This window comes from Pygocentrus nattereri, chromosome 1 (genome assembly GCF_015220715.1).
Source record: "Pygocentrus nattereri isolate fPygNat1 chromosome 1, fPygNat1.pri, whole genome shotgun sequence".
Lineage (NCBI taxonomy): Eukaryota > Metazoa > Chordata > Actinopteri > Characiformes > Serrasalmidae > Pygocentrus > Pygocentrus nattereri.
Window position 1 is genome coordinate 9,144,420 of NC_051211.1, and position 280,998 is coordinate 9,425,417.

The 280,998-nt window shown below is 39.0% G+C and overlaps 6 protein-coding genes and 1 long non-coding RNA gene across 11 annotated transcripts; 2 read left to right on the top strand and 5 right to left on the bottom strand.

Moving 5' to 3' along the window:
- The first annotated feature begins 5,994 nt into the window (after nucleotides 1-5,994).
- On the top strand, nucleotides 5,995-15,179 carry crb3a (crumbs homolog 3a). 2 transcript variants are annotated; one of them, XM_017701623.2, is made up of 4 exons: nucleotides 5,995-6,329; nucleotides 6,896-7,091; nucleotides 11,907-11,959; nucleotides 12,119-15,179. In XM_017701623.2, the coding sequence occupies exons 2-4, from the start codon at nucleotides 7,004-7,006 to the stop codon at nucleotides 12,326-12,328; spliced, it is 351 nt and encodes a 116-aa protein (XP_017557112.1). In that variant the 5' UTR covers nucleotides 5,995-6,329; nucleotides 6,896-7,003; the 3' UTR covers nucleotides 12,329-15,179. The 2 variants fall into 2 exon arrangements, with proteins under 2 accessions (XP_017557112.1, XP_037392613.1); XM_037536716.1 differs by lacking the exon at nucleotides 5,995-6,329 and having other exon boundaries at nucleotides 6,339-7,091.
- A 2,039-nt stretch (nucleotides 15,180-17,218) lies between these two features.
- On the bottom strand, nucleotides 17,219-20,346 carry tubb4bl (tubulin, beta 4B class IVb-like). Its single transcript, XM_017701622.2, has 4 exons — nucleotides 20,162-20,346; nucleotides 18,910-19,018; nucleotides 18,536-18,646; nucleotides 17,219-18,287 (listed from the first exon to the last, which is right to left on the bottom strand). Exons 1-4 carry the CDS (start codon nucleotides 20,216-20,218, stop codon nucleotides 17,230-17,232), a joined length of 1,335 nt encoding a protein of 444 aa, XP_017557111.1. The 5' UTR covers nucleotides 20,219-20,346; the 3' UTR covers nucleotides 17,219-17,229.
- A 4,274-nt stretch (nucleotides 20,347-24,620) lies between these two features.
- LOC108429683 (nuclear factor 7, brain) lies at nucleotides 24,621-32,959 on the top strand. The gene is made up of 6 exons (XM_017701621.2): nucleotides 24,621-25,323; nucleotides 26,649-26,744; nucleotides 26,825-27,055; nucleotides 27,242-27,264; nucleotides 27,623-27,741; nucleotides 30,018-32,959. Exons 1-6 carry the CDS (start codon nucleotides 24,925-24,927, stop codon nucleotides 30,554-30,556), a joined length of 1,407 nt encoding a protein of 468 aa, XP_017557110.1. The 5' UTR covers nucleotides 24,621-24,924; the 3' UTR covers nucleotides 30,557-32,959.
- A 9,746-nt stretch (nucleotides 32,960-42,705) lies between these two features.
- On the bottom strand, nucleotides 42,706-43,659 carry LOC108429613 (G-protein coupled receptor 183-like). Its single transcript, XM_017701477.1, has one exon. The coding sequence runs from the start codon at nucleotides 43,657-43,659 to the stop codon at nucleotides 42,706-42,708; it is 954 nt and encodes a 317-aa protein (XP_017556966.1).
- Nucleotides 43,660-115,610: 71,951 nt separating this feature from the next.
- On the bottom strand, nucleotides 115,611-217,171 carry gcgra (glucagon receptor a). 4 transcript variants are annotated; one of them, XM_017701618.2, is made up of 14 exons: nucleotides 216,975-217,171; nucleotides 148,509-148,667; nucleotides 147,109-147,205; nucleotides 145,056-145,163; nucleotides 143,477-143,580; nucleotides 142,868-142,974; nucleotides 141,101-141,266; nucleotides 139,165-139,324; nucleotides 135,366-135,426; nucleotides 131,715-131,784; nucleotides 128,222-128,310; nucleotides 126,336-126,483; nucleotides 124,090-124,131; nucleotides 115,611-121,744 (listed from the first exon to the last, which is right to left on the bottom strand). In XM_017701618.2, the coding sequence occupies exons 2-14, from the start codon at nucleotides 148,560-148,562 to the stop codon at nucleotides 121,388-121,390; spliced, it is 1,563 nt and encodes a 520-aa protein (XP_017557107.1). In that variant the 5' UTR covers nucleotides 148,563-148,667; nucleotides 216,975-217,171; the 3' UTR covers nucleotides 115,611-121,387. The 4 variants fall into 4 exon arrangements, with proteins under 4 accessions (XP_017557107.1, XP_017557105.1, XP_037397315.1 ...); XM_017701616.2 differs by having other exon boundaries at nucleotides 139,165-139,333; XM_037541418.1 differs by lacking the exon at nucleotides 216,975-217,171 and adding an exon at nucleotides 185,030-185,094 and having other exon boundaries at nucleotides 139,165-139,333.
- Nucleotides 217,172-221,072: 3,901 nt separating this feature from the next.
- On the bottom strand, nucleotides 221,073-224,493 carry LOC119264239. The gene is made up of 2 exons (XR_005130900.1): nucleotides 224,379-224,493; nucleotides 221,073-222,471 (listed from the first exon to the last, which is right to left on the bottom strand). It is a non-coding gene; the product is annotated as an uncharacterized LOC119264239 (long non-coding RNA).
- Nucleotides 224,494-267,381: 42,888 nt separating this feature from the next.
- On the bottom strand, nucleotides 267,382-279,160 carry slc25a10 (solute carrier family 25 member 10). The gene is made up of 12 exons (XM_017701615.2): nucleotides 278,729-279,160; nucleotides 276,992-277,111; nucleotides 274,061-274,175; nucleotides 273,071-273,119; nucleotides 272,942-272,983; nucleotides 272,325-272,368; nucleotides 272,073-272,143; nucleotides 271,898-271,990; nucleotides 271,262-271,339; nucleotides 270,102-270,158; nucleotides 269,735-269,838; nucleotides 267,382-269,658 (listed from the first exon to the last, which is right to left on the bottom strand). The coding sequence occupies exons 1-12, from the start codon at nucleotides 278,831-278,833 to the stop codon at nucleotides 269,652-269,654; spliced, it is 885 nt and encodes a 294-aa protein (XP_017557104.1). The 5' UTR covers nucleotides 278,834-279,160; the 3' UTR covers nucleotides 267,382-269,651.
- Nucleotides 279,161-280,998: the final 1,838 nt, after the last annotated feature.

Here is a 280,998-nt window from a genome sequence, read left to right on the forward strand (position 1 = left end):
CAAATAAGAAGCCATTGTTGAATGTCAGAGTCATCATGAAAGCTGCGTAAGTGGGTTTTCAGAAGAGACATCTTTTTAAGAATGGTTAGTGAATGAGGCCCTATGTTTTTTGTAAATATATGTTCATTCCACATTTTAAGCCTGCAACAAGTTCCAAAAAAGTTGGGACAGGAACCAGTTTACCATCGAATTGCATCACATTTTTTGTTTACAGCACATAACAATCCTATGGGTATTTTTCTATATACATGTCACCTGTGCATCTACAAATGTCTTTTGTTGTATTTTGTGCTCCATGCATTTTCAATGGGAGACAGGTCAGGACTGCAGACAGGCCAGTCTGGCACGCTTTGATTACGCAGTAACATGTGAATTAGAACTATTATGTTGAAATAAGCATGGACGCGCTGAGTCTGTAAGGCAGCATATGCTGCTCCAAAATGTGTATATATATTTCAGCATTAATAGTTCTGCCTTCACATATAAGTTTTTTAACTTTACATTGGTAACAATGGATGGTCATTTTTTCCTTCTTTGGCCCAGAGAACACAATGTTCATTTTTCTATGAACAATTTGTAAATTTAATTGACAAAATGAAAGGTTGACTCATCATAGAACAATACACATTCTTACTGTGCATCAATCTATTTTAGATAAGACATTGTTGACATATGGCTTCCACTGTGCACAGCACAGTCTTAGCTTCCTTTTGTGGATGTGCATGGTTTTTGGCCTTGCCCTTTATGCACAGATATTTCTCTGGGTTCCCAGAATTTTTTGATGATATTATGCGCTGTACAGGGCGAAACATTCCTACAATCCTTGCAATTGCTTATTGATAAAAGTTAATCTTAAAATGCTGATTCATTTTTGTCAAAGCCTTGACCCATCCTTGCTCATTAAGGATTGGAACTTTTATACCCAAACTTGAATGCATCACTTGTTTAACATGTTTTATGAACTGCCCCATCACAGCTTTTTGGAATGTGTTGCAGGCATCAATTTCAAAAATGAATGTATGTGAAATGAAAAACAAGTGTATAGAAATGGTGTATAAAAAACATTAAATATTTTAACAATGATTATTTCTTCTCTTAGCCTCGGTCATGTGCCCAAATCATTCAAACTAGCAGTGATTAAACCTTTGATAAAGAAGCCAAATCTTGACCCCAGCGAATTGTCAAGCTACAGACCTATTTCCAACTTATCATTTATTTCTAAGATTTTAGAAAAAGCTGTAACCCAGCAACTCTGTTCCTATCTATATAAGAACAACATATATGAAAAATTCCAATCTGGTTTTAGGCCCCGCCATAGCACAGAGACAGCTCTAGTTAAGATAACAAATGATCTTCTTCTTGCCTCTAATCATGGCCACATATCTCTGCTGGTACTACTCGATCTAAGTACATCTTTTGACACTATAGATCATTCTATTCTCTTAGACAGACTACAAAACATGGTTGAAATTAGAGGAATAGCATTCTCCTGGTTCACATCCTACCTCACTGACCGGTTTCAGTTCAAACAATTAAATAATGTATCATCTAATTATACAAAAGTGAAATATGGAGTTCCACAAGGTTCTGTTTTAGGTCCTCTGTTATTCACATTATACATGTTACCATTAGGCTTAGTTATAAATAGACATGGAATTAGTTTCCACTGCTATGTTGATGATACACAGCTGTACATATCAGCCAAACCAGATGATAAATCCAGATTAAATCAAATAGAAGACTGTGTAAAAGATATAAGAAACCTTATGCTGCAGAATTTCCTTCTTTTAAACCCAGATAAAACAGAAGTTCTCCTTCTTGGTCCAAAGGCTGCTCGGAATAAATGCTCAGATTTAATGTTAAATCTTGCAGACTTCTCTGTGGTTCAGTAGCTAAAAATCTTGGTGTGACGATTGATTCAGAGCTAACGTTTATCAACACATAGGTAATATTACAAGGACAGCGTTTCTTCACCTCCAAAACATTTCAAAGTTACAAAATGTGTTATCCTTACATGACGCTGAAAAATTGGTACATGCCTTTATAACTTCAAGGCTAGACTACTGTAATGCATTGTTGTCTGGATGCTCCAACTGGAACCTAAATAAACTTCAATTAGTTCAGAATGCTGCAGCTAGAGTACTCACTAAAAGTCTAGATTGTCTAGACTGAAAACATATTTGTTTAGTTTAGCTTTTGATAATTAGCCTTCCCCTTTAGATAAAAGCAGGAGATCCAGGGGTAAACTGAGATGTTGGTGCTGTTGACCCACCACTTCACGCAATCACACAGGTTTGTTGACGGTGGAGTGGGGGGATCCCAGTGTCTCAGGGTACTCTTATATCTATGTTACCTTCTGGTTCTCTCCTTTTAGTTTATGCTGTTATAGTTAGATCTGCTGGAGTCACCAGCCACACTCCATTTATTACAGTCATACTCCTGAGCAGAACTAATTTTGTCTCTTTACTCTTCCTGAGATAATGACTGCCCACCCATCCTGCTGAAGACTGACCATCAGGGCCTCCTCCTCACCATAACCAACCCGCTCTCCTGTTCATTTGTGCCAACTGCAACACCCTTAATTACATCACTGTACAATCCAGATGTACCAGCATTGAGATAGGAAGGGACTGTTTCAGCTCACTCCCACTTTTCATAAAGGCTCAGTCAGAGGACCACCTCAGTCAGAGACCGCCTCTACCAGTGCAGTTTCTAAAGCTTTACCATACAGTCTTCAAACTCTTAGCTTTTATTTGGTATTTAGCTTATTAAATTGTAAATACTGTTTGACCAGAGGAGCATGGGTCTCCCCTTGTGAGTCTTGGTTCCTCCCAAGGTTTCTTCCTCCAGACTGAGGGAGTTTTTATTTGCCACCGTGTACTGACAGTCACTAATTGGTTAATAATATCCACAGGAGGGAGGAGGATTAATGATATTGCGGAATGTGAGGAATTCATGAGCTCCTGGAGGTTGGAGATTAAAGTGCCTGACCAAGTGGATACCACTGGAGGTCGCGGCAACCAGACCATTGCAACCTGGAGTTTAAAATAAAATAAACATTAAAATTTCATTAAAGTGCTTGTGTGTTGTGCGAGTACATAATGTTTGGAAGTAATGTTTAGGAGACTGTTTGTGGTGAAACAATCATGTCATTCACAGGAAGAATCAAGCATTACAAACTAAAAAAAGGATTTTGATAATTCAAGATTGGGCAGATTAGCAATCCTAAAACAATACGTATTTGCACTGTGGGGAAAGGTTGGGGGTGGGGCAGGGTGGGGGTAGTGGGGCAGGGTGAGGGGGGGTGGGTGTGGAGCGAATGGGTTTCAGCAAGTGGACTTCTCACACACCCACACACACAATTGTGTCTTTGTGGGACGACTGCTTTCTGTTTGACTGTAGCTAAATACTGTGCTGCACTGAACACAATCCTAACTTTAACTTCACCAACCAAACACTGATCAGCTGGACGTTTTACTTTTTCTAATAAAATCAGCATTTTTGGTAAGAATAGTTAAAAAAGTCTAACGTCCCCAAAATGCTTCCCATCATTTTAAGAGGTATCTGATCCCCCTAAAGAGTTAAACGGTCCTAAAGTCATACAGGCACTTTAATCTTCAGCCACGGCATAAATATCATAATATTGGAGCTAAATGGATGAATTTACAGTACTGTTCCAAAAACAGTGACCACCTCTGATTTATTTCATTTCCAGTCAAAATAATGGTCTAAATAAATAAAAGATACAGAGAAACCGGGAGTCTTAAAAAACAGATGAACCGCACTTAAAGCTTTCATCTTTGAGAGAGAGGAGACAATCAAGCTCCAGTCTTTCTTCACATCTGAAAAAAATCCACAGGTGTTTCTGTCCTTCCTTCCACTGAGAGTGTCTGAAAAGGTCTGAAAGGATGTGGAGCTGTCAATAAGCCCTCAATGAAAAAAGGAAAACAGACAAAAAAGAAAATCTGCTAATCAAACAAAGCTGCTGGTGTTCTCAGAATAAAAGACTGACCACCCTAAAGCCCAGATTTCAACATCGTGGGGATGTGTTTAAGGTCTTCGATCACGAGAAGCAGAAAATGCAACCACTGAAATTTGGATGGGGGGAAAAATATCCTTGCAGATATGCTTGGAAAACTGAAAGTGAGTTTCCTGAACAGAAGACGAAATCATTCATCACCATCAGGGCTCGTCGGTTGAAGCTGTAATAAACCTGTAATAAAGACAATAAAGCTGTAATCAAGACAAAGAAGAGACAGAAAAAATAAAAAGTTGTTGTTTATGTTTTGCCCAGTATAGTAACAGTGTGTAGCTCTATACTGCAGACTGGTAAAGCTGTTTTAAACGATAGTTTTTGAAGTACTTTAGAAATGTTATTATTCCAGACCACAGCTAAATGCTGCTGGGCAACACCTGCCCAACCCTAACGCACCCTCAGCAATCAAACTGCATTAATAAAGGAGAATCCTCATGTGGAGCAGTCAAATGTCTCAAAAGGTTCATTCCTTTCTAGCATATAAGGGACATTCGAGCCCCATAAAGAGTCGAAGGGGAATTCCACCGATTTTTTAAAATCTGGTTAATTCAGCCAATACGAATCAGTCATTCAGAATAGTTTGATGTGGCATGACAGAAACTTGACAACTTAGATTCTTTACAGTGGTGGTTATAGGAACCAGGTGACATGTTATAAAGTGGTAATTCTGAAATAACTTTTCTTTGGGGACTACTTTGCCTTACCACACCCTGCATGTTCCCCTCCACCGGGAATGGCTTTTAAAATATATGTTTTAGGCCAAATCTCTACTTCAAAACCAGAGGTGGACGAAGTACACAAATCATGTACTGGAGTTAAAGTAGAGACACCCAAGGTAAAATACTACTCCAGTAAAAGTAGGAGTCCTTGAGTAAAAGTACTAAAGTATTTGCCTTCAAATGTACTTAAGTATAAAGTAAAAGTACTAAAAGATTAATTATGGCTCTGATGTCCTGTTATCATTTTTATAACAAGACTGGCTTCATGAACTCATTTTAGGTGAAAATCCTCCAGTGTCTCTCTTGGTAAACCAGTCTTTTAATAGAACGTCATTAATTAGTGACGCTGACGTCTATTAAAATGATCCTAAGCGCAAAACACTGAAGGTAAACAGAACCATCAGGGAGAACTGAGTGGCTCTGAAATCACTTTTACAAACGAGCAAAGTTTCAGTTTAAGATTACTTTGTAAATTAGTTACAAGTTGAATAAAATCTTGCTTTAAACGCAGGTTCACAAATGAGTTTCCCTTTACTGTATTGATCTGTAGGTCTCTGCTCATAAACATAAACTCACCCAAACTAATTTACTATGAAATTAAAATGTTTGTATGAATTCAGAAAAAAGGCACACGCCAGTGACAACGTTGTACCGTGTGCTGCACTGGGTCGGTATGACCAACAGGTCAAAACCAGCTCGAACAAAGTGACCGCTGGGCCCTGATTGGTGCTCTGGCTTTGCGCTTCTTTTGTTTTGACATGTTACGTTTTTATTCACACAGAAACCAAAAGGAACGACAGATTTCTCAAAATGTAGTGGAGGAAAAAAGTCAGATATCAGACTCTGAAATGTAGTGGATTGAAAGGAAAAAGTCGCCCAGAACGGAAAAAACTTAAGTACAGATACATGAAAAAACTACTTAAGTACAGAAGCTAATTACATTTACTTAGTTACTGTCCACCACTGTCTGGGCCATCAGGCAGCATGTTCGCAACCATATCACGCGGCTTCTGTGAGGAGGTTTTCAGCGGCGTTAAACTCTCCATAGCCTCTTCCCACCACGGCGAACGCCTCTGACTGAGCGAGCGTCTCTATAATGTGCCGTTTCAAACTCTGAATGACTTTACTTACGTCTTAACCAGTCGGTTACGCACAAATTTCGAAAACTCGGTGGCACTCCCCTTCAAACGCGCACAAACACGCACGCGCGCGCGGGCATACCTACGCGCGCACACACAATGGCGTGTGTGTCTCGCGCTGCAGGTTCGTAGCTCAGGTGCTGTAACGTGACACTGGCCCACGTGACCACCAGTGGGAGTTTAGGAGGAGGAAGAAAGGAAAACGAACCGCCGTCGATGTCGGTGATGAATGATCTCGCGGGGCTCGTCGGTGGGCGCGTGCGTGTGGACTTCGCCGGTGTTTCGGAGGAGCTCGAGCTTTAGGCGTCTTTAGCTGCGCTGCGTCGACGAGCCGCTTCTCTGGGCTTCACCGTCTGTAAGGCGGAGCGGAAGAGGACCTGCGGTCCGATAGCGTTGCGTGGAGGAGCCGCGCGCCTCTGAGAAGTGAGGACTGAGGTAAAAACTTCACAAGTTTGATGTTTCGCTTCTAAATGAATTGTGCGTGTCCGAGTGTTTCCCGCCTTATCTCAGTGGCAGTGGGGATTCAGCCCAAAGGTGGGCTCGATATCCACCTGTATGGTACGTCTTACTCACAGTCCACAGACTGTTGGCCTTTTCATGCTGTTTTACTTCATGTGCTCTGTCTATTTATTTGAAGCTTCTGTGAGGATCAATGTTGCACTTGTTCCACACCTCCAAACTTCAGCCTTCAGCCTGGCTGTATTTTCTGCCTCCAGTAACTCCAGACACGTTCACTGACTGCGTTAATGAGCTGTATGTTTTTCTGGCAGGTGCACCCATCATCCCTCGCTTTACTTTTAGGCTCCTTCTGCTTAGAAACCTGTGCCGTATGGAGAACAAAGCGCAGTGACTGTGCAGCATTTCATTTTGAAACCGAGTGTACTGGGCGTCCTGTCCTTTTGAAATCAGTCAGGCTAAAAGTTCTGAGTTATCATGAGGTGTCATGTAAACAAACCCTAAGCTAGGTGTGTCCTCCTCCTCCTACTCCTCCTCCTCCGCAGTTGTTCACAGCCGAACCACCACGGTTGCTGTGGTCTCGCCAAGTCCTGACATGGTTTGCTGCGTCCAACCTGAGGCCCACGGCAAATGAGGGCAGGATCGGTCCGCAGATGGACTCCAGGGTGGACGCAATGCTGCAGGCGGGGCTAGTGGCAGGGAGTGCTCTGCTGCTAGTTCTCGAAAGTGCGTCGGCCCAAGGTGAGTCACTGCCGCTGCGCTTCACCACTGAAACTGCTGGTCATCTTTTTATGGAGGACTATTAATCATCCTGAAAGATAAACACATGGGCAAGAGGTTGGACTGGCCTTCACAATGTATCGCTTGTGAATTGTTTCCTGAATTGTTTCGCTGGTTACTCTGCTCACTATGTGACAATAAAGGCTTCATATCATATCATATTTTGGCCTATATATGCAAATGAGCCTCTAACTAACCACTGAACAATACTGTGAGCATCGTGACCAGTCACAGACTCACCAGGTGAGTTTCTGTCGGTGTTTAAATGAACAAATGTGTCATTAAACCTTTATTTTAGGAAAAAAATAATGCAGGCCATTCTCAGATTCTCAGAATGTTGTTACATTGTTTAAAGGGTCAGATATTTTCCCTGATGTGTGACATTTGTGTATTTTTATGTACAAAAAAACAGTCATAATTAATTATACGTGGCCATTCCCCAAACTCTATCCCAAGCCCCTTTTCCACTACATGGTATGGCTTGACTCGACTCGGCTCTACTTGCTTTTGGTACCCCCTACTTCGTTTTCCACTGCAGATGTAGGACCCCCTCAATGTAGCTGGTTGTCACAGCGATGCTGCATGAAACTGCCTTGATGTGAAGCAGACAAAATACTGCTGTGAAAACACGACATCACAGTTCAGACAGCGAGACGACTTCGATTGCTCAAAGGTGACGCAATAGGGTATTTTAGCCTGTTAGCTGGCATTAGCATATGTGTTTAGTGATTCTCTCCTGACCAATCAGCTGTCTGTAGGGGTTTTACATCACCTTTTGGTTTCAACTCAGCTCGCTTGGAATTTTTGGTATCAAAAATAGTACCCAGTACAGTTAAGGTACCAAGATACCAAGATAAGGTACCAGATTTGCTTAGTGGAAAACCAGAAAAAGCCAGTAGAGTCTAGCAGGTACCATGAAGTGAAAAAGCAGCTAATCAGGCTGTTTTTGGCTGTTTGTGTTACTGTGCCTATAAGACTGATGTGTGTAAATGACTAGATTGGATCTCTAATTTGCCTCATTCAATAAGAAGTCCAGGCCGAAACACTTATGATGTAAAATAGGCGGAGCTAAACTACTGTAGGCTTGGTTACCGTGTCATATTTGGCTATATTTGTTGCTTAGTTTTCAACTATGGACTGTATGGGGTTGGGAGTGATCTGTATGTAAGATGTTAACAATGTTTATACATAACAACATAGTCTTTGATTAAAAAAAAAAGTGAGGAAAATTCAATTCAAAATTTGTCCTTTAATTATCAAAGTGTGTAGTAATAGAGTTGCGATATGGGATTTCATCTATATTGTGCGGTCCTACCCGGACATGTAACATAATGGCTTGATGACACACATCTGACTGGGCAGGGACTAGATATTTTCTAAAGCAGCTCAGACAAGTGCAGGCATGTTGATGTGTCTCAGAAAGATTAAAAGTATTTTGAGGAAGGTTTTGACAGAGGCCGTGCTAAGAATGCCCTTAAAACGTGCAGTTAAAGACAAACACAAGCCCTCTACTCAGTCAGGCTCCCATTAGATACGTGTGATCGTTCTCCTGTGACATTCCGGTCAACACTTCAACATTGAGAAAGCACAAGGAATGCAGTGTCTCTGGTCACCACAATAATCCATTGTGTGGTATGGTGTCCCTCTATATACCATTATGCCCCTTTTACTAGGAAACATAAAATATTTACAGCTGAACCCCCCCCTCAGTATCAAGATAGGAAAGTGTTACAGCAAAAGTATGATACTGTAACAAAGAAAATAACCATAGACAGACAGAGGCACCATGAAGGCAGAATGTTAATCATTTACATGAGTAAATAATCACCCCCCCTCAAGGATGAAAGTGCACCGAGATAACAGAAGAGTAAGAAACTCATGGGAAGGGAAGGCTTTATGAAAGACATTTCGACGAAAGCATTGAAACGTGTTTAGTGAATTGTGTATTCAGCATTTTTATCTGTGAAGTAAAGTACTGGCCTGTATAGGTACGTGGGAAGGTGTTTTGAGTTGGGCCTGCTGAAATTTTAAGTGGCATATATTGGACGTCTGCTGTGATTATGGCACAATTATTTTCCCTCACTAAAGGTACTGAGATGTACCCTTGAGGGTTCCACCTCAGTGTCAAGAGGGGAACTGCCCCAGTGACAGTTTTGTACCTTTTTTCTGAGAGTTAACATGTACTGTAATGTGATGACATTAAAATAAACATAAAACTGACATAAAAGTTGACTTCCTCTGGTCAAGCTTTATGGAGATGAGCTGAGCGGCACCCAGTGAGATTGTAGAATCACAATTAAGCAACACGCTAAGATTCAACACTTGAACACATACAGAGCAGAAGATATAATGGTTAAAAAAATACGTCATTAAAACAACTCTGAGATCTGAGAGAGCCGTAGCCCCCTCAGCATCCCCGCTGTCTGCATCCATGGCCCTGTTATTACGATAATGATAAAATATCGTCATATTGCCCACCCCTAACTATCCAGAACTAAAAAATCTAGTATGAGTATAATATGATTAAGTCCTCACAGCAGTGTCCTAACATCTAGTGTAGTGCCTTCCCCAAAATAGTCTGTTATTGCAGTAAAGGGAACAAACTCCCTATTAATGCCTTTGATGCAGAATAAACCCTGGATAAGCAGGTGTCCACAAGTTTTTGGACATATAATGTGTGTATAGGGATCAATAGGAAAGTTGAGGATGCCTTGTAAAGATGAGAAATTTTAATACATAGTCAGCAGAAGAATGAAACTTCCATTGAAACCAATGATTTGTAATGGATAGTAAACATTCAGATGTAATGATTAAAGTTTTGAATGTTTTCAACAATTTGGTTGCAGGGAAATGTAGGAAAATGCAGTTAACTGTAGAAACATGCATTTTAATATGCTAACCCTGTGTAACTTGAAAAGGTTCAAGTAATTAGTAGAAAACTGTAAAATAAATAAATGGATACATAAAAATGAAATAAAAGTAAGAAATTGTTCATGTTTCCTAAATGATGAGCAGAGCTCTAGATGAATAAAACTAATATCCAGAATGCTTCATATTATAGAAGTGGTTGATTAAATCTCAAAGCTATAACTGCACAAAAATGACTATTAATACGTTATTACAGTGTATTTATCATTTATTAAATTACTGACATTTGTGGGCTGTTATCTTCCAGAAATACATAATTCATTTTTTACACTACAATTTTCCAAACCTTTTTTATTCCTTAGTATTAAACAGGCTGTTTTTGAGGCTGTTTTTGTTACGCTCCGGTTACTTTCTGCAGTCCAAAGACATGGTGAACTGGAGGTGCTAAATTGGCCCTAGGTGTGTGTGTGTGTGTGTGTGTGGTCTGTCTTGGCAGTTTCCTGCCTTAGACCCATTGAGTGCTGGGATGGGCTCCAGCACCCTCCAAAACGCAAAGCAACTTAGAAAATGTGTGTGTTTGTTACTGTGCGTCCAAGGCTGATACATGTAAATGGCCTCTGTTTTGATTGACTGTCTCATTTGTTAAGAAGACTGAGCTGAAACACTCTTTACAGCTTCAGTGTGGACATCTGTAGACTGAATAGGTGGATATATGTAAATATGTTGGTCTTCATGGCATCACAAAACCAGTAAATTTAGAATTGCAGCTTCGTTGCATAAATGGACGTAGAAATAAATGGTATGTTTTGAAACTGTAATAGTGTTTACATATAGCATCAAACACTTTTATTGATAAATTGATCAAATTTCATCCAAAATGTGCCCTTAAAAGCTTCTTGTTGTTCCCAGAAATCCTGTTCATATAGGGACCATTCTGCTGTATTAGGTCAAACTGTAATCCAACTGTAATTAAACTAATTAACAAATATTCAATGTAAAGGATTGTTGTTCAAACTCAAGTTAGCAGTAACCTAACTATGCAACATTTAGGGGCAGTCGTGAGGTGGAGGTTAGGGAACTGGCTTTGTGACTGGAAGGTTTCCGGTTCGATCCCCAGCACCAACAGTCCATGACTGAGGTGTCCTTGAACAAGACACCTAACCCCCAATTGCTCCCCGGGCGCCGTGGATAGGGCTGCCCACCTGGCAAGTGTGCTCACTGCCCCTAGTATGTGTTAACTAGAGTACTTTCAACTAGGAGACCTCTGTCTCAGACCCTAACTTGTGAACATAATACTTAAAAGGATCTTTACAAGCTTGCAGTTCAGGATGGAGTAATTCCCAGCACATAGAAGCAGTTGGTGCCGGCAATGATATGATAGCTGGTTGTGCGTATTTGAGGGAATTTGATCTGTTCTGTCATCACAGCTCTAAACTATGTATTTTGCAGCCCTAATTTTCACATCCATAACAGCCACTATTGAAGTTTTGGTAGTACTGTGATTGTTTTGATAGTGAAGGAAATAGGACATTCAATCATTTGTTTTAATAAATTAAACCTTCAAAAGGTATGGGGTCGCTCAAAGCAATAGGGTTTTAGTCTAAATCCAAGTCAGTTAAAAGTCTAAATTATGTTTTTTTCTCTTCTAGTCATGCTCATGAGCAAACTAAATTCATGGCAGTGGTTAACATTATATTTTAGTAATATATAAATTATAGAGTCTGATGGTTTTGGAAGGTGCTAACATAGAGTTAGCTATGGAATCAGGAAATTGCCTCAAACCAACTGTCCACATATGTGGACATCATGCATGAAAGCATTAATATTAGTGATTCCTGATTTTTAATGGTAGAGTTTATCATGTCCAGTCAGTATCTTTCTCTCGTCACATCTTTTTTTTTCCCACAGAAACCAGCACAGTGCCTAGCTTAACTAATACCACTACAACCCCCACGCTTCCAGTGAGTATATGTTGCTGAGCCTCATTTATGAAGGTCCTGTTCTTTTACTTACTGTGAAATCTGTAATTCAGAGTGCAACATTCATGCAGCGTAATTACAGTTAATATGTGTTGGCTCTGTGGTTTCAAGATCTGATAACTCCTTTCCTCTCCTTTCCAGGGACCTGACATTGTGGCGATTGTGGTGCCAATCGTGGTGGTCTTGGTTGTGCTAGTGGTGGTAGGGGTATTGGTCTTTCTCTTCTGTGTGGTGAAAAAGAAGAGGCAGACGGAAGGAACCTACAGACCAAGTGCTGAGGAGCAGACGGGAGCACGGAGCGTGGAGGCGCCTAACGCTCTCAAATTGCCGAAGGAGGAGAGACTCATCTGACACTGTAGAGCACAGTGTGCCAATACAGCCTGCTTTCAGTCCGAGGATATGATGTCGCCTGGCCCTCGCACACCGTTAAGATGGTTCTCTTCAAGTTCTCTTCTTAACGCAGTAGTTTAGTGAAAAATCGATGGTACTCAATTCTCACCTCACTACAAATGTAGTCGATCAACCAAGACAAAGTTTGGTGTCTGAAGTTTGCTTCTTTAGTCCCGTGGATAATGTAGAACTTGAAGTATTTGTCAGAACCTGACAGACAAGATGTAACTTTTAGCAGGTTTTACCCTGCATTTCCTCCTGCTTTAGATTCCTTTTCCCTACTTTCATTACCTTAAAACAATTTTTAATCTGGAATGCCGGATTTGCTCACTTGTGTTGTTGACAGAATTTAGCTTGTGAGCAAATGGATACCCAAGTAGTAAAACAACAAATTGATTAAGAGTACACAGGTCAGTGCGGCCAAAAGATATTTATATATGTTCAATATATTCTATCTAATATGTTCTATATTTAGAAATAGAGTTTAAGCAGGTGAAACGAGTTGCTATATCAGCACTGCACAGCATGAGAACAGTGCAGTATGGAATGTTTACCAGACTAAAAACATTTATTTACTGGTCTAGTGATGGCTGTTGTTGTTGCTACATGGTAATTTGACAATAGTTTAACCACTATCATTAGAAATACCAGGTTTTATTTGGCATTTTAGATAATGATGGGCCAGTTCAGGTGATTTTTTAGACAGGATTTTGTTGAGCTCGGGTCAGTTTTGGACCCAAAACTTAATAATGTAGGCAGAAAAATCTCAGGCTATGTTTGGGATTGGACCAAAATTTTGGGCTTGATTAAAGCTGTGCACCAAGGGTTCCCAACCTTCCCGACCACAAAAGCTTCTGTGACCCACTAAACCAGCCTGATCATTTCAAATACAGTCAAAATCATTATCAAATTTCATGTGACTGTGTAATCACGATAACAACCGTATTATCAATCTGAAAACAAAACGTTTGTAGCCACTTACTCATCATGTTCTATACAAAAAAAGAGAAATGTTTGACTTGCATTCAAATATAAAACATAACTAGCTATCTATTGAACTCATTTTCATCTAAATATGTTTAATTATCACAAGAATATTTTCAAATATGGGCAGCCCCCTCGGGGTACATTGGGTTTAAAACCACTCCTCTAGGCTAATGTAGCTAACAAGCAATGAAAACCTATACTCCCCAGTTAGCACTGTGCTAAATCACACACTTGCCTTAACCGTGTCAAATTGTAATCTCAAACAGGCTTATTATACTATGACTTTGTGATGTATCGTTATCTTTAATGACCTAAAATACATTGCACAGCTTAAACAGTGGTAGCTACAATATTAAAGTCTGTACTTTTTGTATCAGAATCAGAATCAAGCTTTATTGGCCAGGTATGCTACGCATACAAGGAATTTGGTTTTGGTTACAGGAGCTCACAGAGCACAGTATCAGACAGACATTCACATGTAGGGAATAAGATATTTTATATTTTATAACAAGATAAAATAAAACCTGCATTCCTACCATCACTCACACACACCGTGTATAATTACTTCACTACAATAGCCTTGTAGCTCTAGTGCAAAACTAAAGAAGTAAACTTGAGGTACCAAACATGTTTTGGCTCATCAGCTACATGTGAAACAAAGGCAGAATTGTGGAAACCTGATTTTTTGCTGAATGAATTTACTTTTGAATGAATCATATAACGACACGGGTGTGCCTGAAAGAAGTTGATGGCTAGAAGTGACACAACACTGAAAGCACATGGCTCCACTCTGGATGAACTAAACCACACCTTAACACCCCTCCTACAGCTTTACTCTGAAAACACACCATCAGACTCTCCATGAAACACTGAACAGACCTTAGCTGCAGCAAGGCACGATTCTGCCTAAGCGGTTAACTGTCCTGCTCTGAACAGAAAAAGACCAAATCTACCCATGAAGCAGAGGGTAAGATGGCTTTTATAAGTGCATTGGAGCGGTATTACCCTCGACAACCTGAGACACTTTTGAGTGTGTTGTTCTTAAGGTACACTGTCTTTATATTTCTGTTAAAAGTCTTGATTGAGATTTGTCTTGCCTGCTGCTGAATGAGTTGTAATTCAAATTCTATTTTTTTATATATAGTGTTAAACCGTTGTATGATTTCATGATTATCAAAATGCCCTTATACTATGGGAAAGTTTTTATAGCTAGGTTAGTGTTGTTGATGCTGGAACCACTATCGTCGGAGATGATCTGAACAGCTTTATATTTACCAGGAGTGATTATTTACCTCAGTTTTTATCCATGGAATGAGTGCAACACTGATCATGCTGACACTCCTGCAGTAATGACCTGCATCTAGGCCTCACACCTCACTAATCAAACACATAATGAATATACTTGAATTATTTCCTTAGCACTAACTTCTGGTTTAAAATTGCGATGATTTTATTATTTAATCCCCATCAGTGACCTCAATGTGCAGCCATGATCAATGTGTGTACTGTACAGTCAGCATTTGGACAAGCAGTCGGATCAAATATTTCCATCATTTTCAGTCTTTTCTTTTATGTCTAAACGATTGAACCACAGTTGTGCACAGACACCGGAGGCATTTCAAAAAGGTACACTTGATTGCTTGTCTAAACTGATGAATCTGGAATCTGGAGAAAGAGGAAAAATAACTGAATCCTGCTGTTTAAACATAGCAAAGGACATATCATGTTGAAGAACTCTGTTCTACAGCTTTGTACACTGTTACTAAAAAACGCTATTAAATTAATAATGCAGTGAATTGTATTGTCGGTGCATTTCAAACCCAAATTAGGACATCATGTCTTGTTATTTTACCTTAAATGTCAGAACAAAGCACTGATGAAAAAACTTTCGTTTTCAATGCAAAAAAGCGAAAAATTTGGATAAAAGGTTTTGTTGTCCCAATAGTAATTTTATATACGCATACAATAACATTTTGTCCTCACACTTATGCACATTTTAATGCACAATTACTGTTTATTTACTGAATTTACAATATTGAAAAAAAGTCATCATAATGTGGCCAGTGCAAAAGTTATGGCACATTTTATATTACAGTTTTTTCCCAATATGTTAAATTCTGGAAATAAACAGAAATTCCACATTTATGTGTGTTTTCTGTAGAGCATTATTTATTTAAATTTAGGACATCAACAAAATGATATTTGATGTAAAAAACCAGTATGATGGCACATTCAGAATGTACTGATTAAATGCTTTCAAAATAGTTCATTTTCATAGTTCATATATTTACAAATAATGACTAGGAAGCTGAAAATGTATATTAATTAATAATTAAAGCTAAGAAATTTTAGTTGTGTTTAAAATGGTGAAGAAAAGCTGTAGATGATTGTGAAACCACAGCATGAAGATATAATAAATATCCATAGCGCCCTGTATTTCAAAAGCGGCAAATGCATTACTTGCTGATTACTTGACAAAAAATTTATGATAATTACAGTATATTATTTATGCTTGAATAGTGAGTACTTAAAGGTTATTGTGAATAAAATAACAAAAACATTCATATGAAAGGAGGTTTTACACTTTGAAAGGTAGTATATGTAAAGACTTTAGTGTTTTTTAATATGTACTTCGTGTCTTGCATTTAGAAATGTCAGAGACATCCTTCAGTAGAAACTTACACATTTCTATGAAATAAGATTTTTTTTTAAATGAAAATGATGATAAAGGGCAGGTCTATTATTAATAAAATGTGCCATGCTAACAAAAGCTGAACTTTTGCTTAGTAGGGAGAGGAATAGAGACATCGTGTGTCTTCCAAGATACCATGTAGCATTTGGGCTGAACTGCTGAGGAATGTTTAGGTAGGTTTGAGGTTGAAAGCAGTTTCACAGCTTTGAGAATGTAAAATCATTTTGGGAAATGGTACCCCCTGGTGGTTAAGGTTGGTATCAACACCCAGGCACAAAATGGTATTTTAATGCTGTTTTTTTTTTAGTGATAATGTAGGAAAATGGTTTACTGAAATTTCACTATTTTACAGTGTATATTCTGAACTATTATTGCATTTTATTTATCTATTTTTTTATCTTACCCTTTTAATGTTTGTATATTTTTAATGTACAAAAACGGTCATAATTAGGACCTTATTTTCCAAACTCCATTTCTCTTTGAATTAAACAGCCTGTTTTATTAGCCGTTAAAACTGATATATGTAAATGAGCTCTGGCCAGATTAGTCTCATTCAAAAAGTATGTTGAAACATGCTTTATAACTCCAGTGTGAACAGGTGCTGTCCTTCCGTAGCCTGAATAAGCATGTAAATGTTGTGGTTTGTGTGATAGGCTGATTTGAATTCACTGATATTTTTACAGCTTAGTTTCCTTTTATTCACTGGGTTGTGAACTGTACCCTTTATAACTTGACTAGATAAAACTCATGTAAAGAATCAGGCTTTCACAATATAGGCCCTTACAGTGCAGTTCAATTGAATTTCATTGCTGACAAAAAAGCCAAATCAACAACTGGGGTTTAGAATTAGCCTTTATTCAGACTGAACTGGATTAAATTACTCTCAAATCTGAAGGCTTCACAGTTAAAACCACTCTTCTTTTCTGTAATGGGGGGTGGGGGGGGTGGGGGGGTGATGCAGTGCATTCACAGTACAAAAACACAAACTCAAACAAAAAAAAGTTGCACAATTGATTTCAAATGTCACTTTCCCTATGCAGAACAACCATGATTATGAGAGGGGGTTTTCGAAGATGTGTAAAACCCCCTCATTTCTTTTCATGAACACCTGCTTTGTAATGGAGAGGGATGAGTCAGGAATGGGTGTGGTGTGGTGGACCAACGCTCAGAGGCTGGTTGAGGTTTAGGCGACCTCCTCTTCGCCCTCCTCCTCGAACTCGCCCTCCTCAGCTGTGGCGTCCTGATACTGCTGGTACTCGGACACCAGGTCGTTCATGTTGCTCTCGGCTTCGGTGAACTCCATCTCGTCCATGCCTTCTCCGGTATACCAGTGCAAGAAGGCCTTGCGGCGGAACATGGCGGTGAACTGCTCGGAGATGCGCTTGAACAGCTCCTGGATGGCTGTGCTGTTGCCGATGAAGGTGGCTGCCATCTTAAGGCCGCGGGGTGGGATGTCGCACACGGCTGTCTTGACGTTGTTGGGGATCCATTCCACAAAGTAGCTGCTGTTCTTGTTCTGGACGTTGAGCATCTGCTCGTCCACCTCTTTCATGGACATGCGCCCACGGAAGACGGCGGCCACGGTCAGGTAGCGGCCGTGGCGTGGGTCACAGGCAGCCATCATGTTCTTGGCGTCGAACATCTGCTGCGTGAGCTCAGGCACGGACAGGGAGCGGTACTGCTGGCTCCCCCTGCTGGTGAGGGGTGCGAAGCCGGGCATGAAGAAGTGCAGGCGGGGGAAGGGCACCATGTTGACAGCCAGTTTGCGGAGATCTGCGTTGAGCTGGCCGGGGAAGCGCAGGCAGGTGGTCACACCGCTCATGGTGGCCGAGACAAGGTGGTTGAGGTCGCCGTAAGTGGGCGTCGTCAGTTTGAGAGTGCGGAAGCAGATGTCGTATAGAGCCTCGTTGTCGATGCAGTATGTTTCGTCTGTGTTCTCCACCAACTGGTGCACAGACAGTGTGGCATTGTAGGGCTCCACCACAGTGTCGGACACTTTGGGCGAGGGCACCACGCTAAAGGTGTTCATGATCCGGTCTGGGTATTCTTCACGAATCTTGCTTATGAGGAGGGTACCCATACCGGAGCCTGTGCCTCCACCGAGAGAGTGGGTGAGCTGGAAGCCCTGCAGGCAGTCGCAGCTCTCAGCTTCTTTACGCACCACATCCAGCACAGAATCTACCAGCTCGGCTCCCTCTGTGTAGTGGCCCTTGGCCCAGTTGTTTCCAGCACCACTCTGGCCTATAAATAGAAACAGTGTGTATGTATGAATATTAACAGGAGCAATACCCAGGCATAGTAGATGGTAAAAATCCCATCCCAAAATATATAGTGTGGGTTTTTATGACATCGCAAAATCAGTGAATTCAAAATAGTAAAAATGATCAAAGATAAGCACACATGGTGAAAACACGATATTTGACTTGAATTGCTAATAAAAAGGATGAAAACAGGGTGTATTAAATGTGAAAAATGAATGATGTCCTCACCGAACACAAAGTTGTCTGGTCTGAAGATCTGTCCGAAGGGGCCAGAACGGACTGAGTCCATGGTGCCGGGCTCCAGGTCCACAAGGATGGCACGGGGAACATACTTACCACCTGGGCAGGGGAAGAACGAACGTTTACTACTTATATAATTGTCCTCAGTCAGAAACTGCCACGTCATGGTCGCTGTTTAAGAGCACCTGTCCTCACTGTACAATAAAATAGCTTGCTGGAATGATTCCTGAATTTTCTTGCAGGTATGCTCTGCATAATGACGCGTTTTTAAGTCTTTCCATGAAGCAGTTTTTTTGGTCAGTGATTTATTGTCACATTGCTATTGACAGTAACTGGTTATCAGTAAAGATCAGCTGTGCTACCTGTAGCCTCATTGTAGTAAACACTGATCCTGTCTAGCTGCAGATCACTGTCTCCATGGTATGTTCCAGTTGGGTCGATGCCGTGCTCATCACTGATCACCTCCCAGAACTGAGAGAGGAAGAGCGGAGGAGAGAGAGTAGGGCGGAGGCCGGAGAGATGGAGAGACACAGAAAAGGGGGGTGGGGAGAAGAAATATGTAAGATTCAGAATGAATTCTACACCCATTTAGAAGCAAAAAATTACTTGAGGTTGGTTGCATTATTTATGGTTCTCTGTATTTATGTCATTTATTTAAGGAATATGGCAAAAAGATCACATCATTATTGAGCACATCAACCACATACAGCAGGTTCAGTGAAACAGTGCAAATGAGGAATCACTGAAATAAACACTTCTTTTTTTCCTTCAGAGCATCTTTCTTGATGCATATGGAACATTATGCAAGATGCTTTTTCCTTTTACAAGTCAGAGCAAATCTGACAGGCTCAACCATGTTTGCTGTATCATCATGCAAAGCCATTTCGATGGCATTCAGGGAATGTAGGTCAAGCCCAAAAATTTACTGTATATGCCACTGAGGTAGCACATTTCAGAGAAGCAGACTGTAATAAGCACAATCAAATGCAAAACTAGTCATTCTAGAGGACGATGAGGTATAATTGACTGCAACAATGAAATCTATGCAGTTAGCGACCTGAATAGGACAAAAAGGACAAGACATCCGAAATAAGTGCCGTTTGAAATATATTTCAGAATATATCACTGGAAAATGAATGCATTTTCTTTTTACAATCCTACAACAGTGCAGTCACTACACCGTGGAGCAAATGTCTGAAACCACCCCACACCCTTTGCGTGGCTATTTAAGGACACGCAATCAGGCTGAGCTCTTTCAAAGTGCATGGTGAAAATCGTGCACACGGTCAAATCTCAGCTCGTCATTAAAAATCCAGGGCACGAATGAGCCGAGATCCCCCCATTTTGTCCTCCCCCCCGCAGCCTTCTTTCTGGAGAATTCTCCAGGGCGGATTAAGTCAGCTTTGAATTCGCCAGATAGATTCTTGTTCGAATTTTTCCGTTCCACCTTAAATTGTGCAGCAATTACATTGGAATGCGCCAGGCGCCAGAATGTAACTGCTGCACTATTTAAGGTGGATCGGGAAAATTCCAACAAGAAACCGACGAACAGGATTTCCATGCATGTCCCTTTTTCAGTGCATGCAAAGGTGCGCCTGCGGATCGTATCTGTACCTTGGCTCCGATCTGGTTGCCGCACTGTCCGGCCTGCAGGTGCACAATCTCGCGCATCGTGCCTGTGCTGCTGGGCGAAGTAGCGTTAGAGCTGCAGAAGAGCTGGACGGTCACCACTGAAGCGCTGAAGGCTCTGGGCTCCGGCTGGATATAGGCGGTTTGGCTCTTTCCGTTTTTTCTCTTCTCTCTCTCTCTCTCTCTCTCTCTCTCTCTCTCTCTCTCCACCCCTCCCCGCTCTCGCTCACTGGGCTGGAGCCCGTGGTGCAACGTGACGTCATCGCCATGGCAACCATGGAGAGCGGAGGAGAGCAGGGAGGGTGGAGGTCATCATGAAAACAACAGAAATAAACGATGATAAATGGCGAACATGGAGATATATTTTATTTTAGACATCGGTTACTAGTGTGGGTCTTCAGGGTTCAGCCGTCGCTTGTCTGGACTGTTATTTTTCTCTACCGACTGTGGTATTAAAGGCGCGAGAGAAGGCTAAATTTACGCTAGCGTTAGCTAGCATCCCCTCAGGCTCTCCTCAGGCTTTGTTTTTCCTTCAAATGAGGGTCTATATTTCAATTTAAACTAGTGTAGTTTTTAAAAATCGAGTACTTCATTATCTCTTACCGTTTTGTATGGGATGTGTTTTGTTACTAAAAGGTGTGAGAGAAGACCTTTAAGCTAAAAAAAGAAAAGAAAAAAAAAAAAAAACAAAATAAAGAGGAAAGATTTGATTTTCAGCTTTGTCTAAGGAAAATCATAGAACTTCATTAAGTGTTGACAGTATATTAGGCCTAACCCAGAGGAGAGAAACACTGAATGAGATGTGTTAATCTCATGTACTTCTCCTACACATGGTGTGAAATCAGAGCAATACTTAAGCCATTTTCTCCTGTTTCTGAAATTTTGCTTATGAGAATTAACCCTCAGATTTTCTCACACTGATCAAAATATTGCCACACATTTGCCTTAACTCTTTAGCATCTGTCTTTTCTCACACATTTCACCCGGGACATCATGTGTTTGACCTGCTGCCCTCTGGTAAACGCTTCAGGTCCATCCCATCCCGGACAAACAGACTCAAAAACAGCTTTTGCCCCAGAGCCGACTGGGAACCGAACACTTCCAAACACACACACTGACAAGGACTTTCTATAGAACACTGAGCTCAGTAGAACTGACTGAACACCACTACAGCTCTTTACTGGCACTGATTCATAGAACACTTTACACTGTTCCAGCGCTCCACTACTGCTCTTTACTGCCACTGATTCATAGAACACTTTACACTGTTCCAGCGCTCCACTACTGCTCTTTACTGGCACTGATTCGTAGGACACTTTACACTGTTCCAGCGCTCCACTACTGCTCTTTACTGGCACTGATTCATAGGACACTTTACACTGTTCCAGCGCTCCACTACTGCTCTTTACTGGCACTGATTCATAGGACACTTTACACTGTTCCAGTGCTCCACTACTGCTCTTTACTGGCACTGATTCGTAGGACACTTTACACTGTTCCAGCGCTCCACTACTGCTCTTTACTGGCACTGATTCATAGGACACTTTACACTGTTCCAGCGCTCCACTACTGCTCTTTACTGGCACTGATTCATAGGACACTTTACACTGTTCCAGCGCTCCACTACTGCTCTTTACTGGCACTGATTCATAGAACACTTTACACTGTTCCAGCGCTCCACTACTGCTCTTTACTGGCACTGATTCGTAGGACACTTTACACTGTTCCAGCGCTCCACTACTGCTCTTTACTGGCACTGATTCATAGAACACTTTACACTGTTCCAGCGCTCCACTACTGCTCTTTACTGCCACTGATTCATAGAACACTTTACACTGTTCCAGCGCTCCACTACTGCTCTTTACTGGCACTGATTCATAGGACACTTTACACTGTTCCAGTGCTCCACTACTGCTCTTTACTGGCACTGATTCATAGGACACTTTACACTGTTCCAGTGCTCCACTACTGCTCTTTACTGGCACTGATTCATAGGACACTTTACACTGTTCCAGTGCTCCACTACTTCTCTTTACTGGCACTGATTCATAGGACACTTTACACTGTTCCAGCGCTCCACTACTGCTCTTTACTGGCACTGATTCATAGAACACTTTACACTGTTCCAGCGCTCCACTACTGCTCTTTACTGGCACTGATTCGTAGGACACTTTACACTGTTCCAGCGCTCCACTACTGCTCTTTACTGGCACTGATTCATAGAACACTTTACACTGTTCCAGTGCTCCGCTACAGCTCTTTACTGGCACTGATTCATAGAACACTTTACACTGTTCCAGCGCTCCACTACTGCTCTTTACTGGCACTGATTCATAGGACACTTTACACTGTTCCAGTGCTCCACTACTGCTCTTTACTGGCACTGATTCATAGAACACTTTACACTGTTCCAGCGCTCCACTACTGCTCTTTACTGGCACTGATTCATAGAACACTTTACACTGTTCCAGCGCTCCACTACTGCTCTTTACTGGCACTGATTCATAGAACACTTTACACTGTTCCAGTGCTCCGCTACAGCTCTTTACTGGCACTGATTCATAGAACACTTTACACTGTTCCAGCGCTCCACTACTGCTCTTTACTGGCACTGATTCATAGGACACTTTACACTGTTCCAGTGCTCCACTACTGCTCTTTACTGGCACTGATTCATAGAACACTTTACACTGTTCCAGCGCTCCACTACTGCTCTTTACTGGCACTGATTCATAGAACACTTTACACTGTTCCAGCGCTCCACTACTGCTCTTTACTGCCACTGATTCATAGAACACTTTACACTGTTCCAGTGCTCCACTACTGCTCTTTACTGGCACTGATTCATAGGACACTTTACACTGTTCCAGCGCTCCACTACTGCTCTTTACTGGCACTGATTCATAGAACACTTTACACTGTTCCAGCGCTCCACTACTGCTCTTTACTGGCACTGATTCACCTAAACGCATCTTATCTTATCTTATAACACTAGTCTTAGCAGAATAGGGTTTACATAGAAAAGTGTAGAATCTCAGACCTTTCTCATTCGTCTTAACTGAAATGCTTTCAGGCTAAGCTCAGTGAAATGATGGCAGGGGAGGCAGTTCTACAGGCAGCAGAAGTTTGAAATTCCTTTGTGCCCCACCCAGAGCTTGTACTTTCTGTTTGCTGCCCTTAAATACTGGAGTTAGGAAGTTAGCAAGAAACACAAAACCAGAATATGTTTATATTGTCCCATTGTAATGTGAACATACAGTACATTTTAACTATATAGCACTTTTTACACTGCAGTCAAAAGGGATATGTACCAATATTCCATAATAAGGTTTAGAGTAGGTGCACTCACATAGCTCAGTCAGTTTTCACTAAAGTCCCTGTAATTACTGAATTAGAAGGCTTGTAGTAAGATTGGGATTTTAAAGGGTTAAATACTGCCCCTACATTTTCATCAAACAGGTTTCACTAGAAATTTTCTAGGGAAACTCTGCTTTCCAAAGGTTCCCACTACACGGTCATGTTATGATGTCATGCTTTATTGCAGGGGTGCTCAATTCTGGTCTTAGAGATCTACCACCTTGAAGAGTTCAGCTCCAACACACTTGGCTCTTATATCCAAATGCCCCTAAAGGCCTTGGTTATTTGGATCAGGTGTGTTAGATCAGGGTTGAAGCTAAACTGCAGGGTGATAGATCTGCAGGACCAGGATTTGGCACCGCTGCACCGCTGCTCATGATAGAGGTCAAGGTGCCATTCATTTATACCCAATGTGCTAGTTAAATCACCAAGCATCTACTACGGAAACAACAAAAACAAAAATCTAGTGCAAACCAAGACATGATGCTCATTAAGATAGTCAAAAAACAAGAAAACCATTGTGCTGGTATACAAAGAGTAATCAGTAAAGTCTTTCTTTTTAAAAAAATAGGTGTTTTATGTAACAAGTTAGTGAAAAAATTGCAATTTTTCTAATAAAAGTGGCGCTACTCATACCATCAATTTTATCATGAAAAGTTTTGAAAGTGGTAAGCAATGCATTTTAGAACAAATCCCTGTAGATGTAAAAATTGGAACTAGGTCATCTTGGATTAGGATTAAATAATGTAAACACTTTTTAGAGGATAATGAATGCAGTAAAATCAATAAAATGTGGACACTTTAGAGCAGTAGCCCAGCATTGCATAAACATTCTGTTCTTCAGGAGTACCACAAAGACAAACAATTAAAAAATTCAGATACTATAACATAATAATATTGTAAACCTTGAGAAAAGATGATTATATATTGGCACATGCCTAAGAAGAAATGAATATGCTTGCTAATTAATATGATGGTTCTTCAAGACTTGTTGACATATAAAAGTCAAGTTACACAGTGAATGACTAATGACATCCACTTGACTATCTACGAAAAGTAAAAAATGAAGATCACAACCAGTTTACCTCCAGATTTGACATCATCAGGAGGGTTTTACTTCCTGTCTCCTGCCTTTACTGTGCCACTCCTCCCTGCCTGCTGTTAATGCACTTGCAGAGAGAGCCAACTGCGGCAGCGGAGCCCAGAGTGCTGAGAAACCAGCAGAGCAAGACTAGCCTGCAGACAAAACAGCTTATTAAGGTGGACTGTAGCAACAGACATGTGGAGAGAACATATTTTCCCATACGGAACACACTCTTTGTATGCGAAAATGTGCTTGGCTGATAAATGATTGATTCTCTGAGAGGTTTGTGTACCTGTCACCCTTCAACATGTCGTCCAGTCTGTTAGAAGATGACCTGTCTTGTCCTGTGTGCTGTGACATCTTCAAGGATCCGGTCCTGCTGCCTTGCAGCCACAGCTTCTGCAGAGCCTGCCTGCAGCGCTTCTGGGATGGTGGTAGCTCCCGCGCCTGTCCCGTCTGCAGAAGGAGAGCCTCCAAGAAGAGCCCACCGTCCAACCTGGCCCTGAGAAACCTCTGCGAGGCCTTCCTTCAAGGACAAAGCCGGAAAGAAACCAACGAGAGGAACCTCTCTTGTGGTCAGCATGGAGAGAAGCTGAAACTTTTCTGTGTGGATGACCAGCAGCCTATCTGTGTGGTGTGCCAGGCTTCGAGGACACACAGGGGCCATGACTGCTCACCCACGGAGGAGGCAGCTCTGGACTGTAAGGTACAGTTTTCACAGTGATGGCATTGTCTGACCGGCTCTGTGCTGCATTGTGCGTCTGTAAATGCTCACCACTGTTCTTCAACCATGAAAGAATTTTGTAGCAACCCATTGAGGGAATGCAGTTAATCTAGTCTATTCTGACACTATCTCGGCACGTCCTGCCAGAGGAATATGGCTGAGCATTCCAGCAGCACCTACAAAGCCCACATCTGCATTCCTGTGGCAAGAAAGGGGAAAAAAAAAGAGTCTTGCTCCTTTCAAGCTGTTATGTTCTTGAACAATATTCCATAAATCTGCACGTTCACATGTTTGATTTAGGGGAAGAATTCTTCCAATTCAAACATGTGTTGGGAAGAGGGAACCCTGAGAAATGTTTCTTCAAGGTTTAGCCAAGAGGAATGCACTCCGTGCCCTTCGCTCCGAGAAGATGTGCAATGCTTTACAGGTTTATATGCAGGATCACATTGACTTTATGGGAGACCAAAGGTCAATGTGTAAAAATAGTCACCTGTGTGTCGACCTAAAATAAACATTTGTGACATTTACATGCAAACATTTGCTTTCCCATTAAGTACGGAAGCCCATTTACACCAGTAGGAAGTGGGGAAATTTTTTTTTTTTAAAAGCAATAGTTTCTTAAAATACTGATCTAGTATGTTTAAATAGTGACTTATTTTCTTGGAATAGTGACTCAGTATATCGAAATAGTGACTTGTTTTCTCAAAATGTTAACTTAGTATCTCAAAGTAATGATTTATGTTCTCAATGTGTTAGTATTTTAAATTAATTACACATTTTCTCAAAATATTGACTTAGAACATCAGGATAATGATCTGTTTTCTCACAGTATTGCCATTGTATCTTATAATAATGACATATGTTCTTAAAATATTAACTTACTATCTTGAAAGATTGACATAAATTCTTAAAATATTGGTACCTTGAAATAATTACTTTTTTTCTCAAAATACTGACTTAGTGTCTCAAATTATCCATTTTCTCAAAATGACTTTATACCTCAAAATAATGAGTTAAGAGGCAGTACTGTTGAGTATGTTGATGTGACTTACTGATTTAGATGAGATACCACCTCAGATTTTTGAAAATATAAGTAATTATATTGAGATTCTAAATCAATATGTTGATATACTGCTGCCAGAAACATAGAAGAAAAACAAAAGAGGTTTTTTCTCCTCCTTCTTTCTTCTGGCAGAAATGAGTTTTCATAATTATGTCATTAAGAGTTTGCATAAAATAACTGTAAATAAAATAAGTGTATTCATTTTCACAAAAAATCAATCTTTTTGAGTATCTTCTACTTGTAGGATAAACTCAGCTCTGCACTGAAGACACTGAAGGACAATGTGGATGTGATCAACAAACTCAGAATGACTACAGTTATGACCCTGGAACATATTCAGGTAGTACTGGTATTTCTAATCACTCAGAAACTGAAAAAAACAGAGAGAGTCCTGGTGATTCACATAGATTTGTGTTCCAGAGTCAAGCTCAGCAAATAGAGAAGCGAATAAGGGATCAGTTCCTGGAGCTGCATCAGTTTCTGCGTGAGGAAGAGGAAGCCAGGTTGTCTGCACTGAAGGAGGAAGAGGAGAATAGAGTGCTGGCTGTGAAGAGCAGAGATGAGCTCCTCATGCGCAGGATGTGTTCACTCTCAGACACTATCAGGAGCACAGAGGAGGAGATGGCTGCTGACGACTTGATGTTGCTGCAGGTGAGAAAATGACGAACATTGCTGTAGTATGTTCCTTAGCAGGTTTCTGTGTTTTGGTCTTCAGTATTGTTGTACACTGATTGTCAGGAGAGGCTTACAGAACAGGCTTTCTCATTTTGCTGAACTGAATCCCAGTTTATACTAAGCATGTAATCACAGCTCATTGTGTTTTGCTTACTTTCATAGAACTTCAAATCCACCATAGAGAGGTATGTGGAAATTCTCTGTTTTTCCCCTGTATCAGAGATATAGTCTATATTGATATGCTGGACATAAGGGCCAGGAAACCGCTGGAACAGAATATCAGTCACTCTGGCCAAGCCTGAGCTTACTCACTGAGATCATAGCAAAAGAGTATATTGTTATAATCAGAACTATCTGTTGTGATACTTCCAGCCATTTGGAGTTACTCTTGATTACAATGCATATATTGGCCCACACTCTCATGACTACATCACTTAGATTAGTTTTGTAAAACTGACCGAATGATTCATAGCATCTGCTGAATCATAAGTCTTAAGATCAGCGGCTGAACCAAAACACTCAGAAGCCTGATCGTTTCTGCAGAACCCAGAGTTCACTGCAGGATCCGGAAGGGTTTTGTGGAGCTCTAATGGACGAGGCCAAGCACTTGAGTAACCTCAAATTCAGGGTCTGGGAGAAGATGCAACGGATTGCTCCCTACTGTAAGTACCTTCCAGAAACACAAGGAGGCAATAATGTGTCACTAATGGACAACTTTCCATCTGAAGGAGCTTTATTTTGGAAATATATCTATTTTAAAAAAATTAAAAATTTTTCCGTACAACATCATGTCTTCTGTGGTAGTGGTTCTCAATCTGGGGGCTGTGGGGGCACTAAGCCAGCCACAGAAAAATACACTTGAATTTAGTTGGTTTCCTTCACATTTTGGAAAATAGTAAATAATTTTGAAAGTTGTAATATCCACACAGACTGGCTAGTTTCACTAACTGCACCTTGTAAATCATGTGAACAAAATTGATGCAGCATTTATATTAGCTGTGTTCAAGGGAGAAGTGGAAATGAGGGTTATTTTATATTAATCAGAAAATAAGTGAGTGTGATTTTCCATTTACTACTGAAATATTCCATGTAAAACATCAGTCTAACAATAATAATTGTTAAAGGTTAAACAATGTTATCTAGGACAGTGGAATGATGCTGGTTGGTACAGTGTACTGAATAACGCTGTGGTACTATTTTGAATAGTTATTGTTTTGTGAGCTTGTGTACACCACATAGTTTTAATGCACTGCCCATTATTGTTATCTTAAATAAAAAGAAAAAAATACTTTCCTCTACATGAATTTAAGTTGTTGCAATTAAAATTAAAATGTGCTTTTAATAATCATGTCGACAGTTTTTATTATGTAGGTATACAGTGATGAGCTGTGATAAGATGATGTAAGCAATAGCAACTTAGAACAAATGCAAGATGAGAGAGAGTGAGGGTTTTTGGTAAGAATGAGCTCAAGTACGCTTACAAGCAGAGGGACATGGAACTGGAGTTTGATCAAGATTTATGGGCTTCTGTTTGTTCAGGTCTGTTTCCTAATTGTACCTCAATTAGTGTGCATGAGCTTAATTTTAAGTTCATTCATACAATTTACCTGACACCAGTACGTCTGCACAGGATATTTCTGGATACATCGGACCTGTGTTTCACATGCCGGGCACAAAAAGGCACGTTTATTCATTGTTTTTGGACCTGTGACAGAATTTATTCATTTTGGAGGGCAGTACATTTTGTTATGGAGGACATTTTTGATATTCAGTTCACTATGTCTCCCTTGTTGTATCTGTTGAACAGTCAGCTTGATGAGACATTTGACTATTGGATGAGAGGGGCTTTTATTTTGCTGGTTTTTGTGGCAAAGAGGTGTATTTTGCTGCCATTTGTCACTGTGTGAGTGAGCACACTTGCCTGGAGCAGTGGGCAGCCCTATCCACAGCGCCCAGGGAGCAATTGGGGGTTAGGTGCCTTGCTCAAGGGCACTTCTGTCATGGACTGTCAGCCAAGGGGATCGAACCAGCAACCTTCCAGCCACAGGGCAAGTATAAAAGTGTAAATAGCATGATATTACTATGAACCATAAGTGTAAATAGCATCTGCCTTTATAAAATATTGACCATATCTAAAATAGTGGCACTTTTTTTAAAAAATGGAGATTATTAGGCCTGTTCTTGTTTCACATTTCGGCCTGCTATACTCTCGCTGGCTATCATTAAATACAGCTCTGTGCATCTACACTCATTGTCCATTTTATCGGCTTTACTTGCCATAAAGGTGCACTTTGTAGTTCTACAGTTACAGAATGTAGTTCATCTGCTCCCATAATTTGTTATCCTATTTGATTTACCCTGTTCTTCAGAGGTCAGGACCCTCACAGGACCACCACAGAGCAAATATTATTTGGGTGGTGGATCATTCTCAGCACTGCAGTGACACCGACATGGTGGTGGTAGTTTTGGTACACCTCCCAACAGAAATGACCTTACAAATGATGATTTTAAGATTATAATGATATTTTTATTATTAATGTATATTTTTAGTTTAATACTAACTCAATGCCTTGGGTTTAAGTAGATTGTAACAATCTTTGTAAATATCTAAGGTCAGAATAATATTTTTTTAAATAGTCTTTTTTTCTGTGGGACCACAGATTGAATTAATTCAGTAGAATGGTCCATTTAGAATAGCATAGCAGAGGCAGCATAATATTGGCCTTCACAGTAGTCATATCTGTGTACTTTTATTGTATGCTGTGATCATTCTTACCAATGACATATTACAAGACATATCATGATCATGATGTTCAGCAGTATCATCGCAATAATAACATTTTGCCCATATCGCGCAGCTCTTTGGTAGAGTTTTGCTTGATTTATGCCAGTGTCTTTTTATATGAACTTTTGGCCTGATTCTTACTTCCCTGTGTAGCCCCTGTGACCCTGGACACAAACACAGCCCATCCCTGTCTGTACCTGTCCGATGCCCTCACCTCTGTCCACTACGGCAGTCCATGTCCTCCCCTCCCGAGCAACCCTGAGCGTTTCCACATCAGTGCTGAGGTTCTGGGCCACACTGCCCTCTGCTCTGGCATGCACAGCTGGGACGTGGAGGTAGGGGCCAGCGACGATTGGATCCTGGGGATAGCAAGTGCCTCCGTTAAGAGGGACACGGAGGTTTCAGCACGTCCAGAGAACGGCTTCTGGACCCTGTGTTTGAGGGATGGAGAATACAGGGCCATGGAGTCGCCACCAAAGCCGTTGACTGTCAAGAGAAGGTTGCAGGTAGTCAGAGTGCAATTGGACTGGGATGCGGGGGAGGTGTCTTTCTCTTGTCCTGTGGAAGGATGTACCCTACACACGTTCACACACACATTCACAGAAAAGGTGTTGCCGTACTTTTATACACAAAGTAAACACCCTATAAGGATTGTACCAAAGCCTGTGCTTATTTCAGTGATGGAGAATTGATCCCTACTGAAGACATTAGATTGTAAATGACAGTAAAATATGCTGCTGTCGCTAACAACACTGTTTGTTTGAGGAAAAATCCAGTACACAAAATGTTCCTCTGACCCCAAATGTAGCTGACCAACCAAGACATGTTATGGTTGAAAGTTTTGCACGGGAACTGCAGTTGTATGCAAACGTTTGGTGTGGTCAAAATAAACATTTTGTAAGTAAATTTAAGTACATATCCTCTAGCAGGGCCAGACTTGGACTTGTTTTTGTACCAGGAGTTACAAGATGCAGACCAGCCCACCCCAAACAAACAAACAAAGCATTGTCTTGTAATTATGCCAATCAACATACAACAAACTAATGCTATCTAAGAATGGTTAAAGTCAGTATTTTTGACTGCCCACCTGCTCAGATATGTCCTCATCCTCCCTGAGCAGCTTATTCATTCTTGTCTTCTTTGTGCCACCTTGTGTTTTTTACAGTTCTTGCCACTGCTGTCCATCTTCACATGATGCACATATGAAAATTGCTACACTAGTAATGTACAAAGTAGTAATGAACTCTTCAGAGTACTGCATGTTTTGTCAACAAGTACAGGCTTTACACCATCGCAATTAATCTGATAAGCTAATCTCTCAAGGCTGATGTTTGAATTTCTGTTCCACTTTAAATAGTACAGCAGTTACATGCTAGCACCCATACAGGCATCTGAAAGTAACTGCTACACCATTTAAGGTGAAATGGGAAGTGAGAAAAAGATCTTCATTTGATCTAATCTCTCTCCACTGTACCAGAGTCAGTTACAATCAGCAAACAGAGGCTGTACCAGCTGAGGTGGAGGCCACTGGTTTGACCCCTAAATATCTACAGATATACACTTGGTTGTAACATTTACACATGGTCTGCATGTTCTGGTGCTTATAGATGTGAGATTATACATCATTGCGCAGTAATGCCCAAAATTCAACCAGCCCACCAGGAATTGCTCTCTCTGGCATTGTGGTCCATGCTTTACAACTGATGTTTATGTGCTGATTTAATATATTTGGGAAAAATTAAAACATATAATATGGCCTGTGCAAAATATGTTAAACTCTGAGCATAAATAGGAGAGAATATGAAGTGTACTTACTTTCAATGAGAAAATCAACCAATTATGAAATTACACTTGGGGTTTTCAAACCTTTCCATAGGACTCTGTAACACTAACATAGCTAAAGGTAGTGGAAGCTTATAGCTCACCAAATAGCTGAATGCAAAGTTCATGCCTAAATCATTGTGTCGACCTCGTTGTTAAGACTTGCTCATGTGGTTTCTGACATTGTATGACATACTGTTACTGATTAAAATTGACAGACAAAAGGCTTCAGGGGGGTAATGTAATGTAGATATGCAACATTTTTTTCACTAGTGTAAAATAAGGGGGAGCAGGGCATATTCTCCCAAATTGTTCTCCCCCCAATTTTTAATTATGTGTGATAAATTCAGAGGGTCCTGGAATGATTATTGCAAAAGGTACATTCCCTATATTGCTGATTACGTATTTTTTTAAAGATGGCTTTGTTCACTAAACCTCCCACACCTGTGATGTAGTAAGCGCTGCAAGTCAAAACAGAGAGGTTGGGTAAATGAGGACACACCATGAACACACTGACCTGTAAAAGAAACATTCTCTGTAAGTGTGCAGCAGCCCTCAGTTAACAGCAAAGCTCACATTACTTCTACCAACATTATGTGATTAGTGTCAATATACAGAGCGTCCACATTTGAAGCACTGGTTTGTCAGGAAAGGTCCACCACTTGAAGTAGAACATTGAGCTACCTCTAATGAGAATGTATTTGTGCTTATTTCTTCTTTATTTTGCTTATAAAGTTGACACTTTGCTCATAAATAATCCTAGGAGAACTCTAATTAAAGTCAGTTTCAGATGCTCAGATTTGTTGCGGTGCATTTGGAGTCTGTTATGTGGCTTATGTATTTTTTTTTGTTCTGAAGGGACACAAACCCCAAGCTACACGGCTCCTAGCTTTTGTGAACTGTGTAGCATGACAGTCTACTGTAGGTATATGTACCTGTGCTGTTTGCTTTAAGGACTTTGAGCAAATGAAGGAGTTTGAGTCTTGTATATTAAGTCTGATTGTCTACTGATTTTGTTTTGATCCACAGTTATGAAGAGTCCAGAAATGAAGCATTGACCTGCTTTACCTTAATTACCAGCACTTATTTACTGTACTGTAGTCATTTGTTGACTTCCTCTGTTACATTAAATGTATAGTTCTTTCTTTTACCTCTGGTCATATTCATGATTATAAAAGTATTTTCCTTAAATACATATCACAGGTAAATGTAAGTCGGACCAAGAATTTATATATTTCCATGACAAACAATAAAATAAAACCTGCCACTGTAAAGAACGAGAAACTTTTTTATTTTTAAATATCAACTTGTGAGGAATAAGATATCATAACAACGTGACAACTCTGACTGAATGGCATACTTCACCTAGAAGTCTTAAGCCATTGATGATGATTTTTCATTAAAACACAAAATTTTACTTAATTGCTGAGAATGTGAGTTTTGGACACGTTCACTTTAAAACAGTGGAATCTAACTGCTCACCGTGTGGCCATGAGAGGCAGGGATGCAGTTGCACTTCCTGCTCTAATATTCCTGCTAAAATAAGGCTCTGCCTCTGTTTGACATAAAAATACACAACAGCATTTTTGAATAATTTTTTTATTTAAAAAGTTAAACCCATAGCTTGAGTCTGTGGTCAGTCAACCGTTTTTGTTCGTGCTTGTAGGCCTGTTTTGGATCCAATCTCAATCCAGTTTTAGCTTTTTGCTAGAGGCAGACAGATTTCTTTCTTCTATCCTCAGTTCAAGCCACAGTTCCAACTATGTGGGTAGAATTGTTCATATTTGTCTCTGCAATGAAGTGTCAGAAGGTCTGCACTCAATTCAGACAAATAAAAACAGGTGCATTGACCTATAAAGCATTATTTCTCCTCTGTTGCGACAATAATTCACTGTAAGTGAAAACAGCTCACCAAAGGAAGGATATCATGATGGAGTGAGTGTGTAGAACCATGCAGTACATTTATTTTTAGATTTTTTTCCACCATAAATCCAAACTTGGTTCGCCAAACCTATAAAGCCAGTAATACTGATTACTTACACATGCTGCACAGACTTCATCGTCCTTCCTCAGCAGAGAGATGTAACAACTCAGTGCTTTCAGTCTGACACTATGGTTGAATCTTGTATCTTTACAAAGCATCAGGGGAATTAAGCAGGGAAGTCTTCATTACAAAGCAGCTTGTCGGTGTGTCAGACTTATGCAGGCCAAAATGCTCACTATTGAGAGATTAGGAACTAATGCCTTACAATGCTAATAATCTCTCTAACAGAGGAACACTACCCAGGCCCTGTGTGCAGTCCAGGAGTTTAACTCAGCTGCCTCTGCTACACGCAACAGGACATGGCTTACGCCTGCTGGTCCTCAGTGGTGGTCTAAATGGTGGGCCAGAATAGAGTTAATGTTTTCCTAGATCTACAGAACACAGTATGAGAAGTGATCAGATCTTCTTGTAGATTAGCCGACCCCTGCATGAGCTCCTAATCTGCTTCTTGGGGTTGTAAACCTACCTTAAGTTCAAACCGAACATACTATCTGCCATGTTCTCATATCTAGAATCCTGTATTTGACCCACCTATCAGGACTGACAGACCTTTAACCTCTTACTCTCTGGGTTTTGGTTTGTCCATCTGAATTTACATGGCCAAATCATAGTGCAAATTATTTAGTAACTGCTTGAAATAAATGTAAAGTTTTATTTATTTATTTTAAAAGCTTCCCTCAAGTGATCAGAAAATGTGTTTTATGATCACTCATTGCTAGATGTGCTCACAATTTACTGCTGAAAGCCAAAAATCTTAGACGATCTTTGTATGTTTTTATAAAAAGAATTTTTACAGAATTAAAATACCACTGAAGCGACGTCCTACCCACTCCTGAGCCAACCTGGCTTTAATGCAGAGGAGCCGGTCGGATTTCTCACTCATCCACATCTGTTTTTGTTATGGGCCGCCACAGACTGCCGGGCACTGCACTTACCCACTTCTAAGTTCCACCCTTTGCATTCTGTCAACATTACGGTATAAATAAAATATTTAGAAAATTGATTTTTGATATTTGTGAATCGATTCAGAATCGTTTACGTCCGCATCACGATGCATCTAAGAATTGATTTTTCACGCACCCCTAGTTGACCCCATATTTTCCTGTAGGTAGTGTTCTCCCACCATCCACCGAACCCGGATTTGTCCGTCAGGCTGCCAGATAATTAATTGTGATTCATCACTCCAGACTACCAGTTTCTACTGCTTCAGAGTCCACTGACGGCATGCTTCACATCACAACAGCCAGTGTTTGGCACTGCATGTAATGATATTAGATCACCAGCTCCTGACATGCAGTTCTTGTGCTGATGTGGCTTCCAGAGGCAGTTTGGAACTCTGGAAGTGAGTGAGACAACAGATAATATGCTATTTGTACATGCTACACCTTCAGCACTTGGCAGCCCCACTCTGTGCAGTAATAATAGCACTTTTAATTGACTTAATAGATCTAGTAGGGCAGAAACCTTACCTACCTCTGTGAATCTGACTTGGTGCAAAGGTGGCGCATGACTTTGCCATGTTTTAAGTCACTGAGCTCTTCTGTATGACCTAGTCTACTGCCAGTGTTTGTTTATGAAGACTGCGTGGCTTGATTTTATATACTTGTTCGCAATGAGTGTGGCTGAAACACCTGAACTCAATAAATAGGAGGGGTGTCCATGTACTTTTGGCCATATAGTGTTTTTTAAATGTGTTGGTTTTCATGACATCACAGAAACAACAAATTCAAAGTCATGTGTTTTTGCGGTTTTTATATATGGATTGTTTCGACTGTTCAAAACATTAGCAATGCTTACATCAAACTCTTTCCCTTAAAAAAAATTATTTACCACGCTCCTTAAAATATACAGAGAAAACAAGGCTCCTAACAACTACGCAAGAACTTTTACTGATTGGTCGAATGCCCTGCAGTTCTTTCACTTTTGACATACTTAGGCATGTTTAAAAGCAAGAACTTTAGCTAAAGTAAAAACTTCTACTTTTACTTGAGTAATATTTTAATTTCACTCAAGTGCTGGATTTGTGTACTTTGTCCACCACCTGAATGGTCACGATCACCTCTCATCTTTGATCAACAGAAGAAAATCAAGTTCCACTGTTTCTGTACTGTGAAACTACTGAATGTGTTTAGAATTACTTGGACTGTGAGAAGCAGAAAACACAATCAACTTCTAAGACTAAACTTTCGAGGTGTGGAAAAATATCCCTGCAGATTTTGACAAACTGAAAGCAAGTCTCTTGACAAGCCTGGGAGCTGTAATAAAGGAATAAGGTAGACAAATTGAACACTTCAATTTTATATTTTTGTTGTTGACGCTTCTATGTGGTCCGAAAGTCTGTGACCACATTGAAAATTTGGGATTTTTTGCATTTGAACAAGGAAATCAACAACAGAGCTTTGAAAAACGTAAAACAAAGAAAAATATGACAAAACCAAAAACAAATATGGAAGATTCTGCACCATTTCTAGATCACTGCTCAAATTTAAGCAAACTTGTTACCCTGTCCGTGTTCAGGGTTTTGTACAAGCTCTTCCACTACAAGCTCTTCCACTAAAGCTCCTGTTCAGATGGCTCTCAGGAGGATTTGATCTACTGATCAGGGGATTTTGCACAAACTACAAAAAAACAAACCAGGTTTAATGCACACTGTCATTAAAGCGAAAGAAGGACGTGTCAAATACTAAGAAATTCATGATCAAATTTTAGATACTTTTCGCTTAAATTGTTATGCTGATAATAGAATTTGTAGTACATTTTTCATCTAAACAATAAAAGCACCTCCAGTACTTCAGCCTACCATCACTGTTCAATTAAACTGCTGCGGTGCTTTGCTGTGACTGTAGGCAAAACCAGGAGCACCTGCAGATATCCAGAGAAACAGCAGGCGCGGTCCACATCCTGCTGGGTGTAGGGGGGAGACTGCGGGGTTAATCCTGTCATCCTGTCAAAGAAGCCACAGTAGGATCAAGACTGACTCAGTCAACCATCTGACCAAGCCACAAACATATTGCCTTGACTGGAACCACATATGGTCATAGATTGTTGGTGAAAGGTCTTAGAGTGAAGCCAACAGCTGTGTGAGAAAAGATAATCAACCTATTCAATGACTTTTTTTTCCGTCATTTGACGTCTAAATTTCAACCAGTTCTGTAGGAAAACTGAGGTACTTCATGCTTAGGTCAACTATGTATTCAGTACCCTGTAACTGCACATTCAGTCTACACTGCAGATATCAATGTGAATTATGAGGATTTGTGCAGAAATATAGATCACAGAGTTCTCCATTAAAGCGATTTCCTCAATGACACTTCACTATGTATCTGTTGAACCTTTATCATCTGCAACTGCATAAGGTTGCCAAGAAAAACAAGAAAGAATCAGTCTGGAAAATGTATAGTACCTACTTGAAACACACGATGGGGCCACAGTCTTACTAACAAAGGCTCTTACAGATGAGATGGAAAAGGTGAAACAATTTATTCTACCCTGTCAGATCTAGTTTAGTTTGGTAAAAAAAAGGAATAAAAATGAAAATCTTGCCAATATGATGGCATCCAATAAGATTGTTGCAAAAAGTGCGAAAAGCTCTTTCTGTAAATCCCATCATGTTATTGTTTTAGTACAATATGTTGAAAAGTATCATAGCAATACTTTAAAGAAGTTGGCCTTCTATTAAAAATTCAAATTTTCTTTACTTTGTAGTTATTTAAGAAAAACGTCTCAAGAAAAAAGTTCTCCTTAAAACCACTACTTGCTAATTCTTTCAATATTTTTAGCTTTTTTATTGGTACATTGCCCTTTCAAATTTTGGAATCACTTGTCATATAACAGTTGTTTTTATACAGTAATAACTTATACAGGATATATTTAAACATTATTATAACCTGATCAAAATTTGAATCAGTATTAATCAGTGTTTTTAAGTGTTTTCAATCATTTCAGTTTGCTGAGGAGGTCAGATTATTAAAAGAGAATTTAATACCTGCCTTCAGATTTGATAACTTTTCAAATACAAGTTATGCTGGAAGTTAATTTTTTTAGTTACCTACTGGTCAGTTCACCTACCTCCTTTTTTGGTTGACTTGGATGTTGGTTTTAGATATGCAGATATGCAGATATGCAGAATGTGGGGGTTGTTGTCACAGGGCAGACCACTGCTTGCAGAAATTTTAAATGTTGCTTTAGGCCTCTTAGTACATTCACTGACAAGCCTTCTTGCTCTCTCAGAAGGATGCAGTCATGAAAACATCAGGAGCAGCTGAGTTTTTATTTGGAGGTTAATCACAATTACTTTCATTGTTGGCAGGTGTGTGCAGAATTAGTTCACCCACATTCAAAATTATGTCCAAGTATAAATAGGACATCATTTTGAATGTGGGTAAACTAATTCTGAACATAAATAGGTGTGCAAACTTATGCAACAACGGTACTAACTTCTATTTTCATTTCTTTGGTCCCGAATGATCTACTTGTTTTTATTATGAATTTTATTGGTCGCAAAATCCCATTAAAGACTGAAAAATGTCAGCCATTATTTATATTCATTTATATGCTTTTATATGAATTTCTGCAATTTCTGTATACTCTTTATTTTCACTGGACATAAACGCAAATCATTTTTGTGCAAGAACAACAAACAGACAAACTAAAAACAAACAAGCAAAACATTTAATCAATATGGAAGAAAAACATATGTATGTATATTTGGTCATATTAAAATATATGTATAATATATTTTGGAATATTTAAATATAAGTCAATATTTGCACTTATGTAATCTGTCCACAGAAAAACAAGTAGCTTCAAAATGGTAACTTTACAGGAGAAGACAAAAAAGTTCTTAGCCTTCAATGGAAGTCAGTGTAAAGACATTCTATTGTATATAATTTGGGTCCATTTATCATGAAAGCTGTAAAAAGGATGGTTCTTCAAGGGTTCAGTAGAGTTTAGTAAAGGGTTTAGTAATGAAAATCATTCTACATAGAAGCATGAACACTCAAAGAACCCTTTGCAAGATTAAAGGGTTCTTTGCATCATGAAAGGATTCTTCAGATTGCAGAGTGCTGTAGATGGAGATACAGAACCTTTTTGAAAAGGGTTCAATAATGCACTAAAAAGGGTTCTGTTATTGTTGTGATGTCATGTCTGCAACAATAGAAAAGCCCTTGTTGGTGTTATATAGAACCATGTGTACTAAACAAAGGGTTCTTTAAGTGTTCACGGTTCTATATTTTCTTTAGTGAAGAACCTTTGAAGAACCATCTTTTTAGTAGTGTACACAATGATGCACAGTGAAGGGCAGCTGATGAAAATCGAAAAAAAAAGAGGATATTCATGTTTTTAGACAGTGATGATAATAAAAGGGTCATTTGTTAATATTTACCTTCATGTCACCATATTTTGAAAAACATATGGAAATATATTTGCTCTGCATATGGGAGGAAAATCTTCAGTGGGGAAGGGAGGCCTCGCCAATTTAGTTATTCACTATACAGATCACCATACAAGTGTTGATTTGAAACTCATAAACATGAAGAATGACTATTACGACACCTGATTTCTGTCACTTAAATGCCATTTGGCATAGAACAAGAAAAAAAGTGTCATGTTTCACTGTCAGAAGGAAAATAAATCAAAGACAACAAACAGCCTAGAGTGTCTGGAGACTGGAGCGTCTGCCCCTCAGGGCTGTTATTCTGTTATCCTGCAAACTTGAACCAGATCTCACAGGGGAACAGAGAAACAAACAGCAAGAGAACACACAAATACATACCAGTGGACACGGACCACCACTGTCTTCACCCTGCTGTTGTGCTGAAGGTACATGTTTGTAAAAGAACCACCACAAGGATAGAACCGTTCACTCCTGTCACGCTGATGATTATGAAATGTCATAAAGTGAATATGCAGACAGAGACTGTTGGTAACAGAGCCTGTGATGCATGTGAGTGATTTATTTACATGGAAAAAGTGAACACAGCTGTACTAATGATGAACTGTTTTTCCAAACAGCCAATAGGATATGTTTTGCGATCTGATTCAGTATCTCATGAGTGTTCCTTATACACGCAAAGTCACCTACTTTAGTCCACTGATTAATTATAAGCATATAGTAGAAGCATATAGCATACAATCCTTCCACTATGATCAAGGCCTCAAGGCCTTCATGAGCTGAAGTCAGATTGTTAGAGCTCTTCATAATATAATCATACAAATAAAACTATTCAATATTTATTTCAGTAATTAGAGAGAAAGACTTTGAGATCGTCAAGGCAAAAATGAATCAATGTGGATGACATACACACGATGGCGCCACAGTCCCAAAAATATCTGCAGAAGTGGAGACCTGGCAGCAGCTCAAAACCTGCCCTTTCTTCCCAAGTAGCAAGTTCCTGTGTTGTGTCAGGAAACAGGGTACTCCATAGACGTCCATTTAAAAATGCTTACATTTTCTGTTTACATACACTATTTCCATTTTAAAAAAATGTTTTTCATAGCGCATAAAAAATCATCCTCTTAGATTAAGACCACATTGAATTAGCTAGTGAGATAATAACTTTAACTACAAACAGGTAGATTTTTTTTGGGCCTTTAAAGGGCCCAAATCCTAGTTTTTGTGTACCAAAATTGTCATACTTTGTTTTTCATGACATATTTTCCAACCTTTCTTTGTCTGTAAGCTGTTATGGTACTGTGCCTTTAAGACTAATATAAGAAAAATGAACTTAGTTCTGACTGGCTGCTTCATTCAAAAAGCACTCAGAGCTCAAACACTGCTTATAACTTCTTATGTCCACTGCTTATAATGGACAAGTCTAAGCTGCTGTAAGCTGAATGGGTAGGTATATGCGAATGAGTTGGTTCTCATTCTATCAGATAAATAATAACACGTGAAGCGATTTAAAAAGTGACACTTAGAATTAACGTTTTTGTCATGTTTTATACAATTACAATAAAGGGTCAAGCAATTTTCTTATGTGGAAAAAGTAAGTGTACCCCTGCATATATCATTGCTTCAAACATGTCAAATTGCTAATGATTAGAACACCATGAGAGAATATTTAGAGAATATCTTCGAGGGTCCTAAACTATGCCATTTCCCCAAAATCTGAAATTGCAGAAACTATGATTCTTGCTGACGCTCTGGGTCCGCAGATGAAAAAACATTAAAAAGGCAGAGAGAAGGATGAAGTAGTTTAGTCTACATTACGTCAGATCTCATGTGTCATGACAGAAAGGTAAAATATTAGTGTTAGACACGCTAATGTTACAACCCCAATTCCAATGAAGTTGGGACGTTGTGTAAAACAAATAAAAACAGAATACGATGACTTGCAAATCCTTTTCAACCTATATTCAATTGAATAACTACAAAGACAAGATATTTAATTTTCAAACAGATAAACTTTATTTTTTTCTGCAAATATTCACTGATTTTGAATTTGATGCCTGCAACACATTCCAAAGAAGTTGGGACAGGGGCAACAAAAGACTGGGAAAGTTGAGGAATGCTCAAAAAAACACCTGTTTGGAACATTCCACAGGTGAACAGGTTAACTGGAAACAGGTGAGTGTCATGATTGGGTATAAAGAGAGCAACCCTGAAAGGATGGGGTGAGGTTCACCACTGTGTGAACAACTGCGTGAGCAAATAGTCCAGCAGTTTAAGAACAACGTTTCTCAATGTGCAATTGCAAGGAATTTAGGGATTTCATCATCTACAGGCCATAATATCATCAAAAGATTCAGAGAATCTGGAGAAATCTCTGCAAGTATACGGCAAGGCAGAAAACCATCATTGAATGCCCGTGACCTTCGATCGCTCAGGCGGCACTGCATTAAAAACCAACAACGGTTGCTGTAACGGATATTCCCAAATGGGCTCAGGAACACTTCAGAAAACCACTGTCAGTGAACACAGTTTGTTGCTCCATCTACAAGTGCAAGTTAAAACTCTGCCATGCAAAGCAAAAGCCATATATCAACAACACACAGAAACGCCGCCGGCTTCTCTGGGCCCGAGCTCATCTGAGATGGACTGACACAAAGTGGAAAAGTGTCCTGTGGTCTGACGAGTCCACATTTCAAATTGTTTTTGGAAGTCATGGATGTCGTGTCCTCCGGGCCAAAGAGGAAAAGGACTGTCCGGATTGTTATCAGCACAAAGTTAAAAAGCCAGCATCTCTGATGATGTGGGGGTGTGTTAGTGCCCATGGCATGGGTAACTTGCACATCTGTGAAGGCACCATTAATGCTAAAAGGTACATACAGGTTTTGGAGCAACATATGCTGCCATACAAGCAATGTCTTTTTCAGGGACGTCCTGCTTATTTCAGCAAGACAATGACAAGCCACATTCTGCATGTTACAACAGCGTGGCTTCGTAGTAAATGAGTGCGGGTACTAGACTGGCCTGTCTGCAGTCCAGACCTGTCTCCCATTGAAAATGTGTGGCGCATTATGAAGCGCAAAAAATGACAACTGAGATCCCGGACTGTTGAGCAACTGAAGTTCTACATCAAGCAAGAATGGGAAAGAATTCCACCTACTAAGCTTCAACAATTAGTGTCCTCAGTTCCCAAACGCTTACTGAGTGTTGATAAAAGGAAAGGTGATGTAACACAGTGGTAAACATGCCCCTGTCCCAACTTCTTTGGAATGTGTTGCAGGCATCAAATTCAAAATGAGTGAATATTTGCAAAAAACAATAAAGTTTATCTGTTTGAACATTAAATATCTTGTCTTTGCAGTGTGTTAAACTGAATATAGGTTGAAAAGGATTTGCAAATCATCGTATTCTGTTTTTTCTTTATGTTTTACACAACGTCCCAAGTTCATTGGAATTGGGGTTGTATTTACGTTGACAGTATGAACTTTTTCCTGAAAACACCTTGACATGCAAAATATTGCCACATTCAAAACGTCACATGACCAATCTGGAGCTCTGGTCTCCTATGCAGATCTTCTAGTCCTTTAAGCTGGTGAGGGGCCTTTTTTCTCTTTGCAGGAGAACCTCTTTAAGAAGGACTGGGGCAGAAAGGGCACCTTTTCTAGGCGGGACAGGTAAACAAGGGGCTGGATGGTGCTGCTGATGTTCAGGAAGGCGAAACCAGCTGGCTGAACGTAGCAGGTGAAGGCCATTGGAGCATAGTGATCCTGGAAGGGGAATAATGCCACTGGAGGCAAGTAGTTGCACACAATAATGGCCAGAAGTGACAGCACCATCTTGAAGGCCTTCTTCTTCATTGGGTGCATCTCATCTTTGCCTGCACCCCGTGAGCGCTTTAGTGCCCAAAGAATGGACAGGTTGCACACCACCATCCAGGCAAATGTGGCCAGGATCTCACCTGTGAAAACCTTCTCAAAGTTGGGGAGGCCTCCAATCATTTTGGCTGAGGCATAAGTAAAAGTGAGGCACAAGACGAACACAGAGAGGCTGAGCCTGTACTTGATGGCCTTGAGTTGGCCAAAAGCTATGGGGAAGAGCACAGCCACAAAACGGTCTAGGCAAATGCAGGACAGGAAGAGAGGGCCGCTGGTGTCCTTCACACCATAAGAGAACTTCATGGCCATCCAGCCTTCCTTGCTCCTCCAGTGGTAGAAGTTGAGGAAGCTTATAGGGACCATGAGCCCAAAGTAGGCATCCATGAAGGCCAGGCAGCCAAGGAAGATGTCAGAAGTGGTGGGCTCATGCCTGTTTTGAATCAGGGTGGCAATGACCAGGAAGTTGGCTGGCACTCCTACGGCTATGTTAAAACATTGCACTATCAGGTCAAAGAGGATGCCCTCCACCATGTGTTCACAGCCATCAAACACACTAAAGGGCTTATGAGTAGTGTTGACATGCTCCAGGGTGATGTTATTCGGGAAAGGAATAGGATCGAGAGTGTAGTTTGTTCTGGAGTAGATGTTGTATCGCTCCCACATGGCTTTAGTACAGTTGTTCCTGTTGAAAGATGTTGTCACGGACAAAAATTTGTAGAATTTATTAGCCTCTACTGCAGAGTAGGACTGTCTTGCATAATTAACCCCTTTCTTATCATTATCACCATCATCATCATCATCATAATTTTTTTGTTGCTGTGTCTTTAGGACTGATATATAACCAATCTGGACCCCCTGTGTTGTGCCTTGTTCAGAAAGCAAAGACTTTTGAACTTTTTGAACTTCAGTCTCTCCTTTTGGATGTTTGGATGTTTTGGAAGGCTGCAGTTAGATTTTGGATGGTTGCAATGATCTATTTGCTTCCCAGCAGCTAGGAACAGCACAACATTTAACAGTTTTCTAGTTCATTAACTCACTCAAATGGCCTACAGCTAATGAGTTGGCTGGATCAGATGCATCAGTGTTAGTTAAGGCATGGGGGCAGAATGTTAGATGCAGGTTTGGAATAAACTTGACACTGTTTGAAAGTAGATCACTGGGAGGAGGGTTGGTGACCACTGGCCTACAGTAACAAAACCCCTTATCACATGTTGTCCTGTGGAAAGGAATATGTAAATGATTGGTACTAACAATGGTGTGTTCTCGAGGATGTTCTCCTCTGTCATTTTTAACAATCATTTCACATATTACATTTTCATTTGAATTTTGCTTCTGATATGCTTCCATACTATAGGGACACAAACTGAAATGAGTCATTTTTTCCTCAAATTTTGACATTTATGGCCTGAATTGAAGGCCTAGCTCTAACAGTCATGGTTTGCCACCGGTATGGACTCAGATCTATATAGTGCATTTTTGAACAAAGTTCACAGAGTTCATCAAAGTTTTACTTCAAAGGACAAAAAAATCACACCATTTTATTCATCACTATGAGGATAATTCCATTTCCTGTTCTCTGAAGCGGTACATCTAATTTGAAACTCACAAACATTGGAAATGCCTATTAGGCTAACTGATTCCTTTCACCTCCACTAATAAGTGCCATTTCACCCAGAGCAAGATGTCCAATAATCCCCCACCTGAGCAGCAGTTTTTGGAATGCAGTGTCATGTTTCACTGTCAGAAAAATAAACCAGTGACTACAAACAGCCCAGAGTGTCTAGAGACTGGCTCGTCTGCCCCTCAGGGCTGTTATTCTGTTATCCTGCAAGCTTGTGCCAAATCCCACAGGAGAACAGAGGAACAGTCTCTGCACAAACAGAGAGACAGAGAGAACACACACACATACACGTTTGGACAGGGACCACCACAGAGAAAATTAGCCCACGTCCTATCCCTGGCATGTTTTCAGATGTTCTGTTTTATTAAAACTTTTTATTTATTGTCCTGATTGTGCTTAATGTCAATTTCAACTGACTAATAATTTTTTTTACAAAAAGGTCCAGAACCTTCTGTCTCATTTGAGTTGACAACTCTTGGATTTTACTCATGTTGATGGATGACAAATTTTACATGTGTGTAGCCACACATTCTGATTCTGACTGATTACTGTAACTCCCTCTTCGTTGGTCTATAAAAATGCTGCACTATCTTCAGAACTCTAGAGTTCTCACCAATACTAAGCGTTCAGCTTGCATCACTCTCTTTCTCTCTCAGCTACACTGGCTGCTGGTCCTGTCCTGTATGAAGTTTAAAATTTTACTTCTCACTTTCAAAGCCATGCATAACCTTGCTCTCCTCTACGTCAGTGAACTCCTGACCTCTTACACTACCTCTCGCTCTTTTAGGTCTTCTTGTAATATCTCACTTGCTGTGCCACGCACCAGACTTTCCCCCTTTGAGGTAGGTCCTTCAGTGCCATGGCCCCCAAACTCTGGACATCTCTCAATCTCTCCATGACTGCTCTTCTTTTTCTACTTTCAGATCTGATTTAAAGACTTTTCTTTTTCATGAGCATCTCTCTTCCTCCTTTACTGCTTAGTCATAGCTTCCTTTCTATTTTAATTTTATATTTTTTGTTCTTTGTTATGTAAAGTGAGCTTGGGATTGTAAAAGGTACTATTTAAAGGTAATTCATTATTATTATTATTGTTATTATTATTATTATTTTTATTATTCCAGGAAAACAGGAAATGGTCACAGATAACAGTGATCCTGTAGATGATGAGCAATAAAAAGAAAGATTTTTCCACATTAAAGAAAAAATTGCTCCACATTTTTAAAAGAATACACTACTTATAAGAAATTGCGATTTCACAAAACATTTTTAAGGAATATTCGAATAATTATATGTATTGTTTATTTTACATCATTGTTTTTCTTCAGTTTCTTGCGCAGTGGCAGTAATTCTGGAGTTGACTCTATAACATCACTGACAATACTGCACCTTGTCATATGATGCAAAACTGCAGGCACATGTAAATAAAGATCATCTTCCTGGGTTAATAAAAAAAGATTAATCCAATCATCTCCCCCACACACTGAAGGATGTATATTGCACATTTGTTTTCCTACATATCTGAATTTCTCCCTGTGTTTGACACTAGTGATAGCAATCGATAGTCCAGCTTCAGCTCATCAGCTGCTAATCCAGCCGTGTATTCAGTGTGAAGTGTCAGAGCAGAGAATACAGTAACTGTGATTGAAAAACAGTCTTTTATAGATGAGTGAGTGCTTAGCGCCACCCTGCGAGGTCTATAGGGATGGGAGCTGCCCTTCAGCTGTGAGCCTGCCTGAGCTGTCTGGGGCGCTGCAGGTCCCTCGTGGCTCCTAAACAGGCTTCATCCTCTTCCCTCTTGCTCCAGCCTCGGGCTAACACAGTTTGCTGTTTGCTAAACAGGCTCTCTGGAGATGACCCTTGTAATGAACTGTGTTTTTATTCCTCTGGCTCTGGGAATTGTGACCAGTTTAAAGGTAGAAAACAGACAGCTGATTTAATAAGATGTGTCACTGGAGGGATTAGGCTGTGGACTATTAATTCGGGCAGTAAAATACTGCTGGCACAGAGAGAACTGGGGTCTAAAATGAAAGTCCTAAGCCCTCCTGCTGAACGTGGGCAACAGCAACATGTATAAACTGAAGGCCACTCTTGGAAAGTTTAGTGATGAAAGTGTTAAGCAAGCAAATTTACACTTAAACATTCAGATTCAGAAGGCCATGCCTGAATAATCGGTCAGCAGGACTTTGAGTCACTTGAATGTGGTTAGAAATACTAGGTGAAGATGATGATGATAGTAATGGATCATGATACATACATTTACAGCCAATTATTGAAGTACTACTTTAATCCCTAAAGTCCTATATTACTATTGGGTTTATACAATTAATTACTTTATTAACTTCTATTTACATTAGCATTTACTATATTTAAATTAACTTAACGTTTTTCATTTACAACACATTCACACGTACAAGTAAACCTCTAAAAAGCCAGCATGGGCACCTGAAACTAAAATCGTCAAGCCTAATGCAACGTGGATAGACAATGAAAATGAACATACAGAGCCTCTTTAACACTGCCCCACCAAAACAAACACATTTACATACATAATTGATGCTACGTACCTTCTCTATCCTGTGGATATCTACAGTCTTGTCCACCACAGTATAAGCGGGAGGGCCCTGATGGAAAGGTTTGGATAGTTGGAGAAAACTCTTTATAAACTTTCTTAAACCCTGAGGAATTAGGCTTATTGAGGAAAGGGAGGGTCTTCTTGATAAAAGCCTTTTGGACCATGTCCCTGGAGAAATTGCTGATGGGCTGTTTTGTTCAACGTTCTCCAGTGAGATGTTTCGTCCACAGGTGAGAGCGGGAACCACAGGTGCTTTTTCAGGTCACACAGAAAAAGAAAGAGTGATACGAAATGCATATGAACCAACTCCCTGAAAGGCAGCGGGTGGCTTTGGTGGTAATTTGAAGGTGGCATCTGAAGGAACGAATGAGGTATGTAGAACCTAAAGTGCACAAACCAAACTAATATTTACCAGCACAGACTCTTCACTTCAAATGAAATGTCAATGTCCTCAAGAAGGCAGTGTAGAGCTAAATGGACATGTGGACATGTAAAAATGAAAGACTCTAGCTGATGATCATCTCCTGAACCAGTGATTTTTCTACAGTTTCTTTGTTAAATGATTTATTACAACTGGCTTTTTTCATGAGACAGTGAGTCTCTCCCCATGAAGTGATCAATAAGGCTACACCTAAAGTCATAATTTACACCATAAAAACAGTCAAGGTACAGTAATAAATTGCTGAATCTTTTCTTGGGCATTTATTAATAAAATATAATCTAACTTTATATTGTTTTGGCTTTTCAACTGGTGTCATGGCATGCCACATTTTGGCTTTAATTTCACTTTGACTGACTTGCTTTGTAGCATGATTAACTAATAATATGTTTTTGTTACAGATAAAGCTTAAGTTTTTCATAGATAAAGAAGCCAAGCCATAATGTGCTTGGTTGGGCTGCTGCACGCTAGACTCTCAATAGTGACACCACACGGCACAACCGATAGATTCCACATGTTTTTTTAGCCTAAACTTACAGAAAATATTCACTGGTTTTGCAGTGTATGGAGGTGGCTAGAGGCTGTATATAAAGTAGTGTTACTTTTAATTCATCACCCAATGTTGGGCATAAATGCAACAGTTGCTTAATGTTTAATGGTGCTAAGGAAAGCTAATTATGCTACATTAGCTTAGCAGGCTTATAATGTAGCTCCCCTGCTACAAAAACCAGCATAGCACATGCAAAAACACACAATACACCACAGAAGTTGAATTTTGTTTTTCTCCAGGACCAGTTTCTTGACTTCATTCACACTGTTTTGAGTGTTTGACTTCTAAATATGTGGCTATTGAACCTGTGTTGTGGTGTATTAAACTGTTTTAGCCTGCTGGCTAAGCTAACATTAGTCTCTGTTGCTGGTGAAGACAGCGTAAAGCTAGAGTAGCTTTAGCTCACAATTGCACACAAGACAGCATATATTTGCTCCCTCGTTCGTATTTGAGTGCTCCCCCTCTAAATTTGCGTGAACGGAGCTTTAGTGGACCAGAGTCAAACCTGTGATGCTGTGTCTCAAGTGCTAAGCAGGCTAAGCTACTACCTGCTATTAAAACAGCTCCTCACCAGTTTATTAGGTAGATGCTGGACACTGTTGTAGTACTAAACAACACCATTAATCTATTTTAGCTAATGGCTAACTGCTCATGTCAAACAAATTAGCGACATTATGTTAGGTCAGTTTTCTGTTGCCATGTAGCATATTTTATAGGGTGACCATACATGTGGTTATATTATGAGTAAGGTTAGGGGGGATCCTGGCTGAAACCCCTCCTTCTTCCAATCTAATGGCTTAAAATTTCACATCCTTACCTTCCGTTCCTGTGACAAAGCATTCTCAACTCCATCACCACCCCATCTCCTCCCTGTTCCTCAGTCCTGCATCGGTCCTACTACAGCCATGAGGGTTGTCTGGCCTTCTTGCTACAGGCAGATGCTGCCCAAAAATCCAGCCCAAGTTCTCAGAGTTCTCCCCCTCCCTCAATCAGTCTTCCCTCATACTACCACCCCATTTTGGAGGCATGTTCTGAACTCACAAATGGCTATTGGTCTACAGCCACCAGGTCTTTATTTGTGTAGCCATGAGTCTCTTTTTCCATTTTCTGACACGGTTTACAAATTTACTAACTTAGTACCCAGTTTTATCATTCGTCCTTCACCAGAGTTTGTTACGGTACAACAGTTACAATGGTCAAAATACAGGAAACTGGAACTGCCCACCCCCCTTTTTTGTTTTGTAGACAAAAACATTGGATACTTTAACAATACATTGACTGCCAAACTAGAAATGTCCCCAGTTTTCATTTCAGAAATCTGCTCACTTAAATATATTCTATACTGGACTGTGATGGGTTCAAGCTTACTTCACAAAGCTATTGAGACAAACTGATTTCTCTGCTGAAAAACATAGCATAGCTCATTTATGCTGGTCTGTATTAGCCTAGTGTTAGTGTGGTGCTGGTCATGCTGTATGACCAACATCCAAAACACAACATGTATATTGGTTTTGCTGGTTATTCAGCACGTTAGCATTTGTTGCTGCTGACCAGCATACCAGCTCCAAAAAACAAGCATCCAAGACTCTCTATTTTTTGTTTTCTTTTCTCATTTTTTACATAATTAGAAATTTCCAGCTGCTCTTTAGCATGTGTCAAAATTCTATAATGAATGGACCAATAGAAAAGCTCCAAAGTTACTTGGAAGGAATCATTTCTCCATTATTAACGGTTAAGAATGTTTTCTTTCCTTTTCCTCTAAAGTTACCATTTTGGAAATATGAAGTTTTGTTCCAACAGCAGTGATATGCTGTACTTTCAAGCAGGGGAGCCAATGTCAAATATGCTAAAAGAAGTTAATAGGTGAATATGTAAACATGTTCAGTGTCAGAGATGATATATAATAAATTCTATATTTTTTTTGCTTGTTTTTCTAGCGGGGTTTTTATACAAGTGCTGAGAAAGTCTGTCTCTTTAATGGTAAAATGTAAACTCTGTGCTATGGAAAGACATTTGACAGAAATATATACAATATATTTATTATATTATATATGATCTATATAATTACCATAAACCACCAACAACAGTTAATCCTTTAAGAAACTGTTGTGAGTACGACCGCTGGGATAGGCTCCACCACCCCCCTGTGACCCTGACGGAGAAGTGGCTTACAAAATGTGTGTGTGTGTGTGTTGTGAGTGCAGAGGGTCTCTAAGCTATGGCAGTAAGTGCTTCTCTATGAAGCAGAGGCAGTTGGCTCTATACGGTCACTGCACACATTCTGCAGGGCCCCACAAATTGCACAAGGTCCCTGCCTCCCTCTTGCGTCATAGTTGTTTTTTGTTTATAACTTTAATGAGGGGGTGAAGTGGAACTATCCTTCTGGACATGAAAAAAGAAAAAAAAAACACCATGAGAATTGCAGGGACAGCAATAAGCTAAACTTGTATTTTCTCCTCTCCAAAGTTTAATTAAAAAAATAAAAATTGCTAGCTGGGCAGCACAGCTCTCTCTAGTCTGTTAGAGTGAAATTCAACTTTGTATTACATTATGACCTCTGTGGAGTCCAGTCTGGTCCAGACATGATTTGAGCGTGATGACATTCTCCTCATAGGAGCACATAGTTTTAAAACAAGACAGTGACACTCATCTAGTCTCTCAGTGAAGGTTTAGCTACAACTCTGGAGTAATGCAAAATGGAAAGCAATGGATTAATATTGACTATTGATTAAATATTGGACTTAATATGTAGATTAGCTGAGTGTACTATGCAATATGGATGCACATCTCTCAGTAAATAATAACCATCAAGTATTCAGACACCCCGCGACCCTGACGGAGAAGCGGCTTGGAAAATGGATGGATGGATGGATGGATGGAAGTATTCAGACAAGCCATAGTAGTAATAGTAACTTATATTTGAAAATGTATTAAAGGAAATAAATAAATACATTCAATAAATATTGTTTGTTATACCTCATTATGTTATGTTCTACTTAATCTTGGACCAACAGATGCACCAAACTGCTTTAAAGGAGGGAGGATTGTAATGGGAGCACTGGGGTGTCAGATGTGATTGTGTAGCAATTGCAAATGGTTTACATGGCTCACAGGTTGGGTAGGAGGGCCCCTAGCAGAATTTTGCTTAGGGACCCAGGGAGGTAAAGACCAGCTCTGCTATGAAAATAAATCACAGCCATGTGAAACTGAGACAAATGAACAAAAGTAAGAGTGATGAGGCGTGAAACCCACAGCGGGTGTATTTCAGTTCTCTTTAACAGCAGCGCTCCCCTGACTCTCTCTAGAGCTCTCTTAGGCCCAGCGTGGGGGCTGATCTGCGATCTGGGACACGACAGGGTCTTGTCCCACCAGCCCAGAGGCCCTGGAGTTACTCCCACCCCACACACACGTCACTCTTGATCCCCTATTAAAGCTCCTATTCATCACACACACTTGGGTTAGGTGTGGGACTGAACATTCAGCCTGCATCTGAGTCTGAACCTGGCCATGATGAAGATGTGAGGGACGCTCAAACTAGAATGCAGAGGAAGTCTTTCGTACAATGTATAATTTACTGCACTTGAAAAGCCTCACAAAATATACATATGCATATTTGAAAGGGCAAAAGCGAAATGTTATATAAATTCTTAAACAGCCGTGCCTGTTGACTTGTTTAGGATGCTGCATATAAGAGGTTTTCTTTTTCTAATAGTAAATGATTTAAAAGATGCATCCATTTGGATTGTAAGTCATGTAGTCACCTGTGCCTATATGACAAAGGTCTAAAAGCCTCTAGTACATATAACTGTGCATGTGTCTATGTTCTAATGCATGTGCTCTGTTTGTTTTCTGTGTCCAGATCCTCTCCAGTTCTGAAGCTCCTGACCGTGAGACATGGAGGCTGCTCACACACTTGATTTTTCACTTTGTGCTATGTGGTTGTAATATTGTGGCCAGTTAATTGGCTTGTTTATGCTTGTGACATGAAGGCATAGCCTGCCCATTGTGCTGTGTAAATACTTTGTTATATGTGTGTATATATGCTATATAAAGGTTTTGTATGTGTATGTGTATGTGTGTGTGTGTGTGTGTATATATATATATATATACACACACACACACACACACATACACACACACACACATACAAAACCTTGTGTCTTCATTTTTCAGTTTTTGACATAATTTGGAAGTGTCTGTTGTCCTTTACATTGTGTGTAACATACATTAAAATTAACATTTGTTTTTTCTTTCTGCTTTAAAGAAGCTATTTTGGAGATATTAGGTTTTGGTCCAGCAGCAGTGAGATAAATCACATAAAATCCTCAACAAGTATATATAACATCAATTTCAATTTAGTGTGTCCACCTTTTACTTATTTTACAGCTTCCATTCTTTTTCTTTCAGATTTTTGAAGACATCTGCCGGGATATTTTTCCACAACACCAAAAATTCAGTAATAGAGGTTTGTTGCATTTTCCGCTTCTCACAACTGAAGTAATCCCAATTACAAATGTAGATGCCATCTACGTGTCCAGTTTTGATGTTTTAGTGCAGATTTACTCAGTTTTTATCTGTTTTCTTTTCTCAGTAAGGGCAGTTCTTGGCAGTTACACAATCATACATACTGTCAAATTGTCTTCTCACAGTGGAAGGATGGACAGAAACACCTGCAGATTTTTTCAGATCTGAAACACAAGTGGAGCTTGATTTTCTCCTGTCTCTCAAAGATGAAAGCTTTAAAGTACTGTTTTTCTGATGGGGGCAGTTTTGGTGTCTACCAGGTCTTTCATTTTCTCTGGATCTTTTAGTGATTTTTTAAAACCAGTTTTGGAAACTCCCGATTTAAACTTTCTCCTTCCTTATGCAAGTGGATTACTTTACATTTAATCTCCTCAGTAGGGTCTATTTGGATGCACATGACGGAGGCAGTTAAGGTGTGTAACCTTGAGTAGTTGCTTGTGTGAATGTTAATGTCTCTCTGAAGGGAATTAAAGTTCCTTTGGGAACAGTGTTTGTTGGGAGGACTAAATTAAGTATCATTGTAATGTGTTGTACTGCACTTACTGAACTGTATTTCACTGCACTGTGTTTAACTCTGTTCCCTTTCTCTAGGTATCAATATGGGCTTTTGTTTCTGGCAATATCTGAGCTCAGGACTAACTTTCTCTCCAATCTATTTGTAACTAGCAAAGATACTTTCTCTAGATAGACAAGCACTTTTTGTAAGCTGCCCTGGGAAAGAGCGTAAATGCTGTAAATGTAAATGACTCAGCTGTAACTGATTGATTTTAAGATGGGAGAATGGAAGTGGTAGTCACTCAATTAATGATAAATCAAAGTAAAGATTTTATGATTAAAAAACTAGAAAACACCCCTTCAGATGATGTATCTTCAGTCTAGATTAGACACATAAGTGCAAGCTTTTAATTGGTTTCTTTCTGCTATGCTGTACAGATGTTCATAGGGAAACAAATAATAAATAAAGTAAATATCCCTCAAAGGTACATTTGTATATTTTAATGAAGTTTAAAGGCACATTGTGTTTACCTTTGCAGGGAAAAGGGCTGCATTTGTATCATTAATGTGTAAATGCAAGTTGCATATAGACTATGTTAGAATTATGTTTCCTAACTAGAAATACTGAAGACGTACCCTTGAGGGTACCACCCCAGTGGCATGAGTGGTGATACAGTGGAGCTGTGGAGTTTTGTGGTTTTATGTATGGTAAAAAGTCTGGCAGCAGGAGCACCAAACAAGACTTGTTAATTAACAGTAGAAGTTTGTTTTCTCAATGATGGTTTTAATCTGTAAAATTACAGTCATTTAATTTCATCTTATTACTAGCATTCAACTATAATAATAACACTAACAACCATTAAACACAAATGTCTGTGAAATTAAGTTTTTTTTTCCTTTTTTTTTCTGATCTTTTCATGATGGCTTAACTGAATATTATTTATTTGTTGCTGTTGGTTACTGATGAATCAGAATGTTATTACTATGTTTTTATTTAATAATAAAATGGATGTATTTTGATTGGTTTATGTTCTTTTGACTTTAAGTGGTGCAAGTTTTAGAAGAAGGAAGAAAGAAGAACTTTATCATCATTTACTTCCAAGTTACAGTGCCAATATATATATATATGTGTGTGTGTGTGTGTGTGTGTGTGTGTGTGTGTGTGTATGTATCTGTATCTGTATCTCACAAAAGTGAGTACACCCCTCACATTTCTGCAAATATTTTATTATATCTTTTCATGGTCAGTGTACAGGTTGTATAGCAGTTTAGATTTACTGTCCTCTGAAAATAACTCAACACACAGCCATTAATGTCTGAATAGCTGGCAACACAAGTGAGTCCACCTCACAGTGAACCTGTCCAAATTGTGCTTAAAGTATCAATATTTTGTGTGACCACCATTATTATCTAGCACTGCCTTAAAACATGGTTGGAATCACAGGGACAGCCCTATTGTGGTTCAAATCTTACTTAACTGAACATTATCAGTTCATAAAGGTAAACGATTTCCAATCATTCAAAAGTAAGATTTGGAATTCCGCAGGGCTCTATTTTAGGACCATTATTATTTACACTATACATGTTACCATTAGGCACAGTTATAAGTAACCATGGCATTAACTTTCATTGTTACAGATGATATGGAATTGTACATATCAGCCAAGCCTGATGACAAATACAGATTAAAGAAAATAGAGGACTGTGTAAAAGACGTGAAAGGCTGATGTTGTGTAACTTCCTCCTGCTAAACAGTAACAAAACAGAGGTTCTCCTTCTGGGTCCAAAAGTGGCAAGAAATAAATGAGGAGATTTCATTTTAAATCTTGCTGACTTTCCAATCACACCTGGTTCAGCAGCAAAAAGTCTTGGTGTCATAATTGACTCATTAGATCAACACGTAGGTGGTATCTCTAGGACAACTTTTTTACATCTTTGCAACATTGCCAAGATAAGAAATCCCTTATCCCTGCATGATGCAGAAACACTAGTACATGCCTTTATTACTTCAAGGCTAGACTACTGTAATGCACTACTGTCAGGATGCACTAGCAGGAATTTAAGCAAACTTAAACTACACTGCTCAAAAAAATAAAGAGGACACTTAAGCAACACAATATAACTCCAAGTAAATCAAACTTCTGTGAAATCAAACTGTCCACTTAGGAAGCAACACTGACTGACAATCAATTTCACAGCTGTTGTGCAAATGGAATAGACAACAGGTGGAAATTATTGGCAATTAGCAAGACACACTCAATAAAGGAGTGGTTCTGCAGGTGAGGACCACAGACCACTTCTCAGTACCTTTCTGCTTTCTGGCTGATGTTTTGGTTACTTTTGAATGTTGGTGGTGCTTTCACACTCGAGGTAGCAGGAGACGGACTCTACAACCCACACAAGTGGTTCAGGTAGTGCAGCTCATCCAGGATGGCACATCAATGCAAGCTTTGGCAAGAAGGTTTGCTGTGTCTGTCAGCGTAGTGTCCAGAGGCTGGAGGAGCTACCAGGAGACAGGCCAGTACACCAGGAGATGTGGAGGAGGCTGTAGGAGGGCAACAACCCAGCAGCAGGACCACTACCTCCACCTTTGTGCAAGGAGGAACAGAAGGAGCACTGCCAGAGCCCTGCAAAATGACCTCCAGCAGGCCACAAATGTGCATGTGTCTGCACAAACGGTTAGAAACCGACTCCATGAGGATGGTATGAGGGCCCGACGTCCACAGATGGGGATTGTGCTCACAGCCCAACACCGTGCAGGACGCTTGGCATTTGCCAGAGAACACCAGGATTGACAAATTCGCCACTGGCACCCTGAGCTCTTCATAGATGAAAGCAGGTTCACACTGAGCACATGTGACAGACATGACCGAGTCTGGAGACGCCGTGGAGAGCGATCTGCTGCCTGCAACATCCTTCAGCATGACCGGTCTGGCAGTGGGTCAGTAATGGTGTGGGGTGGCATTTCTTTGCAGGGCCGCACAGCCCTGCATGTGCTCGCCAGAGGTAGCCTGACTGCCATTAGGTACCGAGATGAGATCCTCAGACCCCTTGTGAGACCATATGCTGGTGCGGTTGGCCCTGGGCTCCTCCTAATGCAGGACAATGCTAGACCTCATGTGGCTGGAGTGTGTCAGCAGTTCCTGCAAGATGAAGGCATTGAAGCTATGGACTGACCTGTCTGTTCCCCAGACCTGAATCCGATTGACCACATCTGGGACATCATGTCTCGCTTCATCCACCAATGCCACATTGCACCACAGACTGTCCAGGAATTGGCGGATGCTTTAGTCCAGGTCTGGGAGGAGATCCCTCAGGAGACCATCTGCCACCTCATCAGGAGCATGCCCAGGCATTGTAGGGAGGGTTTTAAGGACATTACATCAAAGTTGGTTCAGCCTGTAGTATTTTTCCACTTATTTTGTGTGTGACTCCAAATCCAGGCCTCCATTGGTTAATAAATTTGATTTCCATTGATTCTGTTGTCAGCACATTCAACTTTGTACAGAACAAAGTATTCAATGAGAATATTTCATTCATTCAGATCTAGGATGTGTTATTTGAGTGTTCCCTTTATTTTTTTGAGCAGTGTAGTTCAAAACGCCGCAGCCAGGGTCTTCACTAAAACTAGAAAATTTGATCATATCAGTCCAGTGCTATCATCACTTCACTAGCTGCCTGTTAATTTCCGTATTGGTTATAAAATTCTTTTATTGACATATAAAGCCCTACATGGGCTCGCTCCTGAATACCTGCAAGACCTTATTTCCTATTACCATGATCACTCAGATCACAGAGCGCTGGCTTTTTAATAGTTCTCAGAATTCAGAAGGTTTCAGCTGGGGGAAGAGCCTTTTCTTATAAAGCCCCCAAACTCTGGAATGATCTTCCAGAAAATGTTTGGGACTCAGACTCAGTCACAATCTTCAAATCTAGGCTAAAAACTCACTTGTTTAGTTTAGCTTTTGGTAATTAATTGTCCCCCCCTTAGATAAAGGTGGCAGATCCAGGGGTCCATGGACACAAACTGAGATGCTGGTGCTGTGCTCGCCCACTCACACGCGGTCACTCAGGTTTGTGGATGGTGGAGTGGAGGGATGCCAAACTGTTTCAGAGTGCTCTTGTGTCTGTGTGTCTCTCCTTTTAGTTAAGCTGTTATCATCAGATCTGCCAGAGTCATTAGCCACACTGGAAATGCTCACATTCACATTTGGGTGTTCTGATTTGGATATATATATATATATATATATATATATATATATATATATATATATATATATATGTATACACACAATGATATATATATACAAGCACAACCCCAATTACAATGAAGTTGACATTGTGTAAAACATAAATAAAAAACAAAATACAATGATTTGCAAAACCTTTTTGTAATGATGTACGGCATCCCTACACATTACCATCTAAGTAACCTGTGTGTGCATACTTACCTGTTGTAATTGGGCACTGTTCATACTTACCTGTGGGGTTCTAAAAGAGTACCTATGGGTTAGCTCTGCTTATACTTACCTGGGTGAGTTTGACACGCACTTTATCACACTTTTCAACGTATATTCAATTGAATACACTACAAAGACAAGATATTTAATATTCAAATGGATAAACTTTATTGTTTTTTGCAAATATTCACTGATTTTGAATTTGATGCCTGCATCACGTTCCAAAGAAGTTGGGACAGGGGCAACAAAAGACTGGGAAAGTTGAGAAATGCTCAAAAAACACCTGCTTGGAACATTCCACAGGTGAACAAGTTAATTGGAAACAGGTGAGTGTCATGATTGGGTATAAAGGGAGCATCCCTGAAAGGCTCAGTGTTCACAAGCACAGATGGGGCGAGGTTCACCACTTTGTGAACAACTACGTGAGCAAATAGTCGAATAGTTTAAGAACAACGTTTCAATTGTAAGGAATTTAGGGATTTCATCATCTACAGTCCATAATATCATCAAAAGATTCAGAGAATCTGGAGAAATCTCTGCAAGTAAGCTGCAAGGCAGAAAACCAACACTGAATGCCCGTGACCTTCGATCCCTCAGGAGGCACTGCATTAAAAACCGACATCATTCTGTAACGGATATTCCCACATGGGCTCAGGAACACTTCAGAAAACCATCGCCAGTGAACACAGTTCGTCGCTACATCTACAAGTGCAAGTTAAAACTCAGATATCAAAAAAAAAAGCCAGATATCAACAACACACAGAAACGCCGCCGACTTCTCTGGGCCCAAGCTCATCTGAGATGGACTGACACAAAGTGGAAAAGTGTCCTGTGGTCTGACGAGTCCACATTTCAAATTGTTTTTGGAAATCATGGATGTCGTGTCCTCTGGGCCAAAGAGGAAAAGGACTGCCCGGATTGTGATCAGCGCAAAGTTCAAAAGCCAGCATCTCTGAAGGTGTGGGGGTGTGTTAGTGCCCATGGCACCATTAATGCTAATAGCTACATACAGGTTTTGGAGCAACATATGCTGCCATCCAAGCAACGTCTTTTTCAGGGACGTCCCGGCTTATTTCAGCAAGACAACGCCAAGCCACATTCTGCACGTGTTACAACAGCGTGGCTTCGAATAAAAGAGTGCGGGTACTAGACTGGCTTGTCTGCGTTCCAGACCTGTCTCCCAAAGCACAAAATACAACAACAGAGACCCCGGACTGTTGAGCAAATTAAGTTGTACATCAAGCAAGAATGGGAAAGAATTCCACCTACAAAGCTTCAACAATTAGTGTCCTCAGTTCCCAAACGCTTATTAAGTGTTGTTAAAAGGAAAGGTGATGTAACATAGTGGTAAACATGCCCCTGTCCCAACTTCTTTGGAACGTGTTGCAGGCATCAAATTCAAAATGAGTGAATATTTGCAAAAAACAATAAAGTTTATCCGTTTGAACATTAAATATCTTGTCATTGTAGTGTATTTAATTGAATATAGATTGAAAACGATTTGCAAATCATCGTAGTCTGTTTTTTCTTTGTTTTACACAACGTCCCAAGTTCATTGGAATTGGGGTTTTATATATATATATATATATATATATATATATATATATATATATAAAATATCTCACGAAAGTGAGCACACCCCTCACATTTCTGCAAATATTTTATTATATCTTTTCATGGGATATATATATATCGCCATATATAAAATATCTCACGAAAGTGAGCACACCCCTCACATTTCTGCAAATATTTTATTATATCTTTTCATGGGATATATATATACATATACATATATATATATATATATATATATATACATATATATATATATATATATATATACACAATATTTAAGGTAAATATTATAAAATATATTATAACAATGAATGAATGAATCTATCTATCCATCCATCAATCCAGCTATCATTTTGGAGCGTTCCTTTAGGTCCATTCACCATTATATTTACAGACTATGTAAAGGACAACAGGCACTGTAAAATGAAAATTAAAGATATAACATAAGATAAAAAAGAGATAAAAATAGAGATTATAATAAAATAAAATATTATATAATATAATAAAAGATTATGTTCTGAAAAAATTTTATTTTAGTTTTCTCTTGCTTTCTTTCTTTTCAGCCCCAACAAAGTCTTAATTGACTCAGACTCGATGTGTCCAAGTCTCAGTCTTGTCTCAAACTTGCCTAGTTGTCTTAACTGCAACAACAGAGTAGATGTTTTGGATGAAAACACAAAAAGGAAACACATTTGTGACATCTGTCAGACTGATGAGGCTGTGGAACACATTACTGCGCTAAAGAAAATCACATGACAAATAACATGTTAAAGTCTAGTTTTAGGCCAGAATGCCCATGTAATGGACACCTGTACACTGTAAAAAAGAACACAGTGAGTGCTGCACACCCTGCAGTGTGCTTCTTCATGGCAGAAAGCAGTTAAAGAGTAGTGATTCAGAAACTCACTGGAGCTGTGAGATGCTGCTTTAGAGCCACTGAAAGCTAAAGAGGGCAGTAGTGATCTAGGTTACCGTGCATTGCTATCCACTCTCTCGTCAGCTGTCCAGACTTGTAATGCCAAAGACATGTCCAAATTACTCCTCTGGATTTTTGAGTTATGTGACTATTCACAGAGCTACTTGGCATAATGACTCTAATTAATGTTAACTATTAATCAGTCACTCAGTGGACTCAAAAGATCTGTCTTTTTCTGCATTTTCCAGACAAAAGCAGCATTACATGCTTCTTTCCCTCTCACTCTGCCTCTGTATAATGGCATAAAATGGATGAGCTGTAGCTGGTTATGTCATATGAAAGCTGAGAAGGTGGATGGATGTCATTTTAGCTTAAATGGCACTGTGGTGCCTGTGCCACTCGAAGCTGTTTAAGTCTAAAAGTCAGAAATGGATGAGGTGTTGCTGGGGTGATAGATGACAGAGCTCTGAAACCTCTACAGGTTTTATAGAACCTGAAAAAATTCGGATAAAGTCCATCATGTTGCAGAGAAATGGAGTTTTCTTGGAAAAAGATGTGCTACCTACCTCTCACTCATCTCACCAATTTACATTCTTTCTGCACTCTGTGTCTCTCTCACCTCTGTCTATTTCCCTCTTTCACTCATCAGTTTCTTACCTTCTCTTTTCCTCTACAGTACATCCATATAAATAAAAATGTCCCACTATATTTAGATCATCAAATAAAAGATTTTCTCCTGTAACTCCTATCAGATTATATTTGAGCAGAACTTAAAAACTCTATACACAGCTATGAACAAAAACACTATTTTTCATTAATGCCAGTGGTGGACAGTAACTAAGTAAATGTACTTTGTTTCTGTACTTAAGTAGGTTTTTTGTGTATCTGTACTTTACTGAAGTTTTTTGATTTTGAAGTATTTCCATTTCCATAACATGTCAAAATAAAAGAAGCGCAAAGCAAGAACACCAATCAGGTCACAGCGCACACTGTTTTTTGAGCTTGATTTGTTGGACATACCGACCCAGTGCAGCACACGGTTCAACATCAGTACAGCAGCGTAAAATTTTGGGAGTGTCTGTTCAACATGAATGATGAACTAACCTAACTTTGTGTAAATAGACCACAATATAGAAATATGTCCACATATGCAGTCATGATTGATGCGTCTTTTTCTGAATTTATACAAACACTTACATTTTATAGTAAAGTAGTTTTGGCTAGTTTATGTTTATGAACAGAGACCTACAGATCAATATAGTAAAGGAAACTCATTTGTGAATCTTAAAGCAAGTTTTTTTTTAAAAATGTAACAAAGTTGCAAATAAATCTTAAACTTAAGCTTCTATCTATCCAATGGAAACTGTTTGCCATCAGTGCTTCGTGATTGTCTATTAAAATTGTCATCAACATCAGACTAATTAAAAACATTCTATTAAAATATTGGTGTTAAGAGTCTGCCCTGTGATGGACTGGTGACCTGACCAGGGTGTATCCTGCCTTCTGCCCGATGACTGCTGGGATAGGCTCCAGCACCCCTCGCGACCCAGGAGGAGAAGCGGTTTAGGAGATGTTTGTATGTGTGAGTATGTTACAAGAGTGACACTAGAGTATTCTCACCTAAAATGAGTTAAGGAAGCGAGTCTTGTTACAAAAATAGTAATAGGTCATTAAAATAATCTTTTAGTACTTTCAGTTTTGATACTCAAGTACATTTGAAGGTAATTACTTTTCTTCTTCTACACAAGTGGAGGTCTAAAGGGAGGAACTTCTACTGTTACTGGAGTAATATTTTACTTTGGGTATCTCTACTTTAACTCAAGTACATGATTTGTGTACTTTGTCCACCACTGATTAAGGCACAAAAAGGTTTCGGAATTGCAGAAAATGTGACAATTCTTAAATGTTACGCACTGATTTTCAGATTTTGGGACACAGTTGCTTCAAACGAATGGGATCTTAATGCTTACTATGCGGCCATGAGGGACAGAGACCGTCTCAATTCTCTCTAAAATGTAGGGGTGTGGACAAAAGTTTCTACCTACAGACTAAAATTGTATGCTTCACTAGTGAAAAGAAAAAAAAGCCTGATTTTTTTTTTTTTTTTTTTACACACCCCCCCCAAATAAGTGATTCAATCAAATTCATTCAACTTCACTTTAAAAAAAATCCAAAAGATCTAAAAACAGCACTGAAATAAATAAATTACATAAATATGGTTTTGTATATACTTAGCTTATTACTCTCAGTAAATATTCTGGTTTTAAATGGATCATAACATAATCCCTGCTGTAAATCAGTATAAATGTTCTCTTAAGTGAGGAGGCCCAAGCCCTCTAGGCCTCACCCCTGCATCACAGCACGTACTGCCAAGAGAAAAAATATTCACAATTAGAGCTGCGATAATTTAAAAAGTCAATCCTATTTTGAAGCCTTGTTTTAGTCAGTTTTACATTTTGATTATACATTTTACACACCTTCTCACAAGAGTGGGCTTCTTGGCTGAATATCTTTCATGCTAAAACTGCAGTTGATATTAAAATTCCCTCATCTTTCTGTATCAAAAGCAATTTAGAAGCATAAAAGAAAGATGCTGTCAGGTTCTGATTTCAGTGACACCTTCATACTTCTCTGCAAATATGGTCTATGGTTACACCCAAGGGAGCCCCTTCAGGGCCTCCAGGCGTGAAGCCATGTCTGATTCCTGCTGATTAGCAGCAAGACGAGAGAGAGAACTCACTGCAGGAGAAGGCATCTGATCTGAGCTGACATGAGCGGCTGCATGGGGAGCAGTAATTACAATCACTTCTCTCTAGGTTCTGCCAGCAGGGGGTCTCCACAAACACCTCTTTGAAAGGACACAATGTAAGACCAGGAGCTTGGCTCAGAAAGAAGATGAGGGCGAAGAGAGACCATGCAGAATTGAACAATACATGTGTGATGAAAAAGGACTTTTTAGATGTAGATTCTGCTCTATGCAATTCAAGATTTACAGCAATTCGAACAATGATTTAATCATATAGTCCTCTAGCCTTCATAGCTCAGCAATGGTGTAATTTAGATACCAGATAGACATCACAGGGGTGAAAAAAAAGATTACACTTACGTGCTTTCTCTGTCTGCCCACAGGTTTTTCGTAAGAAATGTGTGGTTTCTTCACCCCCAAAACCCAGTTTTCCCACCATAGAAATTATACATAGCACAACAGCCCCATCTATGTCTGCTCCTCTGGTCACACACACCGCAGCTTGCTCAGACCAGAGGTGGCAAGCACTTCTGCTGCTTGGTTTGTTGCTGGCTCAGGTTTGCCGACTGACTGAGTAACATCTGGCAGTACTTGCTCATGATGACTCAGGAGTTGACCCTGGCTGTTCAAGAGCTTCTGCACAGCCTCCATGTATGCCATCTGCATGATGGCAAAGTATCCTATAACATCAACAGATGGAACCAGGTGCTCGCAGCAGAGGCTTGGGTAAAGATCTTTAATGCCAAAGGGGTTGTCCAGAACCACAGCCGATAAACAAAAGCAGAAAGTTGAGCACCAGAAAACCAACACAGAACTAAAGGGTACAGACAAAGTCAAAGTCATAAACAGATCATACAGAGGGACCCAGTCAAGAACACAGGAGAACCACCCAGTATGCCCATAGTGTGAAGATACCTTGCAAGAACCCTAACCTAAAGCCTGGGCTTATATAATAAACTAGCTAACAGGTGAAACAAGGAACAGGTGAGAATGATCAGTAGTTTGGAGAAGCTGAGTGATGATAGGTGGACTGGCCAGAATCCTGAGTCACATGACAGAGCGAGGAGTTCTGGGAACTGTAGTCTGAGGCGGCCAAGTTGGCTGTACTCTGAGCAGGGCTGGATGGAGGCATGATAATTAGAGATAAGATAAGATAAGATAAGATAAAATAAGATGCTTTTATTGTCATTGCACAGTGTACAAGGAAATTGAGCAGCAATCCAACGGCACTTCCTACATACAAAGCAATTAAACATAAGGCTAAATTATATAAAGTGCAGATTTAAGTAAAAAAAATATAAAGAAAAAGGATTATAAAACTATATATTCTAAACAGGCAATAGACAATAGACAATTGAGATAGCAGTTAATTATTGCACATTCCTTGGACAGCTTATAGAGTTATATGATATTGCACTTCTTAAGAATTATTGCACAGAAAGAAAAAGAGGAGTTTTAAAGAAACACTTTTACTTTCTTGCTTTAAGTACATTTATGATCATGTCCTTTTGTACTACTTGAGTAAAAAATCTAAGTCATACTTAAACTTTTACCCAAGTATTTATTTTACTAAATTGCTTGTATTTTTACTTGAGTAAGGCACTTGTGTACTTCTGCCACCTCTGACTCAGACAACCACAAGAGCTTAGCTAGCTTAGCTTCTCTTTAGTGAGTAACTTCTTTTCACTATGGCGTTCTGGACAGCATAGATCTAATCCTCAGTATTAAGAAGAGGGAGATTTTCAGATTTGACGTGGTGGAAACCATCCTAAACGTCAGTGGAACATGCTGGATTTATGCCGTAAGAGTCTGTACAATGGTTCAGATAATTCCAATTTCACTAAGGCCTCATCCAGCAGAGGCACTGAGTCTTATGAACAAAATACAATACTTGTTGTTTTAACTAGTGCTGTAGTAAATGTTAGATCACTTAGCAGCAAGGCCTTTACAGTCGGTCAGTTAATTGACAGTCATGAACTTGATATTATTTTTCAGAAACCTGGTCAGTAATAATGACCATGTAATAATGAAATGGAGAACCTTACTGACTGATTTCTTTACAGCAGTGGTGACAGGAACCAGGGGTCACAATGTCTACAACACAAATATATCCATTTTATTTACTTTCCTACCAGTGAACCTACACGTGTCTGCTGAGTTTGTATATGTGATGTTGATAATGTTAAAATAGTGATGAATCTGAAAATGTAATTGAGGACTTTTTTGGCTTACCACCTCTGTAACAAGGCAGAATAACTCAGACACTCGCAGTTAAAAAAAGAGAGTGAGGTTTAATGTTTGAGTTGTAATCCAAAATTGTGGTCAAAAAACAGACAAAGGTCAAATCCAGCAAAGGCAAGAAACATAAAAAAACAAACATAACAAGGCAAGCAAAGGCCAAAGGGGCAATAACAGCAAACAGAGTCAAAAACCAGAAAATCACAAGAGACACAAAAGACCATTCAGTAGCTCTCAAATAAGAAGCAATATCTCACATTGAACTAGACTGAAAGCCTGAGCTTTACACTAAACTAATATTATTAGAACAGGTGTAACCAGTTAGTACTCAGGTGACAGAGAGCGGTGATTGGAACAAGATGTAGGGCTGATAATCCCCCTGTGGCCTCTGGGAAATGGAGTCCCCAGAGACCTCTGAGCCTGAGGGATGTGTAACAATCTCCTACACACATTTTTTGTATGTTTATCTTCATTTCATTTTCCTGACTATATTTTTGTGTGACCATTTTCCAACCTCTCGTTATCCCTTAAATTAAACAGGCTTTAGAAAGCTGACTTACTGTGCCTTTAAAACTGATGTAAATGAGCTCTGCTCTGATTGGCTGCAAAAAGGAATGTAGAAAGAGACACTCATTATAACTTTAGCGTGAATAAGTGGGGCTAAGTTGATGTCAAGGCTGAATATGTGGATGTGTCTAAATGAATAGTTTAAATGTGGTGTAAATATATAGTGATGTTGTGAAAACTATATCTTTAAAATGATCAGTTTCTGCAGATTAGTTTCCATATGGACTGTGGAGTGCATGGTACATTTTGAAATTTTAATGTTTACATACTACATTACAAGCTTTCACTTTTTTTCATGACATGGGCCTTTTAATCAAAACACATTTTAGGTCAAAGTCTTATCTCAAAACTATCATAAAATAATGTCTCAGGCATCAGGAAGCATATTGCTGATAATTTAAAGTCATAGCCCTTTGTGATATAGCTGTTAGAGACATTAAATGCTTCAGATGTCTGGTTCCTGTCACCACAGCTGTGAATGATTTCCATCTTAACCATTTAGTTATGCAGTAGATTTGCAAAAGTTCTTGTGGTGAAAATTCCCTTCAAGTAAGTAATGAAGTATAATTTGATTAGAATAAATAACTAAGTGGTTGAGGCGGACGCATGTGCGGAGGTAAGCGATTTTTATTAAGGGCAAATCCAGGTTCATGGTCAAGGCAGTCCAGGGTCATAGAACCAACACGGATAGATCGAGGTGTCAGACATGACAAAACCAGAATACAAACACAGCAAACAGCAGACTGAGACTGAGACTGAGACTGAGACTGAGACTGAGACATGAAGCAAGGCAAGGACACCAAACAAAGACCAGCAAACACAAGAGCCAAACGGCTTAAATACACAGGGAAAACGAGGGACAGGTGCAAACAATCAGGGGTGGAGTTACAAAAGGAGGGGCAGGACTTAAACCAAAACAAAATGCACATGGAAGACCAAAACAGAGGAGCACATGGAGTAGTGGGAGGAGCCAACCATGACGCACAGTATATATTTAATCAAAATCTACATTGTAAATATAAGCGGACTAGCAATGACTCAAATGCAACTCAGCTGGAATAGCATATATTAAAATAACTGCATGCATTGGTATATATCACTCAATTCTCAACATAAGTCCGAGGTTAATTCCGGCATCCTGTTTGAATGCAAATACGCTGAAGATTAACCCATTTATGGCCAGATGTGATTTATCATGATGTACTTGGAATCAAAAGCAAGCCTGTGAGATGATGGACTGAAATGGCACAGAACAGACATATTAATCACTCTTTTCCCCCGAATAGCATGAATGACAATTCCTAAAAAAATCACAGAAGTAGAGAGAGAAAGAGTGAGTGAGCGAGAGCAGCAGAGGCTTAGCACAGTATGTCATATACCAGGGTTACTTAAGTACTATTAAGCACCGTAAGTGTGAGGATGGACATGTATCATGAACAGCTAATTTAAGATAAAAAATATGGTCCAACTGATCCAGTAAAAAGCCTTTCTACATGAGTACAGGCTGTTACTGCAGCAAGAGGTGGACAAACTCCTACTCTTTCACTCGCTTGGACTGACACATCAGGTATTAATAAGCTGCTGTGCTGACGGCTCTGCTATTGGCCTGAATTATTAAGGGCGTATTACAGGACATGTGGTGAAGCATGCAGAGTTGCAGTTCAGATGAGGTCAAGAAGATCAGATCTGACAGACAGCGTTCATTGCTTATTGATATATTTGAAACATCAGTCAACAGAAGCATTTCAGACGAATAAACTGGGTCATTCAAGGTCAGAAAATACAATGACAGTTTAGCACCAAACATGGGATTCCATCCATACATAGCTAATGCGATGTGCTTATGCATGCATACGCACTGTGAATTGACACAGAGGCCTGAGGCTCAGCTAGCCAATATTAAAAAGGTCATGAAAAAAAGATAGTGAGGCGTTAATTACAGTCCTGAAGCAGAAACAAGGGCAGAGCAGCTCCCCCACCTCCATGTTTTAATCACTGCAATTGTAATGGCTAATTTTCATAGCCACTGGGTGAAACGGCTTACACATGAAATGACACCAAACCAAGGACTGATTACATTTTAGCATCAAACTTGTCTCCTCCAAAGACCACCATGGCCCAAGGAGACTGAAGAACTGAATGAACTGTGTGCGTCTGGCTTTGGGCTGACAGGACGGATGTTAGCAATGATGCACATACACTGAATGCACTGAATGTGACAGTTGACGTCTTCCTGTGAATTTCACATGTGCCTCATGGTCAAGGCTCATTGAAATGCAGTGTGAAAAAAACCTACACATACAGGTCATGAATTACCATGAGTAACAGGAAAGCACTACCATGAATTCCATCTAGCTCTCAGACATACAGTATTTAACATATATAAAATACGGGACTACAGCATGTAATTTGCCACCAGGCACCCTATGAGCACGCATTCGCTTAAACAGTTTCTTCCATTTTACAAGCCACTTTATTCCAATATGGAGTAGGAACTTTTTATCACTTAAAAAGGTGAAAACTCACATTCCACCCAGCGTGAACAAGGAAAAAATGCCTTGTCTCAAAATTTTATGCAAGTTTTAATTTACAAATCTAATGTCTATGAAATAAAAGGCATGAAAGCACATTAGACTTAACTTTACTTAAGAACCTAGTTTTGCTTAGCAAGCACTTCAGCAGACTGACTAGCCTGTGCTAACAGGCTAATCCAGTAATATTCAGAATCAGGCTAAGTTTAAATATTTACTTAATGATTCACTGTTAAATTGGAACATACAGCATTAAAAGAATTTCCCAAATGTGTGAAATGTGTACAAGATTTGTTTGACTAAAGTCCTTGTGTTGATCTGTGATCTGAATGCCACCCACTTTAGCTTGATGCTAACAATGGAAAACCTTATATTTCTGCTAGCAGAAATTAGCATTGTTGTTGCAGGTGTTTTTTTGATAAATAGATGCTGATAATAAAGCAAAGGCTTCCATATTAAGCACTGATATATAATGAGTGGCACAGCATGTACATGAAAATTATATGATACAGTGCAGTATATTAAACCATTTGTATGTTGGTACCGTACAGGTTCTAGTGAATTGTTCCATACAGTAGTTTATGTTGGAGTCTCAGTACTCTGTGGCTACAGTCCTAGCTGCATATAGCATTATTATGTGGATAGTTTTTTTTATTTTTAGTGGTTATTTTACTGTAAATATTGTACACATATACTGCTATTTTAAAAAAATGACCACCATTCTCGTGTCTTTATGATATTTAAAACATTTTTAACCATGAGACAAGGTTGGGTCATTATTGTGATCATTGTAAAAAAAAGGTTATAACATGTTGGCATGATTGCATTATGTAGTTTCTACTCTAATGGTTAAAAACCACTGAAGTACACTGAACTCATTATGTTTATGGGACCAGTTTAAGATGGAACCATCACTGGTTACACCCTCACCACCAGGTTGAATTATTGGCACAAGGCAGGTTGGGTGCAAGGATTCATGCTGTTTATAACATTCTGAATGTTGAAGCCAAACAAGGTTCATCAGATAAGGCCATATTTTTCCTTCATCTATTCACTTTGAGTGTGCCTGTGCCCACTGTAGCTTCAGATTCCTGTTCTTGATCGAAATGTGTGGAACCCGATGTGGTCTTCTGCTGTTGTAGCCCATCCACCAGATGATTTTCTGATCACCACTCTTTACTGTTTATTTGAGTTACTGTAGCCTTCTTGTCAATTTGAGCAAGTCCAAGCATTCCCCCCTGACCTCTCTCAACAAAATGTTATTGTCCACAGAACTGCTGTTTATTGGATTTGGTTGTTTTTCGTATCATTCTGTGTGGTGATTGTTATGCATGAAAATCCCAGGAGATCAGCAGTTTCTGAAACACTCAAACCATCCTGGCTAACATGAACAGCTATGCCACGGTCAAACTAACGCTGGGCACTTTTACACCTACCTTGTTTGGTGCAGACTAATTCAACTTTTTGTTTAGTTCCATTGTGATAGGTTTGAACACTCCACCTGTATCCTGATCCATACCAAACAACAGAACTGTGGTCTGATAGAAAGAGCAGTTCATCACCTCTTCCCAAATAAACTGTGGTTCAGTTTGCTGCTGGTGGGAATGTACTTTCATGATGGCTTGCACTGAATGAGAGAATTCAACACCAGATAATGCTTTTACCAGGGAACGTCAGTGCTGTACTGTCCACATTATCCACATGGTTTAACATTAGACTCATTATATGCTGTATTGAATTTCAATGATACATGATGGATAGTGAAGCATTTGATTTTGTTAGATGGACTTTTGAATGTATTTCTGATGAATTTGGTCAGACATAAGTGACCTGAATGGTTAAGTTTGGTTAGGGTTAGGGTTGAAATGTAATCAAACCAATGAAGCAAAACATGAACTTGAGATCAAGTAAGGTGCATTTTGGTTACTTTTATTGCGCTACATGTTGGCATTAATTTTCTGTCTTTATTTTCATGCAGCACAATGGATTTGATAATACATTTTATCCAAAATATAAGTGAGGGATAGATCTAGATATGCTACTTTCATTAAAATGAGAGTAGATTAAAAATGAGATCTTTTTAATGAGGCAAACATGAAATTTTACTAAATTTTTGACCAATCACACACTCAAAGCATAATTTTGTGCAATTCCACCATTGCAACCAACCACACAAAATAAAAAGGATGCAAGGTCACAAAAAACTCAAACTTTCACATTTTCTCCCATTCTGGTGTTTGATATGAACAATGGCTGAAGCTCCTCACCCATGTTTGTTTTTATGCATCATGCTGCTGCCACATAATTAACTGTATGGATACTTGCATGACTGTTCCTAATAAAGTGTACAGTGAGAGTCAGACAATTTTTGTGAGCTTAACCTGCAACATCATCCCATGAGTTTACATAGAGTCAAACATGAAAACACATGCTTATATTAGGTTAGATTAGGAGTGCAGAGAATTTGGCTAGCCATGCGAAAAGTACAATCCCATTAGTCATAGCTGTGGGACTGTAGAAAGCAGATTTGATCTGTGCTCCAGGGTATGGCACTGCTCATGTATGATGGCATATTTTGTTACCAATAAAGCATTCAGGCTGAGATGCAGGACAGCTACTGATTCTGGACTGCAGTAGTGCCCCAGTGGGATTGTGCAGAGGGGAAGGGTGGACATCCTTGGCCCTGGTTTACCCCCTTAACTTACTAGCTGAGGTTTTAAGTCAGAAAAATTACATAAATATTTAAATTGAAAAAACAAACTTTTTTTTTTCACAGGTGCAGGGTGGACAATGGTACCAAGAAAAACTATACATCAGTAGACAAAACAGGGGATTTATTTCCTGTAAATTATGAGATTTGTTGGAGCATAATGTGGAAGAATTGGTATGATAATCAATTAACAAATTTGTGCACAGGATGGGGTGGCACGCTGGTGCGGTGAGTAGTGCTGTCGCCTCACAGCAAGGAGTGCCTGGGTTCGATTCCCTGGCAGGGTGACCTGGTTCCTCTCTGTGTGGACTTTGCATGTTCTCCCCGTGTCTGCGTGGGTTTCCTCCGATTGTACTTTCCTCTGGGTTCTCCGGTTTCCTCCCACAGTCCAAAGACATGTAGTCAGGCCAATGGGACATTTTACATTGCCCCTAGGTGTGAGCGTGTGCAAGTGATTGTGTATGTCTGTCTGTCTGTCTGCCCTGCGATGGACTGGCGACCTGTCCAGGGTGTATCCTGCCTTCCGCCCTATGACAGCTGGGATAGGCTCCAGAAAGACAGCTCCTCCTTACAGTCGTTTCTGCAGCAGAGACATATTCTGTGGGCTGGTTTCACTGCTTCCAAGAAAATTCTGGCCTCAAGGTGGCAACCTCCAGTACTTTGGCTTGGTGGCAGTTGGCTAACACCTTCCTTGAAATTCATGCAGACAACCTTAAGACTCTTCGGGCATGGGATGAGTGCAGCGTCATTAATGTTTTCTTCTTTTTGCTGAAGGATCCTGGGTGGGGGTGTGTGTGTGTGTCACCATGGTAGGGGTTTAATGACTGTTATTTCCTTATGATTGCATAAGCATGTGTATATATATATATATATATATATGGGATGGGAGAGGTTTAAATGAAGAAAATATGTGGTGTATGACGTTTCCTCACTGTACATAAATAAAGTGAGCAAAGGAGATAAAGAATCTCACATTACAGGCTTAAATAGCATACCCTTAGAATACCCTTAAATAGCAAACCTAAAGAAATACTCTGAAGACTATAAGCTTATTAATCAGTCATTCATCTTATTTTTTCAGAAATTTCAATGAATAAATTGTGCAGTTTTCTCTGGAGGGAAGAATTAAAGTGCCGACATACAGAACAATAATCTGTAATTTCCTTAAGCAATAGAACACAAGAGAGGGGTCTCTTTGTAACATCAAAGATGTGGTATTAATTGTGATAACACACAATATTGAGTGCCCCATTGCTTTTATAGAATGCAGCTGCAAAATAAAGATAAAAGTAAAGAAAAGTATCCCAAAATATCACATGAAACAGGCTTTGACATTAGCAAATTCTTCAAACAAAAAAAGAGTAGCAGCCTGTTGCTGAACTGAAAGCCATAAAACTGTCAGGCAATATCAAGTTCAGCTCAGTTTTTTTCATTACTTACAAGATTAGCCTGAATGTGGTTTTGTTCCAGTCAGTCTGTGAACCATTTCATAGCCCATCTTGTTTGCCGAATTGTATTATATTTGTTTCTAGCTAATTCTAGTTTGTTAAATTGTTCCGCCATCTGACCAAAAAGCTTGTTTAGAGGGAACGGCAGAATCAGAATTTGATGTAGGTCATCCACTGAAAGGTCTTTCAGTTTAATGAAAGTGGTTATTCTATGGCTTGGAACCCTTTTTGGAGCCTATCCCAGCAGTCATTACACCCTGGACAGGTTGTGCAGGACACCATTTTTGTTTTATTTTTTTCAATATGTTAAATTTAACAAAGAAACAGAATCTGTGCATTAAAATGTGAAGAAGTGTGTTCTCTATAGAAGATGTTTTAACTTATTTTCACTAAAAAATCAACAAAACATTGACCATGGGCACTCAAACTTTTACATACAACTCTATGTTGTCTTCAGGTTGGTCCTAAATTTGCATATTTCCTGTTTTAGGGACAGGCTGAATATCAACTGTACAACTTTTCAGATAAAGTATTTTCATAAGACCATCCAGTTCACAAACTAGAAATAGTAAGCTGTAAAACGAGACAAGCTCCACCTCAGGGAGGGATATGTTCTCTTTTTGGGACTTTGTTCCCCTCCTGCTAGACCAGGTCATGAGGAATGTGTCTTGTTTTCAGTTTGAATACAGTCACATAAGGGTTGCTGCTCTGGGCTCTTTGTGTCTGCCAAAGAATAATCATCGCAAAATGGTTTTCATATCTGAAAAATAAACAATGGCACAGGATTTTAATCGTATGAGAAAATGATACAATCATAAATCCAGTTTCCCACAGAATATCATCCTCCTGAATGTCACTTAATGTGATCAGTGTAGAACCATTTGGCTGTTCATCTGCTCACCTCTGTTCAGGAACTCTTTTGGACAAGGCAGAATGCTGTCAAAACAATTTCACATAGAGCCATGAAATGTCTGATTCAGCAAGCCTTAATCCAGACCTCAGCCTTGAGCAAAGACAGCTTCCTTTCCTGAGGAGGAGATATCACTCAAGTGGCTCTTAACTAGCAGTCATGTGGTTACTGATGTATCAGGCTGACTTTACTAAATTACATGAATACTGATTTTGTCCATTTACAAAGTTTGGGTACAATAGCCTAAAAGAGGAAAAACAAGCAGATAGAAGTCAGGTTGTGTGTGAATCCCTGCCTCTATAAGATGTTAGGTGTTGGAATATTAAGGGTGTAATGGCTTTATTTGGGCTATTCTCACAAACATGACAAAAACTGGGACTCAGCACCCCTGGTTCAAAAATGATCAATAAACCAGAATGATTTAACTAATTTAAAATTGGCTCTTATTCTTCAAAGTTGCATATGTTCAAATCTAATCATAAAATGAGCTTATGCAAATTTCACTGACAGGTTTTTTTATTCCCCATTTTCATCTTTGTTATACCTGCATGACCAAACCCATGTCTGGAATGAGTGTGTAAATTTGTGCATTATAATTGCAACCTGAAAGACATACTTTCTGGGTTCCTAGTTAACAAGAATCAAAACAGAAAATAACAACGATACTAATAATTTGTGCACATGGCAAAACTGGATATACTTATTTTACATGCACATTGCGAAGACAAACCACACTGTGCTTTTGTTTCATACCACTGATGATGACACAGTGTTTAAATGTGTTATTTTTTCATATAAAGAAGATGTTTTATTTAGGTACTCACATTTAATTTCTTCCAGTCGTTGTAATTTTAGCACTTTAAAGTTTGGTCAGTAGGGGAGCCGTGCTGATGTGATATTGGTTCCATCCCAAAACATGAGCATGAATTAGGGCATGCTTCATGTAAATGATATGTAAATGAGGTCCTGCTAGGCTGGCACTTGATTTCACGCACTGAAGCTGATCGTCAGTCTCCACATAGCATTAACGCTTCTTAATTCAGATGCAGAGTAGTCATTAAAGTCATGTATGTCATTAAAGACACAGCTCTTTGGTTAGAAGGGTCACTGGCTCATATAAAAAACATAATACAGATGATGTTTACTTATTTTCACTCAAAAAAATACGTAATTTGACCAGGGGTGCTCAAATGAATGTGGATGTTTTGCAGTAATGAGAACAGATGTAAAAAATGGCACATAAAATAAAAAATAGAACAGTAATTAATTAAAGTTCGCTGTACTATACAGAGCTCCAACTGACCTATAACATTATATGAAAATTGTTTGTCTGCAAGATGATTATGACTTATTTATTTATGACTTATTTATGGACATTCTTTGAGACAACCTCATGAGAGTGGCTGCATTTCCATACACTCCACCTTTAGTGGTATGTGCCATTTTAAAAGACCTCATCATGATGTACAGTATTCTTCAGTTCAGTTGTACACTACATTTGAACTTTCAAGCACGATACATTTTATGAGCTGACATTTCTATGCAGGCCCTTTACATGCAATGAGATCTCATGCAAAAGCCTATTCTAAGACTTGCAATCTATTTGTCCTCCACAACATCAGTTGGACCCTCATAAAAATTCATAGACAGCTGTGACTTGCAGCACATTATAGACTAGCACATTTTATTTATGTGCCATGTAACTCATTCTGTTATCAACCCCATATTGTCATGAAATGTTAATGTGCTTTGTCTTTTATGCTGTACAAGTCAAATTCATACATATATTGCTAGTGTAGGTCGGTTGCTGCAAGTCCTAAAAGAGTCCTGGACCTGTATTCATAAAGCTTCTTAGAGTAGAAGTGCTGATCTAGGATCAGATTCCTCTCTTAATTGTGATGAGTGTACTGAGCCAAGAACAGACCCTGGTCTCAGAAACGTTATGAATACGGGCCCTGGTTCAAAATGCAATGGAAAACACTGATTATTTTTTCCATGAAAGACTATATATTTATGTGAAATTTAAAAAAAGCATAAATGTCTGTCATTTTTAGCTCATTTTTATTTAATAATGTTATCATGCTTGTTACATCTAAACTCTGCAATCATTGTAATTACACTCTTCTTTCATTGTTAAGTTTTGACTGGAAACAGTTGCATTCTTGAAACAGCCAACAATTAAGATTTTTCTGCAATGAGAATTTTTTAGCTGGCTGAATCTGGGTGGAAAAAGCCATGTGAGCTCTTTCACTGGTCAGGACGTCAGGAGCTGACCCTGAAGGCCTAATGTGTCAGATTAACCAACAATATACAGTATGTAGCAACTAACAGTGAAATCAACCAAACACATTTTGTTTTACAATGGATGGGAAAAAATGTCACTGTAGGGCTTCTGGAAGATCTAGATATGTCACTGACTGCAAGTACAAGGGCTAGGCTGACCATTGTGCTTCAGTCAGAGTTTAAAAATGAAAAACAGTGGCAGCTTTCTACCAGTAATATTTACTGAAAGAGTTACTGTAAAATTGCTGCAAGTGAATAACATTATCAGGAATAATATTATGAGCACCTCCTTGTTTTTTCATGCTCATTGTCCATTTTATCAACTCCACTTACTATACAGGTGCACTCTTGACTGAGTTTGGACATTTATGGCCTGAACTGAAGGCCTTGCTCAAACTGTTGCAGTTCACCACTGCTAAAATATAAGTTTTACTGGTAAGAATGTACTGCCCTTGTTGCTACCTGCTCTTACTCTGCTACAGGAAATGACTACTCTGTTTTCTCTCACACATCTCACACATGTACAGTGAAGTGTTGATTTAATCTCATTTTGTGTAAAAAGAACTGTTAACTTCACAGTTCCCCCGGGACTCCATTCACTTCTCCCAAAGCTCCTAATCCAGCTCCCAGCTCTCCAGGTTTTTCCATAGTTTGAAAGTAAAATATTGGCTTGGAAGCTGCCCTCAACAACAGTCTGGAGTCTTTAAGCTGTCAGGGCTGTGGAAAGGTCTGACAGGTATTTTGTGTGCTGCCAAGTTTAATGTGGAACAGGGAAATCCCTTACTGTGTGTGAGGGAACAGCGCTTTCAGCACAATTGGGCTCATCACAGCTCATCGTGGAGGAGGTTTTCTAATGCGATACAAGCTCATTTTTACAAGCTACAGAAATGTTCAATCTCATATGTTTCTCTTTGACAAGCTTTTATGACGTTATGGGATCTTCCTCAGACATTTCTGTGATTTTGATAAAGGATGGCCTTTCTAGATGAGCTCTTTTTGGTCCACCTTTCACATTTGTTGCTGCCAGCCACGTCCACCAGCCCTAAATCAGCAAAACTGAACCTTCCATTCAACTTGTCCATCTGGCTAAAATGGAGTTTAAACAGACTTGGTGCCATTACTTTTATTCATGGTTAAGCTTGTGAATCTCTCACAGCTCTGCAAATTTCACTGCAGCTGTAAACACAGCTAGACTGAGAGCACACTGACCTAAATGACCTAACAATGTCCAAAAAACTGACCCAAAATTGTCCAACAAATCCAAATGTTGAGCTGGGGTGCCATACTTTTGCAAATGTTGCGAGTCTTTAGTTCTTCTTATTTATTTATTCTTATCCAGAATGTCTCCACATTCATACTGTTCATGAAGGTTCTTCTCTACTCACAGTGTTCTAGAACATGCTCCATCATTCACACTAATGTTCTCTAAAGTCACTGGGCTCTAGAATGTACCCCTCCATTTACAACATTCTGGAATGTTTTCTCCGATTTACATTATTTTAGAAAGTTCCCATCCATTTGCACTTTTCTAAAATGTTCTCCCAGTTCGCACTGTTCTATAGTGTTCTCCTCCTGTACACTGTTTTTGAACATTTCCCGCCTTCTTACTATTCAAGAATGTTCTCCCCTTCACACTGTCATAAATAGCCACACTGTTATAGAATGTTCTCCATCATTCACACTTTTCTAGAAAGTTCTCCCTAATCACTTGGTTCTAGAATGTATCCCTCAATTTACAACATTCTAGAATGTTTTCTCCCATTTATACTGTTTTAGAATATTCTCCCCATTTACACTGTTGTAGAAGTTTCTCCTCAATCCACGCTGCTCTAGAATGGTCTTCTCATGTACACCATTCAAGAACATTTTCCCCCTTCTCACTGCAACTTTCACTGTCCTAGACAGCCTCAATGTTCTAGAACATTCTCCCTTATTCACACTGTTCTAGAAAGTTCTCCCTAGTCACATAGTTCAATATTCTATAACATTTTCTCTCCTTTACATTGTTTTGGAATGGTCTCCCCAATTCACACTATTCTAGAATGTTGTCCTCATGTACACCATTCTAGAACATTTTCTCCATTCTCACTCTTCAAGAATGCTCTCCCTTTCACACTGCCTAAGAAAACCACACTCTTCTAGAACATTCTTCATTATTCACACTGTTCTCCCCAATTACTTGGTTTTGCAATGTACCTCTGTATTCACACTGTTCTGGAAAGTTTTCTTCCATTTGCACTGCTCTAGAATCCTCTCCCAATCCACACTGTCCTAGAATGTTCTCCTCATGTTCACTGTTCTAGGACATTTCCTCCATTCTCACTGTTCGGCACGGTGCTACTCTTCACACTGCTATTATGCTGCTCATGTTCAGGTAGAACATAAAGCCAAGTGCTCACAGTAGAAAGTGATCACTTTTATATGACAGAAAACCTGACCTTCAGCTGGTTCTGTGAGATTCCAGTTTTTTTTTTTAAGTTATTTTACTTTATGCGAGAAATTCTCATAGAGACTGTAGTGGAGTTTCTGTTTACCACAGTGTCTTAAGTCTGTGCCTTCTGATGTTCCGAAAAATAAAGAGGCATTTACAAGAGATTTATGGGATAAAAAAGGCTATGAAACCATAAGCATCACCCCATGACAAACTGAGGCTAGATTAAGTCAGAAGACTAATGTGCTGCTAGGCAGCTCGGAGCGATCCCTGCTGTCCGCAGTGTTAATAAGAATGCTCGCATGTGTTTCACTGGTCTGTTGCTCGTCAAAATCTCATTTTCTTTGCTTTTTTTTTGCCTGTGCTATGGGATGACTGAGCATCTGTGAACCCTCGAGTACTGATGTAGACGTCACAGAGTTTTCAGCGTCAGCTGCATTTTAATTGCAGAAAGCCCATATCGCCTTCAATTTAGAAACAGCAGGTGAAGATCTGAGCTGACAAACAAGCAAACAAACAGGAGAACAGCTTGTTAGAGGGATTAAAGGAGTAGTTCTCAAATCGATCCTCAAGGTCCCCAATGACAGCCCACATTTTGGTTTTATCCCTATGTGACGGGAGTTGAGATTCAAAGTATTTTCATATTATTAAGCATGCTTCAGTAGTTCAGAAATAGAGCTGCAAAGTTGAAGCTGCTAAGCAAAACAAAATTATACCCCTCCTACCGGTGGGATTTGGTCCCTGGTATAGTCCCACTGGTGGGATTCAAACACAGTGTTAAACTTTCAGCTTCAAACACTGACTCGATCATCTTTTCACTAGTTCATCAAAATCTGTTTGCCAATCCATCCCACAACGTGTAACATATTCTTAAAATGCAGGTTAAACCAGATGTCCATCTGTCCGTACTTTCTTAGCCCCTTTTACTTGATCATTCAAAGATCAGAACCGCCACAGAGCAGGTATTAATTAGGGAGATGGATCATTCTCAGCACTGCAGTCACACTGCAGTTGTAGATGGTGACGTGTTAGTGTGTGTTGCACTGGTGTGAGTGGATCAGACACAGCGGTGTTACTAGAGTCCACTCACTGTCCACTCTACCTTATTGGTCCACCTTGTAGATGTAAACTCAGAGACGATAGTTCATCTGTTGCAGCAGTTTGTGGTGGCCATCCTCTAGTCCTTAATCAGTGCTCATAGGATGCTGCCCACAGGACACTTGTTGGCTTTATATTTTTGGTTGTCAGTCCAGCAGAAATACTGAGGGGTATTAAAACTCCAGTAACACTGCTCTGTCTGATCCACTGATACCAGCACACCACCACCACGTCAGTGTGACTGCAGTGCTGAGCATGATCCACCACCCACATAATACCTGCTCCATGGTACCCCTTTGTCCTGACCACTGAAGAACAGGGTAAAAGGGGGCTGAGAATGTATGCAGAGAAACAGATGGACCACAATCTGTAATTGTAGAACCACAAAGTGCTCCTTTATGGTAAGTGGAGCTGATAAAATGGACAATGAGTGTAGAAACAAGGAGGTGTTCCTAATAAAGTGCTCAGTGAGTGTATACCAGCACTTACACTGGCAGCAGTTGAGCAGTACAGCAATGTGCACAAAGCTTGTGTTTATGCTGTAGTACATTTCTAAAAAATATACTGAAAATATGCTCATGTGATATTTTTCCCTTATGACATGAAAAAGGTCATGGAAACATTTCACTTTGCTGGCTGCACAGCAGGTTAGTCTAAGGTCCCAAAAAAACTGGCTTCATTAACAGGCTACCAGTGGTGCTCTGTAGGCGACCCGGCTCGTCTTCAGTGATAGCAGAGGATGGAAAAGTTGAGCTCCTCACTGCTGGGCTTTAGTTACATTTAGACGGAGTGTAAGACAATTATTTATTATCACCCACCGCTAATTCTTTGGTGACACGAAGCTGTTCAAATTTGTTCAAATTTTCCTGTTCTACCTTAAATGGTGCAGCAGTTATATTCTAGTGCTTCAGGTGTCAGTACTGCCGGGCTATTTAAGGTGGAACGGGAAAGTTACTGAGACATTAGCATGCTATCAGCAATTATTTATGCTTGTTATAAAGAAAATTACCATAATACATTGAAACAACATTAAACTAGGATAAAACAGTGGTTATTGTAATTTTTTAACAGAGAAAATACAAAATACTTACATTTGTGGGTTTCTTTGGTCTCTTGTGCTTTGTCTTGCCGGCCTTTTCTCATAACACACCATTTGGACTTTGTCTCTGAAAAACCTCCATTTGGAGGGCCATGTAGCCCTAACACTTCACCCTACCCCTCTATCTCAACAGAAATTGGGACACCCTACCCCTAGACATGAATGTGCAAAACATAGGGCTACGGTCTATGCGGTAGGGGCAAGGGGTGAAATGGGATTGGGCCCAAGTTTAACAAAGCAAGTCTTACATGTGTGCTATTTCACTGTATGAGAGATATAATTTTGACCATGAATAAAGCACTGTTTGAAATGTTTGGTTGAGCTAATCAAAGTTGAACTAAATGAACCTAAAGAGTTAAATAAACCCAATGCAATGTGATGATATGCTTCATATTATTTTATACGGGATCGTACAAATATTGGAGTTTTATATGTGCGCATATCTAAGTGGTCTTTCACTCTGTGAGAGGTATAATTTAACCATGAGTAAAGTGCTGTGCTGAATCTCTAAAAATCTCCTGCTCTTTTCACATAAGCACTACTACCACAAAGGCCTTTAGACTTTCAGTGTAAACAAGACAGTACTTCATATTATGAAATCTGTTCCTGATTGTCTTACTCAGCTCATTTAAATAAACCATGTTTGTGCTGTTTGTTCATTAAGACAATCAGCCTTTCACTTTTTTTTTAAAGAAGTCATTTAAGTTACATTAAAAACAGGATGTAGTTTGCTGCAAATGCGCTCTCTGCTGGATTTCTATTTACATAATTAAACTAGACTTGCCAATGAACTCTGAACATTAGTGCTGTTTGTAATGGATTTAATTTTTATATAGATGACATCCTTTCTTAGCTCCAGCAGAATGCAATGCTTTGTATTATGGTGAAGAAGAACAGGTAAAATAAGACCGAAAGCAAGCCTAGATTATGATACACTCTGTGTAATGGGCAGGGATTAAGCCTAGTCCTGGACTACATGGCATAATGAATGGAGATTATCTGTTGAAAGGAAAACACAGTCCATTGCTAGGCTTAATCCCTAACTGGAAAACCGACCTTGTGTCCATAGGTTTGCAGAGACCTGCTCATGCAGCATTTCTGAAATGAAGGGCATTAATAGTGAGTTTGTCTCCCTTTGCTGTAGTAATAGCCTCTACTCTGGGAGGGCTTTACACTAAAGAGTAACATTGCTGTGAGGATTTGATTGCTTTCAGCCACAAGAGCATTAGTGAAGTCAGCTACTGATGTTTGATGACTAGCTCTGGATCACAAATGCCACTCTAAATTATCCCATTGGTATTGGATGGAGCTCCATCCAAAGAGATCTAACAACTGGGCACACCTTAAATGCCTAATCACTGGCTTTATTTTCCTTTCAATGGAAGATCTCCATTCAAAATCCTGTGTAGTCTAGGACCGGGTTTAAAACTGACCAGTAGTGAACAATTTTAATTTATTTGTTGAGTCTAACATTGGATATATATAATGCTAAACCTTTGCACACATGCATGTTCTTGCATTCTCTTGCAAATAAAGTAAAAGGAATTTTGCATGTTATCAACACATGTGCCATTGCTTATGCATGTGTTATAAAGTCTCTATGTTGGCAGCCTTCAAATAAATTATTACCCCGTAATGTTTAATGTTATGACAGCTTATGTCACATGCTAATTTAAGCTAAATGTACTCTAATTAACTGCTGTGATATTACAGATTATGACTTCTGTCAATACAATTACCAGTAATGGTAACATGACACTGTTATATTACTCAACATATATGACATCTTCCATGTCGAGTGTATGGCATTGTTATGTCAACCACACTCTTCTTCTTCTTCTTCTTTTTTTAATAATGACAAAAATTATTTGAGATCTCAAGAAAACAAATCAAATTAATATGTAATATAATATAAAATATGTGAATCTATGACCTTGAAAAACTTTCACAGTCAAATCAGTTTAGTTTCAATTCTCTTTAAGCGTGTGATAAGCACTCGGCGGGAACTGACAGAGAAATGAACTGTCTGTTTCTCTCCAGCAGGTCATAAACACTTTCTACCCAGTCCCATGCTGTTCTTGTGACTCTAATGTGTATTAACAGATTCATACATAGATTTAAAAAAGAGTCAGTGCTCTAGTCTAGGTGGCAGCTGTTTTATAGGCATCAGTGATTTTATTTAGAGCAGCTCAGGCTGAAGTTGCTGTCTGCTTTAGATCAGTTACACCATGGAAGAACATCAGAAACATTTTAATGGCGTAACACAGTGTGTATCCTCAAGTCCACGGTCTTTGTAACTGTCCCTGCACCTACAAGAAGGATAGGATGGAAATGTTTAGGTCACAGGGCCTTGCTTGTGCAATTGCCATGTATGGATGAACATAGATTAAATGTGATGGCGGAAGGAAGGATCATCCAGGCCTCTGGAGTGTCGCATGGTTGCGTTGGTTTGGTGGGAAATGGCTTAGCGTGTGTGCAGACTCCACTTCTGATGGATACTTAAAGTGGCTCACATAATGTAGCCCAGTGAACACAATATGTATAGAGTGCCTGAAAAGAAGCCACATATGATCTACTCTGTCATTTCAATTTATAGTGTCTGTATATTCACATGTGAAAGTCAGGGTATGTTCTGGGTTCTGTGTTTGCTCTGTAATGTTGATAATAGTAAAATAGTAGCAACTCCAAAAAAAAAAAAAAGTCTGATGTCTACAATGGTGTATTAGGGCCACTGTTAAAAAATAAAAATGATAAACCTCAAGAATAAATTTGAAATCCATCATCCATCCATCCATCCATCCATCCATTTTCTAAGCCACTTTTCTGTCAGGGTCGCGGGGGGATGCTGGAGCCTATCCCAGCAGTCTTCGGGCGGAAGGCAGGATACACCCTGGACAGGGCATAAATTTGAAATAATAAATAAAATTTTAATATTTTGAGAATAAAGTCCTAGAATTATGAAATTAAAGTAGGACATTACCAGGAAAAGTTCTAATATTGTAGCCAAAGGGTTTGCAAAAGGAAGATAGCAACTTCCTTGTGTTAAAATGGGGGGCACTGAGTAGTTGGTGGAGTTATACTATCATGATTGGCCCCTCCCAGTCCTGTCCAAGTGCTTGTGTTGTGTTTACTTCCCAGTCCTGTTCATATGCTTCTTTGTTTTGGTTTTCAGTCCTGCCCTCTTGTTTCGTGACTCCACCCCTGATTGTCTCCACCTGTTTTCCACCTGTCCCTCATCTTCCCTCTGATATATAAGCCCGGTGTTTGCCCTGGTCTGTGTTGGTCTTTGTTTGTTGGAGCTGTTTGACTTGCTAGTCTTTGTTTGGTGTGTTTCTCCGTTGTGTATTTCAGTCTGTGTTTCTTTCGTCATGTCTGAACCCCAATCTATCCATGTTGGCTACATGAACCTGGACCACCTTGACCCTGATTTTGGATTTGCCCGTAATAAAACTCGCTTTACTCCGCCTCATCGCTCCCCGGCGTTACATATGATTTTGTATCGTTTACAACAATAAAGAAATACGCCAGCACCAGTTTGATATTAGTATAAGAAATGGCTGTGTGAGGAACTTTATTTAGAAGAAAGAGCCAGAAGGACTTGCCTCTTTTGTTGAAGGAGATTCGCAGGCAGTGGTCGTCTACAAAGCTTTCATAAAAGACAATGAGAATGATAATCAAAATGATTGATACTGAAGAAGTGAAACTCTTGTGCACTCAGCACTACAGCAACCGAGGCCCCAACCCATTATGGCAGCCCCCCTACAATTAGCCTACTTTATTGTCAAAATATTGTATTTATTCTTGTAACTTAATGACAACATTATCAAAATATTATGAATTTATTTCCAAAATATTACAATTTTATTCAAATAATTAGGACATAATTCTCAAAATATTACAACTTTATTCTCAAAGTCAATTTTTTAAACATTGACCCTAAAATGCCATCATAGATATCAGGCATTACATATAAATTTTTAACAATTTCATACAATTACTTTCCGTAAAGTATGTTTTAGAGGCACTAAATTCTTCAGATGTCTAGTTCCTCCACTGTTTTTCCAGAGTGAAGCTTTTCATTTCAAACCACTCTGAATGACTTTGTTTATGACTTTGCTGATCTTAATGAGTGAAATATACAGGAATTTTGAAAAATCTGTGGAATTTCCTTCTAATGCTTCATTAGCATGACTGTTAGAATACCATTTTACCACAGCAATGCGAAGCAATAACTATATGAGGGATGCACATATAGCATAGAAAGTAATCAATTATAATTCTGGAAAATGTAATTGACACTCCGATGATATAGAAGATGTGTTTGTTAAACATTCTCCAGTTGTTAGTCGTAAGTGTCTCAGCCAAATGGTTCATTTTAAGCCTTTACCGCCACTAATGATGCAAAAATATTGGTTCATGGCTTCATCTTCTCCTGTACTGACTACTGTAATTCTCTTTCCACTGCTGTCCCTACTAACAAACTCTGTTTCATACAAAACTCTGTGGTTAGAGCATCAACTTACACTGAAACATCTCAGTCTGCTGCACTGGCTGCCTCACAGCTCAAGTATAAAATTCTGCCTACAACCTGCAAAGCTCTTCATGGTCTTGGCCCTGTGTATCTCACTGAGCTCCTCCTTCAGTAGAGTGCCCCCCCCGAACCCCCTGACACACCTCAGGTCCTCTGGCAGTGGATACTTGCAGTCCTGTAACGGCTCTTCTCAGTTGTCAGGTCTGTAAGTGCTGTTTTATTTCTCTCCTAGAACTCGTCTGAAGTCTTTGCTCTTTTCTCCTTTCTTTACACATGACATTTTTTTTCTTTTTTACATGATTAGTGTATTATTGTACTTTTCTGGTGATAATTATTGTTGCAACATTTTGATTGTGAAAGATCTGCTATGATTGCCTCTGTCTCTTGAAATAGGTATTTGAGGGGTAGTGCCCTCCCAATTCTAGTGCAAAGCTTGAGAAAAGCAATGATAGTGACACACACAATATGGTTTTTAAGAATGCAAAGGTGCTACAGCTACAACAAAAGCTGTGCTGTTTCCACATGTGCATACTTGACTTACTGGTTCTTTTCCCCATTTGGTCATAGCAAGACATGTTGGTCGTCTAACGCAGGCAAAACGCAGTTAGAGCAAGTTCAGATGACTTTCATGGTTTTAATGAATTTATCTGATGTCTCCATTTTATTTAATTTTTCTTTTAATTTTTCTTTTTATTTTTCTTCTAAGGAATTTTCGCAGAATCACTATTTAGTCTCCTGAGTCATCAACATTGGAGTAATAACGTTTTTCTCTGAGTAAACAACCGATTACAAATTAAATTACTACAAATTACTACATAAGTGGCAATCATTGGGGCCCAAGCACCTCATGAGGTCAGCAAAAGTGTTTTTGAATAATAATAGAGTTTTTGACCTTTGTATTAGAAATGCATTGATACTGATACTGGTATTAGGTAAAGGGATGATACCATGCTCATTTATTCGTACTCATATAAGTTCACCTGTGTGACATAAGCCAAGTGTACAGTACTGTACTACTGAAGAAACTCAAGCTAGCAGTGAACAGGGGTCTGCACATACAGACAAGTGTTGCTGACTTGACATGACTCTTTCTCCCATTGGCCATAGCTGGGCATGTTGGTCATCTATGGCAGGCAAAAAACAGTTAGAGCAAGTTTACCTGACTTAATTAAGTTTTTACTAATTGATTATGACCACATCTTTAAAGACACATGTTTAATGTAATCGATTTCCCAATTTTCATGCTATTTGATCCTGCTCATAATATTACAGAAGACAAGAATAGAGCAAAGCACTCACATTAACTACATTACTGTTTTTATTTCTCTGTTAGTTTATTGGCACTTCCTTTTGCTTTGAATTACCAGTTTGCTGCTGGAGTTTTGATCCTGGCAGTTATGGTGATGAAGTTTTCTCTGGTCACTGTAGCCAAGTTGGAGAACAATGAGGAAGATGAAGCTGCAGCTGAACCAAAACAATGCTGCTTTGAAAAGTGAAGAGGTGAATAAAAAGCCAACAAAACCATCTGAAAAGAAATTACTGCAAAGGGTTCTTTGAGTGGTACCATAGAAGAAACACTTTTGGTTCCCTAAAGAACCATACTTGAAAAAGAGATTTTGAGGGTGAAAAACCTTTTACATTTTTAACATAACAGACCAATTCTATACATATTGAAGGGTTCTTCCAAAACCTTTACTTTGTGTGGTGGTTCTTCCTGGAAAATATTTTTATATTCACATATCTCATTTGCCAAAGTAGTTCTCCTAAGAACCATTAATTAAAAGGTTCTTCAGGGAAGCAAAAGTGGCTCTTCAATGGCATTGCACAAAGAACTCTTTTTGGCATGTTTATTTTTAAAGAGTGCATTACAGGCTGATTATTTATAATTTTGTCACTTTTAAAAATAATGGTTCCTCAATGGTTCCTGGCAACTGAACTCATCTGGCATGTGGATCTGGGGAAAAAAATTCTTGTAAAAGAGCCTATGTGGATGTTTTAAGGATATTATTTACAAAGAATTTTTATGTGTTTTTGGAAGGTTTTGCTCTAAAGACATCCTTCTGGCACCTTTATTTTTAAGAATGCAGAACCATGTAGAGTTTTACACAGTTAGCTGCCAGAGCTGCTGTCTTATCTTCCTGTCCAAGTCCCTCTCTGACTCTCTCTCTCTCTGACTCTCTCTCCCCCTCTGCTTTATAACTGGTGTACAGTTAAAGAACAGGCCTCAGGACAGCGCCAGGACTACCAGTGGAGTGACTTGGGAATCATCACACATATTCATTCATTCAAGCCCGTCTGTTTCCTCGGGCCTTTCAGAGCATGAACGATGAGCCAGAGAGAGCCAGACTGAGATTCAAGAAAGACAGTGAGAAAGAAATTCAAATCAGTATCATATCAAAGTGACAAAATGAACCCTGTATCCTGTCCCTGTCTGTCACTTCCCTGTGGATGCATGGAAAGCAAAGACAGCGGCTTGTAAGAGGCTGCTGAGATACACAGCCATGAATGCACTAGAGAATCAACAATGTGACATAAAATTGGCCTAATATTTTCATCAAAATAGTTTACTATTCTTGTAGCCATATGGTATATAATTACATAATACCTTGATTCATCCAAACATACACAGAAACATTCATCTGGAATTGTAATTGGTCAGAATCCCTAAGAGCAAGAGGACAAAACCTTGAGAGGAACCAAGACTCCGAAGGGGAACCTATCCTCCTCTGGTCGACACCTGATAGCAAACATTGTTAGTATAAAGTATTGTAGTATTATAGTACAAGATGAGAATAACAAGTGGGGCAGTGGTTAATTTGATTAGTTTATGATTATGTAGCGACTGCAGCATCTGAGGGTGAGGATTGCACAGCGTTGTACAGCATGGAGCTCAATGGTGGTCAAGCAGGTCTAGAAGGCTGGTGAGCAGCGGCACCCAATCAATGCAGAAGAGGCAACAGCATCAGACGCACAGGATGGGCAGCTGTTCAGAAGCTGATAATTGAGCAAGGTTTCTGATAAAGCTACCAGCTGTGGAGGAAGTTATAGTCCTCTTAACATGATAACATGGTGATGAACACACATTACCACTAAAGCGAATTTCATATGAGATTATGTCATGGTCTGAGACTGCTGTGCTCCGGGGGAGAATGGATAAGTTAACTATGTCTACACCAAAGTCAGAAGGCCTTAAATGGAACAATATGTAATGCTGACAACAAGTATTTAAAATGGGTAGTGCAGTCCAAATTCAAAACATTGGAGAGGGTTGTCTGTCCCCATCCCTTCCTCTCCAGGACCAAAGCTCACATGGGTGGCCATGTTGAGGAGACTGAACCTACACAAATGAGCATAAGATGAGTGCAACATTAAACTTTGACAATGGCAAGCAATGATGAGTCCTAAACTGAAAGTTGGTTGCATACGTTTGCAGTGCATTTATTGTTTGCAGATTATAAACCAGATCATGTTTTTTTTTAATTCCATCAGTGTTAGCTAGATGCATGGCAGGCTAGGTACAGCAGCCAAAGCTAGCCTGTTATCCTAAAAATAAAAGCTAACCACTCCAAAAACTCTTGCTGCCTTGAATGTAGTTAAGTTAGCTTTTTATTTGCCAGCTTCTGCTTTGAATTTTCCCTTTATACTTTAAATGGTGCAGCAGTTACATTCTGGAGGTCTAATGGAAAATTTGAACAAGAAGCTGGCAAATAAGAAGCTAACTTAAGCCTTGTCTTATAACCCAGCTGCACACAAACCACAGAGCATGAATGCAGGTACTTGAATGCTGAAATTGCTTAAAATGCCCATGTCTACTGTAGTACTCATGATGACTTAGTTAAGGTATGCTAACCTGAACTGAAGCTCAATGCACACCAGTTCATGAGAAACTTAGGCAACTCAGAATCTGTCCTTCTGGGCTCTAAGCTGTCTCCATCTTTCAAATGCATTGCCAATATATCCTTGCGTTTACTACATCTCTGGTCATGGAGCTTTTTTTTTTCAGAAGGCTGCTAAAGCTTTTTAGGACAGGATGCAGTTACTTGGCTTGCTTGCTTGACTACTGCGTTCTGTGTTTGTCTGCCAATTTGTTTTATATCTGGCGGCGTTGAAATAGTACGGGGAAATGGGCAGTGGGCGGGATCACAGGCCAAAGCACAAACAGACTTTCCGCTCCGGAATGTTTCCTTAATCTCTGATGATATACCATGGTGGTTTTATGATTTAGTACAAAAAATATATTACATATTGCTCCTTTAAGTGATGTTTTTTCTTATGAAATTGGTCCCAGTGTTACTTCCTAATTACGTTTGTGGTTAATCTGACACCTTAGGCCTTCAGTTCAGTTGCCGAATACCTAACCAATAGTAGAGCTCCCTTGGCTGTATATAACCAAGATACCACAGAGAAAAACATCCTGATTGGATAGTTTTCTGTTGGGGATTTCAAGAATTTAACCCTTTTGTTTCCAACCAAGGCCAAGGAAACCATAGCTTCTTCCTTACCCATCCATTATTATGTACCCTATCATTTCATTTGTTCCTTTTCTATCCCTCCTTTCTTCAATGAACTGCTATAACTATTGATTAGGCTGATTTGACTCCAGTTACCCTGTTTAGTTTAGGCTATTTAATTCATACTTTATCTATTTATTTAAGTATTTCTTCAGCTGAAAATACATGTTGAAAACTGTACTAAATTAGGTTAAGTTTAAATTTAAAATAAGTTTCACACCTTGTCATTCATCCTCATCTCTTTCTGCTCATCTCTTTTCTCTCTTGCATCCCAGTCCTCACTGATTACTGAAAAAGTCTCTCCCAAACCCCAGCTAACAAATTAGCCTCTCATACAGTTAAAGTTCATCAGTTATGAGATAAAATACAGCAAAATGTACAATGATTTCTAAATTACATGAAATTATATTTTACTATGACTAGGTTAGTTAACAGTGAACTTTCTGAAGATCATTGTATTATACTATGAGCAGGTAACAATACAACTTTCATTTCTCATCTAAGCGTTAATGCCACCAACTACAGAGCATGTAGCATAAACTAAGCAGCTACTGGAGCTAGGCTAAAGCATACTGATTTATCTAGCAATGTTACCAGTGGTGAATAAAAATGAATAACTATAAGGTCTGCATTTTAACTCAAAATAAGTACCCTCTTTTGACTTTGCAAGAAGTTAAAGTTGTTAGAAGTTGTCAGTATGTTTTTGAGTTCCACAATGCCATGTTTACAATATTTACAATAAATGGAATAAATGTTTCTTAAAGCAGGGTCAGACAGGTTCGCTGTGGAGGAGATGTCTGTAGAGCTTAGATGAACTTGCTGGTATGAGCTGATATCTTGCAGCAGCGTGACTGACCTTTTGTGATTATGGCGCACAAGCGCTTGATTCATAGCAGTGGGGTAACTAAACTCTTTTTGCCCCTGGTGCAAAAAAGATGAATGGGCCCCTTACAAAGAATATTTTTAGTGAATAAAAAGAAATGACTGTGAAATTTGTCTGTTTACTTACTGTTTATTTGCTGCAGTGAAATTGGCTAACATGTGGAGAACAGTATTAAGTTATTGTGGCTACTCATGAATCATCTGTGTAAAATTGCAGAAGTAGTGATATTAAAGTCTCTTACAGGCCCCACTGCTATTCTACCACCTACACCGCCCGTATTTACACCACCGATTCACGGAATGTAATGTTGGTAATACTGGTATGTAGGTTATTCTGCAAAGACCTGGCCTAGAGTATAGATTTTGACCAGTGTTGCTGGTGTTGTGGAGTGTCACAGTGGCACAGCAAGAGAAGCAAATTCAGGGCAAGCATAGATCATACAAAGCACCAGCAAAGCACCAGCAAAGCACCATTCCAGTCCAATGTTATTCTTCTCATCTTGTTTATTGCCACTGTGCAACCATAAGCCACCACAATACCACCTGTTGATATTTATATAATGTCCAATATGCGGCTGTCGAGGCACTAATGAGAAGTTTATCAAAATCAAAACATTCCATATTGCAACAGCAGAGCCAAAACAGCTCAGAGTTTCCACACCTTGAGAGAGATTGTTAGATCAGCCAGTGTGACCATAGTTCCAATGTAAAGCCATCTGTATGATTTTCAGGTATTTCATGGCTGAAAGATTCAGTGCTAGAGCAGCGCTGGGAGCAATCGGGCAAGTTAAGACCAGTTCTCCAATGTCCCATACTTAAACCTTAATGCTGGAGTGACTCTACCATTAAATAGGGCCGTGGCAGGCTGGCTTAGAGAGCAAACCAATATGGCATTAGATAAAGTACAGTGCAGCTTATAGATCGGTTGAAGTGGTGGCTCTGTTTTTTCTTCACTATATGGAAGTTCATTATACTGAATTAGTTCAAACTAGTCCCACAGCAAAAAAAAAACTACTTGATAAAACAGAGTTTAGATATTTACAAGGATTATTTTATGATATGACTTGTTTTTTAATCTTTTTAACTTCTTTTAAGGTGAAGTTGAAAGATTTTAATTTATCATGAATTTGATTTTTTTCCTTTTTTTTCCCCAGTGTTCTCCCCAATTTAATCATATCCAATTCAATCCACTAGAGGGTGAAGGCTAGCACAGGCTTCCTTCAAGATCTGTGAAGCGCCAATGCATCTTTTCAAACTGGCGCTTATGCAACATCATTGGACAGCTGGACGCGCTCGGAGGAAAGCGCCAACCGCCAGATCTGCAGTTGACTAAACCTGCGCTGACTAGCATTGTGCTGAGTGACGGGGGAGAGGAGGACCATTCTATCCACCCACCCAGAGAGTGAAGCCAACTGTGCTCCCTTGGACTCCTGACCACAGATGGCTGTAGCATCACCAGGGATCAAACTCATGATCTCCTAATGATAGAGCCAACCCTTAGATGCCACTTGGGAGCCCTTTAATTTTGAAATGAACGTTTTGTTGTTATGTCCCACGTTTTCATTTTCCTACCAATACACAAAGAGTTTTAGTCCTGCATGAGTCCCTCTTGGCCACATGGTGAACATTTAGGTTCCAATGTTTTGAAATAAATGTGTCTCAAAGACTGAAAATCAGTGTGTAACATTAAAAATTGTTATGACCCAAACACATAATTTCGGCTTAATTATAATTTTCCCTTACTGAAGTGACAATTACTAACGTTACTTAATTTACTTCAAAACAATGCTCACCATGTGGCCATGATGGACAAGGATGCAGATTCTTTATAATTTTAAATTAACATTTGCAAATCTGCAAATCCAATAAAGAAGCTACTGTTGCTCTGAAAACAATGGACTGACCACCCCAAAGTCCAGACCGCAAAATCACTGAATGTTTTTGAGATTACTTGGATTGTGAAAAGCAAAAAATGCACCTTAACTGAGCTTTAGAGGTGTGGAAAAAATATCCCTGCAGGTTTCTTTGAGGAACTGAAAGCAAGTCTCTTGAAAAGAATGGAAGCGGTCATAAAAGCAAAGAGTGGAGACACTTGGTCTACACATCATTCTTGCTCTTTGTCTTAGTGATTGTATTTTATCATCGTTATTATCTTCTATCACTCACTCTTTTATTTTCATCATTGTACCATGACGTTCTTAGTGAAGCACTTTGAGATGACGTCACTGAAGTGTGTTACATAAAGCAAATGCTTTATTATCTATTATTCAAATGATATGGTTAATGTGCTCAAGTGCTTTGGAGGTGGCACTGCAAGACAGGTCTGCTCTCCTTCTCTGGGCAAGGGGTGATACAAAGACGTCCTGGAGGAATAGAGAAAGGAAATTGTGCAAGCAAACTGTGCTTTCTCTGACTTGCCTCACATGATTCCTCATTTGTCTTCTTTTTCATGTGAGTCTAAAGCATTATGTTATTACCTCACGTCAGTGATGCTTAGACTTGTAGGGGAGCTGGGCGAAAGAGAAAGAACAGGCCCAGCTCAGAGGGACCTGCAGGAGGGTTTGAGGAACGTACACACTCCCTTTCACTTTTGGCAGACTGCCTCGTAGCCTCATTTTCGAACACATAAGCCAGAGAGATGAACTGTAAAGAGTAATTTACAACTTCTAAACTTGGAAATGAAGAGGAGTCTTAGCTTTAGCTCAGAACGTTTGTGGGAATGAAAGGATCGTCTTCACTTCAGTGGTCTTGCTGTGCACAAAATTTTATTCTTAGTCCGTGGAATTCCTGCAGCCTCATCTCAACTGAAGGCAATGTTGGAAATTTTGTCAAAAGTGCAGATTCTAAACTTTCATCCATGCTGAATTTGTGTCCATCTCATATTTGTGCTTGAAAGTATAAAAGCAAATGTTTCATCATTATTTGAATTTGATGAGAAGTGTTTGGTAAACAGATTTGTTTTGCATAACTAAGAAGCTTGTGGCCTGCTGTGGGACATCCAAAAACCACTGACGGGCTGGGTGGGGGGTGGCATTGGCATGTTGGTGGCGTTGGCAGGTTTACGGCAAAGGTCCTAAAGCTCTGCCAAGTTAAGAAGTCTGTCAGGTAATGTATCTTCCTATAACATAAAGCTCCTCCCTAAGCTGTTACCTTGTAGCCTTTTAAACTAGCACAAATTTACATTTATGCCTTTGTTGGATGCTCTTATCCAGAGTGTCTTACCATTTTATTATGGGGGCCAATGGTAGGAGAATGTAGCTTTAGGAATCTTGCTCAAGGACTTTTATTGGCAAACCCAGTTTTAGTTTCATATTGATTTTTGGCACTTTCTATTGTAAAACTATGTACAAAACAGGACCTGCAGGAAGTGAGACTGCATCCCTGTCCCTCATGGCCACAGTGTGAGCAGTTAGATCTATAGTTTTGAAGTAAATATGTCCCAAAGTCTGAAAATCAGTGTGTTACATTAAGAATTGTCACTACCTAAACACATAATGTCATAAACTTTATAACTTTTTTTGTGTTTTAATGTTCAAAGCTATGCTTGCCAATCATGTACAAGCTAGCGTTTTTCACTGCTCAAAATGACCTAAATTATCTTTATCACTTGCTGTAGTAACATGTCTTAAGATGACTTAATTCACTTCAAAACAATGGGATCTTATTGCTCTAATTGGTGACAAACATCTTTTACAATTTACACATTGCAAATAAAAAGAAAGTCAAAAGTGCAGATTTTGTCAATACAGTATTTGAACCTAATTACTTACATAACTGTAAATATTAGTTTATTTATAATTACCCTAATTATGTAAAAGGAATGTAAAGCAATGAGTGTGTAGCAAACGACAATAACTTCTTATTCTTAACTGAAATTTAGATTTTGCACTGATTATCTCACTGTTTTACATACGTTTGGGCCCTAGTGATGAAAAACAGTTCATATAATCACAATTATGTAGTAATTGACAAAGTGGCAGCCACAGCACCCAGACTAAACACATACACACACCCTCCCACCCCGTGCGCCTGACAAACACACCACTAATGAGGTGCTAATTGACGAGTCATTACATCTAATGATCACTAATTGGTCCTGAAAGAACTGCAGTGACAGACATGTCATAACTTTACAGTCTGGGAGCTGCATGTGTGTGAATGTGAATGTAAAAATTCCATAGACTGTTTATTTAAGCTCTCTTGAGGAACTTTATTGTAATGGAAAGGATGCATCAGCTGACACTGGCAAACACGTCTTACTGTGCCTGTGAAATTTTTCTGAAACGCCACTGCTCAAGGGTCATGCCACGCTACATTAATGCAGGTCAAGGGTCTAAAGCGGAGGTCTCCCTGAAGCGTTGTTACAATCCTCAGTAAGAATTGTACACATAGAAAGTGAATAATACACACACACCCACACACATATAAATAATATATACATAAAATGTGCACATGTATATTACATATAGCCATATGAAAATGTTTGCACACCCTGAATAAATTACATAGCATAGACTTATTTATGGCAATTTTCTGTGAATTTAAATTTTAGTGCACAATTTCTATTTTTTTCCAGCACATAAACAGTAACTGTGCATTAAAATGCTCTCTTTAGGGGACGTTCTACCATATTTTCACACATTGACTTCCATTGACCACTTATGAGAGGTTTTGTCTGATAGTCTAACATGTTATTGCTCAATTCAGTCCATTTTTATTGTTTGACTTTTTTAATATTCTGATTGCCTAATTATGTGATGGTAGTCCCAGTGTACACTGTAGGTATTCCAGTAATTAATCTCTGGTGTAAAGGATTTATTGACATTTTTTCATCGTAAGTGAATCCTCTCAAACACAGCTATCAGAAGAAACACTGACTCACACTTAAGAAAAATTTTTGCTCTTTTTTTGCTGATCTTAAAGCTGCAGTCATACCAGAAATGTGCAGTTTGCATCTCCTTGCGAAATAGGAATGATCAAGACTGGACTGGAAGATTGGAGACAAAAACTCAAGGATATACAATGGTTATGTAAATAAAGCAAGAAATTAATAAACTGTGTTGTGAACATGTGATTTAATATATTTTAATGTTAGCAATTCCTTCCACCAAATTATAGTTCCTTAACAAGCAGCTTGTTGCTACGTCAGAGTAATGAACTCCGCTCACTCACTACACAGCCAGCAGTTTGTTCTCCAGCTCCTCACGCAGACCAACTGACAGTTTGGGAATTTAGTGTAGTCTCATCTTCAGAGTCTGACCAAATCAGCAGTCGGTCAAATGTGATCTTAAAAGTATCCATTTTCTTTTTGTGGCAAAATAAGAAGTAAAAATGTTCAAATAGCTTGAGCATCAAAGTCTCAGCAGAGTGATACAGTGTTTGTGAAAAACCTGTGATGTTATGACGAAATAACAGCACGGTTAGAGGTTAGAACGCCTCTCAGCCAATCAGCTTGCATGGCTGGAACTAACTGCTTTATGATTTAATGGTGAACCGTGCCTATTACAGTTTGGGCCATAATTGTCAAAACCTGGTCTAAAATGTCTATGATAATACTAATCACTATGTTAATGGCGATTCACTTGCACATTTTGTTTGGCTACAATCCACCCACAAATCCAATTTTTTCATTGGCTGATAGGTTGGACTGGCTATATAGAAAAAGCTATTAAGAAACTGTGTAAAATGTACTGTAATTTCCAACAATATTTATTTTGTATGAGTGTGAAGGGGCACATTTTTGTGATGAATCTTAATTTTGGTCATTTCATCAATTTGTGCCATGTAAGCATTAACATGATGGCAAATTCCCTGTCTTTTCCAAACTGCTCACTTTTGATCATCTGAAACAACTCAGTCTACTTCAGTAGCGCTGTACTTTAAACTAGAATGTATATGTTGTATAGTGACTTTAAAAAAGAACTGCTAAAATTTCTCATACAGTATGCTGTAGAGTTTGTCCACCTTAGCGACAATTGCTGTGATATAACACAGACAGTCAGACAGACAGAGTGTGGGTAGGTTAGTTAGGTCAGTTAATTGCGTAACTCACTTAAATATGTAACTATATTTGAACAATATAGAGAAATGGCAGTAATAACTCTCAACTTCTAAGAGTGAAAGGAATAGTTTGCCCAAAATGAAGAACATAATCATCGTTACATCTAAACATCCTAAACAAGCCTGCTGTCCTTCAGTGTTGCTGCAGTATCTCTAGAATAGATTTTTCACTTTAAAACTAGGGAAACCCCTTCTGATGATGTAGAAGAAAAGTGGGAGGTCCCACTTTACATTAAGTGTCTCTATAAACTGTGAAGTTTCACATGAAGAACATGTACAACAACACTGTAACTACTGATGATTTAGTCAATGTCACAGATGATTGCAGAAGTACAGCCTATGTAATTACACATGTGTATCAACCTCAGTTTTGCCTCATGTAATTACACAAGTGTATCTTCTACACAGGACCTTTGCTGTAGTGCAGTGTTAAAGTTACACTTTAAAGCACGTGGACAGTTCCTGTGTAGCTGGTATGTAGGTACTGTGTAATAATGGAGTGGTAATGTAGACATTGCTTTAGGGGTGATGCAACACAGTCTATTAATGTTATAAAAGCTAGATTTAAGAGAAAGGAACAGCTGCTGTGCTGTCACATACAGAATGGTTTAAAGCTGAAACTGGTTACAGTGTCACAGCACTAGCAACACAAATGCTAGCTAAATGTTAGAAAAGCATTCAGACATCGTGTAAGTAATGTCTTAATGTAAGTTATTTCAGGCTTCCTGTTACTGCTTCATAAAATCTTCTGACAAAAGCTGCTTTTCCAGTCTGACTACAAATGTAATTGCGTTTACCCTTGTGTAAATTACATGAGAGAGGATGGGCTGTTACGACCGTTAATGTACGCTTGTGTAATTACATGAGGCAAAGCTGAAGTTGATACACATGTATAATTACATAAGATGTACTTCTGTAATCCATCTGTAACAGTGACTTAATCATTTGTAGTTACATTGTTGCCTATGTGGTTCACATGTAACTACACAGTTATTAGAGACACTTAATATAAAGTGGGACCAAGTGGGAGGAACTTTTGAAAAATATACATGGATATGATGACTTTCAATCTTGTAATGTAAAACCTTTGAGATTTTTCATTACTGATCCAACGGAAGAGTTTTTGTCAGAAGAATGCAGTGCTATTGAAGACAGCTTGTATAAGCTATGATAAGGTGCAGCTTTTAATTTCAGACCTGGTGAACAATCACTGTTGTGTTAGCATACACAAGCTGTTTAGGTCAGTGCACACTGTCCTTTGTAATGACACATAGTGGGCTGGTGAACTTATGAGTTCTCTAGTTCGTTTTGACATAATGACACACTGGATACATCCAGGCTGTGTTTGACTTGAGGCCTACAGGCTTGTGCTTTAATGCATTAGCTCACATTGAAGTCACAGTCTGTGTTGAGGTAGTGGGTGGTCTGTCAGGGGAGTGAAGAGTCTGTAGGCTCAGACTGATCCATCAGCAAAGACTTAGGCTTTAAATGTCTATGCTATGCTAGTTGATATTATTCTATTCTTTTCTAAACTTATAAATATGTTAGTTATTTTGAATGGTTTCAGTATAATTGCTGAGTAACAGGATGTAATAATAATTTGTACTTAATGGCTCTTTGGAGTAAAAATTAAATGAACGAAGGGTGGTCTCTGACTTTTGCAATGTACTGTGTACTAAAAGGTTTTGTTGGGTATAGTTTGTCCTCCCATGGGCATCCCAGCTGTTAATCTGTGCTTGCTCTCAGCTTTAAGTGAGTGGAGACTCTGGGCAGCACTCTCTCCAGAGCCGTATGTTATGAGGCAGACTCACACTGAAGTGCTGAAGCCTGATCGAGTTAAATATCTGCAGATCAGTTCTGCTCACTGCTCAAGACATATTTAACAGTCCGTTTGGCTCCACTTTCTGTGCACTGCTCACAATGAAGCTGAGTGAATTCTAAAGATAATCGCAGTGAGCAGTCGAGACGTAGCGGATGCCTCCCTACCCACCCCCCCAGTTCACACATTGCCACTGCCAGTAGAGAAACAGTTACACGTCAATGCTATGCTAGTTGATCCTTATTCTTTTCTGGGTTCCCATTATGCTTATACCTTGTCATTTATATTTATGTTTCAAACATTGAAACAAATAAATGCAAATTAAAAGTGCAACCTGTTGATATATGAATTTGAATATGAGGCAGAATCAAACACAGGTGTCATTTCATTACAATGTAATTTGCGTAACTACATAATAATTATGTAATTATATATAAATACACCATGTAATTCAGATGTTTAGAAAAATGACAATTACTAACTCTAGTACTAACTAATGTATATTTCTTCACATCCACAATATGTGAAATATATGTCCACATATGTGATGTCTTAAAATTCAGAATGTAGAAAAATAAATGTCCACCCTCTGCAGCTATAACAGCTTCAACTCTTCTGGGAATGCTTTCCACAAGGGTTAGGAGTGTGTTTATGGGAATTTTGACCATTCTTCCAGAAGCACATTTGTGAGGTCAGACACTGATGTTGGACGAGAAGGCCTGGCTCACAGTCTCTGCTCTAATTCATCCCAAAGGTGTTCTATCAGGTTGAGGTCAGGACTCTGTGCAGGCCACTCAACTTCTTCCACACCAAACTCGCTCATCCATGTCTTTCTGGACCTTGTTTTGTGCACTGCTGTGCAGTCATGCTGGAACAGGAAGGGGCTGTCTGCAAACTGTTTCCACAAAGTTGGGAAATTGTCCATAATCATTAAGAGTTCCTTTCACTGGAACTAAGGGGCCGAGCCCAACTTCTGACAAACAACCCCACACCATAATCCCCCCTCCACCAAACTTTACTCTTAGCACAATGCAGTCAGACAAGTACCGTTCTCCTCGCCCATCGGCTTGCCAGACAGAGAAGCATGATTCAACACTCCAGAGAACACATCTCCACTAAGTCCAGTGAATTCCATTGAGCTATGGAAAGAAATAAAACATTCTGATGAACCATAAACATTTAAAGAACTATTTGCCTGCTTAAAGGGTTCTTTGCATGGTGAAATTATTTTCAGATTGATGGAAAGTGTGTTATATATGGTGCTATATAGATCCTTTTTGAAAATATAGCACTAAAGAGGGTTGTTCTATCTCTACAATCTTAAGCTTCAAACAATAGAAGAACCATTTTTGGTGCTATTTAAACCAATGTACCACATATTCTCTATCAGTTCTTTGAATGAAATTTGACCTGTTTATGGAAACCTTCACTTGGTTTAACACTCATCAGAGAATGTGAAAATCTGCTGTTTTGCTCACCTTATGTTTCATATCTCCTCTGTCATCCCAGTATTCTCACGTGCAAACAAGTCCTTCTGTTCATTTAATTTCATATGTTTCATTTGTTCATTGAGTGATTTAGTGTCCCATCAAAACACATAACACAGCCAAGTTGTGCATCACATTTAGGCAGATATTGTTTGTCAGTTCATTATCATTAGCTCCAAATGATAAATAATTCAGCGTGTCAACAATAACAAGGACCTATTGCTTTAGCCAGCGAAATGAGTCAGCTAACTGATGTTCTATTTGAGGGAGGATCAGCTTTACATGGAGAGGGGGTCTAATGCATTTATTTGGCTACTGAATTTGTTAATGATTTTAGTCCTCTTGAAAGGAACAGTGACTTTTTACATCATTATATGGTATGTGGGGGAGTCATGTACCGAGGGTCCATTGTAGATTACCCAGAGTACAAGAGTAAGTTATTGTGACAGGCTTCTCGTTTCCTAATGTAGCCACAGCAGTTGACATTTGTTTAGCCAGCCATGGTGCAGGCCGAGCACTGTGACTCACAGTGAAGAAGCAAGTTACGCAGATCTTGCCTAGAGAAGCAGTAGCGATGTGTTTTTCCCTTTCAGTTCAATAATTTGTTCATTAATCTTCTCAAGTGACTGAATATCAGAACATCTGATGCAAAGTTCGTGGCGTATATGTCCTGAATGTTTGCTCTTGGCTAGCTGAGAATTGTTGAATGAAATTGATTCATTCAACAGCCAATCAAAATCGAGCACACGAAAGAAGAAAACACAGCAAGTAAATAAAGAAAAATGGTTACATGTGTAGCATGTTAGATATGTTGTACCTGTTGCTTTTGTACTGTTTCAGTGAAAATGAGGGCTGTAAACTGCCCCAAACTGTCTCCAACACCTGGGAATCTGTAGTGTGTGATCCCCAGTATTTCAGTTGGCCAGAAAAATCTGCAGAACACAGTTATATGGTGTGAGACGCCAGTATTTTTATAATCTGTTATAAATCATGTTGTTCATCCAAGGCTTAAGTCTCTCCCGTTGCTCTTCCAGACTCAGATGTGTGGAGACACTGGCAGGGCAACAAAAATGAGTCACAACAAAACTGCAAGATGTTTGGATTAAAAGAGCGACAGAATCTAGATGAAGAGGTAATGAGTGTGCTAGTTCACATTTTGGTGAGGGGGTCATTGAGGTGCATTCTCGACTCCTCTCTCCAGCCCTTCTCCGAAGCTAGCCTTCGGCTGTGTGTGAGTGTTGACAGGAAGGATACTTGTGAACCCTGTGATTTCACATCACTGAACCGTTCTCATGTGTTGAATTTGCCTCTGTTCTGGCCCACCCAGTGCGCCTCAATTTCTGTGACACCCTGGTGATTTGGCCAGCTGTGTGCAGCTCCACCGCCAAATGCGTTCAGCTGCCCAACACCCCAGATAATGATGTTAGTCTATTTGACAAACACATCCATTCAAGCTTCATTTAGCCTCTAGCCAACTCTTGCTCACTCGATGTCCTGGAAAAAGCTCAGGCCTATCATTAAGAAGCATGCGTATGTGCGGCCCAGAGGGCGAATTGGACAAACAAATTATTTGTGGAGTAGGAAAGTATCTATTCTGTCTTTTTCTTAGAAGCGACTACTCATGTCACGTTGAGTCCTCATGGATGGACAGAGTGGTATTGGCAAGGTGTTGTCTTATATACCAAGCACTATCCTTACAGGACAAGTAACATCTGACCCCATATGGCCCTCTAGAGCAGCTGAGATGAGGAAAGAACAAAAAGCTACTGCTTATTGCTTTTTGTTTTAATCAGCTTGATGTACGACCTTAATAGTGTATGCAAATGGTATTAATTCCTCTTGTCTGTGTAATTAGAATTTTTTTTGACTCATTTAAAGAATGTAATAAAAACGCTGTTTGTCACTAATGGCCTTTTGCAACACATCACAACTGCTGCCACCTTCCATTAGGCCAACTCTGTAAAGAACAGAGTACAATTGGTGTTAGATAAGACCCTCTGTACACCTAATAGCACTATAATATATCATTAAGTTTGAAAGACACTCTTCTATGTACTGTCCTTTTAGTCCAGTGACGTTCACAAGATACGTCTTTAGATAAAACTGACTTAATCATATCCTCAAAGCAGACTTTCATATTTCAAGGAAAGCCATTAAAAATGTCTGTTTTTCTTTTTCCTCTGTTTCCCCTTTATGTCCTCTGGCACTTAAGAGATCTGGGAATTCATTGCTCAGCATTTCAGCTGAGATGACGTTTAGTCTATTGTGTCATTCTAAGTAATCTTTGATCTGAGATCTTGGTCTGTTGTCAGTCATTTTATGTCAATTGCGAAAAGATGGAATTGTGTAAATAGCATTCAACATACTGTATGTATGCAAGGAGTAACCTGAAGGAGCAGTTAGCTACCAGGCTAACCACTCTTAGCTCAATTACTATTTTTTTTTTGTCAGGGATGTTTTATCCACTGTGAGCCCTGTGACACTGCTGTACTGGTTACAAAGAATTAATATCTATATTTAAATATGTAACTATTTCTCTAATAAATACTTTTTTATGTTTTGATGTACATCTGTCTGAAAACTGTCTGGAGGGTTAAAACATTTATTTGAGTTCATAAATCATATTTACAACAGCTAGAAGATGTCATGGTTGTCTTTATTTGTGCTGCAGGGTGCCTATCACAGCGCCGCGATGGCTTCTAAACTCTCCATCAGATACAATGCACTGCCATTAGCCAATCAGCAGCATGGGATATTACTGTTCAGGGTGCTGGAGAAAACACCCTTAGCCAATGAAGCTGCTGTTGCTAGGCAAAACAAACACATTCCTTTAAAATGACAGGCTACATTTTCTCCAGTTATCTTAAGGCACCAGGTTTAGTAAACATGTCAAACATATAACAGCCTTCTAACACAGTTGAAGCGTTAACTTAAGATCCGTTTGAAGAAACCTGTCATGAGTAACTAAATGTTAAATGGATAGAACTGTGTGTGAATAGAGCCAAAAACCTATTTGTAGGTTATAGAAGTGTGTAATAAAACTTTAGGTCCATGCCATTTGAGGGGTTAAGTCACTTTAGCCTAAGACCCCAGGCTTTGGCCCCACTGAACTGCTTAGTAATCCATCCCTGAACACACTGGTGAATCCGTAATGTGTCATAAAGATTGGCCTGCATTATTTTGATCAAAATAATTTACTATTCTTATGGTCATATAGTATATAATTACATAATACCTTGATTCATCCAAACACACAGAGAAATACTCATCTGGAACTGTGATAGGTCAGAATGTTCATGGTACAACACAGTGATTTTGTTAAAGGGTCTTTTGGAATATTAGTAGTATAAAGGCCTATCCCAGCAGTCATTGGGCTGTGTGTGTGGGCTTATGTGTGTGTCTACTACAAAGGCTAAAATGGTGATAATGATGGATAATGATGATAACAAACGACAAACTAAGTGTGCAATAAAACTTTGGGCCAAGCCACTGTTTTTTATTATTGTCTGTCTGTTTTGGCGCTTTAGAACAAGACACCTAGACACAGTTTATTAAACCCTAAAGGAGAATTTAGCTGTTTTATCAAAAATATCCACATAATGCAATCACTGAGATGTAAACAAAGTTTTGAAGGAGGAATTCTTGAAAAAACTTCAGTGGAAGGGTATTTTGTTTGCTGGTGAATGCAGAAGGCAGGTGGAGAGTTATGTTACTGCTCAAAAGCCACGAATCTTATTGCAGCTTCATAACTGTAATAACTGTCCTCAGTCATTATTATAATGGAGAGAATGGATTACTCAAATAACAGCAATGACGCAACAAATTAGGACAACAATCCAAAGTTAACCTGACTATCTGGATATCGTACCTCCGTTTAGTTTCTTTTCTCTGTCTGAAAGATTAAAAAACTGGTCTCTGGTATCCAATTTGTGCTGAATAATATCAGATTCAGTGTTTTCTTCAGAATTTTGTTGGATGACCATAGAGATTCCCAGTGGTTGTATTTATGCAGTCCTGGGTGCTTAAGTGAGCGAACACTGATGAACAAAAACATAAAAAAAGGTATAAAATTGTAAATTCTGCAGCTGATGAGACTGAGGGATGCAAATCTTAGTCAAAATCGAGTCTTAGGCTGTTGAATGTAATGTTGCAACTTTACAAAATCACTGTATCTCTGGTTTAGTGTTGGTGTTATTAAAAACGGTGTAAAAAGGAGAAATACATTATGCATATTCAGCTTGCAGACACATGGAAGAAGGGAGGCAGATGGTGAAACTTTTCTCTGAAATGATGGCAGGATGGACAGCAGCTTTGAACATGCTGAACATGCTGGCCTATTCCACCCTACAGGCCTTAATCCCCTCCCATCAGCATACTCTCTCTCTCTGGGTTTCAGAAGATTTTGGGGTGCTTAGTAATGTCTCTCCATTAGGAGAAACCAGTTCTTAAGCTAATCTAATATCCAATATTCCGAATCTGTGTCATACAGTCAAATAACACTGACAATAATTTTACATGCTCTTAAATGAATACTTAGCTGAATGGAAAACGTGAACAAGGTGCTGAAGCAAGTGCCTACTGACTTTTATTGTTAATATGTTTTAGGTTAATGCACTAAATCATATTTTAAATGAGCACAATGAAGATTCATGATTTAAAATGGTACCATTAGAGATGGCTATTAATCTTTGTAATGTGAAAGTGATGAACAGTCAAAGTTAAACACTTTTGTGCAACAGATGTGAAGATTTATGAGGATATATATGACTGAATAGAGGAACTACAATGTTCCACTCTAAAATCATCCACTTAAACACATCCATGTGTCGGAGTGCTGGTGTTTCTTAGCAACAGTTCACAATACACTTTAATTTCCAGCCACCATAACTATTTGACCCTCTAGGAAGCGATTCCAAAAAGCAAATTATGCCTGCTGCTGAGTGATAGCATCCTCTCGGTTTTGGCCTAAAATGCATCTATCTATAAATCTACTCATGGTGAAGAAGTGCAGGGTGTTAGGCAAAATAGATTTATTTTGATTTATTTCTGATGCACCTGTAACGGGGAGTGAAGAGGCGGACGCATATGCAGCGATAAGCAACGTTTATTATGGGCAAATCCAGGGTCATTGTTTAAACGGTCCAGGGTCACAGATCCAACACGGATTGATCGGGAGACAGACATGACAAACCAGAATCAAACAAGCAGAATAGTACAAAGACAAATACATCCAACAGTGCAGATAACAAAGACCAGCAAACACAAGGGGAAAACACAGGGCTTAAATACACAGGGTAAATGAGGGACAGGCGGGAAACAGGTGGAGACAAAACAAGGGGGCTGGACTAAGATCAAAACACACGCACATGGACCGGACTGGGAGGGGGCAATCGTGACAGCACCACTGTTTTACCATCATCAACATATATGTGTATACACACACCTATATATATAAATGCTAAATAAGACATTTTGGACTTCTGTGGGCTGATTTATACCCAGCCTAGTCTGTAGATTCACATAACCAATCTTTATCCACCTAGAGTCATTATCCATTTGCCTAGCTCCACCTTTCTGCAGTCTGCAGTCACTAATTGGGGCAGGGAGGTCCAGTTCTAAAATCTGATTGGCTTAGATGTGCTCTAAGCTGCTGTTAAATAATTTTGCTTACACTGAGAGTCAGATGCAGTCAAATTGTGAGTATATCATTACATGGCAATGTTTAATGCACATCTCTGCAAGAATGCTAATCTCTATTAGCTTCTTCATATGATTTACAGTAATAAACTCGCTCCTAGTTAACAAACTAATGACACTATTACTGTACTGTACTATAATAAATCCCACAAAATCCATGGTAGATGATTTTATAGGCAGTCAATACACAGTCTTTAAGATAAACAGACAAATGCTAAGCATCTGTTTTCATCTCAGCTAACACCACTAGCCACTTTATATCACTTCATACCATTTAGCTCAGGGTTGCTTAGGTTCCTTTCATTAAATCCATACATTTTTCAGCCTTCTCACTGTGATACTTCCTATGTTTACTTAGAACTTCATCCACACAGTTAAATGAAATTTTTCTGTCTGCTTTCCTTGATTGTGCCTGATCTGGTGGGTCCACATGCTGGTCAGCTCTGCCAACATCCATCAGCAACAGGTTAGGGAAAATCAAGTGAAGCAGGTAGGAAAGGAAGCCTTGTTTAACTATTTAGAGCCAGTCTACATGGTTAACCCTACCAAAATGGCAGATCACCCATAAGACATTGCACAAGTACATCACATTCTCAAGCCCTATAGCAATTTCAAGAATGTTATCCACTGTCAGTTGTCCTGAAGGACATGTCTCAAAGCCATATTTAACAAGGGATTGAGCAGCAGGGTTAAAGATGGGGCTTAAAAGTAAGGTAACATTATAAACCATACATTCACCCATCCATCCACACACCCAGACTTGACAGACAATATGACTGGACTACTCTGACTAAGCATTTTTCTTTCAGACATTTCAGGAACACAAGATCAGAATGAGGATCGCTAATTACTATATAATCAGTGCACCAGGTCAGCAGAGCACTCTCTCATTTACTTTATTGAGAGGTGATATATCATCTAGTTTATTGGAGATTAAACTGGATCAAACAAAATGAGAAATTAATTATTCTTGTTAATGATGTCTGTTTCACCATCTGAGTTAATACACAGAGCTGAAAGATCATCACACACCAAATGATAATCTACTTTTTAACTCTTATTGGGAAACTGAATAAAATAATGACTGTATCATTCAGGGCCTATGACGTATGACCTTAAACAATGCCTTGTAATACAAGTAGCTCTATCATTATTGTCATCCTTGATAAAGATGTATAAAAAGTTTAGGTTGCTGTTTTGTTTAGTTATCTGTTGTTAGACAGGTGAAGGATTTTGTGTTTGATCATGTAGGTATGATCACGTTTACTATGGTATGATAGTGTTGTGTAATGGTTACCATCAGGAGGAGACTGACTGGATTTGATAACTAGCCTTTAAGTCCTCAAGTCAGCCACTGAGAATAAGAGCTCCATGATGTAACTGTGATCAAACACAGTTTGGAGCATTCCATTGGTTTAAGGCCCAATGAGTGTTCAGGAACTCTTAAATATGACTTTCTGTTTCACTGGAGTCTAAGAATGAGGTGTCATAGAGGTCAAATTCCCATAAGTCATTCCTCAAAATAGGTAAGATTAGAGAATGCACAAATGATGTAGGTGTGATGACATTCATAATACAGACAATGACAAATAAAAAAAAAAATCAAAATGTCTGTATCCACTGTTTATCCACTAATTAAGACATTTAAAACAAACAGAGCTGTAATGAATCTGCCTGGTGGATGACACGTTTATTTTACCTCCAAACATTAATGAAATTGGTGGTTTGTCAACAAAAAAGGAATGTGGTTGGAAAATCTGCAGAAGATGGTAACATTTTGAGTTCACCAAGTCCCCAAAACTATCTGGATGGCAAAGTTTATAAGACAGTACTTGAACTTTGACTGGAGCCAAGTTATAGGGTCAAAACATTCAAATTGGGAGTGGCGTTAAAAGAATGATGGTTATATAAAAAAGAACGTCCTCCTTACTTTGTAAGAATCTGTGATGTTTCGTTGCTATTTTTTCTTTAAAGGCCCTGTGATCCTTATTAGGAAACATGGAACTTCTTGAAGTACAATGAAAATATGACTGCTTCTGTCAAAAAGCTAAAACGGGGTCATTCACATCCATACAAAAATGGTTTAGCGACCACAGAATTAGGTTTTTAACATGGCCATCCCTGACCTATAACCCCTTGAAAACCTGGGGAATGAGATGAAAAGAGGACATAGGTCCCAGGAGGATCTGGAGAGATTCTGTATTGAGGAGTGCTCTCAGATTGCTTGCTTTGTATTGTCCAATATCACCAAGCAATATAGGAAAATATTCTTGTTATGTTACCAAAGGAAGGTTGCACAAAGGAGTAAATGCAGGGGTGCTGGTAATTGTGACACATTTGCTGTTGTTATAAATGTAAAGTTTATATTTTTTCTCATATTTTCAGAGTGAGATTGAGCTAATAAAGCATAAACCACAATTTTTACCTATTTATATGGAGCTGACTGTACCTGAATCCAGTCTAAAATGGTCCAGTTTCCAATGATAAGGAAACTCAATAGGCCAAACTCAATAAGAGAAAACCTGACTCGGTGTGTGTTTCACCGAGTTTAAGGTCTATGAGAGTAAAGGTGGTCTGTGGGATCACATCATGAACGAGCCCATTATGCCTTAATGGGACTGATAAAACCCTGAGAGGAAGCAATAGAGCAATTACCAGAAATATTTATGGCGGATATGAAATTGCTGCTTGTTAGACTTTGGAGTCAATTATGTTCTGATGTCACAAGGCTGGAGGAAACAAAAGCAGCAGGCATGCGCACTTTCATCAGCCGTTTTCCTTATCGCTTGATCCACGAACCGCGGGTCATGCTAATGCTGAGAGGATATTGCTTCCCATTTAACAGCACGGATATAAACAAGCAGATGAAGAGAGCACTCAAGTGCACTTAAGCACATAGATGTGAATGAGGGAAATTAATTTGTCCAAACCATTTAAACAGCCTACATAATGCATGAATAGAGTGTTTGAGTGCGTTACTCCTCGCTTCGGAAATTACTATTGCATTTATGATTAAATAAGATGAAGAGCACTCGCAGGGTATCTTCATATTTATCATAAAATTGGTCATTTGTGCTTGTGTCGAAAGGACTCTTTAGACTATTTGTAACTAGGTCTATCTATAAGTCCCTCATAGCCCCCCCTTACTGTGAGTTCATCATAACACTACTGAGGTTTTAAATTGGCACCATATAATGTGAAATTAGAACTTCAATATTTATACTCATCCATCATAGTGCTCAGTTTATGTGGTTTACCCATGACCCCAAGTGTTGTTGATCAGCCAAGACATAGACTTTCTGCCAGAAAGGAGGCAAGAATGAAGGAGGACAATTTTTTATATCCTCAATGGAATTTTACAAGTTGAAAGATAACAATTCAGTAGAAATGAAAGAGTCTTTGGAGTTGGCCCTGTCCTTGGTCCAGGTCTTGGAGTTGTTCTTCTTATTGTTGTTCCTCAAATGTTCTTGATACAAGATCGTGCCTGGCCCCACAAGACTGGACAAACTAAGCCTACAAATGTTCTTCTTAAGTGGCCCAAGGACCCACAATAATGTGATCACACATAAATATACTGCAATATCCTTTAAAATCCCAGGCTTATTACATGTTAAGACCTAATGTTCAGTAACTCCAGGGACTTCAATACAAACTGGTTGAGCTATGCTTAGGTTATAGAAGTGTCTAATAAAGCCTATCCTAACACATGTTGTGAACACCTGACCCAGCAGGCAGGGGGGTACTGGGTCTATTTTTGTGCCAAAGGCAGGAATGCACAGCAAACAGAAACTCCAAAGTTTGTTAATATACTGATGGAAAATGGGAATGGAGGAAGAAAATGTTAACTCAGGACTCCTTCTTGTGGTGGGAGGGTGTCCCAGTCTGGCTCGGTGACCTCCACCCATCGACTGGCTAAAGGAGTTGTTCAGCTTGTTGCTTCTCTGTGGCCAAAAAGCCAGTCTCCTTAGTGGACCCTTGGCTCAGATTAAGTAGGCTGTAGACCATAAGCTCACGTAGCACACCTGTGCGTAGGCATGGTCTCCCAGGTGGCTGATCCTATGGGGGGGTAGTACTGCATCTCCAGAACCAACTCCAAAGGCAGTGTTGGCTGTGTGGGTTCCTTCTACGATACTTTAGGTCCCATGTGACAAACACAAGGCCCGCAGGCCAAGTCAGGCCCGAGGCACGATTCTATTCATCTCGCAAAATTATTTTAATTTTCTATTAATATTAGCTTGATTCACCATGAGCTGCACTACAGTTCCCAGCATGCACTGCAACATAATGTGTGCACTTTAAACACCTTTCCCCTTGGTGCATTAAATAGGTTTAACAGTTACCTGTAGCTAATGTTGCCTAATATTTTATATAAAACTATTTATTAATTATTATTTGTGCATAGTTCAAGCATTCAGTGCCTGTTCTGCTGTTGCAGCTTTGGCATTTTAGGGCACCACAGTCTCTCACTGTTAGTTATGAAAATGGACAAAAGCACAGACAAAACATAAGTCTGAAAATATCTGCTTCAGCTGTTTTTAGCTTGTGATTAATGATTAAACGACACATAGAAAATGAGATCTGAAAACAATTCAGATGTCCATCCTTCCACTCTTAGAAGACAACTCAGTGCTATTAGTCTGAAAGGATGTGTTGCTGTCAAAAGCTGTCATCATTTCATCAATGATGAAAATTTGCAAGCCAAACAACTGACCAGTTGAGTCCAGTGTTTACTTGGATCTTGATAAGTAGAAAGTACAACTTCAAGGCTGAACTTTGGAGCTGAAGCAAAATATCCCTGCAGAATTCTTAGAAAAACTTTCTGTTTTGACTGTTACTAAATCTCTGGCATGCACAGTAGGGGAGTGCAAGGAACAGCCTAACACAGTGCACAATCTAACACAGACTTTTACGTTGTTAAAGATGATCAAGCAGCATATGCTTCTGACCACATTACCATATTTCCTAGCCTCCGTCTCCCCCCAAAATTTAGAGTGATTGTCAGTTATTTTAAGGAGATCTGTGACAAAGAGTGTTTTCAGGGCATGGAATTAAATTTTCCAACACTCATTTTTTTGGTTATTGAGTTGTTTGTGTAAATCACAAAATCCAGCCTTATAGTACTTTAATCACCACCTTGCTTCCTTCAATGTAGCGCTGTTTTGAAGCAGCTGGCAAGCTCACAGCAAGTGCTAGCTGGACTTAAGTACAGGCTCCGTACTGCAGGGTAGGTTGTTATATGGTGTCATAATTAAGCCACATTTAGTAAACAAATTAAATTAAGCAAATTAAGCAAATATTGTCTTTTTGGTCCATTTATTTACACAGATTTTTAAGATGAAAAGGAGAAAACACCTGAAAACAGGGATTTTTTCTTCTTTATTAGTATCTTTCAGATGTTTGTATTTTGATTTTGAAATATATTAATGAAATTGACATCAGTTGGTAAAGCAGTAGATATTCGGATTCCATATTTTACTGATGTGTGATATTTTTATTTGCTGTCCTTCACTGGACAAAAAAATAAATATGTCACTGTTTGACACACAGACTCATGTCAGTTTTCATATACAATTTGATATTTTGTGTGTGTGTGTGTGTGTGTGTGTGTACCAGTTCAGCTGTCTGTCTGTCTTGTAGGTAGATAATGTGTAATGCAGTATGGTTGGAAAATAAATGGGTTTCTTACAACACAGAATTATATTGAACTAACCTTGTTTAATCAATCAGACTTTTCTAGCCAGATGTTAAACTGACCCTCTGTCAGGCGTAAACTCTAATACTGCACTGCTCATCATTTTGGGAGGAATTGTACCAGAACAGTAGGTACTAAAATCAAAGTTCAAGTGTTCCTTTATTGCAGAGATGTATATGTTAATTGAATAAAAAATATTGTTATTCCAATTGAAATACATTTTTAAATTCCTCAAGATAAACCAAAATGACTTTTATTGCCATGTAGTCTTTTTCTTTTACATTTTCTTTTTACATACGTTGCTCACTTTTTTCCAATAATGTAGCATGAAATCTTCAAAAGGCCAGGCAGAGTTTGATTTTGTTCATAAATCCATTTTTTCTGTTTGGCTTTCTTTTTAAAAGATTAGATTACTCAATGACTAATATAATCGATAATGACAGAAGTGTACACAAGCAGTGCCTTCATTCTCCAGACATGTCCCTGTCCTTTGAGTAGGAAACCAAGATTACCTCATTTAAGGCTGCAGCTTCATTCAACCATCAAGCTCTCAGTCGTCTGTGTTTATGGACACAGATTAAGAACGCTCTTGGACTACATTAAAGCAATAGTAGGGATTCTCCTTTGACTGTTCTTTCCAGTCAAGGACAGAGTCCTCCTGACTGCAGCGCGAGTTCAGCACACAGTAGACCCAGCACACATCTGTGTTTCCACTGGGTGCCCTTTTCTCTGCTGCTCCAGCTGGGCTCCTCCACAGCCGGCTGGGACAAACACCCTGGAGCAAGGCGAGGAAAAACGGAATAACACACGGTGTTTATACTGAAACAGACAGAATCCTCTCCATCGAGTGCAGGACAGAAGCTTGGCCTGTGGCCTTATAAGGGTCAGAGATAAACACTGAGATTAGCATAGCCTCTGAATGCATTGACCGCTGAAATATTCTCTGCTACTCAAATTGGACACCTCTCCTGACCACAGCCTGTTATTCAAGGGGAAACATTTGTTCTGAATGTTTGTTTTGAAGCTGTTTTTTCTAAGATTGTTATCAATTTGAAGCCAAGTAGTCCTGGTGCCAGAGCACTGCAGGGTTATTGCTATTCACAATATGCCTGCAGCACTGTCTGTGCCAAAGGATATTATATGGAAATAACATCAAGCCTTTATTCCAATATAAGCTATTTCCTTCAAAACAATGCAATATTATATGAATTATATGGTTCTGAGCATATGGCTCAGGATTAACCTCCGTGCTCCACCTACAAATGCGTTCTGTTGTAGCAACTGTTGCCAGGTCAGGAGAGCTTGCGAACCCCATTCATTTTGAACTTTTATTCATTTTAAATATGTATTTTATCTCTCTGTGGCATGTCATCATGTTAGGATAGACTAAAGCCCAATCCCATTTCATTCCTCACCCTGACCACTTAGCCCTTACCTCTCTGTCTTGCATGTTCATGCCTAGGGGTAGGGTGTCCCAATTTCAAGTGTTATGAGAACAAAAGAAAAACCAGCAAAATGGCCATGCAAGCGACCAAAGAAACTCACAAATATACGTTTTTTCTCCATTGAAAAATATGAAATCATTTGAATAAGAAAATTCGGACAAGAAGTGGCGAATAGCTGACTTCAGCTCACGCTTGCATTGCACGATGAAGTGATGATGCACAAAACTGCATCTGCACAGTTCGATGCATCTGTGTTTGTGGCTTTAGAAAGACACTTTGTCTTACTAAATAGGTCCCATCTATTGGAAATCAATATGTGTCTGGTTGCTTCCTCTGTTATTTTACAATTATGCTCATAAATCTAACACGTTACGACTTCTCTTCAACTCTTCAGGTTGTAATTAATAGGAGAGCTTAGCTTAGCTATATATGCCTGGATACTACAGATGGTCTGTTTTATTGGTTATTAGATTTTTTTGCCCCTTAAAATTGGTATCAGTGCCACCAGCAAAATTTAAAGTCGATATCAGTGTCTGCCACAAACTCCATCAGGCTACAATCGCAACATAGTCCAGCTCAGTGGTGTAGCATATTAAACTGAGAACTAACTATGTAGCATCTCAAAAACATTGTATTTGAATAATTCACGTTTTGACAAACACTGAGTTGTGTGCTACAACTTCTCATTATTTGAATGTGCTTTTTGCCACTGTTTCTCCAACAGTTAATAAGAACTAGTGTGCATGTGGGCGGAGCATGGAGGTGTTTATGTACATTTGACAGCGCACAACAACTGCAACATTTAACAGACAATGCAACGGCTTGGATTTTCTATATGTATTTATTTTTTTACCATTTGGACACAACATCCTATGCAAAACCATACACAAGGCTTTGTTATCTACAGCAGCAGAGTCTCTGTCCCTGCGCCCTCATCTGAACAGCTGTAGGTCTGCTCCCGCTACAGAACAGTGGAATCAGATATGATAAAGATGTGCTATCTCTGTATGAAAATACACATATTACATTCAGTTAGAAACAGCTGCAGTCTGAGAATGAGAGAACACACCCCGGGCCCTCTCCACCAGACCTGGATGGATGTACACTGAAAACAAAATGCACAGAATTTACTTGATTCAATTGCGTTTCCACAGTAATAAATATCCTGTATGAAACTTGGTGAATTTTGATAGACGGATTTGCATGCTTGTGCTACTGCTTTTGTTATGCTGACCTCTGAAGTGGCTTTGAATGGCAGCACTAAACATCGAAAATGAAGGAAATGCTTTTTATCAACATCACGCTTTCAGCAGTCTAAACACAAACCTTTAAACATTTCATTCCCACTCGTATAAACACATTAAAGAGAAACTATGTGACACAGTCAGGAAATTGTGTTAGATGGTATAAATATCAATTTTTTTACTGTCTATGGTTGGCAAGTTTGCTAGCTTGCTATCTGCTAGGTTAACAGCTTGGATAAGTACAGCTGTAAACTCCAATCATGTCGCCAACTATGTCAATGATTTACACTTTTTTGATTCAACTCAATGAGCAGCACTATTCTGTTATGAGTATATAATTATTTGGTTTTATTGTGTTGAATGTTTTCATGATTTACAGTTTTTGATGCACGATGAAACTTTTTTTTTCATTGCAAATCTTCTAGTCCTGCCTTAGTCATGTGTATTTTGCAAAGTGATTCAAACTGCAAATGTCTAATGTAACTGCAGCTTAAAGGAATGGGTTGATGAAAAAAAATCACAATTCTTTATTTACCTTACATGTAGTCAATCAGTCAAGATATGTTTAGTGTCCAAATTTTGCTTCAGCGCTGGAGCTGTGAGGCTAACGTTGCTAACAAACCCTTGTCAATGGACACCCAAGTCCTTCACATAACTTCCCCAGAACTTCTCTCAGTCTGCTCAAACCACATGCAGGTCCTTATTAAGATCACACTAACTTGTGGTTTAGAACACAGTATAACTTACTGTGAGATATAAAAGTGAACAAAACTACACCATGTGACTAAACGAAGCAGGCAGCCTTTTGGTGTTGTCCTGAATTCGGACCCATCCTCACTTCCACGCAGGTATATGGATGCAGTAAATTATGCTCATGAGTTCTTGTTTCTTTTTATGAAAAACTGTTAATCTTGACTAACTGAAGATATTTCAAAATGCACGACTCCCATGCGCAACGCCCGTGGTAAGCTACAAGGTGTAGTGGTTTATAGTTCACAGCAAAGCATTACTGTGTCCTAAACCACATCAACAAGTCTGCATAACCTTTATGAGACCTGGATGCAGTTTGAGCACATTGACAGATGTTTTGGAGATACTGACACAAAAGATTTGGGTGACAATCGACTTCATGTTTGCTAGCAACGTTAGCCTCACAGATCCGGTTCTAAACTAAAGAAGTAAAATGTGGACATGTCTTGGCTGGTGCAACTCTATTCTGGGGTAAGTGGAAAATAGTGTAAATTTAAAACCATTCCTTTAAGATGGAGGATTGGCTGTTAGCTCAGCTGCATTAAAATACTGAAAAAAACAGGGTGATCTTAGAAAATAAAGAACAGAGACAGTTATGAATGTACGACAGTGTTGCATTACATCTAAAGACACCAACTGCAAGCCAAGCACTTCATTTCACAAAGTGACAGATAACACTGAGATACTGTACCTTCCTACATTTTCTTTTTTTTACATTTTCAAAGCAGGTCTGGGGATAGTACACAGATGGACAGGATAGACGCACACTGAAAAAAACGCTTTTAATTTACTTTCTGATATATAGAATTTACAAATGAATAAAATATATTACATCAATACAATTGACCTATCCATGCTCTGCCCAAAAATGCATTCTTTTGTAGCAACTGTTGCTTTTCAGAACGCTGGTAGAAGTGAGAAACTAATGAGAAACTGTAGTGATCTTAAGAGTGGCTACATAATGTTAAGTTTCCAGGTTAAAAGGCTGTGCTACCAAAAAAGACTAGGTTGATGCTAATCAGGAAAATTGGAGGTTGGAAACGACCACCAGGGTGATTGTTATGTAGCTTGATTACATGACAAGAACCGACCTTCAGTCTGTGCTAACAGTGTTACTTTTGACATGCATACAAAATAACAATTCTTAAATGTAATATGTACCTTGAATTTACATGGTTTGACCAAATCTGATCACTGTGCAAGCCTTGTGCTTATGGTTGCTACAAAACAACACAAGGCTGGAGGTCATTTACTGTCAAAAGTAGGCAAACTGAAAGAAAAAGTGTGTTGACAGAGTATATTTTATTCATATGAAGTAAATTCAATGCAGCATTTTTTACAGTGGTCTCAGGATCTCTGGGTTTTGGCAGCACTACAGTTTGGTCAAAGGACACAAAGGCCTGAGACTCCAGTGAGAAGCAGAGGAGGATGTGGAGCAACATATATATAATTTATTACCATCTCTCATGCTTGGCTAACATTAAATGATGGCGTTTCAGTAGGCAGCCTAAATTAGCTTGAACTAGCGAGCCTGCTTTGCAATGCTTTGGCATATAAGCAGCGATATAGAAGTTCACAGACTTTGAGATCTCATGGCAATAAAGATTTTCCCCTCTTTGGAGACAACATCCAACTGCATTTCCTAGCGTACTGCACAAAAGCTGTCAGTGAAAAAACAAGAGTCTTCTACCTACAAGAATTACGAAACAGCCACATCCGTTTTGCCCCGAGAGCAGAAAGAAGGGTGAATCATCTCTTTGCTCTGAAGGTAACTGCGGTCTCTCTCCTGGTCTTTCTAGTAGTGCACAACAAAGATGCTATTCTGAGCACAGCTAACACCGAAGTAGGCTTCCCTCTTCCCCTCCTGGAGGCCCACACAAGCACGTAGCCCCCACACACAATGAGCACAGAAACAGACAGGAACATCAATGTGTACAAATGAAAAACAAATAAAAAAAATCTGTCATTATAAACCTCAAAAAGGATGTATAGATATCTACATTTTTAGCACTTATATAAAGGAAAATTGTGCAAATAGTCCCTCTGAGTCACATGCAAACTGTTTTCATTGTCCTCATCCTCAGTTTGCTGATGAATGAGTATATCCTGGTGCAACAAGAAGAAACAGCTGCTAGATTCCATTAAACCACACAACATATGCTTTAGTACTGCATCTATGTGTCTGGACTGCAATGGATCATTTGATATAAAGAAAAAAATGTTTTGATCAACTTTATAGTGTTATTTGTTCAGATAGTTCTTATCAACAGTTCTCATTCACCTGAACAATGCAAAAAAAGACGGCCTGGCAAGTGAAAGCATCGTAAATGTGGGAAATACACTTTGGGATGCACAATATCAGTATCAGCAGAAAATCCTTTTAAAAATAATGGGACAGGTTTAAATTTGAAAGATGTCTGATGGTGTATTTATTGTATGTCAGAAGACCAATATGTTTAGGTGACACAGAGTAGGTGTGCTAAAACCCTTGCATTATACTGCATACGTAGCCCAATAGAAATAAATGTTCTATATCATGCTAATCCAGGTGTATGTATTAGCACCACCAGTGGCATCAGTGAATATGTACATGAAAAATATCAGATATTGGAACCATTTCCATGTAGATGAATTATTACAATATACAAACCATTTCTCATTGTATTGTAAGAATTATTAGTAGATAATTCCAAACAGTATTACTTATTTTATTTTTTATCAACTGAAGTTATCTTACTAGCTGATAATTGTGATTAAAAACTGAAAAAGTAAAATGACCTGCCACAGCTGTATGATCATTTCACTTCACAGAAATAGGTTGAATCATTTTATAATATTATTATGAAAACGTCATGATTGGAAATTTTAGATATTGTGTACATTTATGTGTACTAACATGTAAAGTTTGGAAGAATGTTGGTTGTGAATCTGATTGCTGAAAGAGTATTTAAAGAGAACTTGGTGAAGGACGTGTCTTTTGAGGATGCAATGAATTATCTACTGTTGTCATCAAATCTTTATCAGTATATTTTTGATTTTGCATTTAAAAACCTAAACATTGAGCCAGACCTTCATTCTGACACTTGTGCGCATGACATTATTACACAAAGACGTATGATGTGGTCTGAAACCCACACTTGAAATCCAACCTGCTGCCTCTGCCTTTTAAGCTATTATTTCAGGGTAATTCGTAGCAGTATATTTTAGCATGTTTTCTCCTGACTCAGCTGGTCCCGGTCATATTATATAAGCACAATTCATCAAATCATATAACTTAAATAACCCAAATGTTTTTTCTGCAGTCGTCCATGAAAATGTAATGAATGTGCTCGTCACTATGCACCAGCAGGCAAAGAAAAATACGATTAACCAATAATATCATGTTGCAATTTCTCCACCACCCCCACCTATCCTATCACAACGAGAAATCACTCAGCTAACTCTGAGACCCTCTCGACATTGTGTTCCACTCGGAAATAGGACTGGGAGAAGAATGCGTTATGATTTCCCATACATGTTAACTTTAAGATAATTTGCTTTGCCAAGATAGAATTTTTTCTGTAGCGTAAGACGTCTTAAAGTCCTTGCTCTGTACCTGCATTAGAAGTCTAATTAAAACATAAAATAGAGAAAACTGCTAAAAGGAGTTGATTATAGCACTAATCAGCAGCTCACATGGCATCCTAATGCAGAGCAGGGAGAGAGGGTAGATGTAAAATCGGTGAGGCACGTGTAGAAGTGTAGTGTGGAGGAACCTGATCTGGCATGATGCCCCATTAAGGCATTGAGTCAGGGCTTTTCCGGCTTTTCCATATTTGTGTATTCCGTGTGTCTGTTTTTACTTACAATGGCAACATGTTCTCAGAGAGAGGCAATTGTATGACAGTTGGCACATCATTATGATTTATGGTGATGCATTAAACGTAACCTGTGCTTGAGAGTTCATATTAACTAACTGACTGTTTAATAAATGTGTGGGGAATTGATCACAAATGAATTTTTTAATAGCAGCTGTGTGTTTGCATTTGTGAAAATGTATATGTTTTTGTGTATTTATAACTGCATGGGCTTTTTTTGTATATAGGAGGACGTATAATTTTTATGCCTTCACACAAAGAAACAGATGGGTCAAAAATCTGCTGCGGATGATTTTCTACCTCAAGTGCAGCAAGGTCAGTTCTAGGTAGTAAATGTTAGCCTCATGGCAGGGCTGCACAATATATAATTTGTAGGGATGGGACAATAAAACTGAAACATTGATAAATGAGGAAAAATCATCAATGAATTGAGATATGCACATTAATTAAAACTGCGTATCATAATAATATTTTCAGTATATCTAGGATCATTTCCAGTTGCTCAAGAGGGAGCAACACAGCTTTTAAGATGTATGACACCGAACCAGAGTATTAAAAATAATAATAATAAAATGTTCTCAGTGCTTGGTTTTTCATACCAGAGCTCATGGTCTGTACTGATTTGTCTGCTCCTTTTAACCCCTTAAAATCCCAGGCTTATTACATACTAAGGCTTACTATTCAGTAACTACAGGGACTAACTGGCCAAGATATTCTTAGATTATGTATGTAATAAAACGTTGGAACCACAGATGGACTCTCTCTGAACTCAACTTGGTTAGAAGCTTCTGCACCTGTAGGAGCTGGAAAAACTTGCCGTTTAGCATTTTTAGCAGAATGGGCTGTTACCTACTGTCTGCATCTTTGAATCAAGCTGGCTAACAGAAATATATCTTTGTTGTCATTACTACTCTTCATCATTTTTGTTTTTTTCCCATGTGTTTAATAGAATTACATTGCACTTGTTGAATGTTTGAAATGCATTAAAAAATTACATGTTTATTTCTAACACTTGGTGTGAAAAAGACTTTATGACACCTAAATATTGGACTATAATTAGGAAAGGAAGATGCTGCTTCTGATGGCCCTAATTATTATTGCAACACTGATCTTCGCAATACTGTTATTGCAGAAAGCTCCTATATAGAAATGATGCCTCTGTTACCAATCACAGATGATCCAGACTTTCTGGGAGATGCATCAAGGCATTCACATGAACCAAAAAATGAAAACAATTTTGGTCAATCTTTAACCACAAAAAGGATTCATTAATATGTTATTTAAATACTGCAGGGCACATCGCAATGTATAGCAATTTTACATGCCCATATCGTGCAGCCCTGCCTCATAGCAAAACATGTCAAAAACATCAGCCTGTAAACTGTCACACTTGAGGAAAATGAGATATCATATAAGACTTTTGGCTATATGGAGTATCAGTTTTCACACATCTTGAAAGAAAGCCACTCTTTCTGATGTGCTTCATCACACCACCCTGTAGTCACCAATCTGAGACCTCAGCATCACTGGAAAACAACACCACAACACAGTAAAAGAACAACAGCAAGAATTAAATCTTATGGGCTTCACAAATACCGAAATCTTTCGGACAGTAAGGACGACATTGAAGACAAAGCTAAAATTGAAGATAGCAGAGACGGTTCTTTAGATGATTCGAGTCCATAGACATGAGTTCATGCTGATAAATTACTTCTTCAAATCTTCAGGAATCATTTAAGCTTTTGTCCTTGTGAGTCTTGGACTTCAGGACAATTGTAATGTCAATGGAAATCAAATGAAGCCTCTTTTGAAAATCACTGAGTAAATATCTTCTCTTGTCCCCTTGTGCTATGACATCTGCATCAAGAGTTAAATCTAATTTCCTTTATTCTGGTCTGAGTGTAAGTGGTCGGTTAGGCTGCAGTCTTCCGTACCTAATAAACTGTTAACCATTAACAGTTTTAGGGAGGAAATGTGAATTTCAGGTTTCTATGTCACTTGAGGTTTCCACTGAAGATTTTCTCTGTTGGGGTCTGGTAGGCACATTCCTGCGTCCAGGTCCGTGTGCCGAGTGCGTAGAACACACACAACAGGTTAAACTTAACACCTTTTCACATGAAAGGAACAGCTGACCGTAACGTCCTTCACGCTGAGCAGCAGAGAGGCCACAGAGCTCTCTATCTTGCACTCGCACTCACTCATGCATAGTCATATACAAAAGTTTGAACGCCATCAGTTGAATTACATGATTTGTTTATTTTCTAAAAGGAATTAAGTTAATTACTTAAAATATGGCATTCATTCTTTTGCATGTGACTATACATCACAGATAAACACATGAGCACACACATATAGCACTATGCAAATATCAGAGACCCTTCATTTGTTTCATTTCCAGTCAAAACTGCCATTAAGTACCAACACTGGAGTTCAAAAAGGAATCCACATCTTCAACTCTGAGAAGGCAGCCCAGCACTATGAGTCAGAAAGGATGTGTAGCTGTCAAAAGCTATTACTGAGAAAAGAATGTAGACAAAAAAATAGAAAATTTGCAAATCAAACAAAGAAACTCCTGGTGTTCTCAGAACAATGGACTGACCATCTCAGAGTCCAGACCTCAACATCACTGATTGTGAGGGATTACTTGGAGGGTGAGAAGCAGAAAATGCAATAAACTTCTAAGACTGGATTTTGGATGTGTGGGAAAAAATCCATGCAGATTTCTTTGAATAACCGAAAGCAATGCTCCTGAAAACAATAGGAGCTGTAATTAATGCAAGGTTGGACACACTAAATAGCAAATAAATTAATATTATATTTATTTGTTGAGGCAACTGCGTCATCAGTTAAATATATGTTTTTCTAAAGCAGGAAATATGTACTCAAAGAGCATTTTTGACTGGAAATTAAATAAATAAAGGGTAGTCTCTGACTTTTGCTTAGTGTATATGTACTCATGCACACATATACTCTCAGACTCACACACCCAGAGAGTGGCCACAGAGGCACGTGCACACACATTTGCACGCATACATACACAATCATTCAGAGTCCTAGTCACATACGCGACTGGGATTCAGACTCACAGTCATACATGTGACTGCTGCTCGGACGGCAGGCTCAGGACTGATCCAGACTGAGTGAGACTGGAGCATGGGCCGGACAGGAACCATCACTGCGATACTCACGCACGCTCCTCCTTCTCACAGGTTGCTTTCATCATTCCCCTGGGGTGCTTTGTAACACTGCACTCTATGCGCCAACTCTGGGTCCTCTGGTGGGCCGCTGTTAGTGGCACCCTCGTGTGGCAGGGAGGTGAGGGGAACCCTGAGATGGAGGTCCAGGCCATTAGGGCAGCCGACAGCCAGCAGGTGCTTCTCCTCAGGGCTGGAGAGCGGAGAGGACAGACGGGGGATGTCTGGCAGCCTGGGCTTTGCCGAAGCGTGCACAAGCATGCTGTTGGTGACCTGAGCCGTGTTGCTGTAGGTGTGGCGATACTCCTCCTCAATGTCCTTCCCGAGCTTCCATCGCTTCCATCTTTTCAGGATCTCAGATTGCACCTGAACACAGCGCAGACAAATGGTCAAAAGGAAAACTGTTCTGAGATAAAGCCAAAAAACTGTTGCTACTGTACATGGGAGAGAGAGCAAGGATCAGATGGTTAATAATAATAAACCAGAGTATGTGAGTGGTGTGGAGTGGGAGCAGAGCAGTGGGCTTTGCCTGGAGCAAGGAGTGGCTTTTTGGAACGTCAGAGCAATGGTGCTGTGTCAAGCTCCTAGATAGCTCAGATACTGCTACATTCCACAGGCATAAAACATTTTATTTATTTATAGCTCTATAAATCTAACTCTTACTTTCACCATGCTGTTGTTTCTAGCATGCAGCAAGCTGTGAAGATAAATATAAGCAACTGTATGCAACTGGCTAAAACTGAAATGTTTGTTGCTTCTAAAAAGCATTGTATTGTGGCTTAATTAACAAGCAACACTTGTTAATTAAGTGTTTTTGACTAGTGTGGGACAGATACATTGTTCCTAATCCATAAACATTCTCTTTTACCTGGCTGTAGATTGAGGGTATGTTGTACTATTGATTTATGAGGCTAAAACTGAACTGTAATATAAGCTTCAATTCTATAAACAGCTTCAGTATATCTTAAAAATCCACACTTACCTTAAAAGAACAGGTGAAATAATCTTCCATTTTTTTATTTTTCCTGCCACTTTTGAAAGTCTAATTTGTATTTTTGGCAGCATCTTCATTTGAATATAAAACTAAACTCTTGTTGCTGTTACAGACCGTGACTTGGCCAACCCCCTGAACATGGATGGTGTCCACTGGAGAGATGACAGATTGCAAGATGCATTGCTGTAGGCACTCTATCTGAAACTTTTGGTATCTAAACTATCTTTAATTATTATGGGCTCCTGTTTCTTCTGGGCTCTTGGATTTGTCAATTTTCTGGTATTAAACAATGGAAATGGCTATTACTAATGCTGATTTAACATTAGTAAGCATATATGGTGAATGTAAGTCTTACAGATTCATGAGAGGTCTAGATTGCCCTTGAGGTATCTATAATCATCTTTAGCAATGATCAGCTAATGTCTAACAAAGATACACAACATTGAGTATTTGACATTTTTTAAAAACAGTGTACAAGCATGTAGCTGTCGGTTTAATAAATTTTACATATTTTTTCATAGTACTTTACAGTGTTCCCTCGCCACTTCGTGGTTCACCTTTCGCAGACTCGGTGCATCGCGGGTTTTCAAAAAATATTAATGGAAAAAATATGTCGTGGATTTTCGCTACTTTGCGGGTTTTCTGCGGAACTCGATCTGTGGAAAATATATATATTTGATGAATTTTTACATTACAAAATCCCAAAGTGTCTAAAAATATATTAAAAATATTAAAATATTAATTCTAACAATAAAGGAATGTTATAAATCATAAAATATTATGATTTACAGTAAATAGTGCATATTTACTCAGTGGATGAATACACACCGAAAACGAGAAGCAGCATTGCCCACCTGAGACGCTACTTGCCTACATGAGATTGTAAACAATACACAGTAAGTGTAAAGGTACGATGCATGCACAGAACAGTGTGGGAATGGTTATTATGGGAATGGGAAAGGTTTATGTAAGCGTAAAAGTGTGGGGGAGGGTTTATAAAGCCTTAAAATAGTGTATAAATACTACCCCGCGATAAACAAGGGAACACTGTATATGGTTATATTATCTCCAGTTGATGATATCAGAAAAGGAATTTTCCAAGATGCTGATCCAGTGATGTAAATAAACCCAAACTACCATCATAAAATCTTTGTGTTTCATTTCAGACACATTGTGTCTTCTTGAAAATTTTATGAGTTGTTGTGCAAATAAGAGTGCTTAGACAATGCGGCATTTGCCTGCTATTGTGAGCATCTGCTAAAATGTGTAATTGTTTAAAACAGCTGTCAGGTCTGTTTTACTCGTCTTTACAGGTTTAACCTGACATAAGCTCACCTCATAAAATGGATAGTATAACTAGTGTAAGAACAATCATAAGATGTGTGAACTTGTTTTAAAATGAAAAAAGGGCTACTTGTGTCAGTACGAGCCAGAACAGTGTGCTAAATTTTGTCTACTGTTACCTTTATTTCTGCTCCCTTTGTTGTTACTGTTCTTGTTACTCCCTTTAAACATGCAATGCATCACCCAGTATTTAGGAGACAAAATCAAACAATACAGTACAGTAAAAGAATACAATGGCTCAAAGCTAAACAACTCTACACCTGTACTGTACTCAGCATAGCTGAATATACAGTAGAGCTGATCCCAGATCTGCACACTTCCCCTAAGATTCTTTATCCATATAAACACTGATGTTAAAGAAAGCTACACTCACCTCTTTGTTGACAAAGCAGTATAAGATGGCCACAAGCAGCCCCTGTGAACACATCAGAATGTGAATCAGTTGTCATCACTTGTGACCCATTCTCAGAGCTATGTTAGAGTCACTGCCAAACAACAGCTAAACATGGCAGTAACTCAGGCTAGGACAGCTGAGGAAGGACAAGCCTGCACTGTCACTCATGAAGCTCAGCAGATCAGAGTTATGAAGTGCATCTGATGACTGTTTTGACAAATACAGCTAACAAAACAGACGGTTAATGTTTTGTTTTGAGTTCAAAAGGTGAAGCTCATGGATATGTGAATTTGTGAAGAGTCAAACACTGGGTGTGTTCCTGTGCATGCAAGCTGAACAACTCAAACCATGATGTGGAAGCTAAGTGTGCACAGATGGCCCTTTAACAGTCCAAATGATTCATTTTTCTGACATCTCTCTCACTCTCTCTCCCTCTCCTCCCAAGCTAATTCTCTCTGCTCTCTCTCTCTCTGATTTGTTAGGTGAGCGAAGCTTCATCAGGACAATTTCTCTCACTCAGTGATGTGAGCTTGACATGCTGCAGCTGTGCTCCACGTGAGAGTCACTGTCAGTTTGTCACGGAATGAGTCAGTGAGATTGTGATGTCTGCTCTTTTACTGGAATTATTTGCGAAAATACCAATAGTGACACATCCCTTCTTTATTCTTTATCTGAATGCGCTGGCAACTGGGCTGCTCTAACTGTTTTTGGAGGAAGAGGCATTTGAACACGAACATGCCACTGATTCATATTTTGAATTATTAATAAGATCACTTTAAGTCTTTCAGCAATGCTCACAGTGCACCTCTAAATGCCTGTATTTATTGTGTAGCTCTACATCGCTTTTGGTAACACTTTATAATAACATGGCCCTACAAATAGCAGCTTAATCTTGATAAATACAAAATTAATAATTATATAATAGTTACTTGTGCATTAATCAGTGCTACCATCTGAATTATTAACTACTTAGTTAGTGACATACAAATAATTAAAGCACTGTGAATGTTTTCCCAAAATGTAATAATTTAAAGTTTGATATGTATTACAATATATCTCTTAAATTACATCAAGAAGTAGTAGTTAATTATAATGAACTATTAATTAATTAAATATGAATGAGTCCTAATTAATGATTACTAATGTTTTAAGAAAGTATTAAGTATTAAGTGGACATTAAGTAAAGTGTTTGCACCACAAAGTAGCAAGACCAAAATAACTACTTAATCATTTAAAACTGTGTAAACAATTAATTCATAATTTTTATGAATTGTTTTCATGTAGCTAAGTAAATGATGAGTGTGATATAATATATAAATTATATAAAAATATTATATATAGTATTATGGATGCTTAGTTATAAATGAAATGCCTAGGATTATATACTATATAGCTATTTGTATAGCTATTTGATCATTTATGGTCATTTATATTCACACTTTATAATATATACATATTATAAAGTGTGTAAATAAATGGCCATGACTACTTTTAATACGTGCTTCTATAACTTAACTTACTGGATGATGCAGTTACTGTACCAATATTGATTCTATTGCAGTAAGTTCTATTTATTAGTTTAACATACTGGAAAAAATAAAATATAAAACACTGCCACAACTTTTGTACAGGCCACACTTTATGTTTTCCCCAGTAGTAATTGTGCCTGTAATTGTGTTACAGGACCATTTTACTTGTACCTGTAACTTGACTTGGGGTGCCCATATGTTTGCATACTATATCACATTTAAAGTATATATTGTATGTATGCAATAAGCGTGGATTTTAAGGGGTTAAACTGCAAGGTTCTGTATGTGGATCTAGATTTAAATCCTCACGTTTGTAACTCAATAATATACATATTAATGTCTTAGAAGCTCCTGAATATTTGTAGTAGTATAGAGGACTTAATATGTTTAGAGTAACTTGGGGGGGAATAAGACCCCAGGGCAAGAAGCCTCCCTTCTTAATTTTTGTCCTGATTAAATGATGGGTTCACATCTAAATTTGCTCTAATTAATTCAAGTTAATTAATCTGGACCGGTGCAAACCGGGATGTATTCCCCCAGAAACTTTTTGTCATCAGTTAATCTAATTTTTAGTAATTGGATAATAGTGATCTATGCATATATATTATTAATCTTTTCAGTAAAATAACATTGTTGGGTCTTCTTCCCTTATTTACCCCCTACATCTCAGAAGCATTTAGAGACTTCCAGACTGACCTGGAAGGAGTTAAAGAAGAGGTCAATGAAGAGCTTGGTGAGACGCAGGGATACGGCACCATTTGAGGTAGACTCATCAGTGACGAAGGAAAACAGGACCTGATGGATGCCAAGCAGAGGGATCAGAGTGAGAGTGGACTTGGCAAGTCTGCAAAAAAAAACAAACAAAAGAAAAAAAAAAAACAAAGGACAAGAAGTATGAGACAGAACAATAAAAACTGGATAGAAATACATAATTGCAAATATATTTGTGCCCAATTGACCTATCCATGGTCACAAAGACACTCTATCATAGCTACTGTTGCTCAGTTGGACAAGCTTTACAAAACACTGGCAAAAATATAACTTAACCTAATAAGAAACTATAGCACAGAACTATGTGAATAATATGCACCACTACAATATCTGTTTAGAGTTGCTTCATAATGTGGTTTATAATTCTGGTTATGCTATCAAGCTGTACTGTATTCTTGTAGCCAGGGGCATAGTTATGGGGGGCCTGTGGAGCCTAGATTTCTAACAGCTCAAAACAAACTCTTCCAATGACATGAAAATGTTACAAAATATCATTTTTCCTGCAACTTTTAATAAAGAATGAAACCAAAGGTGCTGGGTTGTTGCATCATTGTGCTGTTTTTCCTCCCTACACAAACAAAAGTGACTGCCTAAGCTCTTAATTCGGCATCTGCTTTCAACATGACAATTTTAACGGCAACACACTGCCATTATTCGTACACCGGTGCTATTTTACACCTGCAATGAAGTACTTTTTTCTGTGCTAACATGTAAGTGCTAGCCTGCTGCACTGTTTCTGCAGATTGTATGATTGAACTTAGCTGCAGATTGAATTTAGCTGAGCTGTGCTAGTACCTAGCAAAGGCTACCACCAAAGTCCAAAAGTCCATCTACTTGTCTGTCCATTTCGCCCATCGTTGCAAGTCCCCTGGGCATTTATTTACAGTAAAAAAAGATCAGGCTCCTATCTCTTGATAGGGGAGAGGCCTATCAAGCTCAAATTAAGAGCCACATGAACATTTCAGAAACATATTTGAAATCACTGAATATCTGACAGAAACAGCTAAAATAATTTGTAGCATTTGTCTCAAATACCAGGTTGTTCCCTACTAATGCACCTCAGCATACCTCTAAAATAAGGGGGAGCTTTTCCCAATAGCAGCTTAACCAGCTCATTTTACTGAAAGGCAGGACTCCGTTATATTTCCCATTCATTTTCCAACCAGTGACCAGTCTCCTCCTTTCTAACGTCTGCTACTTACCTAGTCAGCAAGCTCTGTAAGTAGTTAAGCTGACCACACTAAAAAATAAAAACTATTTCAATACTATGAAAAACAATGAAAAGACTTGCAGTTTTCAGCCATTCAGTCCGGTATGATACCAGTTACTATAGTAACCACACACGTAAATGTGAGGTCAACAATCTTTCCTGTGTTTAGAATTTGTTGCTGATTGTGGAAGCTATAGTGAAGTAGGCTTGTTTGTGGTTGCTACCCTCACTACAGCTATTTCTCTGGAACATAATGCTCTTGCTAGCTGGTCCTCCAATCTGTAATCAAGCCCTCCTAAAATGAAATTCTGGCTCTGGTTGTAACTAATCAAAAGGAGGCAGGTTGGAAACAACAGCAATAGCTTGATTACATGATGTGACTGCATCAGATCTATCCTAATGTGACCTGTCATATGCAAAATACATTTTATTTTAAGTTAGAAACAACCTCTAAATTCTGATTTGCCCAAAACTGAGTGAAGCATTATAACCTTCATTAGGTTAAATGAGATGTTGACCAAGTTTATCCAACCTCACAACAGTTGCTACAAAATAATGGGGCATAGATAGGTCCATTGTTTCAGTACATCAGAACACCCACCGGAACTTGTAGTCGGAATATCTCATTTGATGAGCCCTCAGTTTTGACACCAGGATTTTAATGATGTGGATGAAAATGAAGAAGTTGATCTGAGCAGAGAACAAAGCAGAATCAAGGTTGAACATCTCCATGGGTTGTTTAGCACTATAATGCCACATTAAAGATGATACAACTGCATAGTCTGCCTCCTCACAGCATGAAGCAACAATCCAGAGATCAAATGTGCAGTTGCAGAGGCATGAAGCAAGAAGAAAAAGTCAGTGGTGTTTCGTTTAAAAATATCTGAGACAGACAGGAACCAAAACATCTCTGAAACTGTAAATGCTCAAACGCAGTCATTTCTGTCAGATAGCAAGCATTTTGAATTGGAACAGCTGTGCGTGAAAGAGAACGAGATGTTTTCGCCAGATGCTGCTCCAACCCATTATCATTCAGAACCAGCACCGGCTCTAATGAGAGAACGGTCATTATCTATAATGTAGTGAGCAACAAGAGTGAGCAGTAATTATGATAGAACATGGTTTAGGGACAATTCCTAGAAATCCTGTCCATTGAGGACTAAAAATACATTAAAAATGACAGCTTTAAGATTTCCTGAGAACAGGTATTGGTTCATGTGCTAATGGAGATCACTTTAATACTTCGGCTGTCCCGTGACATTGCATGAGCGGCAGTTCGAAAAGAAGCAGTGGCTGGTTTCACAGGTCTCGGAGGAAGCCTGTGCTAGCCCCACCCTCCTAGCATTGGTGGCATCATGTGATTGGGGGAAGTCCTAAGTAGTGGGTCGAATTGGAAACCACTAAAATTGGGGAGAAAATCGGGTAAAAAAATAAAATAAATAAATAAAATAATTACTAGTTGTAGTAGTTTTTAGTAGTCATTTAACAACTCCACTCTTTTCTTAATTCTGAATGAATCCACACATACAGACCTGGCTAGCTTACAGTCTGAATTAGGATACTAGCTAACTTATTCAAAAAGACAGTTATATGCACAGGTGTTTTTTGCTTTAAACAAAGTTCATTCCCAGAATTAAGGAGTTATATAAGAAAATTACCTTCCACACTGAGCTGTAAGACATCTTAGGAGTTTGCAGTGAGACTGCTTATAGCTGAGCGAAATGTGAGCTATAACCTATGTAATGTAAATATTTAGCCACAAAAAAACAAACAAGCAAACAAAATGATAGTATGAATTGTAAATGTATGACGGACTAGATGTAAATATGACATTGTCCTGTAGCCTGGTACTTAAGACCTAAGTTTTAAAGCATTGGCAAGAACTACATACAGTTGTATGCAAATGATTGAGCACCTCTAGTCAAACTACATTTTTTGTTGATTTTCTAAGAAAACATAAACTAACACACTTATATACATTTTATTGCACAGTTTTATTTTTGTTTATAATATTGTTTATTTGCCAAATTTTACATACTGGAAAAATTAAACATAAAATAAAATTAAAAATTAAACATTAAAGATGTTTTGTTTTTTCTCCAATATACTGAAAATAAATAAATTGTACACTAAACATGACAGAAAATTGCATTTTTAAGTTTGCTCACTGTAGAAAGCTTGTTAACTGATTTTCACTTAGAAATCAACAAACATTATTTGCCTGGGGGTGTTCAAACTTGCATACAAGAGGTGTGGCACTGTTAAAAATGCTACTAACTAATGTTAAAAAGACCTATTAGAAATATTTCACTTACATTTTTTGTCAGGATTTATAATGATATGAAATTACATTTAAATACAACCCCAATTCCAATGAAGTTGGGATGTTGTGTAAAGCAAATAAAAACAGAATACGATGATTTGCAAATCCTTTTGAACGTATATTCAATTGAATGCACTACAAAGACAATATATTTAATGTTCAAACACATAAACCTTATTGTTTTTTGCAAATATTCACTCATTTTGAATTTGATGCCTGCAACACATTCCAAATAAGTTGGGACAGGGGCAACAAAAGACTGGGAAAGTTGAGGAATGCTCAAAAAACCACCTGTTTGGAACATTCCACAGGTGAACAGGTTCATTGGAAACCATATATCAACAACACACAGAAACGCCGCCAGCTTCTCTGGGCCCAAGCTCATCTGAGATGGACCGATGCAGAGTGGAAAAGTGCCCTGTGGTCTGACGAGTCCACATTTCAAATTGTTTTTGGAAATCATGGACGTCGTGTCCTCCAGGCCAAAGAGGAATTAAAAAACCTCATTAAAAAACATCATTAAAAACCGACATCATTCTGTAATGGATATTCCCACATGGGCTCAGGAACACTTCAGAAAACCATCGTCAGTGAACACATTTCGTCGCTCCATCTACAAGTGCAAGTTAAAACTCTGCCATGCATAGCGAAAGCCATATATCCACAACACCCAGAAACGCCGCCGGCTTCTCTGGGCCCGAGCTCATCTGAGATGGACTGACGCAAAGTGGAAAAGTGTCCTGTGGTCTGACGAGTCCACATTTCAAATTGTTTTTGGAAATCATGGACGTCGTGTCCTCCAGGCCAAAGAGGAAAAGGACTATCTAGATTGTTTTCAGCGCAAAGTTCAAAAGCCAGCATCTCTGATGATGTGGGGGTGTGTTAGTGCCCATGGCATGGGTAACTTGCACATCTGTGAAGGCACCATTAATGCTGAAAGGTACATACAGGTTTTCGAGCAACATATGCTGCCACCCAAGCGACGCCTTTTTCAGGGACGTCCTGCTTATTTCAGCAGGACAATGCCAAGCCACATTCTGCATGTGTTACAACAGCGTGGCTTCATAGTAAAACAGTGCGGGTACTAGACTGGCCTGCCTGCAGTGCAGACCTGTCTCCCATTGAAAATGTGTGGCGCATTATGAAGTGCAAAATACGACCCCGGACTGTTGAGCAACTGAAGTTCTACATCAAGCAAGAATGGGAAAAAATTCCACCTACAAAGCTTCAACAATTAGTGTCCTCGGTTCCCAAACACGTATTGAGTGTTGTTAAAAGGAAAGGTGATGTAACATAGTGGTAAACATGCCCCTCTCCCAACTTCTTTGGAACGTGTTGCAGGCATCAAATTCAAAATGAGTGAATATTTGCAAAAAACAGTAAAGTTTATCCATTTGAACATTAAATATCTTGTCTTTGTAGTGTGTTCAATTGAATATAGGTTGAAAAGGATTTGCAAATCATCATATGCGGTTTTTATTTATGTTTTACACAACGTCCCAACTTCATTGGAACTGGGGTTGTAGTGTAGTGACTCAAAAGGTTAACCAGCTATAACATATGTAAGGACAGGAGAGGACACATAAAGAGAAAGGACATCATAATCAAAGAGACAGGAGTGGAGTCAGAGCTTTGCTAAGAGAGGTGTTTAAGGGTGAGGATAAAGTGGCTTTATCCATTGGCCCAGACAGAGGACAGTATGATCCATACAGGAAGCTGAAGGAGGCCATGTGCTTAAAATAGAAGTTGAAAGAAGCAGAGAGGCTCTCACCAGCACTGCCAGCAGTATGGGGGAACGGATAATCCACCAGTACTCCATGTTTATGTTCTGCTCCCAGCACCTGGGGACAGACAGGAGTTGAGAGATTACCTGAACACAGTGCAACACATAGTATGTGACCACAACATTTACAGTTCCAGTTATTTCACTGCCTCCAAATCCACAAACTTTACTGGGGCGTGACGATGGCACAAGGTATAAAAGGCATTAGCGCTTGCTCCATGTAGTGCACCACATATAGAGGCCATTTAGGCTATCTTTTACATGCACTAGATCAGTACTGTTTTTTTTGCAAGGTTGAAAGCCCATGGCGGTATCGATAAGTTTTCTAGAGAGAGTCAGTCTACTACTGAAGGCCACAGAGGAGAGAAGCCAAGGCCAGGCTCATCCAGAGGGATAAATTGATGTTTTATCAAAGCAGAAGTCCTGAAAGCAGACACTCAGACTAGTCTGGAAGAAGGGGACCTCATCCTAGGACACAGGAGAGTAGATATGTGCTATAACTGCGGCAGGAGAGCAGATACAGGCAGTGGGTTAAGCCACAGCAGAGGGAATGCAGCATACCATTTACAGCCCTTACATAACAGCTGAAGGTGTTCCAGAACAGCTTTAAGCTGGCTGGCTCCAGTCCTCTTTTATTTGATAGAGATGGATAATACTCACTTCAGCACTTAAGAAGTGATAGGTATCATACTGACAAAGTATATTCTGGAAGCGCACATACAGAATTTCTGGGCTGATAATGATAACCGTTAACCGGTTCAGACCTCATTAATACCAATGATTTTAACTGGAAATTAGTTCACAAATTTTCACTATAATCCATAGTGTGAAGCTTAGTGGGTGCAAGACCCTGAAACACTAAAGATGGTCACTGATTATTTTTAAGCATGACATAGTTGATCAGACAATTATTGTAAATATTTATTTATTTATGAGAATATTTGACATTATTAAGCAGGCACTGTTATACAGATCCATTGCTAGTTGTCAGTGAATGTAACATTACAAAAAATTCACATCAGATGCGACAGGTTAGCTTCATGTTAGGATAGTGTAGTGTATACACTCTGCCTCAGACTCATCTATGTCAACCACATGTCAGGTAGGAACATTATTTTATTCTACTTTTCTTTTTCTAATTATAATAGTTTTCTAGCAATTTTCAAACCTAATAGCACAAACAGTTTTTTCCACTGTTCCTGTTAGATAAGCTTCCACACACCTTTAGTATAGCACAGTCGCTGCTGGTCAACGATCATGGTAACAGGATAATCACTCTTCGTACACTCTCAGAAAAAAAGGTACGACACTGTAAATGGGGCAGTACCCCTCTTTGTACTGTGGTGGTACCCTCAGGGGTACATCCCAGTACCTTTAGTCAGGGAACATAATTGTACCAGAATCCACTGAAATGATATTTTCTAAGTTGTTTTGACTCCACACACCCTATCTCGCCTCCAGGCTTTTATTTTATTGTTGTGTTTTAAAACATTCGGTTATGAAAAAGTACAAATGTCTACTTTTCCACTAGGAAAAACTCATGTAAGGTACACCACTGGACCTTAAAACCACTGTTATACCTTTGAGGGTACACTTTCATTGTTTGTACCTTGATGAATGAATCATGTACCTGCATGGTACCTTTATTTCTAACAGTGTAAATTATTATTTTGAATATAGTTTAGAAATTGTGAGTGTGTGTTTTGACTGGCTCTTTAGGCAGTTTACACTTCACTCATGCGTGCAAATAAAAATACAAGATGGGCATGTGTTTTGACAGAACTAAAACACACGTCTTAACATCTTAAGAGTGTTAAAATGGAGGTGTATCTGTTCCATGCCTCAGAAATTCATCTGGCACAAACGGGCTGTTAGGAGTCTTACCTAAGCAGTCTGAACTTGTCCACGATCGTTTCCAACTTGAGGCTCCCACCCACCAAAAAACAGAGTTATCAAACGACATGAACGTTTGAGAGGAGGACCATGCCTAAACCAATTTCCTCCTGCAATATAAAGCCCTTTAAATTCCCTTCTGTTTCCCACTAAGTTTTCCCAACCCACTACCAGTCCTATGTCTGTTCATCAAAAAGGTCGGGGCCTGTCCTTCTGGTTTAAAGCAGAAGTCGCTGAGCTCTCTCTCCCCTACAGCCATACAGTCTCTTCATATTACAACCACATGCTGAAAGCATGGTCTGAACTAACAGACTATATTATAATGAATGATATATATTTAAGATCTTGTTCATTTTAATCAGGAAAAACATGATAATACAATACAACATAATATGATAAGACAATACAACAAATAAATACATACAGGACCAATCAAATCTATTGAACTTGTCTTATTAAGTTTAAATGAAAGGAATGACCTATGCATGTATTATCACCTGATATTCCAGCGTTGGCTCCAAGATAACAATATTACATAATATACTGTCCACTGACGTTTTGTGCATGCATAGTATATACCTTACTGACAGTGAGGAAAAGTGCACATACTGTGGTATACAAAACTTTGGGAGCCCTTGGTCAAAGGATGCTTTGTTGATTTTCTAATAGAAAATAACTTAACGCATCCTTTACATCCTAATTTGTACAAACCGTATTTGATGTTTTTTTTCAATGTTAAATTCAGCAAATAAACATTAACTGTGCATTAAAAAAATTAATTTGGCCATAGGCACCTAGATTTTTGCATACAACTGTACATATTCTACCCCTTAATGTCATGTAAAAGGGTAAAGCTTCTGATTTAGTGCAATTTAATGCAGTGTTGCAGCCTGTTTCGTGGTATTTTTCCAAAATAATCTCTTCCACATCCCCAACCCAAACCCTTCCCGATATTGTACAGCTATTTTTAAAAATGGTATTGTTTTTTCTGACTGATAGAGTTAAGGAATTATGATCTTTTAGAGTGGCCTGCTATAAATCACAGAATGCTCTTAAAGCAAACAGTGTCTATATGAAGAATGCTGCCATTCATCAGTGTCATTAATCAGAGCAGTGTACCTCTGGCAAATAGCTGAAACTTCTCCTTATTTATAATACTACCAAGTAGGCAGAGAGTGTGGCCATCGAGTGTAATTTACTTCTTGAAAGCCATCCAAGAAGAAACATAGGCAATGTGATCTATGCATTGCAAGGCAGGGCTGCATCCAGAAAGCGCAGAGTCTAGGCTACTGCATGGCTAGAAGAAAACATACCGCCGTTTCTGAGTTGCTATTTTTTCCAGCTATCACTTCAAAGGAAAGCAGCTCATCTGCATAGCATCACAGTTTTTGGCAGCAGGGTTGCAGTAGAGTACCTCACATTCTCATTCCATGTTTGTCTCTTATGTACTTGATTTGTTATGCAACAGATGCTCAAGAGAGAGTAATCACCCTCTGCCTTTCGTCTGCTACTAGCAACGAAAACATGCCGGATTTTATTTTAAACATGTTCGTAGTCTCTCTCTCAACAACTCTGACTGTATGATGTCATCACACTCGCAACTTTAGACCTCGCAAATGTTATTTTAGCCAGAAAGCATGCGGAAAGCACAAAAAGCATTTCAGTAATTGGTGACATTCACATTGCCGTGCTACAATAATCCTTGTTATTGTTTTAGAAAACTCTGCTATGTACTGAGCAACTTACTCCTCATTCTCATAGAGGTATTTTACGATGATCCAGGGCAACACAACGATGAGTGGCGCTCCTGTTTGAAAGAGAAAGAATGTGAGACAACACTGTTTCATATCACACAAGATGAAAATGAAAGCATGATATTTGACTAATAAAATTATCTACTGGTACAGGGAAAGTTAAATTAACTTCATAATATGCATAGCAATTTCATATGTAGTACTGTGCAAAAGTCAAAGAGAACCTTTAATTTCCAGTCAGAAGAGACATTAAGTACAAGTTATTCATTTTTCAGCCACAGGAAAAAAAGCAGAAAACAGATTTAACAGAAAATTACACAGAACTACATATACCTATAACTAGGTATAATATCAAATTTTTCCACTATTCAGTTTGTCCACACTTTGACTGTTACTAGAGCTTCCAGTATATACCAGTGAACTCAGTGTGATTTAGTAAGAGGACGTCTATGAGTGCAAGTATCTGTCAATAATGGAAATTGGACCAAAGCTCTTTAAGACATTTAAAGGTTGGAATTCCACAACTATTTAGAGGTCTTTTTAAACATTTTAATTGTACATGCTTATTTATACCACAAAAGAGAAAAACTGAAAAAAGGGAAATGTCAGAAACAATCTAAATTGAGTATTATAAGTCCTATTTTACTGTTATTGATTTACTCTAACCTGTGTAACCTCATTGGGGGGGAAGGAGCTGGAGCTTGTGCAGGAGGTTGAGAGGTACCAACTAGATATAGTTGGGTTCACCTCCACCCATAGTGTCAGCTCTGGAACCAAACTCCTGGATAGGGGTTGGTCCCTCTCCTACTCAGGGGTTGCACAGGATGAGAGGCGCAGGGCGGGTACTCACAAGTACCCTGCTGGTGACCATGCATTTGGAGTTTGTCCCGGTGGACAAGAGGGTCACCTCAATGCGAATTAAAATCACAGAGAGGAAAACTCTGACTGTTGTCAGTGCTTATGCACCAAACAACAGGTCAGAGTATTCGGCCTTCTTGGAGCGAGTAGGCGGCGTTCTGGAAAGGGTCCCGCCTACAGACTCCATAGTCTTACTGGGAGACTTCAATGCTCACGTTGGCAATGACTGGGAGACCTGGAGAAGCGTGATTGGGAAGAACGGCCTGCCCGATCTAAACCCGAATGGTGAATTGTTATTGGACTTCTGTGCCAGGCATGGATTGTCCATAACGAACACCAAGTTCAAACACAAGGATGTGTACATAGTACCAGAGCTCCTTGGGTCAAAGGTCAATGATCGACTTAATTGTCGTTTCATCTGACTTGGGACCATATATTTTGGGTGAAAAGAGGTGCTGAGCTGTCAACTGATCACCATCTGGTGGTGAGTTGGATCGGATGGCAGGGAAGACTGATGGTCAGACCCAGTAGGCCCAAGCGAATAGTGAGGGTGTGCTGGGAATGACTGTCGGAGGCCCCTGTTTGGAATGATTTCAACTCCCACCTCCGGGAGAGCTTTCTCATGTCCCAGGAGGGGGTAGGGGACATGGAGTCTGAATGGACCCTGTTCAAAACCTCCATTGTGGAAGCTGCCAGGTGTAGCTGTGGCCAAAAGCTTGTGGGTGCCTGTCGGGGCGGTAATCCCAAGAACCTCCTGGTGGACACTGGTGGTGAGGGAGGCCATCAAGCTGAAGAAAGAGGCCTTTAGGGACTGGTTGGCCCGAAGGACTCCCGATTCAGCAGATAGGTACCGACAGGCAAAAAAGGTGGCAGCCGCAATGGTGGCAGAAGCAAAATCCAGGGCATGGGAGGAGATTGGTAAGGCCATGGAAAAAGACTTTCGTTCGGCCACAAGGATGTTCTGGACAACTGTGCGGCGACTCAGGAGCAGTCAGGGTGGCTGCGCCCAAGCTGTATTCGGCAAGGGTGGAGAAACTCTGACTTCAAATGAGGATATTGTCGGTCAGTGGAAGGAGCACTTTGAGGAACTCCTTAATCCAGGAGATGTGCCTTCCTCACGGGAGTCAGGGCCAGAGGCTTCTGGTGTGTCAAGTTCGTTTTCCCTGGTGGAGGTCACTGAGGTAGTTGTTAAGCTCCTCGGTGGCAAGGCACCAGGGGTGGATGAGATTCATCCAGAGATGCTTAAGGCTCTGGATATTGTGGGGCTGTCATGGCTAACATGCCTCTGCAACATTGCATGGACCTCGGGAACAGTACCCTTGAACTGGCAGACCGGGGTGGTGGTCCCTATTTTTAAAAAGGGGGACCAGAGGGTGTGTGCCAACTATCGAGGTATCACACTGCTGAGCCTCCCTGGGAAAGTCTATGCCAAGGTGCTGGAAAGGAAACTCCAACTGATAGTTGAACCTCAGATTGAGGAGGATCACTGCGGATTCCGTCCCGGCCGTAGAACAATGGACCAGCTTTTCACCCTCTCACAGATTGTTGAGGGGGCATGGGAGTTTGCCAACCCAGTCTACATGTGTTTTGTGGACTTGGAGAAGGCTTATGACCATGTTTCCCAAGATATCTTGTGGGCGGTCCTCTGGGAGTATGGGGTGTCGGGGCTACTACTCTGGGCCATCCAATCTCTGTACTCCTGAAGTGAGAGCTGTGTTCGTATACTCAGCATTAAGTCAGAGTCTTTCAGTGTTAGCGTTGGACTCCGCCAGGGTTGTGCCCCATCTCCACTCCTGTTCGTGATATTCATGGATGGGGTGTCAGGGTGTAGCTGGGGTCATGAGGGTATTATGTGTGGAGGCTGGAGGGTGGCATCTCTTTTATTTGCAGATGATGTTGTTCTTTTAGCTGAATTACATGAATGCCTCCAGAGCTTGCTGGAGCGGTTTGCAGCTGAGTGTGAAGCGGTTGGTATGTCGGTCAGCAGCTTCAAGTCTGAGTCCATGCTCTTAGCCTGGAAAAGGATGGCATGCCCACTCCTTCAACTGCTACCGCAACCCTATCTGGACTGAGCGGTTAACCATGATGATGATGATGTTTTACTCTGTTCTAGATTGTAATTTGTAAATCATCTGCTGATTCGTTTCAGATATGTCTGAGTTGCTGAAATAGCAGGACAAAAGAGAATATACAGATGAAATGAATTCTGTCGTTCTAACCAAAAATGGATGAGGAGAAACTGATCAATGAGGTGGAGATATGTATGACCCGGATGAAAGAGGACACTTAACAGGGAAACTTGGAAATTTCAAGTAATACAAAGTGATGTTTTTTTTTTATTTGAAGTCAGCTACCAAAACTACATTTAAATGTGTTATACATAGCAAGTTCAAGTCTTGTTTCCTGTGTAGATATTCAAAAGCTTTGTGACGTGATGCAGCATTTATATTTATATACAGAAAAAAATAATAAATAGTGTAATAATAACAGTGTAAATGGACTTTCATGTTAATCAGTTTTTGTGTCATCATTGTTTTGTATTCAGCCTAAAGCCTACAAGTGCAGCACTCCAATGCCAATATCTTACAGTATAGCAGTCCCTATAATGTATTACAATTTACTTCTTTCCAGGAGACTTGATATTTTTCCACACCTCCAAAGTTCAGTTTGCATATTCTGCTTCTCACAATCCAAGTAAAACGAAACACATTCAGTGAGGGAGACGTCTGGACACCAGCAGATTTTTTTTTCATTTCCTTTTCTCAGTTAGAGACAAAGGTCTTCTGAAAAATAAACAATTTTTACTTAATTGATGTTTTGACTGGAAATTTAAAAAATTAAAGAGTGATCTCTGACTTTTTCACATGTGATGTTCCAGGTGAGAGAAGTGAAAGCTCTTCTATTCTATGCACAGATAAATGCTGAGTCCTCACCCCAGCCTATGCACAAGTAGATGCTGAAGTAGTTCCCCTCAGTCAGAACTGTCACTGCCAGCAGGTTGTGCAGGTAGATGCCTTCCACCAGCAGCCAGTAGCTGTTAGCAATGATACTGTACTGCATCATCACCATGGCTATCCTGCAGCCGACGGCAGTCTGCAAAACCTAACATGTTAAGGCATATCAAGCTGCTTTATACATAAAACTTTACTTACACATGACGTGACCCTTTTTGCCACTTTTTATTCAACTGCTGACACAATAGTATAGCAATATGAGTCTTCAGTAGATCAATAGTAGATAAACTCATTAACTCATGACCACACACTCTTAAAGAGTCAAAAAGGGTTCTTTGAAGAGATGTCATAAAGGAACAGTCTCTAAAGAACCTTTCAATGGACAGTAATAAAAAAGAACAATTTTTGTAAATGAAACTTTTGTATTACATAAAGGTAACATAAAAAAGCAAGGTTCCTAAAACTGAACATGCAAGGCGAGAACTAGGGCCTAATTTATGCTTGTTCAGATATACATAAAATAGAAATATCTTTTACAAACAAACTGATATATATAACAGAATGTGTAAAAGTGAAGTAAAAAGTAGCATGCTGTGTCACCTCATCCTATGACATGTATGTTCTTTCATTTTCAACTCCTGTTTGGGGAGCAGTGACAGAAATGCTACTGATGTTGTTTATAACTCACAATAATGCTCTGACTGTTGATCCCTTAATTTTTCATGCTTCCAGCCTATGAGTGGTTTTGATGGCCTTGAAGGAGTTTTTCTGTGCTGTTATCCTACTCTGAAATGCTTCGCAAAAGTCTCCTAGCTTTGGATACTAGTAAAACTGGAATTTTGATGGATCAATTTCAAAAATAGAATTTGTAGTAAGTCACATATTTTGTGACTATTTTTATTTGTTCAGTTTTTTGTGTATTTGTTAATGAGACTTTTCTTTGGATGAGCTAATGAAATAAGTGAGTAGGCATACACTGTTAGAAATAAAGGTACAAACAGTGTAAAAGTATTCTCAAAGGTACAACAGTGGTTTTAAGGTCCAATTTTGTACCTTAAACACATTTTCCTAGTGGCAAATGAAATATTTTACATTTTCATAACCAAATGTTTCAAAACAGAACAATAAAATAAAAAGCCTGTAGACATGACAGGGTGTATGGAGTCAATACAACTTATACTTAAACAAAATATAATTTCAATGGATTTTGGTACAATTATATTCCCTAACTAAAGGTACTGAGATGTACCCTTGAGGATACCACCCCAATGACAGGAGGGGTATGGCCCCAGTTTCATACCTTTATTTCCAACTGGGCCCAATTATACTGCCACCACTGGAATATGACACAAATTTCTTAACTACAGATTTATTAAGTACTTACACATTAGAGGGTGTTGTTTAGGTTTGGGAAACCCACATAAGAGGAGAGGAGAATGTTTGATTCTTAAGAGCCTCAATACATTAATTGTACAATCTAATATTATTGAAAATGCTCATGCTGATCCATGGATTTCCCCACATGACCATTGCCCACCCCTTTGACCTGCCCCATTCATCACTAGTCTGGGACCTAATCATTTATGAATTAAGCCCTGCTGAGAACCATTTAGGAAGCTTAATTTTTAAGAAAGAGGAGCCAAGTTCATTGACTGCTGACCTTCAACCACTACTACAATTCTAATAATACATCTAAACCTACAATTTGTCTTACACTGCAGAGATATGCCTGATTCTGCACAGCTTAGCACTCAAGCATCCAGTTTGACCAGTTTGTCAGATAACTGCCAAGCCTTTCACAGGTTTCAAGAGTTTCAAAACAGCACAGCACAAGTGAAGCTTCAAATTCTCCAGAACACTCTTAGACTGGCGCTCGAAAATATTATGCTAGAATATGCAGTAGAAAAACACTCACTTCGTTCTTGACAAGCCACTCCATCTCCATGTCATTGGTGATGCCAGGGTCAATGTTGAAACTTGGCCTCTCCAGCAAGGCGTCTTTGATGAGTATAGATGAGGCTCGCAGGATGAAGGATGCAAACAGGTTCATGTGAATGTTGTTCCTCATGCAGTGCAGCTTCCTACAGGTATCAAAGCAACAACAATCCAGTGCTAGTGAACACTTGTGACTTAGAGACAACCATCAGCTAACAAAACAATGCAGGAGGGAAGAAGCTTGAGGAAGAATCTAAAATAAAACTGATGGTGAAACTAAAAAACAACAAAGTCATTAAAAACCAAGTTCATGATGAAAAATCCTTGAAGAGGCAACTGTTAGAACAGGTGTAATATGTTCTCTCTTTTTGTTTTTGTAAGCAGTCTGTCTTCCGCATCCTGTGCAAGTTGTAGTCTGTCTTTGTTATTTTAAGCTCCCAGTTAATAGTGTGTAACAATAGTCAGTGCAAGAGAAAATAAAAGCCTAAGTCAGCTTCCTAGGGTTCTGCTTTAAAGGGCAAGATCTAATTTTAGCAATGTTTCTAAGGTATTATTATAAGGTAAGATTATTTTATCTTACATTACTTTGGTGAAATTATTAAAATGACTTAAGGCTTCATTTGTGGAGCCAAACTTCCTTGTACACATAATACTTTTTTTTAATACTCTTTTTCTGTGGTTAAACCCATAAAGCTGTATATCATTTCATATAACCCTCCCCTGATAATGCTTAACCACCTAAAAGCCCATGCTTATTACATACTAAGGCCTATTACTCAGTAACTACAGAACCTTCCACTGAATAACTAAGGAAGTTGACACATGTTCGCTGATTATATAGCATTGGCTGTAAATAAAAGAGAACCAAGAGCAAATCCTTGGGGTACACCACATAGAAAGTCATGCCTAAGAAAAGTATTGTTACCAAGACTAAACATTTGTTATCTTTCAGTTAAAAGTCATAAATCAATTGAAAGTAGTACTAGATAATATTTTGTCAAGTTCATTTAGTGCTATATTACTTTCTATGATGTCAAATGCAACATCTAATAAAACAAAGACCGAAATGTTACTCTCATCATTATTTAGTCTCAATTTACCTTCACTAACTTCTGTGAGCCCTTTTGGTCAAATGGATCTAGGTTATGTTTCTTGTGTAGCAGTCTAACTACAGTGGTTTAATTTGGCACAATGCCAGCTTCTGACAAGTATTTGCAGCAGCCAAATAGACCATCAACTACCAAACTATCATACATAGCTCAACCTTGTTTACTTTACTAAAAGCATGTAAAGTATTTATCAGTTTTACTACACTGTTAGAAATAATGATACTGTGAATGTACATTTCTCATTAGTCAAGGTACAAACAATATAAATATTTCCTCAAAGGTACAACAGTGGTTTTAGGGCAAATTGTGTACCTTAAAAAGTTTATTTTTTTCCATTCAAAATACTTGTACCTTTTCATAACCTAATATTTTAAAAAGAACAATGAAATAAAAAGCCTGGACACGAGACAGAGTGTATGGAGTCAATACACACCATTATTATGGTACAATTATGTTCCCTGACTAAAGATACTGAGCTGTACCCATGAGGGTACCACCCTAGTGACACGAGGGGTACTGACCCAGTGACAGTTTCATTATTTTTTCTGAGAGTGTATGGGGCTGTTTCAGAAGTCATGTTTATATGGCTCAAGGTCCACTACCAGTAGTCAGACTGAGTGTCACAGTGTAACTATTACCTGAAAGCCACCAAGATGCCCAGTGCCAGCACCAGTGCTCCAAGGGAGAGAGAGTAACCCACAGTGTACATGGCCCTGAACTTACTGAGGATCCTTCCATAGTGCTGCTGTAGACATACAAGTATGAAAGAACATTTTACAACATCTTTTCTCTAGAACATCCTTCAGAGCTTTGTCTGTGTTTTGCTTAAGGGTGGGGAATATGGCAAAAATATAATATCACAATACCTAAAGAACTTTTTACGATATACAAAATGCTATGATATTTAGTTTCTCTGACAACTAGTAAGTTGGAACAGACAAGAAATAACCATTAGTGCCATGCTTAAAAAATACTGTCAAAAACCATGAATACAATGATTTGTATTCAGCATTTTACATACTGCACCACTCTAAATCTAATTAAACAGAACTAATTATGCCCTTTTTGTTCTGAAACACGCAGTCATTGTTCGTTAAGTACTGGCGACATTCCCAATTTGCTCAGAATAGCATATTGCAACATTTCGTGATGGAATTTATCACTATAACCATAAATATCATCATATCGCCCAGCTCTAGTTTTACTATATCATCTGTACAAACCAATCAAAAAATTCTCAGACATACCATATCCCTCTGGTCTGGGTCATTTGGTTCACACTCACTAGTGTTCTTCTTCTTGACCCACTGACCATCTGCATCACACTCCAGGTATACCAAGCCATGCTGAACTGTAATAAACATGGACACACACGATTTTATGGCTACACTCTGTAGGGATTCTCCATTATGTTTCAGAAAATGCTATCTATGAAAATGAACAACAGTTCATTAGTTGAGCTGCATAAACATTCAGAATACTCCAAAGCAGCATTTCCCAATTCCACTCTACTAAATATTTTCCATTGTAGCATGCTAAACCTTCCAGAGATGTGACTTTTCACACACAGCACTGAACTGCAGCCACAGTAGTTTATGCCCATTGTTGTTTTGGGAAATTAAAGTATTTTATTAGCTGGTCATGTCTGGCAGCATGCAAATTCTGACATTTTCTCCAAAGACCTGCAGCAATATGCTCTCTCAAAAGTATGCTACACAGTGTACTTGGCCTTGGACTTGCTAATGATCCTATCATAGAATTGCTCAAATTCTCAGGACACTCTGCAGTCTTACAGTCTAAAATTAGTAAATTTTTAACATGAAATGCTTTTATGCTAATATATTGAGTATATTTAGCTTCAGCACTTCACACTTGGTATCAAGAGCAGGTTTTGCCTAAATTTTGATTCATGGGGATGCATGATCATAATCAGAACCGATTTATTTGTATTCTGCGTTTAAATTTTAAGACATAAATGATGAGTCAGTTAAGTGCACTAATGCTATATTTAAAAGCTGCTGCTATACCGATATCAAGATGTTGTACTATATAAATGCATGACATTGTGCAAAATAGGCAGTTGCCTCCAATGTAGCATTTATTTAATTTTTGTTATTTTAGTGGATAACTGATTTTTCATTCATGAAGTTAAAATGCCAGTCTAACCCGTAAAAGACCTAGGTTATGTTACATTCTGCTAATAGAAAGCGCTATATATCTTCTGCTAATAGAAAGTGCTATATATGTGCTATTGTGTTTCACACAGTGTGAAATGTGGGGATTAAAAAAGGGTTGTCCATAGATCAATTAACCTGTAAGGAATTGGCCACAAAAAAATCATCTCTTGTGCACCTCTAATGATTTGACAGTTTTTCAAACAATTATTAAAAGCACACATTAAAACTCTTTTGGCCTGAAGGTTTTGACATGTGCCTTTAATAAAAAAGCATCAATTACATTAATACATGTATTTGAAACACATTAATATGAATCTGATATCAACTGAAAGTGTCAAACTCCCCAAAACAGACCAGACTCATTACAGTTTAGGAAGAATAATTTGTAATCACATTTTTGAGTAACTACCCAAACACTGTTCATCACTTTTTATAAGTTGTTGAATTATTGAACATTTATATTTACAGTTAGATGTACCCAACCATTTAATAAACAGTGTACCAAGCCACTTACCCCAACACACACACTCACACACACACACACACTCACACACACACACACATACACACACACACACACACACACACACACACACACACAAACATTCATCTTCTCTTACATCTCTCATTATGTGGTGTGGATTTTCACCTGTTCTATGCCAGGGCAGGTACCAGGGGCACGGCACACTCACAGTGGTGTTGGGCAACCCGTCTGGCCAGCAAGCGTATTTATCAAAAGTCCTATTACACACAAGACCTGGACAACAGAGCCATTCACTGATCAGAGGAGACACCAGAAAATATTTCAACATCAAAAATCCCCCATTAAACTTCCCTGTCCTCTGTTGCTCCACTGAACCAGAGTGAAGCAGCTATATCACTATTTTCTCTCTACATGAAGCGTATACAGGGGCAGACAACTGACTTGCCCATTGGGGCAAGTGCTCCGGGGGCCTCTGATTGACAGGAGTATGGGTCTTGGAGTCCTTAGACCACAAGTATGGCTCAAATACAAATGGGAAAATACATTGCAGATATACAGATCAGATGAACAAATAAACAATGAATATGTACAAATGAAATAAATAAAATAATATTAAATAAATAAATAGGAATTTTATCACACATTCCACCACCTCCAGCAAAGACTCTCGTACCCAGGTCCAGAATCAGTTTTCTATTTTGTCTTTATATACTAATAAACATGACTGTATCCTTTAGCCCTACATTTACGTTATTTGTTTTGCTATACTATTAAAATGTCATGAAATAATTATATTTAATTACACAGAAAGATCTGCAATAAATATTGTTTATATATATATATATATATATATATATATATACACACACACACACACACACACACACACACACACACACACACACACACACATATATATATATATATATATATATATATATATAAAATGTATATATACACATAATATACATTCTGTCTTTTCTCTGTTTTTAAAGAAGTGACAAAAAGTAAAAGTTTTTTTTTTCTTTCTGCAAAACAAGACTGTACACAGGAAGATCCTAAAATTTAATTCAGAATAAAATATCTCCTCTTTTACTTACAAACTGGAATTTAAAATATTTGCTTATACTGGATTGGGTCACTGGTTGGACTTAAATAAGCTTAAAAGGATTGCTTAAATAACAGCGTAGCATCAGTTATAACATTATTAGATCATAGATAAACAAAATAAAAATGGCAATTAAATACATTACAATAATCATCTGTCCAAAATTAAGTTAAATTACACATTTGAACAACATTCAGATTTGTTTTGGGCAGGTTTGGCCATCATTCTTTCCAAGTTTGTTGGGCTCAGGCCGGGTTCATATTTCATGTTGAGGTTCTCACAGCCTGCCTATTACTTTTGACAGATTTTACACTGTATTTTCTGCTATAGTTTTTCTTTATTTATTCTTCGTCTCAATATTCATTTCCTTAAAACATTTTTTTAATCTGGAATTTGGAATCTAGCATGAATTTAGACCCAAAGGACCCTCACTTGTGAGAAAATCAATGTGTGACGAATAAAAGTGTATTATAGAAAGTTTAGCCAAACTACAAACCTTTGATATATTGATCAATAGTAGAATTTAAACTTAATCTGAACAGTTGCCTGTTATTATATATGTTTTATTTCATATAATTTTGTTTATCCATTATGTAATAATGTTAGAACTGTTATAAGTGCTATGCTGTAATATTATTTATCCTTTAAAGGTAATTTAAGTTAAATGTGGCTAGTTCAGGGCAAGTTCAGGGCAGTTTTGGGAAGAATTTTGCTGTACCCACGTCAGTTTGGGATTCAAAGCTTAACATGGTTTGGGCAGAATTGGACAGAATTCTGTAGTACTCTGGTCGGGTCAGACTGTGACCAAAAGACATTGCTTGTTATAATGAGCTACAAGTGAAAAATAATTCATAACAGTTCACTCCATGTTTTTGTTAGCGCCAGCAACAACCTTGACTTTGAAGGTTTAAAGAAGACCCTCTAAGAGTTCAGGTCTTCTGTCTTGATAGAATCAGTAATCAGTGGGTGCTTTTGTCATAGCCATAAAGGCTGTGGGGTGAAATGTAGCTGCATGCAGTTGCTGACCAGTCCTTTATACAAACAGCAATGAGACTTTGATCTGAACATTGCTCACACTGCAGCTATGCACAGCTCAGTGCCTCTGCTAACCTGTGACTGGTGGGTCCCTGCTGTTGTTTTGGAGGCATTCATCTTTGTACATCATCCATCTTGCCATTAAAGTTTTCACGGACAAAGCAGAGGACGCCTGCAAGAAAAGCAACGATGACAACAGAATGATGAATACAAAATTGATTTAAGTCCTCAATAAACTTACACTTATCTTTAGTCCTAAGTTCAAGAAATCATTTTTCACAGATTCATAATATAGCAAATCCTATCGCAGGAATTATATCTTATCTCAAGTCAGGAAATCTTAAGCTATTCAATTAAGACTGAGAATGAATTGTTATGTCTGTTACCAAGCAACCAAAGATGCATGCAGCTAAGACATAAACACCTAATCGAAATAATGTAAACAAAACCAAATGTGATAAGCTGGAAGTTCTAGTAACCTCTGTTGACAAAGCTATGAACACCGTGGCTACCCCACCCCATGTGTAAATTCCCCTTATTGTGAATGCAGTTAGACTCTGCGAAGTATCAAAAAGGCTCGCTTGCAAAAACATTTTTTATTGTTACACTACCTTCAGTGTTGCTAATCTCCAGATTGTGGACATTCTCCAAAGTGGTCCATGAATTAGGAGAAATGTATTGTTTTGGTTATGGATCACAACTGCTGCACTAACACCATAGAAAAGGCTTTGTTTGAACTGTTACTCTGCTTCAGTTGATCTGCAGGGGCCTCACTGATTACACAGCCTCTAAACACTAAAGCTACTGCTTGCGCTCTTCTGCAAGACTCACACCACTGAGGCAGGTATGGGGGACATACTACTGTGTACTGTGCTACTAATCTAGAAGCACTGACGTTAGTAGGGAATTCCACTGCAGTCATTCAGACTGTTTTATGTGAAATGGTTTACTGTAGCCAAACATATAAACTCAACGGTGGTGAAAGGAAGTAGAAGTTGTGAAGTCTATGATGTATGTGATGTCTATGATGTATGTGTGTGTGTCATTTTATTTACTACTCAAAACCACCAGGAAACCTACATCATGTATTGAAAGTTTCTATGTGTAATGCCTAAAACAATGCCTCAGACATTTGGCAGTGAATTCATAATCACTTCATGTAAAAGCTTTATATGCGGGAGCTTTTACAGGCATTAATCTTTAGACATCTGGTTCCTATCACCACCACTATGAACAATACTTACTTTGTGAGCTTATCTAGAATTAAATATTTCACATCAAACCACTTTTATGTGACTTTGTTTACATCTCCACCATTTATTTATGGAGAACTTTTGTTGAGAGAGAGAGAGAGAGAGCGAGAGAGAGAGACATTACAAAGAGTGAGAGAGAGCCACATAGCTAGAGACAGAGTAAGAGACAGTGTGAGAGAGAGACACAAAGAGAGAGAAAGTTAGATAGAGAGAGAGGCTGACCTGGATGCAGGAGGAGAGTATAAGCAGGCTAAGCAGGATGAACAGCTGGGACATCCCTCAGTTGTGCAGCTGCTGCTGGCGCTGGGACAGGGGGGCTGAGGGGGGAGGTGGAGCTCACCTCATAGGACACCTTTACCTGGGAGCACCACACTGCCTGCACTGGACACACCATCACACACAAATGTGCACACAAAATTACTAAAGATATATTAATGCTCAAGGCCTAATGATTTCTACAAACTAAAAACACTCCACTTATTTCATAGAATATTCATAGTTATGGTTTGTCACAGTTATGCAGTAATAGTTTTACCTCACTGTTCAGTTTTGATTGGAAACAAAAGGGTTGGAAACTCCTGGTTATGATTCCAGAAGTTTAATTTAAGGCCTGAAGTATCAGATTATGCAGAAACATTATTAGAAAGGGACTAGTCACATTTTCTAATGAACAAAAGGCCTCTGGAAAGCCCAAAAACCCACTGAAAATGGACACCAGTGGTAGCAAAGCCCTTAACAACAGCTCTTTACGGAAAGTCAGTGTAAAACTGCCGTCTTCAACATATGTTGACATCTGCTACAAGCTTCAAATTAAACATTTGGAATGTCTTTTACAAACTTCATATATAGATATTGAAATTAGAACTACCAACAAATATGTTAACTACAAAAGGCTTGGTGTTAACATGGCAACATCCCACAATTACAGTAGTGTTATTTTTAATTTTTTGACCAAGTTCAGGCATGTTTGGTCTTTACTCAAGGCCTAGCAGTTCGCAACTGTGAAATATCATTGTCATTATTAGTAAAGTTATTTTAGTACTAGTGCTACAAATTAGCATAACTAATCCATTCCTATTATTATTTTATTATTAGGATTATATAATTAGCATTACCACAACATTATTTTACTCATTGACTAGGTGTAGGAGCATCCAGAATGGGGAAATATAGCAAACATTGTGGCCACACTGATACAACCACACAAAGTGTATCACACTGACTCTCAACAATTGCTCTCTGGTGTCGCCTCCCAGCCTGAATAAGACCCACACAAAACAACCAGTTCATTACTGCTTATTCACATGTCCAGCAGTGCCAATGCATGGGTCTAAATAAGGGTTTACAGGTCACAGTTTGCTGACGGTGCCTGTCTGTTTATAAGAGTCAAGGGATTATGCTGGAGGCAGGGGAAGGAAGAGGACACACTTTGTCCCTGAGTGCACTGACTCCAGGCTAATTAGTGGAGAAATACCCGGAGAGAGATCAAGAGGCATAGCACTGCAGTACCAGCAAAAGAATCCTGTTTATACCAGCACAGAAAGGGATGGTGTTCAAAGACAAGTGAAAAAATGTGTTTCAGTGTGTGTTCGTTCGTTTTCAGATATTTTCGTACTGTGTAAATATCAGAGACCACTTTTTAGTTTTTTAAATTCCAGTTAAAATGGTTATTTATACAAGTTGTTCATTTTTCAGTATCCAGACAAAAAAGTAGAAAACATGGCTGCAGGAAAAAAAACACATTTTCTTGTTTTAATGACAGATGAACGTAGTATGTAAACGTAGTTGAAGATTTAAAACAAATCATTCACTCGGTGTCCATGAGGTCCACATATGGAAACTAAGCAGCAAAAACAGTTAATTATTTGATTGATTTATTGTTTCTGTGATGTCATGAAAACTCAAAATGTTTTGCCACATTAAAAGGATCGTTTCAGTCTAAACTATTTCTGAATGAGGCACAAAACAGGCAGCTCATCAGAACAGAGATTATTTACATACAACACACAGAAGCAAATACAGCTTGTTTAACCCTTGTGTGGTGTTCAGATCTGTGGGACCCATTTTCAATGTTTACCAAAAGTAAAAATGATGCAATTTATTATTATTTCAACCCCCTTTGACCTTTGCTTATTTTCTTCGAAGAACATAAAATAACACATTTTCAATTCTTCACACTGTTCACCCCCACACATGTATATCACACGTGGTGTTGGGCTGAACTCAAGGAGAATAAAAGTACGGAGGTGCTGCGTCCTCCTCCTACATGGCCTGCTGTTAGTGTGTGTAATCAATAATGAGATGAGTGCACCAGAATACTGAGTAACACAACATCAACGCCACACAAGGGTTAATTCTATGTGGTCACATAAACATGAATTATCACTCTTTTTCGTACCTAAACCCACATAAATGCCAGAAATGGACCGCAAGGACAAAAATGATATACAAGAAGAATACAGGATATGGGCACTTCAAATAATCTTCTAATATTCTTACAGCAATTTTAAAATGAAATGTATTAGATATGCTGACTAGATTAAAGATGATTTCACTTGCCAAGACATTATTTTTTACATTGTAGATGAGTGCAACACATAGGAGCTCATTTATTTAAAAATGTGCATCTGACGGATGTTTTTGTAAAACCCTTGAATCACTAAACCCTACCTTGATCGCGTTCTGTGACTAAACTGTAACTAAAATGCTCCAAAATATCCCTGCCAATTTCATTGAAAACCTGAAGGAAGCTTCCTGAAAAGGACAGAAGCCATAATAGTGAAGGTAGACAGTGAACAGTTTAAATACTGAAAAATGCGATATTTTATTTATCTGTTACGCTTTTTCCTGAAGCTGACAAACTAATAATAACTTATATTCTGTAACTTAATTTACTGGCCATTTTGACTTGTCTCTGATTTTTGCACAGTACTGTATTATGTATACATATGGACACTTAAAATATGCATAAGGGACAATATTATTACATATAGTTGCTAACATATATTCAATCACACAGGACAATTCATCACAAATAGGTACTGCCATGTTGTATTCAGTTGCCATGTGAGCTGATGGTCACTCACCTGCACATTGATCCACAAGCCCTATATCCTGCTTCCTGTGAAGTCGGAGAACGGAACGAAATCTGAAACGTTTCTGCAAAAAACACCTTTACCATGGAAACATTTTTGGCTAAAACGTTTCAAATTCCATTCTGTTCCAGTCTCTGGGCAGGGCGGGGCAATTGGAGTAGCTGAATTATGTTGTTGTTTAGTACAGTGATTAAAGACACATAAAACAAGACTTTGAGTTGTTGACGAGGCTATAAATGAAGTTAATCTTGACAGCTTTTCTACAATATGTGGTGGTCATACTCATTAAAGTCTCAGTTCTGTGAATGTACTGACATTAACAGCGGTGCGCTTAGACCACAATCAGAAGTTAAAAAGTCTGTGACAAAACTGCCCTTTCATTAATGACCACATAACATTATCATGTGTGCTCTCTAGGTCTGTAGAACTATGTTCATGAAAGACTCCTCTGGAGTTTTTTTTCTCTAATGTACCTGTTATAGTTCCTAAGGTTAGTTAAAAGGGCAGTAAGGAGGTTTGGCCTTCATGTCCTTCACTTTTACTCCTGTTGGATGGACTTTTGGTTTCATGAATTGTGAAACCTTGCATCATAAAATCCCTACCCTTTTTGTGTGTGGTAGGGCTGAAGTGGAGCATGCTGGCTATAGATGACCACTATTTTCTGCACAGTACAATATGAAATATTGTAGCTTCGGCACAGAAGACACAGGCAACATTGTTTTTTCAGGCAAATGCTCTTTTATTTTATAGAGGCAGCAAAATTCCCAGCCCAACATTATCCCTACACAAAGCACTGTGAGGGGGCAATGTGGGAGGACACTGTACATGAGGGTCGATAAACTCACACTGAAAGCCCGCTCTCCTTGGACACAATTCCAAAAACAACAACTATATTACTAATAGCAATGACAACAATAATAAGTGTGCTTTTTTAACCAGGAGTGTGGAGCATGCCGAGTGCCACTTTGCATGGCCACAACCCCTAAGCTTCCCACACAGTGTCACATTATAATTACATTTGAATCATAGAACAAAAGGAAGAAATTTCTGTCCATACACACACAGCCCGGACAAAATGTTCTAGTGGTACATGTCCATTGAGTATAGTACAAATATCTTTTTCTGCTTCCTTCACCAGAGGCTTATCACTATATATATATATGCAAAGAGGATGTGCTTAGATAGTTCCTTCTGGATGAATGCTTTTGAATTATTTAATTAAACCATGGCAAAAAAGCATTTTTGATGATTCACAGGTTTATTTACATCCTGTGTTGACATATATATATATATATATATATATATATATATATACAAACATTCACCAATACAATGATTTTGAGCATAACTCAAAAATACTAGCCAGTACATGACACAGCTTTGAGCAGTTGCTCACACACAAAATCGCATAGATTTTTTTTATTAAAACATGAAAAAGCTTAAAAGATTAATTAACTGCAGAAAATAATTATTTTGGGACCACCAGGACTGGCAATCTCAAGACCAATACCGGACCAAAACTGAGTACTACAACACTACTGCCAAGACAGTTCTCATAGATGCCTAAGACTCTTGCACTGCAGTGTACTTAATTAACTAGTTACACAATGTTACACAATGAATAAAATTACATTTGTGTATTTATTCTGTATCGAAAGATTCAGGTCTGCACTTCAGATTTTGTTCTGTGATGTCAATACATGACAAAAATGTGTCAAAAATGTAATGGATAGGTTTTGTTTCTGCAAAAACGAGACTGCTTGCACAAGAATAACTTACTATAAATCTAATTGAATGAAAACTAAAATCTGTCCTTTTCTATGTACAAACACAAATGTGATGCAGATTGAAGGATTTGCCAGGCTGCTTGTTCAGTGTGCTGTGAATGAGAAGTAATTAATATCAAATTACATCAGCTTCTAGTATCACTCCTGACTTTTGCTCTAACTGCAGTTCTAACTAAGTGCAAGAGCAGGAAGCGCTCATGTTTGGGCATGGAAGGGCCCTTTCAATCAGATAAGCTCTTCCACCCAGCCCTCACCAGAGCACACACTCTTTATCATAATCCACATTTACTATTAATATCTATGACTAAAAAAGTAACTCCAGCAGTCCACCTGGCCAAGGTCTTACCTCGGCCTGGTATGTGTACCAGGGACATTAATGGTGATACGAGTACTCTCTCAGCAAACAGCATATGCCAACAGCACGTGTTGACAGGCTGTCCAGACATTTTCATAAAACAAACATGCATTCTACAATACACTGAGTGCTTTGATTGCAGGGCAGAGGACACGGTGGACGATGCCAAGATTCACTCACTAAATAATTGGACAGTACAGTTCACTTCTATAAAGTTCAGAAACAGTAAATCTACATTTATAATGACTATGCTTTGTTACCTACTATACTTATTTATCAACTGTATTAGTAATCAAGTAATGTAGAGATCATTTTGATCTAATAATTATTTTAAACCTAACAAAAAATGACTTATCTGAGCAATAAAACCCATGCATAGCTTTCAGATTCCAAAATAATTTATTGAAAAAAGATAAACTACAAAACTTATAAAAAAGACTTCACTAAAAATATACAGCACTTCGTAAAAGTCATTTCCAGAATGATATTAAATTCCAAGTAGTTAATTTTTCGGTACCGGGGAAAAAAACAAAAAACATAAATACACAGAAGATTCATCAACTGAATAGAGTATCACATTTTTTGGTCCACCTTTTCAGGAGACTTGCTTTTTTTTCAAAGAAATCTGCAGGGATATTTTTCCACACCTCCAAAGTTCAGTCTTAGAAGTTTGTTTTATTTTTAGCTTCTCACAATCAAAGAAATCCATTTAGTTGAGGTCTGGACTCTGGGGTGGTCAGTCAATTGTTCTGAGAACACCAGCAGCTTCTTTGATTTCATCAGTTATTTTCTCAGTAAGGGCTTCTTGACAAATCCTTTCAGATTCATAGTGCTGAGTTGTCTTCTCTCAGTGGAAGTATGGACAGAAATACCTGCAGATATTTTCAGATCTGAAGTAACAGTGGAGGTTGATTTTCTCCTCTCCCTCAAAGATGAAAGCATTAAGTGCTGTTTATCTGATGGGGACAGTTTTGGTGGTCTACCAGGTGAACATGCCCATAAAGCCACACATGATGAGCTCAGACAGACAAGCCTGGCACTAGAGATGGGTGATTTGGAAAAATTACAGCTTTACCTTGCAGTCAAGCTTACTTCAAGCTTGCCATCTGGCAATGATTAATCACTCAGAGTGAGGCACTGCACAGCTTCTCTAAACAGAGGGAATAAGGTGAACCTTTAATCCCAAACTGTGATCACTGGCATGTTCACCTATGCGTGAGGCCGATTCATAACTAGACTTACAAATACTGGTCAAGGACAGCAGAGTCTTTTATGATGTAACACATAACTAAGGCTGTTACAAGTGTTACAGTGATAAATTGTTGCTGTGATAAATTGACCCTTTCTGCATTTTAAACTACTCTTCTGATTTGATGACATGATTTATCTGTGCTGTCAAGATTATTTTGATATTTGAAGAACAAAGGCAACAATTTGTAAGCTTTTATTTGTCTGTAACGAACCTACCATTTTGAGCAAGCAAGCACATGAATAAGTATATGTTTCATGTCAGTCACCTTTTATCACTAATCTGTTTCCACAATGGCCAATATTGAGATACCAATTGACAAACCATATTTTGTCGAGCTCTACAAGTAACACAGAAACAAATATCAGGATCCCTTCAGTTATAGACATCCATCCATCCATGATTCATAGAGACTGAAGAATCAGAGTTTGCATAGAAATCCACTTCATAGGAAATGTATCACTATGATATCCACATTATTTGGAAGAATAACACGTAGTGATGACTTACAATATGATACAGATCTGTTACTAACTCAAAAATAGTAAATGGTAGTAATATTGCTGGTGCCTTTAAAATTATTTTTCTGTTCTGAAACAGCCACATCACGACTCAGATACACTGATGCTGACTGATGCAGCACCTGAGGGCTTGTCTCAACACCACATTCCAGCATCAGATAATCAGAGCTCAGCCTGCTAGGAAAATAGGAATAGGAAAATTTGTCAAAAAATACAACAAAATAAATATATCTGTATTATCTCTACAATTGTCTGCAGTACACAATTTACACCATTACACAGACCACTGAACCTAATTAATCTAATCTGCTCATTAGCAACACAATGATCCCTAGCCAGAAAAAGGCGGGGGGGGGGGGGGGTGTATGTGAGAGAGAAAGAGAGTGTATGAGAAAACTAAAAAGAGAAAAGGAGAAAAAAAAAAACAGAGGAGAAAAAAACAAAGAGAATGGAAAAAAGAGCGAGACAGCAAAAGATAAGGCAAGAGAGAAATTGAGAGAAAAAAAGGGAGATAGACAGAACAGAAAGAAAAATATAAAAAGAAAAAAGAAAGAAAAAGGGAGATGAAAGGACAGGAGAGAATAACAAATAGAGAGAGAGAAAGAGAGAGAGAGACAGAGAGAGGGAGGGAGAGAGAGAGAGAGAGACAGAGAGAGAGTCTGCTAATACAGCACCTATTTAATCTAATCAGGATCATTGCTGGCTAAAGGAAGCTGATCTTGGTGAGCATGGTGGCTTTCTGATTTAATTAGTGGAGGGCAAATGGTTCGTGGAGCTTCTCCTGAAAAGGGCAGCACAAGCACAAATGTGTGGCTGTTCAGGCACAGGCTCACAGGCAGGAGCTGACTAGCGATACAAACAGCACAGTTAGCGCAAGTTTCACACCTCACAGTGTGTTCCCACAACCTCTGTCAACACAAGTTTCTCTCTGCGCTGGTGATGCTGTGAAACAGAAGACAGAGAAGAGCTATGGGTATTAGCACAGCTTACTTTTCCTGTTAGGGCATTTGACTGGGATTTGACAAGTAAGCTCCCGACTAGATCTCTCTTTAATGTAATGGCTTGCCACCAAGAAATTCAGTCAAGGGCAAAGATGGGTGGGTGTTGTAAAGCGCAATGAAAGGGCAAGGAGCGCATTTTTATAAAACTGGCAAAATACATAGAGGCAGTCTATGTACATATGTACATACATTGGGGCAGTCGTGGGCTGGAGGTTAGGGATCTGGCCCTGTGACCGGAAGGTTGCCGGTTCAATCCCCAGCGCCGACAGTCCATGACTGAGCAAGACACCTAACCCCCAATTGCTCCCCGGGCGCCGTGGATAGGGCTGCCCACCGCTCCGGGCAAGTGTGCTCACTGCCCCCTAGTGTGTGTGGTGTTTCACTTGCATGGATGGGTTAAATGCGGAGATGGAATTTCCCCAGTTGTGGGATCAAAACAGTATCACTTACTTACTTACTTACTTACTTAGAAACAATGTCCAAAACTCATTATAATGTAATTATAATGTAATGTAATTAATTATAACAGACCTGGCTGGTTTCAGTATTGGGCCCATGTCAGTGAAAAATGCTGGCCTGAATATCAGAAGAAAATAAAAGTATGAATCTGATCCAATCCTTTACCACATCTAGCACAGAATTACTTACTGCTGCACAACTTGAAGAAAAGTGAAGTAAATTACAACATCAGTAACCACATGATAATGCAAAGTGGTGACAGTAAGAGTGGGAGAGTAGAGTGTATAAATAAGGTGAGCAAGACTCTTAATGCTACATTTGCCTACATCTGTAACATGACTGAATTGTGCATCGTTTCTATATAAGAGCACCCACCAAATTTGTAAATGTACGCATTGTAATAAACATAATAACATTTCTAAGTCTACAGGCTTCATATGACTGTTCATGTGGTTTCTATCACGATCGTCAATCAAGTTGACAACTGACAATTTCTGATTATTTAAATGTTCAAAACATGCTGTCCGTGACTGAGATGCTCAAAGGCACTTGTACAGTCTCAAAATCTGTTTCCTTTTCTTCTTTTCTTTCAGTTGGGTTTCCTCTTAATGTTTAATATTAGTCTCCTAAAGCAGCACTGATGCTGTCTGATGTTGCTGTTTTTAAAACATACAGCACAAGGTAGACAATAATAATAATAATAATAATAATAATAAGAAGAAGAAGAAGAAGAAGAAGAAGAAGAAGAAGAAGAAGAAGTTTGATTTCTGTAGTGCCTTTCTTTCTTTTTTCTGATAAAGCCATACAACAGCCTTCCACACTTCTCTCAAGAAACATGATTACATGATTCCATTAGTTATTCTTATAGATAAGAAATAGCTACAGTAACAGTGGCATTTTAGTTAATTTATTATTTTAAGCAAAAAGCAATTTATAGGCTATAAACATTTAGACATCAGTTAGTTCTGGCCATGCAAGCTGATTGGTGGGGAAGCGTCCTAATTGTGCTGATATTTTGCCATAACATCCCAGGTTTTTCACAAATACTGTAATCACTCTGCTAAGATGCCATTGCTAACTTAAGCCATCTAAATGTTTTTACTTCTTACTTTTCCACAAATAGAAAATGGATATTTTTAAGATCATATTTGATCTACAGACCATTTGGTCAGACTCTAAAGATGAGACTACATTCAATTCCCAAACTGTCATCACCACTGAGCAGCTTTTCAGTCAGCAGCTGGGACAGAACAACAACTAAACAGCCTGGAATTAACCAGACATGAACTGAATACCATTCGCCAAACGTGTAGTCTCGCCTTCAGAGTCTGACCTGCCACAATAAACAACAAAAAGCTGCTCAGTGGTGATGACAGTTTCAGAGTTTAGTGTCAGGAGCTGGAGAACGAACTGCGGGCTGTGTAGTGAGTGAGCAGAGCTTGTTACTGTGACGTAACAACGAGAAGCTTGTTAAGGAACTATAATTTGGTGGAAGGAACTGCGAACATTAAAACACATTAAATGACACGTTCACGGCCCAGTTTATTAATTTCTTACTTTATTTATTTAACTGTTGTATAAAAGCAGTAGAACACTCAAGGTCATGTATTATCACGTATAACATCATGGCTGTGATGATCTATGGCACTCGGCTTGTGGCTGCGACAAAATCGCAGCCGTGATGTTATTTTGCAATAAGACACTCCCTCTTGTGTTCTATTGCTTAAGTGACATATTAAACATACAGTAAAACACTACTAAATCATAGCAGGACATTCTGACAACAAAGTTTCTGACCAGAAAGGTTTTTTTATGACCAGTTTAAACAGGCAGGGCAGGTAATGAGGTGTTACCATATAACCTGCCATGCTAAACAGTTCTGGAGAAAGGTGCCACAGATATTGCTGATAAATATCCTTAGTGTGCCAGCCTAAGGAGCAGTCTATAGTCAAGGCTTCTTTTTTTCTGTGCACACTAAAAATACGCATAGATCATGTGCTGAGGAGGCAGGAAAGCAACCTGCCAACTCCCTGCCCCTCACCCCAAGATAGTATCATTATCAGTTGTGAAGGGGTGCAATCAGATGATATATGTATGGTATATTGTAAACTATATCACAAGCTAATTAGCCAATCAGATCTTAGAATCTCACCTGCTTTACATTAGCCAACTTACTTTGAGGGGATAACAGGTAGCACTGTGCTTTTACAAAAGGATTATGTACTGATTCTTAACCTATTTAACGAAAACTTTTTTTCTTCCAAATAACTTAATTGCAGGGTTTAAGAAAAAAAAACATTCACTTAGTAGAGGTGCTTTCCCACTACACATTAAAAAACAAAGAACTGACCCAAATATGAACCCACTGAACTTTGATTTTAGTTGTAGTTCATTTCCCACCTGCTTCAGAGACAACTTGAACCATTTATAATAACCACAATTAATGACATAATTATCCTGAAAGTGTCTTATTTGGCTAATTATCTACCTTGCTTGCCAGTTAGCTTAACATATTCGCTACAAAACAATTTGCTTCACTGAACTGTGCATGCACTCACACAAATTAATCACATTAAGCTTTAGTTTTTCTCAGTCAAGAGTGAAAATAAAATCAACACTAGTCATTCTGGAGCCACTGTAGTATAAATTCTACAACCCCAATTCCAATGAAGCTTGGACGTTGTGCAAAATATAAATAAAAACAGAATACGACGACTTGCAAATCCTTTTCAACCTATATTCAATTGAATACACTACAGAGACAAGATATTTAATGTTCAAACACATAAACCTTATTGTTTTTTGCAAATATTCACTCATTTTGAATTTGATGCCTGCAACACGTTCCAAAGAAGTTGGGACAGGGGCAACAAAAGACTGGGAAAGTTGAGGAATGCTCAAAAAACACCTGTTTGGAACATTCCACAAGTGAGCAGGTTAATTGGAAACAGGTGAGTGTCATGATTGGGTATAAAGGGAGCATCCCTGAAAGGCTCAGCCATTCAAACGCAAGGTTGTGACCAATTGCGTGAACACATAGTCCAAAAGTTTAAGAAAAACGTTTCTCAATGTGCAATTGCAAGAAATTTAGGGATTTCATCATCTACAGTCCATAATATGACCAAAAGATTCAGAGAATCTGGAGAAATCTCTACAAGTAATCAGCAAGGCAGAAAACCATCATTGAATGCCCGTGACCTTCGATCCCTCAGGCGGCACTGCATTAAAAACCCACATCATTCTGTAACGGATATTACCACATGGGCTCAGGAACACTTCAGAAAACCATCGTCAGTGAACACAGTTCGCTGCTCCATCTACAAGTGCAAGTTAAAACTCTGCCATGCAAAGCGAAAGCCATATATCAACACCACCCAGAAACACCGCCGGCTTCTCTGGTCCTGAGCTCATCTGAGATGGACTGACGCAAAGTGGAAAAGTGTCCTGGGGGCTGACGAGTCCACATTTCAAAATGTTTTGGAAATCATGGACGTCGTGTCCTCCGGGCCAAAGAGGAAAAGGACTGTTCGGATTGTTATCAGCGCAAATTTCGAAAGCCAGCATCTCTGATGGTGTGGGGGTGTGTTAGTCTGTGAAGGCACCATTAATGCTGAAAGCTAGATACAGGTTTTGGAGCAACATATGCTGCCATCCAAGCAACATCTTTTTCAGGGACGTCCCTGCTTATTTCAGCAAGACAACGCCAAGCCACATTCTGCATGTTACAACAGCGTGGCTTCGAATAAAAGAGTGCGGGTACTAGACTGACCTGCCTGCAGTCCAGACCTGTCTCCCATTGAAAATCCATCCAAAATGTGTGGCAAATTATGAAGCGCAAAATACGACAATGGAGACCCCGGACTGTCGAGTAGTAGTGAGTGTGTAGTGAGTGAGCAGAGCTTGTTACTGTGATGTATCAACGAGAAGCTTGTTAAGGAACTATAATTAGGTGGAAGGAACTGCGAACATTAAAACATATTAAATGACACATTCACAGCCCAGTTTATTAATTTCTTACTTTATTTATTTAACTGTTGTATAAAAGCAATAGAACATATGCTGCCATCCAACATATGCTGCCATCCAAGCAACGCCTTTTTCAGGGACGTCCCTGCTTATTTCAGCAAGACAACGCCAAGCCACATTCTGCACGTTACAACAGCGTGGCTTCGTAGTAAAAGAGTGTGGGTACTAGACTGGTCTGCCTGCAGTCCAGTCTCACATTGAAAATGTGTGGCGCGTTATGAAGCGCAAAATACGACAACGGAGACCTTGAAGTTGTACATCAAGCAAGAATGGAAAAGAATTCCACCTACAAAGCTTCAACAATTAGTGTCCTCAGTTCCCAAACACTTATTGAGTGTTGTTAAGAGAAAAGGTGATGTAACAGTGGTAAACATCCCAACTTCTTTGGAATGTGTTGCAGGCATCAAATTCAAAATGAGTGAATATTTGCAAAAAAAAAAAAAGTTTATCCATTTGAACATTAAATATCTTGTCTTTGTAGTGTATTTAATTGAATATAGGTTGAAAAGGATTTGCAAATCATCGTATTCTGTTTTTATTTATGTTTTACACAACGTCCCAACTTAATTGGAATTGAGGTTGTAATAGGGTTAGCTTCTTATAGCTTAAGTCACTTTATTTTAAACTCTACAGGGTAATAAAATAACAATAACTAAAAATAACAATCAGCACATCAACATACTATACTATTCTGGTGCATATATTAGTTCTTGCACCAGCAGTTGTTTGCAGCTTCATCTGGATGAGATGATTCACTAAACTGTCATTCAGCTGCAAGTGTTCCCAAAGACAGGATTCTTCAATGGGTTTTAATACTACTTATAGCAAATCTAAATTAATTATGTACTTGTGTACATTTGACATTACAGCCTCAAACATTTATAAAAATTTTACAGTTGTTAACAGACAACTGTCTGGCATGTTTATCTATGTAATTTATTGTAAATTGTACCATACATTGAGCTGCTTCCATGCTGAAAGAATGCAAGTTATCCACACAGAACTAAGGCCAACATGTTTACAAATATTCTGATTTGGGCCATTCTTTGGGACCATGAGCCAAAGCTGATACCTGGCATGGCTTGGACTAAAACCTTTGGAACAGCCAAACAGACAAACTTCAGGATGTCTGAACCAGTCCCTAAAGCTCAGCCATTTTACTGTTTTGATGCCTCTTTCAAAATATGAACACTATTTTGACTTGCCAAAGCACCGCTAAATCCAGCCCAGTGCGTAATTACAGGAGATAATGATGATGTCCCTCAGCGCAACAAAGCAGTGACAGGCAGAGAGTGCTTTAGTTAACCCACGAGTGCAGCATGACAGCCATTGACTACATTCGCTCAAGGGCTCTCCTTTCTTTAGCGGCTGCTCATAACAGGGATGATAAGTGAGATCAGAAAGAAAATAAAGCTCTCTGCATCCAACCGCACAATGTGCCTCTAGATATAGAGGGTCTATTCACTATTATTCATTAGTTTTACAGTCCCGCACTATAGACGACTCCAGCATGTACAGCTAGGTCATATGTAATTACATCTATTTATTTCTTGTATAGCACTGCCTTGAGTGACATGCTTTAGTTATTTCAAAAGCGTAGTGAACAACACTAACTTTAGTGAAGTCTCTTGTTTCCTAGTCAAGTTATATTAGTAATCTAGTAATATTATGTCTAGTTTATTTTCATTCAGACCTCTGCCGGTTTGTACAGTTTAACAGTCCATCTTCCCTTTAGTAGCCTGTTTGTTGGAGTCTGAATCTGGACTGTGTTTTGGTTTTTAAGCCGTGTCTATAAAACCACCTGCAAATGCATGAAGTATCATTCGTGACAGAGTTCAATACAGTACATTTTTTCGTAGCTAACACTGGTGCAAAATCATTCCAATTTAGGTAAGATACTCTAGTTTAAATTGCTATATTAAAAGCACTTCATGTTTATAAATGGTGTGATATAAGTCTAACATCATTTGTTTTTTGGATACTTTTTTTTAATTACTATTTTATGTTGTCTTGAATTCACTTTTGTATTTCAAGTTGCTATAACATGCGCAAAGTACTCCTTTCTAACACGCACATCCACATCTTACCAGTGGCAAAACATCAGTTATTACAGCTAGGCCTTCAAATGGGGCCATAAATGTCAAACCTAATTTCTGCCTGCGTTCCTGTGAGGTTCTAGTTGTGTGTTAGTGCTAAGCTAACAGCAATTCGCATTAACATTTTTTGGCCATTTCAGATTAAACAGAGACATTTGAATCTTTTAAAAGACATATCAGCATGTATTTATTGTAGCAGTGATTTCATCAGTACAGAACCCTGACATAAAGCTGGCATGTCACCTTATCCAGTTCTTACCACTTAATAAGGTCTAGTTAGACTTCTGCTTGTATTCAGTCATTGACACATCAACTTTCAGAACAGGTGACCAATCTTATCCGAAAAGGGCCGCTGTTGCTACAGGTTTTCACTCCAATCAAGCTGATTTTACCTATTTACTTAACTAGGCTCAGTCTTCAAACAACTAATCATGTGTGCCCTGCTTTGCTGGAATAAAAACCTGCAGCCACAAAGCAACTCTAGTAAACAGAAAACCTAAGCTTACAGTTACAGGTGGCTGCGAGAGCTCATGGGAGAATGCACATAAACTGCTGACCTCACAAAGCTCATGGTCTCCAGAGTATGCTCTGTTTTGCTTTGATTGAGTCTTGTCCCCTGGTAAGGAATGACTGGGGAAATGCTAGTAAAAAAATGCATGAGCCGCAAGTTGTACTACTTCAAAAAGAGATGCTGGATCAAGCACTTCACATAATTGATTTAATAAATAGCTGTAGCTTAGACAGCTTAGTTTCAAAAGGATACAATGGGATAACAGCAATTCCTTCCTCGAGGCTGGTGATGTGACCAGAAGGCTGTCCTCAATGGTAGAGAGGTCTATGATCTGATTAGGAGGTGAAACAAAGTTCAGGGATGCTGAGTCTAATGTTCCATCATGCTGTCCAAGTGGCTCTGCAGCTCAGAACGCTATGGAAAATGACTGAGAATGCTGCTGCTGCTGCCGACCTAACTGCCCTCATCAGACTCAGGATTGGCCTGGCTCAGTCTCCACACTTCTTTCTCACTCACTGCAAATTTGCCTTATTTTCAGGAAAACAACTTGGGGTGTGTGGCATCTGCAAAAAGTACTTTTTATAGGCCTCTTAAATGGGCTGGGCAGTTTTGGAATATGACCATTTCAATATCTAAAAAAATGTTTAAATTAAAATGTTTAAATTAAACTTTGAATAGCACCACAGTGGCACAAATTGTGGTTTTATTAAAGTCTACAAGAAACCCTGTCATGGTCCAACAAAATAATCATTTCAGAGACTTACAAATTCTAATATCTCTAACAGGCCTTTGGATATCGACTGATTGCAATCATCTTAATATGAAATAATCCCAGGCTGCACTGATACGCTGGAGAAACTCTTTCTGTTGAGTTTAGAGATCCTTATATACTGCTCTACCAGCCCAAGAAACTTGGTACTTCCTAGAGCTATTACTATTCATGTAAAATAGCTACAATATTTCTTCTTACAATATTACATCATAGAGGCTTCGAATATTTGCTGGTATTTCTGATCTACCTGAATATTCATTCTGATAATTACCTATAAAAATAATAATATTCACATTTCATAATTAGCCCTGATTTTGAATGTTTACTGCAGTTAAAAATACAAGCCTAGCTTCTTGTGAACTGTATATTGCTATGACGGAATCTATGATTGTAGCTGACATTCAAATATAGCTTTTATGGGACTTGTATAGTGTTGTATAGTCATGTATCTAGACACTAAGGGTTAAAAAAAAATTTTTTGTAATTTCTCACCATTACAGTTTTAGTTTGTTGTTTTGTTTTTTTTTTAGTTATTTTATTTGGCTTGTTTGTCATATTTATAATGAGAAGCAGTCATGTGTGGAAGATTGGGGAGCTTTTGGAGCTACTAGCAGATGTGAACGTGAGGAGGACCACCCTGGAAGTGGCACTTTACAAACCCAGCCTAAAAGGTCACTGGGTAGAGTGATCTTCACCTCTGTGATAGACTACTCGGCCTAGGAGCTCTGAGAACTCACCTAGAACTCACCACAACAAGCAGTTTTGAGGCTCTGAGCATCTTGGTTTTAGCATCACCATGAACAGAGACAAATGTTACTCAGTTAAGTATCAGTATACTTGTGTATTTAGGATAATTCATCAAATGTAATTTCTTAGGTATCTTTGTTCCACTCATTTCAAGAGGCATGTGTAATGCGGTGCAGGTTGCCTCACTCTGAAGTGAGGTGATATGAATGCCTGACATGTTTGGCATTTATGTTTAGTGTTTTGTATATAATATCAATAACTCATATTTAAATGCATGTTAAATTGCTGGCGAAATGTGTTGTAGTTTCAGTACCAAATTTTTGTGGCTAGAAAAAAAAGACAGAGTTCCCAAATACTAAATACAGAATTGGACACTAATGTATTAAACAGTACTCAAGTATTGAAATTATTCGAGTCAGCCCAAACCACACTGCGCACAGTAGTAACCTTCACTAAGCATACTGTGCATAGTGTAACGATGCACTGTTCCTCATCACATATCTGTACATCTAAGCGTGGACTAGATGACCACACAAACATGTTGTAATGTAACATTGAATAAGAAACTGATAAGCTGATAAAAAATAGGTGATAAAATTTTTCATTGTATTTCTGATATGCGGTTGGCTATTCCAGTAGCTCGCCTCATCACCACCTGCCACTTCGCACTGCATCCTTCCCTGCTCTCTAGGCTTGCTAATTGGTTAAAGGATGTGGCACATTAAACCAAAGAAAGCACAACACTATGTAGGACTTGGCTGTACTCTGTCACACAGGAGATAAAAGACGATACGTGATACATAAATAATCGGGGAACAGAAATAACAGAAAAAGCTTAATTTGTAATTTATTTGCTGTAAAAAAAATCCTGGGAAGAAAGGAAGATTTTATTCGTTGTAATTTGAAAATTTTTGATTCCTCACTTTTACTAAGTTAGTAAAATTCACAATTACTAAGTTAGTCTTTTTTCCACTTTTGTTTTTTTACTACAAAATGGCATTACTACCCCAGTAAGAACTACTGCCTCCCCCTGACTTCAGGACCTCTAGAGGGTGCTTCAGGGCCCACTGGTGGCCCATGGTCCACAAGTTGAGAAATGCTGATCTAACAAACACACGTTTACAGTAATGACTTTCAAAAACAGAGGTAAAAATGATAACCAAAATATATTAAATTACTATGTATTTTATTAGATTTCCATTCAATTTCATTAAATTAGGTAATCCTTGTCACGCCTCAGGCAGACTCTATCTCGGACTCCATCTCCCAGACGGCATTGGGAGATCACATGACTTGGGACGAGCGCCCACGTCACTACCAGCGCTAGCAGTCCCCTGATTATTGACCAGACGCACCTGTACAGGTTGACCTACTTTGGCACTATTTAAGACTGGTCCAAAATAGGGTTCGGTGCGAGGTATTGCTTCTCCACCCTAAGAACATACTGAGCGATTTTCTAGATATCCTATGACTGCATGTTATGACCCTTTTCTCGTTTCTACCGACTTCGTCTTTGGTTTCACCCTTTTGTATTTTTGCTGGCGGTTTTTGGCTTTTTCCATGTTTAGACTTGGAACTGATTTTGTGGCTTTCGAATTCTGACTATCCCTGGGATATTGTTAGCTTCATCCGCGTTCGTCACTCAGCTCTCTTGGGCCCCCATTACTCATGAGAAACATAAGTATCAGCGTATGTATTCCCTCAGGAGGAGAGAGAGCACTTTCAATAAACTTTAAACGATGCTGATGCCTCCCTGTATCTGAAGGGAGTGAACCACTGAAGGGTTCTTTGGTTTATGTGAATTCAAACACAGCATTGAAACCTGAGGGGAATGTATGCAGGTCTACATCAGAGAATAATCACTATGAATGTGAGAGAGATGGTGAGTGCAAGATATATCAAAAAGCCGGTATGAATTTCCATGTATTTTCAAAGGATGTCTACTGTACTATATAATGGGCACTTTTTGGACTTTCCCTCATTGCAGTCATGTGGATTGATAGTTCTCCGGAAAGGCAAAAGGACACAAGCTAACCAATATTGGACAATATTGGAGGTGGACAAATTGAGCTTAATTTCCTAATTCAGAAACCATCCGATCTTTGACTTTTGCCCAACGCTCTGTGTGGCTGAATCAGTTCAAAGAGAATAAGAGAACTCTTCTCTTTTGACACCTTAGACTTAAATGTGAGTGTGACTTTACTGTTCTGTCACCTTGCCAGTGAGACCTCATACTTATCAGCACTTTAATACAGATAGACTGGCCTGTCAAGGTGAGTTGCATAATCCAGTGAGCTACACGTACAACATAAATCAGTCAGGAGAGGCCCTCTTACAGTTATTAAACTGTGGCTTTTTGCCATGAAACCAATCTATGTAAACAGCTTGATAATAGCAAATAGACATTACATTTTGGAGCAAAATCAAGGCTGCCATTCTTCATCTCAGAATTGTGATTCTGCCCATGTAGCAGGCATGGTGCATCAGGGGTGTATTTTTCAGAAAGACTGCTGGGTCATCGGGTCATTAATCTCAGCTCCATGCCAACAGAATGAAAAGCTGAATTCCTGATACTCACCTACTGGTCAGAGGTGACTTTGTGAACTTCAAGGTCAGACTTTTTGTTGTTGTTTCCTCATCGTTAGCCAAGTGTCAAATGTTCTTTCTTGAACTGGTTCATAAACACACTTTTTTTTTAGGCTCAAACTGAGACAAAGACAGAATGGATCAGGGAGGCTCTGGGACTGATTGAAGAATGCAACCCATAATGCCTGACTAATTATGTGGAAACTGTCTGGGGAACCTGTTTCAAAATATAATAACAGTGCTGAGCTCTTTTGACTTATATGACAGAGCTTTCACTTTCCTTCTTCATTAGTATGTGTGAAGAAAGTATCAGATGAAGCATCAAGATATAAATATACCTGGCGATCAGTACAGATGAGGCAATGGACTTGTTTCAGCAGACACTGTCTCACACTAACCTTATACATTGGAGAAGAAGCTGACATCTTGAGACCAAAGATAAAGACATTACCATGAAGGTAATGTGAAGGTACTGTATGAGTCACAAGTTCCAAGTGACTGGGCACAGAGGGGGTATGTGGGAGAGAAAACTGTCATCCATTGAAACTTACAATGTGAATCCTATAAAGTAATAAAGGATGAATCAATATAGAATTTCTGAGCCAATAACAACTAACAATACAGATACAAACAACCAGCAATCTGACTTTTTATAAAATTTACTGTCTATCTACACATGAAGTGCAGTACGTATGAGGAACATTAAATTTCTAATGGTTCAAATGAATCAGTTATATAGGAATGATACTGATAAATAAGTCATGGCAATTTATTGTATATTAATTATTACACACTCTTATCCAGAGCCAGTCACCATGGTACATAGGGGTCTGAGCCTATTCTTTTCTAATTTAATATGAAGCTTTTCATTACAAATTATATTAGATATTATATTAGATCACAAGGTGATCTAAGGTGGTAGGGTTTACTATAAAGTAACATCAGTCTTTGGGACTTAGTGTTCACATCAGTGTTTGGGACACCCCCTTAGTCTTTAAGTCTAGGCTAGAAACCTACTTCTTCACTCAAGCTTTTGGTAAATAGTTTTTCCTATTAAAGCATGCAGATCTGGGGGTTTGTGGACATTGAGTATTATGGCAAACTGAGAGTGCTGACTGCTCCTCATGATACTGCTGCTGCACTCAAACTATTTGATAATAGGCGTTGCTTCACCCGCCTTTTCCCTTTTCTATTTTATACTAATGTTAAAACCTCATTCTCTGTTCATATAGCTCTTGGGCTATTGTTTTGCTATCCAGGGTCAACCAGAGGAGGATGGGTTCTACTTCTGAGTCTTGGTTTCTCTCAAGGTTTCTTCCTCTTGCTCTTAGGTAGTTTTCTCTTGCTACTGTTGCCACTGGCTTGCTCTTGGGGGCTTGGGCACAGATTTTCCTGTAAAGCTGCTTTGTGACAACGCCGGTTTTAAAAAGCCCTGTAGGTATAAACTTTGACTTGACTTGAATTTAACAATTTCTTAGTATTCGGTTTGTCCCACTTTAACCAAACAAGACAAACACAAAAAGTGGCTATTTCTGCCATTTAATCTGCTCTTCTCCTTTTCAATAACACGCCTTTTCAGTGCTGTTATTACACTATTGTTCACTTGATAGTTAAAGAAATTTTCTAGATCTTAATTTGTTTGTGTCTCAAATTCTGAGGAACAAAAAATATAAACAGAAATATAAACACGACAGACTCTTGAATATTTATTTTGCTTAACATCTTTTCTCTTAATTTTTTCAGAATTGTATATTTTTCTGTCATTTATTTCCAGGTAAAATGAAAAGATAAATATTCCAGATTTAAATGAGGTTACAAGCTGTTGGATTGTCATTGGAACAGCAATCGTGCCTGGACTGTGAATCAAACCTATGTTCTGCAGGGTGCTGGTAGTGTTGTTATCCAGTATGCTCCATTTCATGAAGTTTGAATCAAGTGGCCACTAGTGACTATACATCCATCACTGTGTGCGCTGGCACAAATGAGGTGCTACATTAACAGTAATAATTATCAGCTGTAGATTCAGACTAACACTCATAACACATCAGCAACTAACATATCATGCATCCCTGAAAAGAGTGCTTATGTCTTTAAGAAGAAGCATGATTTTGTGTAAATGGGAAAATGGATACAGTGGCAAGCTAATTTGACTTAATCACAGTAACTCATTATCAAGTTACGGTGACACAATTACACAACATCTTTTTGAAATCTAAGTGTTTTTATATAATTTATTTTCATCCATTTTGATAATGATCTTTTTGGTGTTATTGCTGTGCCACACATTGAGCATTTGGAATTTGAACTTCTCAGAATGTGGCCTATTACACACTCAGAGGAACACACTAAATGGCCAACTCTGCTGCACAGTTCAGCAGATGCTCCGTCAGCTGCTTAATCATTTGGTTACAGAGAATAATATGTCTACATTCTCTTGAGCCAACTACTGGAAATAGAGATTTCACTCTTGGCTAATTTATGAGCAGCTCTGCTACACAATTACTAGAGGCCACCACATACTGAACGCACTGTGTCACATCTAGCAGAGTGGCGTAGTAGTTCGTACAAAGTGCAGCTATACCATATAGAATGTGTGAAAGTGAGAGTGTTCGTTTATACTCTCCTTGTATGGATTTAATGCAATAAAACTTTAATAATCATTTTCTGAATGTATCCACTTTGGTATCAGCTAACTAATCCCTCACAAACTCATTCTGTATTTGAGTTAAAAGATTCAAGGTGAAAAAAAGACAAGGCTAGTAAGGTTTTTGACTTTTTATTTTAAAGACCAACTGAGTGCCTTTTGTGGTTTAAATTTCAAGCCAGAAGTTACAATCACTTTCTATGGTCTTCTATGGTTGTAAACAATTTATCTTCCAATTACTCAAAAGTAAGACTTGGAATTCCGCAGGGCTCTATTTTAGGACCATTATTATTTACACTATACATGTTACCGTTAGGCACAGTTATAAGTAACCATGGCATTAACTTTCATTGTTATGCAGACGATACGCAACTGTACATATCAGCCAAACCTGATGACAAATACAGATTAAAGAAAATAGAGAACTGTGTAAAAGTGAAATGCTGGATGTTACGGAACTTCCTCCTACTAAACAAACCTAACAAAACAAAGGTTCTCCTTCTGGGTCTAAAATTGGCAAGAAAAACTACCAGATTTCATTTTAAATCTCGCTGACTTTCCAGTTACACCTGGCTCAGCAGCAAAAAATCTTGAATCATAATTGATTCAGATTTATCATTCGATCAACACATAGGCAGCATCACTAGGACAGCTTTTCTACACCTTCGCAACATTGCCAAGATAAGAAATGCTCTATGCCTGCATGATGCAGAAATACTAGTACATGCCTTTATTACTTCTAGGCTAGACTATTGTAATGCACTACTGTCAGGATGTACGAGCAGGAATCTAAGCAAACTTCAACTAGTCCAAAACGCCGCAGCCAGGGTCCTCACTAAAACTAGAAAATTTTATCATTTCAATCCAGTGAGATAGTCCATCAGTCCATCACTTCACTGGCTGCCTGTTAATTTCCGTATTGATTATAAAATGCTTTTATTGGCATATAAAGCCCTACATGGGCTCGCTCCTGACTACCTGCAAGACCTTATTTCCTATTACGAGCCATCACGACTACTCAGATCACAGAGTGCTGGCTGATTAATAGTTCCTAGAATTCATAAGGCTGCAGCTGGGGGAAGAGCTAATAAAGAATCTTATAAAAGCCACCAAACTCTCCGAAAATGTTCGGGACTCAGTCTCAATCTTTAAGACTAGGCTGAAAACTCACTTGCTCAGTTTAGCTTTTGGTAGTTAATTTTCCCCCTTAGATAAAGGCAGCCTTAGATAAAGGCAGCAGATCCAGGGGTCCATGGACATAGGGAATTATAGTAAGGATGCCAAACTGTTTCAGAGTGCTGCACGTGTCTGTGTGTCCTTCTGGTTCTCTCCTTGTAGTTAAGCTGTCATAGTTAGATCTGCCGGAGTCACCACAGTCTGGAAATGTTCACATTCCCTGTTTTACATACAGACAGACAGAATAAAACTAATTCCCTCTCCCTGCCTTTTTTCCGAGTATACAACCCCCCACATGTCCAGCCGGACACTGATGGACGACTGACTGTCAAGCCCTCCTGCTAGCCTCTTCCGACCAGCTGCCCACGCCCCAGCTACCACCACCTACCTTGGACCAACTGCCCACCCTACACTGATGTTTTCATAGATTCCTAGCTGTTACTACTACTAATACTACTGCTAATAATATTAGTAGTATAATCATTTGTAGGTAGCTTGACCAGAGGAGGATGGGTCCCCCTCCCCTGGTGAGCCTGGTTCCTCCCAAGGTTTCTTCTTCAGTTGTGAGGGAGTTTTTCCTTGCCACTGTTGCCCCTGGCTTGCTCACCTGGGGGTTTTTACACTTCTTATTAAAACTCTGTCTTTTCTGGAATTCTGTGAAGCTGCTTTGCAACAACATCTGTTGTAAAAAGCGTTATACAAATAAATTTCATTTGAATTGATCTTCCTGTATTTAATTTCAAGAAGTAATAGGAAATTGCTGGGTGCTGCGCAGTGGCACCCAGAGCGGTGCTGGAAGTCACTCAGCGGTCAAACGTCAGCTGCAGTATGTGCGCCTTCATTAAAAACAATGGTTTCAAATTTTTGGACAAGACAGAACATGTCCGGTATGTGGTAGCTTTAAGGGTAAACAGATATCAGATGTCAAGCACAGTCACAATTAATCTATCCATGTACCCCCATAAGTGTGTTTTCTGATTGCAACTGTTGCTAGGTTGGACCATCACTATGCTGCACTCTCTCTCTAAACTAACAACTAACTTATTTTAAATGTTATTTCAGGTTTTTCTGGCTGATTCTGATTTGCTTACAGAGATTTTTATCAGGCTTTCTTTAATCCTTAACTCACACTATGTGAGCTACATGAACACTCAAAACACACTAGCATAATTATGCTATTAATTATGCTATAATTATGCAAATTGCTAAAGTGTAATGGCAGAGGTATTCAAACACAGTGTACACTTACTAATATAATTAACAGACCTATGTTTGTTAGGAGTAAAAATCTGTAGATTCCACTTTTGCCTGATTCTAAGCGTACATCCCTATATTGTTTTTTCTGTGTGCAACAGGCCACACAGAACAGATCACTTGTAGTTTTCTTTTGTCAGCACAGTGGCACGGTGTTGTTGCAGTTTCCAACCTGTGTAGTTCCAATTAGCTACAACAACATAGTCTAGCTTGGTAACATTTTAACCTGAAAACTCAACATTATGTAGCAGCACTAAACAATTATCATAGCAATGCAGTCTTAATCATTTAGGTATTTGGATAAAAATTAGTAAGGCTGACTTCAATGCAATGTTTTATGAAGCTTGTCCAGCCAGGAAACAGATGCTGCTGAATGTATTTGTGGGCAAAACAATGACAAGTGCTTTCTTCACCATATAACCACATAGACAGTTAAAATAGTACATACAGTATGATTGAATTAGATAAATTCTGAATGCTTCACCAGCATGAATACAGGAAATAATGTAAATACTGTCTCCTTTGAATTTGAAATCTTGCAGAGATCCCTTTGTGTGCTATAATCCATTAAGAACCCTGAAGCAGTCACCATCTGTACGTTCTAGCCTGCAGCATGTCAGGCCCAGGTCCATAACTTTGCTGAGGAGGGAGCCCCAGCAGCCCTGCTCTACTAACTGGATATTCCACTGACTTGGTATTACACAACAGCCTAGGTGATTGATTTCAGAGTATCTGTTTACATGCTTCTCTACAAACACATAATACACATTTTGCTAGTAACATGCCAATATAATAACCCAAAGGTTACATTCTTAATATCAGTTGTAAATAATGTAACAGATGGCAGACCATACTGACAATATAACAAAAAAATGGCCATTCTGCTAATAACACTCAACATATAACCACTGTAACAACATACACTGTATCAATATTACACAGCAGTTAGTTTTCTTTGGGGATAATTTTATCTTACAATACCATGCATGCACCTCTCTACCATGAATGGCCTTTTGTAACAACTGCAATTTCCCCCTGGGATCAATAAAGGAATCTGAATCTGAATCTTTAAATAATAAGTTTTAGGCCAAAATCTCAAAACTATCATAAAGTAGTGTCTTGGGCATTAGGCAGAGCACACTTTTGCTTAATATCATTGAGAGGAAGCTTTTAGTGGTATTAAAGTCTTTGGATGTTGGGTTCCTATTATCAACACTGTGAACTCAGAAAGTTTATTTGGAATGGCACATTATGCATCAAACCATTCTGAATGAGAATGATTTTAAAATTATTTCAATCGCCCTTTAATTCTGAACACACAATGTAATTAGTTGAAAAGCGCTTGTCTTACAACAGCACCTTTTTTCTACCACACTCATGTCATCAAATCTGACTAATGGCTGCTAAGTAAAAAGAACTGGTTACATTACTTTAAGTATCTACAACATTTTTTGGTGTAAGAAATTACCAGCATTAAACAACCCACTGCTTGCTGTGCTCTGTTGCTTAATGTTCACTGAATTTCATTTCTATGAAACTTCCATTAGCTTATGGCACTCTTAAACACGAACTGTTTGTTAATGTCCTGAAGGAACCGTATCTACTCAAAAGTGTTTGATTATTTATCCACCCTTTCCATGTCTGTGCTCGGGTTCCAGCTATGCCATCACACTCTCAGCTCAGGGATGGAGAGGTTTGCTCAGTTCGTGTCAATGTATCAATATTTATCTTGGTCTTTCCATTAACCTCATTATATTCCCACTCCTTCTGAAAGTAAATTATGAACAGCAAGTCTAACATGGATTTATGAAGTGAATATTACGAAGAGTAAATGTGTTCGTGTGACAGTGAGCAAGCAAGAGAGCAAAAGAGGAGAGGGAAACAGAGATAGAGAGCACTTTGCATTACTGTAAATAAATGCAGCCCATGTGCGTGTTAAAATACGAACATTCTAAAATTACTTTGTGACTCTCATAAGTGTAATCATAAGCATCTCCAAACAAGCATCTGTAGCATACGGTCAGTTACCACAAACGGTGATTTTGACTTGTAGCCCTGCGTGGGGCTGGGTATTTAAATTCAATGCTTTTATGGTACTGACTCAACGACTTCAGTACTACAGAATATTGAATGATTCTCTGTTATTCACTACTAATTTTCAGTACCTAAGTATCTAGATTGCTGACAGGCTATTTGAATTGCATTCTTTAGGCATGTTATTAATGTCAGTGCATTTTGAATTCAATGAAGTGCTTCAAATGAAGTAGCAGTTTCTTCTACTGCTAATTAGTAGTGAGAGGTTTCTACATCACAATATCACTACATTTTATGGCGGTTTTATATCAAGGCTCATGCTTACATCTAAAAAAAATGTCACACGTCACAGAATGCTGTTATTTGGTAAATATTACAAGTCATTTATGCCATCAGTAACAGCTATTCAGCCAAAGACTCTCAGCTTGAAGTGAACATGGAAAGAACTAACCCCGAAAGATTTGTCATTCTTTACACATTTCTCACCAACGTCCACTCCCTCAACAAACTGGTGAGGCGTCTGCATTTTCATGTTATTTTACAGTGACTGAAACATCTCAGATGACATTCAGCTAAACAGTACAACTTTAGCATAGGGTATATTTTTTGTCTATCCACATACCTGCTTCCTTGCAGTCTGTACTTCATTTTTTCACACACAAATCACATGGCAAATCCCTTTCATAGTTTGTGTATTATACTATATTCGGTAACACTTTATTTGAAGGCTACCTACATAAGGGCTTTATGATGCATTCATAAGCACTGAATAATGTGTTTATGAAGCACTACTTGAAGATTTATTAAGTGCTTATGTCGGTTCTCGCAACCTGACATAAGATGTTTTATGAAACAAATGACATTGTACTGACAGAATAAGAATAAACGTTGAATATATTTACAGCACTAAGCATATTTAAACCCTATAAATAATTGCATCAATCATCTTATCCATGCCATGGGGGTGGTTTCCAGACATATTTAACCTGATATCAGTACAATGTTAAGAATGGTGACATAAATAGTTATGTATAGTGTTTTATATTTATTTCATAAAACATCTTATGTCAGGTTGCAAGAACCGACATAAGCACTTAAATGTTCAAGTAGTGCTTAATAAACACTTAATAAAGCCCTTATGTAGGTAGCCTTCAAATAAAGTGTTACCCAATATTCATACACAAGGAATTGCACACAATTATCTAATGTTACAGTTTCATTAGAGTTTCATGAATAAAACCAGTCTCAAAATCATGACCTCAATAAAAATGTTAGTTATTGGGGGTATCAAAAAGTAATGTTCAAGAGCCATTTGTAATCAAATGTATACTAGATATGCAACAGATTAGGTTGAAAAATGCTGGTAAAGTCCTGTTTCTATATCAGAAATCCCTCAGGACTATTTAGTCCCATTCCAGGCAACAGACATCCCAGTGCTGCACCCTTAGTAAAGCACCACACATAACAGGATTGTGACATTCAGACTGTCCTGACATTCAGACTAAGGAAAATGAGAACTGCTGAAAGGTTAGCATTGTTACTGTGGCTGTTGAATGCTAAGAGCATTTTTAAGGGGCTGGATGGAGACCACTACATTTATTTGTCCATTCTGAGAGAGAGAAAGAGACAGCTCTTGAAAAGTCAGATGAACACTCAAGGTATGCAGTGCTAGAGCAAACAGAGTTTGCTAATAAGAAAAAGGTGATTGAGTATCACCGATGTGACTCCTTTTACGAAGCATTCAAATCTGTTTGCCTGCTAATGGAACCCCTTATGGAGACAGTAGCCTGTGAAATGTGAATTCCATGAGATGCTTTAGTCTAAAATCTTTAATCTATTTGTGTCTGCAGTCAGGCTGCAAACATTAATAAATATGTATATTTTAATGTTCAATATAGGTCTACAAAAACAAGTACATTTATATTTTAAGTACAAGGATGCAGATTTGTTGCAACAGTGTTCAGGAGCAGAAAATGCATTTTACTCTACAGTCTATGCATTTTGCACGCAACACTGAGTGTGAGAGTAGTAGAATGGTGAAGTTATTTCCTACCCTCATGGGAAAGCATTAAAGAGTTAAAGCACAATAGAGAAGAGCATGTGGGCTTCACTTTGGCGTCAAGTGAGGAAATTAAATCTGTTCTGTCATCATAGGTTCATCACAGCTTCAGAATTGCAATACTGATAAAAAAATACAGTTGAGTTTATCATGCAGCCCTGTCCAAGATGTGTTTCTGAAAGATGAACATAAGCATCATTACCACCAATAATGAGGCTTTATACAATATCACAACAAATACTTGAGCTTATTTTTGCATCATAAATCAATCTGGTGTAGTGTATGTGTTCCGGCAGTGTCCACACTTTGATGTGCCCTGATTTGACACTGAATGGACAAGTCACTACTGCAGCATCTCATTAAATCAGAGTGGCCACCTTCCTGTTTCCTGGCTGATCGACTGGAAAAAAGACATCAGATGACCATGCCAAGAGGTGACTGCGGGCTGTCGAATGATAGTGGCTTGTTTTCCACATTGAAAGACCAGAGTCTTAACAAAGACAAGATGAGTCCACATAATGCTCATTAAAATGTATTGGATATTGGTTTCGTCAGGGCACATTAAACCCATTGTATAATTACTTTCACAGGTCAAGTAAGTCACAAGTCCTTAAAACTGCACCTGACTTATGCAGTTGAAGGCCAGGTTGAGGGGTTATGGTTGAGTGAAGAGTAATTAGGAGGTATAATTACAAAGGAGTGACCTTCACTAGGCTTACAAATGAAAGATGAACCCAAGGAAACAGAAAGTGCGTCATCTCAGGTGTCTTTCCAAGTTGTCTCATTTGTCATCATTCACTCTGTTTGACCTGTGCAAAAATTACATTAACTGAACATAAGCCTTATTTTAGACAGTTTAACCTAGTGACACAGAGCAATGATATTATAAATTAAGCAGTTCTGTAATTGTACTACCATGTGAATCAGTTGTGTGCTGATGTGGGAATCATGGGCTGATGGTGAAATGCAATATTTTTATTATTAAAATTATCTGCCAATGCTGTCACATGATCATTAATAAGATGTAGAAATTGGGACTAGACCTACTTAGATCAGCATTACAGAGAAATATAATGCTTATTTCTACAAGTATAGGACTACATATGGAGTAAAATGAATATACCACAGACATTTACCACAATAGCCCAGCATCACCTAAACGTTAATGCTAATACATCATGAAATACGGGTCTGAAATATTAGTCAAATCCAAACATCTGACTCAATTTATTTTTAGTAATTTTCTGCCAAAACTGACTTAATTGCAATATCATCATGCATCCCTACAATAGTGCATCTGGATTGTTTGGCCATGAATTATAACCCTTAAGCCCTTGAAAACAATAATAACTGATTCATACAGGAGAAACATTATGGGCCTGCTCTGGTAATAATTACATTACTGGATCCCCCACTAAAACCAGTCTTGGCAGAACAGCCTTTAACTCCAACCTAAAAGCTACCATCTGCTTTTTGGCGGAACATTTTGTTCTTTGATGATTTAACATGGCAGGTCAAGATTTTCCATTTGTATAATTATATAGTTCTAAATCATCCATTTTTCAAGTCCATGATGATGCAGTAAATACATGATAATGAACATTAACATTTGAACAAAGCAATCATCAAAAATGCAAGAGATTTTGCACTTTTGTATGTGCATACATGACCAAATGATTTTACAGGTCTCAGACATGACTTTTATTAATTGCTTTGGTTCAGACTTACACCTTAAATTAAGGTTGATGAGAAAGATGAGCTCTCTGTGTGCTACATTGTTTTCTATAAATAGTATAACTATTATGTTGTTTAAGAAATGCCTTTGCATGTTGGTTTTCAGTTACTTACTCTTCATTTATTAACAGAATTATTCTGCTTAAGGACTTTTATTGTGGAGGGTGGGGCTAGTTCCACCCAGGAGGATACGTGTCTGTGTGAATGTGCGCAAACTGGGAGAGACAAGGGAGATGTGAGTTCGAACAAACTGAACAAAAATAGAAAAGAGAAAACTCTGTTTACATATGCCATAGTTGTGGCCAAAAACAGCTGGAGAATAAAGTACCACAACTTGTGCCAAAGCTGTGTCTCTTTTCATAGCAGTGAATGCTATGCTATTTGAAACAAGCTCCATGCTGCCTTTATTGTTGAATGCACTGCAAAATTTCATCAGAGTAACAATAAAATATGGCAGCTGTAACGCGGAGCGAGGTAGTGGACGCATGTGCGGAGGTAAGCGACTTTTATTGAGGGCAAATCCAAAATCAGGGTCGTAACGGTCCAGGGTCATTGAGCCAATACGGAGAGAACGGGGTGCAGACATGACATAAAGCAGAATACAGTCAACAACACAGACAGAGATTCAAACAATGCAAACATCAAACAAAGACCAATACATCAAACAAAGACCGATACAAAGACCAGCGAAAAACAAAGGGCAAAGACAGGGCTTAAATACACATAAGACGAGGGACAGGTGAAAACAATCAGGGGCGGAGTAACCAAACAAGGGGCAGGACCTGAAAACCAAAACAAACGCACATGGACAGGACTGGGAGGGGCCAATCGTGATAGTAGTGTGTTGCTTACCTGCTGCGTCCTGCGGAGGCTGGTCTTTATGTAACGGGGAGCGAGGTAGCGGACGCATGTGCGGAGGTAAGCGACTTTTATTGAGGGCAAATCCAGGGTCATGGTCAGAACAGTCCAGGGTCATAGAGCCAATACGAAGAAATCGTGGGGCAGACATGACAAAACCAGACTAACCAACGGTACAAACACGACGAGCAAACATAGACCAATACATCAAACAAAGAACGATACAAAGACCAGCGAAAAACAAAGGGCAAACACAGGACAAGACTGGGAGGGGCCAATCATGACAGCAGCATATTCTGGACTTATGTTTAAGCTCATTAAATTCTCTTAAAACACACTAAAAAGTCCCATCCCTAACACAACATCCACAGTTTTTGCCAGTAAAAATGCAACTGCAAACAAGATTGCAAATTTTATTTTTCCATTTTTAATATCAGAGTCAGACCATAAAAACAATGAAAAGTGAAGTGTCAAAAGCACTTTGGTTTTTCAAGTTAACAGGCATCATGCACAGAAATACAAAGGCAAATCCACATTTTGCATTTGATTTAAATTATTTCTTTAACATTGCACACTCACGTTGGAAACACCATTTTAAATATGCAATGCAATAAGCATTGTCAAATTTGCATTTGAATTTTCAAATATGAATTTGAATTTGAATAATGTCCATAATATGCTGCCACTCTGACAAAAAACTTTGGCTTCGTTAGATCACATTCTTTAAATATCAAATAAACTTGTCACAAGAATGTAGGCATCATATTAGCAAAGCAATGGTTCAGCAAAAAAATTACTTTACACAATTTTACACTTATCGCAGATGTAGTTGATTAGCCAAGACATATTCAGTGTCCAAATTTGACTTATTTGGTTTACATTTGGATTTACAAAGCAAACACTGCAAACAAACACATCAACAGTGTATATGTCAACAGTGACTCAAAACTTTTCTATAAACACATCATCAAAACTTCTCTCTCCTCTCAAACTACATCCGGGTCTCCATCAAGGTTGCGCAGACTTGTCAATGTGGTTTAGGACACAGTAAAACTTATGAATGAAACATCACTGTATAGCTGAATGCTGCAAATAGCCACCCTAGACAACAGGTGTTGTGCCAAATCACTGCACCCACCATGAACAGACATGCTATGCAGGCATATGGATGGTACAGTTCATTCAGAATGTCTGTCTTCAAAAATAACTTAATTTTGAATATTTCAACTAAAGATTCATGTTATCTGCAATCTAACATCCATGTGCGTGCATGAGGCATGTGCACACGGGGGAGGCAGAATTCGTCACAACACTGTTTTAACAAGTTGTTGCCCTCTGCATTGAAGTCTGCATTGAACTGCTTACTTTTTATAGTTCATAATAAGTCATACTGTGTCCTAAACCACAAAGTCCTCATGACCTTATTGAAGATCTGAATGTGGTTTGAATGGGTTGAGAGAAATTCTGGGGAGATACCTATGGAAAAGATTTGGAACTTCTGGATTTTATTGTTATTATATCCTGGTCTTGTAGCTCTTTCTAACACTAACATAAAGAAGCAGAATTTGGACACCAAACATGACAAACCTAGTCAATCATCTACATCTAGGGTAAGTGGAAATTCAGGTAAATTTGATTCTTCAGTGGACTACTGTTTAACAGAAAAGACTTTTTAAAGCTTAAACTGGTCCATCTGGTCTGTAACTTCAAAACCTGTGCTGGTTTTAGAATTGCTAAACTGTGTATCCACAGTTGCAGTACAACACTTAACACTCAACGAAGATTCTCCACTCCTGATACTAAAGGCATATTTGCAAGCCAGTCTATCTTCCTTGCCTTCACTAATCTCTGATTAATTCATCCAGCACAGTACGCCTCTATTAACCAAAATGTTCCCTGAATTCCGCGTCTGGTTGCCTTGGATCCCACAGCTACTCAATTCCAGCTTTACCCAAGCCAGGGGCCACTTTATCCTCACATACTAGACATCCACTGGTTATTCATGCAAAAAAAAAAGAATAGAGCCTGATAATGAAAAGCAAAAGAAGAGATTTAAAAGGTCTGAGTCAAACAGTACTTGGGCTTAATACAAACCCTGGTCCTCTTAACAGCAAACATCTAACGTGCTCTCAGCAGGCAGCACTGGTGCTAAAATTGCAAGTATAGTAGCATAAATTAAAATACTGTAGGATTAAAATAAAAAATACATAATAATACTTCTATAAAGTATGAATCCCAATTAGTGGAAAAATCTGAAGCAGCATATAAAGGTTTTAATATTCAATTTGTAAAATTCACTTATTTCATTAATTTTCATCACAATAATTCAGATTGCACTTAAAGGGGTGCTCTTAGCACTGAAGTACCATTTTTGTGGATCATTAAAAGAGACCCACATATGAACTCACACCAGAAGAAATTTGTGTATGGTTGCAGTCGTCAAGTTGAGCATACACTACATGACTTTTAGTCCTATTTGAACCCCGATTTGCCCATTCTGACGAATGTTCACAATCTGAAGCAATTTTCCAGGTCAGAAGCTCAGTCTTTTGCCTTTGATCAAACTCTGGAGAGATCAGAGTTTCCAAAATTTTCAAATCAATTTTTGATCTTTACATCTCAAAATATTCATGAGTCCTGTAGTTTGAAACGTAATTTAACGACTGATTCAGGCAACAGCCAATGAAAGTTAAAAGACAGAAGAAAGGTGAAGAGACGTGCATGCACTTCACTGCATAAGCAGCAGACTGTGGAGAGAGAAGAGCTGCTTGCTGAACAAAAATAGTTACTCTCAATACAGTAAGCCAGCCCTCAGGTTGTAGCAAAATATTTCTCCATCTATCACTGTGATATCAGTTTCTCAACCCCATATACATTCCCAGTTTGCGCTTGCCCACAAACAAGACTGGTTAAGTTTAGCTTTGTTTGTGTCATGTGATAACAGAGCAGATTTTGAATGGTTTTTCATAACTGAAACTCTATGTATCTTATGCTCTTTCTCTGCCTAATTGTGCACTTAGTGAGCGCACCCTCAATAAAACAGAAGAACATGTTGGGCATTCTGTGCATCTCAAGGCCCTTTGTTTACAAATATTAGGATTTGTTATGTGGTGTTCCAACCACCTAATGGATGACTATCACAAACAAACTAAAACTTTGCAGCTCACATGACTACACAGAGGAGATGGCTTGGGCAGTGGGGAAATGATGTGTGATACCACATACAGTGTAGTGACAAAGTTCCTTCATACTTTGCTTTTTTGTATTCACAAAGGATGAATTTCTCCAAGCATGTGCAACAAAACCAAATGCATGCATGTGAGAAACTGCAGCGGAAAATGTGCCTCAATGTGCTGACAATGTGTGCTCATAATGCATATGAAATGAAGGGCTACAACTAATCATGCAAATTGCACAATGACTACCTACTATTTGTGCTAAGCATGTGAGGTGAAGGGTTAAAACAGGTGAACAAGCTTAAAAATAACAAATAAAATCCAAATTCAGTGGCAAAGGTTAATTTAATTTTCACTTAGAATGTGTCCTATTTCCCCCAAAACCCCGCGCAAAAATCTTAGTACATCTGCCCCTGACTCATCTGTTCTAAGTCCTCTGTCGTAATCAGCGTTAGGTCTTTACCTGGTGACAGCTGCACACAAAGCTTCAGGAGTCACTGAGTTGAATAAGCACAGGCTATATAAGCACATGGGTCCTGTTTTCTCTGCAGTACAGTTAGTCTACACCTGCCTGTACCTGCAGCACCTGAGGAACAGCTGCTCACCACTAAGTGCTCTCCTCTCTCACTTTCTCTTATACCTCTGACATGACATTTAGAAATCTTGGATTTGCATAGCCATGCAAACTGCTTCTGGAAGCGACATCAGCACAAGAGCTACGCAATGTGATCTTCATGAAATGGGTTTCAATGGTACACAAAAAAGTCAGGGGAAAAACAGGCCACTCTAGAAACATAAATATACTTAATTATAAGTATAATTAATTAGGGATCAACAATTAACAACAATACACAGAAATTGTAGAAAGAGTGGCTAGGTCTACCTGGATATAAGTTATTTGTCATTACAAATACAACAAAATTAATAAAATACAAATATTTTAGCACTGTAGCCCATTGTCGCCTGGGTCATTCTACAGAAACATCCACTTTTTTTTATCTATCCATATGAGTCACTTGTGTTACCAATCCTCATTGGTTTTACACATTAAAAAGGTAACACCAGTGACATTTTTGTTGAAAAAGCATATTACAAAGTAGCTGCTACAGAGCATCAAACTACATGGAATATCCACTAAAATATGTAATGTAATCCATATGTATCCTATTTTTTCACAATTACCTAAGAATAAAGTAGGTCACACAGGTGACTTCAACTAAAAGCTTCATATGAAATCATGAGCTAAATGAGAAAATGTCTGATAACTGAAAGACATAGCAGACTTACCATGTGCTTTTCTTTACAGATCCTCAGAAAACAGGTAAAAGGAAGTCAAGTGATGTCATCGGTTCTGGGGATCACAACTTTCATTATACATTTTATGATATTTATTTGGCATTTCTTTTCTTTATGTCATTTGATTGATATATTTCATAGTCATGTATAGATTATCGCAGTTAAAATGCAGAAAACCATGTTTTTTACCTCAAAATATGGCACTACTTTATATATCACTGTGAGCCCTTCTGTGGTGCCTGGAACTCTACATGATTGATGTAAGAACCAATATTGCTAAACTGATGGCTCAAGAAGGCATAATTGTTTAACACTGTTTTATTTAAAAATATAAATAAATTGTAAACCTAACATGTTTTTCAAGTGTGATATATCTGTAGATGCTATGGACACAAAAATGGATGTTTCTGTAGAATGACCTGCTTAAACATCCTGCTCCTGCTCTTCAGGAGTACAGCGAATACATCATCAAATATGAGGTTGAAATATCAGTCAAATCTTTCTGTTGCTGATTTTTTTAAGCCAGTTTCCACAAAGAACAATATGCTTCCAATGTTATCATGCATCCCTACCAGTGAAGTATGAAATAATCTTGTAAGGAGAACAATGATGATAATATTATAGGCATATAGGTTAATATACTTTAATATAGATCATTGTTTAGCTTGGTTGCTCATGTGATGAAGAATTCAATGCACAAGGACCCTGTTGAACTATGTCCTATATAACAGTCAACAACATGAAAGGCTCTTTTAAGTAGTGCACTGCAATTATCAAAAAAAAAAAAAAGACAGAAAAATAGAGATACTCAAACATAATAAGCCTCGCTCACAGAAAAAGTCATGGAGTCCAAATCAATTTTCAAAAAAACTCACTGAGAAAATCTGCTTGGCCTATCGAAGAAAAAGGCCACTGATTTTTCTAAGGTTCACAACTCCTCATGCATATTTTAATGATTCCATGCTTTCCGTGCTCTATCACATCAGCTACCACTCATGAAGGGCTCAATAATTAGTTAATGAGGATGATCATTGAACTGAGTAGGCCAATGGTAGCCATGAATGGGTACTAAGTAGTGCTATACCATCCTTTTTCCATGTGACTATAAGTAGAAAAATGTCCCTTTCTACCTCATGAACCTGTTCAACTGGAGTAGCTGAAAACAGTCCTCAGTGGTACTGGCAGTGCCACAGTGGATCTGGGTTTGTGTCAGAAAAGATATTACACTGCTGCTGAGAGTTTGTTTTAAAGTGAATGCCACAGTAATCCCCTGCTCCACAGCACAATAAGGCTGGTGTTAATCATACTTGAGTTGCTGCTGGGATTGCTCAGTTGTGACTCTGTTGAGGAATAACTGAGGACAGGGTTCCAAGCACTCATCTCCTCAACAGTTTCCCACATACCAGCTCTCAGCAGGAATGGAGTGTCATAAGAAAGAATAAAAAACCTGAAACAAAAGGAAATGGAAAACAGAATAACACTTCAGGTGTGAAAAAGGTACATAACAGGCATGATGCAGATGTCTTTCCATAACATTTGGGCCTTTTCTGTTTAGCACGTCACTTAACAGAAAGACCTATTGCACAGGAAGAGAGCAGCTTTTTTGGACAATCTGATTGAGAAAACAGCCAGAGCTTCGTCAATATAATGATGGACAAGCCTGGCTTGAGAGAACAGATAGCGATTCCATCGATAAGGGACCACAGTGACAGTAGCAATATTGCAAACAGAAGGAATAACACAATGAGGTATACATTTAAACATATTATTATGAGGCTTTACGATAGTGTACCTGTACTCATTAGCTGGCCCATACTAATGTGAAAGTACGGAAAATATTTTATAGAGTCTATTTAATGTGAACCTTTTTAAGTAATTGCTAATTTTGATTAATTTTATCAGTAATAGAAGTGTACTCGTAAACTTGGGTTTTTCTTTTACACTGAAAGCATAAATGAGTTTTCATTCTGATGCATCACTATTTAAAATGACAATGGCTTTCACTGTGGATTATTTTGAGTAATTGTAACAGCTCTTAAATTACCATCAGTCATTTATCTCTACAACATTCACCCCCTATAATTTCCATTTCTTTTTTGTTTATCTGACCTTTCAGCTGACATAATAATCTAAGTGGTCTCTTTCATTTCTCTCTTCCATTTGCTGTTTCTTTCTCTGATCTTTTTTTCTCAAGGCCTCTCTCTCTCTCTCTCTCTCTCTCTTTCCCTCACTCTGTCTCTGCATCTCTGATTCAGACAGTACTGCTCTCAGAGTGATATGCACTCCAAAGCCCTGCAGGATGCTCTCATGCATACTTAAATAAACACTGTAAATTTGCATCAGGTCCCTTAACCTTTGCCATAGTTCTGGGCAGTGTGGTCTCAGTTATTGATAGAAAAAAACAGTGCAGCCCAGTGTGAACCAATATGCTTCTCATAGAGATTGTATTATGTGTCCTCAAGCAACCCACACAGGACACAAATAAATCAATCAATCAAATCTACAAAGAGCTTGAAAGATGAGGTATGGGAATGCCCTTGCCACCTTCACATGAAAGTTGTATCCACTTATAGGAATAGTTTAAAGATGTTCACATGGCTAATAATGAATGCTAGTGACAGCTGAGCAATCAAACCACAATAACCTTATCTGTCCAGCCGTCAACATAATCCTTCCCACTATACAAATGGTTTCAAACAATAGTGAATGGGTAACACCTTTAAACAAGGTGAGGGCACAACAAGAGAGCCCTCAATATATGGCCTATAAATGGCCTATACGGCCAGCAAGGTGAGCTTTGAAATTTGGCTTGAGCTTGTGGGTACAGTGCCAAGCCGCACGAGCAATCACTCGTTCCAAACCAATCTATTTCTATTTCACTGTGTCTGACCTTTGGGCTCTTGTGTACTTTCAAACATTGTCTGACAATCTGTTAGAGCTCTTGTTGGACGGGAAAAATGAGCCTGTCCTAAAGTAAGGGAGCCCAAACTCTTCAAACAGACAGCAGGAGGTTGCTTTATCCATTACCACAAGCGCAGCGATCTATAAATTACGATTCAGTGTGGTGAGGTGAATCTGCTGGAGGTGTGGAATCTTTGAAGGAATGTGAAAAAAATTCTAGAGAAGGTCACCAATGTTCAGTCCAGTCACTCATAACAGGGAATCAGCTCTGTTGCAGTGTGCTTTAGTTTCTGCTTCTGAAGTTTTTGATGAAGAAGTGAAAACTTACTTTTTTACCTTTGTGTCTATTGTGTATGGAAGTAAAGTATTATCACGTTAGATTTGGTGATATTGACTAAAAAATGAATCAGAAATGAATTGGGCAATTTTTGCCTAATTGCTTTTAATTGCTATAGTTGGCAGTTACTGTGCTAGCCCTCACTATCCTAGCTTGGTAGCATTGTATGATGGGGAGACCTAGATAGCTGGTCTAATTGGTCATGACTAAAATTGGAGAGAAAAATTTGGTAAACATCCATATGGATATGCTTTTTTCTCCATTACAAACTACTAAGCTTTAAGATTCATATAAAAATAGGCTACTATGCTCAGTCTGCTCAAACACTCTAGCTGTGGTAAACTGAACAGGTTTTTTAACAGGGGTTTAGTTTGTGCAATATATGCCTGCAGCTAATCACAAGACTAAACTAAAATTATAAATACAGATTAGAATTAAGAATACAGATACAGACTAAAATTAAGAATACTAAGAATACAGTTTATTTGCCATCTAGCTCAGCTCTAGATCAGAAAGAAAAAAAAAATAAAAGGTTTAAACTGCTGACCTCCCATTTACCATACACAGCTCACCATGGCACATAAAAGCTAATTATCCACAGTCCTACCATGTACAGTACAAGTCATAGATGCCATATGCAAACAGTTGAAGACTGCAATCATTGTTTTTTCCTAAGCCATGGTTACTTGCAAGTCTTACAAGCTACAAATATCAGCTAAATGTCTATGAGTAATATTTAACCCAATGAATGTTCACCACTGTTAGCCTGTTGCTAATATACATAACACTCCAGATACCAGGATTACTTTGCTGGATTTGGGATCTATGCCATCCCTGATTATTTTTATCCAAAAAGACCAGAGTTTTTTACAAGCTACATATTGATTCATCTTCTTGCTCACACCTGGCTCAGACCATCTGTTAATTGCCAAGTGTGTTTAGGCATGGAAATAACCAAACTTTGCTGAATGCAGCCTCTGCAGGTCCAGAACTGGAGATGGCTTTATTAGTTGATTATAGCCAGGGCTGGAAGAGAGATCTAGACTTTGCATGACAAATTGGAAGAGGTACATTAGAACGTCTGATGAAGCAGCATAATCTATTTAGTGTTTCCACACAGTTAGTCAAACCACTGGAAGTACCTCCTATACTGGCCATGTGGCATGCAGTATAAGGTGCACCATGGGTACCATTGTGGCAGCGGTAAGAGACTTAAAAACATGTAAATAGTTGTTGTTATGGGCTTGGGGATGTGCATATGTGTTGTTTGTGTATTAATGTGCCTGAGTATGGGGCAGGGTGGTTGGATTTAGTGTGTACTATATATGTGAGATATGTCGTTGGAGGTGACCTTCCTTGCCTCCTGGCTGTTAAGGTAGCACTGAGCACGGTTATCCCCTGCTGCTGTGTTAATACATGGGCACTCGTTTGTAATACTATGTTCTTCTCTGCCAATGCCACAATATAATTACTGAATTTGCTGTTCCACACATAGGCATGTTAATATGATTTTTTTTTTTACCTAATCACATTTCACAAGTGAGTCATGGCCAAGAAGGCAGCACACAAAACAAAGAAACAACACCACCACCACCAACAAAATCAAATAGTCAAAAGCTAATTAAGAACAAACAGAGTGATACCGTTCTTTAGCCATTATCTAAAAACACTCAAGGAAATAAACTGCTCCAATTTTAAATGTTTTTGCAGATTATTGCACGCAGATGGAGCATTGTAACTAAAAGCTGCCTTGCCATATTCAGACCGTACTATCATAACATCCAGCTGAATGTAACTATTAGAATATAAATTGTACTGAGACTTATCTGTTAACATGAATGCAGACAAATATGAAGGAAGCTGAACAATGAGTGCTTTATAGATAAAAATTATCCAATGAATTTGTCTTCGCACTGAAAATGAAGGCCAACCATTTCATAGCTCACAGTGATTGACTATCTAGCGGTTGTTATTAATCTTAATGCTGAATGACAAACAGAGTCCAAAAAATGTAACGTTGTCTTTGAAGCATACCTATAAAAAAAAAAAAATCACCATAATCTAAAATAGGTAAAAAGGTAGCTTCAGTTATTTTTTCATGCCTGTTGAGTAAAGCAAAAACTGTAACTTCTATATCAGTTGTTCAACATGAAGTTTAAAAGACAGGTGATCTTAAGACAGGTAATATAAAACCCAACCATTTATAAAACGAAAATAATAGGATCCATCTCTATTCTACTGGTCTGCCCAGCAGTGTGTACATATGTGGCACATATGATCTCATATTTTTTTTAAATAACATATACTTTGTTTTTTGATCATTAAGAACAAGCCTTAGAGAGGTAAGATTATGCTGAACAGTCACAAATCCTGTAAATTTGAAAGAGCCCCTGCTGGTGAAAAAGCAGAAGAATAGATAATAATAGATAACTCATTGGCATAGAAATGCATATCAGCATTTAAAACAGATGTCATTAATATATAACGTAAATAACAAGGGCCCCAAAATGGAACCCTGTGGCACCCTAATTCTAATAGTAATTTTCTCAGGCTCAAATAATCAAAAAGTACATGCTGACATCTATTACTTAAACAGTTTTAAACCAGCCTAAAACATTGTCAGACAACCCAATAGTATCAAAACCTTTTGATGATACATCTATGAATAGTGTGCTGCATGATTTTCTATTGTCAAGAGCATTTATTATGTCATTAAGTGCTTTAGTGGTACTTGTAACAGTGCTATGTTTTTTTTTCTCCAAAAACTAGACTGATAGTCAGACAAAATATTATTACTATGTTAAAACTGCTAGAGATTCTAGAATTTTAGTCAATACCAACAGCTTAGAAATTGGGCGATAATTGTGTAATTTAGATGGTTCACCATCTTTTAACAATGACAACACAGTGCAGGTCAATGTTATATATACACTGCACATACAGTCAATATACTTGTGAAAGGGAAAACCATTTTTTCAAGTCAGAGTGCAAACAGATGCAGGTAAATGCTACCATGGCTGAAGTGGGGTTAATTAAGCAGCTAAAGTGCAGATTCAACACATATGGGCTTATGTCCCATTCTACACCTGCTCAGTGAGCATGCAGAAGTCTGGGAAATTAAGCATAACATTAACAGGACATGAACAGCTCCCCAGAGGATCCTCACTGCAGGTTAAACCACAGGACAGTCTTTTTAAATTTGATTTTCTAGAAGCAAGGTTGACAGGATCTAAATGTACAATGGTGTCTGCCTCAGGGGAGAAGCTCTAATATCGACAGAGTCTTTCTTAGAAGCTTAGTAGGCTTTCTTAGCACTTAACAAACTACACTGCCTGGTAGAACAATTGTTTACAGTAATTATTATTAATAATAAATAATTTCTTGAACATTGGTACATTTTATCATATTGGCACATTGTTGTTGTGTTTTCTTTCTTTGCATGAATTAACTCTACAAACCTCCACTTCAAGAAAGAAGATTTTGATTTAGGCTTCAGTTGTTTTTTTCTCTATGCAATTGAAGTTGAGGTGTTGAGGAACACTGTAGAGGGGGCAGCAAAGCACTGCTGTGTTTATGTCTGCCAGGGTTCATAGTTCAGACAGCAGCAGGTGGGGCAGCAAGCAAGGTCACAGCCCTTTGTTTGTTTACACAGTAGTTCAGGGCAAGGGTCCAACCACAAGGGCCAAAACCACTCTGACATCAGCCGCACTCTCTCTGATGACGCAAGTCACAGCCGTGTTTTCCAGCCTAGCACAGAGAGCCGCTCATGGAAACTCAATTCAGGTAATGACTGGCTGTGCTCTGTGACAGAGGCACTTCAAGCCATGCAAAAGCTAAAAATACAGGTTTTATATCTGCTTGAGCACAACAGTAATTCATATAATAAACAGTAATTCAATGATATGGTAGATTTTCATCACTGGACATTTTAGCTAATGGGACACATTGTATAAAAGACCAATCCAATAAACTGACTTTATGTGAATGAAGACTTACCCAACTTGAGAAAAAATGTTTCATTCACAAAAGTATTTCTATCAAAACAAACAAAATAAGATTCTTCATGACAAACTTAGTCTCATAAGTTACAATGTTGAAAACAAATTTCATTTAATACATACTTCTATTTAATTTAAAATATCCAGAAGATTCAACTGACCCATTAAGCTCATACACACATACAGAAGAGTGACAAATTAAAGGAAAAACCTGAATGATGTGTGGAAAACCATCATGAGTGTAACTGCTTCCAGACACGCTGTACTGTATGACACAGTTAAGCAATTATCATCCAACCACACTGTGGCATGTACAAAAAATGCTGAGCAGGACCAACTGACCTCAATTTTGGATCAAAATGGCAAGTGGAAAAGATCTAAGTGACTTTAAAAGAGGGTTCATTATTGAGACACAGACAGCAGGTCACAAAGACAGCTCAGCTGGTTAGTGTTTCAACAGAAACAGTGACTCTTCATCAGATTATGAATAATATGAAAATAACATACTTCATATACTGTGACCTTCGCATTCATCACCCAACTAAAGACCTATGGGTGATTTGGGACTGGCGTGTTACACAGCGTGCTCCAAAACATGAACTGAGGGTGCGCACTGACATGTTACAAGACATTTCATCTTGGTTTATTCTTTAATTTGTCATTTGTCAGTGTACACTCACCAGCCTCTGCACTCATTATTCATCTCATCAGGTCTACTTACCCTGTAGTTCCACCTTGTAATGCTACAATTACAGATTATCAAATGATCCCTGTTCAGCGGTGGTGCTGTGGGGATGAATGTGGAGTAGAGCAAAAGTCCCCCTAACAAATGAAGAACAGATTAACCACAATGTGTATATTGTCACTGTCCAACGAAAAACAAGTATCTCCAAAACAGTAACTTTACAGGAGAGGGCAAAAACGTTCTTTACGTGCAAAAGTTAATGGAAAAAGTTATTTTAAGCAATTTTGGAGCATTTCTATTGGTCCAATCATCATGAAATATTCACACAATGTAAGGGAGAGTTGCAGAGCTCAAATGATGCAGAAAAGTAAAAATCAAAATAAATGGAGACGTTTTTAATAGGACAGCGACGATACGTAGAACTACAAATTGTGCCTATATAGTAAGTGGACCTGATAAACTGGACATTGAGTGTACACATATATCGCTGCTGTTGGAAAAAAATCATTTAGCTCCAAAATTGCGACTTTTCAGGAGAAGGAAAAAATTTCAGAGCTTATAATGGAAATTAAAGGAGGCACATCTGATCCCTGTTAGATGTTTAGATATCAATACATACACTTTCTACATGTTTTGTTTCATTTTTCTCCAACAGTGACTGGTTTGGAAAATAATATAATTAGAAGGATTTATTCTTTTACATATGCTAATTAACTTGTCAACATCAATTTCCTCATGTATTTGAATACTGTGCATGTCTTTCCACCTTGTTTACCCTAAAGTCTATGAGCTGTCATTCTCCCCAACCAACCACCCCTTGAGTGTCCTGTTTTCTATATTTTGGTAACTTGTCAAGTCTCAGTCAACACTGTTATTTGTTTATTAAACTCAAGTGTTGAGGGAGCCGAGTTGCCACGTTCCTGGCTGCTGAATGACTGAGTGGGTTTTGTGGTGGCTGGACACTGCAGTGACTACTTCTGCACTCGAAGCTAAACTGCCAGGGACTGGAAATGTAGTCCACAGTAATATTAAGTTAAATTGTTTAAGGCATTGATTTTAAAATGTTTGTGCAATACAATATGAACTCCTAGTTTTTTTTCTTTATGGAAGAAACTGGGTCCAACTTCAATGGCAAGATTGTAAAGGCAGTGAATTTAAGAAACTGTGGTTCTTCATTAGGAACACCTGTACTCCTGCTACAGTCATGCAATTATCTAATCAGCCAATCGTGTGACAGCAGTGATGTGCATAAAATCTTGCAGATACAGGCCAGCAGCTTCAAGTAATGTCACATCAACAAGACAGAGGAAAAATTGTGATCTTACAGATTTTGACAATGCTATGATTGCTGGTGCCAGCACACCTGCACAACTGCTGATCTCCTCTGATTTTCACATTCAACAGGTAGAGTTTATTCTGAATGGTGCAATAAAGAAAAACAATAGCAGATCTGCAGACAGAAACACCTTGTTTAATGAGAGAGAATGACAGACTGATATAAGATAACAGAAAGGCTACAGTGACTCAGATATCCACTCTGTACAATTATGGTGAGTAGAAACGCATCTCAGAATGCACAACATGTTGAACCTTGAGGCAGCTGGGCCAGAATAGCAGAAGATAACAATCGGGTTCAACTTCTGTCAGCCAAGAACAGAAAGCTGAGGGTGCAGTGGACACAGGCTCACCAAAACTGGACAATTGAAGAATGAAAAAACATTCCCTGCTCTAATGAATTTCAATTTCTGCTAAGGCACAGAGATGGTAAAGTGAAAATTTGGAACCAATAGTATGAATCCATGGAACCACCATGCCTTGTGTGAACAGGCCAGACAACTGAATGTGGTGTAAAGGAATGAAAAATGTTTTCTTTGCACAATTTGGGCCCACTAAAATCAGTCAATCATCACTTGAATGTCACGGCTTATTTAAATATTGTTACTGACCACATGCATCCTTTCATGGCCACAATTTACTCATCTTCTAATGGCTACTTCCAACATGATAATGCACCATGTCACAAGGCAAAAGTGATCTCAAACTGGTTTCATGAACATAAAGTTCTTCTGTGGCCTTACCAGTCACTGGATCTGAACCCAGTAGAATTGGATTCCATTGAATGAGATGTGGTCACAACTACTAAACTGTATTAAGTTAGGACAACTATTACATATAAGTCCAATGTACTGAATCATTTTAATATCAATAAAATGAATGGAGGTAGTGGTTTAGGCATCATGAAATTTTAGCATAATATAAAGGACAGACGATCTTTGCAAATTCATTTAACAAAATAAATAAATAACCAAAAATGGAGATACAAGGGTTTGTCTCAACAAAGACAAAACATATTCATAGGTGTAGACTGCATGTATTCTGTGTGAGGTGAGAGTTGGAGTACTGATTGACTGATTAATTTATTTGATGATTAAAAATTATTTAGCCATTACACACACACACACTTTACATCATCCAGGATTAAAACAAAATAAAGCCCTAAAGCTTATTTCTATTGTGGTCCCATTCACACAAAACACACAAATTGAGTATCACAGAACAATAAACACCACACAATACAATACACACCATGATGATAAAAACAGGGTGGCTTTCCTGATTAAATTGTTTAAGTACTCTCAAAACATAACAAAAACTAAAAACTCCATTTGCTTACATGTTGTTAGATAACTATCCTTTTAAATCCAGTATGAAAATTATTTCTGTCATCTATAGGAAGTTTTTTCTGAAGCAAAGCCGCAGAATATCAAAAAAGCACTCTTTACCGATCATGTATTAAACCCAAATGGAATCAAATTTGTGAAGCTTCCTCACATATAATGTACAGAAGTGTTGCTAACCATAGAAAAGTACTTTGTTAAGAACTTGGGGGCTCTGTTTTTAACAGCTTTATGAATCTTAACATATGCAACTCTCCTTTCCACTGTTGACCAGTTCATTTGCATAAAGTAAATATATTCTAAACATGTACATGGGTGTAATTTTAAAACACCCATTAACAATTTATTTTGAGCTTTATGTAATGTGTTCTTGAGTTTCTGAGTAAAACCAGTAAGGCATGAGCTGACTGCATGACCAAAGTGACTCTGAACTAGAGCTCCAGCCAACATTTGCAAAGTTGACATGTCCAAAAAAGCAGCTTTACTAGCTATAATGTATTTATTTATTTTTATTTTAGCAAGGGCTTTTAAAGAAACACCTTTACCTGACCATCTAGTTCACAGCCAAGATAGTTTACACTTGTTTTGTGGTAATGATATGTTCCCCTACTTTTACAATTAGCCCTGATGATTTGCTTAGTTTTCTTTAGAACAAAAAAAAAACCTCTGATTTTGCAAGATGTTAGATAATCTATTATCTGATAAGCATTTGCTTACATTTTGAAATTCTGTACTAAGAATATATTCAACAATTGCTTGATCCTTATGAGGCACCAAAAGATATGAAACCATATGAGAAGATGCTACATCATGGGTGGCCAACCTTTTAGACATCAAGAGCCAGAACAAAATGCTCATTACTACTAGGAGCTACAGGCTATATTTACACAAACATTTATAGTTTTTAAACCCATTTTCCTACCTGTCATGTAGATGAGTTTAGTGGGACTTCTGGCTTTTTTTTTTTCCGCAATCTGTTTCAAATCTGGCTTGTATTCAGTTGGTGGTGCTCGAAGCAGTTCTTTCACATGTGTATCAGTAAGAACAGAGTGATGCTTTGATTTCACATGTTTCAGGGTGGAAAATACTAATTCATAAACATAGGTTGAGCCGAACACTGACAGGAGCTTCACTGCTGCTTGTTTTACATTGGGATACTTCGCCACAGGCACGATTTTCCAAAATTCCAGGGTTTCCTCACTCAGAATAGACCAGAGTCTGTCATCTTCAAAAAGTTCAATCATCTTCATTTGAGATGTATCTGTCACCAATGGGTCTTTGCAGCATGTGCAGCTCTTCTATTTGCATATATATATATATATATATATATATATATATATATATATATATATATATATATATATATATATATATATATATATATATATATATATATATAGAGCTGCACATGCATGTGCAGGCAAAGAGCTGCATGCGGCTCGCGAGCTGCAGGTTGGCCACCCCTGTGCTACATGTACAGGCTGATGTTAGATCACTGACATATAACGAAAAAAATTAGGGTCCCAAAATTATTATTATGCATATGGCAGCCGAAGTTAAAGCAGGGGTGGAAAAACACTCAGTGTGCAGTGTCTGTGATCTGGGCTTTTAGGCTTCCCTTCGAGTGAGTGCTGTAGAGCACCACTTAACACCCTAACAAACACCACTTCATCCTGGCTGAGACTGGCATACTTACAAAAAGTCTCATAGCTGATCTCACTCAAGGACACAGGTCAGGTCAAATTATTACAGTTTCGTACAGTACAATAATACAAGGCACAATCATCAACAAACGTGTTAAAAAAATAAAAATGATCAGCATAGCATATATAACACGCTGGCCCACACACAGGATCATGGTTTTTATTCCCTGCTCCCTGTGCTGGTGTACCAACAAGGGTAGTTTTTAAAAGAAGACAACTCCTAATACTACACTTGCTTAACACTGTAAATCACTCTGGGTGAGAGCATTGGCCAAATACTTAAATGCAGTATTTGCTGACATAATTGTATATTTAATGTGCAGAACAATTTTGTTGCTGGATGGCTGCAAGATAAAATCATATACATGTTATACATGTTAGGCATATATGATCACTAGATGGATAAGCGAATATGTGGTGATCAATAGATAATACCATATTTGTAGCTTTACCTTTGTTTGGTAATTTTAGGTAAAGTAGCAAGTGAACTGTGTGGATTTTGTGCAGGATTATGCAGTCTTCATTATGATTTGTTTTAACAGTTTTTGCATGCATGTATTTAGTAAATGCTAACATTGGTAATACTGCCAAATACTGAAGTTTGTCATATTGGTTTTGTCATATTAGCTTAAGGTGTCCACATCCTACATATTTGTACAGTTTTCCCCCCTAAAGCCCACTTAAGGCATGTGTTTAGGTTTATGTTACTAGTAGGGTGGGATAATAATGAAATATATGTAACAGTGTTATACAATTAGAATATAAAAAAGTAACTATTTAATTACAACTGCAGTAACAGTTACAGGAGACAATAATCAGACTACAGGTACATTAGAAAATCAGGGCGATTATCAGTAGGATAATCACACATACATGTAAAGACCACCTTTTTTTTAAATTCGCAGTAATTTGCAGTGCACTGTTAATGACTATACATGTCTAAACTTAAACAAGTTATACTGTACAAATTTGTGATCTTCATGTTTGAAATATTTCTATGTATTTAAGTCACCTATAATCTGTCATTCTGTTTCATAAAACAGTGCAGTTTTCCTGTTTACCTTGTGATATTTTAAATCCTTGTTGAAATGAATTTCCTCTTGTCTTGATCTAGTTATATGATTTTAAAGACAAGTAATCCAAAAATAATGGAAAATAAATACAATTAACATTTGTAAATAGGTAATCAGTCATTTTTAACAGAATACATGTTTAACATTCCCAAACTTGGTAACTAATCATAATTATTTTTTTACGTAACTACTTTTTTAATCAGATATTTTATAAAACTGATATTTTTTATCCGTTAGAATTATACAGGCTGTTTTTGTTGCTTGCCTTTAAGACTGAAATACATAGATGACCTCTTCGGCTGCTCCCTTTAGCCACAGCGGAGAGGAGTGGTGAGGATGGCAGAAGCCATCATATGCAACAAACTACCAGCCTTACAGGACATGCACCAGTCCCGCTGCCTCAGGAAGATCAAAAAGATCTGGGCAGACAGAAGTCACCCAACACATGGCCTGTTCACCATCCTGCCATCAGTCAGGAGATTCCGCAGCATCCAGCCTGGAACAACCCAGTTAATGAACAGTTTCTACCCACAGGCTGTCAGGCATCTGAGCAAGCTGTGCCCCAACTACCATTTCACTCAGTCACTCTGTCAGTATTATTATCATATCATCTCTGCTATGGACAATAACACCTTAACACTAAGCCACTTTAAAGAACAACACAGTCGTAGTTGGTGAGGATCTGAGGAGGCAGACCAAACTTCCTAAGCCTATGCCAGAAGAAGAGACGCTGAAGGGCAAATCTCACAATACTGTTGGTGTGGTGGGTCCAGGTGAGGTCATCAGTGAGGTGTACGCCGAGAAACTTCACATTGCTGATTCTCTCCACTTCGGCTCCGTTGATGAATAGGGGAGAATGACCACCCCTCTGCTGTTTCCTGTAGTCCACAGTCATCTCCTTTGTTTTGCTGATGTTGAGACAGCGATTGTTGTCATGGCACCACTCTGACAGAGCGCTGTAGGCTGTTTCTGTAGGCTGTTTGATCTCCATCAGTGATGAGGCCTAGGATGGATGGTGGTGTCATCAGCAAACTTGAAGATCATGTTAGATGTGTGTTTGGCTACACAGTCATGTGTATACAGGGAGTACAGGAAGGGGCTGAGCACACATCCCTGGGGAGCCCCTGTGCTCAGAATCAGTGTAGAAGAGAAGCTGTTCCCAACTTTCACCACCTGGGGTCTGCTCATCAGGAAGTCCAGTAACCAGTTGCACAGATGAGAGTTCAAATCCAAGTCTGTGAGCTTAGGAATGAGTTTGGCAGGGATGATTGTGTTGAATGCTGAGCTGTATCTATGAACAGCATTCTTACATATGTGTTCTTTCTGTCCAGATGTGTGACAGCAGTGTGTATCGTTAATGCAATGGCGTCGTCTGTGGATCTGTTGGAGCGGTATGCAAATTGGTGAGGGTCCATGGTGGCTGGAAGCGTTGAGCAGATGTGAGCTTTGACCAGCTCAAAGCACTTCATAACTGTAGATGTCAGTGCAACAGGGCAGTAGTCATTCAGGCAGGTGACAGACAATTTCTTGGGGACTGGAACAATTGTGGTTTCCTTAAAGCACTTGGGAATCACTGACAGTCTTAAGGAGAGGTTAAAGACGTCAGTGAAAACCTCAGCCAGCTGGTTGGCACATGCTTTAAGTACCCAGCTGTGGATGCTGTCAGGACCGGGTGCCTTGCGTGGGTTAACTGCCCTGAAGGATCTTACCACCTCAGACTGGGGAATGGCTAGAGTGCAGCGCATCTACTGGGAGTTTCTCAGCAGGTGAGGTGTTAGCTGCCTCAAAACGAGCATAATAAGCATTGAGTTCATCTGCAAGTAAGGAGGAATAGCCCCCTTTACAGATCACACTTACTTTGTAGTCAGTGATGGTGTGCAGGCCACTCTACATATGTCTGAGATCAGAGCCATGATAGTTAGATTCCACTCGGTCCCTGTAGCTCCTTTTAGCCAGCTTGATGGTCCTTTGAACATATCTGGCCTTCTTGTAGCTAGCTGGGTCACCAGAGTTGTAGACAACAGTCTGAGCTCTTAGTTTGGCTCGAACCTCAGCACTGATCCAGGGTTTCTGGCTGGGAAATTATCTGACATCTCTTTTTGGTACAATGCCTTCAGTGCATTTACTGAAATGGGAAGGGTTAAACTGCTGTAGTCTGAATAAAGGGCTATTTGTAAATTAATTGGTTTTCATTTGTAAATTAATTGATTTTCATCACAAGAACAATGAATAATAAAAAGTCTTTTTTATTTTTTTAAAAAGTAACATTTGTTTTCCTATGCAATTTATGCTGTTTTGATGTTAATGTTTTGCTTTCCTGTCATCTGTTGTCACATCTAGCTTCACAGCATATATAATCTAGTAAAGAAAATGTCCATGTGAGAACACATGGTACAGATGAATAGATTTTTTTTTGTCCACAAATGTTTAATTTTGTAGCAACAGCTGCTTGGTTAACCCATTTGAAATTAAATGCATACACTAAGTTTAGGTATTTTGAGCTGTATACAGTTCCTCACAACCTTGAACATCCTATCTTCCTCACAGGAATGGAAGAAGAGCTAAGCAATGCCAAGAAATGTTCCAGCTAAATGGGCTTTTGAGTGACTTGCACAGCAGAGCTGAGAGTTGTCATTCAAGCATGTTAACATACTCAAAAATGAAAGTCAGTGGTTGGAAAATATGCAGCACGAGGATTTGTGCTGTAGCACAAAGCATCTGTCTGATTTTGCCCTTGGATTAGTGAAGGTGCCAAATGAAAATGGAGAAATTGCACCAGGAACTGGATCTAACCAAACTGGGGAAATACACAAAACTGTCACAAAAACAACAGAGGATTCTGAGTAATATCAGGGGGTTTCAAGTACTCTCTGTGTAACATTGAGTGTGTGTGTGCGCGTGTGTGTGTGTTGACTGCAGCATATTGAATCCGGAGCTGTGATCATATTTGTTTGAGGTTTGCGCAAACCTCAGGTGACATACTGGACCCCTGACCTGTACACTGCATGAGAAGACTGGATATGTCAGTTAGACTCTAAAAAAAGTAGAACAAGTTCAACATCTTTTATCTTTAAAAAGACAAAACCTATCCTAATCCTCAACTCCTGTATGCCTCTTCTGCTTTCATCTTCAGTTTGTCAGCTACAGGCTTGGCAAAGAACTACAAATAAAATTGAGTGGTTTCACTTTTAAACCATCCGCTGCCACTATGCTGTAATTAGCAGAGTAATGTTATTTTTCAAAATAAAAAGGTTGTTTGATACCACAATCATTCAACAGAACAAAACTATTTTAAATACCACAGCACAGAAGTATGCCAAGACAGAACATATGTTAGAGATGAGAGCTAAAAGAATCATATACTAACATTATTTTACCAGTGCAAACAATTCTGATATGGTAGACCCACTCAATACTGTCTTTAGTTCAATCTGTATCTTTCATAATATTTGCTTACAGGAAATCTCTTGCCATTTGACATCGTACATCACACCAATCAAATGTGCTCCAACTTTTCCATTAACCAGTGATCACTCCAGCATCGTAGTTTTACTGTGTGGAGAAATGCAAAAGTGTGCAAATGATCTTGAAAAGAAAAATAAATAAATAAATAAATAAATAATCTCACAGGAACACCACAATTCAAAGTGAGGATTCCGAGGCATCTAAAAGCACACAGAAAAATATTCTGGAGGCTTAATGGAGTCAAAAAAATATTGATTTTAGAAAAATGTCTGTAACTCAAAGGATGTGTACAATTGATTTCAAGCCATCAGGCACAGCACTGATGAAAGTGGTCAAATGACCTTGGGCCAGATACAGTGTATCACAAAAGTGAGTACACCCCTCACACTTCTGCAGATATTTAAGTATATCTTTTCATGGGACAACACTGTCAAAATGACACTTTGACACAATGAAGAGTAGTCTGTGTGCAGCTTATATAAGTGTAAATTTATTCTTCCCTCAAAAAAAAAAAAAAAAAAAAAATTATATTTATAAAATATAATATATATATTCAATATATAGCCATTAATGTCTAAACCACTGGCAACAAAAGTGAGTACACACCTAAGAGACAGTTCCTGAAGTGTCAATATTTTGTGTCTCCACCATTATTTTCCAGAACTGCCTTAAATCTCCTGGGCATGGAGTTTACCAGAGCTTCACAGGTTGCCACTGGAATGCTTTTCCACTCCTCCATGACATCACGGAGCTGGTTGATATTCAAGACTTTGCGCTCCTCCACCTTGCGCTTGAGGATGCCCCAAAGATGTTCTATTGGGTTTAGGTCTGGAGACATGCTTGGCCAGTTCATCACCTTTACCCTCAGCCTCTTCAATAAAGCAGTGGTCATCTTAGAGGTGCGTTTGGGGTCATTATCATGCTGAAACACTGCCCTGCGACCCAGTTTTTCGGAGGGAGGGGATCATGCTCTGCTTCAGTATTTCACAGTACATATTGGAGTTCATGTGTCCCTCAATGAAATGTAACTCCCCAACACCTGTTGCACTCATGCAACCCCAGACCATGACATTCCCACCACCATGCTTGACTGTAGGCATGACACACTTATCTTTGTACACCTCAACTGATTGCCGCCACACATGCTTGAGACCATCTGAACCAAACAAATTAATCTTGGTCTCATCAGACCATATGACATGGTTCCAGTAATCCATGTCCTTTGTTGACATGTCTTCAGCAAACTGTTTGCGGGCTTTCTTGTGTACAGACTTCAGAAGAGGCTTCCTTCTGGGGTGACAGCCATGCAGACCAATTTGATGTAGTGTACGGCGTATGGTCTGAGCACTGGCGGTCTGAGCACTGGCAGGCTGTGATGCTGAGCATGTGCACTTAGCTTCTTTGGACGACCAACACGAGGTCTGTTCTGAGTGGACCCTGCTCTTTTAAAACGCTGGATGATCTTGGCCACTGTGCCGCAGCTCAGTTTCAGGGTGTTGGCAATCTTCTTGTAGCCATGGCCATCTTCATGTAGCACAACAATTCGTCTTTTAAGATCCTCAGAGAGTTCTTTTCCATGAGCTGCCATGATGAAACTTTCAGTGACCAGTATGAGAGAGTGTGAAAGCTGTACTACAAATTTGAACACACCTGCTCCCTATGCACACCTGAGACCTCGTAACACTAACGAGTCACATGACATTTTGGAGGGAAAATGACAAGCAGTGCTCAACTTGGACACTTAGGGGTGTAGTCTCTTTTGAGTAATTTTGAGGGAAGAATAAATTTACACTGTTATATAAGCTGCACACAGACTACTTTTCATTGTGTCAAAGTGTCATTTTGTCAGTGTTGTCCCATGAAAAGATATACTTAAATGTCTGCAGAAATGTGAGCGGTTTACTCACTTTTGTGATACACTACATTTATGCCAGTTCTTGAAGATGGCAGCTAGAGTGAAAACCCGACAGTGTCATTCGCATGCAAATTGCTTTCAGGCGCACCAAACATTTCACATACTGAGCTCTTCAACTGTTGAATAAATAGCAAGCAGAAAAACTCACAATGAAAACAATTAAGTCAGACTTTGTGTGATTTCGCAAAACAAATATCACAAAACACATATCACTCTTCACATAATTCATAGCATCTACAGTTGGACGGAGCAATATCAAACAAAAGCTACAAATAAAGGACAACATGAAATGAACCTTTACATAAGGTATATGTTTTGTCTTAAGCTTAATAGTGGTATGCCAAAAATAAGCGAAGCTAACACAATGTACAAAAACATTCTAAGGTTAGCCAAATATGAACAAATATGGAGAAATAAGGAAGGAGGTTTCCTGTACCAGACAATTTTACTAAGGGAGTCTGAGGGCATGCCCCCCAAAACGTCTGTTCACTATGACCTTTTAAATTAGCAATAAAATTGATCAAAAAGTGTCTATTTCTTCATGGCATATTAAGCATAGATATTTTGCGACTTGTGTCTCACCTCCTGCCAAGGACACCTCCTCTGTCTCCTCCCTCCCAGTCCATAGACTGCTTAGAGGACTCCAACTCCCATGAGTCAGTGGGAGATCACATGACTTTCCAGCCATCACCATCTACCAATTATGTTCATTCCAGTGCTCCTCCTCACTGGAATTCAAATCATCACACCTGTTTGTCATTTTTTTATTAGTTAGTTAGTATAAAAGCCTGGGCTATAGTTCAGTTCTTTGTGAGGTACTGTCAACACTTTGTTGAGCATTCTTTTGTCTGAAAAGCTGTGCGTGCATGCTAGCTAGCTAGCTAGCTAGCTGTCCTTTAGTGTTTGCCCTATTTGGACTGGATTGCTCTTAAATTTAAACCTTGTCTTTTTATCTGTGAGCATTTGATCTGTGCTGACTTTGTAACAACCTGAATACTAAATCTGTCCACCTATACAGATCAAGCCAAGATATTAAAATCAAGCAATGCCATCTCCTCTCTCTTGGATATCTGCAGGTCCTAAATATGTTATTCAAATACATAGACTGTGATCAATACAGTCTCAGTTACACACATTTACCATATCAGATAACAAAACAGTTACACTTGACAGTGATATACATTTTTGCTAGAATATTACTAGATTACTAAATAAATTTAAGACAAAACCCATGCAAATAATTGTAAGGAATCACCAGTAGAGTTGGTGCACTTTCTCCACTAAAAAGAAGGAAAGGAAAATATCCAAAATTGACAACCTAATAAAGAATCAGTACCACCTTCAGCGGTTCCAATGGTAGCCAATAATATTTCTACATAACAGAGGAAGAAGCTCACTGTACCATGTCATAACTTACATTCACAGAATGCAGATGCAAATATAGCACTAGGAAACAGTACTGTTTCACATAAATAAACAATGAAACACCTCTAGATTTGTATTCAGGCAACAAACGCTTATGAGACAAACCCAATTTTACTTAATCTGACAAACAAACCAGACAGATCAGTCCAAGCAGCCTCTAAAATAACTGCCTGTGACATCCTGTAGCATCAGTCACTTCCAATTATGCAGCCACCTTAAACTGAAATGCTGTTAAGGGTTTTTAGTAATTATACACCACCCTGCTTTTCCTTTGTTTGTGCCTCTTCCTTCTGAAAGAAGGCCAAGGTATATATAAACTAGCAGTGGCGGAAAAAGCACTTATTCGAAGGCCAACTGGCTAGGATTTAATCCTACTCTGAGGTTAATATAATATATGACACATATAACACATTATTCTAGAAATTATAATTCCCCAACAACTAGAATGAATTCTGTCCAGTGTATGCAATGTGTATATGCTGATATCTGTGTTTATTATTATTGTGCCTGATCTATTGTATTTCTGAGCCTCTGATGAGACTACAGCACACTCCTAACAACCCTTCAGGGGCTGGTTATGGTAATAAAGTTGACTTGAAGCACATCACTAAATGTGGCTGGAAAAGTCGTGTCCTTTTCAGTTATCTCCTAATGGTGACTGGACCAGGCAGACTGCGTTCATGACCTAAGAGACCGTCTGCTGCCCTGCAGGACGAAAGACTCTAGGATAATATAATTTACAGGTAAGTAGAAAAGCATGTGTGTTAGAGTAGGATTTGTTAAACAGGTGAAACCACATCTAACTGCACGCACACTGTTTCATGTACTTTCACCGATTTACTAAACTCAGAGCTAATCCATTTAACACAGCTTGTGTAGAAAATGGGGCTTAATTGTATTATAAAAGCTTGTAAAGACAGAGCAGTCAATGGTAATTCGATAAACTCCCAGGCTGTGATTCTACTCTTAGCACTACATGTAAGTGCACAACACACAGGACTGAAAAAGAACAAGAACACAAATGTGCACCACACACAGGCACAGTGTATAAGTGCTATTGCACACGTGTCTGATGACTCATGTATGATCCTTGGGCACAAGCCTGAGACAACTACCTGCTCTTACACAGCGCAGTGAAGTTCTTCATGTTTCAGCATGCAGAAGAGCACAAAACATATTTAACAGGAAGGCTAAACAACTAAATAATACATTTGGTTATAAATATTTAGTGTGTTCACTCTTTGCCTTTATTTTAACTTTTGTTCTTTCCAGATACTTGCTTTCAGTTATTAAAGAAATCTGCAGGGATGTTTTTTTCATATCTGTCTATTCAATCTTAGAAGTTGGAAAATTTTACTGCAATTCATTATCCCATGATCCAATGATCCAATGATGCAGGGGGGCAGTCGTGGGCTGGAGGTTAGGGAACTGGCCCTGTGACCGGAAGGTTGCCAGTCCGATCCCCAGCACTGACAGTCCATGACTGAGGTGTCCTTGAGCAAGACACCTAACCCCCAATTGCTCCCCAGGCGAAGTGGATAGGGCTGCCCACCGCTCCAGGGAAGTGTGCCTGGAGTGTGCTAGTGTGTGTATGTGGTATTTCACTTCACTGATGGGTTAAAGGCAAAGGTGAAATTTCCCTGTTTGTGGGATTAAACTTAAATTGTCTCAATTACAAATTTAGACGCATCAGTGTAATTTCCGTTTTTATGTCTAACACTGAAAAATGAATAACTTGCTTCATAGCAGTTTCAAATGGCAATTATATCACCTGATATTTAAGCCTTAAGCCAATTTGCAATAAAACAACCTAATAGTTTGATATAAATGACATGGTGCTGAAGAAGAAGAGTGTGTTTAGGTTCATAAGAAAGAGCAATACAAAAAGCTTATATGGAAGATGTAAGGTTAAAATAGGGAGCCACTTCCTCTGCGTGTGTATATCTGTGTGCATGCATAAAAGCATGTGCACAGGCTATTAACCCCTATCATCCCCATGGCATCTCCACTCTAAGAATAGTTGAGGTGCAGCTATTGATAAAAAGCTATTCTTAGTGAGTGAATGTGCACAATCTACTTTTCTGGTTTTCGACCTTGCCTCCTGAACCAGGACAGCAAGGTTGAGATGGATATGGCTTGCATCACCCATCACCATAGTGTGAAAGTGAAAAAATGTAGCCAGCATTATCTCTTGTTATATGATATTATACATCATTGGACACTAGTTCATTCTAGCCACACAATCTGACTGGTTCAAAACAAGTTTTGAAAGTTTTTTTTTCCTGATCACCTGCTACAGAGTAACACCAACAAACTGCCAGATTTGTTTTGTTAGTATAATAAATTGCCAGTAAAAACATATCAGAACTAATGTAATAAAACGTAATATCTTCAAAATGGTGGAGTACAAAAATTTCTCATAAAACGTACACCATTTGAAATGATGCAAAAAAACATTTTTGAAATGACAGTGACAATACACTAGAGACAATGTTAGGGCTTCTTTGCTTTACATTTTCTTTACTTTTCAGAACTGTTGTATAAAAATTATAGAATTATTGGATTGTATGTCATCATGAATAACATTATGGAGGTAATTTGGTCATGAACAAAACAAAAGGTCACTACACACTGGACACACCATACTGTGCACAGCATCACATAGCCAGGCCTGGATCATCAAGTTATGGTCCCCTGGGCACCTATCGTTGCGGAGCCCTAGCTGACTTTTTGGGTGGTGAGTGAGTTTGTTATTATATCACAGAAAGTTAAAGAAGGCCTATGCAGCACCACAATGGCAGCATACTAACCGCAGTGTTGGCAACGGCAACCATATGGACATGCTTTTTTTTCCAATTGAGACAAAACAGTAGCAAGATTATGCACATATTAATAAGAGTACATCTTAACATAAACCCAACAACCAGTGCAACACTTCCCTATAAAGCATGTACCCATTCTTCACAAGCAAAACATTAGCCTCAATGAAGACAACATAATCAGCTGAAATGTGCATAGACACGGAAAAAGCAGCAAACTTAAAAATCCAAACTGTCAAGCACCCTAGTTGGGGCATACTGCCAAGGCAGGCATGGAAATGTTTGGGGTTTTTTCCATATATATCTTACCCCTGATAACACAATTCACTACCAACATGGACAAATTAACTTTTTAACTTAGGTGGTTGACATGTTCTATTTAGCTTTGAAGAAGGCATCTTCAACTCTGTCGAAGTTACCTGGAGCTTCATATTCAAATATTCAAGGTACATTCACAAGAAAGTAGCTTGATGCGAAAAATCTGAAAGCTTGAGTGAGATAATTAAGGATAGTGTAACAGTTACTAAGCAGTGATTGGTAGAGAAAAATAAACTGACATATAGAAAAGATATGGAGAGTGTGAGACTATGATCAGCCTAGCAGTGTCCTAGCGTCCTAGCAGCAAACTGGCATTCAAATGTAATATTGCATCATGGCACAAGACCTGCAATGCCTTTACACCAGAAAAGTCAAGTGTTTGACCAAATGTAAATGAACCACAGACCACTCAAAAGATAACTGCTTTACTGACGCCACTGTCCGGTTTCAAGGCATGTATTTAATAAAAAAGTTAACACAGTTTTTAATAGGTTAGGTTCTCTTCCCACCTTTAACATCAGTAGTTTAAATAATACAGTTAAAATAGCATTATGTTGCTCTGGTGATGAGCAGCTTGGTTATGCTAACTTATATTAACTTAGCTAACGTAACTAGTTACCTAAAACAACATATCAAAAACAGAAAGGGGTCATTTGTCAAAAATGATGCGCAGCTGGTGTAGACATTTTCTGTGATTATGGTGGAGGTGTTCTGGTTTTGTTGCTGTCGCTTATGTCACTTGCTGTTAAAAGAGTATTAGTTAATTTTTCCTGCTGTGCCGTTAGTAAAGTTCCACCATGACTCAAAACAGCTATTTAGACTTTCGCATAAGTGGCTCAGGCCCCTGGGCATGTGCCCATAAAACCTATTGGATGGTCCAGGCCTGCAAGTAACAGTTAGGACAAAATGCAGCTATACCACATAGAATGAGGCACAGCGAGAGCACTGATAATGTCAAGCTCAAGTTCATTCTACAGTGTATCAATACATCATTCAATTATTTTTATCACATTTGGTGTCAACTGACATTTTACAAATTCAGTTTTCCAGCTAAAAGAAAGGTGAAAAGGCCCAGGCTAGTACCATTAGCTGAGGTGACAGACCATTAGTGTTTGTATGATTATCTCAAAGACCGTAGACTAGCAAGGTTGTGATTTAAGCATCCCCTCTTCTTCTTCCCTGAACCCATATGAATTTTTTATCCATACCACAAATGCAATAAATATAACATCCACCTCTACTTGTGTCCGCCCCACTATGTAGGCTACTGTGTCTTGCTTCTGAGTATGTGCAGGTGTTCTGACTGTTAAGATCTCTTGGAGCAAACACTAAAACTACCAGGGTCTCTGTGTGGGTTGTAAGTATGTGTGGAATATAAAGTACTGTTGCATCTCTATAAAAGTTTCAATCAAGGACCAAAACAGTTGGAAAGTTGGTATTCACCACAGAAAAACAACAAAATCTTTCATAGAACAGAAAAGCTGTGAGACCATAACCAGTAAAACCGTACTGATCTACACTTCTGGAAAGCTGCACATAAATATGTCTGGATGGAAATGCAAAGAAGGGCTTCTTAGGAAAGCATAGCTCACATATGCAATAATATCTGTCTGCAGAGCTGCAGAGCCAAGGTTTGAGCACACACACGGCAGCAGTTTCACTCCAGCAGGTTCAAGCCAGTGGCATTCAGCGCATGCTTCGAGACTTGTTTTGTTTTTTCTTAGCAATTCAAGCTAATCAACATTATATTCATTTTATGTGGGTTTCCGATAAATTTGTGATAAATCTCCATTTGACTAATGTTATATTTTACGCTTTAGTAGGCTGAAACAAACTTTGGTTTGAACGCATATATAGATTCACAGGGTAAATATTACATGAATTACAGCTTATGTGGACTGGGTAAACTAATGGGTTATGTCGACATATAGTAGCTCAATTAACTTACCCTTAATACAGGAGCTTTATGTGTACACTTACATGACAAGTGCATGAATTAAGTTTTACCTTAAGCAAGCTTTTACTGAGCATAATATTAAGCTTTAGGCTAAAACAAACTTTTGTTTTAAATCATATCCCTGCTCAAAAAAACTCACAGAAGTCATTAAGTGCTTCTTTTTGTTTCTGATGGTTTTGTCATATGTTTTGGCTTATGGTTTAACTGGTTACCAATGGTTGATTCATATAATGGCAACGATATCCCTTCCTGAATGGTAATATGCATAATGACACATACAACCAACGCAAACAGCTGCTGTTTACATTAGAGACGTTACAGATGAGGAGACCAGCCACTGGTTGAAATATGAATGGGATGCTCCTAATGCTCAACTTTCCTTTAAAGATTTTGCTTACATGGCACAATTGCGCTGTCCTACTGTGCATGCATTCCACTGGCCTAAAACTACTTGTGTGAAACTGCAAGTGCTTCCCCACATATGCTCACAGATGCCATGACATGCATGCCACCAAAATCACAATTATGTGTCACGTGTATCTGTGGAGTTTTGTGTCGGGCAAATGCTGATTGGCTATTTGATAGCGTTTGGAGCACGACGAGACCTAAACAATTTTTAACCCCAACCAGAACTCAAAATCACATGGAGCAGTTTGTAAATCAGCTGGCAGAAGAACAGCGATCTTAAAAACATTCATTTAAACATTATCCAAAATATAAAAAAAAAAACATTCAGAGAGATAGGAAAACCACAAGAATTTCTATCATTTTCTGTACCATTTGGTTTGGACACTACAAACTAATGCACACATTCACACTACTCCCAAGTATGCTGGCAAATAGCTTTATAACCATCAGTGCACAATGCCCGCAGATACACAGACACAGAAGTATAATCAGCCTACAAAAAACATGCAGTTTACTTTCTACATTAGTAAGATTAAAATAACCATAATTATAAAAACTGACAATTGCTGACTCAAAACACACTTATAATAGGTGGGCAGGTGTTGAGACTGAAGCTGTGCTTTTTCTCTATTACTGTCCATTGTAATCAACAATGGAATAAAGATTCAAGATATTAAGGTTAGGCTAAAATACACCAGAGTATTCCTTTAAATCTAGCTCACAGTGTTGTTTTATAAATTTGTTAATTAGCGCAACAAATGTGAAATTTGTGATGGTTACAGAAAAACATACCATTGCTGTCTTGCTGTTCTCAATGCAGTTTTGATCACCCCAGCTTATAACCTTTTACTGCTTCTGATGTAATGCGATTGTCATAATAGGTACCACACAGGTGAGGTATTTCTATTAAGATGTGCTGTGAGTATTTTTCTTCTTGGAGCTGGCACAGCAAGCCACTTAAAACCATGATATGCACCAATGCAAGCAGAGCCAAGAATTTAAAAATGACTTAGTTTACATAGCATGAGATTTAATGAGGCCATCAGGGCATTTGAAGGAAGTTCATAGAGGTCCCCAAGAGAATTCTTTGGAAGGAATAGCTGCCAGTTTTGTTTCTGTCATACTTCAGTAACATCACTAGCCTCTTAAGAATGTCTGCATGTCTTACATATGCATAATGGAGCACTTCAAGTACTACTTTATAGCCTGAAAGTACTTTTTTGTGTGTGAGTCACTCAGTAAAGAGAGAGTAAGAGGGTCTTATTACATATCCTAGCATGCCTGTAGTGGTCTCCTGCTACTTTTCTGGGAACTGTATGAGAACCATGCAGAATGCATGGGATCTTCAGTACTATTAACAGACGTGATACAGCTCTGCAATTAAAAGCTAGCCAGCCCAACGTTAATGTTAACAAAGCTTTGCAAATAAAATGTTTTAATTCAGAAAGCCGCTCCTTGGTGGCAAGGCTCCAGGGGTGGATGAGATCCGCCCTGAGTTCCTCAAGGCTCTGGATGTTGTGGGGCTGTCTTGGCTAACACGCCTTTTCAACATTGCGTGGACATTGGGGGCGGTGCCACTGGATTGGCAGACTGGGGTGGTGGTGCCTCTTTTTAAAAAAGGGGACCGGAGGGTGTGTTCCAACTACAGGGGAATCACACTCCTCAGCCTCCCTGGCAAGGTCTATGCAGGGGTACTGGAGAAGAGAGTCTGGCTTATAGTCGAACCTCGGATCCAGGAGGAACAGTGCGGTTTCCGCCCTGGTCGTGGAACACTGGACCAACTCTTCACCCTCTCCAGGATTCTGGAGGGTTCATGGGAGTTTGCCCAACCAGTCCACATGTGCTTTGTAGATCTGGAGAAGGCATTTGACTGTGTTCCCCGGGGTATTCTGTGGGAGGTGCTTCGGGAGTACGGGGTACATGGCTCTTTGCTACGAGCCATTCAGGCCCTGTACAAACAAAGCTGGAGTTTGGTTCGCATAGCCGGCAGTAAGTCAGACTCTTTCACAGTGAGAGTTGGACTCCGTCAGGGCTGCCCTTTGTCACCGATTCTATTCATAATTTTTATGGATAGAATTTCTAGGCGCAGTCAAGGGATGGAGGGTGTCCGGTTTGGTGACCTCAGGGTCACATCGCTGCTGTTTGCAGATGATGTGGTCCTATTGGGGACATCAGGCCGCGAACTTCAGCTTTCGCTGGATCGGTTTGCAGCCGAGTGTGAAGCGGCTGGGATGAGAATCAGTACCTCTAAATCCGAGACCATGGTTCTCAGGCGGAAAAGGGTGGAGAGCCCTCTCTGGGTCGGGGATAGGCTCTTGCCTCAAGTGGAGGAGTTCAAGTATCTCGGGGTCTTATTCACGAGTGATGGTACAAGGGAGCGGGAGATTGACAGGCGGATTGGTGCTGGGTCAGCAGTGATGCGGGCTCTTTACCGGTCTGTTGTGGTAAAGAAAGAGCTGAGCCATAAGGCAAGGCTCTCGATTTACCGGTCGATCTACGTTCCCACCCTCACCTATGGTCATGAGCTTTGGGTAATGACCGAAAGAATAAGATCGCGAATACAAGCGGCCGAAATGAGTTTCCTCCGCAGGGTGTCTGGACTCTCCCTTAGAGATAGAGTGAGAAGTTCGGTCATCCGGGAGGGACTCGGAGTAGAGCCGCTGCTTCTTCACGTCGAGAGGAGCCAGCTGAGGTGGTTCGGGCATCTGGTTAGGATGCCTCCTGGACGCCTCCCTCGGGAGGTGTCACAGGCGAGTCCACCTGGGAGGAGACCCCGGGGAAGACCCAGGACACGCTGGCGCGACTATATCGCCCAGCTGGCCTGGGAGCGCCTCGGAATCCCCCTTGGAGAGCTGGTGGAAGTGGCTGGGGAAAGGGAGGTCTGGGCTTCATTGCTTAGGATGCTGCCCCCGCGACCCGAACCCCGGAGAAGCGGAAGATAATGGATGGATGGATGGATGGAATTCAGAAAGCCTTTTCCTTCAGCACCATGACATACTTAAGAGGAAAATAGGGGGAAAGGAGGGTCTCTGAGCTAGCGAGTATTTTTGTTATGTTTGGAGGTGGTTGTGGGAGAAGGAGGTGAAACATGAAATTATTGGTTAATATTATTTTCCCTGATGTTTTCCCAAGTGGTGCATTATCAAAAAATTGCTTTTAAAAATGCCACAGCCATACATGGCCAGGAGTCTAAGACAGCATCACTGGCCTGGGTCTCTCAGGCTGAGTAGTATGCCTCTACGCTACAGTTAAACGAAAGAGTAAAGCTGAATTAAATTATAAACATGACTATAACTCCCAAAGCACCCCTAACTGCTGAGCATAGAAACAACCCAGTCATCTGTCATATTTAAGAGTTAATAAATACTTGAATGAAAGGAAAACAGCAACAAACATGTGCAAGTTGACAGTCTGATGTCAGCATTTGTGTTATGTCCATCTACACAAAAATACTGAAAACAGAATTTTCAAGAATTTCCAACTTTCAGTGAATGAATAAGCATTTTCATGTACACAGGAAACTAAAATGCAGAGGAAACTTCTCAAAAATATCTGGATGTGTGTGGACAGGGCCTCAGTGTGATGCTAGCCAACACATTACAATTAGCATTCTCATCCAAGCACGCTGATCCAGTGACATTGTGTAAGCGGCAGTTCAAAAAAATGCGCTTCACGAGTCTCAGAGGAAGCATGTGCTAATCTTCACCCTCCTAGCTTGGTAGCATTGTATGATGGGCATAACAATGACATAACAATGACTATGACTAAAATTTGTGGTGGACAGTAACTAAGTAAATGTAATTAGTTACTGTAATTAAGTAGTTTTTTCATGCATCTGTACTTTACTTAAGTATTTCCATTTTGGACGACTTTTTATTTTCACTCCACTACATTTCAGAGTCAAATATCTGACTTTTTACTCCACTACACTTTGAGAAATCTGTGATCGCTTTTGGTTTTTGTGTGTATAAAAACATAACATGTCAAAACAAAAGAAGTGCAAAGCAAGAACACCAATCAGGGCACAGTGGTCACTTTGTTCTGAGCTTGTTTTGACCAGTTGGTCATACCAACCCAGTGCGGCACACTGTTCAACGTCAGTACAGCAGCATAAAAATTTGGGAGCACTTACGTCTACCTAAATGATGGAACTAACCTAACTTTGTATGAATTCAGAAAAAAAGAAACATGCCAGTCACTGCTACATATGTGTACATAATTCTATATTGTGTTCTATTTACACAAACACTTTCATTTTATAGTAAATTTTTGTTTAAGGTTTTGGTTAGTTTATGTTTATGAGCAGAGACCTACAGATCAATACAGTAAAGGGAAACTCATTTGTGAACCTGCGTTTAAAGCAAGATTTTATTCAACTTGTAACTAATTTAAAAAGTAATATTGAACTAAAACTTTGCTCGTTTGTAAAAGTGATTTCAGAGCCACTCAGTTCTCCCTGATGGATCTGTTTACCTTCAGTGTTTTGCGCTTATGATCATTTTAATAGACGTCAGCGTCACTAATTAATGACGTTCTATTAAAAGACTGGTTTACCAAGAGAGACGCTGGAGGATTTTCACCTAAAATGAGTTCATGTAGCGAGTCTTGTTATAAAAATGATAACAGGACATCAGAGCCATAATTAATCTTTTAGTATTTTTGCTTTTGATACTTAAGTACATTTGAAGGCAAATACTTTTGTACTTTTACTCAAGTTGAGGTCTAAAGTAAGGACTTCTACTTTTACTGGAGTAGTATTTTACCTTGGGTATCTCTACTTTAACTCAAGTACATGATTTGTGTAATTCGTCCACCTCTGACTAAAATGGGCAAATATACTGGGTAAAAATCCGATATCGGAGTACAAAACCAAGAATTCAGTCTTTTAAATGGTAAAGGGGACATAAACTAACAAGGTAAATGTCAGGTTGACTGTAAGGAACTCATTTTGGCAAGTTGCAGTCACTTCCAGCACTACACTGTATGTGTATTTGGACGTATCCGCAATATCAACGAAAGTGTGGAAAGAAACACACAAGCAAGCAAAGACTATGTAGCAGCTACACTCTGTGCACAAAGATCTCACACGCCCACTGAGAATTCTCTGGGAAATTACAGACTCACAAATGGTTTTCATTACAAATGGTATTCATCCCAGAACTGTTTCTTTGCAGATGGACATGAATCGGGTAATATAGGTCAATTTATTTTAAATTAAGATCATTAAGCCTTAATGATTATACGTCTGAGCCATACAGAAAAGGAAAAGGGAATGCGAACAGGGTGTAACTGGGTAAATGAGTGAGCAACATGTGACAATATCAGGGAAATAATAAAGCTTCATACTGGGCTAATTCAACATAACACCACTTGACCAGCAGCAGCCCACGTTTTCATGAAGACTTTCATGAAAGCTTGTTTTGTTAAGCCTCACAATGAAAACAAGGCTTGTGCGAATTTCAAAGCGAACATCAATCAAGCTTCATCTTGCGATTCCCCATTAGAACTCATTTGGTTGTGACAGAGATTGTGTCTAAACACCCTCTAATAGAGCTTTCAGTAATTCCTGTTGGTATATGACATTTAATACTTAGGATGTTTGTCACACTTGTTGCCTTTACCTCTTACAGCAAAGCAGTATGAGTTAAAGGAATGGGAAAATCCCCTCTTTTGCAAACACACATAGCTATGCATGTTTTTCTAACCAATAGAATTCATGCTGGAATTCAAGAAAAGGCATTTGTTACTGAGTCATCATGGTATGTGTAGACTAGAGATGGGTGATATGGCAAAATGATACTACCACCAATACCTTAAGATATTTTCATGATACTCACTGTGTGTCAGGGTATTTCATTTGTAAACTGGAGCAGAAAAAAGAACTGGTGGTGCCACATTTAAAACATATAAATATAGTTTAGAAACTATAAATATGTTGAATTTTATGTAACATTTCACACACTGCACTGCACTCACTCCAATTAAACCGGAATATTTTTGCTCTGTATGTAATGAAACATGCAGTTAAGTGTTCTAAAAGCTCAAAAACCACACATAATGTGGCAAAACTGATCATGATAACAATCAGTATCATCCTGTTGTCCTCCCCTAATATAGACTGGATGAAAAATTAGCCCACAATATGTTTAGCAAAGCATGCAGTGACAAAATGTGGTAAAATGCGTCGCAGTAAAGATGAATATCAGACTGCCCACCTTTAATGCATACTGGGTTAAATTTTAGTAACACAAAAACACCCCAAATGAAGATTAAAATGTATTTAAAAAGTTGCCATTGAGCTCAGAAGTGTAGTTAAGTCCATTTTACAAGGAAGGGGAAAAAAATCAACCAAAAAAACTGACGGTTTATCATCAAGAACAGCTAGAATCTAACGGTTAACCGTCACGAGCGACTGTCAGCGTTCCGCGCGCTGGGAGCATCTCGCTCTTTTTAAATTTTAACGGTCGTTCAAATTAAACGGTGTAATAAAATATGAATGAGAGACCTCACAGCTCAGCTCATTATCCCACCCGTTTTCCGACAAAACCCCGCCCCCTATTCTAGGATTGGCTGGTAGGGTTCGTTTTCTGCGCTATTATTGGCTGCTATATTTTACTACGAGAAAGCGTTATAAAGACGAACAGGAACCTAGAAACCGCGTAGAAAACGTTCCGGCGTAGAGCACTGAAAGCCGTCTCTGCAAAATCTCCCAAAATGTACCCAAAAATGACTTTACTGCCCCGGCGCCTTCTGGTAAAAGTGGTGTACACAAACAGAAACACCTCCAACTGCAAAATCAATATTTTGAGGGTTAAATGACAAACTCGAATAACCGCGAGCGTGAAGTAGTAGCCAGTCACAGGACTGGGCGGAAGACAGGTGGAAAGAAAACAGCGCGATCTCCACGCGTAAAGAAGATCCGTCCATACCTCTCAGCACGAAATGTTCATTTAAGCTCAGTGAAAACCTGCTGTAAAGTTGAAGCCTAAATCAGAATTTACTTAAGGTTAAAGTAGGAACACGGCATGAACCTGTGGGATAAATTAAGGTGAAGATTCAGCCTCAGTGCGAAAATCATTGATTACCCAAATACTGATTGGTGAAACGAGCGCTGGCCGCTGTGTCCTGCTGTTGGAGCTTGTAAACTGAAAGTTGTCGTCTACAACAGTTTGTACTGCAGGTTATTGACATATGTGCTTCCACGGAGCACAACAGTGAGGACAACACCGTAGCCAGAGATTTTATTTATATTCACTGTAGCCTAACTGGGGTATAACCATGTATAACTGCCTAACTGATGCAACCGCCCACTAAAACGGTCTCAAGCAGAGTTCGTGTTTCATTCTTTTGTCAAATATTTTTGAAATTTTCAAACCTTCTTGTTGAATCATTCATTTGACCAAAATGGACGGAAGCACTCCAAAACGACTGGCTCTAACAGTTTTTCCCCATTACTCCAGTAGCCACATCAGCTAAGGTGAAACTCACTGACACAGACAAAGCAGAAAACCCAAAGAACCAAAAAAACCAAAGAAAGCAGTGAAAATAAGCAGTAAAACCGTTGAACTACCTCAGAGGGGGTTTCAGTCCTCTCGCCACAGCGGTTCATCTTCTGAGCAGGCAAGTTCAAAAGCGAGCTCGTACTCTAAAATCCACTTCTGAAGAGAAACGCGGCGGATCCGCATGAAGGCGAGGTTTCATCGGAGTTTTCCTCTCTTCTCTCTGCCTTTTTAGCTGAAGCGGTTCAGGCTTACGCGCGAGCAAAGTCTCCTCACACCGGCGCGCGCTCGGAACAGTTCAGAGTGAAGCGCGAGACCCGCGACTGCGCTATCGCTCTGACGTCACAGATATTAAATAAAGAATGAAACATGGGACAATAATAAAATAGCGCTATCACCAACTTTGACTAAGGAATAAATTGTTTAATATTTGAGTAACAGCTTATAACCGCACGCTGTAGCCTCAAATTCCCAGATTACACGTGCGGTGTTGAATGAACTCTTACAGTGTGGAATAAACACCTACAGCGCTGAATGGAGTCTTGCACTGTTAATGAACCCGTATGAGCACAAACGCTTCCAATGTCAAATGAAGCACCTGATGTGCCCCCTTATGACATTTGTACTTTTATGCACAAAACAATTTTCTGACCATTTTCCAGGCTCTTCCTATTCCTCAGGCTGTCTTTGCTGCTGTGTCTTTTTGACTTATACTCTATATGACCAAAAGTATGTGGACACCTGTTGTTGATCCTAGACGTTTCCATTTCACAATAACAGCACTTCCAGTTGACAGGGGCAATCTATAAATATGATGGTTTTTATGACATCACAAAAATAATAAATTCAAAACAGGTGGTAATGCATCTTAGGTTCCATGGACTGTATGGACTGAGGAGTGAATTAAAGGCCATTAAGTAGGAGTTATTCCATTTTCAGCAGCAGGAAAACAACAGAAAATATCTATATAACAGAAAATTCAACAGAAAACTCAATGACTATATTATTGATTATATCATATTATTCTGTATTTAGTGTGTCCATTCATTGCCTTTATTGCAGCTTCCATCCTTTTCAGGAGACTTGCTTTCAGTTTCTCAGCGAAATCTCCTGAGATATTTTTCCACACCTTCAAAGTTCAGGCTCAGAGGTTGTTTGCATTTTCTGCTTTTCATGATCGAAGCGATCTCAAACACACAATGTGAAAAATGAAAGTCTGCTCAACTTAAAATGAAACTGAATTTGCTGAACTCAAACTTTTTGGTTAAGTCAAAAGTTCTCAAAATGTTTTAGTTCTGCTTCTCAGTTGAGTGAATAATATAGAACTTCCTTTTCTGTTAACTCAGTTCCACCACTAGCTGGAACTCTTTCTAACACACAATCCTATCAGACATTTTCTCCTCTTGGGTGCTCACTTACAGAAGGCTATGGCATCACTGATGTTCGAACTCACAGTCATCTCTTGGGGTGGTGGCTTAGACCATTGCTCCACTCGGGAAGACCTGAAGTTAATAACATTTCACGTCCATAATACACTGTAAAAAATATTTGTTGTTTGTTGTGCAACTATCTAATAATTCGCCCCAACAAACAGAGGTTATGAGTTTGATGCCCAGCATTGCCACAGCTGTCCATATCTGGAAACCCTAGAGAAGAAAATGTCTGATGGGATTGTGTGATGGAGTAAAAAACACTGATTCTGTTTTGTTTACCTAACTGAGACACAGAACTAGAAAAGGGAGTTGGAAGCTTTTGACTCAACTGAGAGGTTTGAGTTTGTTGAGCTCTGGTGTCCTCAAGTTGATCTAACCAAAGTAAAGCAGTGTAATGAACTGATGAGTAAGTAAATATGTTGAGCTGACCTCATTTTTACAGTACTTCCAGTGATGTTGAGGTCTGGACTCTGGGGTGGTCAGTCCATTGTTCTGAAAACACCAGCAGCTTCTTTACTTGATTTGCAAATTTTCTTTTCTCTTGACAGCTACACATCCTTTCAGACCCACAGTGCAGTTCAGTTCTGGTGTCTATCAGGTCTTGCAGGTGAAAAGTGGAGTCCCGCTTTCTCTGTATCTTTTAATAATTTTTTGAAAACCTGTTTTTATCACACACTTTCCTTTGACGTACAAGTGGATTATCTAATGTCTAATCTGCTCAGAAAGGTCTCCTGAAAAATTAACTTGAACATAAAGGTTATTTTGACTAGAAATTAAATAAATGAAAGGTGGTCTCTGACTTTTACACAGCACTGTCCATCAAATTGTGTTATTTATTAAAAACAATAAATAAACTGGGGAGCCCTTCAAGCATAAGTGCAAAAAAAAATAATAAGACTGACTTCAACACTGAGCATTTTGATGTGTAATTTTTTTTACCATATACAAGCAAAAACACTGAATGTTTGCCCTGAGTAGACACAACAATATTGAATTAACCCCCAACACTATAGATCTGCTTGCATAGCAGTTTATGTACCAGACTCTTTACCGAAATAGGTGTGGTGTCTGCATTTTGAATGTACACTGCTAGAACTGCAGGCCTTTATGATGGAGTGCAGAGTATATATAACACATAGCTGATGGATTAGGAGATTAACACCCTCCATTTATATGTAGTAAACAAAAGTAGTTCAGAATATGTGGGCAGTGATTTAGGACTAATACAGTGCAGCATCCCTGAGCTATGCCTTTTACATCAGAACACTGAGTTCGCGCCACAAATTGAATGTTCCTGCTCTGAATCTTGAAACCCCAATCATGGACTTTTCAGAATAAGAAGGTGAAGAAAATCTCTAAAAACACCAAAGGTGGCACCTTGATGGGTCAAATGCAGTCACTAACAAAACATTTACTTGAGAACAAAATTTCTGTGAATTCGTCTGACAGCAGGTGGACGAGTGGTGTTCAGAAAGCAACACAAAAAGCACTTCCAGAATCAGTGGGAATGCACACATTGTAGAATAGGCTTCTGAATAATGGAGTAAGTGGAAAACTAGGAAAAATCTTGCTGCGATTAAAAGCCTCGTTTACAGGAATGTCCTGCATCTAGCTAGAAACACAAGTGTAGTTAGTTAGTAAATAAATAATAGGTAAAACTTACTCTGTACCAACAGAAATACTCACACACACACACACACACACACACACACACACACATATATATATATATATATATATATATATATATATATATATATATATATATATATGTATATATACTACCTCAATTCCAATGAACTTGGGATGTTGTGTAAAACATAAATAAAAATAGAATACGATGATTTGCAAATCCTCTTCAACCTATATTCAATTGAACACATTACAAAGGCAAGATATTTAATGTTCAAATGGATAAACTTTATTGCTATTTTATTGCCAGTTTCATGGCCAGATATCTAGTGCTGAGAGGTGGTTCTCCCTTGCTGCCTCTTAAGTAGTCATTGCCCACAGAAAACCCCATGTGTCTCATTTTTTGTCAAATTCTTTTTGTCTACATAACGTACATATATACTGTATGTATATATAAACTGAAAAACGTCAAAAAATGGAGATACAAGGTTTTCTTCCAATAGCAATATAGTCACAAAAAAAGCAAATGACAAGTTGATACATTTTCCCTTTTGTCTATGTTTGTTTAATTAACATGATTCATTAATATATTATTTGTAAAATCTTGTCCTATGTTCATTTTGCACTTGTGTTTTTGTTTTGCTATATGGCACCAGCCAGAGGAGGAGGACTTCCCTTTTTTGAGTTTTGGTTCCTTTAAGGTCCCCTTGCTCTTGAGTTTTTCCTTGACACTGCTGCCACTGGCTTGCTCAGGGGTTCAAACTTGGATTTTTTGTAAATCTGCTTTGTGACAATGTAAAAAACGTTGCGTAAATAAACTTGACTTTGATTTGGGCAACATTGCTTCCTCAACAAAGAAAATCAGTTGTGGTATCCATTACCAATCGGGGCTCAGCAGGGCAGCCTGGTAGGTCTGATTAAGTTCTGTGTGTGTAAAAAGGCAGGGAGGTTTACCAGTGTACCAATGGTCTAAACATTTGCCTTTAGATTGAACACATTGCCACAGCAGTCTCAATGTAACTGATGAAGTTGACTTGATTGCTATGGTTTCACTTGTACATACAGTGTTACAGTGCATATGATGAAATGGAAGAAGCAGAAAAGTATTTTTTCTTATGATTTATTGCATAGTTGAATAATGGAGTGGTGGCCTTAGCCAAGAAGAGACATTGTAGTAAGCATTATACAGCATTATACATTATATGTAGTCTATCTGAGGAAGCTTCCCCAACTGATAAAGCACAATTTCAGTAGCAACACCCAAAGAAAAATTGAGTCTACACAGCTCTCCTCTTACTTCGGATGTATTTGATCAGCCAAGACATTCTGAATGAAATTTTGTTTAGTTATTTTAAAACTGGAGCTATGAAGCTAATGTAGCTAACAACCACTAGAAGTCAATAACCACCCAACCTGCTTCAGCCACATCTAGGTCTTCATTAAGGTCATGCAGAGTTGTCAGTGTGGTTTAGTACACAAAACTACAACAGGTGTTGTGCTGCACCATTCCCATTCATATGCATGCACAACATATGGACGCTACAAATTAGATACACTGTTTCTGTTGTCTCTTTTTACATGCAACTGTTGAACTAAAAATAAATGATTATAAATATAAACAACAGAAAATGAATTCTAGAGTCTATGTGAGATTTGGCTGACTATTGACTACTGGTTTTTAGCACGCTCAACTGAAAGAGCACAAAACGAATTTGGACACCAAACATGTCTTGGTGGATTTACTGGGGTAAGTGGAAAATTGTACACATTTAATTTTTTTATTTTTATGAAACCATTACTTTAACAGTGATAACAATTGTTATGACCCCACATTTTGTCTAGGGTATGTGGGATCAGTAACATGTGGCATTAAAATGCTGAACTGGTGAGAATTGATTAGAAGTGTGAGGAACAGACCAATATAGAGCTTTTGAGTCCATTTGTATTACAACAAACATCAAGAAAACCAGAGTGCTGTGATATCTAGTACCACACTGGAAGAATCAAACTGGACGGCACCAAAGAAAAGAACAAATCAAAACCACACCACGCTTACCTACTCAAACAATATTTGGCTAATCTAAAAAAAAAAAAAAAAAAAACTAAAGCCAACAAGCCAACTACTGTACACTTCCCTAGCCAGTCACCACAAGTACATGTGGTGGTGCCTACCCTCTCACCTAGGGAACTAGAAAGAGTAGACATCTACATGATGTGAATGTACAGGCGCGCCCCGCTTAGCTGTTTGACACCCCAGGTGGTACAAACAATCTCTTGTAAAATACCACCACTTCCTCGAACATAAAAGGCCATCTTGCAAGGTTAAAATAAGCACACTCCCAACACAAGAGATTAAAAAGACAAACTAAAACAGCACAGGTAATCAGCCCCCTCTCTCTCTTCAGCCATCTTGAAGGCCTCTTTTTAACATAGGCTCCTCCCCTAACTGCCCCAGCCAGGTATCTGATCGGTTCTCACATGACTGGTTCCAGAGCAGGTACCTCTGTGAAGGAAGAGACCAAGAGGGAGACACAAATACACAAAAAAACAAAATACGTGCTTACAATCTTGGCTGAATTGAATTGAAAAAGCACAGATCATAATGACCTTCTCAGTGAATCATTAGGGATTAGCTTACTTGTCTTTCTTACAAGAAGAAACAGAGCCTGATGAATACACCCATTTATAAAGGCTTTTCCCTTTTGGAATCTGTTTATGGTTTATTCTTTCTCAAAATAAATTCATTTTTATTCTGTGCTCTTTGTAAAACTGATATAATTTGATTAATCATGAATTACTAGATTACTCAATTACTAATATTATTGCCTTAGTCTGACAGAACTAAATGTCCAGCTTCCAGCAATCCATATGTTTACACAGGGACACTAAGTGTGTTTGTGACTGTATCGAGGTTACATGGCCTGAACCCAAGGCGCCTGTCACTGACTGCCAATGAAGTGCCAAATTTACATAAATACAGAAATACAGCAGTCACAGGTCAATGAAGATGAATGTGTTAACACTACAGCTGCACTGATTTTCCTCTAGAGGTGAAAGGAAAGGCCAATGCATCAAGTTAACTTGCATAATGAGAGCAAACAGAGTAAACAATCACATTATAGGCTGCAGGGTCTGTATGGCAGCCCTGCTGAAAAAGGACCATCAGAAAACATTAGGATTAAAGCCTTATGGTTTTGCTTACTAGTGGGAATTAGCCTAATGGTTTCCAAAAGAGACCACTTGTTTCCTGTAGAACATCTTTAGGTCCCATTAAGAAACCTTTAAATGCATTTAGAATCAGCCACTGGTCACCTGTTAAACTATAAGAATCCTTTACATTGGGATATTAACCCATCAAAAAACCAAAACACATGACAGAACCATCAGTAACCAGCAGAAACACTTAATGGTTTCTATAGGTATTTCTCAGCAGGGAGGCCACCTCTTGTATGCTGCTCTATGTGATTTTAATCTGGCCATGGATGATATAAAACACAGTTAAATGCTCTTGCAACAGGCAGCAGTTTGTCAAATGTTCAAAGCATATTTTTCTTTCAAAGTCTCAGTTTTACCTGTGAACTTTGTCCCTCGGCGCAGTTCACTGGCCTCTTTCGCAGATAAGCCAGAGTGGGTCAATACAAGACACAGAGTTTTACTCAAAACAGCTGCCTCATCCCAGGAGAAAAACTGCTGAGACCATTTTTTTCACAAATTTACAAGGTTTCACATCTTTGCATCAACATTTCTATAACTTTTATTAGCTGGTTATTTAAAGGGCCCATATCCTTCATGTTTCTTGCTTGTTTATGTTATGTATGTACATAAAAGTTTATATCACAATTTCTAACCTTCTTTATTCATTGGAACTAAACAGAATGCTGTCACTGTGCCTTTAAGACTGATATATGTAAATTGCCTCTCTTTGGCTTTCCTGCATTGTGCCTCATTCAAAAAGCACTCAGAGGTGAAACATTCATTATAACTTCCGTGTGAATGCGAGTGTCTAAACTGATGGCAGCAGAACAAGCAGATAAATGTAAATGAGTCGTTTTATTGTGACATTGCAACAGTAAAGAATTCAAAATAGTTGCTTTTGCAGCTTAGTTTTCATGCACTGTATGGTTAACAAGACATTTCAAAACCTCAGCAATGTTTTTGTCCTACATCACATTTCTTTAGTCCAAAAAAGCCAGAAGACTTTGGTTTTCCATGATTTGATCCCTTAAATGTAACTTTGCCATTACCTGCTGTAAAACCCTTAAGCTCTACATAAACCTCTCACCTCTTGAGAGAAAAAGGGTGACATCAGTGTATCTCAGGCCATGCATTTCTTCTTTATCACTTGCATTGCACAATCAGAAAAAGAAGCAAATACATGCTACACAAATGACAGAAGGCAAAGGCTGTTACCTCCAGTGCCTGGGCCTCTAACTGAACTTCATCCAGCATGGTCAGCAACTGAGACTGAGTATTCCCTGCAGTGGAGCTCCTCACTAGTCCATCTGTCTCAGCTCCCACGACAAACCTGCAGTCAAAAACACTCTTAAAAATAAAGGTTCCTAAATGGTTCATGGCCTGAATGTTTGGATCTATGATAAACATTTTATTAGCAGAGATCCTTTACATCATGTAAATGTTCTTTAGGCTCTTTCATTCTCTTATGATTTACAAGCAGTTCATTAAACATACAATCTTGACAGGATTTTTAAAGGGAAATTCCACTGATTTTTGAAAATATCTACATAACTAATTGGCAGAGATGACAAAGTCATTCAGAGTGGTCTGGTGTGAAAAGCTTCATTGTAGAGAAAATGATTCCGTTTCTTTACAGCTGTGGTCACAGGAACCAGGAGCTGTCTTATTGTATTGTATTATGAGCTTCTTAACTCTGAAATCTTATCTTCTTAGTCATCATGACAATTTTAGTTAGGAGGGAATTTAGTGCAGACGCTATTACAGAACAAAAGTTCATTATCTTATCCTAACTCCAGATAGGAAAACAGTATTATGGAAATATCCTAACTAGACAAAATTTCCTAAATTCTGTCCTAAATTTAAGACAATCCCAGAGGTGTCGTAATTTCTGTTTTAACCATCTGTTTCTATCGTTTTATGACTAGTGACCGGCTAACTAACTCGGCTATTTTGATTACATGTGTATGTTTCAGCTGTCCATTTATGGTCAGTTGCTAGGTACCAGGCATGAGAGATGATTGTTGACTTCGATCAAGCAAGTTAAGATTTCTTAACTTTAGATAAGAAGCTGGATAAGATTCCTAAGATAAGATTTTCTTCTGTAATACACACTTGTGAAAAACCTTATCCTGACCTGTCAGATCTTAAGTTAAGACTGTCGCGCTTCCCGGTTCTCATTCCATTGTGAACTCCACTTCCCAGAATCCTTAAGTTTGTCATGTGAGACCACCAACCAATCACAAGTCTACCAGCAGATCTCATTCGCCTGAGTATTGATTAGCATCACTTGTGTTTTCACGTAGGTTATATAAGCCTTAATATAAGCTGTTTGCACCATGTATTTGTGATTAGTACACTTGGTTAAGTGCACTTGCATGTTTGCTGTTTGGCTTTGGCCCCTTACTGTATTTGGTTTTTTTATCTGACTCAGTTATCGTTTTTGCCCATGTACTGTGTTTTGTTAATCTGGTTTCTGACCTGGTCTGGTGTTAACCTTGTTATTTCAGTTAGTTCTCCTTTTTAATAAACCTTATGGTTTATCTTTTTATCTGCGAGTGTTTGATTTGTCAACCCAGCGTCAAGACAAAAAGATAGGAAGTTTGTAATACTTCATTCGAAGCTGTAATAAGTCCCATGGGGTCTACAATACAAATATTAAGTTCCAGATAAAATGACCTGTGAACCTTGTGAGCTTTATATGTAATGTTGATTATGATAAAACAATAGTAAATGAAAAAAATCTTACTGTTTTGCCTTACAACAGCCTACATGTACCTCTTCACCATGAATGGATTTTAAATATTATGTTTTAGGCCAAAACTTCAGGCAGTGTATTCCTAACTACTTTATGTAATAGCTGTCTCTGAGGGAGCTTTAAGACACATTAAACACTTTGGATGTCTGGTTCCTATCACAACTACTGTGAACAATTCTGACTCTAAATTTCTCTAGAATGGCACATTTCACACCAAACCACTCTGAATGAATTTCTTCTTTACCTCTTATCCATTTAAACAGGCACAAATGTATAAAAATATGTAGAATTCCCCTTTAAGCAAAGCAAAAGTGGTTCTTCTGGGGTCCCAAAGAACCCTTCTTGTTAGCTTTATTGATAAGTGGTCACTGAAAATAGTGATGCATTGAATGTACTTGATTCAAATGTGTACAGCATTTCCACATGAATGAAATATGTCAACAAGGTTTCATCTTTTAGTTTACTTTTGGCAATTTATTGTGTTGATGTAATATTTTATTTATGCAATTTTGTGCGCATTTAATGCAAGCAAGTTCAGGGCATCATTTTTCAGTGGATGGAAATATATCTGGAAGCATGAAAACAGACAAGAATATCGATCGACCCCTGTCAAGTACTTTTCCCATGAAAATGGTAAACCCCAAAAGGCTCTTTAGGAGAATTAATCTAAAGAAACTGACAGTGTGACATATGTACTGCCTTGCACAACCTTGCATGACAGACAGCAAAAATTGCAGTGTCTATTTCCACAGACTGAAGCTGGGGTCCAGAGTGAGGCCAGTGAATTATACAAGCCCCTTCAACTCTTTGCAGTTTGGAGGTGGAGAAACAGCTATGAAAGGAGAACTGAATACATTAGACAAAAACAAGGGCCTGTAACATGAAAAAAAGTGTTCAACAGTTGCTTTGGGTCACAGCCATTCAGCAGGCTGAGCAGATTAGCCGTTTCATGAAAAGGCTCCCTTATTGTTTGAGGACGGTGTGTTGAAACAGCTGCCGCACTTAATTACTTAAATTGTCATTTTCCAAGACACTAATTAATTGCCTAGAGATTAAATGAGTTGGACCGATGCCCTCTGTAATTTGTTAGAGACGCAGGACAAGTAGTACAAGTCCCTTGGCAGAGGCCCTTTATGCTCAGGACATGAGGTCCTCGTCAAAATCTGTTTCCATCCTGACATACTGTATAAAAGTGCGAGCATGTCATAGATGCGACATTGCAGGAGTAATGTTCGGCAGATCCTCAGCGAAAAGGCACAGATGCACACAAAGTTATCTCATGATCAAATAAAAGGTCTTTCTTCTGTCATTCTGAGAGAACCATTTTTCATCAGCACTCATGATAACATCCCGTACTCACCAAACATTGATTTCAAAGGCCCTCATTTACTCACTCAGTGTCCTGGTACATGTGCTCAAACATGCATTCACAAAAACACATGTGGAGTGGCTACTTAGCTAAGAGTGTACATGACATTATGTCCATATAGAATCAGGATAGAATCAGCTGTCCTCAAATGACTTCAGATCTCACATAAGATTAAATGTACCCCTTAACCATTATCCTTAACCATTACATCTGTCCCCATGTATATTCTGAGCTCTGTAATCTCTTGCCTGTTTATATCACCATGTTTGAGACCATATAATTATAAGTTTGTTATTTATCTTTCTCAAAAAAAAACCAAAGCCCAGACAGCCATGTAGCTACAACATGGAATTGATTAAACAACTGGCCCAGGCAGTGATGTAACTATGATATAATATTGCTTAAACTGCTGGCCTAGGCAGCTACATAGCTGCTATGTAGCATCACGCAAGGAGCCAGCTTAGGGTGCCGCATAGCTAAGATATAGCATAGCTCAAACTGCTGCCCCAGGAAGCCACATAGCTGTGATATAGTGGGCGGCTCAAGCAGTTTTGTAACTGTAGTATGTTGTCGGACAAGCGGCTTGTCCAGGCAGCCATGTAGCTCCGATGCAGCAAGGATCAAGTGGCCTACCCAAGCAGCCTTGCAGTTACAGCGTAGTGCCACTCATGCAACCAGCCCAAAAAGCCTCTGAACTACAGGGGAAAGTTACTCTTGGTCAATATCTCAGTGGCTATGATGGCAAACTCTTCAGCCAGCAGGAAAACATTAAAACATACATAGAAACAATACAAAACAATCAAAGCTGTGGTAAAGCAGCAGACATATTGTGCCAGGGTGCTTACAGCAGAACACATTTGCACATAGAAATTCTAAAGAAATTCCTTTCTTGATTACTGTTAGGGAAATGCTTTGAATGTTTGTGAAATGTTCACACTGTATAAAAGACAGATTTTGTTCTCACATAGTGTAAAAGAATAATGAAATGTTACCATACAGATGCTTAAATAGAATATAGAAATTAGGTATCCAAATTCGCTAGGGATGCACTGCTATGGGAATTCTGAACCAAAACCAATTTGATTCAGACATTCAGTCCAAGTTCCAGTATGAAAATTCAGCAGTATTATTACTTATTACATTTTTAAGACAATACTTTTAGACTGAGCTGAACTGTCTCCTCAGTAGCGGAAATGTTCACCAGTGATAAGCTGAGCATCTGTGTTGTACTGGACTCATGCGTGTTTTTTTGTTTGAGGTTAAACAAACGGTTAAACAAAATGGTGGTTTTGGACAGTAAATAAAACTGCTATATTTGTGTTTTAGATATTATGACCTCTAGTTCCCCTCCCATCGACCCACCACCAATTGGAGGGGCAGTAGTAGGTGTTTGGTGCTTTGTGGATCGGGCAGTGTCCGAAGGCGTGGGCCTTGGTGTTCTGATCCTCGGTTGCCGAAACTGGCATTTGGAACTTGGAATGTCACCTCACTGGTGGGGAACAAGGCTGAGTTGGTGCGCGAGGTTGAGAGATACCGGCTAGATATAGTCGGGCTCACCTCAACACATAGCTTGGGCTCTGGGTCCAATCTCCTTGAGAGGGGCTGGACTTTATTCTTTTCTGAAGTTGCCCATGGTGAGAGGCGGCGGGCAGGTGTGGGCTTTCTCATAGCCCCTTGACTCGGTGCCTGTATGTTGGGGTTTTCTCCAGTGGACGAGAGGGTAGCTTCCTTACACCTTTGGGTTGGGGAACGGATCCTGACTGTTGTCTGTGCTTATGCACTGAACAGCAGTTCAGAGTACCCAGCCTTCTTAGAGTCCTTGGGAAGGATGCTTGAAAGTGCTCCACCTGGAGACTCTATTGTCCTACTGGGGGACTTCAACGCTCACGTGGGCAATGACAGTGTGACCTGGAGGGGTGTGATTGGGAGGAAGGGCCTCTCTGATCTGAACCCAAGTGGTGTTCAGTTTTTGGACTTCTGTGCAAACCACAGTCCATCACGAACACCATGTTTAAACACAAGGATGTCCATAAGTGCACATGGCACCAGGACACCCTAGGCCGCAGTTCAATGATTGACTTTGTAGTCGTGTCATCAGACTTGCGGCCATGTGTTTTGGACACTCGGGTAAAGAGAGGAGCTGAGCTGTCAACTGATCACCACCTGGCGGTAATCCTCGAACCCGGTGGTGGACACCCCAGGTGAGAGATGCCGTCAAACTGAAGAAGGAGTCCTACCGTGCATGGTTGGCCTGTGGGACACCAGAGGCAGCTGGCAGTTATCAACAGGCCAAGCGATCTGCAGCTTCAGTCGTTGCCAAGGCAAAAACCCGGCAGTGGGAGGAGTTTGGTGAGGCCTTGGAAACTGACTTTAAGTTGGCTTCGAAAAGATTCTGGCAAACTGTCAGGCGACTCAGAAGGGGAAAGCAGTGTACCACTAGCACTGTATATAGTGGAGATGGTGTGCTGCTGACTTCAACTGAAGACGTCATTGGGCAGTGGAAGGAATACTTTGAGGACCTTCTCAATCACACCAACACATTCTCCAGTGAGGAGGCAGAGTCTTTAGACACGGGAATAGGCTCGTCCATTACTGAGGCCGAAGTCATTAAGAAGAGAAGAGAGTCTAGCTTATAGTCGAACCTCGGATTCAGGAGGAGCAGTGCAGGTTCCGCCCTGGTCGTGGAACACTGGACCAACTCTTTACCCTCTCCAGGATTCTGGAGGGCTAATGGGAGTTTGCCCAACCAGTCCTTTGCTACGAGCCATTCAGGCCCTGTACAAACAAAGCAGGAACTTGGTTCGCATGGCCAGCAGTAAGTCAGACTTGTTCCCAGTGAGAGTTGGCTGCCCTTTGTCACCGATTCTATTCATAATTTTTATGGATAGAATTTCTAGGCGCAGTCAGGGGGCGGAGGGTGTCTGGTTTGGTGACCTCAAGGTCACATCACTACTGTTTGCAGATGATGTGGTCTTCTTGGGGACATCAGGCCGTGAACTTCAGCTTTCGCTGGATCGGTTTGCAGCCAAGTGTGAAGCGGCCGGGATGAGAATCAGTACCTCTAAATCCGAGACCATGGTTCTCAGGCGGAAAAGGGTGAAGAGCCCTCTCTGGGTCAGGGATAAGCTCTTGTCTCAAGTAGAGGAGTTTAAGTATCTCAGGGTCTTGTTCACGAGTGATGGTACATGGGAGATTGACAGGTGGATTGGTGCTGGGTCAGCAGTGATGCAGGCTCTTTACCGGTCTGTTGTGGTAAACAAAGAGCTGAGCCACAAGGCAAAGCTCTCGATTTACCGGTCGATCTACGTTCCCCTCACCCTCACCTATGGTCATGAGATTTGAGTAATGACCGAAAGAATAAGATTGCGAATACAAGCGGCCAAAATGAGTTTCCTCCACAGGGTGTCTGGACTCTCCCTTAGAGATAGGGTGAGAAGTCTGGTCATCCGGGAGGGACTCGGAGTAGAGCCGCTGCTTCTTTACGTTGAGAGGAGCCAGTTGAGGTGGTTCGGGCATCTGGTTAAGATGCCTCCTGAACGCCTCCCTCGTGAGGTGTCACAGGGAAGTCCACCAGGGAGGAGACCCCGGGAAAGACCCAGGACACGCTGGCATGACTATATTGCCCAGCTGGCCTGGGAGCGCCTTGGGATCCCCCCCGGAGAGCTAGTGGAAGTGGGTGGGGAAAGGAAGGTCTGGGCCTCATTGCTTAGGATACTGCCCCCGCGCCCTGAACCCCGGAGAAGCGGAAGATGATGGATTGATGGATGGATGGATGGATGGATGGATGGATGGATGGATGGATGGATGGATGGATGGACCTCTGGTTCCTATCACCATCACTGTATAGACATCCAGTATGTTTTTCTTGAATGAACCATTTCACATCAAACTGCTCTGATTGATTTGGTTTACATCTCAACGGTTAAATTCATTAAACAGTTAAAAGTAAATATTAATAAAATGGTTTTTCTACTCAGGAATACAGAATATGTTACTGAATACATTTAAGACAGAATATTCAGCATTCAGAAAGCCTTCACCAAAGCAGCAACCATTTTGCCAGTAGAGGGAGCTATTGTGCCAAATCTGTAGTCGATTCTTTATGAAGAAGAAATTTCAAATTCTTAAAATGTACAAACTTCATTTCATATTAATCTGATAAGTGATTAGTACATGGCTTCACTGTGATCAGCTTCAGTACAGATGGATTAATGCGGTTTTGTTCTACAAAAAAAAGTATGACTTTAGGGCCAAACTGTGTTAGCTCAGAACTTTTCTTTACGCTTTGAGCTCTCATTTCTTCTGTGGGAGGTTAGCAAAAGGGGTCAGCTGACTTTAAAAAGTAATTGGAAGCCAACAATGTTGTTCATATGCTGTATTGTTGTTTCTTGAGCCTCTGCCAGCAACCTGAGAGGTGAGATATCTGTCAAGTAGCAGATGTTGGCAGCGGATCAGTGCTTCCACCTCAGTAGGACGTTCTTGGAATTTTTTTGGTTAGTTCCACACAGGCTTTCAAACATGTTGATAATTACAGCGCCATGTTCAAGTATGACAAAACTGCTGTTTATGAGAGCAAACACATAATATGACACCTCTATTTTTGATGTGTGTCTTTAATGGATGCATTTTAGTGATGATTTTTACAATTGTGTGTAAAAAAACAAACATACTATGAAATATAGGTGGCATGTACTTTTCTTTCATTTCTGCCTGTTCTGCTGGTAATGCACTGAAGTGAGACAAGGATAGAAATGTATTTTTGTTTTTTTGCCCATATTTTTGAAGGGCACTGTACATAGACAAAAAGTAATGTAAAAAATGATACTATTCAACAGGTATTGTTATTGTCTGAGAACCTTTTCATGTTCTTAGAAATACAACAGCAGTGCAATAAGCTCCATGTGTTCAGTGTTAGAAGTTGGTTGCATTTTCTGCTAAAAAGTTACTAATTTAGACTCAGTCTGTAAAACCTTAGTCTACATCTCAGATGTCCAGGTGTGTTGCTGATCTAGTTCAAGTTTTCTTATTTTTTGCCTATTGTCTTTTCTCAGTAAGGGCTTCTTCAAAGCTACACATCCCTTCAGAAACATAATGTTGGACTGTCTTCTCACAGCAGAGGGATGGACAGAGTCACCTGTGTTCAAAAGCTGATAAATTTGGTTTTATTAAACACTGATCATTTGTCTTTAACATGTCCACCCTGTCACACAAAATATACAGAGAACTCAGATTTTGATTAACTTTTTTGCATTATTCACAGAATCTTCTGTAATTAACTGTTGAAAAACACAATTTGATATTGGAAGGTATAACCATATCCAAAAAGAGGAAAAGTGGAAACATTTAGGAACCAGCAACTCAGACACAAAGTTACAGAGCAGGTCAGCAAGTGGCAAGCTGAGGTACATAGTGTATAAAAGTCACCAAAGTTTTGCTGATCAATAACTGTTCCAAACCTCCACTGGCTTTAACAGCAATACACCAGGAGCTTAATGGTATGGGTTTCCATGGCTGAACATCACCAAGCACAATGCTAAACATCAAATGGAGTGGTGTAAAGCTCCGCCACTGGACTCTGGAGCAGTGGAAACGCATTCTGTGGAGTGACAAATCACGTTTCTCCATTTGTTAGTCTAATGGATGAGTCTGGGTTTGGGGAATGCCAGGAGAACGTTCCCTGCCTGACTGCATTGTGCCAACTGTAAAGTTTGGTGGAGAAGGGATGATGCTATGGGGTTGTTTTTCAGGGGTTGGCCTAGAACCCTTAGCTCCAGTGAAGGGAAATCAATGCTTCAGCAGACCACAAATTGGGCAATTACATGCTTTCAACTGGGAACAGTTTGGGGAAGAACTTTTTCTGTTCCAGCATTACTGAGCCCCAGTGCACAAAGCAAGCTCCATGAAAGCATGACTAGGTGAGTTTTGTGTGGAAGAACTTGACTGGCCTGCATAGCTATGGGATGAACCAGAACAGAGATTGTGAGCCAGGCCCTCTTGCCCAACATCAGTGTCTGATCTATTTTTTTCTGATAATGTAAAAAAAGTAACTTAATTGCCATTTTGACTACATTTTTAAATAAATTAAAGTGTGGTGCCTGATTTTTGAGCCATACTATATAAAATAAGCCTATTATAATTTCAGTGCTTTTCCAAATCTGTGAAACTTCCATATATTGGTCAGTTTTATTGGCCAAACAATATATTCATTGGGCCATAGTTGTAGTTCACTGGAGTGGCTGCAAACAACTCCGGAATTTGTAGAGTAATTATTCTGTTTTTCAAGCACGGTCACCCTCTCAGCATCCACCGTCTTTCATCTGTCACTACCAGTTTGGTGGGCATTCTTATGCTGTCTCAGCAAATTAATGCAATTACTTTCTATGTAATCCTAGAGCTCTGATATGCAAAACAGAGTCTGCCTTCTGTTTGTTTGATATCAGTTTTTAGAAAGTGATACAAAAGTTATTTTTGTTTGGTCGGCTTTGGTGGTGAGATCAGACAATGTTTGACTAGAGAGAAACAAAGAGAGAGGGGATTGGGCTGGCTGATGAGTGAGAGCAAGCATAAAACCATTAACATTTGTCAAGATTACAGAGATATTATATTAAAGCTGCCCAGCTGCTACTTGCAAATCACAACAATACCTCTAGCAGGCTGCTTGAAATGGACAAATCAAGAACCAAATTATTGATGCCATGGTGCTGTGTATGACATGCTGCTGTACATTATACTTTATACCCTGTATAAAGTTCTGAAGTGTTGAGAATAGTTTGACTATTAGTCTTGGCCTCTGAATGATGATTGAATTTATGTGGCATACCAAATTAGCTAACCTGAAGCAACTTGACTGCTTAACTACATCATGTTCTATCACTGTGCCCCTTTTTATTATACATTATATTTACAAAAGCATTCACTCACCCAAGCACATCATTGAATTCACTTGTTCCAATCACTTCCCTGGTCACAGATGTATAAAACCAAGCACCTAGGCCTGCAGATTGCTTTTACAGACATTATTGAAAGAATGGGTCGCTCTCAGGAGCTCAGTGAATTTCCTCACTACTAAATATTCCACAGTCAACTGTCAGTGGTATTATAGCAAAGTGGAAGCGATTGGGAACGACAGTAACTCAGCCACAAAGTGGTTGGCCATGTGAAATGACAGAGCGAGGTTAGCAGATGCTGAGGCACATAGTGCGCAGAGGTTGCCAACTTTCTGCAGAGTCAATTGCTACAGAGCTCCAAACTTCATGTTGCCTTCAGATTAGCTCAGGAACAGCATGTGCAGTGGGTATAGCACCACCCGTATAGCAGTGGAGACATGTTCTCTGGAGTGACAAATCATGCCTGATGGACAAGTCTGGGATTTGCGGTTGCTAGGACAACGGTACTTGGCTTGCATTGTGCCAAGTGTAAAGTTTGGTGGAGGGGGGATTATGGTGTGGGGTTGTTGTTCAGGAGTTGGGCTCTGCCTCTTAGTTCCAGTGAAAGGAACTCTTAATGTTTCAGCAGACTGTAACGAGTACCAAAACAAAGAAGCACGTGGACTATACCAAAACACAAACATGTACAGGACTGGGAGGGGCCAATCATGACACAGACCAAGAGATTTTGGACAATTTCATGCACCCAACTTTGTGGGAACAGTTTGGAGACGGCCCCTTCCTGTTCCAACATAACTGCACACAAAGCAGGTCCATAAAGACATGGATGAGCAAGTTTGGTGTGGAAAACCTTGACTGGCCTGCACAGTCCTGACCATAACCTGATAGAACACCTTTCTGATGAATTAAAGCAGAGATTGCAAGCCAGGCCTTTTCATCCAACATCAGTGTCTGATCTCACAAATGCGTTTCTGGAAGAACAGTCAAAAATTCCCATAAACACACTCCTAAACCTTTTGGAAAGCCTTCCCAGAAGAGTTGAAGCTGTTATAGCTGCAAAGGGTGGGTCGACATCATATTAAACCCTATGGATTAAGAAAGGGAAGTCATTCAACTTCATATGCATGTGAAAGCAGACGAGCAAATACTTTTGGCAATATAGTGTAGTATAGTTGCCACTAGAGACAGTAAACATTATATTCACAACCTTCAAACCATATGAATGTACTGATACCATACAGAACATTTGAGACATTGAAATCATTATAAACAGCAATTTCTGTTTTCGTTACTGTGATTACAGAATCCAACAGTTTTTACTTTATTTACAGAAAAAACAGCTAAATACATTCAAATGAAAATGCAATTAAAGTCACTCAGAAAGAGAGAGAGAGAGAGAGAGAGAGACAGAGAGAGAGAGAGAGAGAGAGAGAGAGAGAGAGAGAGAGAGAGAGAGAGAGAGAAAGAGAGCAGACTCAGGCTGTGTTCTGAGATGAGCTGACAAAAAATAAAAGTCTGATGATTAATGAGAGCAAAGATAAGACCATTACTGGGTGTCAGGTATGCTCTTCAGGGCGAGATTAGGAAGTAAATACACGCACCGGCCACTGTTCAGTTGCTTGTTAAAACAAATAGCTAATCAGCCAATCACATGGCCACAACTTAATGCATTTAGGCATGTAGAGGTGGTTAAGACAACTTGCTGAAGTGCAGACGGAGCATCAGAATGGAGAAGAAAGGGGATTTAAGTGCCTTTGAACGTGGCGTGGTTGTTGGTGCCAGACGGGCTGGTCTGAGTATTTCAGAAACTGCTGATCTACTGGGATTTTCACGCACAACCATCTCTAGGGTTTACAGAGAATGGTCCGAAAAAGAGGAAATATCCAGAGAGCTCCAGTTGTGTGGACGAAAATGCCTTGTTGATGTGAGAGGTCAGAGGACAATGGGCAGACTGGTTCCAGATGATAGAAAGGCAACAGTAACTCAAATAACCAACCAAAATCTCTGAGGAACGTTTCCAACACCTTGTTGAAAGTATTCCATGAAGAATTAAGGCAGTTCTGAAGGCAAAAGGGGGTCCAACCTTTTACTGTACCTAATAAAGTGGCCAGTGAGTGTATATCTTTGTTACGGTATGTTTAAGTAAGTTACACTCAAAACTATCTTTTTGGTAAGTGTACAGCATGAGTGCAACAAAAGAAAAATTTCCCTTTAATGAACATATTCACACTTGTACACCACCACATGCAGTCTGATCACAGCACTTCTTAAGCTAATAAGTCTCAAAAAATAGAAAGAGAAAAATAAAAATGAGGTGATATAATTATTGGTTCATGGGGAAACTGTTGTCTAAGTTACTCATTTCAGGGCCTTATAAACTCATATACCTCCAAAATTGAGACAAAAGCATGTTATGTAAAGGTGAACCATATCGGTTGAAACCTATGTATGTATCTATATAACAACCGGCAGATTTAACAGATGTCTAAACCTACTATTTTATGTCTTTAACATATCTAGGACTTCCAGAAAACCTAGACTGATGTGTCTCACAAAAGCAGTCTTGCCCATTATAAATCAGGCTTGATTCCATGATGATTGGTTGATTCTAATGTCAGTTCCTAACTATGCTCATGTTACTTTGACACATTAGGCATTTTGGCCAGTTCCTGCACTTTCAGAAAAAACTGGGGTAGTACCCCACTTGTCACTGGGGTGGGACCCTCAAAGATACATCTCAGTACCTTTAGTCAGGGACCATAATTGTACCATAATCTATTAAAATGATATTTTCCAAGTTGTATTGACTCCACACACCCCATCTCCAGCATTTAAAAACATTTTTTTTGTTTTAAAATATTAGGTTATGAGCATACAAATGCGTTCTTTTCCACTGGGAAAAACTTATTTAAGGTACATAATTAGACCACAAAACCACTGTTGTACATTTGAGGGTACATTTACATTGTTTGTACCTTGATGCACAAAAGTGTACCTGCACAGTTCCTTTATTTATAACAGTGTGAAGTCCTAATCAATGGGAGAGCTTGCTTGGCGGAATCTACCTATATAGCATAATTGGTAATTCGCAGTTGGCCGTTTCAAGATTACCCTTTTGTTACCAATCAAAACAGTACTTTAAGCTCAGGGGAAGAATCAGGAGAAGTCATGTTCTGCTCCAAAAAATGCTTTTATTCAAGAACAAGAGAAAAAAGGGCAGGTCACCCCTAGCCCTTCTTAGTATAGGGCTTAGTATAGAATAGTTTCTTCCAATGGTAAGCTCTAACTCAATTTAACTAAACCCATACCGGCAACACACAAAACACATATGGACAACTCGATTTCCTCGTTTATAGGGGGTGCATGCACTCCCACAAAAGATGTCTGCATAACTGAGTCTCTATGTTCACATGGGCGGCGCACCCCCATGGCAGCCACCACCGTATTAGTACAGTACCAGCAGAGTTTCAATACAACAAGTGTAATGAAGATGAAAACACAACAAGCATGAATAAGGATCAAGCCAGAATGAACAGAAAATGAATGAATGAAGATGAAAAGAAAATGGATAGAAACTAACCAAAAATTACTCTATAATTACAGATATATTCCACAGACATCATTAGGCTTTCTCACACATTGAGAATGGATTTCACATTGCTGTGGAGATTATTATCGCTGATTTGTTCCAGTGGAGTGACAATAAAAGGCCAGTGAAGTGTGAAGTATTTGATTGTGTTCTTTTATTCTATCAAAATAAATAGCATCATTGAGGAGATGACATTACTGATGGAGATAAGGCTTCAGACTTTACATTCAGGAATTAATTGATCTCTTCTAATAATTTGGATACTTTTTTCATTTTGTTTGCTTTTTAGGGAAAAGATTTGGCCAAACTAGAGGATTTTCTGAAATTACGGGGCTTGAAATTAAAGCGAATAGTAGCTCTGAATATGCACATGCTTGACCTGAGGGATGAGTACACTCAGATAAGAACAGAGCATTAGCCCTGCTATGGCAGTCTCTCTCTTGCCTACAGTACAGTCTTGCCAGGCTGGCATTATAAACATGCCCGGTAGGCCTGTGAGCATGACTAGGCTTCACTTAAGAAACTCAGCCAAGGCTGAGCCATGGTCATGCTCACTGGCGTGAACTCAGTTTCATGGTTGGGACACTGATCTTGAGGTGCTGACAGACATACCAGGAAGCTATGATGTCAATTCTCACCCTTCTCTCTCCACAATGACAGAGAATCCAGTAATTGGTTTCCCCCCTCATTGGAGAAAGAGAACAGGGAACGTGATAGACGTGAAATACACACAGCCAATCTCAGAGGCTGTCAACAGGGTCAAATGAAAGACTCCAACAAATGACCCCGTTTAAAAAGTTAGTGTCAACATACAGTGGTAATCAGGGGGGCAGGGGCAGGAGCAATTTACAGCCATGAAAGACAGTGCAGATCTACGCGCTCACTCTCATTCACAGCTGAAGCCTGAAGAAAAAAAGTTATTTTCTGCTTTGACAGGAAGTTCTCGGACGGCAGAGTGTGTATAATCAGTTTGAGAGGCGAGGCAGGTGTTTATGTTGGGAGACAGCTGAAAGACAATAGGATCCTATCATGCCTGGTGGCTGAGGTCCTGGCCCTGGCCTCTGTCCCCGCGAGTAAAAATAAAAATAACCCCCGGCTCCAGAACACGTCACCCGGCATCAGTCAAAACCTGCCAGTGACTCTCCCACTCTCGCTCATTCTCTCTCTCTCTCTCTCCCACACACACACACACACACATACACACACACACACTCTCTCTCTTCCCCTCTTCCACTCTCTCTCTCAATCTGGGTGTCTCATTCTCCGCCCACCCTCCTCTCTCTCTCCCACACACTCTTACTCTCTCTCTCCCACTCTCTCTGATTCTCTCTTCCGTTTTTTCTTTCTTTCTCTCTCTCTCTCTCTCTCTCTCTCTCCCACACACTCTTATTCTCTCTCTCCCACTTTCTTTCTCTCTGTGTGTTTACCATCCTTTCACCTTATCAGCATTCAAGCAACTTGCACTATAGATCTTGTACTTTCAGGACATTAAAGCGATCGAATTCTACATTTTTATTGGATTATATTGTGCCTGGCCTATCAATTTAAAATAATTTTCAGCCACTACATTTACAGGTGTGGAATCTTTGGAGAGCGGTAGCAATCCCTTTCCTTACCAACTGGGAACAGTACAACTTTTAATTGCTTTTATAGTTTAAACTTCCACTCCAACAACTCTGCTACAGACTGTCTGCTGCTAATCTGCTGTAGGCTGAAAGGTGGTCATATATAAATGTAGTCATGCTTGTGACATCACTATCATGACGGGGCCTGTTTTTGCTGCTAGATTTTCCATTTGTGGACTGTACAAGCTGTTGAGTGACTTTTAAAATGTTAAGACTGTTTACATAGTATGGAAAAGAATGAAAAGAAAGAAAAGAAAATTCAATTTTCCATGACATGTTAACATTGCGATACATAGAAATGTTCAATTGTCTATGTGCAATTATGTCCATCCAGTTTAATGCGATACAAGACTATATTTTCTCAACAGAGACTTACTATTCTTTTAAAAATTATTAATCCAGTTAATGAACAAAAGTTTTGGATTTTGGTAATCTGCCTTAGGAAGAGATGAAAATATGTGCTTCACTGTAGAGTTATCCAAGTGTGCTTTTTTCTGACTTGGCCTTCAGAGGCCTCAGATGCATCCGTGTTTTTCTGTCCCTGGAGGAAAGCCAGGCCTCTCTTGAGAAATAGCCAGTGCGTGTGCTATAGTCTTATTGGACTATTTGGCCTGAATGGAAAGTGGCTTGAAGAGACAGCAAGGCTCCAAAGATGTTGGTGCAGTTTGTAAAAGCTCATTCTTAATGCACATACTTCACTCAGATTACAGCGCATTGGAAACTCTTTCTGAACCAAGAATGCCATTTTCTTTTAAATGCCAAATGCCTTGGTGTTTAATTGGGAAAAAAGACATGAGAGATGAGGAAAAATGAAAAACAGCACACATTAAAGCATTCATCCTGTAAAGTCTGTAAATAGGGGCAGACATTTCTTTAAGAGAAAAAGAAAAAATGGTTTCATTTATATGGTGTGTTTTGGATCTTTTGCCTATAATGTTGGTTCAGTCCTGCAGAAAAATGTATGAGGGAAATTATTTATGTTGTTTCAGCAGCCGCTCCTGGCAATATCTGCAAATATAAAATAAATGGCGTCTTGCTTCCCGGGCAGAGCAACTTGCCGCAGGCAAAGGCATGAACTCTTAGTTCATTCCAGGCTTTTTTGTTTTTTACTAAAAAGGGTTTCGTAAAAAAATGCTTTTGAATGACAAGTAGGTAACCAGCCCTTAAAGTGCCCTTGTGAAAAAAACTTGCCACAACACTGTTTATTCCCTCACAAACATTTTGTATACTTTTTTACTTGGAGAATTTAAGATTAACAATTATTTCTAAAAAGGAAAATGTAATGCATTGCCTGCACAAAGCGTGTGCACCTAATAATGTTACGTCATGCACGTAAAGAGAAGTTGGAATTCAGAACAGTCTTATTTATAAAAAGTTCACTGTCAATTTGTTGTTAAAATAAGTTCTCTGCATTTCTGTTCGAATAACTTATAAAAACACGATTATGAATCATGTATTGTAAGCCAGTAGCACACTGGCGCTGCCACTTTGAAACATCAGGTTAGAAATTCACATTAATTTACACACACTTTCACATCAAACTCACATTTTATAAATCACTACAATGTTAAAAACGAAAGTCAGCTCAACTTTACATTACAATGTAATTGCACAGGTTTTTAACAAATTAACTCAATTTGAGGACACAGAACTCAAAATTCAAGAAGTCAAAACTTCTCTTTATGTTTTACTTCTATTATTATTTCACAGTTCCCCCACTACTTGGAACTCTATCCATCACACAGTCCCATCAGACATCTCCTCTTGGGTGCTAACTTATGGATGGCTGTGACATCGCTGGGGTTCAAACTCACAGTTGCTGGATGATGGATGATGGCTTAGTCCATCTATCAGGAGATTGTGAGTTTGATGCGCAGCATTGCCACAGCTGTCTATATCATTTGTTTACCTACCTGAGACATAGAACTAGAAAAGGGAGAGGAGAGAACTTTTGTATCAGCTAAAAGGTTTGCGTTGGCTGAACTCTAGTGTCCTCAACTTGAATTAAGTCAAGAAAAGCAGTGTAATTAGTTATACTAGAATTAAACTATAATTTTTATAATGCTATAATTTTAAGTTGAGCTGACTTCTCATTTTCACAGTGTACTTAAAAGTGAATGTTCACTGACTTTTCAAATCCATCCACAAGAACCTTTTATAAATGACCCTGTTATTTAAAGTGTCTGCCCACTGTATTCAGCTACACAGTGAAGTTTTGTTTATTTTTATAGTTCACAGTAAGTCATACTGGGTCTTAAACCACATAAGCAAGTCTGTATGACCTTAAAGACTTCTAGTGTTAGTAACATTAGCCTTGTACATCTAGTTTTTAAAAAGAACATTTGAACACCAGACATTTCTTGATTGATTGAAAAGAAGTGCAACTGAGTGATTTGTCTGAACGCCGCCTTGCTCTATTTAATTCTCATTTGCTATTTTCATCTAATACAAAAAGCATTGATTATGTGTGGATTTCTTTTGACGTCTGCTGTTGCTCTGTTTCTATTGTTTACCACAAGCTCTATTTATGATTATGATGTGTAGTATATGTGATGTGACTGAGTTGCTACATTCTTATTAAGCCAAACGCATGTACACCACATACACACTGGACTGTGTGGAAATGGAAGCAATTACCTGCTGTGGATGATAAATGAAATGGAAATGTAATGAGGTGATTATTGATGTCTATGTAATTTGTTTTCAATGGCAACAACTGATTTCCTGATATAAATGATTTCCATTTATAATAGCGTAAGGTTTCACACCTATATGTAGTAATAATTAATTGTATAACTGCAAAATTAACTGGTCTACGAAATGTATTGCAGAACACTACACTGTACTGAGGTCTTTGTAATCATACAATTTTCTTTGTTCAGGCACGGCCAACAGCTCTCCCTGGACTGTCTAACACAAACAGAAAGCCCAGTTAAAATCTGCACTGCAAATTTTAATAGTCGCAGACTAGGTCTCTACTGTTGCTGTACCTTAACATTGGCCTGAAAGTGAGCCTTCATTGGGACCTTAAGCTGTGACAGACAAATTAAACACACAGAGTAAGAAAAAAAATTCCATTTCGTCCAGCACAATTCATCTTCTTCAGACAACACGTGGTTAGAACAAGTTTCAGCAAGAGAGAACATGACTCCTGGAACCATTCCTGTCTAAATTTGGCCCTGCACCTTCAAGTTATGTTAGTATCAGTGCAGTGGGTGGAACATAGATACTATGTTAACACCCATCAAGCCCAAAAGTTCTCTAGGCGCCTCGGTCCATGGACACAGATCAAATAGTCTTGACCACAATAGACAAACGAAGGTTTTATATCTCCAATCATGAGATACAATGTGGAAACATCCCAAGACTAGTCATTCAGCAATGATTGCTTCTCTGCTCACCACAGAACAGCTGTGGTGGCCCAGTAGCCTTAGCGTTGAGCAACCCAGAGTGGCTGACTTCTTGAGACGTACATTTAGTATGGTTTCTATAGGCTAACATATGACAAATCTAGCATTATTCTACGAAAAGTAGCAGTTGGTATAAGACACATGTTCTGCACTGAATCTAATAATAATTTAATTGAGATGATTTTATAAAGCAAGATTATATCAAAATGAACAAAGTTAGTTAATATTTTGAACAAAATTCAAACTACGAATCCCAGAGCATAAGTGAGTTTACTATGACAACTTAACACACTCCTTTATGGTATCCTTGATGTCCTCAAGGCTGAAGCTTTAGCATTAGCTAGAAAACAGTCACTAAGTCAGCACAGTTGTATAAAATTACATTTTTGTCAACATTAACAGACCCTCAGCTAATATTTTAAGCTGAAAACAAATTAACAAATTATGTATCCTAAAATGTGGGTTTGCCATGACAAATAAACATGCATAGTGTAGATCCTCAAGGCCTAAGCTTTAGCATTAGCTAGAAAAGAGGTGTTAAGCTAGCCTAGTTGAAAGTGCTAAGTAAAAGCAGTAGGCCATTAGGCCAGCCATAGCCAAATTTTGGGCCTTAACTTCTGTTCATTTCTCTGAAGAAAATCTTTAACAGTGTAGGCTCACCAATATCAGCAGCTTAGGCTCAGAAAATGCTATGATTACACGTGAAATCAGCTAACCATCAGCTAACACACCCATAGCCTCAGCAAATGTTAAAAATCCGATGTTATGGCAAAGCAGTGTGAAATAGGACATTAAAAGGAATTATTTAATGATTTAAAAAGTCCTTTGAGTGTCAGACAATGACAAGTTTTGAGGTTGTACCTGTTGTAAAAATATCACACAGTTTTGTGTGTTTGTGTGGGTTGGGGGGTGTTGAATGCCTATGTCCCCACCTCTACCCGAGAGAGAGGAAGCTACAAGAGATGCTTCAATGAGTGACAGCTTGTAATTCCATCCCACACTGGATCTGCTCTCTAATCACAATGCAACATTCTCAGACTAAGTGGAGCTTCTCTTCCGGCAGGCGTCAGGCAGGTGCCAAAAGCATTGAAGTTCACAGGAGCCTCTCATGTTAGTGGGGGATGCCGCACAATGCTGCCTGACAAGCAGCTGATGGAAGTTCCTTAGCAGTGCCAAGTACTGGACATCTAAAAACCACACAGGCTTACTGTATTCTCTGTACTCTTGTAAAGGCCTTTGAAGACAGACAATTTTTTAAGTATTGTGTTTACATTAACACACATACACTGAGTATGTTTAGGTAACTCATGAATTCAGAGCAATGTTCTTACTCCATATTATTAGAGACAATGACAGAGTGAACAAAGCTATAAACACTCTTCTTTAGGTTAACAACTTTTGTCCACATCTTTTTTGCTCAGATTGAGGGAACTAGCATATTGTCACTACCTTGTATTTTTTGCATAATTTGAAAACACCTGTTACTCTTTGCCTTGAGTTCAAATGTAATTATGAATGGATCAGAATTGTTTTAGTTCAGCTACATTGGAGGGTTTTTGAGCATGAACTGCCCATTTAAGGTCTTGCCACAGCATCTCAATGGGATTCAAGAAGGGCTTTGACTCGGCCACTACAAAACCTTAATGTGGTTTGTTTTGAGACATTCAGAAGACTTTCTTGTGTGCTTCAGATCACTGTCCTGCTGCATAACTCAACTGTGCTTGAGCTTTTTTACGTGATTACAAAATCCTGGACCTAAAATCGGTTTAAAGGTCCAGATTTGAAAACGTGTGCCATATGTTTACATCTTACATATCCTGTGCATTCAAGTTGCATCTAGAGTTACTGGGGTGCTTGCATGAGTCATGTCTTGAGTCTCTCTTTTAGTGTTAGTCGTCTTTCATAATAGAAAAGCCTCTAGTATGAATGCTAGCAAGCTACCTTAATAGCTAGTCCATAAGGGTGAATTTAGTGATTCTGGAACGCAATGCAAAAGATTGGAATTGAGCCCCATGGGTACATTTTTTAATCAGTTGAGACTCTGAGCTCCTGAGTTTACACTGAAAAAAAATTGTGTGTATATATATATATATATATATATATATATATATATATATATATATACACACACACACACACACACACTTAGCTTACACACTTAGCACACGTCGCTTAGCTTTGCCAAACATTCACACAAAGCAATCGAGACTGTTCTCATACTTGATTCCCCAATGGTGGAACAAGCTACCTTCCACTGTCAGAGCAGGGGCGTCCCTCGCTATTTTTAAGAAACTCCTGAAGACAGAGCTCTTCAGGGAGCACTTACTCTAATCGCCTCTTGCAATCTGACCACTACCAACCTCATCTCCTTCTTGCCCTACTTCCCTTCTCTACCCCGCTATTACCCTTTGGCCTCCTTTAAGGCCTGACTATGCTTGTTCTATGTACCTCATTATTTGTAAGTCGCTTTGGATAAAATGTAATGTAATGTAATGTAATGTAATGTAACACACACACACGCATATATAGATAGATCTAGTTTTTTCTTATTTTGCTTAAGTAATTAGTAACTTGTAATGGATTGCTTTTTTTTTTAGTAATTACCCATGACTGGAGCTGTCTAATATTAACACCAGCATTATGTACAGTCTGCTGAGCCTGCGCAGCACTCTGTTCTGACTAAAAAAAGTTAGCTTTGGGAGTTCAGCAACAAACTTTTTCCTTCCTCCCTGTTTTTTATTTCTCTGTTGCAGTTGGAAGACTTTATTTTATTTTCCCTCTTAACACCCAGAAAATCACACAGAAGAACTGTATCTCCAAAATGTAGTTCATCACTTAATTGCCTAGTTCAGCCTGTTGTAACGAGGAGCGATGTTGAGGCAGACGCATGTGCAGAGACAAGCAAGATTTATTATGGGCAAATCCAGGGCCATGGTCAAAACAGTCCAGGTTCAAACAGCCGATACGGAGAGCAGGAGGGACAGATATGACAAAATGAACACAGAACCTCAGACAAGAACCAAACACAACGGGAATACAATACATCCACCACAATCAAACATATCTAACAAAGACCAGCACTAGACTAAGGAAAACACAGGGCTTAAAAACAAGAGGGCTAACGAGGGTTCACAAGACACAGGGGGAAAACAGGTGGAAACAATCAAGGGGGGAGACAAGAAACGAGGGGCAGAACTGGGAGGAAACCAAACAAAGAAGCACATGGACGATAAAAAGTAAACAGAAAAGTACATGTAGGAGTGGGAGGAGCCAATCGTGACACCTGTCTTTTCTGCAGCTGAATAATCTATCATAATCATGACGAGGGTGGGCTGCATTGCAATTATTGAAAACAGCTGTTTTCTTTTAACATATATATACTTGGAATAGGTTATCTAATATCAACATATGCAATATATTAAATTTCTATTTTTGTGGGGCCCTTGGGTCATGGGAGCCCTGGGCAGCTGCCTGCTGCAGACCACCCCTTCTAGTCCAGTTGAGGTTATTACAATTCAAAGGAATGTGATCTGTAACTTACTAAAACTTCAGTTAGATTAGCTGATAAATTCAGCAAAATTGACTAGTGTGCTAGCTAGCACATGTGGTACATACTTGCTATCCAAACCACAGACTAACCAGTGTTTTAAGTTGCTCTTTCTTTTTAACACTGCATTCACTGTGTAGTGATTCATCCTGTCTGTTCTGTGAAGCGCTGTCTCACCTGATGCCACTGTGAGCATGGAAGAATGACAATGCTATAATGACTGAGCATGACATGTACATTTTATTAATTTACCGTATTAACGTTATCAGTGATAGTTGCTTTTGTTCATGTTTTTTTCTCAGGTTCATATTTTACCCATGTTTAGTGTCAAGTCTGAGTCAAGTCATGAGTCAGTCAAAGGCAAGTTCAGCGTCCCCTGACCGAGTCAAGCAACATTACTGCTATATCCCTATATGAGGGTCATATAGGAGATATGCTGGCCACTTTATCAGAAACCCCTCCCTTGTAGCTCCAACCTGTTGGTGAACAGTTGCAGACTATAGCCCACCTGTTGATGCATATTTTATGTTGGTTGTTTTCTGGTGCTTCATGAGTGGTCAGAGTCTGTCTTTGTTGTATTTTTGAGTGTCTCAATCAAACAGTGACAGGTGATGTCTGGAAACCATCCCCCCACAGCAAAACTGCTGTGTCTGATCCCTTTTACCAGCACCACACACTGTCATGTCAGTGCCAATACTGTGCTGAGAATGGATCAAATAATATCTAGTCAAGTGGCCCTGTGGTCAGAAACTGACCAATCGTGGATGGGATAAAGGGCAGTACATTTACGGCATTTGGCTGACGCTCTTATCCAGAGCGACTTACAGTTTGATAATTTTACACAAGTAGGCGAAGGTAGTGTTAGGAATCTTGCCCAAGGACTCTTATTGGTATAGTGGAGGGTGCCTACCCAGGTGAGGGATTGAACCCTAGTCTACAGCATAGAAGGCAATGGTGTTACCCACTACACTACACCACCCACGGTAAATTGTGGAGCAACAGATGGGCCACAGACTCTGATAGTAAACTAACGAAGTGCAGTTTTTTCTGATAAAATGGCCAATGAGGTATAGGAACAACGTTGATGTACCTAATGAAACAGCAACTCAATATATATGTGTAGCAAAAATATGCAAATAGTAGCAAAATACTGCAACATACTTTAAAGTAATGGAACAAAACAGTGCAGATATTACATAAAGAGCGTAAAGTAATGCAATTTGGAAGGAGAGGGAGACAGTGCCACAAAGTCTGAAGAAATAAAAAATCATAATGCCCATGATTTTATACCTATGCATTTTACAGCTACTGCATAGGCCTCTGCCCCTTCACTAAACACCCACTGCAGCTAATCTCACTATGATCCTCTCTATACTTATTTCTCTCTCTCTCTCTCTCTCTCTCTCTCTCTCTCTCTCTCTCTCTGTCTCATTACTCACATCCCTCCGGCTCCTTCACCTCATTGCTTATTTAATTTTTTTCTCAGTGAGAAAAACCAACAAAAAACAGGCAGAATGCAGAGCATTAATGGCCAAACAGAGAGCCACACTTATTGCACCATTGTAACAACCGGGACAAGCCTTTTGTGTTTCCCATCTGGACATAGTATGTCTATAATGAGAAAGTCCAATTGAACTTTGCACTATTGAGGCATTTATGTGTAAAACATAAATAAAAACAGAATATGATGATTTGCATATATCATCATACATGTATAGTGCATATATATATATATATATATATATATATATATATATATATATATATGCACTATACAACATGGGTTCTCTGGAGTGATGAATCATGCTTTTCCGGTCTGGGTTTGGTCTGGGTTTGCCAGTTGCCAGGAGAACAGTACTTGTCTGAATGTATTGTGCCAAGTGTAAAGTTTGGTGGAGGAGGGATTATGGTGTGGGGTTGTTTTTCAGAAGTTGGGCTCGGCCCCTTAGTTCCAGTGAAAGGAACTCTTAATGCTTCAGCAGACAGAGATTTTGGACTATTTCATGCTCTCAACTTTGTGGAACCAGTTTGGGGACGGCCCCTTCCTGGTCCAATATGAATGCAAACCAGTGCACAAAGCAAAGTCCATAAAGACATGGATAAGTGAGTTTGGTGTGGAAGAATTTGACTGACCAGCACACCAGACGTGACCTCAATTCAATAGAACACCTTTGGGATAATTTAAAAATGGACACTGCAAGCCAGGCCTTCTTGTCCAACATCAGTGTCTGACCTCATAAATGAGCTTCTGAAAGAAGAGTTGAAGCTGTTATAGCTACAAAGGGTGGGCCGACAACATATTAAACGCTTTAGATTAAGGATGGAATGTCACTCAAGTTCGTATGTGTGTGAAGGCAGACAAGCGAATACTTTAGGCAATATAGTGTGTATCACATTTCTTATAGTCAATTCATCATGAAATTTACACACAATGTAAAGGGCAACATACATTTTCATATTATGTCAAAAACTGAAAAATGAAAAACAAAAGTGGAGATATGAGGTTTTGTTTACAGAATTTGTTTTAGCCTGTTACAAAACACTTTGAGCTGCATTGAGCTGCATGTGTAACCATATTAGCATGCTTGATCAAGGTATTCTTTTAAACTAGATACTGATCATTGTACCTGAATGGCCGTGATAATCCATTCCCAGCAGAACAAACATGACCACCTGGCCCCCACTACCTTAACCTGGCTCGATGGTGGAACCACTCACCTACAGTAATGACTACTGATAACAACAACCCTCATCATTTATGTTTTAGGGGCCAGGGCGCATGGAAAACAATTTTTGCATAACGGCCACCTTCCATCGGCTAATAAAACCCCGCATATTGGGTAATGACCGAAATTCTGACGTCACAGCCCTCTGGTCCTGGTCTGATCAAATTGGAGCTATGGGGCCATTTTTATTATTGTTAAGATTACACTGTCCCCTGAGTCATTACCAGCAACCAGAATATGCATTCAGATATGGATGTGATGTTCTCTTCCTCATGGACCACAATAATTTCCTCCCCATAGTTGCCAGCTACAACTGGCCCCTGGGGTAAAATCAGGAAGCAAGCAAAAATGAACGAAATTGCCTCCTAACAAGTGTGAATACAAACATCACGCAATGTACTGCTGTATTTAATGAATTGGGGTCAGGCTCCCCGCACGCATGTTTCACAGCGTGCCTCCAAAGGCCAATGTTGGGCAAGTCACGTATGTGCTGCCATCACCATGGTAGCGCCGTGCAGAGCAAAATGCTGTTCTGTTCATTTGCTGTATCCTTCTATATGTACTGTGCAAACTGTAGTCCTTTAACCCTTAGAAAACAAGAGTTATTATTGTCATTTACATTACATCACTATGTAAAAGCAATTACACAGTGGCGAAACTTCGTTATCTTCTGGGCCCTCAGAGAAGGAATAATGAATTCTGTAAAATCTGCAAAAAAAAAAAACATGTCTGTAAATTTAATTTAAATAGGATCATCATACTCAATGTGATTAAACACTGCAAGTACTGTCGTAATACTCTTAGTTCATTACTTTTTCACTGGAAACAAATTCTTCAAAATATCCAATCACTCCTTTTCATCTGTGGCATCTGCTCAGATATAGCCAAGCAAGTTCTCCCATTGGTTAGGACTTCAGGAGCTGGACTGCAGCAAATTAACCACTGACTTGACACTGACAATAAGTAGGAGCAAAAGTAGGAGCAAAAAAGGCCCCCAGAACCTTTGGTAGGTACATCACTGGTTGTGAGTACAAGTTGTAGCATAACCATGGGTTTTAGTCAGTTGTTACAAATGGAAACCCTGGCAGCTTTCCACCAGGACTCTTTACTGAAGGAGTCACAGCAAAAGTGCAACAAGGCAAAATATGTTGTTATGTCTGTTACAAGCTTCAAATAAACAGAGGTGGACAAAGTACACAAATCATGTACTTGATTTAAAGTAGAGATACCCATGGTAAAATATTACTCCAGTAAAAGGAGAAGTCCTTACAAAGTAACAACAAAGTGAGCGCTGTGCCCTGATTGGTGTTCTTGCTTTGTGCTTCTTTTGTTTTGACACGTTACGTTTTTATACACACAAAAACCAAAAGAACGACAGATTTTGAATAATGTAGTGGAGTAAAAAGTCAGATATTTGACTTTGAAATGTAGTGGAGTGAAAGTGAAAAGTCACCCAAAATGGAAATACTTAAGTAAAGTACAGATACATGAAAAAACTACTTAAGTACAGAAACTAATTACATTTACTTAGTTACTGTCCACCACTGCAAATAAAACATGCAATGTTTTTTAGAAACTTCAAATATCTATTTTTAATCTAATCCAGCAAAAGTGAATGGGAATTGCAATTAGCTTAGCCCTAACATCCTACTAGAATCCCTCAGGGATGCTTACAGAAATTAATATCTTCATAGATGCACGTCTGTGAAAGCATCATTAATCATTTTGAAGGAACACATACTGTCTTTTAGACGCTATATTTCTGATTAAGTCTGATTAAGTTCACATAAAAGAAGAATGGCAAAACATTTTGCTTTCAAAACTGGATCGGTTTTTGTCTTTGGTTCCCAAACATTTTTGTGCTGTGAAAAGGAAAAGGGATGTAATACAGTGGTAGAACATGCTCCTGTCCCAATGTTGTCTTCATCGTCATCTAAGCCACCTATCCTCCTGGGTCACCTGGGGGTGCTGGTGCCTATCCCAGCAGTCATTGGGCGGAAGGCAGGAAACACCCTGGACAGGTTGCCGGTCCATCACAGGGCTCCTGTTCCAACTTGCAGGATTTTGTAATGTAGTGGACTGCAATGGAGTGTCTATTTACAAAAACATGAAGGTCAAATATAAAATGTATTTTTTGTACAGTTTTCAATTGAATACAGGTCAAACATGATTTACTAAACACTGCTTTCTTTTTTCATTAGCATTTCACATACTGTTCCCAAGGTTGTATTTATAAAATCAAAAGTGGTAAGAATCAAAAGTTAGAATCCAGATTTTCCACAGAATTTCTCCACATAATGATCCATGAGTGAGAAGTAATTAAAGAGCATTTCTTAATTAAGGCCATTTCCTGCCAAATGTCCTCACTGTCCCCATACTTATGATGTTTGTGTGGTTTTATGAAACAAAAATGGTCATTCATTGTAATTCATTTTCCAACCTCAATTTATCTCTCATAATTAAACAGGCTGCTTTTTACTATGCCTTCAAAACTGACATATCTAAATGACCTCTGTTCTGATTGGCTGACCTGTGCTCAAAAAGCAACAACACTCCTAGTAATGTTGGCACAAATGGGTGGAGCAAAACTGCTAATGCTTTTCATGAAAGCATGACAAAAAAGTTTTTCTGCTTCCTTTCCATATATGGACCATAAAAGCTGGGGAGTTTTCATTACATGGACACTTTCAACAAAAATAAGAAGAGCTGTCTTACATATATGCCCATAGCCTGATAAGACCTTTTTCCAAAGTTCAGTCAGTCTGACTCTCCCTTCCAGGCCTTTAGAGCATTATATAACATCAGACCCACCGTCGGCTCCCCCTGCGCATTGGCCATTTCTCATTGCTTCAGGAAACTCTGCCCTTTCTCTGCATTGTGGAAAGGTTCCCGAGGACTTGGATATACACTTCCACAGAGTTTACACAAAAACACACACACTGGCCACACACATAGACCAGGCCACTTGCCCCATGAGAAAGTATTCTTAGAACAGGAGGTCTGCAAGTCATGTCTGCAAGCAGACCCTCCAAGGATCAGATCTACAGAGGTAGCTGAAGTACATCTGGAGTTTTAAGTATTTTTTTTCTCATATAATCTCACTAGAAATGCTTTCCTTTTTCAATCTAAGTAACAGATCTATTTTTATATTGTAGTGTTGCCAAAGGAGATGACCTGGAGTCTTCTTCTAGGAAAATGCTTTTACTGAAAGAGTAAAGGGAATTTAAAAGTCCAGTGGTGGCACCACAATATACAGTGTACAGAAAAAAGATTGATTAAAAAATACAGAGAAAATGGGATTCCTAATAACTGTCCTTCCATCCTTCCATGACAAATCATGCTTCTCTATCTGGCAGTCTGATGGATGAGTCTTGGTCTAGTGAATGCCAGGAGAATGTTACCTGCCTGACTGCATTGTGCCAACTGTAAAGTTGGGCAGAGGAGAGATAATGCTGTGTGTTGTTTTTCAGGAGTTGGTCTAGGCCCCTTAGTTCAGGTGAAGGGAAATCTTAATGCTTCAGCAGACCAAGAGATTTTGGACAATTTCATGCTCCCAACTTTGTGGGAACAGTGTGAGGAATTCATTTTTCTGTTGCAGCAAGACTGAGTCCCTGTGCACAAAGCAAGGTCCATAAAGGCATTTTTGAGTGAGTTTGGAGTGGAAAATTTTGACTGGCCTGCACAGAGTGCTGACCTCAACCTCAAACACCTTTGGGATAAACTAGAACAGAGACTGTGATCCAGGCCCTCTCGTCCAACATCAGTGTCTGACCTTACATATGCTCTTCTGGATGAATGGGCAAAAATTCCCACAGACACTCCAAAATCTTCCCAGAAGAGTGGAAGCTGTTCTAGCTGCAAAGTGGGGACCAACTTCATATTAATGCCTATGGATTTAGAATAGGATGTCATGAAAGCTCCTGTAGGTGTAACATGTAGGTGTCCCAATACTTTTGTCCATATAGTGTATTAGAATTTTCATATGACTTTATTGTTGCTCTTGTCTTGCTGAAATGAAAATTTTACAGGAGAGGGAGACGTGTCTGTTAATGTGACAAGATGTAAGTCATTTTGGAATTTTCTGTTGGTCTATTATTCTTTCTATTTGTAATAAAATATTCACACAGTGTAAAGGTGCTTTCAAATGATGTGAAAATAAAAATGGGAGGGGGGGGGACTACAAGGTTTTCATGACAGTGACAATATACTCATCAGCTGCATTACAAACATTTACTTTGAACTTCCCTTCACTGAGCACTTTATGAGCTCTACTGACCTCATTGGCCCACTGACAGGTGCACAGTTACAGAGTGTAGCCCATCTGTTGCAGCCAAAATTACAGTTTACCAAATATTATGTGTGACATGGATCATTCTCAGCACAGCAGTGACACTGACGTGGTAGTGGCATGGTTGTGTATGTACAAATGTATCAGATATACTGGTGTTGCTGAAGATTCTACATACATCAGTGTCACTGCTAGGTTGAGAGTGCACCGCCACCCAAAATATCCAGCCAAGAGCAGCTCTATGGTCAGAAACTGACCAGTGACAACAAATAGATAAACATAGATAGATAGATAGATAGATAGATAGATAGATAGATAGATAGATAGATAGATAGATAGATAGATAGATAGATAGATAGATAGATAGATATCATTAAAACTCTACTTTTTGCTAACCATAATAAAAGTGTACTAAAGATATCAGGCTAATATGAAAGTGAGAGACAAGAGCAAGAAGATGGACTGAGAGGGGAGAAAATTGATGTGCTGAGCAAACGTGATTGACAGGTAACCTTCAGGGGCTGTGCTAAAATTGCATTTGGGTTTCCATTAGCAGTGAACTAATCCATCAGACGACAATGCAGAAAACATAATATTGTGTTTTTTCTCTGAAAGAAGACATTAGTTCTATTGTTTGTATAGATCATCAAAGATAAGTCTGGGGGTTTTGAGATTAGAATGTTACATTATGGAAAGGATGGAAAATGTTATCTTACTGTGCCATTTTATGATGAATTGTAGGTTTGTCATAGTGATAAAACACTTATTTAATCACTTCAGCTTTCAATTTGCATTTTTGGATTAATTGTTTTAGGGCTTTTGTCCCTTTCTATGCCTATTCCTTTCTGATTCAATCTTTCATTTGTGCTTATTTGTACATTTCTCGAAAGCAATTTGAGTTTGAGTTGTATTTAGACCAGCGGCGAACAGCGGCGACTATGACACTTAGGCCTTCAATTTGGACAATAAATTATCAAAACTCGATTAAAACATGAGGAAAAACACAGCCAACTATAATCCCTATAGGATTCTAGTAGTTTTTTAATGTCATGCTAACACTGACTCGCATCTGACAAGGTTCAAGTCAGCTTCTTATTCAAATTTCTTTTCCACCTTAAATGCTACAGCAGTTACATTCTTGCTTATTTGGAAGAAACCAGGAAAGAACCTAAAATGAACACCTGTGTTAGAATGCCTTTCATTTTCAGCTCTGCCTTCAATATAATCATCCCATCCATACTGGTCTCCAAACTTAACACTCTTAGAATAAGTTGTACAGTGTGCAACTAGATTTTGGACTTCAAACCACAGTCTATTAGAATGGGTGACCATTCTCACCCATGGTCAACATGCTGTACACCAACTACTGCATCCCAACACCATCATCAAGTTTCCCAATAACACAACAAGTTGATTGGAGGGGGAGCAGAGTACATGCACCACTGAGCGTTGAGGGTACAATGGAGAAAAGGGTGAGCAAAGATCTCAAGGATCTCACACGTTGTCAAAAAGGTCCATCGACACCTCCACTTCCTCAGAGAGTCAATCTGCCAGCTGCACCTTCAACTTCTACAGTTCCAATATGGAGAGCATCCTGACAAGCTGCATCACAGTCTGGTATAAAGTATCTTTAAACGTATCACCCCAGCTGCCCTGCCACCCATACATGACATCTACAACAAGAGATGTCAGAGGAAAACTTTCAAAATGTCCACTGATTCCACACACCCCATATCTACACATATCTACACATTCAGCTCACTAGCTTAGTGGACTGTATGCACAATGCACTCTAACTGGAACATCATGTACTTTAATATTTAAGCTGTAAACCATGCGCTTGAATACTAAGCCACTGATGCTCATTTACCTACATTGTACACTTGGTAAATATAACATCGGTGATGCTGTTTACAAACACTATAATTTGCACACCAAACCTGGTTCTCCTCAACATACTGTACACTTTCGACTACAGATTTACTATAGTTTATTTGTTACAGCATAGTAACTGTAGTTGGCACTTTAAATTCTACCTCTGCCTTCTGACCTACAGTTACTGTTCGTGCACATATCTGTATTCACTGTCTGTGCACCTACTGACTTTGTGCTTTTGTCTATTGTCTTTAAACCACTGTTTCTTTTTATTTTATCATCAATATTTCAAATCGCTGCAGCGGAGAAGTAGCCTGGCAGTGTCATTCTTACCGATGCCACCCTCTCACTCATCAGGGGTTAACAACCCCCTTTATTATTTATTTATTTTTTATAGACAGTAATAAAGAACAGTGCATAATAGTACTGCTAAAAAACTATTGAAAATAGTGCACAAATTCCTTTTTGTCCTGGCAGGCAGTCAAACATGAGACCCAAACATTCAGGGCAGTAGAGTTATCCGCTATGCTATAGCAACCAGAATCCATTCACTGACTGTTTAATTTTTACTCCACATAACCATACTCTACAAAAAAATGGTACAATAAAGAAATTGAATAGTGCATATTAATAAGGCCATAATTTCTAGTGTTGTAATAAACTGACATAAACAAAAACTTACACACACACACACACACACACTATTAAGCCATCCTTCTGTGTCATGGAGGGTGCTGGAGCCTATCCTAGCAGTCACTGGGCAGAAGGCAGGAGCACCAGGAAGAATCCATGCAGACACAGGGAGAACATGCCAACTCCACACAGGAAGGAACCCTAGTAATCCAGCCAGGGAATTGAACCCAGGTCTTTCTTGCTGCTTCTTATTTTTGAAGGGCCCCCAAAGATGCTTGTGCCCAGAGACCTTGATCTATTCCTGCCAATGGGTTTCTGTCAGATGTAAGAAATGGAAAAGAGCAGCATCAGATCTTCACTGAAAGAGCCACTGTAAAACTGCTACAAGGTACAATATGTGTCTGTTATGTGTCTGTGTGCTGCACATGCATGGTGACATAATCCAAACCCAGAAGACTTTACATTAGTAAGGCTGATCCAGATCTTTACACTAATCCCTCTCCACTCTTATTCCTCCAACATTATTAGCAGAATGCCACAAGAGCTGGGTACATCTCTGACTGTTAAAGCAATACTTTGCACAAAATTGGCAAGAAAACACAAAACAAATTAATCATGCTGTTTTGAAATCACTGTTCTTCACCAGCTTTCAATCATTGTTAGCCACTTCAGTGTCTGTGTGAAGCATTTCATTAAAGAGTAGTTTACATTAGTGTGAGAAATGTGTTGAATCTGCCAGCACTCTTTTCCTATGCATCTCACCATTTTACCCTGTCTTTTATTCCTGGCTCACTCATTACTATTGAATGCTTGTTAAAAAGATGGATGTGCCTCTGTTGAAATTTGCTGAGTCCAATTTGGGTCCAAATCAAGTAATTTAACAGAGCTTTGTTGTCTGTTCAGCCATGAGGTTCCCATTAGGCATTTTCCTTTTTGAGAAATGGTGTTTGCTCAAAGGAAAATGCTTTGCCACAGTGACACATCACATTTACTTTAGAGCAGACGTGTTTGCAGACTATCTGTGCTTTAGTGCGAGTACCCAGATAGCAAGAGGATAGTGGGCCACTGTTGGCTCACTGATGACAAAGCTGGCGGCCCACTGGCTTTGTGCTCAGCATTTTCCAAGCAGCTTACCGATGATTAAGCACAGTGTTGGACAAAATGCCACTTTTCAGCACTTATTTTCCACTTACAGTCCAATGTACTTTTTTTTCTTCATTTATTTAGAAAATAATTTTTTGTAAATTAGTTTAGTATATAATTTTAATAGTGATATCACAAAGCCGGGTATACAGCTGTAGCACATCTACTACAGCCAAATCATTTAACATTAGGCCTAGAATATTTGTATATATTTGTGTTTGTAATATTTTCCAAAATAAAAGGCTTTGTGAATTTAAAATCTTTTTAAGGAGTTAAAAAATAGTTACACTTTGTATGCAGAACATTAATCTAAACATAAGAGCTAATCTAATTATTATAATCGGAGAAAAAAATTAATTTTAAACAAAACACACAATTCCTGACCCCACATTTGAGTGCCTTGTTACTACAACATGGCTAAATGGCTAAGTACATTGCCTTCCCTTTTGCAGACCTTTCTTCCAGCTTTACCTAACTCACTAATTAGGAAATACAGCCTATGCTAGAAACTAGCACATCTCAGCTAAGCTGTCACGATCTGCAGAAACAGTTAAGCACAGTAATGCTCTGTTTAACCCACAATGTTATATCACCAAGCACCAAATGCAATTCTGCTCTAAATCAATAGAGAATTGCACTAGTGGTCACTATTAGCAGTCAGCAGAGTGCTAACATAATCATGGAAAAAGGAAGGTGTTTTAAGCTGGGGGTACTGAAATTTTAAGCGGTGTATATGTGACGCCCCCGATGACATCATGTAACCTGATTGGCCTTTTTAATTTGATCATTGAATTATTGATTTATTTTGCTAATTTACATCTCACACACAATGTGTCATGTAGGTGAGGGATGACAAATACATATAATTGAAATCAAATTGCTGACTCACATCATCTCTCTGCTCTCTTGTTCTGGATAAACTTTATAAAATCAGTCTATATAATTTATGCGGTCAGGCATATTGCTGTTGTCGGAACAAAACCTTTTATCCTTGTAAGCTAACTTTACAGGAGAAGGAAAAATCCTACTTTACTTTTAATGTAAGTCAATGGAACCAGACGTCTTTTCAAGTAATTCTAGGTCATTTATTTTGGTCTGTTCATCATAATTGTCACGATTGGCCCCTCCCTGTCCTGTCCATGTGTTCGTGTTTTGGTTTTTCTAGTCCTGCCCCCTCATTTCGTGACTCCGCCCCTGATTGTTTTCACCTGTCCCTCGTTGTCCCTTTGTTACTTAAGCTCTGTGTTTGCACTTTGTCTTTGCTGGTCTTTGTTTGATGTATGCTTTGTTTTGTTCTGTTGTATTCTGCTATTTGTCATGTCTGAACCCCAATCTCTCCATATTGGCTCAATGACCCTGGACCGTTACGACCCTGATTTTGGATTTGCCCTCAATAAAAGTCGCTTACCTCCGCACATGCGTCCACTACCTCGCTCTGCGTCACAATACTGAGCATGCACAATGTAAAGGACAACAGGCATTTTCAAAATATGTCAAACTGAAAATGACAAAAATGGAGATACAAGGTTTTGTTCCGACAGCAACGATATACAATAAGATTGTTGTCATGTGGCGCAGTAATCGATTGTATCACACCCACAGTCATGCAGTGAGATTTAACATTGAATCGCACACAGAAAAAGAAATAAAATGGTTGATAAAAGTCATTAATACCATAGATTAATATTTTTAATCTATAATAATAATTTCTAAAAGAATCACTTTTGTTTTACAGTGCTCAAAATAATATAAAGTTCAAGTTTCATTATTATTTTTGCAGATTCAACAACTGCTGGGCTAAAATCAGGGGGTGCTGCAGCACCCTCAGTCCCTCTAATTCCTGCAAACATAATGAGATAAACACAGAAGTATGACCCAGCATGCTGAGAAAAAATGGTATTGGCAGAATGTATTTTGCATGATATGTCCAAACCTATCCGGACACTATTTCTAATGAGCAAGTTCAGCTACTTTAAGGTGAACTCGTTGCCGACACATGCGTTCAACTGCGTTCACACAGCTTGTATAATCTCTGAAAAGCACGGCCAATAAAATGGGACATTTTGTAGCGCAACGTCACATGAGCCTAAAGTTATCATGCACTATGTCAAGTGTCCTGAAACCCCCCAGCATTGTGCTGTGTTCTCTGGACTGATGGAGCACCATCCATACCTTTGGGATGAGCTGGAATTTGTGATGCAGAACTGATCATCCATCATCAGTCATTCATCTCACTAATGCTTTTGCGGTTGAATTGCAATTAAATCCTCACGGCAATGTTCCAACATCTAGTGTAAAGCCTTCGCACAAGAGAAGATGCTGTTACTGAAGCAAAGGGGGACAAACTCTACATTAACACCCTTGATTAATATTAGCACCCATTTCAGAAGCAATGCTGGATGAGCTGGTGTCTACCAACTTTTGGCATATTGTGCATGTGTCTTAATTGTACTTCCTTCCAGAAACTGATATTACTAACTGTATTTTCATGTATCCCCTGTAGGTCAGATCACTGCTCCTGCCACTCTGGCCATTGCATTGGCCAGCTTAAGTGGACCAGTGCAGCACAGGACAAAGAAGCACATAGAGAACATTTGTGGCTCTCTTTTTGGCTCTCATCTTAACATTCTATAAGCTTACAGCTTAAATTCTGCTGAAAATAAAGCATCATTAATCAGCTCAGCTCTGATGCGCAGCCAGAACAGACTTGCACTTTTAACCTGCAGAATGCAGCTACAGAAACACAGACACCACACAAGCTTCATGCCACAATTACTGTTTATTGCCTGGACTCCACAGGGCAGAAGTCAACAGGCTTAATGGAGCGTCCTGAGAGCAGGGCTGAGCTGTGCTGGCCGCACTTCTGTCCAGCGAAAGCTTTCCTTGCAGAGGTCATGTTAGTCATCATGGTGTCATGTTTCATACTCATTTTTCTGTTTACATCTCTGTTGGGTCAAGAGGGTGTACAGCACTTAAGTATTCCTCCCAGTCTAGTGGTTTTCCCTTATAAAGCTTTTTAAATGATAATCAGGAATGTAATCGTCCTTTTTTTCTAAATATTTCATATACACAGTGCTATGTTTTCCCAGTAACTGTAAAGGGAGTAGCACAAACACCCTTGTTAAGCGGGTTCTGCCCACACCTCCTTCCTCAGAGGCCTGGTTTCTGATGCTGTGGTAGCATGCAGATACCTACACACTCATTTCATTAGTAGCCTTGTTTATTTGACTCTACATCCAATGGTAGTTTTCGTTCCGATGGGGTTTGTAATGTTGTGTTATCACAGAGCTAACAGGGTTGCACGTGACAATTTTACAGCAACTGTGCTTCAAAAAAGATTTGAAGCTTATAAAAGACATTCCATATATTTCAGCATCCCCCTTAAAATAGCCCACATGGTCCACCCAGCCAAACCCATGTGCCACCTGGATGAGCTACAACAGTAAGGTGTTACTTCATAGCTTGTGGTTTTCATGTGCTATGGTACTAAATTTAGATCCCAAAACCATCACAGATCTGATCACTGATATAGTGATGTGATAGAGCAATGTGTGGAAGAGAGCTGGCTTGTGTCGAAGGACCAGTATCTAGCTAGCTCTAGACATCTAAGTTGGTCATAGGAGGCTTTAATCACAGAATATCTTGCCTTGAAGCCTTTAGTGGTGTTGTAAGTGGCTGTGATGTGGTCCATGACATTGCGGTCCTCAACTTTGACATGACATTGTGTGCCTACCAATTGAAAAAAATCTGACTGTAAGTAAGAATGCAGTGCTGTTTTAAATACTTACCGCCTAAATATTATATAATGTACTGCTGATAACATCTGCATGTGACAGTCACAGTAAAAACGGCATCTTCTGCACATTGATCAACCCATTTACACTTGGCATCTTCATGCAGATAAACCCATTCACAACTAGTGACAACGTAATGTACACAAGCCTCGGGGAGGGCAGTTAACTACACTCTTAAAAAAGATGCTTCTTTAAGTAAAGAAAATACTCCTATGTAGATTCATGACCACACAAAGAACATGCATGACCAAAGGGTTCTTTGAGTGTTCATGATTCTATATAGAACCTTTTTGAAAGGTGTTCTATATAGTTGTTCTATCATTACAATGGGAAGCTTGTTACAATAGAAGAACCGTTTTCCATGTTATATAGAACACTTTTCAAAAAGGTTCTATATAGAATCATCTATATATATATATCATCTATATATCTATTATATTTTATTCTGTTTGTCTTATTCTATCCAGCCATGTTCTATTCTGTTCATCATATTGTGTCCAGCCATATTCTATTCTAATGCCAATGTATTTTTTTTACTTATTTCCTAGTTATTCTATAAAGTTGAATGTACTGGTTGGTGAGCAAAATAGCTCAAATTTAAGGCAATCTTGTGTTAAGTGAGCATCATCACCTGTCAGTATGTGATAATGCTGACATTACAGAAAAAGATGTAGATAAACAGGTAAACAGCTTTGCCTTTCTGCTTCTATTAAAAAAGGAAATTGTATTCAAAATGGATTCAGTATTTTAGGGCATTCAGACTTCAAAGCTAAGGTCTGATGGCTAACGTTAGCCTAAAATGGTCATGTTTTTGTATATAGAAAGGGTGGGGTCTGCCTTGCAGTGTCAGTTTTAAAATAGATTTCAGTCTCCAGGCCACACAAGACTCAGTCTGGTGTAATAATTCAGTGAAAACAGCCTGGCTGTGAGAAAGACAACAGCGAGCATGATTTTTAAAACTTGCTAAGAGAACAGCCCCATTAAATGTGCCAGTTTTGTTACCTTTTGCATGATGCATTGTATTAGTGGGAAAACATGACAGATGAGGATCTGATGAACATGGTTGTGACATTTCAATGGGACTCACATTCAAAATATGCTGCATACCTAAATAAGGAGTCAGGCCAAACCTTGGGAAAGCATCGTTAAGGAGAACAAACAAATTGAACAATATTAATGACACAGACTGTTATATCAGTGAAGGTGTACCTCCGCTGACAGTAACGCCACTGACAAAATGTCAAATCTGAACTTCATAAATATGGTCAACTGCCACTTTAGATTCAAAGATTAGAATATGACAAATATTGCATGTGTTACTACAATTTTAAATCAATGTTTCGTTGGTGACACCGTTGACACTTTTGTGAACTTTTTGTGACATGACGCTGAGCATTTCTTCCTTTAAAAAGTCATTCAAAACATCCCTCCTGTTTTATTTTGGGGTTTTTTTTGATGGCATTTTATATTTCCCTAACATCACTGACAAAAATCTAGTGACAAGATTTTTTATTAAACTAAATTTACATTTTATCTGTGAAGTCATTGGTGCGACATGCTTTCTTCCTGCACAACGTGATCAAAAATCACTGAACTAAAAATTCACAAAGAAAAATTATCATCTTTTTGGCGGTTCATTTTGGAGTAGAACAAAGAGTACATGGACATCGACTTTCTGTGGTTTCTTCCTTTTTTTTTAATTTAATTTTCAAGGTTCTGAAGTTGTGGGGAACAATTTGGCACCATTTGAACAACCATATTTCCATGTCACATAACTGGAGCACAGTCCAGCCATCTAGACTCAGTAAAGGAAGGTGTTCTGTTCATCACATAAACTTTTAATGGAAAGGAGGGCAGATAAAAAAAAAAAAAGAGTTTACTTTTCACTACATCATGATTAAAGGTGGCCAATCTAGCAAAAATGTAACATTGTGATGCTAATTTTCATGATATATTACATGATAACATATTTCATTTTCTGGGAGTTTGCAAACAAGTTGGCACAAAAAGCATTGCCACCTTTTAAAAGGCTATGAAAAGGACACAGGTGAGCCAGACTGCATCCATAGTTTCCAGCACCCACAAAAAAATCCAAAACCTGCCAAAATGCATGAAAAGCCACCATGCCAACACTATAACCCCAGCCCCCCTTTAAAAAAATAAAAAAGAATAATATATATTACATCAATGCATCAAAAAAATATATTACATCAATTGGGGCAGTGGTGGCTTAGTGGTTAGAGGGCAGGTTGATTGCTCACAGGGTCTGCTAAGATGCCACTGTTGGGCCCTTGAGCAAAGCACTTAACCCTCTCTGCTGCAGGGGTCTGACCCCAGTTTTCTATGCTGGGATATATGAAAAAAAAATCATTACAGTGCACAAGTAAAATGACAGTAAATGTACTTAGAAACTGCTGAGTATGTTAGCAAGAGAAAATAGTATTTAAGTTGTTGCTAGATGGCACTTTCAGTCATTTATTGACACTAGTGCAGCACATTCCATGATCCCATGCAGTGAATAAATAATAATATAACAAGCAGCAAAAGAAGCTCTGTCTCATATATACTTTTCAAATCTGATTACCTTTACTGGCTACTCAGAACAGATCATACACCATTCTATTCTCTATTTTCTAAGTATTGCAGAACTACAGTAAGCAATTGGTAATCTATGCCATGTCTTGCTTTTGCTGCTGTGAACAATGCTGACTGGTGTGGCAGGGTCCTCCTTTCAACAGGAATGAATACAATGTCTGTCAAAGTTGTCAAAGACATCCAAGTTGTCATAACTGATTTGATGAGAGACATCAGGCCTTTTCATATTTTAGCTGCATTATTAAGCAATGTGAAATATTCATTTTAAACTTTTTAATCATGACAAACCAACCCAGTTTTTGTCCACCTGCCAAAGTGCTTTCATCTTACCGAATCCAACCAAAATCCACATGATTTGGCAGGAAGTCAACAGAATATGATGATTTTGATGATTTGCAAATCCTTTTCAACCTATATTCAACAGAATACACTACAAAGACAAGATATTTAATGTTCAAATGATTAAACTTTATTGTTTATATGTTTTTTGCAAATATTCACTCATTTTGAATTTGATGCCTGCAACATGTTCCAAAGAAGTTGGGATGTTTACCACTGTGTTACATCACCTTTCCTTTTAACAACACTCAATAAGTGTTTGGGAACTGAGGACACTAATTGTTGAAGCGTTGTAGGTGGAATTCTTTCCCATTCTTGCTTGATGTACAAATTCAGTTGCTCAACAGTCCGGGGTCTCCGTTGTCATATTTTGCGCTACATAATGCGCCACACATTTTCAATGGGAGACAGGTCTGGACTGCAGGCAGGTCAGTCTAGTACCCGCACTCTTTTACTACGAAGCCACGCTGTTGTAACAGGTGCAGAATGTGGCTTGGCATTGTCTTGCTGAAATAAGCTGGACGTCCCTGAAAAAGACGTTGCTTGGATGGCAGCATATGTTGCTCCAAAACCTGTATCTAGCTTTCAGCATTAATGGTGCCTCCACAGATGTGCAAGTTACCCATGCCATGGGCACAAACACACCCCCACACCATCAGAGATGCTGACTTTTGAACTTTGCGCTGAAAACAATCCGACAGTCCTTTTCCTCTTTGGCCCAGAGGACATGACACGACACGACATGACGAAATGTGGACTCGTCAGACCACAGGACACTTCCACTTTGCATCAGTCCATCTCAGATGAGCTCAGGCCCAGAGAAGCCGGCGGCGTTTCTGTGTGTTGTTGATATATGGCTTTCGCTTTGCATGGCAGAGTTTTAACTTGCACTTGTAGATGGAGCAGCGAACTGTGTTCACTGACAGTGGTTTACTGAAGTGTTCCTGAGCCCATGTGGTAATATCCGTTACAGAATGATGTGGGTTTTTAATGCAGTGCCGCCTGAGGGATCGAAGGTCACGGGCATTCAATGTTGGTTTTCTGCGTTGCCGCTTACTTGCAGAGATTTCTCCAGGTTCTCTGAATCATTTGATGATATTATGGACTGTAGATGATGAAATCCCTAAATTCCTTGCAATTGCACGTTGAGAAACGTTCTTAAACTGTTGGACTATTTGCTCACACAGTTGTTCACAAAGTGGTGAACCTTGCCCCATCCTTGCTTGTGAATGACTGAGACTTTCAGGGATGCTCCCTTTATACCCAATCGTGACACTCACCTGTTTCCGATTAACCTGTTCACCTGTGGAATGTTCCAAACAGGTGTTTTTTGAGCATTCCTTAATGTTCCCAGTCTTTTGTTGCCCCTGTCCCAACTTCTTTGGAACGTGTTGCAGGCATCAAATTCAAAATGAGTGAATATTTACAAAAAATGTTTATCCATTTGAACATTAAATATCTTGTCTTTGTAGTGTGTTCAATTGAATATAGGTTGAAAAGAATTTGCAAATCATCGTATTCTGTTTGTATTCATGTTTTACACAACGTCCCAACTTCGTTGGAATTGAGGTTGTAGCTCTACTTATCATAAAGGTGCACACTGCAGTCCTACAATTCCTTCTACTGTCGTCCATCTGTCTCTCTGTGTGCTTTTTTACCCCCCTTTCACCCTGTACTGCAATAGTCAGGACGCCCTCAGGACCACTATAGACCTGGTCTTATTTGGGGGGCATTTAGTATTATCATTGTGGTGGCGTGTAAGTGTATGTTGCTCTAGTACAATGGATCAGACACAGCAGAGCTGCTGGAGTTTTTAAACACTCCAGTGTCACTCAGTGTTGGTGAGAACCGTCCACCAACCAAAAATATCCAGCCAACAGCGTTCTTTGACCACTGATGAAAGAGTAGAGGATGACCAACACAAACTGCAGCAATAGATGAGCTACTGATTCTGAATATACATCCACAAGGTGGGCCAGCAATGTAGGAGTATTTAACAGAGTGGACAGTGTTTAAAAACTCCATCAGCACTGCTGTGACTGATCCACTCGTAGCAGCACAACACACTAACACAATTTCTATGTTGCATCATACAGAAGAACCGCTCAACCATGCAAAAAAACTTTTATGCATTCAGATGGCTCTTTGAGTGTTCATGGTTCTACACACAACTGCTGCCTTTACTAAAGAACCCTTAAAGAATTATTTTTAAGGGTGTATGTTTTTAGAAGCACTAAAACCATCATATACTGAGGGGAAAAAAACTGATGAAATTTAACATAATAATGTTATCATATTGTCCAGCCCTACTGAGTATACAGCGTCTTTTATGGCAACACATTTTAATAATCAAACATGTGATCCCTCGTTTACAAATCAGCAGCCCCCACCTGTTTTAGGTTCTGTGACTAAAATTTCCATCATTTCACACCAAATGTGTTTGGGCAGATAAGAAGTGTAATTCATTTTAAGAGGACATTATCTCTGTACACCCACTGAAAAACAGGTGTGCAGCCAGTGCTACAGGTGTCTGGAGAACAAATTGCTACCACCAGCGGAGACGACTATGATCAATTGAGCACGTGTGCAAAAGCACAATGTTAAATACTATAAAAAGAGCTTAATTAGCAGGGTACAAAGCATCAAAACATACCCCCCCCCCCCCCCCCCCCCCAAAGTCCCACAATGCCAAGGTGCAACACAACTAGTTACACACAGCATGACATCCAAAGCTCATTTCCAGCCCTCTAGACTGTGTGACACTGAGAAATGCCCTGTTCGCAAGTCATTTTGAAGAGCAAAAGTAACTTCACACAGAGAGTGTGTTCCAGGCCAACAACATAAAATCTAACATCAGGGTCCCCTATTCTGCTCCTGTCCAACTAGACACCAGCAGTTTGGTCCTTTCCCTGCTCAAATACACCTGATTCCAATCATGCAGACTGGAAGGTGTGTTTGTACAGGGAAAACAATCTGTGCCGGAGCTCAGGCCCTCCCAGTCTAATAGGTTCTATGGCACATATTGCTGAAAAGCTCAATTATGTAAAATATTTCAAAAGTATCAAAATGTACAATTTACATGTCGGGCAGCCTCAACAACTAAACATATCACATTTTCAGTATTTAGTGTGTGCATGTCTTTATTACAGCTTCCATTCTTTTGAGCAGACTTGCTTTCAATTCCTCTAAGAAATCTGCAGGGATATTTTAAATATCAGCAAAGTTCAGTCTTAGAAGTTGGTTCCATTTTCTGAATCTCACAATCCAAGTATTCCCAAACACATTCGATGATGTTGAGGTCTGGACTGTTGTTCTGAGAACACAAGCAGCTACTGTGACTTACATATTTTCTTCTCAAACACCTTCTTGGCAGCTACACATCCTTTCAGACTCATAGCACTGAGTTGTCTTCTTACAGTGGATGGACAGAAACACCTGTGCATGTTTTCAGATTTGAAGCAGCTTGATTTTTTCCTCTCTCTCAAAGATGAAAGCATTAAGTGCTGTTTATCTGATGGGAACAGTTTTTCTTCATTTCTCATAATTTTCTCTTGTAAGTCAAAATTTCATTCCAAGTAATTTCAGATCATTTCAACTAGTCTGTTCATCATGAAATACTGACACAATATAAAGTACAGCAATATGCAACTTCAAAGCCCTGAAGGCCTTGCTTTTAATCAGACGTGCGATATTATAGTACAACAAATGAAGCCAAAAGTAGGTCACTCAAACATTACAAAGTTCGACTGCTGTTGTGTACACAGTAACAGAGAACCAGTGTGGGCTTTGTTCTTACCTAAGAGTAGCACACCTGCGGTGATAGTAATCAACCAAGCCTTGGAAGTATTTGAATGAGGCATGTTGCTCATAGACTGGAACAAAAGTTTGGACCTACACTAGCCCTTTGTCTGGATAAGATTAGGGACCATTATCAAACTGTCTTTTCTAGCCACTCCCACTACTGCACAGTGCAGCACTGCCCTCTGCTGGTAGTCTGGGTAGTTTGGCATTGGCCAGGGCTATGGCAATTACTGTAAAATGAATATAAGATATATAACCACAGAAAACCACCAAATAACAGGTAAGCTATATGGACTCACTGATTACACTATACAGTGCCATGTATTTTGCCCCCTCCTGATTTCCTCTGTTTGCCTATTTGCCACACTTGTTTCAGTCCAACAAATGTAATATAAGAAACTTGAGTAAACACAAAATGATTACTTCATTTATTCAAAGAAAAAAGCGATCCAACACCAACCCTGTGTTAAAAAGTAATGGTCCCATAGTTGTGCAATCAACCAATTAAACATTTTGTTGCTAACTGGGATCAATTAAACTAGACACACCGAAGTTCCATTGCTGCAAGCCCTGTTGAAGTTAAACATCAAATAAATAGGCAAAAAATCAAATCTAAACAAGCAGCACACTATGCCATGATCAAAAGACATTCTAGAGGAGATAAGAAAAAGTCAATACATCAGTCTGAAAAGAGTTACAATGCGATTTCTAAGGCTTTGGGATTCTAGGCAATAACAATGAGGTAATTACTACCATTTCCAAATGGAGAAAACCTGGAACAGGTGTGACTCTGCCTAGAAATGGTTGGCCTACCATTTTTTTTCCCCAAAAGCAGAGTAACAACTTTGCTCAACATCAGGAAATGACAAAACAACCCAGATGAACATTTAAGGAACTGCAGGATCTGCTCAAGTCAGCATTTATGATTCCACCTTTTAAAAAAAAGAAAAGTGCAAAAATTATATCCATAGGAAAGTTGCACAACAAAAACCACTGCTGTCCAAGAAGAACATAATGGCTCATCTCTCATTTGCCCAAAAACACCCAAACACTTTTGAATAATGTTCTCTGGACCAATGAGTCAAAAGTGGAAGATTTTGGAAGGTGGAGGTCCCATTGCATCTGTTGTAAAGCTAAACCAGCATTCCACAATAAGAACCACATACAACTGTGAAACATGGCGGTGGTAGTGTGATGGTGTGGGGATGCTTTGCTACTTCAGGGCATGAGCAACTTCCCATAACGGGCAACAGTTATTAAAGAGTAGGTGAGAGAGTTACGTTTTCACAAGGGTAAAAAAAAGGGTTGCAAAGTTGTTTCTTTTTCCTCAATAAATGAAATGATCTTTTAAAACTCAGTTCTGTGTAATTTAGTATGAGGATCTGAATCCATTTAGGCTGACAAATATGCAAAAACAGAGAAAATCAGGAGGAGGCAAATACTTTTTCACAGGACTGTACATGTGTATGGCATATGCAACTGTCTAGCTATCTTTTGGCCTCTGTAAAGCTAAAAGCCAAACAAGTTATCATTTTTGAAGACAAGATCTGAAGACTGAGCTTTTTAGTCAACCACATGGCTTTAAATAAAGTCATTTGGCTTTTAAATTAGGGCCAGCAGAACAAACAAGAAAAAACACTCAAGGAACACGACAGGATTAAAGGAAAAATCCAGCAATTTTAACCTTCTCTATCTGCCAGTGTAAACAAACAGAAAACCCTCTGACTCAAAACATCTTATAGACAGCTAATAGAAGCTGAAGCATCTGGCCATTTGTTTCTATCATAAATGTATCTTGAGTCAACCTGTGTGCTGATTTTTTCCAAAAACAGGTCAATTAGTGACCACAGGAGTCAACCCTACGTAAAGATGTGGCAGAGAAAAGGCTGGAAAACACGAGTTTTCTTTTAATCTAACAATTCTAAAATATTTTGAACATTTCATAAAGTATGTAGGCAAAAGGCAGTTCGACAACATGGCACTGTATTAGTGGCACAGCTCGGTTTGCTGAGAAAACTGGGGTCTATTTTACACCTTCATTCGATACTTTTTTGCATGATGGCTTTTCTTCTGTCTCCCTCAGTGAGAGACATGCATTAGCGCAGCTGCTCCTCAGGCCCTATGCAGAGATTTTGGGTCATTTGTGGAAAAACAGAAGCAGAAAATGATTGAAAAATGATTGTTCCTTCGCTCACGTTGAAGTGATGACTCTGATGCCAAAGTACAAGCGCAGCTGCTCCAGAAAGATGAAAGTTAGCACAGTGTGTGGGATCAGGCGAATCCCAGCTGGAACAAGGCCCTATGGTAGTAATGGAAGTGGAGGGAGGGAGAGGGAGAGGGAGAGAGAGAGGGAGAGAGAGAGACAAAGCCACTTCAACACAAGCCTGTTATTTCTTAACAAAAGCTATAGTGGGGTTCAGGCATGACCTAAACTATAATAGATGGACAGACTGAGTGGTGTGGTCACAGAGGGAAAATGGGTACAAAGTTACTGCCTGACTTATCAACAACACTTTGTGAAGGTGTGAAAGGTAACTTTGAAACTTGGAAATGTTTTTTCACCTTGTAGAAGGCTTTGGGCCCAAGTTTGGCAGTGTCCCTCAGGCAGTGAATCACCCCCTAGAACAGAAACAACAGGGTCTTAAGTGAATAACGATTCTACCTGAATCCAGGAACATCAGAACCACAGGCCATGACACCATTAGTCATCACGGCACATAACTTTTTGAAAATTTTTTTAAGAACTGGTTGGCCGAAAATCAAATTTGCACAATTTTAATGCAACAATGTCATTTAGTGCTGGAGCCAACACTGAAATTCAACAGTCACCAAAATCTTTTCTATAAATGCATGCCCGAAAGTCAACACATACCTAGGTCTTCATTAAGGTCACAGACACATGTAGTTTAGGACACAGTGTGCCTTAAGCTGAGTGTACACTATATGACTTTTAAAATAACAGAATCCAGACAGCATCATACACTTAACACAGTCTTTAACAGATTTTCCTTTTACTTTGTTGTGGGGATGTGTATGCTAGATGATAAGGCAAATACAAGGCACAACACAATGGTTATGAAAAGCACTGAACTTTTATCCTTTTTTTATTTATTTTTATTTTATCCACTTTTATTTTATTTATTTTACTAATGAAGCTTATAATTTGATCCTCTCACTTAAGTTTTTTCAAAAGACAAACAGGACTATGAAATAGATAAATCAACACTCAAAACAGCCTTTATCCCTTTCCTGTATCCATATTTAACCAATGCTTTTATTCAGTGATATAGAGTTGGTTATATAGTTAGGAGTCTCACCCTAATAACGCCACAATATAAATAAAAGAAAGAAACAGTGACATCTTGTGGATGAGAACAGAAATACACATTAAATGTTTTTTTAAATAATAAAATGTTGGGTCTCTGTGTACTGATACTTTTATTCAAACAAAAGTTACAATGCACCATTTTTTCTCCGACCCCGACCTCTTGCTTATGCAGACTTCAAATAATACAAAGGCAAAATATTTAGGCAGCATACAGGCAGCTCAATTTATTGATTAATAGTAATTTATTTAGCAGTACCGTCCACAGTTGCTATACAAACATGAAGACCAATAAAAGATCATCATTAAATAACCAAGACCTACCAAGTCCTAATCAGGTAACCTAGTATTGCCACAAATAGCTAGCATGCTATAGAAACTTCTAAATTGCTCTCACCCCATACTCTCCCTTGGAGCTCATCAGCCTGGTCTTCACCACATCCATTGGCTGGCACAGAACAGTGGCACAGCCTCCCTGTTCAAATGAGCATTTCAGAGAATGGAATACAGTTTAAGGAAAGCAACTAAATTAACAGAATTTAATCAGCAATAAAACTAATATGTGTCTTTCTATAGGTTCTGCAATGTGTGTGAATTGACCCCCCCTACACAAATCCCCCACCCTCCACCCCAAAAAAAATAAATACTGTACTGTGCTAGAATAATATATTTTTATATCTTAAATAAGAAAACCACATTCAGGAATATGATGCTTAGAAAGTTGACAGTTGTACTAAAACTATGTTAGTAGTATGTTTAATTTTTGTCAATACAAAAATTTCTGGTTAAAACAACATTACTGGTTATAAGGATTTTTAGCTTATTAAAATCTTGGTGACAAATGTTTCATATCGGACAGGGCTCTCGTTATAAATTCTGCTACCTCACCAGGTAAAACTAATCCGACTGCAGTAGTTTTTTTTTTTTTTTTAACTGCTGCTGATGTGTAGAAAAAAGATCATTTCTGAAAAAGCACTTGAGTGTTTGCCACATTAGAAGAAAAGACAGCAGATGTAATGAGGGGCTGACTCACTGCAATAAAGCTGGCAATGAAGTGGGTGGCAATATTGTCAGTGAAGATGCCAGTCCCCAACACCAGCTGCTTCGCTTGGTCATAGCAAGAGAGCTGGGCAAGACATAGAACTAAAATCATTTTGATGGCCATGAACATCACAATATGGAAGCGAATGCTTAGATGATGACCATACCTGCCCCACACTGACCAGGGCACCTCTGCTGGAGGCCATTGAAGCTCCAGAGAACAGTTTTCTTATTCCTTCTGCAAGAAAAGACATCTGTGGTTAAATATGGACTCAATTCTGTTCGTTCATGAAATACAAGCAGAAAAAATTAATTAAATGCTGGAGAAAGTTGATTCAAACTGTAGCCACATGTCAATTTGTTGAACTGAAAACAGAACTGAATGGTATTGATCTTGGTGCTTACTGATGAACACGTACCTTCTCTCCAAACACGGATGACTCCATCTAGAGCATGTGCATAGCTGCAGAACAGACAGCACATTTGTATAACAGGCTGTAAATCAGCGGACAAACACAGCACTGCGCTTTTCACTGCTGATGTTAAAACTGTGGGTGTCAAGTTAATCCAGCAAAATAAGATAGAAATATTAACAAACCACTGGCTTAAATAGAAATGTCTGGATGTGGCCTAATGTTCTGATATATATGTATGACTGGAATCTCTCTGTCCAACATTCCCATCCTGCTTTTATATATGGAGATGCTTTTATATGGTGAGGATGCAGCCCACTTATGTTCTACTCAATATCAGAAGTGTCAAGTTTACATTGAAAGAGAAGAATTTAGGAAAAATATACAGGCATTTATTGGAAGGTTATGGACGATCACTGTAAGGTTTTTCAAAAGATATACTTTGAAATGATATCTTGTACCCAAAGGAGCAAGGTTGAAAATAAAATACAGATTTTGGTTCCCTGGGGCTTTTAAATTAGACAGACATCCATCTATGCTTTTTGCTGTCCAGGATTAAATTTAGGTATCACTGACTAAATGATCTTCACTGCAAAAAGGCTTTTTGACTCCAACATACTCACTTTCTCCTAAGCTCTGGTGGCAACTTCACATCATTCTGCATTCTGCTCAAAAAAGGAAAAAATTATGTTTACAGAGCAAATGTACTAAGTAATCTTAGTACTCTTAAAGGATAAAAATAACCATCTCACCTAACATTCACCATGTCTGCAGGAGTCCCAATGAAGCCCCCTGTAAGTCCTTAAGGTACATACGCATATTATTAACACTGGTTGAATTTGACAAAGCATTAAATACACTAGTGATGATATTCTCCCTTTACCTCAGCTGGAACAATACATACTGTACGTCTGTAATACTTACAGTACTGTGCAAAAGTCTTAGTCACCCAAGACACATTTTCAAAATCAATTTATTTATGTAGTTTGTGTTTATTTGCTGAGAAAAGTGTTCATATTGAAAACAAAATTTATAGAATATTAATAATAATTTTATATAAGTCCAGTATTATATGTAGTTAAAAAGCAGCTCCTGGTTTGACCAATCAGTGCTTCAGTTAATTGTGCTCATGATGTAATTGATGATATTAACAAGTCTCTGTGGCGGCTGTGAAGGTGTCGAGGAAAAATATGGACCCAAGAAATTCTTGTTACTTTTTATTCTTTTTATTTGAATTACGAATATGACTTTATTCTAATTTATGTTGTGATAAACTTTTGCTTAGATGCCTAAAACCTTTGCACAGTACTGTAAATGGACATTTCTGAATCTCATTAAAGATTATATGTGATACATTATACAGGGTTTTATTAGCTTCTTTATCAGTATGTTACAATGTGATGCCCCTGCTAATTCTACATTGCACTATAGAGCCAGTTTAGGACACATGAAAATCACTACTTTAAATAACAAACAACAAAATTTGTTGGAGTCTATTCATTAGTACTGCTCAGGAACAAAAATGGTTGTAAAAGCAAGTGAAGGCTGGCTCTTGGGTTATGATCTGTATGTCAAAGCATATATATACACATATACACACACACACACACACACACACACACACACACACACACACACACACTAAGAGACCTCTTATTCATAATAAAGCATGATAGCAATATTATTGACCTAATTTACAAGGTGCACAGTATTAATCAAAGCATTGTGCTTTGTGCATATACCTCCAAATGAAGCCAGTAAGACTTTCTGGTAGAAGGGCATGGGCTCCTGCTTGCCATCAGCCACCTTGTCTCGCACTGTCTCATAAATGGCAAAACGGGTCATTGAGTATGTCAGCTGGACAATCAAGAGGGGAAAAAAGAAGAAAAAAAAAAAAAAAAAAAAACATGACTTCTCAGTAAACGACCACACTGAGCTGCTGAATTAATGTTCCAACCAAGCATGTTTCACTTTAATGCTATTTACTAGGAATGCACAGATATATGAACTCTTGGCTGATGACAATTTTCCAATATTTTTCATGTACTTATGTGCCGATGCTGAATCAAACATTTTTAAAATGTAGAAATTGAACTAGATCCACCTGGCTTAGCGTTACAGAGAAATATAATATTAATTTGAGTACCTTACAACACCTCTCCACCATGAATGTCTAGCTATTGTAGAACGGTGCTTCAGGAATCAGGCAGTTTATTCCTAACCACTGCATGTAATAGCTTCACGTGATACAACTTGTAGACATTAATCACTTTGCACGTCTGGCTCTTATCACCACTTCTTCTTCTTTCGGCTGCTCCCTTTAGGGGTCGCCCCAGCAGATCATCTGCCTCCATCTTGCCTTATCCATTGCCTCCTCTACTTTCACACCAACCATCTCCATGTCCACCTTCACTACATCCTTAAACCTTCTCTGAGGTCTACCTCTTCTCCTTCTACCGGGCAGCTCCATCTCCAACATTCTTTGCCCAATATATCCACTATTCCTCCTCAACACATGTCCAAACCATCTCAACCTGGCCTCTCTGGCTTTATCTCCAAACTGCTCCACCTTCACTGTCCCTCTGATCTGCTCATTTCTGATCTTGTCCATCCTTGTCACTCCCAACGAAAATCTCAGCATCTTCATCTCTGCCACCTCCAGCTCAGCCTCCTGTCTTTTAGACAGAGCCACAGTCTCCACACCATACATCATAGCAGGACGCACTACTGTCTTGTAAACCTTCCCTTTCACTCTTGCTGCTATCCTTCTGTCACACATCAGCCCTGACATCCGTCTCCACCCACTCCATCCTGCCTGCACCCTCTTCCTCACCTCTTTTTTGCACTGTCCATTGCTCTGGATGGTTGACCCAAGATATTTGAAGTCATCCACCTTTACGACCTCTACTCCTTGCATCTTCACCTTTCCACCTGCCTCCCTCTCATTCACACACATGTATTCCGTCTTATCTCTACTGACCTTCATTCCTCTCCTCTCCAGTGCAAACCTCCACCTCTCCAGATTCTTGGATCTTATCACCACTACTGTGAACAATTCCGACATGGTAAGTTAACAGGAAGAGACCACTAGAGCCAGAGAAGATCTTTCAGAGCACTCAATGGAGCCAATATTCCTATATGAGCCAAGATAATTCTCCCTTTCCAACATGAGCTCAGAATTTCTTCAGTCTTATCTTGACACATCTTTTATTGTTTAATTAGAGCTTGCCTGCCGCCAACCAATTAAAAGTGATGCTAGAATTGCCCTCCAACATTATGCACTACCAACATGTATAACAGCTAAAGGAAATCCAGCCTGGTATGCAGACAATGATAACTGTCATCTGTGTATTTGTAGGTGAGGACAGAGTGGCTTCCTCAGAGACAGCAGAAGAACCCTAGAATAGACCAGCTTTAAGCCAACAGAATCTCAGTATAATATAATTTGAGAACACGACATGGTCTTCACTGTAAAAATCCTTACATTACAACAAGAGTAAATGTAGTGACTTTTGTGAAGTAAGTATGTCTTGTGGGAGTGTCTTGAAAAGAAAGGGTCTCTTAGAGGGGATGTCTTTATATGAAGTGGGGCATACAGTATTGTACAAAATTCAAAGACCCTTCATTTAATTGATTTCCAGTCAAAACAGCCAATAAACACACAAATTTTTCAGCAGATGTTTCTAAGGAGATCGTATATAAGATAATCTGATCACATAAAGAAGAAAAGAAATTTAAAAACAGGAGTTTCCAAAACTGGAAAATGATTAAAAGATCAAGAGAAAATGGGACACAAGACCCGGTAGAACACCATACTGTCACCACCAGACAAACAGTACTTTCATTTTTAAAGAACAGGGGAAAATCAAGTTGTTGCTTCAGATCTGAAAAAATCCACAAGTGTTCCTGTCCATCCTTCCACTGTGAAAAGACAACTCAAATCTAAGGGTCTGAAAGGAAATCAAAGAAATTGTGTTTTGGCGTTCTCAGGACAACGGACTGTCCACCCCAGAGTGCACACCTCAACATTGCTGGACATGTGTGGGATTATGCGGATCAAGTGAAGCAGAAAATGTAACCAACTTCTAAGACTTCTTTGAAAAACTGAAAGCAAGTCTGCTGAAAAGAATGGAAGTGGTAATGAAGGGGACGACATATTAAATATTGAAAATTATAAAATTATTTATAAAATATAAATTATATAAAGCATATTATATTTTGCTGCTGAGGCTTCTGTGTAATATACGTGCTCTGCTTTTTCTGTTGCTGTAAAATGAGCAACTTTGTGGCTGTTTTGACCAGAAATTAAACAAAAGAAAAGGTGGTCTCTGACTTTTGTATAGTGTCTTGTACTTGTTGTATATGGTGCTGGATGTGTCTTGTAGTGGGCATATTTTGTAAAGATTGTGTTAAGTAGGGAAGTTGGTGTGGCAAATGATGACTGTCTTTTAGTACAGTAGCAGTGCCGTGTAGTGGGACCGTCCAGTCCAGTACAGCACTTGTGTCAAGTTATGTGCATATCATATAGCATATGGATCATACTGTGGGTATTTCATAGGGGGCATGTCCTGTAGAGAGTGTGAGTCATGAAATGAGTGTGTCATGTAGACTTGCAGGATGCAAGTCCAACACCTCACAGACTGAGGTTCATTCTCCCACAGTAGTGAGCTAACCTGGCGGCACATGGAGGCACTGAGACCACTGTAGAGTGCGAGCACACCGTCGCTCCGCACCACTCGCAGAGCCATACCCGTCATCCTCATCTTCACCTCCTGCTGCGTCTGCAAGTGAACCTGCACAGAGAGACTGTCAGACACCCAGTGGCCCAGACAGAACAACACGGGCAAAACTAGTATCTGACATTCTGAGTTCAGCTAATTTTAGTAGTTTCACTGTCCAAGCTGTTTTGCGCACCCCTAGTAGAGAGAGTGTCCCCTTCAAGAATAACTTTCAGTTTCCCAAAATATTCCCTGCGTGGAATTTAAATAAACATCTTATTACCTACCTGATCGTGGCACACATACTAGACATACAGGCATATAAGTACTTGTAGTAAACTAAGTGGGCTCTAAGTGGGCAAGAGTTTTCAATGAGCTCCTGCTAAATGATGCTGGGGCCTCTGACACTATAAACTATAAGATGCTTATTTTCATAGCTTTTTGCATCTTAGCTCTTGACTGCTTTCAGACCAATGTTACTAACAGGCAATAGTTTATCTCAGTAAGTACGCACAAGTCATCCACTTCCCTGTTGCTCAGGGAGTGCCCCAGGACTCTGTCCTTGGACCCATCCTTTTTATATTATACATTTCATCCCTAGTTCAGATTATCCATATTTATAGTCTTAGGTTTTGTGGTCTGTGAGGCTTGTGAGAGGTGCTTTATAAATCAAACTTAGCACTAAATCATTCACTTTGTACAGTTTTTTTAGATGCTCCCTTAAAGACTGACCCTTAAGTTATGTAGGTTTTGAACCACTATCTTTAGAAAGATAACGAAAGACAGTGTAGAGCATCATTTCTAGACTTTCATTTGATAAGAAATAGAAGAGAGAAACTCAATAAATGCACAATATAGAAGCACCACTGAGAATTCTCATAATCATAAAGCACGTTCAAGTTCACACTGTACTAGCAAGTGCGTAATGTTTCAATAAGGCATTTTTATTCAAACTCACACTGTAAAGCTGTTTTTTGACTGTTTAACGGTCAACAGACTGTTGGACTGTTTCATTAAAGGGGATCTCCACCAATTAAAAAAAAAATCTACATAATTCAACGGTTAAGCGGTCATCAAGAGTGGTTTGGAGTGAAATGCTCCAGTCCAGAGGAACTTAAGTCAGAACTGTGGGTGGGGATAGGAACCAGACATCTAAAGAGTTGACTTCTACTGCCTCTAAAAGCTCTCTCACAGATTATTGCATAAAATGGTTAGATATATGCCGCCTGGTGTGTGACACATTGCTTTTGACAGTTTTGTGATAAAGTTTCAGCTTAAAAGTATCTTAATCCATTTATTTTAACCCATTCATAGCGGAGGAGTACATGCAGGGCGTTGTAAGTCAAAATAGCCCCCAAAATAGCCCCTTTTTTTTCATATCAGAACCAGCATACAAAAAAGTCCACAAGTTAAGTTTCTCTACAATTATCGAATTATTCACAAATTCTGAAACATTGGTGGAACTCCCCTTTAACTGTTATAAGGCAGCGCTACTCTCACTTAATCTTAAGACGCTAAGACCGTTAAAGTTAACCCATTCGGCGCGGGTGAAGTTAGATACTTATAAGAACTGACCGTGCCACCTTAAATGGAGCAGCAATTACATTCTGGCGCCACACGCCACATTTAAGGTGGAGAGGACGAGTCGAATCAGTAGCTCCGTAGCCGTTCATCTTTGATTATTAACTCTACCTTAATGAGGTCCAGTGGATGTGTGCAGCAGGCGGCAGCACACGAGGCAAGTCCACCGAAGTACCAGCGAGAAACCCGCTTCTCTGCCATGACTTCAAACCCCATGTGTTCACTGGCTGTGAGGTGAAACAGCTGCCTTCAGTTCAAAGCTGAAGCTCCTCTGCTCTGAGCGCAGGCGTCAGTCATGCAAGCATGCGCCTCAGCTCCTCTCTTAATCCTCCTCCTTCACACCTGGTGCTTAATGCTGCCGGGGCGCCTGCATTTCTGAAAGCAGTGGTTCCTCCGCACACAGTTAATGATGAAACGGGCCAGACATTAGTTGAGAGAAGACACTGTGCTGTTCTGTGAAGGAGTGGTGACACTGCTACAGCTGCTGCTCAGACTTCAAGTGGCGCACACGTGTGCCAAGAGGATCAGATACCCAGAGACATTGTTGCTGGGGGGCAGGGGGGGCAGGGGGGGCTGAGGGGGGTTAGGGGTACGTTCTTCAATTAGGTCATTCGCACAAAACAGTCTCAAACGATGTCCATAAATATGTCATAATGCAGCACATCAACTGGAGCTGCTATTTTCCACTATTCATTTTCCTTTATGTTTATTTCATTGTTTTCATTCTTACTAGTGCATCCACATACACTATAGTGTAAAAGTCCCCCTCCTTTTTAAAAAATCCAGTCAGGTATTCATTTCTCAGCATTAGAAAACTAATAAAAAAAACATTCAACAGAAAACTACACAGAGGCCACAGACACTAAATATAATATCCCATTTGAGCTATTTAGTGTGTCCACCTTTTGCCTTTCTTACAGCTTCCTTTCTTTTCAGGAGTTTTTTTTTTTTTAAGAAATCTCCCGGGACATTTTTCCACACATTTGTCTTAGAAGTGGGTCATATTTTGTGCTCCTGTCAATCCAAGAAATACCAAAGAGGTTCAGCGATGTTGAGGTCTGGACTCTGGGGTGGTCAGTCCATTGTTCTGAGCACATCAGCAGCTTTTGTTTAATTTGTAAACTATTTTTTGTTAAGAGTCCTGTTTTTCTCTTTTGAACATTTTTGGAGACATGCTTTTTTAATTTTGGAAACCTGTTAGGAATGCTCTGTTTTCACTTATCTCCTGAAAAATAAAGTAACTGTACATGATTGTCGTTTTACCTGGAAGTTAAATAAATGAAGGGAAGTCTGTGACTTTTTCAGAGTTGGTATCTGTTTCTCATTGCTGATATTTATCAGGTACTTAGTGTGTGTTTAGGTAATGAGATAAAATTACAGATTACTATATTTTGTTGTAAAATTCAGCCTTAAAGTACAAACAATGGTAAATAGATTATTTAAAAAGTTGTGGTGAAAAGCATTATTTACACACCTATTGTCAAATCTTACTGTGGTGTGGTAATGAGAATTTGATCAAGTGAATCATAAAAGCTACTAAAAAATACAAAGATTGATTTTTAAAAAGAATTAAAAATCAATTAAATGATTTGGATTTTAAATAAAACCAGGCAGCTTTGTTTGTATATCCAAAAATATACAAATAATAAAACAGTAAGCTTTTTATTTTTTTCCAGGTTGGTTTCCAGTATTTGTCATGGTTGGGAGAATAACCTGTGAGGATGAAGTGTGGATGAATATTCATGAGGGAAGTTCTTCATGCAGCTGGCTTTGGTGGAGAAAGCTTGGGTCTATGGATATTAGGATATCCCAGAATCAGAATGGGCTTTTTGAAATGCAACTGCTGACATATTTGAAATGAGTAGGTAAGCTGAGCCACACTAATCCTTTCACAGCAAGTTAAATAACATCCAAGAGTTCTGGAGGGCTGGGCTAATGACCGAGCCATGCTGATATCTTCGGGGCTCGTTTCTCTGTGTCCAGAGCTGGACGCAGCCAGTTTCCGGGTGGAAATACAGCCCAGGTCTACGTGACGAACATAAATAGTAGCAAGCTATTCATGACCTCAGCAGAAGTTGTGAATGGACCATCAGTGAGAAAATACGATGTAGTGTCTCCTCAAACATACAATATTATGGCACCTTGAAAACACAGAACATGCAGAAGTCTGATCTGCTCTCAGCTGACTTTCATAATAACTTGGCCTGCACACACAGTAGGTCACAGGTCGAGGGATTAAATGATGAAGGGCGGCTGAACTCTGAGAGTACAACTCTGGGCAACAAGTCAGACTGGATGAGTCATGATGAACCAGAGAAACCGAACACTCTACACTCTACAAAACAGTATTTCAGAGGAACAACCTCTCTTTCTCTCTTAAA

Bases quoted from the DNA above. Each gene is read 5' to 3' on its own strand.
- crb3a (XM_017701623.2), top strand. From the start codon at position 7,004: ATGGACTCCAGGGTGGACGCAATGCTGCAGGCGGGGCTAGTGGCAGGG. The intron at 7,092-11,906 runs GTGAGTCACTGC...TTTTTCCCACAG, and splicing joins CGAAAGTGCGTCGGCCCAAG to AAACCAGCACAGTGCCTAGC. The intron at 11,960-12,118 runs GTGAGTATATGT...TCTCCTTTCCAG, and splicing joins CTACAACCCCCACGCTTCCA to GGACCTGACATTGTGGCGAT.
- tubb4bl (XM_017701622.2), bottom strand. From the start codon at position 20,218: ATGCGCGAGATTGTGCACCTGCAGGCCGGACAGTGCGGCAACCAGATC. The intron at 19,019-20,161 runs GTACAGATACGA...TTCCTCTCTCAG, and splicing joins GCAACCAGATCGGAGCCAAG to TTCTGGGAGGTGATCAGTGA. The intron at 18,647-18,909 runs GTAGCACAGCTG...TCCCCTGCCCAG, and splicing joins TTACTACAATGAGGCTACAG to GTGGTAAGTATGTTCCCCGT.
- LOC108429683 (XM_017701621.2), top strand. From the start codon at position 24,925: ATGTCGTCCAGTCTGTTAGAAGATGACCTGTCTTGTCCTGTGTGCTGT. The intron at 25,324-26,648 runs GTACAGTTTTCA...TTCTACTTGTAG, and splicing joins AGGCAGCTCTGGACTGTAAG to GATAAACTCAGCTCTGCACT. The intron at 27,056-27,241 runs GTGAGAAAATGA...TTACTTTCATAG, and splicing joins ACGACTTGATGTTGCTGCAG to AACTTCAAATCCACCATAGA.
- LOC108429613 (XM_017701477.1), bottom strand. From the start codon at position 43,659: ATGTGGGAGCGATACAACATCTACTCCAGAACAAACTACACTCTCGAT.
- gcgra (XM_017701616.2), bottom strand. From the start codon at position 148,562: ATGTCCCAGCTGTTCATCCTGCTTAGCCTGCTTATACTCTCCTCCTGC. The intron at 147,206-148,508 runs GTCAGCCTCTCT...CTTTTCTTGCAG, and splicing joins TACTCTCCTCCTGCATCCAG to GCGTCCTCTGCTTTGTCCGT. The intron at 135,427-139,164 runs GTGAGGACTCAG...TCTTTCAAACAG, and splicing joins CTACTTGTGCATAGGCTGGG to GAGCGCCACTCATCGTTGTG.
- slc25a10 (XM_017701615.2), bottom strand. From the start codon at position 278,833: ATGGGGTTTGAAGTCATGGCAGAGAAGCGGGTTTCTCGCTGGTACTTC. The intron at 272,984-273,070 runs GTGAGATGGTTA...TTTTTTGAGCAG, and splicing joins GCAGACATGGTGAATGTTAG to AATGCAGAATGATGTGAAGT. The intron at 270,159-271,261 runs GTGAGAGCAATT...TTTCTGTTCTAG, and splicing joins GCTCCAAGGGAGAGTATGGG to GGGGTGATTCACTGCCTGAG.